This window comes from Dermacentor variabilis, chromosome 7 (assembly GCF_050947875.1).
Source record: "Dermacentor variabilis isolate Ectoservices chromosome 7, ASM5094787v1, whole genome shotgun sequence".
NCBI lineage: Eukaryota > Metazoa > Arthropoda > Arachnida > Ixodida > Ixodidae > Dermacentor > Dermacentor variabilis.
The window spans coordinates 164,782,497-165,026,243 of record NC_134574.1 but is presented as its reverse complement, the minus strand read 5'-3'; the positions used below and the strand labels follow the sequence as shown (position 1 = coordinate 165,026,243).

Sequence of the window (243,747 nt, the reverse complement as noted above, 5' to 3'; positions counted from 1 at the left end):
CTTTAGTTGACGAGGTTGTAGTGGGGCTTGTTGATGAGGGTGAAAATGCGAACTGCAGACTATTTATTGGAACAAATGGCAGAGCTCAGGTTGCTACACTGTCAAATTCCGCCATGCTGTCAAGTACCTGGCCAGCCCAGACTGACTGACATCGCGGCTCCGCCCTCTCTGGCTCAATATGTGAACATGCAAGAATTTTACTATAATATAAGTGAATTTTGGGTGTCCAGATCGAATAACACCTGCTGAAGGAGGAATTTTAAGAACATACTACTGGACAACTATGGCACAAAAGGTGCGCAAGGTTCAGCTGGAAAACGTCATTGTGACCTGGGGTTACCTCTTTCTGCAATGGCGATGCTTACATAGCCAATCAGAGAAGACATAGCAGCCAACGTTTATCTATAAACGGTGGTAGCAACCTTCTGAGCCAACCAGCTAACTACATGTCAATTAAGGTGACAAATTCAACAATGAGCACCTCTCATGTGGTAAAAAGTTTACCTTACCAGAACACCTGTGGGCACAATATCAAAGCAATATTCACCATGCCTGAAGTAAGTTACAGCATTGGTGTGATGCACTGGCCAGGCGGCGCTGCGGAAACGCTGGTCCCAACAGTGCCCTCCATACCGCGTTTAGCAGTTTTGGGTAGTACAAAGCGCGAGGCCCTGGTGAATGCAAGGCGCTACGGTATATCTCCCTATTTGACTGAGCTGCAGTGGGAATTTTGAAGTTTTCATGTGTGGGAGACTTAGTACCATGCCTTCCATCAGGAAGGAAGCAAAGTGCTGTGCCAAATGCATAAACTGTGTACGAGAAGTGGTAGATGCAGTTTTGCTGCGCTGCCGCTTTTGAGTAAATATGTACCGCTCAAACCGCACAATGTCAAGCTACAACAGCAAACAGTTGTGATGTGTCTATACGTTTAATTCTCATGAACTCAGAACAATGGCCCCAGAACAATGACATAATCGGCTAATAAAAGAATAAGCTGCCTTAGTATTACCACTGCGACCGAGTCTGGCCGGCTATGGTGCGTGTCGTCACGGTGCCTGCTGGACACAAACATGCTTATGCGGCAATTGCATGTCACTGGCAGTGGCCATCGGTAAATCGCATGATAGTGCCCCCTAGGCTTCGCATTCAGGCACAGGAATTTTGCCCACAGAGAGAGAATAATATGTGGCCACCATTCATTTGTTTATCGTTCATTTGTATAATTGCCACATATAATGCGACAACATATTTTTAAACACCACTTTTTACATACATTTCCCTTACTTATGCTGCAACAGTAAATCTTCTCTCAGCAACATGTTCTGTAGCAGCTGCTACTGCTCTCTAAGCTTTCCTTTAGTTACCTGTGCCACCTCACCATACAAAATTTGCTTAAGGCCTGTAAATTTCTGTGCGTTGCAGCTTTAGATTTAAAAAACAACTCTCCTGCATTTTTGCTCCAGCTTTTTATATGGTTAAGTGAAGCACAGGAGCACATGCTCGATGAGATGAGACACAGTGTACTGTCAGTGAATGAAGGTGCCTTTTTGTAGTAAACACCCAAATAAAGTAAGTGTAGCCTGAACACACAAACGAAGCAAGTGAGACCAGCTGTACAGCTTGGTGACCCCAAAACTGAATGCCGAGAACTGTGACTTGCACTATCCAGTTTCGTCGTTCATCACAAGGTCACAGCATGGTGCATTTAAAACTTTGAAACTATAGGTTGAGGCCACCCCGGGAACTGTAATGTTCAAGATCTAGTGGTCAGTGTTGTTCTCACCGAAAGAACTGAAACATTTTCTGCGGTACTTTTTTTTTCTTTTTTCTCTCTTTGCATCACAGATGAGTTTATTAGCAGCAATGTCCACAAGGGCATGAGAACCACAGACAAAATATATCAGAACAGTCGTGCCAGCACCAGATTCAGGAGCCTAACACCTATGGTTGAGGGCTGCTGTGTGCCACCAGCACGTTGCAGTTTTTTTTTCTTTCTTTTTAAAGACCATGCTTTCAAAACAGACACAGTTGAATGTACAGAGTTTACAAATGCTTCTACTTCACACCAATCCTTTTGTCAATATCTTTATTTTATATACATATATTGTGTGAGTAACTTTATGTATATATTTATAACATCCTTTTGCACTTTTCCCCGTCCTAAAATCTTCATTGTGATGACGACCAGCACACACAGATCTGGCCAACATGTTTGTGTGTGTTTGTGTGTAAGTGGAGAGTGCCTAGACAAATCGCTTGCTCTGTTGCTACATCGCTTTGTCTGAAAACTACAGAGAGGCCATTGCTCTGCTTCCAATGGCTCGGGAGGCAGAATGATGTCACATGCAGGAGTCGTCACGCAAACCGTCGTGACAAAAATTGCATCTCCTGTGCCCACACAAATCGCCACTAAACTTGGGAAAAGTCATCTTCCAAACCACGCCATCCAAACGAGGCATGTCTTCCTGTCCTCCTCTCCTAAATGGAGGAGGCAAATGTGAACACTTGAGGCTCGACCACCGAGCCCCGCGACCAAACCCTGCACAGCGCAAACACAGCTCGGCGGTGAAAACTTGCTCACGGATCAAAGTTTTGTCAAGGAAGAAGACAACGACAACCACACACACCACACCAGTTACAGTGCCAGAACAAACTGTGGGCATCTCTCGTCGACTAGCTTGTGTCCCGATTGACGCTCTGCATTCTGCTCTGCACGACATTGAGATCCCATTCTGGAAAAACCGCTAAGAAAAACAAAAGGCTGGAGGTGACACGCTAACCACGCCTGGCAAGTAAACAAGCGCACGTGCGAGTTTGACTCTCTCACAGTTCCCAGTGTCATCGGGTTAGTGAGAGTGAACTGGCTCCACTGCACCACGGGGCAAGGTTTGAACAAGGTGTGAGGAGTGTGTAAAGTGCGGCCACGTTTACTTCTACATTGCCACTGCTGCTGCTTACGCTCTGGGGAATCTAGGTAACCAACAAGTTGATTGTGCAGATCTAAAGGTGCATTTGCTCTAAGCTGCTGCATCTTGTTTTCTATACAAACACGCACACTCCACACATTGCGAGAAAGAACAATGACTGGCGTGCCTATATGGTGCTATGTCACCTGTCTGATGGGAAAGGGGGCACCTCGAATGGCCCCTCCGGTTGCATCCAGAGCCGACGGCATGCGGTGCTCTCTGGGGCAGCTACGCTGCACCACTACCTCTGCGTAAAAAGCTGTGGCGGCACGGGAGCACGATTCGGGACTACCTCGAGCCAATACCATGGGAGCTGCCAAGAGCTGAAACCGTATGGCTGGGGTAATGTGGGGCAGAAGAAAGCCTGGCGCTTGTGAGGGTGGCTGGCTGCCTACGATTCGTTACCGCACCAGTTTTTGTGCATATGGTGGTGGGAAGAAAAACCGTGCCCAGAAGCAAAGATCGTTTTGGACAACTTTAGGCATGCCATCCCCACTAGTGTGTTAATTAATCTTTGGCTGGAGGGTAAATGGGGAGGGGGTGTTGCAGAGCAACTACGTCGCTGCGTCCACGTTGAAGACTGACGACTACCCTGCACTGACTGACATGCAACATTGCTGCCCACAAAGTATTGTTTGCTCAAAAGCTTCGCGAGAAAGAAAATATAAAGTAGGCATGGCAAAGAATACTACAAGCAACCCTGCATAAAGAAAATGGCAACAGGAATAAAGTAAGTACCATGGTGAGGCGAAAGGAAGCCGCACATGAGCAAGTATAAACTAGAGAATATCTAATCGCAGCAACCATCCTGTACACTTTTTACAAGGTGCTCAACTCGAAAAATGCACTGACAATGGGCAATAAAGAATAGTTCATTAGATAAAGCCATCTGCCATTCAATAGCAGAAAACACAGACACAAAAAACAAAAAAAAAGAAGGAAAGAAAGAGAAGCTTCAAAGCTTCACTCATTATACACTAAAAGGTCATGTCACTTAAGCTAAAGATGCCTCACCACTGTTTGACTCACTCACAAATGAAGAAAATTATTAGCGAGGAACATTGTTTCGAGGACAATGGGTACAGCCTAGTTCACGCGCAATAAGCTTGTTTATATTGTATCTGCGTTTGACGTTGTTGTCACTGTCCCATCGCTATCCCTGACTTCACAAGAGGCAGCATGAGCAGCCACACTGATATAAGTGGCACCTCAAATGTGCTACAGCGCACATGACTAGAGCTGTTGGCAAACATGAGGCGGCACTCCTACAGCACTCACACCAGAGATCTTCAGTCGCATCTGTTCCGAAACTCTGCTTTGAACTACAGGTATAGAGCAACAAAATCAATCTTTTGTGTGTTCTTAGGCATATCTTAAAAAGAGAAGTGATAACATGCCAAATTCACCTGAAAAAGGACCACCTATTGAAATCTCTACTAGGTTTGCATGTCTAAGATTAGTGCAGCAAATGGCACACTTAACACTGTGTGCCATTTATTTTGTTAGACCTAAAAAACAATGCAATTTAATTCACCCAGCTCGCTGGTGCTTGATTACGGTTATTCCTACTTTTTTTTTAAGGACAGCTTTCTTTTTGTCTTGTTTTGATTCCTAGGAAATTGTGCAGTTTTGCAGCAAATTGTTTTGCCTACGGGTGGCAAAACAATCACCAAGCCCCCCATTGTAGACTTCTGTACAATCAGGGTGCTTGTATTCCGAAACATGGTTCGCACGGAGAGTCTCACAATTATACTCGCGGACAACTTTCTGTGGCAATGAAGGGAAAGTTACGGGCACGTGGCTCCTGCACGTGTTACGGGGCCAAGTAGTTCGCCAGAGTTTGACAGTGCTTTTGGTTGCTCGGAATTAACGCTGAATTGATGCACCTTCACATGCGATGGTTTTGCATTTGCAAAGAGATGGAAGGGAAAAGCAGCAAAATAAGTGGACTTTTACATTCAGTGGTGTGCTAATAAGGTGTTTATGTTTTCTCTTCCCCAGCTTAATCTAATGTGGCTGAAAACACGACAGTATTTTCAGAAGTGCTCTCACTTGTTCACGCTTTGCCTCTGCAGCTTTCCATTCGTTGCCACAGAAAGTTATCCGTGAGTATAGTATGACTGAAGAGCTACGAGTCACCGTGGCCGAAAGCTCAACGGGTTGAGTGCGGCTATTGCTCTCAAATTGATATACGCAAATATAGCAGTTTTTGAGACTGAATTGAACAATGCAAGAACCGAGTTGAGGTCAATAGTTTTCGGATAATGAACAGCCCTTTTCACCATTAATGCAAATCTATTTTCACATCCTAGCGTATCCACAATGTTAGAAAGTTCCTGGCACTACACTGCACATTAGGAAACATTGTTTATTTAAAACTACAAATTGAGCACAAGGAGCAAATGAGCACTTTATTCGCAGACTCTGAGCTCATTGCTGAGTGCGAATGATAGTTTTGCTGAAAAAGTCTGGCTCCCTAAGCAACGTAGCGTGTTACAGCTACTACAGCTGCCAGGGTGAAATTTTTTTTTTGCATTTTTGCCCGTTTTATGGTTGTTGCGCACAGTTGGGGATTTGAAATACAGTGGTGCCTTGTAGAATGAACTTAATTCCTTCCACGGGTGGGTTTGTTCAGTGGGACATAATTTACCATTGCATCCAATGGGAAACCTATAAATGCATTCCCGGAGTATAGTTGTTGATGCGCGAACGCAAAGATTATTACAACAGATTAGTAAATAAATGTTTCAGTTTACCAAGGACTGAGTATGTTCAACATCCAAAGAAAGGTGGGCAATGTAGGAAGACTGACTATAATTATACCAGTGTTTATGCCAATCTGAACATTTAGAAACACTTCTCTGTTAAGTCTGGTTATGTCTCCTTCAGTGAGATGAGGCGGAAGACACTGCTGTGAAGAACATTCTCCTGTCTTCATCCCGGTATTTTTTTGAAGATTCAGTGCAGTAGAACTGATCAAATGTCATCTGGTTCACCCTTCGGCACACTTATTAAGGTGGGATGATAGCACCACATGGTTAGCCAAGGGGAAATGGTAGCCCAGGAACACGGGAGGTTCAGGAAATGCACAGGCAAGCCTACGCGTGGACGCATATTTTTTGTTCAGAGGAAGCGGATTTGCTCTGCGAGTTAAAGATTGCAAGGTAGCCTCGTTCTCTCTGCAGGCGCTTTCGGATTGTTATTTGAATGCGATCTTGACTTTGTGCTTGAAAACCTTTTCACTCTTTTCTTTATGCATATTGCTCATTGTACTTTACTTTTCGTTTTCTCTTTTTGCTCTTTCGTTCTGAAATATATGCACCTGTACCTAATGTAGCGCTATTACTTCTTTGATAGCCACTCCTGCACTGGCTGCGAAAAGGCAGCTGGCAGTATTGTACAAATGAAATGTTCACTCAGTGATGCACCACTGCATTCGAAAACTATTAGAAAAATATTCCTATTTAGAAATATTGACTATTCGATTCAAGGACGAAACCAAATAGGACCAAGTCTGATTTGTTATTTCAAGTCTGATTTGTTATTTCAAGGTTTAGAATATTTGCACATCCCTACTCTCAATCCGTGGAGCTTTTGGGCAATGGGATTGCTACAGGAGCCCCGCTTCATCTATCTGTGTACCTATTCTGACAGCACTAAAATCATTTTTTTACTTTTTTTGTCTGCCACTTCTTTATTGGTGCTCAAATTTTAAAACAGGGGTTACATTCTGCAGAACAGCTTGCACAGTCGAACGCTTAGCACTGGTGCTTCCTCAGCAGTGTTGGTAACTTGCCATGAAAGTCGCTAAATTTAGCAAATTTTTATTCGCCTTAACAACAACTTTGCCTGTTTGGAGACTTCTATAGTAGCTTGTTTGGTGAGGTAAAAAGCCATTAAACTGCCCTGGTAAAGTTCCTCATAGGATTTTGGCTCAGTTGAGTGCCACACCCCTATTTTATTCCAAGGGGAGATGCCTCCATTTGTAGCTATTTCTAAATACTCTTTGAAGATCTTGTTGGTCGGCCACCTGGGTGGGCATTAAAGTTGCTTTTCTAGGCATGGCACGATCTTGAGATCCGATACAGTTTTAGAAAGACGGTGGTTACCTTCGCTTTTCACATTCTGACTGTTGACTCGCAAGTGCACAATGCAATTTAAAGCTATAGTTTAAAAAAATATAATAATAAAGCTATCTATGCACAATTGAAACATGAGAGGGAGGCAGTTCTAATCAAGTAATTGGCATCACATAGTGACTTTTCACAGAAAATAGAGTATTCTGGGTTGCAACCCAGCAACTTCATCTAATAGAAAGCTACCAAAACTGTTCCTCGGTCTGTCCAATGGAAAGAAAAGTCCATTGTCGTCTATGGCCCTGGAACTAAAAGGCTGCTTCGGCTGGCCATGTGGATTGCCTTCAATGTCAGTGTGTGAACACCCTCAGCCACTTATTTTCTGTCGTATGCCGCACGTAGCACGAGTGACAACAGCTGTCCACACGGCTGGCTGAATACACTTTCTTGGGCACCTTGGTTGTAAGCAAAATTGATCAACTGCACTATCATACAAATAATTAGGCAGCAGAATGCACACCCTGTGCAAGATCTGAGTGCTAACAAACAATTGGCGACTTCAAAATAACTCTTTCAAGGTTTTGACAACAAATGCGATAGTTGGTATAAATGTACTGCACGATGTCGTCTACACTCTTGATGAAGGCTGTACAAGACATATGGTAGTATTTCAAACAGCAAAGTTACAGTGACGCATTCTCCCCGAACCATGAGATTTTGGGTAAGTGTCAATGAATGCTGCAGAGTGTCTCTATAGAATGGAAACCTTTTCAAATCAGCAGCTAAAATTAGTGACAAATAAGAGAGAGAGAGAGAGCAGGCTTCAGTGTGCAAATACAACCAGACTCGGAAGCAGGTGTCGGGCAATTATGCTTGGCGAATTAGGGCAAGCTTCTCAATTTAAGCTTTGGTACGACCTTGGGATGAAAACAAAATGGGCAAGCATTCTGTATTACATCTGCAGAGAAGGTCACACAAACTGAAGTGCCAAGGTTGAACCAAGAGCTGCGATTAAAACACCTTTGCACACAGCGTTCATTGAACGATAACTCTTGTCGCCATGGCGATATGATGATGAGCACTGAAAAACATATCTTCACACTGTCGCCTCACTCTGGTGAGAACAAAACTTTATAAAGCAAACTTCACGCACTGCAACGCACTGCAATGCAGTGCTTGGATGGAGACAAAATGGCCATTTTTACAAAAGCAAGCACGCTTGGAAGGTGCTGGGCATGCGCTGTGTCTGGATGCTGCCATCGTTTACTGCACACTTGACTCCACAATCACAATTAATTTTAGCTGCGTTTTTTAACTATATAAATATAAACAAAGGTCAATCCATACGCCAGAGTGAGACAAATTTCATGAAAGCCGCAGCACACATTCTTGTGTTCTCCAGAGTTGGCAAAGTAGCAAGCCTTGTACAACAAGCATATTTATACTCAACATCCACACTCTGGCCAAACACATTGCTCAGTTTACGTATTTTCTCTATCTGCTCCACTCACATAGATGCAAAAAAAAAAGAAAGAAACAAAGAAACAAAGGAATCCACTGAAAAGAAACAAGGAAGACAAAAGCAGGCATAAAGAAAAGTCACAGCAATGCTTTGTCAACCAACAACTTACATTTACATTATGTACATGTGCACACAGCATGCACCAAACAGTTTGGCACTGTCTGATGCACTCTCTGATGTGTGCAAGTGAGTATTTTGTTATGTGAAACGGCAGTCTTCTTTTATACCAAAAAAAAAGAAAAAAAAAGAAAAAAAGAAAACTTGGAACAAAAGATGCTGAGCCATTATAATTTACAATTTCCTCGATACTGAAACGAACGAGAAACAGTGTGCCAATACACACGGACATAACTACTGCACATAGCATTAAAAGCAACAAGCTGCTACAATGACATGGCACAAATGCTGAGAGATGGTGGGGCACTACTGTTAAGAAAGACTGAAACAAACCAGCATCAATTCAATGCAAATTCAATGCAGTTAACCCACGCTGCAGCAGCATAGCATCAGAGGCTTATCCAAACGAATGAGCAAACTCACATTTACACGACTAACTGTGCTTGTGCAAATGGTTACGACCACTGGTTATACGGGGATCACAAAAGATGTGCCACATGCAAAATTAACACAACTAAACAGTACAGCTGTGCAGACACAGTTAGCTCATGATAATTCACCCTTTGTCTGAGACACGAAGAGAATAGTTCAAATAACCCACGTTAAAGTTTATAGACATGTTTAAAATGCCACCTTTCATGGTTTTTCAAAGGAAATGAATTCAAAAGGTGGGTCGTGTAAACAGATGTCAAACAAAAGTCGACTGTATGACGTGAGAACACAGTAAGAGGAACACGTGTTCCTTGTTGCAGTCTCAGAGTGTAGTTATAATGACACATTGGCAATCGAATCGAGATTGCAATTGAAATAGCTTGACAATATGCGACAACCTCCTTAGCCTGCAAACTAATGAGAGGTTTCGCAATAATGAGAATGTACGCAAAAGTGCTCGCAGAAGTTTTTGGAACAGTGAAATCATGACAAGGCAAAGTTTCTAGCATGTATCAAACATACAGCCGAGAGCCGAGGCATACGCTCTATGCTCGTGCACATAAGACGCGCAATGCACATCCAGATTCTAGGCTAACTCCTAATGTGGCTTCCGTGTCCCAATAAATTTTGTAAGTGGCTGCACATAACGCAAGAGCTGCTCAGCAGTGGTAACTTAACACAGGCATTGTGACACATACATCAAGAACACAAGCGCTCGGCAAGTTCTTCTTTCTTTTTTTTGTATGATACAAGGCATAAGGAGCACTAATTTACACTGATTACGCAACAGTGCTTCACAAACAATGTGTGACTTTTCCAAAGAAATGATCATCAACCTTTTCGACAAGAACTGAAGTGGCTACAAGGTTTCCCTTCCAAGTGTCAAACATAAATAAAACTTTGGTTACATTATAAAGGAGTCCCACGGTACTTTTGTTGCGCTGCAGGCACAACACTGGTCTGCTCACAGCAACCAGAATGACAACACTTCCCACATACACGGTTACAGAAAATCTGGATCGGCCATCTGCATTACGGTGCAGGGAGCGAGGCTTAGTTTACCAAATATCCGAGGGCATAGGGGAAAAAAAAAATCAATAACAACAGTTCAGTACCAGAAAACCACAATGCATTAGCACTAACTTAAGCAAAGCACAATATCTCCATGCTCTTCAAAATAGCACAAAGATGCCAGCGAGGCAAGACGAAATCTTTGGACAGTGCGAAATGCACAAGCTGTTTGGTGCACCGCGGGGGCGCATCTGCCAGTGCTAAGAGGCTTAAATGTAAAGCCACTGGGCATGTATGGCTGAACCAGTGACAACAAATAATAAATACCGATGCACAAGTCAAATGACCTAAGAAGGAGAAAAAAGAAACCAAGCAAAAAACAATGAACAGATTGGGACACAACATGGAACACAGCATCGCGAGGGGCCTTTGAGTCACGAAAAAAAAAAAAAAAAAAAAAGCACAAGGGCACTGTGTTGATGACTCTGTAATCACAGCTACGCTGAGGCTATCATTGGAACGAGTCCCACGTGTTGGACCCATGCGAGCTTCGTCCAAACAGCAGTGGCACAACGCTGCAAACACTAATTTCCTCCTTCAAACCATAATCTAAATGCAACGATGTTGCGGTACTATTTACTCCTAGGTAAGATCAAGCCAAAGAACATGTCTGTCTTTGGAAACCTCTCATGCAACATGTGTTGGGGGACTGACAGACCAGTGGGACCAGACATGCAGCTGGAACCTACAGTGTGCCACTTGTTACGAAGGCACACGCACCTATCTTTCTTTGGTGTGTCGTACAAGCAGCGCAGGCAGTACCACACGCTACTGCTCATTCATTGTCAAAACCGGGCCGATACCACTTTGAGACAAATGTTAGGTGCAGCCTTCGTCAATATATGACAGGGAGACCAAGTGTTGTTCTGTACCAGCTACGTCATGTTGTGCCTGTCAGACATCTGACGTTCGAAAATCAAAATGGGGAAGTTCACCCCTCTCCACACAGTACAGATGCCATAGGCAGCTGACAAGGCACCTTAGAGTCAGCTATGGCGATGTGTGCAGTGGCTTTGGTTCTTTTGACAAAGGCTGTACATACCAATTATTTTAGGAGTCGCTAACCCAGTCTAAGTTGACTAGTATGGTTGCTCGACAAGCTTATCAACGATTACGCGTGCGTGAGAGCAAGCCAATATTTGCAGACGCACTGAAGATTTCCAGACAAACTGGAGGATGGAATATCTTTAAGCACAGGAGGGCGAAGTCCATTTACTTTGTTGTGGTGGGTGGCCTACAGCCATTCACAGCATTGTGTCATCACACCAAGCGTCTGTTTTAAGGGAAGGGAATCAACAACCATCTTTAATACTTAGCATATCTCATGGGTGGCATGACTCTCTTGCTCAACATGTTCCCAGGGAACTTGCAGCCATTTATACCTGAAACACAGATATTCACTGGCATATGATTACCCCACTCTACAACCTGTTGCAAAGACTTAGACCCGCTTGTGAAAATATAGCAAGCGCAACACCTTCAGTGTAGCATATACCAATTAATTGACAAGCATAAGACGTGCATTCAAACTGTACTCCTCTTCTGCACAACCAAACTGTGGCCAAATGGCAAAGGTGAAGCTTCCACAAGAAGCCTAGAGAAATATAAATAAGAAAGCTTGGTTCAGCCACTCTGTGCAATTTTAAAGTGTACCAAGAACTGACAAATCCGGCCATTTCTCTGTTCCCTCATAGCCAATTCCACATTGACCAGCACCAGTGCTTGCTAAGAAAGCCTGGATAAGACGGGCAACGAGTTGACACTGTCGACTTCAAAACTCCAGGGAACAGCAGATGTGGGCCTTGACTGATGTGCAAGATTAGCCTGGTAGCATTATCAACCTGTGCCCAGGATGTGCTGAATGACGGATGGATGAAACGAAACAAAACAAATGGAAAAAACAAGACCTTCTGACCGCTGCTTACAGACATGAAACATGCACATCTAACGAGATTACCCCTCCTTTCTAAAGTCCATGGAAGTTGTAGAGAATAAATAAATAAATACTATGCATCATGAACACAGCGATAACAAGTCACGGCTAGTAATAAGGTTTGATGCAGTGACCTGGAAGTAGAACGGTGGGATCAAAAAAATTGACACCATAGTGTCAAGGGGAAAAGAAAAAGCAAGAATAAAACCTAGAAATGTATGTAATAAGACGCCTAATTAACAAACACTATATGATGTCCTTTCAGGAACATGGCCACTTACAAGACACGCTTTTGCCTAAAATGCACTGGCCGGAGATGACACCGAGTTGATGACAAACTATCCGAGGCTCCCCTCGAAACACAAAGCGATGTTGCGGAGGATGGAGAAGATGCACACATGCGAAATTTTGTGAAATTTCAGACAACGAGCAAAGCAATGAAGTATATTTGCAGCAAAACCAAGGAGATGAAAAAAACAAGAGAACTGTGAAATGAGGCCAGCCTTTATGGCTGGGCCAGTCGTAGCAGCCCAGGGCACATGGCACTAAACAAGATCGGCTCTGGACTAGACTAGAAATGGGTGCCTGAGCACCACCTTTTCCACCTGCTGCTTCCAACTACGGCGCAGACGTTTGGCCCGGCAAACCCGGCTCACGTAACATTCTGGAGTTCAAAGGGCAGCGGGAAGGGTAGTTTGAACAGTGCCGCCGTGGCCTTAAACAAAAGAGGAATAAAACGACACTATGACGAGACACGGCGAGATTTCGGCAGTGCGTCGACAGGTGTCTCGGCTACTAATTGTGTCTGCGTGGAAATGCTAACAGGGTCGGGGTCTGCGAATTGCCTGTCACAACCCCGCCTGGAGGCTACTACCATCGGAGCTACAAGGTCCGCCAAAATGTCGTCGTTGCTGCGTGCGAGAAAAGAAACCGCTTTAACTGGAGTCCGTGCATGCCACAGAGACAGTGCCTCTACGGCGTTACGCTATGGGAGAAGACGGTGCCGCTAAGAGTGTGGCCCGGTGCGCGGCATACAGGGAACCACCTGGTTGGAAAAGAACCACCAATCGGAAAAGAAAAGTAAGGGGGGACAGGAAAAGTGTGAGGTCGAGAGGAGAAAGGTTGAATGGGCCAGCCAGGCACTGCATCCGCCAGAGGGAAGGCGGGAAAGGAACGGAGTGATGGTGGATGGTGTGTGCGCGTGTGGGGCGTGACTAGAAAGGGCGACCCGTCACGTGCGGAGGAGGCACTATGTCGCGGGCCCGCCCTCGCCCGCAAACCTGGCCGGATTGAAGTCCTCGTTGACGAAGGAAAAGCCCTTGAACTCCTCTTGGTTAATGTTGCGCAACACTTCCGGGTTGACCGGTGTCAGCACCGGCTCTTCCTTGGTGAAGTCTTGGTCAAAGTTGTTCACGTCGCGCTTGGTTTTCTGCGCGAACAAGAAAAGCGGAGAGTTTGAAGGTGGGTTGGCAACTAGGGTACCAAAAGTATGCAAGTACATGCACGAAAACATGGACACATAAATCAAGACGTTGAAGAGAACAGGAGATGCGCACCCTTACAAAAACAACCTTTTGTAGCTGATCAATTCTTTCATGATTTGTCTTTCTGCTTATCATCCAAAAAGAATGCCTTTCTAAAGGTATATAAGTTTTTAAGCAGTACTCAAAATGAACTTAATATATTTAAAGGGACCCTGAAACGATTTTGACGGTTTTGTACAAACGTACTGAGCTGTTATAGTAGGTCCTTCTGATCATTAATTGACGCATCTAAGTGCTCTGCGTAAAGCATGTAATTTATTATAGGGTTTTAAAAATGCACATCGCTGCCAATCGCAGCACACTGCTAGGCGGGATTTTCAGCCGCCCCTACCCACATTACGTAAATCACCCAATTGACGTCAGTAGGGCGAGCTATCCGATTGGCTGCCCAGGGCGCGTCATCAATAATTTTTCCACCTTTATAGTGAGCAAATAATGTTCGTAATAGTTGGAACATTAGTTAATTTGTTTCTATAAAAAGAAAGTAACAGTAAGAGAATGCACAAGAACAATTTCTCACTACACTTAAGCACTTCCCGCACACAGCAAGTGTCATCTGCTTGTGTTACAATGTGCTCCGTATTGACGAGAGCTTCATGGTCAGTGTTGGTCTTGATCTTTCTTTTTGTGAGCACCATGGTTCGCCCTTGTTACATTGTGGGCTGCAAACGTAGCGACTGCCAATATGTCAAGCTGCGACATTGTGTCCCTCTGCAAGGTAGTGCACGAGTGAAGTGGCTGCAGCGCATCGGACTGTCGGTACCCGAACTGCGCCAGGACTTGCGTATTTGCAGCCGTCACTTTACACTGGAGGATTAACACCACAATAGTGTTTTGTGTGTCCGGTATTCGGGTAAATGCAAGTGCAAGTGGACTGGGCCTGGGAGTTTCATCAGATGAGCGGAGGCACAAAGATGAGTGGTCCGCATGGTGCAGCCGCCTGGCAGCACAGAGCTCAACCACACACAGTAGCAGCTGTATACAGTTGAACCTCGCTACAACGAAACTGACGGGGCGCGCGAAAAATTTCGTTAAAGCGAAATTTCGTTGAGGCGAAAACAGGCCAAAAACACTGTCAGGTTGGACCACATAGTCCCAAAACATCATTTATTTCCAAAGAAGTCGGTCAGCTTCTTCTGCTTCTTTTTTTTTGCCACGAGTGCAGTGGCGCGGCTTTCGCACTCGGTGAACAGTTGCATCGCGACGTCGTCATCGTGAGCACCGAAAAATCTGCGGATCACATCAAAAGCATCCATCACTTTTATTGCAGGTGGTGGCGCTAAGTCCTCCGCGTCGCTGTCATCATCCGATGATGCGTCGTTGTGGCGAACGCCCTCAATTATAGCTTCGTCACTCAGCTCCTCGTGAGCTAGCACTTCACTGTCAACAGCGATGTAGTCGCCGATGTGAACATCGGCCGGCACATCTCCGGAGTCCTGAAGGGCTGCCCATGCCGCATTGGCCTCTGTGGAGGGTGGAGCAATTGTACTGCAGCCTTCCTCGTCCGACGTGGAGTTCGCTGCCAGTTGAGCATCGGAGTGAAAGCCGGCGTGCACAAAACAGTTGTAGATGATACTGCGACTGGTTGCCGTCCACGCTGCTGAGACCATCTGTACAGCCATGTACAAATCCACTTCGATTGCCCGACCGGTGTCGATGTTTAACACCAGCCGCTGAATCAGTCGCTGTCGATAAGCGCTTTTAACGCTATTGATGATACCTTGATCCAGCGGCTGGATTAAAGCCGTGCAATTCGGCGGGAAGAATCTTACTTCCACGCTTTGAAGCTGAACGTCTTCAACGTTATGCGCTGAGCAATTGTCGATGAGCAAACAAACCTTACGTTTCTTTGCCGTCATGTCACGGTCGAAAGCGGTTAGCCACTCTTTGAAAACGGCCCGTGTCATCCAAGACTTCTTATTGGCAACATATTTGACGGGCAGGCTCTTGCCACCTTTGAAGCACCGCGGCTTCGCACTTTTGCCTATCACCAGTGGGCAGCGCTTGTCAGACCCGTCCATGTTGCAGCACAGGAGCACAGTCACACGCTTTTTGCTATGCTTCCCTCCGCTGCATGGCTGGCCCTTCATGTGAAGCGTCTTGGAGGGGAGGAGCTCGAAGAAAAGTCCCGTTTCATCGGCATTGTATATGTCTGATGTGGCATATTTCTCCATTAATTCCGGCACAGTAGCTGATGCCCAAGCAGATGCAGCGTCGGCGTCTGATGAGGCCGACTCCCCACACAGCACTTTAGCGACGATTTCATGCCTGGCCTTAAAACGGGTCAGCCACCCTGAGCTGGCTTTGAAATCATTGATGCCCAGCATACAGGCATAGCCAAGTGCCTTTTGCTGCAACATGTTTCCGCTGACCGGCATCTTCTTTGCGCGCACGTCGAGGAACCACGTGTACAGAGCCTTCTCAAGGTCCTCATGAGCCGCTTGCGTCAGCTTTTTCCGCTTCGCGGATGTCCCCGAAGAAAGAGCTTGCGCTATCGCGTCTTTCGACTTCAAGATCGTTGACAGCGTGCTCTGTGAGATGCCGAAGTCCGCTGCAACATCTCCCTTTTTCCTGCCACTGGATGCCGCGCTGATAATCCGTGCCTTCTCTTCAAGCGAGAGGAACTTCCGCTTTCTAGATGAAGTCGCCATGCTCGCATTCATTACAGCGCACTAGCAGCACAAGCACGAGTGAAAAAAACTAGGGCAATATAAAAGTTTTATACTACTACTACTACTAGGGCAAACGCGCTGCTGTTGCCAGGCTGCTGCGTCCTTTGGCAACGGATTGGTTGCGGCTCTGAATTGGATTGGAAGAAAACGGGAGCTTGCCCCCGCGCCTTGTCGCAAGGCAGCCAGCCCGATAGTCATCAACACCAAGCTATGGCGGTGATCATGTGCGTTTCAGTGAGTGGATTAGTTTGGTCCAGCGAATGTTTAGCGAAACAAAGCAGCGTGGGCCTATGGAAGTACATAGATGGGCGGCGATATGCTTGTTTTATTGTAAGATATATTTTTAAATCGAGCTTCGCATAGCAAAAATTTCGTTGAAGCGGAAACGCGCCCCAAAAATGGTTCGTTGTGATGAGAAATTTGTTCCATTACTTTGTATAGCGAGCTGACGGGGAATTGGAAATATTTCGTTGAAGCGAAAATTTCGTTGAAGCGACGTTCGTTGTAGCGGGGTTCGACTGTAGTAATGAAATGTATTCTTCCTTGATGCTGGTGTAAATTTTTCGCAGGAGTGTAATCGTTAACATGTTTTTGTAAATGTTTAAAATGTTTTACACTTGGTTAGAGCAATATTAGCTCTTTGTTTGGCTGGTTAAGCTCTGCGCCAACGGGTGGCTGAACCGTGGAGACTGATCAGGCAGCTCACGTACGTCTACGCTAAAGTTCCTTCATGAGCTTGAGTTTATGCCTCCACCGTTTCGTCGAAACGCCCTGTTCACCTGTGGTTACCGGAATACCAGACACGTTCGGCGCTGTGACATAATGCTCGCAACGCACATTGCTTCGATAGCTCTCGCTTGGGGTCGACTGCCAAGCAGCTGGCAGAGAGTTTGGAGAGGCTTCGCACGCTCGCTCCTAGAAAACCGGAAGTCGATGACACAACGTGCCATCACGATGCAGAGCTAGTGAAGGCGGAGCTTCGCCCCGATCACTCGGTGAATGAGTTAAGGATAAAATGCATGACTATGGAGAAGGGTAACTTGTAATCGTCCATAACTTTCTTAACATGAGACGTTTCACACAAATGGTAGCGCGAATTATTAACTTTAGCTGTACCCTACGCGTCTACAAAATATGTCCGAACCGTTTCAGGGGCCCTTTAATTGCTATTGCAAATTAATTTGAGCACAACGTGTCTGGTTAGTATCACTGACAATTTCTTTTCAAATAACCACACCATTTCATGCATACTACTTACCTATGTGGGCGTCTGTGGTTATATTATGACTCCCATATTTCTTCGCCTACTTTTTAAGGTATTCAAAAAAGTAATAAAAATAATTTGTTTGAGGCAGCAGGGCTGGCCCTGGGAGTACATGGGGATGTTGGTACTCACTCATATGTTGCTGACAAAAAGTCCCAACAAAAGTTCATACTTCAGGACCATTTTCTACATATTTCATCTCTCAATTGCGAAGAGAGCAGCTGTGCCCATGAGCAGTGGTTACACAGGTCTATAGAAGGCAGCAGTGTAGGTGCTGCAGTTTGCATGCCGGATGCAGGAAGATACCAGGAGAGAGGTGTACAGCAAAGCACAGGCGGAGCCATCTTGGTGGGCCGTGGGAATGTGGTTGTAAATGCGGCATGTGACGCCATCGACAATCCTAGCACAATTCTATTCCCAATGATACCACTTGAACTATACAGATAAAGCTCGGTACAACAAACACAGATATAACGAGTTAGCAGATATAACAAAGTAAATATAAAATTTGGTTGGTCATGCTTTTTCAATGAAGTATTCTCCTGCTGTAACGAGATCGAAAATGCGGGATCCGACATGGCATCAGTCACAGCAAAGCAAACTTTTGCTGCCACGTGCCTCAAAATATATATAATAATCTTGTTTAATTCCAACTCCAAGGGGACCGTAAATTTATTCGAACAAAGTGGAGTTTGAACTAAGGTGAGCCTAGACGGATGGTGGCTTGATGCGTGCCGTCTTCCTGTGTGCCCAGTATTCAAGATGATCGAGCGTGTGCGAGGAGAGGAGGTGGGGGGGAGGTAGGTGACTGCATGGAAACGTGATCATGCACACGCTAGGAAGCTCTTTATTGCTCTTTTAAGCCATATGGGAAAGGAAGGTGCACCCCACTATGCTTGCTTCGGTCTGGTGTTGGCTCCTTGCGCGTCTTTCCTCGTTATAGAACTTTTGCCTTTGACCCCAACTTTGGCTGCCAACTCCTGACAAAGTGGCGCTGGTTAGGCCTAATTAAAGCCCCTGCATACACGCGCCACCGCCGCTTTTTTAAGTAGCGACAACTTTTGTTGTGCGGCGCCTTTTCCCCTCACACCAAATCCGGTCCCGGTATTTCCGGTTCTGGCATTTCCGGTTTAAAAATTTCCGGTTCCGGCGTTTCTGCTTCCTGGAGTTACGCTGCGGGAATTTCCACTTTGACTGCTGTTAGACGATGGTGAGATGCCTGCGCGTGCTTAGCAGAGCTGTGGCAGTCACAATAAGAAGAATGCAAAGGGGACAAGCTGTTGTATTCCGCTGAAGTAGTAGTTCGCGGTCACTGTTTTCCAAATGCACGAAAAACGGCAGTGGTCTCCAAGCGCCCAGGCACTACATTCCAGTGTACGTTGTTGCTCGTGCCACAACCGGTCGCAGGTTGACACGAAGCAGCGAACACAAGCAGATCGCTGGTTACAATAGGCGGTGGTTCTTGGATGGAATCTCATTCACAATTTCAACCGCAGCTGGTGCAATTAAAGCCTCTCCAGCGACGCGAAATTAAACAACGCTAAAAAACAAAACGTCACTTCCACTCGGAACAGGAAGCTGCAGCTACGTAAGTTCCGCTTGGCGCCGGAAGCTAAGGGGGTGAGTGGGAGAGGTGGTGGAGGAGGAGGGCAAGTTGGCGGTACTTAACCTGGTCGGCGGAAACGTGTATGGAGGGGCTTTAGGCCTAATGGCCTAAGCAGCACAGCTGGCAAGGTGACTGGTAACAAGCCGCCATGGGTAGCTCACCGCCAATATGTTTGCACTCGTAGACCTTATCGGTGATCAAGCCTGAGATATCAAACACACAGGAAAGACTGACGGCCGTAGTAGCAGAGTATGGATCTATGCGTGGTCCTGCTGGTATCTGAAAAGTCTGCGTCAGTGGTGTGTTCATTTTTATGTTCATGCTTGTAGACCTTATCAGCAAATGAGTGTGAGATCTGAATGCACGGGCTAGAATGATGGTCGTAGTGGTGGAGTGCACACCCACGTGTGGTTCCCTGTATGTCTAAAAAGCCTGCTGGCAGCATGGAACGTCTTGGCTAGCAGCTTGGCTTGGCTGGACGGCAGTCGGTAAGCCAACAAGCTGATCAGATGTAATAACACCGACTACATGGTTAGGTATTCACAAGGGTAGCTAATACAACAGCTAATATAGGATGTAATGAAGGTATTTTCGTGTCCGATGTGACCTTGTTGTAATGTGGTTCAACTGTAGTTCTTTTCATGCTGTAGCCACGGGCCTGAGCACTGCCTCAGTAGCATTTTCACAAGAACCAGCTCTTCTGGGAATTGATAGCATGAACAGAATAGAATCGAGCCTAGAGGAATGAATACATTATCCAGTGGTGGCCCAGTCAGTTTAGGATTTGGAGCAATTTTTGAGGCAGAAAAAATGTCATTCTGTAGCAGTTTAAGAGCAGCCACACCAGCATTCTGGAGCAGTCTCAGAGCAGAAAGATTGGTCTTTTTGGAACATATGAAATAGTACAGCAGTTATCTGTAGCCATTTGGTGAAGCCTGTTATTAATGTGAAATCAGTAAGTGCTCTTCAACAGTGAAGCAAGACACAAAGCCCACAGCAACCAATTCCCACGGACGGTATACCATGCACTGTTTGTTGGGAACATTTTTATTTGGGTAGGCAAGGAGCTTAATTTTGTGAACAATTAAATCAAATTTTGTAGGCCAACGTGAACAAAGATATACACCTAAAGCTCTAAATTGCTCTAAAGGCCTGCCAGTACACTTATTAGGCTTATCAATGCCCACACTGTGATAGGAGATGGTGGGTACACACGTGTATAATTAAGGGAAACATATCGTGTCCCTTGACATTTGCCCCTTCCGACTTTTGGTATGCTTCACCGCAATACTTTGGGTATGCTTCACCTCGTAGTAATTCTGTACCGAGGCGAAGTTGACTTTTGGGAACTGGCATTATGCAACGCGCTCTACTTTTGGAGCTCCAAAGCCATTCGCAAGAATTACAAAGGCAGTGTCAGTGCCATTGCTAACAGCAGCAAATTGTTTCAATGAAAAACATGGTGCCAAACAGCAAACTTGGTAGAAAACATCGAAGTAGCTAGGCCTAGCGTCGCCGCAGTGGTGGCTATAGCTGCCAGCGGATCTGCGTGCTAGGGCGCCGGTTCAAGGCGGCGCGAGAATCAATATGGCCATGGTGGAGGCTGCGATTAATAACGTTACGGACCTGCGGTCATGGCAAAAAGTCAGGAAAATCAGACAGCGAAGGCCTTTCCCGTCCGAAATTTTGAGACGCTTATACACTGACTATATGGGATACGCAGGCTGTGCCACGAATGGGTCCGAATATTCGGGCATATGCGAGAAATCGGGCATCCGGAAAATCAGTTGTTAACTACATTTGAATGTTCACAAAACGATTCGTGTTGTGGGGTAGTTGCATAACCCTAGCGGAAGCACTGCATTAGCGTGAAAATGCGAAAAAAATAAAAACATACTTTTGTGCAGTTTACGCAGACGACACTTGAGTGGGCGCAGGCAAGTCGAATTGCATCAAAATGACGCAAATGATGCAGCTGGACCACCACTGATTACACCAGGCCATTCTTCCTCGCAACCCAGATTGTATGCCATCTCGACAAAGCGCAGCATGTTTGCACATGCACGGGATACTCACAATCTTGGGCTTGAAGGGTGGCTTGACTTTGCGGGCCTCCAGAGCTTCCCAGTCAATGTCCTTGAAGAAAGCGTGGCTCAAAATGGCCTGCTCACCACCTTGCGACTCCACGCAGCCCAACCGCTTGGCAGGATTCTTGGTCATGAACTGCATACCCGAGTGTCAGTCAATAATTCAAATCAATCAATCAATCAATTCCATTTTACTAAAAAAATAAGTGCTCTGCTGTAGGCAACAATTACTTCATTGGTATAAGCACAATGTGCACGTTGACTAAACACCCTGACTTATTGAGAGAAACCCTTCTCTTTCTCGCCTTGTTTTCTTGATGACTGTGCAATACACGGTCAGCAAGGATTGTGCAACTTTCTTGCCAATGTGGCCCAGACGATTTTCCTTCCCTGCAATGCTTTACCAAAATTTAACTTTCTTCACAGCAGCCTCAACGCTGCACTAATACTTCCAGGAATGCTTTATAGCTGTCGTCACAGGTGCCTTGTCGTTCGAATCACTGTGCGCTGCAGCACTTTTGTCTTTGTTTACTATATTTATTTCTACCTCCACTTGCCTTTAACTTTTATTTCATTTACATGCATACATGATGCTAAAGGCACAAGATATTATTGGTCACACATACCAATAAAGAAATAAACAAATACTGCGTCAAAAATTAGGAAGCATTCATTCACAGGCACTGATAACTGCTTCAGGTGTACGCTCACTTAGAGTCACTAATGCTCACACATAGTGCTCTGGTATTGCTACAATGTAGGCGAGTGGTTTAATGATGTTGAGCTAAGGTGCTCAGTAATGTGACAATCACCCTTTCTTTGCACAATGTGCAACATTCCATAGGACTTCTATGTCCTTTGTGTCTACAGCAGTTGCTGTTTTTACTAAAAGTTCTTGAAGGTTGTGTAAGGACTGGTCATTCATCATGACCTATGCTTATGGCTACAGGACATTTGGGGTTCATAGGAAAGTGCACACTGCGCATAATGACTGCACTTTCAGCCTTCTTGCGGCAGCTTGGCCTTGATGAGACCTTGTAGGTAGTTTTGAGTGTGGATGCACTAGCGTTGGTTGAATTCACAAGTGGGTTCTCATTGCATCCTGGTGTAGAATGTTCAGGCCTACAGCCTGGTAGATGTACCTGATTTGAACAGCACCAAGCAAGATGACGACGAAAAGATGAAGATGAATGCTACGTTAACATGAAACAATATTAATTTTATCTTCCTTACGCTGCTTTGGGCTACTCATATCAGAATATGTTCAAACAACAAGCTTGACTTCAAGTGCTATCCAGTTTAGACTAGAAAGACAACTCTCACTCATGATCACTCACACACAATCCACTCCGTGTGCACTCATCAACACACATACTCTGTCAGGAAGCTCAACTATCATGCTTCCCCTATTATTTTCCCCGCATGGCTCATGCATCTCCTGGAACCCAGCTTCCCTGCGTAGCCCATGCAGCACTAGAAGTCACTAGCTGCACAGTATTACAAGAGAGGGTGCGAGTGTGTCACTGCTAATGCCACCTCACAGTGAGCATACTAGGGCACAACAGGAAAGAGCTTGTGATAACTGGTGTGAAATAGACACGCAATAACCACGAAAGGTAGACAAGGAAGAAAAGCACTTGTCTTCCTTTCGTGGTAGTTGCGTGTCTATTTCACACCAGTTATCGTCTAACAGCAGCAAGCTTTACTAAGGAAAGAGCTTTCTTCTCTTTGGCTGTGGGAACTCAATGCATGCATACAGGACTGCGCACACTCGATAAGGGGCTTTGCAGGATTGTCCCGAGAGAAAGGGAATAAGCCTCATTCAGGAACCCCAGTTGGGGTTTGTCACCAGTCCGGGTTCGGCCCGAGGACACCTTCCCGTTCGCTCCTATGTGCCTGCTAGCTTGCCTGTTTTATAGAAGGTGCAATGAATGCCCTCTGGTTTGTTTCCACTGCTGTGTCCTCTGTTCCAAGAGCACATTTGGAACTCCACAACTATTTTCACTGGAACAACGCAGTAGTACTGATGCCCCCTGCAATGAACAAGAACATGTCATGGTAGATGCCTGCACGCACCCCTTTGAGTATAGAAACAGCTTCCTTGCTTAGCCACACTGGGTAGAGGACGTCGTCGTGCAGGATCGACTCAAAGAGGTCGTCCTCGTTGTCCGCCTCGAACGGCGGCTGGCCCGCCATCATTTCGTACATGAGCACACCTAGTGCCCACCAGTCCACTGATGGGCCATACTCCAACTCTTGCAGGATCTGAAGGAGGCAAACACCACAGAGAAAATGGAATGAGGTAAGCACAGTTTCTTGACATTCTTCAACCAAGAGCAAGAACACCATTTTGGCTGCATAGACTAGTGCAGGTAGTAAATCTGAATGCCCCCTGAACTTTTTACTATGACTGTGCAGAATTACAAACCAATGGTGGCTGGTCGTATTATGAGAGTACTGCATTGGGCTTTATAGATAACTATATGTATTCGTCAACCAGCGTCAGAACATCAGCTGCAGTTCAAAGCGTACTGCCACAATGTGTGACAGTGCATGTTGTGCGTTTGTCACAAGCACTTGGAAGCAATACGAGTTCCGAGTGGCCACTACTGCATATTGCATGATCACAAGCCGCCATCAGCAGCTGCAAAAGATGTAAAATGCAAAGCAATGGAGACTGCATTGTCAACTTTGTTTTGCAAGCCTACTGGCATCACAACAGGTGGCACGACTGCTCAGAACCATCAGTTTGCAGCCACAGTAACAGAGGGTGCCACGATGGTATGCAAATGTTGTGACTTTTTTCACAACGGCAGTCTGCAAGGTGTAAGAGGTCCCACGCACACACCTCTGGAGCGATGTAGTCCGGTGTACCACAAAAGGTGGTCGTCGTGACGCCATCCTTGATGCCTTCCTTGCACATGCCAAAGTCTGCGATCTTGCAGTGACCGTCCGTGTCTAAGAGAATGTTGTCTAGTTTTAAATCCCTGCAAAGGAGTGAAGCATCAAAGTGTGAGTAAGTCAGTTCACTAGAGGTCAGCAGCACAACAGTCATCGAGAAGCCATGGCAAGTAGAGAAACAAAGTGGTGGCTCACCTATATATGACTCCATACTGATGTAGAAACATGAGGGCTAGCGTCACCTCGGCTGCATAGAATCGTGCTCGCGGCTCGTCAAACTTTCTCGCCTTCTGAATCTGGAACATCAGGTCTCCACCATTGACGTACTCCATGACGAAGAACAGTCGATCCTGGTGGAGAGGAAAGATGAACAAAATGGGGATCTTCATGTCTAGACAATGCCATAACAAGTAAGTGAAGTCCTCAGACAGTGCTTCAGCATAGACAAACGAAAGCAAACCTCCTGGGAATGTTGTCTCTTCAGTGTTATGCTCAGTGATTGCATTGGCACCTACCTCAATGATCATTTATGAATTTCGAACGCTGTCTTAATACAACGTTGGAGAAAGAGGAAAGGTGGTTAATAGCATTGCAATATTTTCGGTATAGCTTTTTTTTCTGTCACGAAATAATGCCTTTTGAAGTGTAAATGTTCTTTATTTTTATTTGTACAATGTACAAATATTTTGAGACACAGAGGACAACAGGATTTGAGGTGACTGATTGGTGCTGCCCTTTCAAGCTTGATACAGGTTTTATCCCCATCTAAAAAACAAAGAGTCCCAGGGTCACATGTTCCAAGGGTCAGTTTCCTGAAATGTCACTTTCAGCATGTGCTTATTGGCTAAACAATAAAAAAAAGGGGGCTATGAAGGAAGGAAGTGCACAGCTGCTGTTATTTTCCTGTTGAACAATCCTTGAATGCATGGAAACAATGCCTGTTGCACTGGTGAGGTATTTCGGTATCAAATAGTGAAAGCTTTTTCGAGATGATTGGTTGAGGATACAAAGACCTCTGCTTTATTTCATGGAAGGCTGGCACCGCGAAAGCTTCATGACCAATGTGACATCTTTCGCACCGTCAGTTGTGACTCGAGAAATGTGAGATGTGCTATTCTAATGAACGCAAGGTGCAGAACCCACCTCAGTCTGAAAGCAGCAGTGGAGGGCTGTGAGGAACGGGTGCTTGGCGGACAGTGTCAGAATGCGCTTCTCCGTCATGGTGCAGTCAACGTCGTCGTCTTGCAGGATGACATCCTTCTTGAGCACTTTCACAGCATACACTTCCTCTGTGCCCTTGCGTTCGGCTAGCATGACCTGGGCAAAAAAAAAACACAGTGTGTCTCACACACCAAGGAACCCTTTGTGTCAAATCATGCAGGTGCTAACCTACGGAGACAATACTTTCTCGCATCCCCTGACATATATTTTCCCTGCACGATTCTTGTGTCTCCTATCGTTTGGCTTCCCCGAATTACACACACAAAAGTGCGGGAGCAGTTGTTGTCGTTACAAGTCTACAACAAGACGTGCCCACGAGCACTCATACACTAGCACCACCAGAGAATATGATTACTCGGACGCATAAAGAAAACCGTAACACACACCAACCAAGATGAATAAGTGATAAAATACATCTTGACCCCCGCCATCGGAACCTTGTTGTCAATCTATTTGTGAACAAGGCTCCTACATGTGGTGCCGAAATATCAAGTTTTTAATTATTTCTTTATCTTGGTCTGCATCTGTTTTACTTTCCTTTCATGCCTCTTCAGGACTGGATGAGATTTCGTCAGACACTTGACTCCATCACTCGGATGTACTTCCATTCGAGGAGCCTCGAAGACCAGCATGTGCAAACATTTGCTTGTTATCCCTGAGTGGTTGAAGTTCCTCTATTCCTCAGCGTATCTTATCAAGAAAATAGTAATTGCTCATTGGCTAGCCAGCATTAATTAGTATTGTAGCATAGCAAGAAAAGCCACATTTGTAAGTTTGATGCGTCCAGAATGTTGTGCCCTCATTACACTGCCAAGAGCATTTTGATGCACACCACACATGAACTTAAACAGGTCCTTCTAATAATTTCTTTAGGATTAGGTAACAGTGGTCATGTCAGTTTTCATTCAAATAATGCACTTCTTTTCTTTTTCCTTCTAACTTTTCCATATATACTTCTCAACCACCATCATGATACCATGATGATGATCACTGCTGTGAAGCTGCAACTACAGCTACAGTCTACAGTAATAACCAACAAGAGTGGTGTATGCTGACATTATGAATGCAGTTACGAGGTCTCTATGACAGAGGTTGCTTGAATAAAAATAAACACATCCATGATGACAACAACACAAAAGAATTGAGTGCAGTGCTACAGTGAGTGAAAGCTACCAGTGCAGAATGCAGCCCCCTGCAAGCCCGACTTGGCGAGCGTACCTTTCCGAAGCTGCCCTTGCCGAGCACCTTGATGAAGAGGAAGTCCTCCAACCCAAACTTGCGCGGCCGCCGGCTGTCGCGGCTGCTCGGTGTGGGAGAGAATTTCTCGACAGGCTCGCCGCCCGTGTCTGGCACTTGAAGTGACAGCTGCCCGTATGAGTCTGTAAGTGACAGCATGTCGTAGGCCCCGAAGCTCATGCCTGCAAGAGAGACACCCCATGCCTGAACGTAAATGGTGCATTCTTGACTGTCGTTTGCTACGATGACACAAAGCAGGAACAGAGAAAGAGAAAAAAGAACTATTCGCTTGACCAAGCTTTGTTGCAGTCTCACACCGGTCATGCACAGAAGTTGGATGTCAATTGCGGAAATAAAACTAATTCTGAAACTTATTATGGTTTCTTTCTCCCAAGAACATGCAATGATTGAAAACTGCCTGGATCTCAAAATGTTGTTTCTTGCTGATCCCTCTTATTTAAAGATTGCATTAGCTGACTTGCTCAATTCTGATTAATTATATCCAATGTACCTATATGTATCTATGTACCTATGTACCTATGTATCCTATATCCTATTATACAATTTGTCGTGTTTTATCATAGACCGAGTTATATTCTGACTTTTACCCCTTAACCAAGCAAGGTCCACCCAGCCTATCAGTGCCAAAAAAACTAACTGAGTCTTTGAAGGATAGTAACATTTTACACAGGTTGCAAACAATATTTTACTCAAACATACGTGAATTATAACCATCAAATAGGTTCATTAAAGTCAGGCATGACTACTGTACTATATAATTCCAACTAGCTAGCTAGCTAACTAACTAACTAACTGTACCGAGTACTATGCAGCCAGCGTTTCATAGAAGTTCTCAATCAAAAGTATGTAAAGGGTTTAAAGGGTTTTCTGAATTCTGAGTCGGCAAAAAACCAATCAGCAAAGCCACTACTAAGCTACCATGATGCGACAAGACACACTGCTGTTACTTTCTAATATGTGACACCCAAGAACACACCCTTTGCAGTGTGAAACACAGTGTAAATGCTGTGCGCAGGTTATCAACAGACTAGTGCTAAATTTGAAATCCGGAGACCATTAGAATGTAATGGGAACCATAGTGTATTTTTGTAGTTGCTCTAGTCCTTCCACATAATTAGGTAAAATATTGCCCCTTTTTTAATAAGACAGCCGTAGGTTGCCTTCAGAATGAACCCATCCAGCTGAATTCCATTTTAAAATGAACAGTTTGGGTACCTTTATACGTTTTCCCAGAGATTCATCGCACTTCTATGGAGTTTAAACTCTAAATAACGTAAAGTGGTTTCGTAGGTCGACAGCACTTCCACATAAGAAAAAGCATGGTACTTATACATTAATAAACGCCCACATTATTCCCACAGCTGAATGCAGGCAGGGAATACAGATGGACGCCCTTCATGGTTCATGTCCACACCCTACTCTTTGGAATTAAAAAAAATTGCCAAAACCACTTTCTCATTATGAGGCACACCGTTGTGGGGGACTCCCACAATGGACATTTTGGCCACCTGAGGTTTTTTAACGTGCACCTAAATCTAAGTACACGGGTGTTTTCGCATTTCGCCCTCATCGAAATGCAGCTGGCATGCCCGGAATTCGATCCTGCGACCTCGTTCTTGCTCTTTGGTATGGTGCCAATACAAAATACCCCTTGTACAAGTTAGGCCGATAGTGCCCTGTGTACAACGTACAAGAGGACATAGCCCAGTTAATACAGTTGAACCACGAGATAACAACACTGATACAACAAATTATCGGATATAATAGAATAACTCTACCATGTTCTCGCCAATGCTACTAGCTTGCATTGAATACATGCTTACAATGAATATGGGATGTAACGAAGGTATTTTCATGTCGGATGTGACTCCATTATAATGAGGTTCAGCTGCATGCTATTGCAGTTTCTTCACTCCCAAAGCGTCAAGTTTCCTACAAAAATAACTGGAGGGAACTCGGCGCTGGTGTCTATGGGTGCTGCAAGCATGGTGGCTCAGCCAGTGTTTGAATGATGTGTAGGTGGATTTGCCGAAAATGTGTCCTTCTGGCTTCAAATGGCTTTGTGACTTTAAAAACTGATCACTTTGAAGAAAATGTTGTGTTATAAATGCAACATTTTCCATTTTTTATGCACGTGCGTTAATGCCTTCTGCGTTTAGAATAGGATTTATTGGAAATGAAGGCCAATAAAGGCAGGTAAAGCATAAGCCGCGTTTACATGAATGCGACAGTGTCACATCACATCGCATTTATAGCGCATCACATTCATGTAAACAGCAGTAATGCACTTGGAAGGCGCATCGCATTAATGCGCCAGGTGAGGGTAGATTTACAGGTGCGAGTCGACTCTCGCGGAGTACGTAAACGCAGGATTGTTGCATTAGGAATTATGGGAAGGAATTAGCCACCAATATGGCGGCGGTCCCGGCCGCCCACTACTAATTGAATTTGGCGTTGCTTTTGTAAAATGCACTTCATTCGCAGCAAATGATTGTGTAAACGGCTTTCGCTTAGTCTCAGGCCACTTCGACGACAGAGTATTATGGATAACCTTATGGTGTTTTCGAGATCGCTTTTCGTTTCGAACGAGTCGAAGCCTAATGAAAGAAACATTCGAGATGTCAGCACTATCTATTGCTAGAGTCGGGAAATAGCCGCAACGACAGCATATGGCCTCTGAGATCTCAAAATCTCGCTGGCCAATGAAAAGTGTAAAAAAACGTGCGCTGCTTCGCGTACGCTACACTATAGCGTACAGTCGAACCCGGCTATATCGAACTTGCAAAAAAAACGCCTATCAGTTCGATATAGAGCATAATTCGATATAAGCCTGCTAAATAATTGGATGTCATAAAAGCACATACCATTTATAAAATCACTTTATTGATTAAACTAGCTTAGTTTCGCACGAAATAGTCCTGCATTTTCTTCTGCTTTGGCAATTTCGCTGCCTGCGACGCACGCACTTTTCCACATTAAGGAGTCGGAGCAGCTGAGGCCGCAACTTTCCGCATTCGCGCAGAAGCACCGGACTAGTGCGAGCGCACCAATCACTTCGGAGGATGTGGGCCAAGGACCGTCGTTGCTTTCCTCATTGTGCCCACTTTCGCTTGTGCTCGGTACGATGTTCGCAATGTAGTCTTGCGCAATGTAATCTAGTCGCGATCACGGGCTCTCCCGTGATCGCGACACATCATTTGCGCTCACAAACTCATCCACCGTTGATTCGTCAACAGCTTCCGGAAATTCTGACAGTTCACTCCAAACTTCGGCAACACTGGCAACGGCTTCGTCGCATTCATCAGAATTTACAGTCATCACCGAGCATGCGGAAGTCGGCACGGCTGAAGCAATTTCAGATTAACCACTCGTACACGGCCGTGCGTACGGGTCGGGCGCCACGGGCACCGGGTCGCGAGTTTGGACGCTTTAGCCCTAATCTCCCCCTTATTCTTCAATATCGCGCCGAGAGTGCTCCTCGGAATCTTGTGCTCTGCGGGGACATCCGACTTCTCACCGCGTTCGACACGATTTATGATTGCGAGCTTCACGACGAAAGGCAAATTCTTCCGCTTCATCACGGCAACACTGCGGGAGAAGGCCTACAAGGCGCACACAAAAACAGCGAGACAAGTCGCACTTTCGCCATCTTGCATGACGAGCGCAACGAGGGCACAAGAGCATCTGATTGGCTGTCTGAGCAAGCGCTGTGGGCGGGCCAGGATCATTTTCTGCAGGGGGGGTGCCGACGGCTCGTCCGAGGCAGCGCGGTTGGGCGCGGTCACGGTAGGGAGAGCAGTTGGATGGAGCCGCGCAGCCGGGTTTTCTCTGCCCCCGCGAGGGAAAGCCAACTTCCGGGGGCACTTTCCGCCGCTTGACGTTCGATATATCGGGTGTCGCTGCTATTTTTGTTCGATGTAAGCGTAATTTTTTCGATATATACTCATTGTAACTATATCGTGTAGAGAAATTGTTCGATATATAGAATAATTCGATGTAAACGGGTTCGATATAGTCGGGTTCGACTGTATAGCAAACGCTATAAGTTGCGTACAATAAACTAAAAGTGTTTATTTCTTGGCACTCAGCCACCAACGTGCACTCAGCCCACTACCGGAAACCGGTTACACCGGAAGTTGGCTGCACTTCCCTTATACGACACCATGTGGCGCTACGTTCTCACGAGAGTTAATGCGATGCGCCACTGTCGCATTCATGTAAATGGGGCTATAGCAAATGAATCCGCAAGAATGTCCGATGTCACAAGTACAAAGAGAAGATTAAATTTACATACTAACCGTCACACTGATGGTAGCTGAACGTTGGAAGCACCAGAGTTCCTGCTAGTAATTTTAGTAGAAAACCCCGTGATCCAAAGGACCATTCTAATATAATAGCACTAAATGTATATCAAGGGATCGTGCCTTAAGCATGTACTTAGAGACCATCAACTAGCACTGCTTCTGTGTCCCATGCTACAAAGGTGGTTTTAACTTTTCTGCGAGAAACTGGTCTCAAAAAGATAAGTTAATGTTGTACATTGTGTGTTACATTTTTTGAGCGCATTGTTTGTCTGTTGTGTGCCCTGTGCATGTCATTTTGCTTCTCATTGTTTCCATATTGTGTAGCATGTTAGGCACATTGCCATGGAAACCTCTCCAGTTTTTATCAAAGAGCCTCCTTCTCTCCGAGTTTTGTGCAAAATGCGTACTCAACTACAAAACACCAATAATGATAATGAGAACAGGCAGAGTAATGGAGCAACAATGAGCCATGAACAGAGGAGGTGAGACACATGAGAACAAGTGACTGCCTCTTCTATCCATGTCTCGTCCTCGGCCTTATTACTCTGTCATTATGTACCAACAAGCTCAAGCTGCTCCCATCAATAATAATAGGGAGTTTTAATTTTTGAACACACAAAGTTAGGGGATGCAAACAGCCAGGTGTACAAAAGAATGCAAAAGTGCTTGGGCATGGTATTTCTAAAACCCCCTAATGATAGAAAGAGAGAGAGGAGAGCTGTTGGTCCGCTTACCCGGCACACCCTTCTCCTCATCCGCAGTGGCCGGCAAGGGGGACGTGTGCGATCTTTCAGACACGGACTGCGTCAACTTGTTGGGAGATTCACTGATGGAGGTCTGCGTTGGGACAGCACACACACACAGACGAGAAAGGAAGAAGAAAAAAGAAAAGATGGACCAGAATTGGCTTATGCTTTGCCATTTGAGTTTTCTTTCTTTCTTTTTAATTCGGTGCATGCTCCCTACAAACCCGCATGTTATTATTCTCGGAAGTGACTGCTAAGACATTGCACAAGTTTTTCAACTAATGTGGATCACATTTTACGTTGAAGTGCAGTGCACTCAGCTAGACTTCCATACATGCTGAACATGCCCGAGTGCATAAATGGCGCACAGGTGATGATGAAATTGATGGCTTGCAAACTGCACTGAAGAAATATACCCGCCCGCCCCCCCCCCCAAGTTCCTCAAACTGCAACACTTTATACATGAGCTTATCGTTAGGAACCCAGTTTCCCAGTCAGCAGACTAGAAAATCACTACCACCATCCCACATCACATATTCTTTGTCATTATTACAGTTTTTCATAATTGCTGCCAACATAAACATGAGACACGAACCAAAAAGGCAATGCTAACAAATGTTGACCGATGTTTTCACTTCCATGAAAGCTGTAGTGAGCAATGCTTCCACACAGATGACAAAGATGTCTTTTAAAACTTGTAAACAATGTCTCTTTAGTTCCCTGCCTGAACCTTCCTGCTTTTAATTTGAGGAGTATTAGCTACCTGACAAGACAAGGTGTTCATCAACCATCAATTATACCGATCACTGGCTTCCCACCTTTTTTCTTTCCACGTGATAATGTTTAACTACAGAAGCTGGACTATCCTTGTAATCAATGACTAGCTTATAAACAATACCCAATTGCAGCTTTTAAAGTGTCCTGTATGTAGAACACAACCATTATGCAAGACAAAAGCAGGCAGAACTGAAATAAAGCAATTCAGAAAAAAAAAAGGAAACAATTGCGTCATGTTCTTTTTCCTTTATTAGCCATTTTTAATAAAATGAACAAAAGCAGCCACTAAAGATATAAGCCAATACGACAAGGTGAAGCAATTCTGTATGCCAAGGCTCAATAAGCATAACTCTTGATGTTCAAATAGCAAGAGACAGAAGCAAAGCCAATTTACTCAGAACAACCGAAACTAGAATTTTGTAAAGTACTGTGATACCATCCCACCCCCAATGCAAAAGAAGATACAAACTTTACTCCTTTCTTATAGTTAGCACTGTTCACTACTGCGGCACTGCTAAGCAGTTAATTCTTAAAAGTGCTTTTATTAGAAAGTTTGCCCTGTATTTTTAGCTTTAACGAAGTAGAAAGCAAAACAATGTAAAACAAAAACAAAGGAAACAAAGTAGAAGCAAAGCATTTGGGGAATTTGTAACTAAAACAATTATGCTAGAGGATATACCATGGAAAGCTTCACATATAAATGAGCAAATTTCCTGTCAATTTATAAGCTGTAACTATAGTTTCAGGCACTCCTTCGGAAACATGTGCTATGCTGACTTTCATAGTTGTTTATACAGGGTATTCCACGAAGGTATCCACAATGTTTTCTGGGTATGTTTTGAAGCATAAGAATATTTTTATGCCCATCTTCTGCAGAGGCTCAGAGTGAAATTCATGTTTCAATAGTGCATACTATTCAAAAGCACTCCAGTGACACATCTTTTTACACTTTTTCAGGCAACTTATAAAATTCAGCATTATTGCTAAATTTTGAGTCTCATTCTAGAATCCACAGGCAATTCTATGCGTCGAGTGGCATAGCAGTTGGCCCTCAAATACCAAATGTTACTTAAACAAGAGCACCAGTTTTACCTGACATTTTTTAGCTAAATCACTAATTCATTTAACCCAAAAAAAGCCCAACGCGTCATTTTCACACAAACATTTCACACAAAAAGTGGCATTTCACACAAAAGTGGTGTGCTGTTTAATATTGTTGCGATGAAAAAGTTAGGCTTGCTGGTTGTTTGTGACTATGGGTATAGCAAGACAAAAACATGATGGACAGGACAGTATTATGTGCATCTAGTCCTGTCCGTCTTGTCTTTCTAGTTCTGTACTACAGTCTTTGATACCATGTTTGTGCACATTACTTGCCTGTTTTGTTCGCAATATGCACTGTCTGCGATAATGCCAAGGAGAGAAGAAAAAAATGTCAATTTCACTGCAACAGAACAGTGGCGACATCTGCAAGTGTTAGCGCAAAACACATTTGACATGTTTTGCTATCACGGAGGAAAATGTCACCACTGTTCTGTTTCAGCAAAATCTGCATTTCTCATTTGATGAAGTTCACTATGATGCATACATACTTCTGGTTCATTCTGGACGGGGAAGGTATTTAGTGCACCAACCAAAGGTGCACCTAAAAAATTGTACCTCTGGGTGAAACCAGACTGCGAATAAGCCAATGATTCAGCTGCAAAGGTTTTGTTTACCTGGCACTCTGACTTATGCAAAATTTCTTATACTCCTCAGCAATTACTGATACGAAGAGTTGCTTGAGACATGGTTTTCTAGTCCACTTCCTTCCAGTAGATGCTGAAGTTGCCGGATTCCGGAATTATAGCTCCGGAATTGTCAGTAAGTTTGGCAAAGGGCAGTGAATTCTTCCACTGAGGGACGATGCTACCCAATCCTTGGTAAGTTGAGAAAGAGACCACAGTTAAGGTGGGATTGTGAACTTGGCCGTAAGCGTGCCTTATCTATCCCTGACCAGAGAGAGACTTAACCAGGTAAACTAATTAAATGAAACCTAAAGGCTTCATTTTCAACATCCAGCTGGTCCATTACAAGCTACCGCATTTACCCAAAACAAGCACACGCATATCCGAAGCAACGGCTTCTTTGTCTTAACCTTTAGGCTTTTGGGCACTATGGTGAAGAACCTCTGAGTGGGTTCTGTGGAGTGTGCTGAAGGGTGACTGTGGAGTGTGCGTTTCATATTCACATCACTCCCTGGGCATTACACAAAAATGAACGCTGCACTGCGCGGAGTGCTGAAGAAGTGAGTGAGTGATGTATGTGAAAACTACAGTGGGAGAGCGAGATATAAGAGGTGATATAAGAGGTGATATAAAGAGAGATATAAAAAGGGATATGCACCTGGTTATATATCTCTTGGGTGAGGGATATTCCTTGCTGAAGAGTGGACACAAGACAGGGCAGGGTCGAGGCAGGAAGGAAAAAAAAATAATAAAAAAGACGAGACGACAATGCTGTGAACGACCAATCGCACACACAATCACACACGGCAAGAAAGCGCAATCTTTGCAGACGAAAAACAAAAAGACCCGATTGTACAATGTATTTGCAAAAAGAAAGAAGAAAGAAAAAGAAAGCAAGGGGAAATAAATCTGCGAGACAGAGAACTCCCTTTAAGAAGAACACGGAAGGACTTTGGAAATCTGTCGGTCTGATCAGAAGATCATCATCTTTACACAGATTCAGTAATTCTACGGGAACTAAACAAGGGCACTCAGACTGTTTGGCTTAACGAAAAATTTGTCCCAGCAGAGTTCATCTTCAAGGGAGCCCGCTATATGTTCTTGAGAAAAAAAAATATTAAAAGAAGTAAAGCAAAAGGAAGGCCAACTTGCAAACGTGCACCAACAAACATGCATGAACAATAGGCTCCACGAAGGCACTTGCACAGCAAGAAGCCAGCGAACCCACAAAGAGGTGTGGTTGCAGCAAGCATAAGACCATTGTGCACATGCACAAATTGGTTAAAATTATGCAAAGCTGTGTAACCAGGGTGTCTACTAAGTTGACATTTCAAAATTCCCTGAGTTTTCCAGGTTTTTCCTGAGCACCTTTGCAAAATTCCCTGAATGAGCCAGAACTTTCTTTTATGTCAAGACAAGGCTGACACCATGTTGCCCGATGCTGTCACTCTCTAGTAAGCATGTTGAAACAAAAAATGGCTTAATCCAGTTTGAATAGTAAGGAGTAATATATATTTTATTTCAAAATAAAACAGAATGAAGGTGTTAGTATAATGCACAGCGAAAAAAATGATAAATCCCATTCCAAATTGAGTCGGACATATTCAAATATGAATGAAAAGAAGATGCATACATAAGTAAATATTTTTGAATATGGGCTATTTCTATCGACTGATAGCAAGCTCATCGGTATGAGGCCTGAATTTTGTCACAACTAACATTCTCTCTCAGCAGCTTGGAAGTCAACCTCAACGGACCTGACATACTCTCAGCCCGTACACAACATCTCAGTGCTGGATTTCACTGCTTTAAAGAGTTTATTTTTGTTTGTATGAGGGATACCTGCATCTCGGCGTCAGCCAACACTTTGTTTTTTGAGCTCAAGTTCCTTTAAAGAGGCGACAGCATGTTTCCTTTCCCGTTAATTCCTCAGTGAGTCGGTCCTTTCTGTTCTCATCCTCCTTCTGCCATGCGTTCAGCCCATGGTTCATTTGAAGCATCCTCTTTGTCAGTTGTACAGTCAACGTCCGATTTTTAGGACTCGCTTGGGGCCGCAAAAAACATCCGAAAAATCGGGAAGTCCGAAAAAAATGAATGCATGTCTTTAACAGCCCTTAAGGGCTAAAATTGCCACGGGAACGTCCAAAAAAGCTCTTAAGGCCCGCCGGTACACTTATTAGGTATATCGGTGCTCGTACTGTGACAGGAGACGGGGGTGCACACTTGTATAATTAAGGAATACATACTCTGTCCCGTGACAATTGCCCCTTCCCACGCTTGTTATGCTCCACCGCGTAACACTGCTGTACTGAGGCGAAGCTAACTTTCGGAGACTGGCACTACGCAACGCGCTGTGCTCTGCGAGCTTCGAAGCCAATTGCGAGGATTACAAAGGCGGAGTCGGTGCCACTGCTGACAGCGGCGAATTCTTCCAATGAAAAGCACGGCACCGCACGGCAAGAGGCTTAATAGCGAACGTAGAAGCTACTGAGCCTAACGTTGCCGCGTGGTGGTGGCTACGGCTGCCAGCGGATCTGCGTGCGAGAGTGCCGGTTCGAGGCGGCGAGATAATCAAAATGGCGGCGGTGGTGGCTTTGATTAATGCCATTTCAGACCTGCAGTCAGGGCAACATACATTGACTACATGGAGTACATGGTGGTGCCGCAAAGACGTGCGAATTATCGGGCATGTCCGAAAAATCAGGCGTCTGGAAAATCGGTCGTTAACTACTCTGGCAAGACCTCGTGCCGATGACACGGCGTTAATGACGATTCGTTGCGATTCCTCTGTTACTGGAGCAAGCATTATCAAGACTTTCGTTCCATTTCAATAAAGTTACAGCTAATTTTCCCTGATAGAAGCACAAATTCCCTGAGTTTTCCCTGAGTATTTTCAGACTATTCAAATTCCCTGAGAATTCCCGGTTTTCCCGGTTGGTAGACACCCTGGTAACCCTAAAAGTATGCAGACAGATGCATACTCGGGACATTTGCTCGGTTTCCCACTGATAAACTAGCGTGAGCTACTACCCTAGGCGTTAACATAGGCTCACAGTATACAGCAGGCCAAAAGTGAAACGACCACTGCGAACAGGCTTGCGTGGTTAATTTCACTGTCACGACTACCAAATTTCGATTTCTATGCCATTACTAAATATATATATATATATATATATATATATATATATATATATATATATATATATATATTACATTTTTAGCTTTTCCAAGAAAAGAAATAAAAAGGTGCAGGATCCTACTAATATTCAATTAAAATTACTTAATGTGGTTTGACACTGACTGCACCCAGAGATGTCAAGCACCATACTCTGTTCCATACATAGCGGTCAATGCTGTGGAGGCTAGAGAGACTTCTTGCAGTGGCTTCGTTCGCACTTGGATATAGCTCGCCGTTTTTTTTTACAGCAGATGTGTGCAACTGTTTTTTATATAGGCTCAGTATTGAATGAAACAAGTTTCAATCCTTAGAAACAAACACACTGTGGTAAACGGCTGCTAATGTGTTGTTTTAGATCACTTTTATTTTTGTTGTTCTTTTCGGGTTTTTTATTTGCATGCTCACGTGAACAAACGCTGTTGGCATAGATGGAGCACGTGGAATGATAATGTTTCTTGACCGAACTCCTTGCGCAGCTTTGGCAGCGTTGACTGCTATGTATGGAACATAGTATGGTACTTGCAACAGTGCAACATTTTTTCCAATGCACAATTCATAAAACTTATACATAAGCACAATAGCTGACAATGTATAATCTGCAGTGGCAATCATTATTTGAAGATGCAAGCACAGCGGCACGTCCCGCAAACCAATTGAGGCAAACACGACACAATGTGATCAGGCTTGGGCTGGCAATCCAAAATACGAGGAGGTCCAAACGTGAAGGAAGTACATTTGATGTCTAAATTGCATGCACAATAAAGCTGACAAGCATGCAAAAAGTCAGCACGCATTAGCAGCACTTTCCAGTGCTACAGCAAAGCACTCAAAGCAAGAGTTGCCTGCCCACCAACTTTGCATTTCTGCAGCGTAGATCAACTTGCATAGATAAGCCATTTATCTTCGTTAACAATGGGAAGTTTCTTGAACATTCTATAATTAAGTAACATATCGAAGGTTCTAAAAGCAATGGCCCCTAGACTGCACAATGCTAGTCATGATGTATATAATGACATATGCCTACATTACTTCCACACTGCTACATTGCAATTTATGAACAGACCTGTTGCAAGAAGCGAACTCGCAGTTTTTAAGATGCAGAAAGCATATTTGTGATTATGTCGCTTGCAGGATCCAGAACTGGTAGGAAGCACTATACTCACAAAATGAAATGTGACAGTAAAATTTTAAAAGTAGAATACCCACTAAGTGCAATTACTAGAGGGTGTGATGTCCCACCACTATGCATCTGGTAACCTAAAAGGTGGCATGAACTTTGAACTAAATGTAAGAGCCCAAACTACACTGATGTAGCACCAAATTGGGACAATCGAAATGGAAGTGCTTGTATCAATTAGGCCTAAATTGATGTAGTTCAATCCCTGAGGATGGTGAATTCCTCATCCTTGTCAGGCAAGCAGAAGCCTTCATGAGAGCAACTAAGCCGTGAACTGCTGCCCGAGCAAAGCAACAGAAGTTGGAGAGTTACAAAAGGCAACAATAAGCTATGTCCTTTTAGCAAGAAAGGCATGCAGCAATGCAGGAAACAAACATGGCAGTCAAAACTTATGTCAAAGCCCACATACTGCAAGACTGACAGACACGCCAGAATGTATGCTGGGAACAAGAGACAATGTACAAAACACAAGGAAGATTAAGCAGGCACCCTCACCTAGCTGATTCTAGATTTTTCACCCATGTTCAAGAACAAAAGATAATGCTTTTGGATTTTTGCGTCTTTAAAGATCACAACAAAATGGTTCCACTCTTTTTCAGGGGTGCATTAAAGCTTATCACTGCACTCAAAACTGGCAGCTCATGTTTGCACAGCAACAGAATCTGTAGGCAGCCTCTTAAGGATAGGTCTCGTTAATTCTTGCATGCATAAATGACAACTGATCAAAGCACATAGCTGAAAGAGAAATAACAGGCCTTCCGAGCCTTTTTCAAAAGTTTAGGAAACCAGATGCGAGCTGAGCAAAAAAAAACAAGCAGCTTTGCACAGTATACATTGTGGCACGAAGACTCGTGAATTTTTAAGCCATCTCGTAAACATACTGCACTATACTGCTTACGTGAGCCACTCATGTTCTTGAAGAAATGGCAGTATTTATTTATTTTTTATTTTATTTTTTAATTATCCATGAAATGCAGAGAAGGAAGCAAAAAAAAAGAAAGATAAAGCAATTCATCCCTCCATATAGCTTGCTTGACTATCAAAAGCGCGCACTCAAAATCTGGCAGATTTTTACAATGGATTGCCAAAATCAAGTGTGACGATCAGGTGAAGTTTGGAAGCCAGAATATTAGATGACAAAAATGAAAAGCATGAACAACATTGGAAACCGTAGACAGGCATGTGCTTTCAATGTTGCGTGATGCAGCCTTCCCTTCCATGTAAGGGGCCTTTCACGAAATAACAAAGAATCTGATGACTGCTTTAAAGATATTACTGAATTTCCATTGCGATAGCAATTATTTTTGATTAAGTAGGTCACACCACTAAGGCATAAGTACCTAGTGCTACAGCAGTGATTAAACTATTTGTCAATCTATAAACACGACCATGAAACCACAGAAGATTCATTCTAAGTATTCGTTATAACAATTACGCATTACCACTATGCATTACCATTAATATAATACTGGAGTAGTAGAGACAAATGGACACACCACTGCAGGTGGCAACATCTAGTGATGCTGTATTTAAACAAATTTCTACAGATCCCTCTTGGCAATATGAACCATGTTCTACTTAGTTTCTAGCTTAAAGATGTTGGCACCAACATCCTGTAAATTTATCTTTTGATTATCTTTTTTTTTCTTTGATGAGAAGAGCCATGCAACACAAGAATGTTTTCTACATAATTCAGTTGAAGACTGTGCCACAAGACGTCACAATCATTGCTGCTGTTTGGTACTATGCTAACACAAATACGTAAAAAAACAATCTAAAAGTCCATACTGTTGTGCTCTTGTGCGTGATGATAGGCACTCACTTATAATGAAGATCTGTATACAAATTATGAAAGCTATCCCTTCATTATTTCAACCCATTCACTGTAGGAGCTTTTTTTAAACTTGTTATTTTTGCGTGGCATGACCCATTGGTACGCCACGTACAACATGTCTCAGTTGTACCGTTGTGACCAACTGGTAGATCACAAGTAGTCCACCAAAATTCTGCATGCATAGAGGCTCTTCATGCCAAGCTAAGCCAGGTTCAGCTAAACACGCTCACTTACCTTGATTTTTTACAAGTACATAATGTCTGCAATACAGGACAGACCTACAGTAAATACTAGCTGCTGTACAGCAGACATACCAGCGAGTAAATGCAATGAATGCGCTGTAAGCCAAAGGGACATGTTTACAAACTGGGAGCAGCAGACTAAGGCAGTGCTAACTGTTGCATCATTAAAACTGGCGGAGAGGTTAGCGGTGCCTCATTCTCTCCTTCCATTTGCTTTGCCAAGGGTCAGCCGCTTGAAAGGCCGCCCAGAAAGCAGCCCATCAATGAATGAAATTGCTGCTTGGGGCATGTAGCGCTTAAAAAGTTAATTCAAGGCCTCAAAGACGTCAAAAAGGATAATAGGGCACCAATGGGGCAGAAAGGACACGGGACAACCCACACATGCGACATCAGAAACTACTGCAGCCTTTGCACCGTCACAGATCTACCACGTTCACCTGCTCTAAAGAGCACGTCACCAGAATGCAGCAAAAGGCATACTACAAAATGCAAGCACCGCAAAAGGGCAACTTCTACAGGAGGGGACTTTCCAAGAAAACCCGGGGTGGGCCGCTCACAACCCATGCAGCATAACAGCCAATTTTAAAATGCAAAATAATGTAAATAAACGAAATGTAGTACAAACAGAAGTTCATTAAAATTCTCAACATTTGGCAAACACTGCATGAAGGTACTTACACACACGAGGCAATATGTAGTTATGTAAATATTAAGAAGAGGGGCACACATATGTACACTAATGACATCATAAAAGACCTGGCACTGCACACCTATGGCTAGCTTAGCAGCCACTGACTGATCCATCTTGATGACTAACATATTCATAACAGGGAATAAACGGCCTAACCAACACTTTCTGCTCAGAGGCCCAACAAAAAGAACTTTTAAACTTCTAAAAACAACATAAACATAACATAAAGTGAAGGGTAAGTGGGGACACTTTCTTCACATTCCTGCAACAACTCAGTGATGTAAAAAATTTTGGCAAAGACTGGCTGAGAGAAGTCTGCCGTTATTACTGAATGACAAGCCAAGTCAGATCAGACTTAACAATTCTTAAAAAGCCTGAACTCTAGGACCTCCGTAGCAGTGCTTCTGCACAAGAGGGACTCGCAGCTAAGAAAGGCAGGCAAGCTTTGATGGCAGTTCACAATTATCTAGTAGTTGTGGCATCTCACATTTTGCTTGGCTTATACAAGTGAAACAATCCAGAACCAATCAATCTCTGTCTGTCTGTCTGTCAAGTTAGCTATCTACCTATATATATATATATATATATATATATATATATATATATATATATATATATATATATATATATATATATATATATATATATATATTGACTCTCTAAGTTACTCTGCGGTGATTCTAGTTGGTTCTGCTGCCAGATTGTGATGCATCCACATACACTTAGAGCCACGGAATTTAATTAGGTCATTAATTTCAACTGCACCACCACCGCACCTGTCTGCAAAGAAAAACCTACACTGCAATCATGACAATGTATCCGACTGGCCGTGCGCAACTGAATAACATCCTTTTCAAAGACAAGGTTCCTTTGGAACTCAAGGGCACATAAGGGCAGGTCCTAGACAACACTTTTTGCTGACTTCGGAGGATGAACTTGTGGTTGAATTGTGACCTTCCATAGCAAATACAAAGTATAAGAAACAATAAAAACAATACAATTAAACAGACAAAAGAAGAAGGTGAGTTATTGGCATGCGGTCCACTCACCTTCTTCTTGCGTTTGGTAAGCTTGTCACCGGAGATACCCATGGCGCTGAGGATCTCGGCCATTTGCTTCGGGTTGATGCCGCAGTTGTTGGCAACATTCTTCTGGCAGCGCTTGTGTACATTCATGTTGCATGCTGCAACAAATTAAGAAAGAACATTCGCCACAATGAACATCAAGAAACTTTTCTGTCTACTTGTACAGACTCGCTCTAACAACACACTGTAACAATCAGTACACTTTGCATCATGAAACAGGTAAAAATATAGTGTTAGGCTAGATGGCTCATCATGGCTTGGCAACGCCACCAAAGAACATGAAGGACGAGCAAGGAGATGCTTTTAGAGCAAGCAAGCGCCTCACAATTGCCTTGATGTCTCCTTGCTTGTCCTTTGTGACTTTTGGTGTCATTTGCAAGCCTTGGCATTATGAACTCTTGCATTGCGTGTCTTATCAAATAAAGTTGCCGAGTTCTCATAAGCCAACAATGCCAGGTCATAGCTTCAAGTTTCATGGCAGACTCATCCAAAAGAGTACTCTATGACCTGATGTATGTGGTTTCATGCAGTCCAGCTGTACACCCTCAGTGTAGCTACAGTGACTTCAGTGTAATGGATTGAGTGATTCACAGGGCCCGTAGTCCCAAATAAACCCTGGGTCTGTGAGAAGTGCAGTGGCGGAGGGTTCAGGATTAATTCAGAATACCTGTTGTTCTTGAATGTGCACCTAAATCTAGATAAACCACTGCTTTTGCATACCCCCTGGATCAGAATACTGTGGCCACGGCTGGAGATCAAATCCATAACCTTGTGCTCGTCAGCAGCATGCTGTAGACATTGAGACACCACAGCAAGTTGCGTGCAATGAACAAAGGTAGAATAGACTTGATGTAAAGCATTGTGCAGTATAGACAGGCTCGAGAAATGCTTCATACGAAAAGTACACTGCTGAAAGCTGTAGCAGCATATAAAAAGACACGAGGGAAAGATATCCAAGTAAGCTTGATTCGCAGACAATGCTTGGCAAGTTGGAAGAGATGAAAAAACAAACTACAGGTGGCAAGCCATCTTGGAATTCCAACACTTCCTTCCCATATAGTCACACAAGTTTTGACTGCATCTACTCGGTGGCAATTAACTGTAAAGTACTAATTAAAAATGATCACATTGTACTAAAAAAGGCAGGCTCAACAAAGCAACTTTTGTCAGCTGTTTTCTGTGCTAAAAAAAGCTGGGATACACAAGAAATATGTTGGAATCCCAGACATCAGACTAATGCTATCAGCAGTTTCGACAAGGTAAGAAATAAATTTGAGAAGAAAAGTTCAGCTCTCAATTACTCTGCTAATAATTGACCTTTTCAAGCCACAGAAATTACATCTTTGCATGGTCTTTCAACTTTACCAACAGCTCACGCCACACCACCTATGTTACGCATCCTGAATCTATACATCTTGAGTAAAGACAGCTCCACTTCTGTTCTCGACTCGGCTGCAGTGTTGCCATTGTAGCAATTTTGTTGCTAGATTTAGTGACTTTTTGTGTTTAGTGACACAATTTTCTATTTAGTGACCGGCGACTTATTTTAGTAACTTGACAGAACAATTAGCAACATTTTAGCGACCTTGAAGTTAGGAAAGTTGCTTCGGAGCTGGCCTTCTGGAACACACCTAATTATTCAAAAGCAACATGTAGGTGGTGCCAAAATTGGCACTACGATGCGTCCATCGGCTCTGTGGCCATGATGAAAGAACAACTGCCTTCACATAGGTGGTCTTCACACTGCTTCACAGCACAGTGGACTTCCCGGGATTCACAGGGCACTAGCGAAATGGATTTTTTTTTTATTCTTTACGAAACCAAAGTGAATGGGTCTTAACAAACCCGGTTCTGCACTTTCACCAAATATGTTCAATTGGTGAACACTTGCAAGAGGTAAAGTAAATAAATTTATCAGAACCTATTGCACTAAATGTTATGTTGAGATTTAGAATGCAGCTGGTGAATAATAATACAGACTGACTGTAAACCAGCGCAGGTACTAAAGAACCTGGGCTTGTTCGTGCGAATCTCATGGCTTTTGAACAAATCAATACTGCACAGAGCTTTCAGGTACATCAAGGAGCAAAAGCGCGAAAGTTGACATGCTTAAAGGTCATGTAATTGTTATCACCGTGTTATTATCGTGCGTGTTGCTGAACGTAGCTCCCCTTTGAAGAGCACCGAGACACAGAAAATACACAGGGATAACGTGAACCATATGGTTTTGCGTGCTAGGAGGATAAGATTACTTGTGATCTTTTGGACTGTGCTGCATTTGTAATCTAACAATATGAAGGTAAATGCTGAATTTCAGCTGTCATTGCCCATTGTTATGTAAGCACATTAGAAAAGTAAAAGCCGACAACACACTCCTGGTAAGTACATTCTTCATTCTTAACTGACACAGATCCTAAAGAAACGCGAGACATTTCGGTATATGGTTTATGCTACTGTAGCTTATATTATAGTGGTGTCACAAGGCCACTTTCGATCGCGATCATGCCCGATCCAGATCGAAATTCTGGATCACGATTGGCTCCCTCGTGCAGCTTGCACAAAGGAACCAATTGCGACCGAGAAATTCGATCCGGATTGGGCTTGATCGCGATCAAAATTTAACTGTGTGACATCCGTATTATAGTGTTCCAAAACATCTACATTACTTAAATTTACTCAAAAGCTCCAGCAACAATTTCAGCATCTTTGCAAGGTGACATAGCTGAAATTTACTGACTTTTCTGTCTCACTTTAACGACACACTACAAAAAATTATGGCAACACTGCTTAGCTGGTCCCGTGTTCAACTCCCTCCAGCAACAATGCAGCACAACATGGTGTTGGAAGTGGGATCCTAACAAACACCCTGCCAATATGGCCAGCGTATTTAAATGTACAATTATTTCAGGCTGAATGTGATATGTGTAATGGAGCAGTGACCTACCTTCACACTGGAGGCCCTGTCGAAACAGGCCATACAGCATGGAACCACAGTGGTCGCAGAAGGTTGGCCGCTTGTAGTTGTGCACGACAAACCGATGTGGGATGTTGATGTTGAACCGGCTACCCGCTGCCAGCTGCAGAGTTCGTGGAAAGCAACAAACATGCACCATACAGAAAACACACCACTTTGCCAGTACAGTGAAAATAGGTGAACAAAATGCATGGTCACAACATACTTTAATCTCCATGACTTATTAGTACAAGTGACCATCAATAGCTTAGCACCTTTAGCATGGTGCATGAAACGAAAATATATGCTGGTAAGAAGTAATGAGCAGAGAATTAGATACAAAACGCAGGAGACTACAGAAAGGAAAGGACTATAAATGGTACCTGTTCGAGTGACTAGTTAAAATTATATATAAAAAATTTCCCATTTTGTTTTAGAATAAATGCTAATGTCATGTCAGACTGTATACTATGATGTTGCATCTGAGAGACTAGATGACCCAGTATATAGCAAATGCTACTATGTGGAAAAGAATCGCTGATGTTTGGTGCCGCTATCATTAGAGGCAAAAAGATCATTTCAAAGTTTATTTCACAAAATTTACATCTAACTTACCTCATCGTTGGTGCTGTCTTTCATGCCGGGACATTTGGTAACCACGAACTCATGGCATCGCTTGTGAACTACACACGTGCAAACTGCATGGAGAACAGTCACCAGGCATGTCGGCGGTCACTCTTGCAGCTCAACATGTACTGAGGCGATGGTAGCGAGCGACTTGATGCAAGAGCATCAAACAGCAGAACAAAAAGAGACGACAGAAAAATAAGTGGCTACTTATACTGCATATGGCAATTGTAAAAGCAACACCCACACCAATAAAGATAGGTGTACACCTGGCACTGAAAAGTTGGCTGTAGCTTCTGGGTGCAGGACATTTTCTTTGACATGAAGGCTCCAGAAAGCCAAGCCTGGGGCTGTTTCCTAACAACTAATTTCGTTTTCCATTCTTTTCATCCGTCATCAATGGCAGTGATGCGGCTCTAATGCTGCCTTACCGCCTTTACAGCTGGCATTGGCCTCTCAGCGCATGGTGCAGTAGCATACAAGCAGAGCCCAAGCCTTTGACAGTGACAGTGAGCAAAATGAACAGAAAATGGAATGGGCAGCTTGGAAACATGGCCTCAGTTCCTCTCTAAAGTTCAATAACTGTCCCAGGAATACATGTAAATCATCCCTTTGTAGGAGTTATACAAACATTCACCTGTACAAGCGGAAACATAGTACTAATCCCAATTTTTATTTCCTAAAAAAATATATGTAACAAGCATACATTGCTTTAGAGGAGATAAATTACTTACTTTAGAGGAAATGTTATTAACGAAGCAAGCACGGTCTAGGCTGACTCGCAGTTGCAACCAAAGCTGCATGTCACTACATGGCACATATCATTTCCGTCATGCTAATCAAAAACATTTCTACAGATTGCCACTTTCAAAATAGTAATCAAGAAGATAAAATCTTTCTATATGTGAAGCTACACTCACCTTGACATTGGTACCCTTGCTTGCCTAGTCCCCTAAAAGGAGAAGTAAGGAAAGAAACTATTATTCACCATAATGTTGAAGAGGAAGCTCACAAAACACTTGGGCAACACATAAATGCATTAGCCAACCAAGTGTTTAGGTTCTTAGTGAATCATTTGTATTGACGTGGTTCGATTAAGACATCATTTTCATTCCCCTTCAATATTTTGCCAAAGTTGCAAATAATGTCAAACTTCAATATCTTGAAGCAACTAGTTTACAGTGGGGATAAATAAGTAAGTAAATAAGTAAATAAATAAATAAATAAGTGAAATTCAGTGTTCACACTTTTAATTTCATCCTCAATCACATCATGGTTCTATTCCTAACATTTGTCTTTTACCTGGATACCTGCATATGCTTGAATCTGATGCAGTTTCTCCTCAAGCAGATGAGTTCTGCAGAAATTGGCAAAGGGGGCCGGCTTCACAAGAGTCAAAGCCAAACCAGATCGGCTGAAAATGGATTACAACTTTACTTTTAAAAAGATTTCCTGAACCTTCCAGATTTTTCACAGAGCTTACTTTTTTTTTATTATTCAATGCTCTATTAGTTCGAGTTAACTTGAAGATTTATTTGTTTCTGCCCTGCCACCTTGCGGCTGCCTGGTTAGCTCCGCTGAACAAACAATTGCCCCAGACAAGTGATAAAATACATTTTTTTTAAATTATACTCTGGAATTTTATGTGCCAGAACCACAGTAGGATTATGAGGCACGCTGTAGTGGGGCGACTCCGGATTGTGACCACGTGAGGTTCTTTAACGTGCATTTAATGCACGGCACAGAGATATTTGTGCATTTCACCCTGATCAAAATGCTGCTACGGCCGTGGCTAGGACTTATTCCCGTGCCCTAGGGCTTAGCAGTGGAATGCCAAAGCCACCACGCTGTGGGTCCAGACGGGTGATAATGCCAGTTTATGCATCCAGACCAGGATGAATTTTTCTGCAACCATGAAGCTTTGTTTGCGACAAACCCATATGATTCTTACCAATGGTGTGAAGCAAACAACATACGGCCAACTGGACACACACACAAGTGCCTGTCTGTTTCCCGTCCCCTGTGTGCTGTCTGCTTCACGCGACTGAAAAGAATGCACAGAAAACTGCACCTCCTTGCCCAGCAACAGCCCCTCGTAAATGCATACAATTTTTCTGTGGTCTTCCAGGTGGATCACAGCTTTCCCTTTGAAAACCTTATACACCCGCTGTTTGAACTCGCGCCAATTCTCCACCATCACATTCACTTCTTGCTCCGTGTACAGGCCATTTCTATCCCACCTCATGACACATTCACCGAACAAAAGTATCAAGCACCACTGTGTCATTTGAGTCCCATGAGAAGGTTAGAGCCCTGTACTGAACTGGAACAAGCTTCGTCGCAGGGGCCAATGAAGGCCTTCAAGTGTAAAGGTGAGCGGTTCAGACTGGCACTTTTATCTCTTCTTTATTGCACATAGTCTTAAGCCACGTTCCCTTGCAACATGCTCGTCTTCCTCTTACCTACCAGGGGCAAGTACTAATAGCAGACAACAGCTACTTTTCTAAGTTCAACACCCTACTCACCAAATGAACTCGCGGCAGTGAGAGCAGAAGGTGGGTTGCCTCAGGATGGTGGCCATGAACTTGTGGCCGTTGACCTGGTGCACCCGACGCCGCATGGCCCCACGGCGCCGGTTGAGGCCCTGCCGCTGCTTGAACTCACGCGGCTTCTCCGCCACCACATTCTCCGCTGCACAACAGTCAGTGGCCCCTGTTTCACAATGTAGACGTCCACGTGGAAGTAGCAACTGGGTGAAAGTACTATACCACTGCTCGAGGACTCTTTGCAGACTTGTGCAACCAGCAGCGCACAGTGCAACTGAAACTTAGGCTGAAATAACATAATGATTATATTGCAATGCTATTCCTTCTCATGCTTGGTCAGTTATCCAAGCAGCAGTCTGCCCATGCATGTTATCACAGATACCAGCTGGCTGTGAATAGTGGCTGATGAAAAGAAATAGAATCAAGCGACAAGAATTTTCCTTTTTCACTAACTGTTATAGGGCTGGATGAAAAATAAAGAGTCACCTCATGATGGCCACATAACACTGAGAATTTAGATTCTTTTTTTTTTTCTTTAGATACGTAGCACGTCCTTTAGTATTAATCTGGATGAGGGAAAAGGGGCAGGGGGAGAGGAGGGCTATTTTTCTGTGACTTTTTCACACACAAAAAAAAATGAAAGCTTACTAGTTTTACTTTACCGCTCAATCAAGGCATGAGAGTTCTTTCTGTAGTACAAGAACCACCCAAGCTTCGCACAATGTGTCAATACCCTTGTGCTGCTCCTTTATCGGGAACAAACGTGCTGCACTCACAACTGTAGCAGATATACCCCAAATGACTTTATTACTGTGATTCCGCCAAACTTCCGTGGCGTTCAAACATGGAAATGCCAGCAGTTTTGAAAGGACAGACCATGCTCTAGAAACACAACGCTTACATAGACGGACACACAAATACACCTATGCATATAGCAGCATTTGCACCTTTAGACCAACCTTTCAGTGGATTAAGACTACTTAACACCAGCTCACCACAAAACTCTTGCACTCAAGTGATAAGTTTTAAAGATTACTATAACTCCATTTCACACATAGAAGACAACACTGCAAAGTCCAGGGTGACTTCTATCCCTGCTCACGTTTGCGGCACAAATATAGTGCATCATATATGAACGAAATATATAGGAATGCATCACCTAATTCAATGTAGCATTAAGTGTCATGTATTAGTCACAAACTATGACGTATTCTAAGAAAGGCACCGATCTGAACATATCTACCACCGAATGAGGACAGTGACACATTTCTGTAAACAGCGGAGCTCGCAGAAGAAAGATAGTATGCCGCGTACTGGAAGCTTGAAGGTGCACAGAATATGTAATTTGATGTAACCTTATGTCCACAAGTTGTAGCTTTAATGCACCATGTAAATGGTTTGTAGAAAGAGTCACAGATCAACGCAACTGCACTGTGAAATACGCGCAGTGTGACACCTATGACCGCACTACTTCTGTAGGTTGCGAAGTATTGCCTGCTAAGTATGAAACGAAATATAGGAGCAAGGAAAGCCGAAAGACAGAGGAGACCATGTTATGGCATACATGCTGAAGGACAACCTAGATGTTCATTCTGAAATGTGTAACAGTTGGCGTACTTCCATGCTCGAAAAGCAAGCTCATTAAAGGGCAATTAAAGCGTTTTATGGCCATTATGCAGGTGCATGCACCATACTTTGCTTTTGTATCCCGCTTCTACATTGCCGTCATAAATCCAAGCGGATCTGAATGTCAAAACTAGTACAATCGAGCCATGTTGTAACAAAGTTGCATCAGGCACAAGAATAACTTCTTTATATCCAATAATCGTTACAAACATGCACACTGATATCGGCAAAAACAACAACAACAATAACAAAAATAAAAAATCAGGTCTGTGCGAAAGAAACCCAAGCAGGGTGCCTCAGAGGGCCAGCAAAGGATCTCCTGCTAATTTTGATGACCAGTCCCATGCCGATAAAAGGCACGGGAATAACAATAAATTACGTACAAACGCTCTGCGCCACATTGGTTACGCAACCATGCAATCGCTGTTATTGCACGGAATCGACATGCTGGCTTGCTGACTGCAGTTCAAGCCACTGGCTAATATGCACATGTCACCGACCGGCTTTTCCTTTTTTTGCACAGAAGGGACCACACACGGATCGGTACTCCTTACCTCAGCCGTCAGTCTAGCCCATGCGTCTGGTCTCGCACTCGGTCTCTAATAATGTCCACAAGTGCGAACATATTTGTGGTAAGCTTCCCACAACAGCTAGCAAGCAACCACTCCACAGGCCACATTGCTTAGGCTGCTAGCCCTAACCAGTGCTGCTTGTCAGGAGTCCACAACCAATGTTGCAGTTTTGTGCCAATTGACATGGCGCAACTTTGTTTATGGCTGCCACGTTTGCAACATCGTATGCGTGCTTCATGCCTGAAACGCCATGCAACATCTGAAATTTCAGTTATTGCCGTTATACAATGGTGTTAGGTTTAGGTGGCGGTGCTGCAGGAATTGTGCATGTAAAAAAAAAAACAGGCATCTAAAAAACCAGCTGTTGACTGAATGTAACATCTTTGCTACCAGAACATATATTTTGACGCACGCACAAACAAAAATTTGCTTTGCTAGAACCGAGACCGTGTCAGGTCCCGCATTTTTAAATATAGGAGGAGAATAACTCCACTGAAATAAAGCATGACCAACCAAATTTTATATTGATTTTGTTACATTTGATTATTCGTTATATCCTCAGTTGGTATAATGAAATTCAGCTGTAAGAAATAACATTGCTAACTTATCTTCTGTTACCAAGGACAACACCGAATGGAAGTAAATTAAACGTTATGACTAAACTCATGTAGCAGTGAGCAAAGAACCATGCTCATTGCTCCCATTAACAGTGATTGATTGAATGAATGAATGATTGATTGAATTGAATAGGTCTGGTTTGGTTTTATGTTCCAATACTATATCCAGGCTATGGGGCACTGCAAAGGAATGCTTCAAATAAATTGTGGCCATTTGGGTTTCCTTAAACGACGACCTCCCTCAACAGGCCTTTTTGCATGGCAATTCTATGAAAATACAGAGGCAAGGTTTAGAATTAAGTCTGAAACATTCGGTTTAGCAGAAACATTCCTGAAAATTGCAGATTATACTATATTTTTCTTGATTATTAATGGGGTTTTATGGTGGAAGGGCCAAGGAAGGCCAAAGAGCACCAGAAGTATATTTTCCTTGAACAGAAGCAAATGTTCTTTTAAATTTATAGAGTTTTCGTATTCCAACCAGCTGTTTCAGTTTCCGGAAGTCATGCATGCTCTACGCGATGTCGAAAGCCATGAATGGCTTGTACATAAAAGCAGTGATAGGTATGACATCCATACAGTTTAAACATGTTGCAATTTCCGTGACAGGACTGTCAGACTTGACAGCAGAAAGAGCGGCTTACACAATGAAGTGTGAATTGAGAAACCTCTCTTTTATATAATTTTTTGAACATAATAATGTGTACAAACAAAACTATCAGAAAACCTATAGTCATCACCGGTATCTCGGTTGATGCTGCAAGTCCACTATGATGGGCTTGCTACCAATTGTATTTTAATCACTGTTATTCCAAAGTACAGTGCAGCAACACATTATCCTGGATAAGTCAACACAGCTGTAAGCACCCTTTCAATGTTTTACACTTTTTCGTGATTAGTCTAGATGTGTTTGATAACACTACTTATACATGTCAGTATGCAGTAAATTCCATATGCCTTCCATAAAGTTCCTCACATCAATCTTAGAAAGGCCATAAGAATTTCTTTAACCCTTTATTGATGAGTGTTACCCACAGGCAACAAACCAGAAAAAAAAAAAATCCTTGCAGAGTTTCGGTATTGAGTATGAAGGTTCTGGCTAAATATCTTCAGCCAACACTGAATGACAGGCAGCAAATGTCATTTCTTGGTTTAGAGCAGGAACACTGGATGAGGAAGAAGTTAAGCACGTGACTCACTGTCTTTTGAAAGCAAGGTCAGCAGAGAAACGGCGAAGCAAGCGGCAGTGGTGCCATTTCAACAAATTGAAGACGAAGCCTCAGATGACTTGGGGCGAAGCCCACTTTCAGTTTCCTGCCTGGGGCTTTGCCTTTGTTGCCGAAAAGTTTTCCATAAAATGTTCTTTCTTTTTGTTGATTATGCTTATTCTTGATGTGTTTTCCACATTTAGATAGAAAATAAACATTCTTTCTGTGTATCTATATGTATTGTCCTTAAAGGGTTAAAAATTTCACATAGTTACAGTAAGAATAGCTCATAAGCATGTCATTATTGAGCAGCACAAGATGATGAGACAGTGTCTAAAGCAATTCTTACATGCATTAATTGGTTCCCTAATCTTCCCCATGTGTGATGTGTGTGTGTGTGTATATATATATATATATATATATATATATATATATATATATATATATATATATATATATATATATATATATAAAGAAGCCAACCCTCACCCCCCCCCCCCCCGAATGAGTTCTACTAAGAAACACAAATACCTAAGAAAGTAGATGGAGAAATGGTGCCCCAGTAAATCAATTGGTAGAGCATCACACATGTAATGCGAAGGTTGTAGGATTGTTACCCACTTGCTGCAAGTTGTTTTTTCATCCACTTTCATTTCCATTAATTTATAATTTCTTTATTTCATTTATTAAGCACAAGCAATTTGCCCTATGTTATCCTTGGTATCAGTGTTTGTCGGCTTCTTATGATATGACTAATAAAAATTGGGCCCCTCGGTTAACCCCCTTCCTTCTCATTTATATATATATATATATAATGTATTTATTGGTCTTGGAAACGTTGGCAACAAACACACTATGTTGCTGGCTTTTTCATATTAAATTGCTGTATTAACTAATTGAATAATCTATCGCCTTAAGAAAACCAGTAACAAGAAGGATAAAGAAGTACAACAGCAAAACATTAAATTATTTCGTGACTTACCCGAGATGAGTTCAATGACCACATGGATCTTGCCTCCGGGTTCGAGGTCAATCTGCCAAATGAAACATTTTTTTATTGTACTTATGTCGTGGACCCAACACACAGACTTTATAACTGAATTAAGTCATCAAGGCTGAAAACACTATCTGGACAAATACAAACTAACGCAAATAGAGGTCGACTACACTGCTGCACCTTTTGCCTGCTTTCACAACAGCGAAAAAGATGTCACTAGTTGTATAAATTGACTCACATGCACTGTTATACGCTTTGCACATTTTTTTTTTTTTTTTGTTCTGGAAATTGACCACTCTGCCAAGGAATTCTTTAGAATGAAATGCTCTCTAAAAGCTTCCTTTTATTTATTTTTTTATTCTAAAAACTGTAGCTCTTAAAATATATCTGTGCAAAAGCTACCTCATGATGCAACCTTCTGCTACATAGCTCTTGCTAAAGATAGCTTGACCATGTTAAAAGAACATGATCATAAATTCACAGCATGGCAGTACTTTTACAGCAGCATAGCAGCAGTAAATTTTATTTCCGGTGTTCATAGTTTTCTTTCTGTGGCATCACTACAAAAAATATACGAGCTAACACACCTTTAAAAAATAAAAATTTTTGCCACTGCTCCTTTCTACAAATTTTCAGGGCATACCCTTACTACATTCAGGAAAAAAAAAAGTTATTTCTCTCTCTTTTTTCTTTTCTTTCTATGGCAGCATTTAGGCTAATTTTTCTCATGTTCTACGACAGTGCACACAGCTGCACCAGCAAATTTTGAATTTTTGCCATTTGCACTCCAAGCTGTTATCCAAACAAGACGTTCACAGGAAGATGGAGGCTTGAAGTCTGATAGCTGGCTTTTTTCTGTAATAGTGAAATTGATTGACTGATTGATCAACAGTGATCGAACAAGAAATCCTCTCCTGAATTCCAGCTCTGACAATTCTTCTGGAAAAGGAAAGTTTGTAAAACACGCAAGTTCGAAATTATATGAGCAAGACTGTGATTTTGAATCTCAGCCCTAAATTTATACATGTATCGATCTGGTCTGGTTATTTCTTTATTGTACCCCTTTTGCAACAAATTAGAATCAATAATCGCTGCTTACTGGACTATTGCTGTTTGTCCTTCCAGAGGAAAATGACATTGCAAATTACACTGCAACAGCTTAACCTGTCATGGAGTGTTTTGCTTTCTTTCGGGGCTTCTGTGCTGGGACACTCCTACAGGATATATGCATTGTCGTAGAGAAATTCCTTGACGAATATCATTAATTTCCTTACTAACCTTGTTGGTCATTTATTCCTTTGCTCGTCCTTTCTTTTAGGTATCAAAATATAGTCTCTCTCTCTCTCTCGCTCTCTCTCTAGGTGTCTATGATTGTTCATATAGAATGACTGCTAAACCTAACTGTCCACCTAACTCTTGGCCAATCAACCTGAGTGGGTAAGTGGCAAGTTACCATCATCATCACTATCACCATAATCATGTCTGATGCTGGAGCCAACGTTTTGATTACTGCTCATGACTTCAGGCTGTTTTGTATTCCTCCTTTTAATGGAAAAAAATTATGAAAGTGATCTATCATTCAAAGACAAGACCATATAGTGACAAGTGCCTTTCATAGTCTACATTAAACAAATGGCATTATAAACTGATAAGTTCAGGTAAAAAAAAATGACGCAAGGTTAAAAGGCCCAGCTGGCACTAATCTAAAAAAAAAAAAATGATGCCATGTCACTGGCACAACCTTGAATGTAACTTGACAAGACATCAAACGTATCCAGGGAGCACTTGGTATTAGAATTTGTTGAAAAACTGAGGCTAGAGGCCAATGATTAATGTTGACACAATGTGGTGTGCAGTGGACATTTTGAAGTTGATTTTGAAGAAATCTGAGAAAAGCTTGTCAGAAGATTGTGCACTGGCACACCACTGTTGCTGAAACATGTGTCACTGATGTTACTACAATCGAGTTGTTGGTGGCAGAGGAAATCCATGTGTATCAGAGGTCAGCCACAAAGGTCATATGATGACAGTTTTACGCACAAGTAAACAAACTCCAATGACAGGAAATGTTCAGAAATCTACTAAAGTGGATGACAATTACTACTACACATTGCTCTTCAAATAGGGGAGTTTCTAAGTGGAAAGCAGCGAAGAAAGCTCTTGATATGTGCTTTGCATGGCACTGTGCTCAAAAGACTGGTAAGAAAATTGCTGTTTCAAAGAACTTTGACCGTTTTCACCTGCAATACAGCATATTGTCATTGAAATTCTTTTTTCAAACCAGGAAAATAAACAGAATGGAATTTTGCAGGTTCTTAGGGAATAGCCGCAGTAAGGTACCGCCTCAATGACCAGCCATAAAAATTTCTTTCTGAGGTGCTAGGATGCCTAAGAATCTACGTACTGATTAAGTTCTGTAGAGATTGTGCTGAACATTTAATTCAGTGCAACTTTTTGGTCACAATTTTACCATTTCTTTCTTTAATGGGCTGGGATCCTTCAAGTAATCTATATACAGATGGCAAAAATGTGTAGAAATGTCTCCCGTTTTTACTGAGCCTTATATGAAGGCTAGAACAAGCATGAACATTCATGGCCATGAACCCATACAATGACCAGATTTATGATATGCTGAAGTAGCTAAATTAATACTTTCCCTACAATTTTTTGTATTGTTTCAGGAGGGAAAGGGTCAAAGAGGCTTTAGCAAGTGAACCACCACTGTTTTCAAGGCTCAATTTCGAGATGCAGGGATGGTCAGCACATGAGTAGAAGCAAATATAACTGGCCTTGCTGGATTGACAGCTTCAGTGAGCTGTAGAAAGACATACACACGTATACAAGAAAAGTATTAGACTGGTCAACTGCTATCGTGTTGCAAGCTATATTGCATGGTGATAAGCAGAACATGCTGCAATATGTGCTCTCTTAATTGACAGCCACTTTTGCTGTTATGAACATGCATCCACACTCACTTGAATATATTTGCCACAAGCACTCTTCCTCTAGCTGGCATTCGAAGGAAGCTTGATATAACAGTAGCGTACAAGCTGGAAAAGTAATGCTGTGTATGGGCAGATCTGGCCTTCACAATTTTTTTACCCGCTCAGCCTCGGAGCCCAATTTACTGCTTCACAAAACCCATTCCTCTAGTGGAGCACAATACTTAATGTCATCTTTAAGAGTCTCACTGTAGGTGTACTGCATCTATACGTTATGCTCATAGCTTAGAAATGCCCGAACTCAGCTTTTGCTACTGTTTTGTGCCTGTCACATTGGCCAGTGAATGGTGCGTAGCAAGCGAATCGATCTGGTCATACGTCCACACATGTTCACAGAGATTTAATACAGTACTAGAATGAAATGACTTTTTATGTGGAAGACACATGGCCTGTCAGTTATGCACCATTAGAAGCATATGAATTGTGTCACGTGTATGCACATGGAGTGTAAAAGCGAAACCACGAATGGGCGACGCGATCCTTGCGCGACACGCGAAAGCCTTCCTTCGAAGAAGCAGGCCGCGCATGCACACTTGACGCCGCCGGTGTAGTACGTACGGACTACGGCTCAAATTACTACGCGGTGGCGGGGCAGCACGGGATATCGGTCACACGCCATCGCCCGGAGACAATGGCAGCGCGAGATCTTTCGTGCTCCGTCGCGCAGCCGACAAATTGACCGCAATCAACCACGCTCGGCTGAGCCTCGGCCGACAGCGCGCTCTTAATTGCGGCCGCCCGTCGCAGCACAGCCCCCGGTCTTCTAACATGCCTTTTGCGAGGAGCACATAAACACGGGGCAGAAAAGGGGGGAAGAAGGGCGGACGCCGATTTCACAAGAACCCGCCGCGGCGAGCACGGGAGAGACCTTGAGACGCTCGACGTCGCAAAGGTAAACAATAATCTCGCGATTTTGGGTCCGTGTGGCGGTGAGCGCCGGCCGCTGCGAGCCGGTCGCGCACCTACCGCGGCCGCACTCCACACCGCGTAGCGCGGCGGCGGCGGCCGATATCGCAGTGAACACACAGACGCGTATCGCGCGACCGGCCACACCATGGTGCGGGTGGACATCGCAGCGGTGAATGGGCGTTCCGAACGTTTCCCGATTTATCCGCCGGCGCCGGGGATCGGAGCGGCCGCGCGGCCAGTGGGGGGTGGGAGGGGAGGAGAGCGATTGAAAAGAGCCCCGGAATGGCGCTCACCCAAATGTCGTTCTCGTTGCTGCCTTGCTCCTTGGCCGAGTTGACCAGCTCGTCGAAGGAGACGCTGCAGTTGGCGACGAAGTCGTCCGAAGGCAGCGCCGCGTGGAACACGGTGAAGCCCAGGTTCTGGGCGCCGTGCACCTCGGCCGTGAAGTACTCGTTCCAGACGGGCTTGAAGGTCCGCTGCTTGGTGCTGGATCGGCTGATGAGGATATCATCGACATTGATGGACACGTACGGGTCTATCAGCATCAGTTGAGGCTTCGAGCCGACCACATTCGCGTGCCGTGTGGTCAAGTCTGTCGGCTTGAGTTCCACGGCTTCGCATATCTTCAGCTTGACGGTGCCCGTAAAGCTTGGCATGTCTGCGGGGAGTACTCACTCTCTCTCCGGAACTCTTCGGTTGGCCTCTCTGCGCGCCGGCGGTGGATTCTTCCCGCAGGGCTCAGCGGCCCTCGTAGGGCCGCGATCCGCGCATACCGACGCCCGGCTCGTCGTCCGCTGCGCGGCTCGGACGTCCCCGCGGCCTCACCCGAAATCGGCAAAGACCGCCACCGAATTACTTCGTTTCCCGGCCCCCACGAAACGGCCGATTTCGCGAGGACTAATTATGCGGGTCAAGCCAGCTATCCCACAATGCGCGAAAAACGGCCGCGGCGCACGCGCAATGTGTCCGCGAAGCCGCAGTCGTCGGGCGCGCTCCTTTACTTTGTCAGCGCAGCGACGTGCACATCGTCCAAGAAAACCGTGCGGCGCCGTCGCGCTCTCGCAACTTTCGGCATTCTTTAGACATACGAGTTCCACAACCCTGCCATATGAAACACAATTTTATGCCCAAATTTTAAAAGTTTAGGCGTTATTGCGCCACCTAGGAAAGTATTAAACATCTTATTTTAACGTTATGTTATGTGAAATAGTATTAACTTAACTTACTTTTATACCACTAGATGTCGCAACAAACTGTGAGTTACTTTCTTAAATAACAATTTGGAGTGATGTTTTGAGGCGTAAAGTTGCGAAGGAGCTGCAACTATTATAATCAAATAGTTCTAAAGACCCGTTATGGTGGTGACGTCAGTCCTGATGTTTTTGTGATGTGCCGCGCTTGAAGGTGCGCGAAGAACGGAACGCGTCCGCCGCTGTTCGAGGGAGAGAGGAAGCGCCGATCTCGCCGTTAGGCCTCGTTTCGCTCGAGCCGTCTGCTGCTCGTCAACTCTTTAGGCACGACTGCTCATTACAAGCAGGGTCGCAACTTCTTTATCAACCAAAACAAATGCGAGCGGCAGTCGGGGCGTTGTCATTCGTTTACGCGCCAGAAAAACCGATTTACGTGTGCGACAGTGATATACCTGTCGGGTCTTTGGCCGTTGGTAGACAAGCAGTCAACAAGCGTACATCGGCGCTCGCCAAAGCGAGTTGCCCAGCATGACACCGGAACTATGCAGGAAAGCGGTACCGCGGGAGCTCATCTCATTTTGTGCGCGCTGTTTGGCTGTACAGCGACTGTCCGCAACGTAATTAAAACAACAATTAGCCGACGTTTAAAAAAAGAAGACGAATGCAGGCCTGTATTAAACGTACTCAAATAAGGCTGCCCAAAACTTGATTACAACTACTTTTGAGAGGAAGGTATATCTGCTTGTGTCGCACGTATATGTGCAAGCAGTTTGAAGCAACAATAAACCGTCGCTCAATAAACCAGAACATATGAGCGTGTGCTTGAAAGGAATCGAACGAGAGAAAAAGGAAAGAAAAAAAGAAACGGTGATGTTAGAACTTTTTTTTCCCTACATGTGCATAGAAACGCGGCGTGTCAAATGTACGAATACGTACATTTTAATTGGCACTGCGGACTTTCCAACCTGTCTAATTAGGTGTGTCATCGTCCCACTCACGTTCGTACCATTTGGAATTAATATATAAACAAGCAAAAAGCCAGCTGCAGCAGCTGATAATCCAATAATTCAAACTGACTTAATAATTATATCGCTACCTGGGAATTATATAAGGAATAATTCATTCACACTCACAAGAAAACATACATTAATGGTTACAAAACACGCGCCTGTTCGCAAGAACAAATGAAGGCAACAAATCACTCTAGCAGAACATGCAGAGGATGTTTGCCCCGTCGAGTCATAGCTGAGGAAGTGTGAAAGATGACGCACGCGCGCACGGCGCCGCACGTTATCAAGAAAGTGGTGACTTCAACACCGGAAATAAATATAACAATCGCCGCATGGTCAAAACACGCGCTTCCACGTAAAATGCCGACCGATCGAAAGAAATAAAACATCTATATTTAGAGTAAGTGAACCATATTTTTATTCGAGGTCGATAAACGTTACAAATAAGCGCGAGAAGATCGCCTGGGCGTACTCGAGTGCATTGTACGACCGAGCCGCCGTCATGACAGCTTGGCGAAAACGAGTTCGCGCATTCTCTTTTGCGTAAGCTTCTATCGTTTCCTACAATAAGTACATGAGTTACAACGCTTTAATATTTCTACAATACGAGGCTTCCGACGAGAAGGCACGTCAACGCGTTTCCGCGTTGTTGCGTCGTCTAGATATTTGGCTACGGCTGACTCACAATTGCCATAGCTGGCTGATGTTGGCTTAGGCGCTTGCGTGCGTCAATTCGTGAGAGAGCGCACAGTGCCATCAAGCTTTGCAACTCGGGAACGACAAATGAGGATGTGCAGCGGCTGCGTCTTCCCTGCGCAAGCGTGACTTGATTGACGCCGACGTAGCACATGCGTGGCAGTACCGTGGACACATTCAGCTAACCTGCCTCTTGGCTGGAAGTGTCGCTGTACGCTGCAGTTTAAAATAAGCTCTCCCGTCAACGCACCGATGTAAGTTGCGTCCGCGTGGGTCAATTCTTCCGCTTGACACCCACAACAATTGTGTTAAAACAATTATGTCGTGGCGTCGGTGCCCGGCGTCGAGCTGGCGGCAACATCGTGACGTCAATTGTGCCCGTTTCCTGTTTCGTCGCTGGACGTGCTACGTTGTTTTATAGACGACCTTGCAGGCACGTTAAAGCTCCGCACCGCAAAGAGACGGGGCCAGTTGACCGGGGGCTGGCGGCATCGCTGTAATGGGAACGTGTGGAGGTGGCGTACGCCCGAAGGCTACGATGTGAAGTTGTGGTCCAATAAGCGTTTCGTTTGGCGCCCGAAACCGTAACTGAGCAGGTGCGAGCGTCAGGGCGACGTACGCGCGCCCATGCGTTCGCGCAGCGTATGCGACCGCCGTAATCCCGCGTCCACTGCTACAAACTTGTACCGTTTGTGCTGTCATTAAAAAGACCCTTTGGTCAGCACTAGAAATCAAGCCTGAAGGATCGTTGCCGATAGGTTTAGCTCCTACTGCAATGTGCATCGCACACGCTGCCGAATGGCGCGATTTTCAAAATAAAACTGCCCGGAAGCGCACGAAATTCCGCGGACGCGCCATTTTGAAGCCTCATAAGCACCTAGAAAGACTGTAAGCACTCGAAAGGCTGCAGCTCAATCACTACTCGTTTCGGCAGCGCTGTGGCACATCTGAAAGAGCATAAGTAAATGGCTTTTCACTTCGAGGTTCGGGCAGGGTACCAAAATGACCTTTCCCCTTCCCCATAGGCACCGGACGCACACGCTAAATTTCCATGCCGACTAGCGCCAGATCAGATATATAGCCTAGCGAACGGAGGGATCGTATCTTGCAGGAAACATTACGCGACTTTACGGTGGTGTTCGCTAACCAGCGTCGATTTACACGTGCTGCGCGCGCGACACACACGCACACTCTGCCACGACAGTCAAGCTCACTTATTAGCTTCAAGCAAGCCACAAAATGGCTGCGCATCTGTTGCTGTTCAGAATGGTGTCTCTTTTCTGTCCTAGCGCAAGCGGCTGGCGTAAGCAGATCTTGTTGAAATAGCCAGAATGCCATCTGGACAGACCGTTTTACCATGATGATCATAAACATCCTCGTTCTGAAACTGCTACACGTTAAGAGAAAAAGCCAAATGCCTACCAGCAAAAAAGAAAAAGAAAGTAAATGACAGCGAGACCTTGCCAACGTTGGATGCAGAAATATCTTTATTCCATACCACTGCACGTGCTGCCCAAGAGACACACGCGCGAGTTTGCGGCCGCAATGCACTTGCTTCGATTCATCCTCACAAAGCAAACATGCGTGTGGGTACGAGTCGCGCTATACATAACACCACCAATGTCCCGGGAAGTGCAACATCTCACAAATGCATGACACAGGCACACACACATACAGACATACATGCACTCACCAATTGCATAAGCACTAAGTGGCATTTGAACGTGCCCCCTCTATATATATATATATATATAATGTATATATATAGAATGGAGATTCAACTACAAATTGCAGGGTGTACGGGGAGTTCTACCAAGTTCTTTAAGTGCAAAAAAAGAAACAAAATAAACACATACAGCGCACATCACTTGGTCGTCACAGTGGGCCACTACTACCAGTAAACAACTACAGGTGAGTGTTCCAACATCAGGAGAACCAGGAGAGAAGCAATGATGAAAAGCTCTCAAGTGCCACAGAAAGCACTCTTCACACTCAATGAGGAACCGAAAACAAAATGAGGACAATGACTTTGCAGCACAAACATATGAACCATAGAGAGCCCTTTCAAATGGGCAATCAAATTAATACTCCGTGCTTCAACATGTCTACAGGTTGAAGAAGGAGTAATCTTTGCTTTGTGCTGCTGATGGCTGTTTTAAGCCAGGGGTTGTGTACCTACAATAAACACTGCATATGCAGTATGTACATTTTGCACCAGTGAAAAATGAACAGGAACACTGAATCCAAGATCAAATAATGATTCCTACAGTCAAGTAGGTAAGTTTGAACATCACTTTCCACTACCACCAACACGGTTAATGCAATGAAGAATGTGCACTGTGGCACTTCAGTGGCTTCAACGTAAAAGAAAAACAGATGTTGAAAGCAAATCTGGTGTTCCCTTTCACACTGGCCCTTTGTGTACTCCAGCCAGCAACCAAAACCACCGAAACTGTTACAGCAGGTATTGGAATGAAGGCGCCTTGACAGGCTTCGATAGTGACCAGATGTGCCTATTACGCTCATGCACATTGTGAACAGTTTCGTGTCCCTTCGCAACCTCACATTGTTATCAACATGTTTCTTTGTAGCCACCCAGTCAAGTTTGACCACGAAATATGACTTTTCAAGAGCAGTATTCCTGTGCCATGCAAGACAGAACGACATCTCCTAACGTCTCACTGTGGATGCCCGTGCTTTCTTTTTAAACGTTACATCCTTATCAACTACACTTCACAATAGCAGCGGTGTTGTGCACCCTTAGAAACAATCTGCGCTGCCTTTGGTGCCAGTGAATATAGGGCATAAGCGACAGCAAGAAAAAAAAATTGCAAAGAGAAATGTTTTTGGTCGCTACAGCATTCTGAAGCACATGGTTTTGCAAGAGACCATTTCCTTAGAATAAAAAAATGCATAGCGAAGCTTGCTGTAGAAGCATCCAGGCACCACTGTCAAATTACTTTGCAATGATTGTTATAAACATTGCATTATGAAAAAAGAAAAAAACATAATGGCCATGATTATTTTGAATTCATCATCCATCAAGTGCAATACATGCACCTTGTGATAGTAAGATAAACTGACATGTCCAAAAGAAACAGGGAACAGGTGGAGACAAAAATGAAGGCCACGACACTAATGACATCTCGCCATTCATTCTCAAGTGTCTGCCTTTTAAGTTACTTTTTGGTCGCCGTACCAACCAACCCATATGTATCTATGGCAGATTAGCCCAAGGCTGCCCAGAAGGTTGGAAGCTAGTTATTTGGTCTCTGTTCACAAGTAGAACATACTGCATGTTCAATTTCACAGCTCTGTGAGCACAAAGGAGCCGGAAATGTAGCACACTCTCAGCTGACACCCGCACACTGATTTGTAAAAGGCTACACGCTAAATAAGAAGCAGTGTTACCATCCTTCAGGCACTGACTAATGCTACGTGCCTTTCTGTAGTCATCTCACACGACTTTGTCGACTGCATAGACTCGTCTTCCTTGTTTATGTGCCATCAAGCATTTGTAGTTACACTTTCTACATTTATTGTAGTCACATTCAAGGTCTCAAGACACTTTCTGCATTGAATTTAAATCTGTCACCACTGACAGAATTGCACAAGAACAAAAACAATCCAAAGTTGTTGCCCATGTTGCATATATAGACGCATAAAAAAAAGAAAAATGTAAATGGTCTGTAAAACACTCTTCCCTTAGAAATCTCATGGAAATGAAACATGCCACAGACAACTAGAGAGCGGCATTGTCATCAGGTGCACGATGCCATCTGTTACCCTTGCAACTCGATAGACAAAAATGACACAAAGTTGGTACCTGTGCAGACTGTCTAGTCGTTCAAGCACCCCAGAAGCAGGTGTGGTACGAAAGGAGCCGAGCTATATGACCAATGTTGGCTTCTAGCCATGTATACGGTCAAAAGCAGGCACAGGTACTCTCATCTTGGGGAGAAATATAATGTCAATGAAATAATAGATTCACAATGACACAATCAATGCTGATATTTTCTTTAACCTAGGCCAAGACATCTACAGCCCAGAAAGTCACACTTTGGGATGCAGTGAATGTGTTATGCAGGGATGTGCTGGGTTTTTAAAAAGCACTACAAATTAACTGGTATTTCTTTTTTACTATATTAAAGAATGCACCACTTCTATATATATATATATATATATATATATATATATATATATATATATATATATATATATATATATATATATATATATATATATATATATATATATATCAAAAGCTTTTATCATTTCCTACTGATCAAAAATATTTGCAAAGCCACAACTACAGTAGTGACTGCACCACTGCTGTTCCTAGTGCACGATACCAGTTACCCAAACATATCAGATCGAATAATTGAAACAGACTGAATAATTCTCTCATCCCAATTAGAAAGCAAACACCTGAGCATTATGTATTTAGCCTGGTAAATTTTATATATACATATACATATATATATATATATATATATATATATATATATATATATATATATATATATATATATACTTTCTTTTACTGCACAAATTTTGTTGACGTAAAAACTGTGATACCCAAGGGACTCGTCTCAAGTTCATGTACAGAAAGCTTCACGATAGGGGTGAATGGTAGTAGTCAATAGCTTGACAGTCCCTCGGAATTTTCAGACAGTGAACACACCTACACACCATTTTCTAAAACGCTTCCTCATTACCTCCGTCAAGAAACAATATTATAGGGGAAGAAACTGTGCACAGATCAGCCAAAAAAGCAAAAAAAAAAAACAGCCTGTGAAATATTAGAATAAATAAAAACTATTTCACTATGCCTTCTTCACAGGCAAGTGCTTGCATTACTCCACGACTTATTTACATCACTCCCACTGCCACACAGATAACAATAGTGAAAAGTGATTCCTTCGGTGATGCTGACAGCGTGACATCTATGGCAACGGAAGTTGCGCTCGTGTGCACATGGTGCTCACTTGTGGCACCTCACAAATGGCCGCACTGCCTGCGTACAAAGTTGTCGCTGCACTGTGCGTATTTCTTTTTGTGTGTGTGTCACTAAGTTGGTGCTAGAATGAGGTGATGACAGTCAGCTAGAAATGAAACCAAAATGAGTCAAGCAGGACGATTTCAAGAAAATACAAATGCTTGTCAGACCTTGATGTCCATGGCTTGGCTAACTGGTTACTACTCGGCACTTTCCAAGTACTAAGAAATGCCAAGGTGTAAAGCGTCTGCAGGTTTTTCTTAGTGCCGTGTTGTACTTACATGTTTGCCACTTGAATCTGGTCTTCCCTGCCAAGTACTGGCTTATAATATTTCACACAGACACATGTGTCACGTTTGTGCAAGTTTATCACTGTGTTAACACTATTGTGCTACCGGACAAGTTCTCACAGTAAAAATGCAATTGAATGTGGACTTGAGGCATCATGTAAAATCATCTAGCAAGCACAAGAAACTTAACATATACAATGCTAAACAAACGCTTTGACTTGTCAAGTGAAAGACCTGGTAAAAAGCCAATATACTAGTTTTTTTTTTTTTTTTTCAGATGATCTTGCTTGTTTCAAAGGCCTCATCCATCTGTTGAAATTTTAAACATTTCCCTTCCATCAACAATATCTAGCACGTCCACACAAGATTAAGAGCTTGGTAATTCAATGGCAGAGAAGAGCTATTGTCCAAACGGGGGAAGAAAAAAGAAGGAAGATTGACATGCTAGGTTCTGGCAAAGGGTTTGGTAGCTCTATTTCAGTTAATACCTTGAATATCCACCTAACATGAACAAATGAGGTTTTTAATGTTTTCTTCAAGATTCAAATGCAGATGTGCTACGTGTTCCAAGATGCCATAAATGGCCACATGGTATAAATGAATCCAACATGACAAGGTTCAACTCTCTTCGGCAAAAGAACAGACCTACATGAAAGAACAGTCAACACATGCAAAAGCGGGAGCTTCAATTGAAAAAAAAATATATATATATATTTTTTTGACTGCCTACCGAGCATAACAGCTATCTATCCACATCGAACATTGATTGAAGTTGTCTGCTCCTGTAACGCTTTTCATATTTCAAATTTGCCCACAGCGATTCCCATTCTCAACCTAGTAATTTGGAAAATGTGGCAAGCCTGCTCTCAGGATTAGTGATTAAGGCAAACCCCTTTTGGAAAGACTAACCAACCCGCAAGGCTACAAGGTGTCACAATCGACGTCACAGGACATCCTTTAACTTTGAAGATTGACCCATTTCTAAATGTTCACTGTGCATGTCAGAATTAAAGGTAAAGCGAGCATTATCACAGGGAGTTTCAGCCAGAAGGTCATACATTTTAGTGCTGCCGTTTTAAGATGCAAACGTGAACAGTAGCATTGGTGATGACATGTAGTACCAGTGTGTTGAAACCAGAACTGACTGGACCGTTCTGTTGCAAGACAGTTCTTGGCAGGGAGAAGTATGATATTAGGAAGCTTGCATCATCACAAGAACCTTTGCACTACCAGACGCGTACGCTGCCAGAGGATGCACCCATTCCCACGCAGTATAGCTGAGCAAGGTGCCACAAAGTGTCACCACCCACATTCCTGTTTGCAAATCTGTCCTTTCATATAATCATCCTTATTCACCCACATTCCATACCCCTGTGTGCCCGGAGGCATTTACCCTCGCTCTAAAAAAAAAAATCTGTCCTACCAGTAAAACAGTAATGATGACATGTATGCAGCATATTCGCTGGAGCTCTCTGCTAAAAGACAACATTCAGACATGTAGAGTCATTGAGCGGAAATATGGGTGGGAAGAAACGGAGTGGACAGGTCAGACACTCACTTACAACTGAAATTTAATGAAAGGTTTTCCAAGGAGTAGAGGGTAGCACATGCGCAGTCAAAGGCTGATACAAAGCTGAAGCATAATTATTATTATTATTTATTTCTGCGGTTTTACGTGCCAAAACCACTTTCTGATTATGAGGCACACCGTAGTGGAGGACTCCGGAAATTTCGACCACTTGGGGTTCTTTAAGGTGCACGTAAATCTAAGTACACGGGTGTTTTCGCATTTCACCCCCATCGAAATGCAGCCGCCATGGCCAGGATTCGATCCCGCGACCTCATGCTCAGCAGCCCAACACCATAGCCAATGAGCAACCACGGCGGGTAGCTCAAGCATAATAACATGCAAAAAAATACCAATACCCAAGGAGATAGTTAATTTCTTTATGTGTCAAGGCAATTGACGGGGCACCGACACGTGAGCAGATTGTGCGTGTATCTGCCCAGCCTCAATAATTTCTCTTGCCAGTCTGTCATTAGACTTGTTTAAGATGGATGCATTTCTAAATAGCGGTGTGCAACCGCAATCTTTGATGTGTGCATGTAGGTGCATACCACCTGCAACAGCCTTTAAAGACACCGATTGCTCCCCGAGTCGGTAGTTTATACACCGACCCGTGTGGCCAATGTAAACTTTACCGCAGAGGAGCGGAATCTGGTAAACAATTTCAGTGGCATAAGTCACCAGGGGGTTTACATGTCTCTTCTCACATGCTTCTTTTACATTTTTCTTTTCCCTCCGATTGCATATTAGAGAGCATGTGAGAAGAGACATGTAAACCCCCTGGTGACTTATGCCACTGAAATTGTTTACCAGATTCCGCTGCGGTAAATTTACATTGGCCACACAGGTCGGTGTATAAACGACCGACTCAGGGAGCAATTGGCGTCTTTAAAGACTGTTGCAGGCGGTATGCACCTACATGCACACATCAAAGATTGCGGTTGCACACCGCTATTTAGAAATGCATCCATCTTAAACAAGTCTAATGACAGACTGGCGAGAGAAATTATTGAGGCTGGGCAGATACACGCACAATCTGCTCACGTGTCAGTGCCCCGTCAGTTGCCTTGACACATAAAGAAATTAGATATATTCTCGGGCGTTGGTATTTTTTTGCGTGTTATTATGCTTGAGCTCTGTATCAGCCTTTTGACTGCACATGTGCTGCCCTTCGCTCCTTGGAAAACCTTTAATTAAACTTCAGTTGTAAGTGAGCGTCTGTCCTGTTCACTCCGTTTCTTCCCACCCGTACTTCAGCTCAACGACTCTACATGATGCACCAACTGGCCCAACAGTCTACGCTTCGGAATTCAGACATGTGCTACACGTATGTCATCCTTGGTTGCAACAGTTGCTTTATGTGCAATGCCAGAGCAATGAAGTTTGAAACACAAGACTACCTAGCCCTGTTTGTCATGTTAACGATGGCTGCACACATGAAGATACTTGTATTCCACAGGGCTAGTACAGTAAAACCACACTGTAACAAAGCCACATCCGACATGGAAATACTACATTAGTTATCTAATATTTGTCATATGCTGATATTGGGGAAAAATATTTGATTCATTTACCTATATCCAGTAATTTGTTACATATCTGTGTTTGTTACATCAATGTTTGACTTTAGAAGACCCCTGCCTATGCAACAAGGTTATCCGCAACCACCCTAGCCAGCTATCACACAATGGTTTCATTCCTAGCTGAGTGCGAGCAATCCTTAAACAGTCATGATGGCCTTCTAAAGTTACAACAAACTTTTATTGGTGTGAGCTTCAAAACACCACTGGGCGAACAAAACAAACCAGATGCTAACTCTAACGTTAAAAAAAAGGATAGAAAATGGTGAGCTATGGTACAAGCAAGGAGATGAAAATGATAAAGAAAAAAAGCATAGACAGATGTGCACAATGTTACCACTTGAATGTTCGCATCATTTTTTTTTTCTTCCAAAGCACGAGTTCATCAACCATGCAGGGGGCACTTCCTTGGTCCAAACTTTGCAAAGGACTGAAGACTTCAACGAGTTCCGTTACGCAAAACTGGGAAGGCAGGTAGGTAGGCAGGGCAGGTAGACATTAGAAGCACGTTACACCACCAGTGAAGAAGCGCGACTTTTGCAGGACTTGAGTGGATGAACAAAAAAAGAAAGCAACGGAAAAAAAAGCAAATGCGAGAGAACACTGCGTAGCTACACACAGAGGCACACCACTCACACCACAACAGAGCATCCAGGGCACTCTCAGTTGTCAGCCGCGGAAGCAACCAGACGCTCAGTGGCACGTTTCCGCTTGGCAGGTGTTGCTTTCTTTTGTTCGCTGCTGCTGTCTTCGTTGCTTTTCTTGACGGTGTCGTCATCATCCTTCCATTCGTACTCGTCGCCCGATGCTGCTTCCTCTTCCACCTCTTCATCTTCAGACGAGCCTTTGGTTTTTCCTCGGGACTTAGCTGCCAAAGGCAAAAGGCGCACACTCTGGCATTAAATAATGCAGCTCTAAAGTCATGCTGATGCACTAGAGGCTGCTGGTAATAAAGCAACATGCCATCAATGCCAACAGGTCTGTTCTCCCAGCAAATACAGTGTGTTCAGTGCAGTAGCTTCACTTTAGGACATCAATGCTAGGAGGCTTCATTTCGAAAAAAAAAAATAAAAAAAAAGTCATTCCTGCAAGTTTCGAGCCAATTGTGAATGTATTGTGCACCATAAGACAGCAATAGAGGTTAGTACTTAGTAAAATTGTTGCCGGGCTGTTTCATAATGCTTTGGTAGAAAGGCGACATTCTTGAACGGCACTGCTGCAATGGCACTATGATCTTGTACATATTTCACTGTTTTTATTCTCTCATAGTGATTTTGTGCTGCCTCATTGGGCGTGTGGGGTAACATGTTTAAATTGACGACCTCAGACTGAAAAAGTCAGTTTAAGCTAGTGCAAGTCTGTGTCTCGTCTTCGTCTGTTTTGTGCAGTACCTTTTCGTACTCTGTATGGAGGCAGGTAACAATAACATGTTTGCACTGTCAATGGCCATGGGTTTGTTCTCCAAGAAATGGAGAGGCCACAAAGTTGAAAGGTCTTTCTCTATAAACAGCCACATAATGGTGCTCTATCCTTCGAAGTGACATTTCTAATAGTTCCAAAACGATGCACAATGTATATTACGTAGTACGGCTGTGGGAGCAGACTGGAGGTTCTTCATGGAGGCAGGTGATATAGTAAGCCAATGCCACAATTAACCGTGATAGGCTCGTTATTCCTGGGAAGCAAGTGCCCAGAGTAGGCTGGCTTTGCTTTGGGACAGCAATGTCAGTAATACAGTATCCACTTTAAAATCTTGGATTTCCAATAGTCTGGAGTAGTGGCAGAATATATATTGCACCATGCAGGTAACTGGAGGAATCCACTGCGATACAGCTCACATTTTGGCAGCGTTTGTTCCTTTAATACTAAAAGTCTTTTAGACAGCGTAATAGATCTGTAAAACAAAATGTTTAAAATATGTGGAGTAAATATAGTGTATCCAAGCAACATTTTACTGCAGTGTCAACAAAATAGGCGAAAGAACAATGATGTTGATGTATGCTGTAGTACAGCTATCCCTGAATGAATCTGTGCATTTTGCAGCAAATTTTGCAGCTATACATAACAATCAGCACACTACGATAACATGAAACTAAACTGCAGTTTTTTGCTGCTGTTCTCAAAGGGACGTTAAAGAAAAACACTTATCAGTTTAGTCTAGCAAAGTAGTCTTTAAAAAACTGAATGTTCATTCATTTCGTGGCAGCAGGTTGATTACTAAATAGGAAAAGAAACAGCAAAGTTCAATTTTGTGATGAAATTCCAACAACAGGAATGTCGTGCGCGCGTGTGCGTGTGTGTGGCTGTTGTGGATCTGTAAAAGTTCTTGAAACTTTCTATATTCAGTCTTTGGCTTTAAAATATGATGCAGTCCATCTTTTCCAATAAAAAGTTAACTAGGATCTAGCAGACGCCGGGAAAATCCATGACATCACAGCGGCCTGGTGTGCGAACTTCAAGGCAGCGGCGCCTTCTGCCTTTCGTAGTTGTGTCTTTTCTGGCTTATACCGAGCCTCCTAACAAGGTAATTTTTTTTACTGTATAAGAGTAATTTTACTCATACAGTCCAGACAGTGTTTTTCTTTAGTGCCCCTTTAAAGGCACAAGCACAGAATGCTACATGATGCCATGAAATCTAAAGTCAACACCCCAGCATCGTGATCCCAAGCTGGTGTTTGTTCATCCCACTCACCTTTCTTGCTTGTCTGTTTTGCAGGTTCTTTCTTTTTACTGGCTGCAGGTGGGTGCTTGAAGTTCTTCAAGTGCTGGGCATTTTTCCTGCGAAATGAGGCAGCACGCAATGTAATAAACCCTATCCCCACACACTATTTAGAACACAGTGCTAGTCCGCCTCACAACAACAGACCGTCGAGGACAGACCAGGCAAACTGTCATGTGAGGTGTGTGGCAAGTACCCCAACGCGCTCTACACTTAATGGCGATATCCCAGAGCACTTCCTTCCCCCTGGAATCCTTGTTGTTCCAAATGCAGAGTTCCCTACTGAAATCACTAGAAACAAATCTGGTGCTTCAATCGCTCAGCTACCATGGGAGTCATGGGTAGTATGTGGATCAGTCTGGTATTCATGCATGTAGCTTCAGGTGTGCTCGAGGTTTTGCTCATTAAACTTGAACTTCCTGAATCTTCAAGCAATCATATTTTTCTAAACACATGAAGGCAGTAAAACTCTGTGCAAATACTTAATTAACAAATGGGAATTGTTGCATTTCTAAAGTAAGTAAACCCCCATTAACTCAAAGCTCTAAATTCAAGAAAAACTTTCGAGATAAGCAAAATTACAATAACAGAAGCCCACTGGCCACGCATAGACACCATGGAGCCTTTCCGAAATGCCGCCAGTAATACTCTTGTCACTCCCGCGTGCATTGGCACCATACACTCAGTGTCTAAAGGCAATAGCATTGCTGGCACTGCACCAAAACAGCACGCTTGGCCCAGAGTAAATATGAGTGATCCTAATGCAACATTCGAAGCCAGTCATCCGAATACAATCATTTCCAGTTATCCAAAAAGCCAACACTGCTACTTTCTGCATCTTATTGACTTCTGGACAATTTAACTTCAAAAACAAAACTGAACTGTGGAAGGGAGCAATTTTCACACCTTTAGCAGGTGTCCACGAATGACGCAGCATTTATGTGTCACCATCGAGCAAGCAAGAAGCCAGTGTTCTTATCAAGCCACAATGTCGCTGAAACGTGGGCTCGCATGCTGGCTTCTCTTGGGCACAACGCATGGGCTCACTGATAGTACTGATAGTAGCTGCTGAAAAGTGTTGGTCACTTCGCTCAATGTCATGATTAATGTGCTGTGACCATATCGATGCGTCAATGACTTCATCCTAAATGGACAGGAAAAAAATAATACTTCCGATTCTCGGCTCACTGCTGCTGCGCGAGGCCCCAGCAAGCAGCCGAGCATGTGCTAGCAGTGATAGACAGAAAGAAGGGTGAAAGATAAGCGAGCAATATATATATATATATATATATATATATATATATATATATATATATATATATATATATATATATATATACAGAGAGAGAGAGAGAGCTAGGACTGACTTGGCTAGTGACCTACCGCCAGGTGAAAAGCAACACTGCCGATGTTGCCCTGCTGCGCTTCCCCTGGTAAACATGGTGCCGGAATTTCACGATATCCAGAGTCCGGAGCAAAAGTTTTTGGAGGTAAGGTGTGAGGAGCACGCAGGTTGACACCACAGCCGAAAAATAATTTTGACTTAACCGATATTTCTAGGTATCAGAGTTCGAGTTAACAAGGGGTTACTGTAATATTTTGTTGAAAATGATTACAATTTGCAAAGTCCTAAAGTCGCTTGAAGCCAGAGGGATGAAGTTTAGGCAAATCCTAGTGCTACCCGATGCTGGCTGAACCGCCAATACTTTCGACTCCCCCAGATACTGGCACCAGGATTCACTCTAGTAAATTTCGCAAGAAGCTCTATGGCTCCAATGTGGGAGCTGAGCTCGACACTGCAACCTGTCCATACCATCCGTCCCGTCATTTGATGACCACCAGCACAGTCAGCTAAGGTACAAGCATGCGCTGCACAAGCTAAAGGCAGATCTCCGGGCTATGTCCATAGTAGGACGAACATAAGTTGTCGTTTCAGGGTGCTTGCAGACAGACACTGAAGACCAGAGCGCTCACCAGCTACCATATTTACATGAACCTAACGCACACCTTTTTTTATGAGAAAATGGGTCGGAATATTGCCTGCACATTACAGTCAGGTACAAAAACAAAACCACATTTGCGGCACTGGCAACAACCTACCGTGAGAGTTGTCAGAAGTAGTGTCATCGCCATCACAAAATGGCAAAAGGGCATGTTCTTGTAAAGGTTGCTGTTGGTTCACTTTGTGTGCCACTATTATCTAGCGCGGTATTCTTGGCTAATAACTTTCGAAGATACTACCATTTTGGCGAGGTTTCGTGCGACTCGGCAACAGATGCATTGGCATAATCGGCCACTAGTGCTTCTGGCACTGCCCAAAGCTTGCTACTTGCCCACAGTGCCAGAAATGCTGCCAAACGCATGCAGTCTCTCACGAAAGTGACAATAGTGCAGTAGACTTTCACTATATTGACTCCGGGTAATTCGACTCGTTGGTCAATTCGATCCTCACCGAAAGTACTAGCTGGTGCCCATGCATTTGCAGGGGCCCAAACTTTCGTTATTTCGATCCTAAAATTGGCCTTCGTTGGATAATTCAAATGTGACCAGTCGGCATGCACATACCTGAACCCTATAGTCACACCGACAACGACCCCTTTAGTGGAAGCGTCTGTCTCAGTAGAGCTTAGAAGACAGTGAATGCATTTAACCCACATCATCTCTCGTCAAAAATGCATATTTTCAGCCCACCATGTCTGATTATGGTATTTACCCGATTCTAACGCACACTTTTCTTTTATTAAAAAGAAAATTGGGCCAAAAATTGCCTGCATGGTGCAATAAGACACGAAACCAAAACTGCCTTTGCAACAATTGTATGCTTTACCGCATAACACATATGACTTGCAGTGAAGCTGACCGAAAAACCGTATGGCAAAGCTGACTTTAGAAAACCGGCGGCCATTGTGCTACGGTGTTTCTTGCTATAGAATTAAATGCATATTAGATTTCTACTTTGTTTAGGAGTTTTAATGTCATTGCTACATTAGTTTTCTATTTTGGACACATACAAAATGGGCGCGCGTTTGATTTGAGGGCGTGTTGGGAAAGTTGGAAAATATTGCCAAATGGAATCAGCATTGTGTTTGGTGTTGCCGTTTTTTTCCAGCGTCTTGTTTAATTCGAACTGCCAGTTAATTCGACCAATTCGTTGGTCCCATCATGGCCAAATTAACAGAAGTTGACTGTATCTGTAAAAGTGATTGCTCGAGAATACCGCCCGTGTGCTTGCAATCTATGGCCAATGAAGCGCAAATGGCAACGATGATGCAGTGCTTACATTAAAAAATAAACCTAAAAAAAATAAGTTGCACTTTCGGTGAAGTGCAAAGGTGAAGTATCCATTAATAGACAGCTATACAACGTAAACATAGTAGTTTTATAGGCTTTATAATCTTGTAAACATTCGCCAACTAACTAAATTAACAAGCATGGCGTCCCATGTGCACAGGCAAACATGAACACATCACACTCGATGATGGCAGACACTTGCTGTCAAAACGCTGGCACGAGGAAGCGGAGCAGGTGAAGTGACCTTCATGCTGCCTATCGCTTCAATGCACACTGAGCAGCAAGAACACAACACACACGAAGCTATGAGCCGTCGAGGCACCTAGACTGTTCCCATCGCAGATCACTTTCAAGAAAGGGCTCTCATGGTTGCACCATTATATGCAGTTGCTGCCGGGGTAGAACATATGAAATACAAAGTGTGTAGATAACGCACAAAACCAAAGATAGAAAGGAGAGATAGACATCAGCTTGGAAAGTGCTAACATTCAACTCCTTTTTATTTACACGAACCTTGGCCCATCCTACAGGATTGATTGTAAGGGTGCACGTAACATTAAAAATCAGGCTCTCAGAACTTCCATTTCCTTTTCTGATAATGCAATTGATGGTTCAAACACACAAAGGTAACCAAGCCTACCAATTATTTCCGTCTCAATGATGTCTCTGATTAGCTGGATATGGCTTTTCCCAACAATACTCATTTTGTCAGTTTCGTTTATCAGCGCACTCAAGAATAATGGTCAAGAAAGCCACCATTATTTACATCAGCATTGTTGTGAACCTCTCTGGGCCAATTGTTCGTGCATCTAAGTGTCACATGACAAACATGCATGATAAATGTGATGCTCTGCACAGCCAACAAACTTGTTCTTATGAGCTTTATCACAACTGTGAACAGTGGGACAAAAGGGCCCAGTGAGGCAGCACAACTTGTCGGGCTTGTCGTAAGGCCCCTTTGGTGAAGAGCAACACAACCTCCGCATTAGAGCACACCAATATTTTTTTCAAGTGGTAAGAAATGTGGTGGATATACGGAATCATGTGAATCTTTTTTTTTTCTGGTGCATAATAGTACAAGGTTCATGTCAATCAAAGAGCAGTCGGAAGTTACCACTCCGTGCATGTCCCTGCATATCCCTTTTGTTCTTTCTTTTTTTGTGTGCACTACCTACAACAAATTATGCAGCAACAATTTGCTCAAACTGCCACACTTGGGTACTTGAAAGTCCAAGCGCTCACATGTTGCTATTAAAGATTCCAGCACTGCATCAAGGCACCCAATTATGATTCAGTGTTGGGCTTCCTTTATAGTGAGCCTCTGAAATGGAAAACTAGATGCATGCAAATCCACTCTGCTAGACTAGGCAGTGGAAGTGTGCCAAAGAGTAGGAGCGATGTACACAGATGGTCGTTGCCAAGAATGTTAAACTAGGATGGCAAAGGCAAGTCCCTGTATCAGAGTTCATGTTCCTTAATGTAACTATACTAATCTGTCTTGAAAGGACTGCAGAACCCCTAGAACCATCTAGTACTCAAGGATGGCTTGGTGGGCTAGTTGGTAAAGCGTCTTAAAGGGGTAACAGCGCACACAGACAGGGACTGAGTGAAGAACGACAGGACCAGCGCTGTATCCTGCTCTTCTTCAGTCCCTGTACGTGTGCACTGTTACCCCTTTAGAACAACTAGCACTAGCTGAGCTACTTATAACAGTGACACTCCATTTTTTACATAAATTCAGTATAGTATTTTCCTTCACTCTGGCCACCGAGACAAATGACCGTGAAGGTTTGTCAACTACATTGTCTTTGTTGTGCAAGTATGTGTAACAGAGTCAACAAAGCTTGCAACTTGCAACTGTCATTCACTCCAATGGTCATCAAAAGCATGTGTGTGACCAGGGGTATAACAGAGTCGAGCCTACAAGTTTGTGGCACTGATGTAACTGTGCCTGCTCAAACATTTTTGCCCAGTGCACAGTGAAGCCTGTCTAACCTGAAGCACTCCTTTCCGTATCGGCACATGGGTCTGTCATCCTCATTCCCGCTCTTGTCGTCGTCATCACTCTCTTCTTCCCGTGTCTTGGCACGCCTTTTGCTTGGGGCAGTGGCAGATGGTCGCTTGGTTTGTCTCTTGCCGCGGTCGCTCTCGCTCTCAGCCTCACTACCGTCAGCGTGGTCCTTGGTGTCTTCCTCGTTCCTGTCTTCATCCTCATCTCCCGAGGAATTTTCGTAGTCAGAGTCCTTGGGGTGGCTAAACTGCTTCAGATGCTGTGCGCTTTTTCTGTAATAATAAATAAGGGGCAGAGACATCCATTAGGAAATGCTGGCGAATTGGCATGCATGCCTTAGAGATCCAGGGATGAAAAGACATCGAGAGGTAACTCGTGGCAGTGTTACAGCACACATAAACACAGGGTAAAAAAAAAAAAAAGAAGAAACGAAGAAGGAACGGGACAGAGTGCAGACTTTGAGTTGAATGTCAATGCTCTGTCCTGTTCCTTCTTGCTTTTTCCTGCGTTTGTATGCGCAGTAACACTGCTATGAAGGATGCATCACAAGCTAGCCCACCAGCAGATATTATTAGAGTTTTAATATTAAGAGTTCTAAAGTTTCCACTCCTTGTGCGTCAATACGTAAAAATATGACGACGATGATGGCAGCTTATGAAGGAGAACAAAATGATACTAGAAGAGAAAAAAGACCCTGCATGCAATGAATGTAGAAGAAAACTACCCTCTCACTTCCAAGCCAACAGATCAAATGGAACCAGACAACACACTCTAGACAATTTTGTGCTCTCAGTAATTCCGGCTTGTTGAATCTTCTGGCTCTGAGTAAACCGTGAACTTGCTGTAGCTGGCCAACACACAGTGGCAAGAGAAGCAAGAATGTGCTGGGTGCCAGTATCATGCCAAGCAGCCATAAATAATTAGTTATGACCTGGAATAGAACAAACACAAGGTTACAGTGCTTGAAAAGATACACACAGCAGAACCAACTAGTACGTACTTAGTTGATATGTTTACTCACCAACTCACCATGGTTTACTCACCATGTTGTTGAATGCTTTGTGATGACTCGTTTATCCACAGGTATAACAATTTACAATTTTCACTGACATATTTCCTCCTGTTACACTTATTTTGTGCTGACTCATGAAAGGTGCACATATCAGAGGATTATTAATTACAGGAAAATGAGACATCCACCCAAGCGTAGCAAACTGCTACAAAGGAACAAGGAGGAGTTCCAATGCCTTTAGTGAAGCATCTGTAGCTGCCTTCAACCTTCCATTTTATTTTTTTTTGTACTCTTTAGTGCATACAACTTATTTGTGTGGGTATACACAGTGCACTTCCTTCATTTTTAAAGAAATGCTGGAAGGTATCTTCAGGAATGTGTGATAAAGGAAAGACATTTCTCTTTTGAAAATGCAGATGTACGTCCGGACAGGCCAGCACACCTTTACACAGGTAGCACCTCTGCATAGTTTTTAAAGAACGTTCCAGAGATGGTTGTGACCCACCTGAAACACTTCCTGCCATACTTGCAGCTCGGTCGCTTTGCTGGCTGCCGCCTCTGACCTCGCCTAACGGGGGCCTTCTCGCTCTCTTCAGAACTGCCGCTCTCCGACGTCGATCTCTTCCGCCTGTTCCGTGTTCTTGTGGCAGGCTGAGCAAGAAAGCAGCCACAATACACTGCACTGCTATTCTTTTTAATGTGTGATAGCAAAGCTACAACAAGAATGCACATTCACGCATTCACACACATAAAATAAGAAACAAAGAAAAGAAAGCTGCACATTTCCTGTACTTATATCTGTCCCAGTAGGACTCTCTGTTGTGACCTATGAGAACTACGAACTATGACCTACGATGCCCTTGCCAACGTAGCAGCTGTAAACTACGAGTAGCCGCTGCCACTGTAAGCATGACTTGGTGTAAAGCGTACCTTCTTCCTACGGCTTGCACGCTCCCAGTCACTGGCAGAGTCGCTGTCCGAGGCAGCGTAGCGTGGCGTCTTCTTGGTCCGACGGTTCTCCTCCTCCCAGTCACTGCCGGAATCATCCACCTGCTTTCGCCGCTTCTTCGGCTTCCACTCATCCGAGCTGTTGTCCCACTCGTCATCGTCGCTCGCAATGAAATCATCTATAGGTCAAAATTACGAATAAGTGAGTTCATAGACAATCTTTTTCAAAGGCCAGTACACTTGCTCGCACTCGTTTGACAGTTCTGAGTTCTGAGAGTGAGACAAAGAAACGTCTACGTAGGGATGAACGTGAGTGAGTGCCAATGAGCGTGAGTGCAAGTGAGTGGGTAGTCTGAAAAAAATATTATTGAGTCAGTGTCCACTTATTCTGCCTTCCCACGACTTCCTTTTTTGCCAGTTTTGCAAGCGCTTAACTTTAACTGAGTCAAATATTGATGTATTCATTCAATTACGCTGGTCCAGGTTAAGATTTGTCTTCTTTTTTAATTCCCCAGCAACCATTTTTACTAGGAAGAAATATATTTATAAAACAAATCTTACCAGATTTTGCAGACAGATCAGAATTTAAACACACTCACACACAGAGAAGATCAGTGTGTCCTCATTTGAGAGCAGAAAAAGAGCTTTCTCATATATATATTTCCTAAAAAAAAACAGTAGGCCAGACATTTACAACTACTGTTCTCGTATTAGGTAAAGTAGAGCTCCCGTTTGTTGCATATTTCCTTTACACCTTTACATCCTTACAATATGATGCTCTGCGTGAGGACAAGACACCGTAATTCTGTAAACTGTTACTGGCAAGTCATCTAAATTGGACAAGCTATAGACACAATGCTTGATTCTAAAACAAAGATATTTCATGAATAAGACTTGTAAAACTTGCATATCTGAAGTTATTTCATATTTCCTCTAATTTACAATACTTAATTTGGCCACTTAACACACTATTATATACAAGTTTATTTTTTTTCTGCATAGTTGTGATGTATTAAAGAGCCAGTCACAATATTTCAAGCATTTTACACTTGAAAACTAGAGTCCTAAAATTTCACTCCCACACATCACTAGAGTTTCTTTTCTTTTCTATGCCAACCAGAGGTGCTTGAACACTAAAATTTTCAAATCTAATGCTAATTAGTTTTGCAATGTGAAACAATCAAAGAAGGGGTCTAATGAAGGCTGTGTGGTATCCCTCACCACAAGTAACACAGCTTACAAATAAAAAGTTATGCCCCCCCTCCCCACCTATCCAAGCAAAAGTTGATCACAACTTGCACAATCATGGCAATGACAGAAGTGGACCACATGTGACTAGATACACATAGAGAAATTGGTCATGATGTAACATCAAGGGCGACTGCTGATGTCATTCACAAAAGGAGCTACGACGACAAATCCCTTGAATCTGCGGTGCAAAATGTTTCACATAAATCAAGGCGACCATTCTTCCAGTGAGCTAAACATCAGGCAAACCTTAATTACAAAAAAGTGCGAGTTAATGCAAAAATAAATAGCTGATCGGCATGCTCATTCAGTAAACAGTGCCTACGTGCGCGCCCCGATCCTGCCATAGAATCACGCGAAAGGGAGGTTGCACGAGTGACTACCTGTTTACAGCTGGGTTGGCTTAGTAGTAGCAAACAGAAGCAGCTAGGTTGGACAAACAGAGAACATCAAGTTTCTGAATCTGTATCCAGCTGGGCTGGCTTACCCCTGTGTTCTCAAACTATCCTCAACTCAAAGCTGTTCTTCCACTCCATTGAGTTGAGCTGCCCTTGACTGATGAAGACTCTACACTTCTCAAGAATTGCTGTGGGCGATCAAGAAGCGCAGTGGCCACTTCTCTCAAGGGGTGACGCTGCTATCTACGTCTTTTAGCCAACGTGGGCTGTTGAGTGGAGGAACATTTTAGAATACAGGGGTTAGTAGCAAACAGAGTACACCAAGTTTCTGAACCAAAAATGATGGAGGTAATAGGCTATGTATTTTTCATAGGCTATATTTGATATAATAAATTTTCTGGCCCACTTACCAGCAATTATTGACATTCAAATAAGTGCAGCAGTTGCCTGACAAGAGCCTTTCTGTATTCTGTATGTATTACATGGTGAAGCTGGAGGCAGGCCCTGGTTAAAGCTCCCACCCAAACATGCCTTTATTTTCAATAATAAACTAGTGCCAACCTTGACCACTGTGGCAGATGTTAACAACCACTTACCGAGAGAGATTTTCTGCATGAGTCCACGGTTTTGTCTTGAAGACCGGCTGCCCTTCCGGTTGCCGCTGGAAGCAGTGGCGGGGCGCCGCTCCGCCTGCTCTGGCTTCTTCTTCCTCTTGGGTGTGTACTCTTCTTCAGACTCCTCCTCCTCCTCTTCTTCCTCTGCCTCATCTTCGGACTTCTGGTTGGGCTTATCCTCCTCAGCCTCGCTCTCAGATTCCTTGGCTTGCCTTCGGCGAGCTTTCGTGGCCGGCTCCTTGCCCACTGCACGGCCGGCCTTTTTTACAGTTGCCGGTTCTGCGGATGATAAGAAGGAATGGAAAACATTCAAATTAATGTGTTGCTTCTCAAGACAACATTCACAGACATGACAACCTCTGCGAGAAAAACAGTAACATTGCAAATAATAACAGCGACATTGTGAGAAAAACAATGCAGCAACCGGAGCAACGAAAACATCTGCATTGTTTTGTCTTTCACAGGTCCTGTTACTGCGCTGTATTTCTCTGAATAATGCATGTGGGGATTAAAGTATGCCTTGGCGCCTTTGTGTGGGCATTCACCTGTTCTGTCATCTCTACTCCCCCCCCACCCACCTTCCACTCACGACTATTGTCAATGGTGGCCTTTGCTTCGAATCAGTTCACAGCCGGGGCACTTTGCATGGCCAACCATGGCAACCATGGCGCTACGGCGGCACGGCCAGTGTGATGGCTAGTGCGAGCTCGGGGGAGATCTCTACAGCACAGCACTGGGTGCGTACACATTTTCCTCTCATATGCCGGCCCCTTTGTTCGGGTCTCGGACTTGAGCTCACCTACGGGGCTTTTGCACATATGATCTCTATGCACGTACCTTGTGTCGATTCTTTTGCAGATGCTAAGCCGAAGAGCATGGTCCTACTGTCGTGTGGTCCTACTACACCGAGCCACACTAATCGGAGCCCTAAGCCAACGGAGACTGCCCTTCTCTTGTGAGTGGGTCCATTGGTTATCATGAGAACAAGCCGCATAGCCACAGCAAGCCATCCTCTCGCAGCAATGTGCTAGCAGCGCCCCCTTTCAGCATTCGCCCTTGGTACGGAAGCCCTTAAGATTCCCGCACCAGCCCGGGCATCTGTGCTGTGTTGTGTGCCACCAGAGACAAATAAACGGTTTCAACTTGGGGCAATACTGTGTGTTCTCGTGCGTGCGCAGTGCTCGGTGCCCCCTCACTTTTGCAGCCTGAGCACGCATGCAGCAGCACACTAGAGTATGCAGGGCAATGGCTGACATGGCCCTGTGGCTCACTAAGCTTGAACCTGCAGTAGTCGGTACTACTGTGAGATACTAGACTCCCACATGCACCACTGTCATGCGTGTTTTGTACTTGTTGAAACATGCTGCTTATGGCACGCAGTGCCATAAGCAGCATCACCATCACCTAGTGAGTGGCGAAACATGTGGCAATGCTCTAGCTGTTGGTATTGGCCGAGATTGACACCAAACACCCACACCAATAGTTTGGTTTGTGAACGAGGCTTTCGTTAAGGAGCCAGAAACCTTGGTCAGTGCCATGCCTATTAACTATGATCCTCCTCGACCAGATGGAATTCTGTCAGACCCTCCATTTTCTACTTTACCAATTTTTTAGAGCCAGGACGAGCCCTTTAAGGCACATCAAAGAGAAATACTAAATTAGTTGAGACTGATAAATTAACCTTTGAAAGCTCTACTTTCATTAACCTTGTGGTAAGAAGTTGATTACTAGGCAAGACAACGGAGATAAAACTTCAATTTCTTCAATTTCAAGCTGAAACTTCAGTGATGGTATGTTGACATGGTGTCATCAATTTTAAAGTATTTTCGTGCCCTACACCTACTGAACTGTGAACTGTTCTCTCAATGTTCTCTAAACTTGCCAAGTTCTGCCTCTGGCTTCTTTAAAAGACAACAAAGTCCTTCTTTACCAATAAAAGGTTCACAAGGCCTGGGCAGACACCATCAAAATCTGCGACATCATAGTGAGGTGGTCCAGGAACTTCGAGGTGGTGCCAGCACCTGACTTTCGTTTTAACGCCTTTTCTGGTTTATCAAGTCTCCTCTCACGGTAAGAATGACATTTTTGGTACTGTACAAGCATAATTTACTAGTGCAGTTCAACTTCAGTTTCTCTTTTCGAGTATGTTCAACATCCTTGCCTTAAAATTGCGACACTGGTGATAACAACTGTCACTAATTACTGCTCACTCACCAGCGGTGGCCTTCTTGTCCTTCTGTACACTTGAGGCCTTGGCTTTTGCGCTGGCTTCGGTCGTCGCCGATTTCGCTGCACTGTCTAAAAGCCAGCGTGGCAGTGTTCTTGTGCCTCCTGTCGATGACTTGCTCTCACCATCGCCAGCCTTGTTTGCGGGGGCACCACCAACAGCCTTCCTCGCTGCCGGTGTCACCTTGGAGACAGCCTCAGGACTGGCCTCTTTCGAGCTCCCCCGATCCCCATTTTCAGTCTTTGCGATGACTGTCGTTGTCGAGTGGTGATTCTCCTCAGCGCTGCCATTTTTACGTGCTTCCTCAGAGGGGATGACTGCCGTGGCTGGCTTCTCAGCTGCCGAAACAGAGCATTCTTATAAGTTTTCTAGGGCCATATGAATAGTAATTTTGGAGACTAAATAAAATATGAATCAAATATTGCCAAAAGCAAATTGTTTCAAATATACAGAATAGTTTGCAAATAATGAATGTAGGTTGTCAATATTCATAAAAAATAATGTTCACACAATAGTATTCATAACGTTAGGAAGTTTCTGTCATTAAATAGCATGTTATGAAGCGTTCCTTCTTGAAAGCACAAATGAAGCATTAGGATCAAATAAACAGTTTAAAATTTAAGTGTATAAGCCAAGTACGTGCTTGTTCAAATTGCTGAAACGTGTTAATGTCAGAACTGTTTCTGCGCTTTCCCACTAGGTAAATACGTGTAGGTCCCAGCAAACCCTACTGGATTAATTGTCTCACCAATGCTGTCCTTGTTGTCGGCATCATCTGCGGGCTGGGACTCTTTGAAGCCTGGTGATCTGCGAATGCAGCCCCACGTGTAAGAGGACTGATTGGTGTCAAGCAAGTAATTACACGACCCTCAACTGAAATATTATGATGCCTTGCCATACATGCTGGACACGTTCCTAAACAAATTACAAATTCAAAAGAAGAAATGAGTATATTTGTACTATATAAACAGATAGTATAAAAACAAAAGAGTAAATAACCAGCTCTTACATTCTGGAGATGTACTTGTACCTCACTCACTGCAAAATAACTGTTAGCATACTTATCCATGACAGTGCAAAACAGACAGGAAACATAAAAGACAGTTGACACAAGTGCTGTACACCATAGACTCCCATTAATACAAACCCAGTTGACACGAAGACAATGCGTCAACATTTGATCCGTTTCTCATAGACCCAATGATTAAAAAGAATGTTTAAAACCAACTGCTAATTTTGTTAAGCCAAGCTTCCACAGCTGCCACTGATGCCTGCTACTCGGCTGTGGGTACAACTCTGCTAACTACACAAGAAGCAAATGGTGTTTCCGTGGGCATAAACAACTATGGCAGCACAGATGATGAGGTAGAAACCTGCAGGGCTGACACCGCAGAATCAATAATTTGAGAGGTCCTCGGTGCGCCTCGGAAGGTTGATATTAACCAAACAGCATTCTTTGAGAACAACCACTTTGGAGTATGTCTGCCTGTACCTAACCTCGTTCGTCCAATGACCCAAGTTGTCTACTACCTTGCGCCACTAGGTATGTACAGTCTTGGTCAAAAAATTAAGGCTGCTGTAAAAGGCCAAGGAGTGGCTGCGCTCCGCTATCACAGTACTGCCACTGCCGCCGCACGCCACCGCTCACTTGCGTCAAGGGTAAGGAGGGCAAGGGAAGCATGTCTCTTACTCTCAGGCATCCTTTGATGACAGCACTCGTGAAAAACTAGTGCAGCGTTCGTTCTGCTAGCTGCGAGCACATTTTGCAGCCTCCGTGGTATGGTGCTTCGTGCAAGTAAATGCGGTGGCGTGGGCGAAAGTGCCCAGTTTCCATGCAGTGCATTATAGCATAAAAATGGTCCTAGTCATTGAAATTTCCTATTACAATTTTATCATACACATCGAAAAGTGAGAGCCTTTGCATTATGCTTTTAGATATACATTTTGAATGTATTTCTGAGTGCGATGAAAAAAATATATATGTAAACCTGACATCTCTCAGTGCTATCTAGCGTTGTACCAGGTTTCATTGTAATATATGGGCAATTCATTCATCGTTCATTTAAAAAGGACCACAAGCAGTAATTTTGACTACAAAGGCTCTCCTTGGAAAGGGCCTGTAACCACCGCTACAATATTTCAAATACATAGATCACACCTCTTCACTAAGGAACGACCACACGATTGTGTTCAACGCCAAAGTTTTTTAAATAAACCCACAGTTAGATTATGAAAACATTTCGTAACTCAAATTGTTTGCCCTGCCTGAGTAGCCGATTGAGTTAGACCTATTCCCTCAGCATTTTGGTATGTGTTCACTAGCAGGCCTCTTTTGATGTCTTCGTGCATACTGCCTCAGTGTCGTTAGGGCCCACTTTCAAACACACATGAGGCCAGTGTAAGTTCATCCCATTTCCATTGGGCACCAAATGTTTGAATCGCGTAAAGTAGACCATGGCCATGAGATTATAACATTCTCGCACAGTGAAGGCATCACACCGGTGCTGCTGTCACTGTCACGGGTTCACTGGAAGAGGTATTCCGGATATAGTGTATTGAAGCGTTGTTCGTCTCTACGAGAAAGGGCTTCACAGGTAGTTTTTAAAAAATGGGTTATACCTAGCCTCCTTTCAACCAAAGTGGAAACCTTGGCTAGTTTACAGTCAAACACAAGGGTACTTCGTATCAGGTACTTCGTACTTCATACCGGGTACTTTGTATCAGCACATTGTATGGGATATCGGATTGTTCCCATCCTCGGCCAATCCACCAGGCTGAATGCGCCAAGGCGACACAAGGGATACACTGCCTTAGATATATTAAAGCAAGAGTGCCCCATCCACAACAGACACCTACGCATCGCCACTTGATGGATAGCCATTTCAACAAAGTTGCAGTCAGGGTACTACTACTAGAGTTTCAACTGGGATGCGATAGGTACAAGATATACCGTGTTGTTGTATCATTTGGCACTGTGGTTGGCAGTGAGACTTTGGGCGCCTGCAATAACGACACGGTGTGTTACTACACTGCTTTACTGCAAGTCACATTAACGTTGACATTCATCACGCAATGGGTTCTATTAGAATTTTTATGGCGAGAACACGGTCCAGGAACCACAAGCACCAGTGGTATTCACACGTGATGCAGCTGTTAATGCCCTGAATACTTTGGCGCACTTTTTTCAAAGCACTGAGGGCACTGACAATCTTATAATCAGAATAGGTGGCCGTTTACAGGCTTGCACAGCACAACAATTAACATGCAAGCAAAAAATACTCAATAGGTTAAACAACAATGCACAAAGCAATTCTTTGTATTGTATTGTTCTAATCCAATAAACAAATTATTTATTTTGCATCTACCTCCTGGTCTTACTGCTCTTTCATTTATTGTTTCGTGCTATGAATGTTTAGGTGCACTAGGAATAGCAGATATTTAGCTTCGTGGATCAATCCCTGTAAGACAAACTTATGATAAAACAAACGAATTTTCACGGTCCCTTCTGGGTTCGTCTTAATGGGAGTCCACTAATGCGTGTTTTTCATATCAAAATTAGCTGATCACGTCATCTGTCTCCTGTGTTCCCACCCATACTGCACTGTATGTAGTCTTGGATTTGTACCAGCTAGCCAGATAACAGTGTTTGCTTTGCAACATACTTTTAACCTGACACGCTTGAGTGTAGGCTGGCAACTTGATGGCCATGAACTTACACAAATACGAGACCTAATTCATCAAATAACAGTGAAACTGAGAGCTCCTAGCCTTAAAAGCACTACAAGCAACAGGTAATAAGTTAGCTGTGCCATCAACTCTGCAAATCCACAGATGCACCGTACTTGTTCATTTCATACAACTATATCAATGACATATGTCCAGCTAAAATTACGCATGCACTTCATCAGTTCAGCAGTTGCCAACAATCGCCTAAACATGCCTAAAGTACTGCTCGAGTAGAACGTACATTGATGACGATGATGATGAGTTGATTTCCACAATGTACTTATAGCTGTTTGGTAGCAGTGCTATGGAATCACCAGACTGGAGCAACTGCTGCTTGTCCTTCTTCATAACTTTTGATGGCCCCTTGCCTTGCACTTGGTAGAAACAGGGGTTGACATGGGTCTGAAACCAAGGCAACATTAAATTTGGAGACCACACACAAGGCACACATTGCGATCTAGGCAAGCATATGGACAACAATGCCGGCTGGTGGCACTGAAAGATAGTAAGCAGTTGTTCCACTTCCATCAGGACAGCAAATGCAAAAACACCTGCATACCGCGAGTTGGGTTCACTTAAAAAATAAACCAGGTGGTCAAAATTAATCTGGAGTCACCCACTATGGCCTGCCTCATAATCAGATCGTGGTTTTGGCCACTTGCCAGTCAAGTGGCCATTAAAGTCGACGTGTTAAGTAACCTGTCGATTTATGTTAAAGACCTTGTTAGCCAATACGTTAAGCAGCTTTGGAACACATTAGAAAAGTATGCTAACCAAAAATTTTCATATTTCTGTGAACTGATCGGTACCTCAAGTCATTTGGTTTGAAAAGGCCACATCAAGTGTAGACTTCACTAAGGCTTACAATTTAGATAAATCATAAAAATTCAGCACAGTGAAGAAAGCAAACACTGCTACGAAAGAATGCCTGAACTTTTAAAAGACTGTTTCTGCCATTCCAGAACAACAATTTTGCATTATCCTAGCATAGTCCTTGCAGAAGTGAAGACCTCAACAGCTGCGTGTTTCACAGCTACAGCAAAGGCAACAAGCCTGTTACAACTCTAATGTTTTGGCAGAATACATGATAATCAGCACAATGTCCGGGCTTATGCGTCATCCATTTTTGTTGCAAGTATAAAGCCCAAAGTCAATGACAGCATATATGTCAGTGCCACCACAAGTTAGAGAATGCTAACCATGGCTCTTAATAACTTATGGGCTGAATGCGCCGAAGTTGCACTAAGACTATGAGAGATGCTGCAGTGAATGGTTCTCGGCTTATTTTCACCACCTGTGATTGTTTAGCGTGCATGCAAACTTAAGTAAACAAGCCACTGTGCATTACTGCACTCTGCCCTGATTGGAATGCAACTGCAGTGGACACGATTCGAACCTGCTACCTTGTGGCATAGCTGCTGAGCCCCCATTAGCAGCACCAACCAGTTTTTTCTCATGCGGCACACCATTTTCCTGGTTGCAATTATGTGCTCCCGAGTGTACATAGCAGCACACGCAAGTATATATTTGGTGATCGGTTACAGATGCCATCGCAATTTAATGCCGCTTTCAGACCGGACATTCAGCTATCAACATCCCATGTTTTTTCCAGTGTAACTTTCTCTGGAGGTGTGATAGGAAAATGAAACAAAAAGTACTTACTCTAAATAGATTTAAAATTGAGTTCTGCATCACAAACATAAGAAGAGATGCATAAATAAACTGCAGTAATAAAAACTGTAGTGTGTCATATCGAAATATAACTTGTTTCTCCTCCACTTATACAAAAAAAAAAAAAAAACTTCATGGAAATGCTTTTGAACAGCGATGTAGCATAATAGTTTATTGCTAGTATACTCCAAAGCCAACAAAAGATGCAGGCTGCCTGTTAACATTAATACCTAGGATAATGGGTAGCCTGAAGTACGGCACACAAGAAAATTCAACCTCTATATGTACACAAAAACTTACAGGTGTGAGAAAGACTTCGCCATCTTCAGTGACTTCCAATACGGCGTGGTTTCTGGAAACCTTCTTGTCGCTGCACTGTGTGGGCAAAGCAAACGAACAAATAAACAAAAAGGCGGGTCATGCTTTGAAGAATTTTAATGTAGAGCTCATAGTCTATTTCAGCGCTCAGTTCCATTATTCGATACAGCGCTCTACCGAGACTTGGAACCTTCGCCTCTAATAATTGCAGCAGCTGAATTTGTGATAAATATAGCACTTTCAGCGCCGCTCCCAACATCTGCTAAGCACACACGTCAACCTTGCCCGCACACATTCTCCATTCTTTTGTTTGCGCCATCGCGGACGCTATATATTGTTCCTTCTCCACAGAACAAACGCCTAGTTTTAACTGAGCGCACTGTCTGTCATCTTATTTGTTTCGCGCTCCAAGTTTTGGCGCTGTTTCCCCATTATGTTCGTGTAGTTTCGGTACAGGCTACCTGCATCAGCGCATACCTTCTACATGCTTAGAAAGTTTGTGCCGCATCACCTTTCCGACGAATTATCCCGTTACGTCGTGAGAAATGACGCGTGCGCGATATTCGCGGAGCCTGCTTAAAACGCCGGTTTTGCCGGGTCCGGGCAAACAGGCAACGGAGCGCCTTGGAATTCCACGCGCGTTCGGCGGATCTTATCCCGGCGTTCGAAGCACTCAACGATAGCGATCGCGTCTCGGTTCTCGGGCGGGCCAACGAAAAGTTAACGGCGCAATACCACGTAGTGCATTACATCGTACGCAATCGTACGGATCGCTTAATATCAAGACGCGTTATTTCAGCCCCTGCCTGTCCGGTCAATCACCCGCCGCACTGTTGCCGTGAAGGAAGGACCGTATAAAAAAATAATAATAAAAATTCGGGGACGCCGCCGTAATGGATTTCGGCTGTTTCGTAGGCGACGCTTAAATAAACGCCACGGAGCGCTGCGTAGCATGCAAATGCGACAGGTTAGCACGTTGCAAATCCAACACTATAACAGCAACGCAAACACGCACAACATCGGGAGGCAGTGAAATGCAGAAACAAGCGCTCGCAGTCGCGCGATGGGCGAACTTACTTCTAGAAGAGGGCCCCGGCCAATGATGGTTTTGCCGATTTTAAGCTCCACCGACTTTTGTCCGCCTTCGACGGGCTTCAGGACGATCTTCATGTTTGCGTTAAGGTGAGTGCATCGCGTCAAGACAGAAGGCGCCTAGCGCAACAAGAAAAACACCGCATTACGAGCAACACAGTCGCCAGCGCAGTGACCAACGCACACCAGCGCCCGCCATTTTGTGTTGCTCCGCGCGGCAGCGGCTGCTGCTCGCAAATAGTTTCGCCATAAATCATTGCTTCCGCGCTTTGGGGGGAAAAGCGGAGCGAGGCGTTTTTATGTCACTCAGCACACGAGTCGCAGTAGCGCTTAGGCAGCGAATGCACAACAGCTCGCAAGAATTGCGACGTTCAATTATTAATCGCTGCTTGTCGAGAACGCGGTAAACATCGACGCGCGTACGCTGACGGACGCACGTCGGCGGATTGTTCCTTTAATTGGCCATAGGTAGCGGCACCTGCAGAGCATCATTTGAAGGCGGGAATTTCGACGTTCTGACGGTCGACACTGTAAAGAAAGTTTGCACCCTTTGAGGTGTATATCTGCCGCACAAGAATAATCGTCATGTGCCTTGATGCACTTCCTTTTTTTAACGCTGCGAGCCCGGTACTTTCCAGTAACGAACGGCAATGCGCGTTATCAGCATGACATAGCATTCCGGACATGTACACTCTAAGAAAAGTTTATCACTCTAAGAACAGTTTACACCCTTTGGTGTGCCCCTTCTGCCACACAACGATAATCGTCATCTGCCATTGATGCATTTCCTTTCTTGAAAACGCCGCGCCCGCTACTTTCCTGTCGGGAATGCTATCATGCTGATAACGCGCATGCCGTTCGTTACTGGAAAGTACCAGGCTCGCAGCGTCAAAGAAAGGAAACGCATCAAGGCAGATGACGATTATCGTTGTGTGGCAGAAGGGGCACTCCAAAGGGTGTAAACTGTTCTAAGTGTGATGCGGTGAAGATTCCGGTCTACCTAATCTCCGCTTCAGTGACTGCTTCAGTCATCTCCGCTCTCTCATTACGCTATCTTTTCTCCTTTCAGCACTCAAACAGAATTAAAGAGCTTATCAGAGAAGGCAATCAAGGTAAATTTTGGGTGCGTCGATGAAGCCTGTTTGCACCTTTTGAGGCGTATTTTATCCCCAAACAATAATTGTCATCTGTCAATGCGTGGCGATTGTCATGATCTATAGCTACTTCCTGTCAAAAATGCATTGTCACGCTGATAACGCGCATGCCTAGCAACCTGGAAGTACTGGGCGGAAAGGAAAGGCGCGGAAAGATAAATGACGATTATTGTTTAATACAAAATAAGCTCTAAAGAGTTAAACTTTTGTTACACTTTAAGAAAAGTTTACACCCTTTGAGTCGCATCTTGCCACACAACGATAAACGTCATTTGTCTTGTCCGCATTTCCTTTCTTTAACGCTGCGAGCCCGGTACTTTCCAGTAACGAACGGCATGCGCGTTATCAGCATCCCATAGCATTTCCCACAGGAAAGTATAGCGGGCGCGGCGTTTTCAAGAAAGGAAACGCGAGCAAGGCAGATGACGATTATCGTTGTGTGGCAGTTATATACCCCAAAGGGTGTACCTTCTGGCGGTGCTTTCAACTTTAATGTCACTTTGAAGTTGCCCTGCAGGTTTTGCATCTGGGGCGACAACATGCTTTTATTACAGGGGAAAGATGTCTGGCTTTTGAGTGCACGTCTTTAATGTTGCTGTAGTGGCGGTATATATGTAACCCTTGGTACATTCGTGAATGCTTATTTTCTCAGACGCTTTGATAATATTATTGGCCGGTATTTTCGCAGGATATTGTTTTTGTTTGGGGGGCATATTAGAATATATTGTTATAAGAGCTGGCGGTCTGTCAGATTCTGGTGTAGGCTGTTTCTTGGCTAATCCAGACTGCCTCTCTATATCTTGACGCGACATCATAAACTTTTTGACATTTCGTTTGTATTATAATACAAGCGAAATGTCAGAAAAGGCCAAAGCAAACACCAACAAAATGAAAACACGACTATACTAAAACTACAATTGGAACACGAAGAGCTAAGCCAAGGGTAAAAGCATTAATACGGAAATACGTTTAATATCGGAAACTATATGAATGCAGAAATGAATATTCCTCAACTAATTATATGCGTCTGTGTTTAGCTATTCGGTATTCGATGCTTATACCGTTATCCGGCCGTATTCGTAAAAGTTGATATTTGCCCAGCTCTAATATACTTGCCTAATTCTAAGAAAAGCTCGTGCCTTTTGAGGCGTAGTATATATATCTTTGCCCTGAAACAATAATCGTCATCTGTCTGAACCTTTCCTGCCTTTAACGACGCGTGCACCTTCCAGGTCGGGAACGGCGTGACTATATACAGTGTACTAGACTTCTAGTACACTGTAGCGTGACATGGCATATTGTTGACAGGAAAGCGCAGCCTGCCGCGGAGGGCCGGTGCATGGCTATATTGCGCTGCTGCATGAGTTCACAGGTCGCGCGGGTTCGGTCTCGGCAGCGGCGGCCGCTTTTCGATGTGGGCGAGTAGTAGTAGTGATTTTTAAGATGAAAGGAAGAGAAAAGTGCAGTGCCGTAACTGTCTCTCAAGGGAGGGCACCACAACAGCACTGCACGGGGTAAGGGGAGTGGGGAGAAAAAGATGAGAGAGAGAATGAAAGAGAGCGAAAAAAAAAACAAAACAAGAAGGTTAAAGAAGAAGCAAAGCGGGGCTTACAGCCGCGCTCTCAGCTGAGTCTCGTCACAAAAGCCAAGGAGGGCAGCAAGCGCTCTCTTGGCGATGGAGGCGGGGGCTGCGGGAAATAGGAGATCACCCTCCGTGCTGCACGGTAGTCCGACTCGGCGATATGAAGCACAGAGCGCGGTGCGCTCAACGTCGAAGGATGGGCAACGCAGAAGCCCGCCCCTGGCGCATCCTCGCCGCCCTGCTCAGTCCCAAGATCCCCCGCCGCCCTGCACTCTCCATCGCAGTGGCTCAGGGCTTGAGTGCCGAGCAGTTGGCCGAACTGTTCGCGGATACGTTCGCCCCGCCGTCTGTGTGCCCTGTCGATGTGGGCGAAATGTAAAAGCCCTCGCGTATGCCTATAGATTTAGGTGCGCGTAAAAAAATAAAAAATAAAAACGGTTTCCGGAACCCTCCGCCCCACTATGGCGTGAGTAATAATCAGATCGTGGTTTTGGCACGTGAAACCCCAGAATTTAACTAAAGGTAGAGAGCGCAGAGTTTTCCAGAAAGGAAACGCAAGACAGATTAATATACGGGTCAACTTTTTGTAGAGTGAGCGCGCCCGATACTTACATGCCCCGAACGGCATGTATATTTGTGTTACTATATGTGACATACATCGTGCTTGACCGGAAATCGGCGAGCGTAGAGTTTTATAGGAAATGCAAGTAAGACAGACGACGATTATTTGTTATGGGACACAGATAAATATACGGCCCAAAGGGTGCAATTGGGTGCGTTTTTACAGCCTTGTAATGTCACTTGGACTTCAGTATTTGGTGTAGACTGAGTCTTTTTATTCTTATACCCGGTCCGGTCACCCGGATCACTTTCGTAACTTTTACGTTTTTAGCGCAGTTATGGAAGTTATGGAATACCAACATGCCCAAACTTACGCTCTTTCAAGATCACTTTCGATCGCGATTGATTCCCCTTAGTAGCTTACGTAACGTCACATCGGCATAGCCCAATCGATCGCAATCGAAGCTGCACCGTGTGATGCGTACGTAAGGAGCCAATGGCGATCGAGAAAAGGGGTCCCCATCGGGCTCGATCGCAATCGAAAGAGCCCGGTGCGGCTAAGTGCACTTTTTGACACCTCCGCTGCTAATTCGCGCTGTGGGTACGCGCCACTGGATCTGAGAAGAAAAAAGAACGCCGGATCGTACACTCCTGCCGTGAACTGGCGCTTCGCCGAAATGGCTGTGAGACGAGTTTCCATTGGGGGCTACGTCGCCAACGACGACACCGACACACAAGGACAGCGTTCCACAGGTGGGCGCTGCGTGGTCGCTGCGTGTTCTCTTAACTTTGTTCCAAGCGGGCTGCAGGCTCCCTAAAAGAAAGCAAGGACAGAAAAAAAAAAAAAAATCAGCGCCGCATTTTCTAGCGAGTCCTCGTAATTGCAGCTAGTGTAATTAAATTTTAGTTTCGAGTACAACCAGTGATGTCACATTTTTTCTCACATTAATAACATACTCCAAACAGCGGAAAAAACCACGCGCACACAGTTAATTATTGGGCGCAGGTATAACGGACAACAAATTTAAATAATTGTGCGCAGAAACCATCGGCGGTGATGATTGTGTACACGAATTAACAGCCGAACACTTCTACAAAATCTATGATTTATTAAAGGAACGATGCCCTTGACGGCGTGTATTTAATTGTTGTAGCGAGAATATTTAGGTAGCGTTCGTTGTTTCCTTAGGTATAATTCAGTAGAGAGCAAAGCCGGTAACGAGCACAATCTGTAGCGGCAGTAATTTAGTAGTAGTAGTAGTAGTAGTAGTAGTAGTAGTAGTAGTAGTAGTAGTAGTATCAGCAGCAGCAGCAGCAGCAGCAGCAGCAGCAGCAGCAGCAGCAGCAGTAATACTTTTTATTAGCGGAAACGTATTAAACGGCTCGCAAGGCAAAACAGAAAGGCTACGGTGGCGCGCCCATCTCGAGCTGCAATGGCGTTTACAGGACGGTTGCGCATATCGAACGACATGCAGTAATCCTCGCCACCTTTGCAGGCATCAAGCGGAGAACAATGCAAGTATAACTAATCTGTATTGTACACAGGCCTGCCCGGCTCCCTCTACGACTCGAGTTTCTTCAAGTGGCGCTCTCTTCCCGCAGAACATTCGATGAAATAAAGCAAACGGCCATAACAGCGCCGGAGCCCTTCACGTCACCCCTGTCGTGTGCCTGGCTCGCCGTGGTGCTCATCGGCCTGTTCGTCATAGTGACCGTCATTCTAACTCTCTGCTACACCTTCAAGAAAGGTACGTATTATACTGCTGCGATAGACGGACACTCGATCGAGGAACGCTCGCGCCGCCATGCTGCCGTGGTATACATGGCGCATGCATGCACGGCCATGGAGTTGCGTGGCCGGGAGAATTGCTCTCCAGAAAGCGGCAGCCACGCAGTGCGTTTAGCTGCAAAAGAATCCGAGGACACTCCGTTCCACACATGTGTAGCAGCCGACGCTGTCGAAGCTACGCAAGCAGTTCGGTGAAGAAAGGTTACATCACTCCTCGCGTTCCGTCCATGCTTCGCTGCGCGCCAACAGCTGTCGCTCGCGCGAGCACGCACGTGCGTGCGGCTCCTCGCAACGGGTTGCAAATCATCATCATCATCGTCATCAGCCGGGCTACACCCACTGCAGGGCAAAGGCTTCTCCCATACATCTCCAACTGCGCCGGTCATGTGCTAATTGTGACCATGCTGTCCCTGCAAACTTCTTAAAAGTTTGCAGGGACAACAGAATAAGAAGTTTGCAGGGTTGCAAATAAATAACCCGAAAAAAACGCAAACATCAAAAATAAAAATTATCCAAAGCATTAGCAGCGGTATACCACAGTGTGTTTGTTTCTGGATTCAAACCGACTATCCCGTCGACATGTTTCAACTAAATTAACCAGCACGGTGTCACGCGCGCACAGGTACACATAAACACATCTCGCTCGATGAGCGCGGAAACTCGCTGTGAAAATTCTGTAGTGAGGAATCACGGCAGCAGCAGGTGAATTGACTTTCATGCATGTCTCGCTTCAGCGCGAACGAAACGTCGAAAGCACAGCGCATACGAAGCTAGCTACCGGCACTACGCGCGCTCTGCAAACATCGCACATCTCTTTGAAGATGAGGCCCGCACGGGCGCGCACTTTAGCCACCTTGCAGATCGCTTTCAAGACACACGAGCGCCGGCAACGAGTCCCTACGGCGTCCGCCAAAGGCGTCTACTACGGCGTCCGCGATTCGCGTACGTGGCCTACGCCGTAGAGAAGCCGCGGTTGTCTCCACTCAGTGCGGAGCAGCGGGCGAGGATGACAACGAGGCACCGTAGCAGCCACCGGAGAAGGACCCCTCCTCCCTCACTCCATCGCCGACGTCTTGCCACACTGTAGGATGCAAACAGCGGTGACGTGGCCCTTTTCGTGCAGAGTGCCTTTGACAGCCTGCCCCACATGGTCATCGAGGCTTCCTTAGATATCCTCGGGATCACTGGCAGCCTCAGGCGCTTTGTCTCTGCCTTCCTGGTGGGAAAATGTTCCGACTACGAGTGCGCCAGGCGCTCAGCACCCATCGAGTCATCGCCACCGGCGTGCCGCAGGGATCGGTGCTGAGCCCGTTCCTGTTCAATGCAGCCCTGCTGGCAGGTCTTCCAGCCGCACTACCAGCAGACACCCGGTACCACGCACAGTGCTCCATCTACTCTGATGATGTGGCACTCTGGGTCTGAGGACCAAGGCGGTGCCTTCCAGCTGTCCTGAGATCACTGCAGTGGGCCCTGGAAGCGGTGACAACATTCCTCGGGAGCATCGCCCTAACTGTCTCTCCTGCAAAGACGGAGGCCCTACTGGTACACCCAAGGGCCACCTCCCGCCTCAGCGTCCACCAGTTGAGAATCGGCACCGACCCCCTTTCGTGGAAACAGACTGCGACGTACCTTGACCTCACCATAGACCACCAGCTGATGTGGATCCCGGCTACTAGGGCCCTCAGCGCCAAGGTGCGCCGAGTACATGCAGCCGTGGTGGGCCGACTCCTGCAACGAGCCCGAGGATGCTCCACCACTGAGTGGGCCTTGCGCCTGAACAAGGCTGCAGCAACACCGTCCTTGTTGTACACCCTGTCACTGGTTTCCCTGACGCATGCCAGGTAAGGACAACTAGAGCCTCTGCACAGGACGGCCATCAGAAATGTCCTGGCATTTCCAAGGCACTCCAAGCTAGATCACCACAACACTTGCTGAGGCCGGCGAATGGCCTCTGTCACTGCACAAGTTGCAGCGGGGACTGGGGCATATCGACAGGCTACACTCCGCACCAAACGGCCAAGCTCTCCTAGCCCAGCTCCTGAGCCTGCCGGCTTCACGTATGGGCAGCCTGTGACATATCTATGAGGAGACAGTTCCCCACCTACATGTGGTAGTCGCTCTTCATCCTCCCCATCACCGACCTGGGGACGTGCACCTTTCCTTCAAGGGGATAGCCGAGCGGAGTGCACCAGCCGCAGCCCTGCAAGCTCCAGGAGGAGTTGGAAGGATACCTGCTGGTGTTTACAGACGGTTCAGTCCTCCCCAGCGGGTCGGCAGCAGCGGCGTGCACAGTTCCAGCTCTCGCCTGACACAGGCAGTGCCGGCTCCCGTTTACAGAGATTTCTACTGCAGCTGAGCTTGCGGGGCTGCACCTGACTGCCGACCTCCTTGCTGAGCATCCTCTCCAGCAGCCAGTGGCGGTGGTGTATGTGCGACTCTAAGCCAGCGCTCCAGGCCCTCGTCAACCCACGGTGGGCAGGACTTACAGGGATGCTGCTGCTTGCCAAATTAACGGCTCTAGCCAACGCGGGGATCTCAATATCCTAACTTCCACTGGCTGCCCTCACATGTCGGGGTAGCCGGTAACGAGGAGACGGATACCTACACCAAAGCTGCCCACCATGATGTAGTCCCGGTTATCAGTTGTGGGGGTTCCACTCTGCGTGCGGCTAGGGCTGAAGGCGAGCTCCGGATCTAGCCCCACGCAGTCGCCTCGTGGTACTCCCAACCCGTAGCGCGGGAATCGCGGCTACGCCGGGTTCGGACGAATAAGGCAACCAGCGGTGTCAACGGTAACAACGTTTATTGCTATTAGCAATAGCAAACACTCGCAGAGGGATGTCCTCTCAGTAAAAGTAGGAAAAGGCTTGCCTCGTTGCCTGGGTGGGTCAGACAAACAAGGTCACTCGCGGGATGCGGCAGGTGCTGTCGTCCAGGCGGTCCAAGGTGTCGGCGTCCCAAGAGAGCGAGTCTCCCCCGGTGGCGCGCTCTTATGCTTTTTTACCTCTTTTGCGAGGGAAGTCCTCCTCGCCCGCCGGATACGTTTCCATTTCCCGTGAGCCGCGTAGGGGAAGAGGGGTACGCGCGTCATCACAGCGACGGAGAAAGGGAGGGCGCGTAGTGCCTCTCTCCCATGTCTACGCCGGCGCGACCCGTCGCCACGTGCGAACGGGACGCCGCGGGTGCGCGGGAGGGAATGGAGGCGGGTGCTCCCCACACAGTGCGGTAGCGGCTTAGGACTACGCAAGATATCGGATACGGTGCCCGGTCACCGCCATTCCCCCGCACCCCAGAGTGGCTAGCGGTAGGGCCCCCATTTGCAAGTTGCTTCCAGAGAACGGCCTCTCCAGAAGAGGCCGTTCCACGCTCCTGCGCTTGCGGACGGCCCGGCTGTACGCCAAGGGCCGCGCCACGCCTGCCTGCAAGAGGCGCGGGGACCCCGAGACGCTGGAGCACCTTTTCTGTGCCTGTCTATCCTTGGCGCACGAACGCTCCATAGTGATCAGTACTTACAGACGCCACGGCCTTCCAGCGGCCACAGGGACTGACATGCTGTTCCCGGTATGTCCCCAGCTCTCTGCAGCCTGCTGGAGTTTATAAAATCCACTGTAATAGACACCCTGTGAGCGCCCGCTACAACGCTGGCCACTTCACTGAGGACTGCCACCTGTCGCGCATAGTGGATTCTATTAGGCCACCTCCTCCCTCTTTCTCTATCATCTCTCACTTCCCACTCCTTCTCCCCTGATGGCGCTTAGCCGTGCTCCCTCACGGGTTGCAGAATCAAGCGTCTTTCCTTTCTTTAGATCACTATCATCCTCCCTCGCCTCACTCCCTGCCTCGCGCGCCACAGGAGAGGGCACGCATCCGGGCCGCGTTCCTCGCTCGCACACGCGAGGTTGAGAGAGAAGTGGTTCTTCTGGGGAAAGGAGCAAAGGCTAGCACTATCTTCTGCAACCCATGCAGGAGCACGGCTCAGCGCCAGCAGGGTCGGGGAGATGGGAGTAAAGGAGAGAGAGTAGGAGGGAGAAAGGTAGAGGCTCGTCCTAGCAACATCAGAGCAGCCCGGCCGGGAGGGCCCAGTGGGTTTGACCGGAGGAGAAGGCTACCCTATGGGAGGTGGCCCGGCAGAAGCGAAGTTGTGGCGGATCAGGAAGCCCGAGGCGGTGGGATGGCCGTTAGGCTATCCATCTTTGTAGAAATTTCGTATAGTCTCGCCTAGAGCCCCGACGAGTCGAGGTACTCGACGACACTGAAGGCTGGTAGCTGATTGCGACAGGGGAAGAGGATATCTTCCTGTCGTGAACATGGAAGCCCCAGGCGGTGAAACTCATGCAGAAGTTGGCCGCGGTGCTGCAAATGAGCAGGGCAGGCCAGCAGGAGGTACTGCAGAGTCTCTGGTTCACCGCAAGAGGCACAAGCTGGCAAGGTGGCTTTCCCAAGGCGGTGCCGGCGGGCTGCCGTCCAGTAGCAGCCAACTCGCAGTCGCAGCAGCAACGAGGCCGTGCTGTGGAAGAGGCCGTGGAGGCCGGCCCAGGGATACCCGTTTGTCCAGGTGGCAGGCGATGATGTGCCGGCGCAGCCTGTGTATCGAGAAGTCTGGGGCCGTTACAGCAGGGCTGAGGGGGACGTTTGAGTGGTAGGCACTCTTTGCAAGAGTGTCCGCCTCTTCATTGCCCAGGATCTCCACGTATGCCGGTATCCAATGCAGGGATAGTGAGCATCCTGCGTCCTGTAGGGCCGTCAGTCTTGAAGAGAGCCGCGCAACCCCAAGGCTAGCCTTGTCAGGGCTCTGCAGGCAGAGCAGCGCCGCCTTGGAGTCGCAGATGGCTGCCGGGGTCGCTGGTAACTCCTTTGCCAGTAGGTCCACAGAAAGGTGGAGTCCTGCTAGCTCTGCTGCGGTAGAGGTTGCATTTCCCGGGAGACGGCACAGCTTGCTCTTTTGTAGGGCCGGTGTAACGCAGGCTGCTGTGGATGAGCCCGTCTCCGGTATCACGGATCCATCGACGAAAGATGTGAAGGCGGTCCCCAAGTCTCTCTTGGAGGAGAGAGGCTGCCGTCTGCTGTAGGGCACATGTTGGGGAACGGTTCTTCGAGACACCTGGCAGCTCCGTCGAGATAGGGACTGGTGGTCGCTGTGGTGGGCGAGGCACGTTCGCTGGCTCATCCTCACACGCTTTCACTCATACAAATGCGCCTGCAGTGTCCATATAATTTATATCGCAATAAAACAGTTGCGCACGACTGCGGTCAAAACAACATCGAACTATATCCAAGTGCGAACAAAGCCACTGCAAGAAGTCTCTCTAGCCTCCACAGCGTTGGCTGCTATGCATGCAACGGAGTATAAGTACTTCTTGTGAGTTGTGAATACGAAAGCATTGATGCCAAATTGAACGCCGCTGAGCGGTTCTTCGAGGTGTCTCCTCGCGGGCAAGCGAGCGCGTTGAGACGTTTGATGCGTTTTGATTTGGCTAAGGCGCAGTTGGAACGCAGCTAGGTGAGAGCTTGCAACGACGCTCTGATATAACAGAGGCTTCGGAGAGGAGAGCAAGGGTCACGTGCGTCACAGTGATGCCTTCCCCCCTCACGTAATACCTTTCTCTATGGTAATACCGCGGCAGGTGTACCGTTTCGCCCGTTCTGCTCCGTTGAGGCCGGCAAGCGCGAGTCGCTCGTCACGAGTCGCTCGTCACGTCATTGCAGCTTATATGCAGTGGCATGTGGCTTAGCTAGGTCATCTGGCACCCGGGGCCCTATTAGCTTCTATAATTTCTATACCACAGAAAGTTGTTTTTCTAGTGATTAGAATATAGCTACTACGGCCAGCACCTCCTAGATAGCATAAAAAATTAAGGCCAGTGCACTTCGATACGCGATGTCATGCTACCTTGCCCGACTGTCATAAAATATAATGGCGACGTTGCCGAGTAAGTCGTGGTGAATTTGACGTCGCCGCTTTCGTCACGCCGCGCTTGGCAATAGAAATTTCGGTCCAAAAATAAGAGGCGCTTATAGGGCCCCGTTTCGTTGCACTACTCCCCCGCTCACGGAAGGAGGCATGCACCGAGGTCCTCTCCCAGGCTAGCGCTTCCTTTTTAACGCGACAGCGTTAAAGGGACACTAAAGGTTACTATTAAGTCAACGTAGACTGTTGAAATACCATCACAGAAACCTCGAAACGCTTGTTTCGTGCCAAGGAGAGACTTATTTTAAGAGAAAATGCGTTCTGCAGTGTCCGCGTAGCTCTAGCGCAGTTCAAATCGCCCGCCCTCCGATCGAGGAGTACTGACATCATGGTCTCATAGTGACGTTGCGCCATCGGTGAGTAGAACGGCGTCCGCAGACGGCGCTACGGCTTTTCTGCGCAAAACGCGAACGCGCGGCCAGAAACAGAGCCAAGACAGAGCCGACAGCAGAGCGAAAGCGGGAGTATGGTGGCTAGCGGAAGGAGAAACGAATTACGTCCCATATTACGTCCCACGGCACACGGAGAGCGCGTTTTCGTTAAACTATAGGCTGCGGCGAGATCGCAGCGTGGTCGTTGTGGTCTATGAGAAGCGACGAGCCTTTTCGCACTCGCAACAGGGCATAAAAATGTGCGAATCGACGCAAAACTCGGCCTAGAAACGTGCTTCGCCACAGCCAGGGCTCAATACGACCCAAGCTGGCACGACCCAGATGTCGTTTCCCGCACCGCCACCAGGCGCCGCTACTATACCTCAAACTCCAGCGCAAGACGCCCATAAGCTGGTACTTCATTCTATGACGCTAACTTCGACGCTCGTCGCGATGGACCCTGACACCGACAGATTGGCTCGCGATGGTGGGCTCAACTTCAGCGATTTGAGCACCGACGAGCGCGACCTGCTGCTGAGGGCTCGCACTGCCGGCGTCGTTGCGTACTACGACGGCGGCCTCGACACCGGCTCTCCGGAGCGGGAAAGCAACGAGGGCTTCCCACGACATCACATGGACGTGGCATTCTCGCTGCTTGTTCCAAATGAAAGTTTCGCGAGCCAGCAGAACCCTCACAGCACGACGCGATAACGAAACTACTGAAACTCCAAAGCGTGCGCGGCGCAGAGTCGAGCGCGCAGAGTCGAGCGAAAACGAAACCTTTCGAACACCCATATTACTGAAGGGTAACGTCAAAATGTTATTTTTTCTTAGAATCGAATAGACGTAGACAAGTAGCATTTTTTCCGTCTTACAATCGAATGAAATGATATTTTTAATACGAGTAGTTGAGTATTAGTAACACAAATTATGAGGAGTCCTTTCGTCATCGGGCTAGTACCGGAATGTCGCTGGGGGGTCTCAAATCGTGTCATGCATTTACCTCAATTTCTCGGTTACTAAAGCTCTGTTCGCGATTATATTGACGCCTTAGACGTTCTAGAACATTGCTCTACCACTTTAACTTGAGTTTCTGGTAACCTTTAGTGTCCCTTTAAGGAGCTCGTGTCGCAGAAAAGCCGGTGTCGTCGGCGTCGGCGGCCGTGAGCGATAAATCCCAGCAGGCACTTCATGAATAAAAGACAACTTGCAAGATGGGCTGGGTGGGAATCGAACCAGGGTCTCCGGAGTGTGAGACGGAGACGTTACCACTGAGCCACGAGTTCGATGCTACAAAGCAGTACAAAAGCGCCTCTAGTGAACGCGGTGTTGCCTTGGAAACTAGCTGTTTCTAAGGCTCAGGCGTGCGTCACTTGCTCAGACGCACATTTCGTTGTCGCGCCGAACGCTGCGTTGCTCGACGCTCGCCGCGTCCGATGCGGGGCGCGTAGTCGCTGCGCCGTAGCCCATTGTCTTACACCCCTTGGCGGGTCGACGGGAACGCTGTCTCGTTCCACTCTTGAAGGCGAAGCTTAAGCGTCCTCCAATTTTTATATATATATATTTGTGAGACGCCTGGTGCTGCCAGGTGAAAGTGCCAGTAATTTTTGGAGGTCATAATTCATAGAAAAGAAAAGCAATATTCCGACTTTGCTTTCTATGAATCATGCGCAAGAGCATATTCAAGGATTTTAGGTTGATCGCCATCAATATATTTTTCTATCCATCTAGCTATCTACTACAGCCAGAGCTTTTGTCTATGAATAAAAATGCAATAAAACAGGAAATAATGCGTAAGAGAATATTCAGAAATTTTATATGAATTGCTGTCATTCTATATTTTTGTCCATAGCCCAAGTTCTTGTGTATGAATTAAAATGCAATAAAATAGCACGAACTGTATTTCCCTTATTTATTTCCAGATATTGTAACAATTTTCCTTTTTTTTTCTTTCCTTCATCAAAGCCTCCCAGCTCCGTACACTCCCTCGCTGGTGCTGGCAACTTTCTGCAACGGATAAAAATGCCCTTTAAAGGGGCCCTCACCAGGCCACATAGCGAATTTGGTTATATGCTGGAAGTGGTTACGTGCCTGCCCCCTAGCGAGCGTTCTACGGCAAGATTTTTTCAAATTGGTTCAGTAATAGCCGAGATATTTCAGTGCCACGAACCCGATTTCAGGAGGCGAGCGTTACCGCCAACAACTCTCTCTCCCCTTGCCTCGTCTAGCCTCCGCAAGCGAAATTCCTTCCCTGCGTTCTCTCATACCAGAGCCGGAGGATCGCGTGATGCAGACGTCATGGCACCCCACCTTCTTTTTCTTTTCTTTCTTTCTCTCTCTCTCTCTTTTTTTTTTTGCGCAGCGCACTTCTGCTAACGGTGGCGTGGGCGAGCTGTTGTGTTTGTCGCGCTTCGCGCAGCGCACAATTTGGCGCGCTGTGCACGAGAACACCTGACTATAGCTGGATAAGTTGGTGCTACACGAACACCGAGGCAGACACAAGCGGATCACAGACAGAGCATGATCGCATCTGGAACACGGTAGAAAATGACATAGTTTCGCTCTAGGCGCACGCGACTGCACGACGTGGGAACAAGCAGACGAAATAGAAGTGCATCCCCCTTGATACGGTACGAAGTAAAAGAAAGACATGCATACATTCCGTTTGTGTTTTATTATTTCTCTAAACTTCAATTCGTCAATTCAAGCAGCAGATCACACAAATAACTGCTGTTGCCTTGGATAATTTTCCATGTAACGTGTCACTATGAGTGACGTCACAGCACTGCCATGTACGACGTTGCACTTGCACTATGTACGTTGACTCTCCGGCTGGCAGTGCGGCAACGCCCGAGAGAAGGACAGAGGGCGCTTGGTTTGAAATTTAAGCTCTTTTCGTGACACGTAGGGCTGCAAAACTTAGCAGACATGATCGTTATATTGTATGCACTGTGCTTGTCAGCTCAAAATGGTGTACAGGCTTGGTGAGGGGCCCTTTAAATAAATAAAGAATAATTGAAAGTAAAGAACAGTTACAAACGCATCAGCAGGATTTGGTATCCCTCTGCCAAAGGTGGTGACTGTAGTACTCATATTTAATTCTTTCATAATATTTTAGTTTGTTTTATACCAGTACATAGGTCACTGAAAGGGTCGCAAAGTTTATGCACAGTTAAAATCTTACGTAAGGCACACAATGTAAGAAAGCAATCTTAGAGGCCGTACCGTAACTGGTACCGTAGCTCGACGGTGTCGGTGCCAATTATGTATATTTACCTCAGTTTCTCACTTATGAAAGCTCTGTTTCAATAATGTGGCTCCTTCAAGAAGGAACCACATTTACATTTTTCATAAGTGAGAATATATACAATCAACCACAAAAATAGGCTTATTTCTATGGTGTCAAATCAACACTCTTGAATGAAATAAAACTTACCATGCACATTGCCACATTCTCCTGTCCATAGGTCGCCCGCCTCTGCCGACAAGCCCCCCTGTCCTTCGTAAGTGACCTTGAACAAAATCCTTAACACTCTTTAGGCCACTCAGTGTTAGTGCTTGAGCACTTTTGATTACCTCCGGTCGAACCTGAGCACATGGGTCCTTAATCTCTTTTAGTGGTTGCACCTGGTCTCTATGACCGCTGTGCAAATGGCACAGGTATGTCGTCCGTATAGTTCTCCACACCCACTGCGGTGTGCAGACATGCGGGTCGACGGTACATCCAACAACCAAGTGTGGTTGTTGGTTTCAGCAGGCTTATATCATCTCTTCTTTCAGATGTGACAACACCTAGCCAGGAAAGTGGCAGCCAGTACATCACAGTGGTAAGAGCAATCCATTCAGTGACCAACAGGAGTGTAAAGAAATTAGAGATCCAATGTACAGTTCGTAATCTATGTAAAATAAAGCTTTTGTGGTGTGGGCAATTAAATGCTATAAACTTGTCCACTTTATTCCTGTGTCTTTGGTGTAAAGGAAACTGACATGTGTGCCCATCTGCTCTCGTGCACCCGTGGTACGCAATGCGACTGCTCTTATATTGGCTCGTATTCCCTCATTTTTTATTATATATTGTAAATGTGCTGCCCGCCTCTTGGCCAATCCCTCATTGTGGGTACCTGCCGAAGTATGGAAATTATGATCATAATCAACAAATGACAATCACCTCAAAGAGCTCATCGGCGTTGGCACGAGAGAAGCACACGTGCGATTGTGGCGTAATGGCTGTTGCGCTGGGGGCTGAGGTTCAATCCCAGGATTAGGCACATAATTAACTTTTTCACGTGTGAGCTACTGGGCATGACAGCAGCAGTACCCAGCAGCCACGGTCAGGAAAGTCTGGGGGGGGAGGGGAGGTTGCAAAGAAAGCTTTGCTTTAATATGGGCACAAGGAAGAACACTCACATGTCTATATTTAGCTCTGCGTTCAGCTCATGGCCTCTGAAATTGTAGAAACACCGCGCATAATCTCGGAGACCATATCTCCTGAATGTCTGGAGTATGATAGTGACCATGCAGCAAAAACTCGAAGCAGAAGCCAGTCGCTTCACTATGAATTTGGCACCTGCTCTGTCTTATGGTCGCGGCTGCTATGAATGTTGCAAGAGGCTTTCGCTTTCTTCAGCCTTGCCCACACCACAAATTCTGCACAATAATCTCAAGTAAAGTAGCCTTATTTACTGTGCCGGTACCTATATATTACCTTCTTTTAGTTCTCACAATGTGAAAACAGCAAGTGTAACTGTACACACATGTGGTGGAGCAAAAAGTTATTCTGGGACCCCATACCATGAAGTGACCCCACTTTTTTAGGCCATAACAAACTTGAGTGACAAAGTTTGTATGTGTGGGTGGCGGCATCAAAATGCATCTCCCACTTTATTTCAGCCACTGAATACTTTCCAGTCAAAAAGCAAAACTCCCATTCTTCCCCAAAAAAACTGGTGCTGTGACACTGTGGTCCTTTACTGTAACATTGTCACATGTTGGGTGACTGATGTATTCTAATGCCATTATAGGGAAAAAAAAAAACTAAATAAATGCAACTTCGGCTGTAACATAACTGTATCTTAAGTAATCATTTGCCAGTATGTTAACAATTAAACATGTCACTGTTTCTTTCTTTTTTTCAGGCTAACAACAGTGTAGCCAGCAGTGATCGAGATGATGGGACATCATCATCACATGTAACATAGTTATGCCCAAGTTAAATCCTATCGCATATAGTTATCATATCCAGTTAATAAATTCATTTCACAAAGTGTTAACAATTCATTTGCTTCACAAAGCACAACAGAAAATTTGAAGTTGCAAACGCATTGAACACTCAATTTATTGCACCATTTATAAAAAAATACCTATGTACATTGCCGCTTTCAATAGCAGGGCTTGGAATGGTCGTATTAAGTTATGAAAAATTCTCCAGGCACAGAATATTGTAACTTTGGTTGACTAGGTACAATTTGTGCGATTACGAACTCCAGAAAATATAGTTTATCCATAGGTCACTTAAATGCTTTATATCTAGTAAAACCGAACAGTGTATAATCACTGGTGGGCATTGATGCGAAGTGGGTTTGTATAGCTTCCTGTACTTCCACTGAACAGTAAAACTAACATGTGTACTACTGTGGAAATACTGTACACATTGGCTTTTCCGTGTTGTAGGAAGCTAATCCCATTAAATTAGATTATGTTTTCTCCATCATAAGGGCGTGCATTTGGTTATGGCTATGTGTGGAGAAAGCTGTGAAAGCCTTTGCCCAATGTCGCCTTCTGGACCTCGTGGAAGCGGGCTAGAAACAGAGGCCTCATAGCTGGTTGCGCAAGGCGGAATTGGTAGGCAACACCGGGCGCACTTTGCAGCGTGTTGCAGTCACCGCACTCCTGTGCCGATGGCGGCACAGAGTATGACGATGTGTGTGTCACATACTCCGCAACTCGCACCCTGGCTCGGCTCGCCATCTGCGATGAAACAAACACGAGTCACGACGTTGCTGCTTTCAACCACTTCCTGTTGGATTTTTCTCAAGCTTCTAAGTGTAATGGTCAGTCTAGATTGCATATACATTATCTGTTCCAATATGGTGTGATTGGCATAGGAGCCGAGCTCTCAAAAATAAATAGTCAAAGCTCATTTTAACAAAGTCGTATCCGACATGAAAATACCTTTGTTACATGTAATATGTGTTATAAGCATATATCCATTACATGCTGTTGGTGAGAAACATTATATATATATATACACACACGACAACTTGTTATACGCTCAAACCCGCTCATCATCATCATCATCATGATCCGCCTATTTTATGTCCACTGCAGGACGAAGGCGTCTCCCTGTGATCTCCAATTACCCATGTCCTGTGCCAATCGATTCCAACTAGAGCCCAGGAATTTCTTAATTTTATCGCTCCACTTAGTCTCCTGCCGTCCTCGACTGCCTTTTCCTTCTCTTGGTACCCATTCTGTAATCCTAATGGTCCAACGGTTATCTAACCTGCGCATTACATGACCTGACCAGCTCAATTTTTTTTTCTTAATGTCAATTAGAATATCGACTACCGGTATATCCATTTGCTCTTTGATCCAAACCGCTCTCTTTCTGTCTCTTAACGTTATGCCTAGCATTCTCCGTTCCATCGCTCCTTACGCGGTCCTTAACTTGGTCACAAGCTTCTTTGTCAATCTCCAAGTCTCTGTCCCATATGTCAGCACAGGTAAAATGCACTAATCGTATACCTTCCTTTTCAATGATAATGGTAAGCTTCCAGTCAGGAGCTGGCAATGTCTGCTGTATGCAATACAACTCATATTTATTCTTCTATGAATTTCCTTCTCATGATCAGGAATCCCTGTGATTAGTTGACCTAGGTAAATGTACTCCTTCAAAGACTCTAGAGGCTGACTGGCGATCCTGAACTGCTGTTCTGTTGCCAATCTATTCATCATTACCTTTGTCTTCTGCATATTAATCTTCAACCCCACTCCTACACTCTCTCTGTTAAGGCCCTCAATCATTTGTTGTAACTCATCTGTAGTGTTGCTGAATAGAACAATGTCATCGGCAAACCAAAGGTTGCTGAGATATTTGCCATCGATCCTTACTATTAACCTTCCCAGTTTAATAGCTTGAATACTTATTCCAAGCACGCAGTGAATAGCATTGGAGAGATTGTGTCGCCCTGTTTGACCCCTTTCTTTATAGGTACCTCCCTACTTCTCTTGTGTAGAATTAAGGTAGCTGTGGAATCTCTATAGATATTTTCTCAAGTATTTACGTAAGCATTCTGTACTCCTTGATTACGTAGTGCCTCTATGACTGCTGGTATCTCTACTGAATCAAATGCCTTTTCATAATCTATGAAAGCCCTTACAACACCCACTTATAACATTACCAGTTTTAACAATATATTGGATATAACATTGAGCAGCTGATGCATTGTCAACTTTGATATGTTTTCTATGGTAAAATAAACTGCTTACTATAATAATCTCATGCTGTGTTATCGGTTATACCAATTAAATGTGGCTATGGGGTGTGTGCACTAAAAAAAAAAAAGAGGGACATCCTCAAATCCCTAAAAAAAAAAGTGAGCCCTTTTGTCAGCATGGCTTTGCCCTGCACAACGTGCCTCCTATGTCGAATTGCCTTGAAATAAAATAAAACAAGAAAAACGCAGGAACTGCTTGTCACACCCTCCTTTGTGCCATGCACCTTGCATGGCACGCCTTCATCATGTCCCTATCCTGTCTCCCTTCCACCCTCTCGCCGATGTCGGAGAGGTGGAAGGGAGGCCGGAGAGGGGTGACTAATGATGTTTTTCACTGGTCAATCTGGAGCGGCTGCTGAAATCCTGGAGTGAACGCTTCCATTTCACCAATCTGAATCTGCCAGCGGAAAGCAAAAGTGCTCCATGGTGGATCATACTGGGAAGTATGTGGTGCACACATCACACAAACCAACTTTTGTAGCATATGCTTCCCATGGCAACCAAAGTTGCCATCCCACAGCATATGCTTTCCGTACACTTTCCGTCCTACTTTCGCCTGAATACATGCTTCAGCAGTAGAGCAAGTGAGAGTGATCTGGCACGGACTGAGTTGATCTGAAATGACCACTGAAATTTGGTTTGCCGTTGCGGAACAAAAAATCCTGCCCCAGATAAACCAGTGAAAAACACCATAAGGCAGGGTGCACGGCACGAAACTGGACGAAGTGAAGCAGCTCGCATCCTTTTTTACCTGAATTTCCTCGTCCCTTTCTTTTTGGCGCAGACACCCAGTAGCCATATTTAACTTTTATAGCCAATAATACAGCATGGGAACATTGAAGTAAGTGGTTTATTCTACCATAGAACACCCACAAAAGTTCAGGGGGGGGCAGTTTCACATTGTTACCTTCGAGTATTGTTAAAACGGGTGATGCTATAAGTGGATTTGTCTGTGCTTCTTTCTGTCTAAATGTTTTTTTTGTGCAACCCGGTTACAACAAATATCGTTTATAACAATGGCATTTTCTTGGCACTTGAAGATTGTTATGAGTGGGTTTGACTGTATTCACATTCGTTAAATCAAGGTTCAACTTTTATATCCTGACACTATATATTGCAATCACAGGCAAGAGCTACAACATGCACAAGAGAGGTGCTTATAGGCAGTTCACTCATTCTATCCTTCATCTTCGTTTAAGTCCTACTTGGCACCCATTAGTGGCTAAGTCTGACAAAAAGAAGAGGTCGGCCACCAATCCAAAGCCAGGCACTTTCCTAGCCATGTGAGAAAGCACCCTTTGATAAGCTTTGTAAGGCGTAAGGCAGACTTTTTTCCACAGCTTATATGCACAGTGGTCAAGCCTCAAACATTGTCTCCCATATAAGCATGCACGCACACACGCAACACACACACTTTGAGTAGTTTGCCCTGCAGTTTCGGTATAGTCCAGAAATAGGAAAAATAAAAAGCACAGTATTAGATTTTAAGCAGATTGGGAATACAATCATTGTGGCACAGATGAGGCACCTCTGTACTGGTTACAATTGGCTTGAACATGTACAGTGCTATAGCATCTGTCACCACCACGAAATTAGGTACCCAGTATATTCATAGCTCTCTACTCTGGTACATGATTACTGGTAGAGTAAGCTTAGTTCTGTCATTACATTTACTCACATGCAATATATGTGCTAAAGTGACACACAGTTACACATTCCACCTTGTGCACACAGTATGCATTCCATTTCAAAAACTAATGAAATGTAGCCAAGACTTGGCATCTGTCAGATGTTTTCCCTCTCCTTGACTATACGATTGGACCACACAACTGTAACTAGCCATGGTGCATGTCAACTAGTCATGGCAGGCAAGCAAGCACACTCCTTCTCTAACCTCTTCCAGTAGCATTCCTGACTGCGGTGGACCATGGTCGAGGACCACGCATGCGGGATCACTGGCCGGACCAGTGCACAAAAGCTCAGCCAGGGAGAAACACCGTTCGAGTGTGCCATCAGTCTTGCTCAGCAGACAGAGACACTGCAAAAGAAAAACACAAAGCACATTTATGTGCAGAAACTAGAACAGTGAGAGGCTGAGAGCAGTCCTTCTAGTCATTTTGATATCAGCTAAACTGAATAAGAGTACCTAAATGCTGTGAAAGTGCCATTAGCAATAAACTTGCAAACTATGCTGTTAATTAAGCTACGAGTTACAGCATACCAACTTTTAAATTTGAATTCTCAGAACCACAATACTTAACTCTGCACTGCAACAAGTTCAAACGCTTTATGTCAAAGCTCTGGCACAAATAATCAAACATAAAGATGTGAAGTGTGTTTGGTACACTCCCACATGTTATTAACTGCAGGACCCATTAAGATTTGTTCAACGCATGAGGTCTGGCAGCTGACATGAAAATTTAGTGTCTTGCTTTTCTTGTTTATTTAGGTAGCTGTTGACTTCTTGAGAGCACCACAAATAAATAATTACAGCATCTTTTACATCACACATTAAAAACATGCGCCAAGTGCAGCATGGCTTTGGACGTGAAAGAGGACGCTATTTACGCCACTGAAAGCGGAAGTAGCAGTCATCTGGTATTACAAAGAACCACAGAGCATGCCAGTAAGCATAGCGTGGGCGTTGAAGGCCATACAATGACTGTGTCGTCAAATGCTTCTGCCCTTCTGATTGTGTGCTTCTCCTGGAAATGCATGAAAACCTGGGGGGATATTCTGTAAGAGTCCACCTAGTGGACTGTCCATTTCGGCCGCTGCTGATTGGCTAGGGCCGCTCGTCTCGTCTCCTCCTCACTTGTACAGCTGCATCCAATCAGCAGCGGCCGAAATGGACAGTCAACTAGGTGGACTCTTACAGAATAACCCCCTGTGCTCTCCCCTCTGTTGAGTACTGAAGGGACCAGGCTGTCAGCAGCATGGCCATAGTGTGTTTTTATGGGTCAGTGATTTCTGGTACCATGGAATCGCCGCATCAGGTTTCGGTGATGTGAACAGTATCCTTTTTCACACCTGAAGCTGTGTTGCATTTGATGAGCATCTTGAACTGACGCTGTTAAAAGGTAACGTAATTAATTATTTATTACCCTCCAGAGGAAGTAAGGCTCCATAGCATGAATAATGGGTTGAGAGCTATCCAGTAAAGGAATAAAAATGAGGAAGCTTTTCTGTCAGCATTCCTTCAAAAAAGAAAGGCAACTCTGTATGTTCACATGCAGCAGTCAATGACAAGCTTACAAGGTGAAACAGAGAATCTTTGAGATGCAGACTACATAACCAAGAGGCAGCTGTCAGTCATCGTTGCTAGTTTTTTAGTTTATGCATACTCTTTTTCTAACGTGGACAGAAACTGCCACAGAGGCTCAGTGGGTATGGTGCTCTGCTGCTGTCCGGCCACGAGGTCATGGGTTCATTTGATAGGAGAGGTGGCTGCATTTCGACGAAGGTAAAACTTAAAAAAAGAAACCCACATGCTGATCTCAAGAGCTCAAGGCAGTCAAAATTAATTCCAAGTCTCTCCACTATAGTCTCTCTCATGGCCCCGGTGTGTCTTTAGAATGTTTCAATCAATCAATCAATCAATCAATCAATCAATCAATCAATCAATCAATCAATCAATCAATCAATCAATCAATCAATCAATCAATCAATCAATCAATCAATCAATAAATAAATAAATAAATAAATAAATAAATAAATCAATCACTGGTCTTAGGGTGTATGTTAAAGAGTTCAAAGTGGCCTAAATAAATCCCAAACATTCCACTATGGTGTGTCTCATAGCCACTTTGGGACATCAAAATCAATTGAGTGATTGAGCAATCAATCAGTTAATAAATTAAAACACAAGCAAACGTGTGACTATGTTTGTCTGACCTACCTGCCGAGTGAGCACAAGAATCAAAGGCTGGTTGGTGCTCTCTTCAGACAGCAGATGGACATGCAAGACCAGCAGCAGCTCTTGGTCAGGCAGAATCTTTCTTTGAACCCTTGCCCCCGAATAGGGTGCATTGTCATACGACAACAACCGAGGCTCATGTCTGCGCTGGGTGAAATCACCCCAGCCTGCACCTTGCAGGATCCCTGCAAAAAAAGTGCGACCACAGGAGTGAAACGTGCTGCGATAAAAAATTATTACGATGAACTACCATGTTTTGCAATGTCACGATTGCAATGCATCCCAAATTGCAATATATGCATAAAATTTTAGTGGTAAAACAAAGATGAGTGAACTTCTGTTGAATGCAACAAAATGACTTGCAAAAGCACATTCTTTCAGCCTGTTCCAGTTATTCATAAAAGTTTCTGGGACACCAAAGACATCATGCGTACTTATCAGCTGTAAATTTGTGCGTTTATCCCTAGTAACAAAGCAAGTTAAGTAGAGGTGGGTGAATATAAAATATTTTAAACACAAATAAAATATTACACACTAACTATTCTTGTTCAAAAAGAAACTATTTAGTATTTTTGAATATTTGAAACTAACCAAATATTTTGCAGAAACTAACTGTTAAAGTGTGGTTACTGTTCTCTGTCTGTTAAAGTATATTGCAAATTATCAAAAGTGAAACAACAATATTTTGAGAAGCAATATAGAAACAAAATGGGCACATAGCAAGCTTTGCTATGTACGGTTTCCCAGCTGAAGCCTACATCACAGCCTGTCATTTTTGCTTGTAGTCTGTCATTTAGTGTTTATGGTAGTCTAATCATGTAGCAGTTTTATCTTGTATGCTACAACCAGTGACGGTTTCTTTACAACGGGCCCTATTACACGTGTCTGTGGCACACAAGTCCTTCAGCAGCATTCTCGTCCCCTCCCCCCTCCCCGTCGTCTCTCCATATTTTGGCAACCGTTTATTTAGTGTTATTGGAAAGATAGTCATACTATTCATTCTTGGAAAGCTGGTTAGCAATCAGGCTCTAAAGACGTTGAGAGGTTGTTGGTGTAATTATTCAATGACAAATAGTGTGTTTAAAACTGACCCTGATTGTTAGCCGTCTTTTTTTTTCACTAATCAGTATGAAAATTGTACCAAATTATATAAAAACATACTCCTGCAGTAAATATATGTGTCTGCATTTGACTAGTCGAAATTCGATACTTGCTATTTGTATTTGATTTGTATTAGAAAAAGATGACATTTGCCCACCTCTAAAATTTAGTGAAGTGAAGCGATAACAGTGGATAGAGTGAGTCAAAGTGAGGAAGAAGTGCACCTTTTCCTGTCTGAGCCACAAGTTCAGCAGCACCGCTGATTGGTTTGGCTACGGCTCCCATGAGGCCACGACCAACGCCCTTGACAAATCCAGTCGGCCCTCGGCTCTCCTCATGAATCAGGGCTTGCATTGGGTGATCCACAATGCCTGCCACAGCTCCTGCGTTTTGCCATGAAAACAATTACAGTGTCAGTTAAAAAATAAATAATCAATAATGACTGTCAAAGACAGTGTTAGCTTCCATGAAATCTGCTGGAATTCCACTGAGACCCATTTCACCCAAAAGAATGAAGCAAACACAAGTGCGCAACACAACTGGGAAGAGAGTGGTGTGATATGTAGTGACCTGTATGTTGTTGGAACTGAGGTGGTTTCGATTACATCATCTGTAGCATCAGCCTGGCTTACTGTTACGCTGTGGGATCGGCCTACTTTGCTTGGCAAAAAGCCGACTGGCCAGATACGCCAAACTCCTGGAAGGAAGGCAAACAAAGCTTCACTTTAAAAAGAAATCATGCACTTGAGGTGAGAATATGTGGCATGCACTGCAGTGAGATTATTTAGGTACTGCCGGCTGTTTCTTTGCAAAATTATGTAGAGAACAGAGCCAGCACATTAGTAGGGGCAGCACAGATTGATATATATAAGCCACTTCATTACATATGTACTACGTCTTGTCTCTTGGTGTTCGTCAATGTTAGTTTTCTCTGTGTTCCAACCAACTAACCATTGATTGAATGACTGGATTGTCAAATATAGGCTAATGCTTAAAAGTTGAAATGACCATCTCTATCACCCAAGCTTTGCTGCCAGCGATTCTAAATCAGTCATACAATTGCTACAGCAAGGGACAACTAGAAGAACTCTAAAATCAACACTTTAAGGGTGCAAAAGAAATTTCATGCTTAGCAGCAGAATGCCAGTAGCCACTGAGTCACCGCAACGGGGTTCATTAGGCTTCATACTGAAAAAAGAAAAAAAAAAGCTCGAAGGGCAGTGACAAGTGAGAGGACTACACAAGTGCTGACAGGCATGAGTCTTTGGCACCGACTTTGGTATGGCTTCTGAAACGGGTTCCCATAATATTCACAACTCATGTTATTCAAAACTCTACTTTACCTTGGTTACACATCTTGGCTGCCTTTAATATCTGTGACTGAGACATGGTTCTGCAAGGTAGGTTGGTTATTTGTATAGTGATTAATTTGTGTTGATTACCTGTATTGTTACATTGTACAGGTGATGGTGAGGAAGTAAAACGCTGCCAAAACTGAGAATTTAGAATCGGGTGAACTTGTGCCCAGAAACACAAGTAACAATCATATTACAACGACAACGGTGAACGCTGTCATCAGTCGTCGAATCTAAACTAACTGATCAAGGCCGTCATTTATACAGTTGAAAGCCTTTATAACAAAACGCTTCAGGCCTCCAAAATCATTTGTTATACAGGTCACTGCATAGCTCACAACATAACCAGGACAGAATAATTCCTTCGTTACAGGTCATTTCATTGTAAAGGCGTGTGTTGTAAAGGCATTCAAAATAGAGGTGCTCGACTTGTTGTGCATTCCAGAGTAATTGCTGGTGCTTGCATACAATCAAGAACGCACAACACCATTTGTGATGCGCACACAATCTGATTAGACATACCTCTTTCACTTTAGAATCGATGTCTTTCCAAGAAATTTCAGATATTTCAAGTGTGTCCTGCACTGAGCGAGAACTTGATGATGGTGATAATCTGGTGAAAACAAACATTGGCAAGAAGCAAAGCAACAATGTGGAGGCAATACCTAGCAGGCTGATTCCAAGTGTTGATAGTCCCTGGCCAATGCCTGCTGAAGGTCCAGTGCGAAGTGATTCCTTCCAAGCGAGATGTTCTGGATCCAAGGAGAGCCTGTCCAGATTCCGAGACACACTGGTGGCAAGCTGTGTCACAGAACTTAGTGCACCTGCATTGAAACACAATGCAGGCAGCATAGACTGTGGGCATGAAAGCTGTGCTGTGCTGTACTTGCAGCTCTTTTTTCCTCACTTAGCTGCATCTTATTAGCATCAACATTTAAATAATATGAATTAAGTGAAGTGGCAACACTGTTCACCATGGTTATTATAATTATTGCAACGTCTCATTTTGTACACACTTCAGTTGGCTGATCGAATCTAGAACAGGAAAAAAGTTGGGATAAGAAACAAGCAGGGTCAAAACAACATCAGTTCCATGTTGGCAGTTTCATTGGTTACCAAACAGCACTGTGACACAACTTGTCAAAGTCCATTCAGACAATTAAATGCTATGTATGCTGCACGGCAGCAATGGATTTCACTTGACACAGACAAATGTTGAGTTTTATGACAGTAGAAGCCTGTGATGGTGACAGTGTTCAGATTACACAGCTAATCTGTTTACTTCCTTGCATCATCTTCTTAGTGAAGGTGACATGAGCAGCTACGAACAGCAAAAACAAAAACACTTTCTTTTAGCAAGCAGTAACTCGTGCAGCGCATGTTACTACATGAGTGCAGTAACAAACGAGCAAGAAAATGCAAGTGCCGCCGCAGCATTCTGTGATGCAACCTGAATTGTACCAATTTTTCCACCTGTGGTTGACCAGTTGCAGTTCTGACTGCATTTCATTTATGGCTAACTTAACATAGCTCTTTTCTTCACCTCTCTGGCTCAATCATGAGGGCATGTACAGTAATGGACAAATGAAATGCAAACAAGAAATGAAAAAGCAGAACACCATTTGCAAAACACTCACACTCTTTAGCACGATCTTGCACTGCCATATATATGGCCACCAAAGATGTCATAAGCTTCACTCGAGCCAAAATCATGCTGACATTACACACATTGCCAAAAGCAAAACAAAAGATACTAGTTAGCCCTAATTTGTTTGTATATGTCAACTGTTTAGGACTGTACATTCACTGGGCTCACCTGAGGAGATGTGACGCAACATGGTGGAAGCTCCGTGTGAGATGCCCATGAAGAAAGCCCAGGGTCGGCCCTGTGCTAAGCCTCTGTATGGAAGCACCACCATCGCAGACATTCCAGACCCAAGGGCACGCACCAGACCCGTCGGGTTCCCGAGCAAGTCCAAGGAGCCCACAACCCAACCTAAAATTAGAATCAGAAAAAATGATTAACCATCGTGACAACTCAGTGGCTATGGAATTCTGCTGTTGAGGGTAAGATCATACATTCAATTAGCAGCCATTGGGGCTGGACTGTGATGTGGGCGGAAAGCAAGAACACCCATGCACTTAGATTAAGGTGTGCACTGAGGAATTCCAGGTTGCCGAAATTGATAAAAAGCCTCCTCTCTGACACTCTGACAGATGAAAACCTTTTCATGGTAACAAGCCTTTTAAAGCCCTACCACTGAGCTCACCTGCCCTGAGCAGTGCCCCAGTCACGTAGTGCCGCGTTAACAGCTGGCCCAGCTGGTAGCAGCCCGTCACAAGGTTCCTCCGGCTAAATCGTGCAAAGCTCAGTGGCGTCCCGTTCAACGACAAGTACAGCTTCAACGAGGCATGTAGGCTGAGTTGCACTGCCAAGGGCTCCAGCACAATCTCCCGCACTGGCACCGTTCGCATCAGAGCCTGAGAAGCGACCGCCACCTCCTGGGGAAGGCGGGACTCACGACTGGCTGGGAGAGGCGCACAGTGCCAGGCTGTACGCACAAAGCTTGACATGCGGGCCAGCCTGCAAAACGAATGGAAGACGGTAAGCCAAATTGACGGCCACATACCGTCAATGTAACTCCAAACATGAACGAGTTGGAACAGGCTAAAACCCACTTTTTCGTTTCTTCTACATTTGCCAGTGCTTGTGATCTTGGTGTGGCTTGTTCTACGACATGTAGTCAGAAGAATGGTCAGCAAACATTTAAAATGTTTTACAGATTGTTCCCTTTGCACTGAACCGCACCGCATGTTTTGCAAGCAGCAGTTGCTCATCTAAACATGTGCCGGAGCTGATAAGTTCTTAGTCTAGTTGACAGCACTGGTATAGAAAATGAGAGACCATGTGTTTGATATCTATATAAAGCAGTGGCACAGAGATTATTCCTAACCCCTCATTGCTTTGCAGGTGACATGATCATAAGCAATGGATGGTGTGTGACGGAACTTTACTGCCACTTGATTCATGCGGCCTATAACCATTAAATGCTAAAAGAAAAACCAACTCCTGATCTAGTAGGTTGGCTTGTGGCAAAAAAATGCAATAATCTAGTAGTTTGGTAAATTTCCGTTGCCATAGTAGGTCACAGAGCTTCTGAGAACTGTAGTAGCCACTAACCTATAAAGCAGTGTGTCTTCCAAGAAGAGAGAAAGAGGAGAGAACTTGATGGTGAGTGAATCTGCAGTCAGGCGACCATCACGGAGAATTTCGATTGACAGCGTCAGCGATGCCACAGCATTTTGGCACGACGACGCACCCTCTGTCGATGAAGTATCATCTCTGGGCACCAACACGACAGGGAAATCATAGACTTCGTTCGATGACTCGTCTTGCGAGAGCTGGTTGTCAACCTGTTTAAGATGATGCAAAGAGAAAAGCTGTAGTCAATACCAAACAAGAAATGCACTCACACAGGCCAAAGCATCTATAGGAAGTGCTGTCTCTACTTTAGCATGAACGTACACGGAGCGCAAGTAACAATGGAAATGCCCAACAAGTGCAACTGTCTTGAAAAATGAAAGCTCTCCAGGAAAACTTTTCGTTCTCAATCTACCACACACAATTCTGGGTATAAGCTGCCTGACTGTTCAGCATGCTCCGCATTCTGTTTCTTCAATGTAGGCATGTGAATATGTTCTGAAATTTGGGCAACCAAGATTTTTGAACACGCTGTAACCTGAACAACAGTGGCAGCAGCAGTACACCACAATGGTAGAGATAGAGGGCAGCACTAGTTTAGCCTAAGCAACGGCCTAGTAGGAGAGGTTAGATAATGTTATATACCTGGCAGGCTGAAGGGCCAACTACAGATATTGCTGTCAGTATCTGAAGTTTCGCAGCCCATGAGCCTTAATTAGCGGAGATGTCACTTTGAACACTTAGGTCAACAGAGCTGGGCTTTGCAAAACCACAACACACCACCATTTATGAGAGAACTTAGCAGAATCAATGTTGCTATTGTCATTCAAGTACTCCGCTTGCATAACTGGACTTGTGCAACTTTTCTCTACTCCGCAAACAGAAACTGTAGCTGACAAGCCACTATTTCAACACAACCAGGGTAACAATTTAATAATTTAAGCACAAATGCACTGCTGTCTTACAGCTTCACCATACATTACTTCCAGGACGTCTTGAAAATGGCAAACAGAGTATACACAGGTAGGCAGAGACCACTTCAAATTATAGCTATCAGCAGTACGAGCCTCAAATCTGATAGACATGCTAGTTCCAGTCCTGAAAAAAATTGGACCTTGTTTTTGGAGAGCCTTAGAAGAATTACTTTATTTAAGCTAACTTGGGTTCAGTATATTTCAAAAGATCCTCAGCCAAGTGTCCTTCAAGCATGAAAGATGGAGGTAGCTTGAAGAAAAATAAACCATAATGGAGGCGGGCCCTTGTTCAGCATGCACTGCTGCCATCAATGCACCATGCCAAATCTACTTGGCATCCTACGTATGAGGGGATCTCCACAGAGACTGCTGAAAACAATCAGAGATTGATTACTTTGATAACTTGAATGTTCGGCACAACGCAACGGTTCAAATGCACAAAGATGTAATTTTAACAAATTGACATGCATTAGATGCACTGCGCCCAATGCATTGAAAAAGAAATTGTGCCATGTCATATTTATTTGAACATCAACACCCCTTCACTTCTTTTTCAGTGAACTCAGACCCTTAAACTAGAGAAAAGTGCTCAGAATTGAAAAGCATTTAATAACTCTTTTTAAAGCCCGGCTTTCCAAAGACAGGCGGCCATTTAAATCACACTGTTTAATTTTACAATAACATAATATTCAGAACATAGGTTGACAGGCACCATGAGGCACACTTTAAGAATAGAAATTATGGGGAAAAAATAAAAATAAAGATAATGCATTATAGTTGTGCAAACACAGCCATTCTAAATCCCCCATATATGCATTAGTCAACTAGGAACCTCCCTATGCCACATTCGACTGGTCACTCTCAAGTGCTCTAGCGTGCTCTGGTGGTACAATTTACATATATACAGTTGAAGTTGAGCGCTTGGAACATGTTCAGCTGGTTCATTCAGAGCACTGCACTTCTGCTCAGAGTGCTCGGAGGCACCCTCATCTTTGAGGTGGGATCACGACCGAAGTCCAACAGAATGGTGATCACGTGACTTATCTGATTGCTCTGGGAGCAGCTGAACGTTCGACTAGGGAACGCTTCTCTGGCTCAAATCTCAAGAGGAGCGCGCATTGGCTGCAAACCAAGTTGAAGAGCTCTTAGGTATACTTTGTGGTGCAAAATACACCTCTTGAAAAGGGACAGAAGAAAGGAAGACAGTGACACATGGCCACTTCACTGTCTTCCTTTCTTCTGTCCATCTTTAAGAAACGTATTTTGCGCCACAAAGTATACCTAGGAAATCTAAGCACCAACTTGCCCAAGGAGAAGTCCTTTGGACAAGTTAAGAGCGATAGCACTAGACAAATGTGCTATTAGTACTTCACTTCTGCTCACCTGTATGCCACCAACGAATGTAAAGATGTCATAGATGACCGCAGGCAAAGTGTCTGGCTGATTATTTCCCATGGGCATGGCAGAAGGAGTGGCCCTGGGTCGACAGGCACATGACACAGAGTCCAGACTAAGGCGAACCACTTCTTGCAGGCACTTCTTGTGGTCGGCGACGTCGCTGTTGTCGCTCAAGACGAAGCAGAGCTCATCTATGTTCACCGAGACAAAGCGCAAGGAGCGGTAAAGCGGGGACAGCGGCGGGAAGTCCTCGGCTGGCACCACAGGCACATGGCTTTGGTCCGACTGAAAGAATTGAGCAGGAACGATTGAAGGATGATTGACAAAGTAGAATGATAGTTTTCCAGTAAATATGCTGGGTTATGCTGCTGGGACACTTACTGGGGTTATCGGTTAGCTCTACTGCTATGTTGTATGAGGTCTCAAGCACTCTAGGAACAAAGGACACAGAACAAAATAGCGAAAGAAAACAAACAAAAGGAACTCCACTGCACTTTCTATACATGAAGCCAGCTAGCCGACACACAATGAATATAGTAAGCCAATGGAACATGCTGTGGAATCAAGGAAGTCTTGCGAACCGAGGCGTGTTATAACGATCAAGTTTGTCCATCCCGATCTCGCACTCTGAAGCCTTTTGCAGGATGGACCCATGATGCGTGGTGGCAAGCACATAGTCAGTCAGTACATGGCACTGATCCCAAACTGAAGAGAGATATAAGTTCCTTTTGCACTCAAGTAACCATGCCGTTAGGTGGTACTAGCTAAGAACACTCGCGCCCTCTCTCGTACCATTGCACTAGTACACCAACTTTCGCCACTGCACATGCTAGTGAAGAAGCCGGATTGCAGGAGACACGAGAGAGTCAAGCAGCCCATTAAAGGGACACTAAAGGTTAATATTAAGTCAACGTGGACTGTTGAAATATACCATCCCAGAAGCCTCGAAACGCTTGTTTCGTGCGAAGAAGAGACTTATTTTAAGAGAAATTCTGAAGCGTCCGCGTACCTCTAGCGCAGTTCAAATCATCCGCCCTCCGATCGAGGAGTATTGACGTCATGGTCTCATAGTGACGTTGCGCCGTTGGTGAGTAAAACGGCTCCTGCAGATGGCGCTACGGTTTTTCTGCACAAAACGCAAACGCGTGGCCAGGAACATAACCAAGACAGCCGACAGCAGCGCGAAAGCGGAACTATGGTGGCTAGCAGACGGGAAAGCGCATGACGATAAGCTGGTTCTTTATTTTATGACGCCAACTTCGACGCTCGTTGCAATGGACGACCCTGACAACGACACATTAGCTAGCAATGCTGGGATCGAGTTCAGCGATTTAAGCACTGATGAACGTGACCTGCTGTTGAGGGCTCACGCTGCCGGCATCGTTGCGTACTGCTACGACGACAGCCTGCTTTGAAAGGCACTTCACGCGACTTCAGTAAGTCGGCATTGAACTCGTAATCCTCTGGACGAAAGTACAGCGAGCACACTACGTGATTTCTCGGCTCTTTGCCAGCGTGCTGTGGCAGAGGTACGGCACTAAATGACTTCGAACGGAGAGGTTCACTCGTTGGCACACAGTGATAAGTAAACTTGGATTCGCCGCTGCAACTGCCTTTGGCCAAGTTCCGCGGACCGTTCGTGCATCCCACAACATCACATGGACGGGGCATTCTCACTGCTTGTTCCAAATGCAAGTTTCGCGAGCCAGCAGGACCACCGCAGCACGACACAATAAAGAAACAACTGAAACTCCAAAGCGCGCGAGGCGCAAAGTCGAGCACGCAGAGTCGAGCGAAAACGAAACCTTTCCATCACCCATACTATTCAAGGGTAACGTCAAAATGTCACTTTTTTTTAGAATCGAATAGAAGTAGACAAGTAGCATTTTCTTCTGTCTTATAATCTAATTAAATGATCTTTTTAATACGAGTAGTTGAGTACTAGTGACATAAATTATGATGAGGAGTGCTTTCGTCATCGGGCTAGTACCGGAATGTCACTGGGGTGTCTCAAATTGTGTCGTGCATTTACCTCAATTTCTCGGTTACTGAAGCTCTGTTCGCGATTATGTTGATGCCTTAGACGTTCTAGAGCATTGCTTTATCACTTTAACTTGACTTTCTGGTAACCTTTAGTGTCCCTTTAAGTCTTTGAAAATTCAGTATACTTTTGTACAGCAACCTTTCCATCAAGCACTTCTTGAGCCATGCATGGTCATGGTATGAACACAGAAAAGCTAAATCATAATTCGCTTAAATATTACAATGGCAGCCATTTGAGCCGAAGCACATATGTTCTTCATGTTACGCAGCATGACATCTAATACAGTCTGCTGCTTGAAAAAGACAAGTCCACTTGTTGAAATGTTGGCTCCCGTTTTTACCTTGTTCTTGTTTTGCTCACAGTCTGCTACTGTCACTTAAATTTGGGATGTAACGGAATGCCTAAGGCTAAGGATTTTCCACAGCTCTTACTCTGCTGTGTCACATCATGTGCAGCTAAAATATTTGGTTTAACCATAGGTATATAGAGTGAGACGTGAGGAAAGGCTATTTCAGTTATGACAAGTGGTATTATAAAGGAATGGTGCAGATGAACACTTGAGCCAGCGTCTGTGAATCCTAGAGCAAAATCCATGAGCTGACCGCTATCCAGTAATTCTTTTATTCAGCTGGAAGTCTTGCTGCGTGCATTCTGCCTCTAACGCTCTGAGATGAACATTTTCTGCCCTCTGTTCTACCACATTTTCCTGAAGCTGGGCACGTTCTAGTGCATCAGTCACAAAATCCTTTCTCTCCCATCAACAACTCACCATGGCCAGGAGACTGTCAGCAGACATTCCATCAGGTGTTCCGCGGACCTCAACATCGGTGGCAGGCTGGAGTTCTCCTATGCGACTGCGGATCTCCTTTGCCGACACCTCTGCCCTGCTCACAACTTGTACAAGCAAGTGTGTAGTGTGACCAGCCTGCATTCGGAAAAAAAGTAAAAAAGAAAAGTAAAAAAAATTTAATAAAATGCAGTTGGGCTGCCAAACATTAAGGCAATATGTACGCAACATTCTTGAGCTGGAGCAACAGGACCTCTTGAAAAGTATTAGGCGTGTGCAAATCTTCGAAACGTTCGAATAACAAATAAAATATCATTCGATTCAGTCCTCAAATCGAAGTCACCATTTCTAAAAATGAATGTATTTCTAATAGTTTTTGAGTACCTTAAAAGTCACCAACTGTGCACGATTAAGCATAAAACAGGAGCAAAAGTACGATAAATTTCATGCCCGTACACGTACATCCTGACATCCTGGAGACATAAAACATGATAAGTAAGATAGTGGAGCATGCTACATTGCTTCTGAATTTCACACTTTTCTGGCCAAACAGCTATCATTCACATTCACCAATGAGTCCCGAGTATGCGAATAAACTGCTTATTTGTTCCTGATGCTCTGTTTGTGCTTTCAATAAATAACTATTCATGATGTGTAAAGTAATGGGAGAAATTTGCTAACGTGAATATACCAGGATGTGAAGATCATTTTATGTTAATGATGAGAATGACATTTCATTAGTCAAAAACTATTTTATAAATATTCAGTATTCCATAAGCAATTTGATTCGACTGACTTCTGCCATTATTCTATTCATATTCTAATCACTCTAACAAATTACTACAGTCGAACCTGGAAATAATGAGCCTCAATTTAACGCACTTTTTTCATTTCCCAATCTCTGCCCCATTGAAAACCATGTACTTTTTTCGTGATTTAACAAGGTCATTTTATACTGCTATCCCGATTTAGCAAAGTTCTCACGCATCGCATGCACGTACCAAGAGCTTCCTTGACAGGGAGGTAAAAATGAAAACTTCAGGCAGGGCAAACGGTGCTTTACATGCGCCCTTTAATGCACAAATTTTGCCGGCGGCCTTCAATCTGTGGAGCAGAAGGTGCGTAGACCTCGTGCGTAGGCTGTTTTTTCCTGTTCATGATGAGCAGTGCACCTCATACGAGAAAAGTTTTATGCCTTGATGTAAAGGCCAATATTATGGCTGAAGTTATGAGTGACGAAAAGAACGTGACTGTTGCTGAAAGGTATGGGATTTCATGGAACCATATTGAAATTGAAGGACATTATCATGAGTGCCATCAGTGCTGGTGGTTCAGGCAAAAAGAAAAAAAGAAGAAAAAAAGAAAGCCCTAAATGAAGCGGCTTACATCGACACAGAAAAAGCCTTGTGGTTTCTCGATATGCATGTAAAAAACATGCCATTGAGCGGGGCTATTCTCCAGCAAAAGGCCCTTAACTTCGCAAGCATTCTTGGATGCAATGATTTCAAGGCCAGCACCGATTGGCGCTGGCCTTGAAACAACGATTAAGGAATGGCATGGTATTGTAGGCAAGGTGGTCAGTGGCGAATCGGCAGAAGCGAACGCAACTGGAGCAGAGGACTGGCTGAGTGATCGTGTCCCCGACATCTTGGCACGTTATGCCGTCTCCAACATATACAATGCCAATGAGATTGCTTTTTTCTACAGGCTGTTGCCAAGAAAGATGTTGGCTTTGAACAATGAAGAGTGCCACGGTAGCAAACATAGTAAGCAGCAGCTGACTGTTTTGCTGTGCATGAACATAGATGGCAATGATAAATGTGTGCCATTCATGATTGGAACAAGTGAGAAGCTGCATTCTTTCAGTGGGAAGAAGAGCATGCCAGTGAAATACGTGTCAAACAAAAAGGCGCGGATGACACAACTGGCTGAAGGACCTGGATGCTGAGATACGCAAGGCGGAACGAAATATCTGCCTCCTTTTGGACAATTGCTCAGCTCACCATGTTCAGCATTGTGTGCTCTCCAACGTTGACCTGGAATATTTCCCAGCAAACTGCACCTCGCTGGTGCAACCACTTGACCGGGGAATAATAAACAGCGTCAAGTGTGCATACTGCAAGCATGAGAGGGCGTCGGCGTCAGTGTACTGGCAGCTGCTACGGTAGAGTACACGAGAATTGTAGTCCTGCAGATGAAGCGCCCAATGGGCAACACGGCCTGAGGGGTCCTTCAGTGACAACAACCAACAAAGTGCGTGGTGGTTAGTGATGACGTCAAATGGGCGGCCATACAGATATGACCGGAACTTAGTAAGAACCCAGATGATTGCCAAACATTCTTTTTCCGTCACAGTGTAGTTACTCTCGGCTTTCGTAAGGGTGCAACTTGCATAAGCCGCAACTTATTCAGAAAACCTGTGTTTGCGCTGTGCAAAAACTGTGCCAAGGCCAACACCGCTGGCATCAGTGTGCACCTCTGTAAGGGCTGTCGGGTCGTAGTGTCACAAAATTGGAGGCAACGTCAGCAAACGGCGCAGGATTATGAATGCCTCGTTGTACTCTAACGACCACGAAGTGAGGGCCCGCTGCTTCTAAGGAGCTTCATCACGGGTGATATGACGGTGGCGAAGTTTTGGATGAAGCATCGAAAGTAGAAATGCAGACCTACAAAACTGCACAGGTCTTTGACGGATGTAGGTTTAGGGAATTCGGCAACAGCCCGAAGTTTGGCTGGACTGGGGAGGATACCATTCTTGGAGATGATGTAACCAAGTATGGTAAGCTGCTTCAATGGCTTCCATGCTGCCAAGACACTCCCCTCGCAGCAGCATCGCAGTGCATGGGGACGGATTGCTAACAAAGATAGCACTGGAGCCCTCAGTGACTTCTACGGTTGCAAAAGGTAGCAGCAGACCTTTTCAGGTGCAAATGCGGTCGGATGGAGAAAGTAGTGCAGTGGTGTCAGAGAGGCTGCTGCAACAGAAAGACAACCGTTGACAAGTTTGGAGGGACTGTGGTGTTGTCTTTGATGAATAGCTTGTTCGAAGTCGAAGGACTGTCGGCTAGCATCAAGTCTGAAAATGGTGAGAGTTCTATTTCGGCACATGCGTAATAAATCACGGCACTGTGGCGGGAGAGAAAATCCCAACCTAAGATGAAGGCATGTGAGCACGAGGAAATGATGGTGAATTCGACGGCATATATAACGTCTGCGATGACAACACGAGCGGTGCACGCTGCTATGGGGTGAATATGCTGGGGGCTGGCTGTATGGAGAGATAGACCAGAAAGTGGCATCATCACTTTTCGAAGCAAATGGCTAAGTTGGTCATAACAGATACGGCGGCTCCAGTGTCCATAAGCGCAGATGTGTGAATACCATCCTCGAACATGTCCATCACATTCGATGGGCTTCGTTGAGGGATTTCAGATTTTGATAGCATCGCAGCCTGTGCCTCGTGGATTGCGATGACTAGTTTTCCTCCTCGCGAGTGAAGGGATGAGGCCACGTCGGCAATGATGAGTGATGACATGGAGAAGGTGAACGGCGAGTGACGGGACTTGGGCATACTGCCGGTGACAAGTCAGAATGTGGGTCATCATATGGGTGGGGAAAACTGACAAGACGACTTGTTGGGTACAATGCAGCGCTAGAAGGCTGCACATGATTGCAAAAATGTGCCACGTGGCCGGTGTAGCTGCAAGCAAAGCAGATGGGTAGACTGTCTGAAGTGTGCAACCTATTTGCTGTGGCAAGTCCCATCTATGGCACAGGAGGCACTGCACGGGTTGGCTGGTAAAATGGTTGCGTGGCGTGCTGTGGGCACGGTCTAGATGCGATGTTGGTGTAGCTGAGAGATGCACATTGCGGAAGTGGTAGAGGCCAGGCGATGACATCGGCGTAGCTGAGTGGTGCAGGTGCACAGATCTGTGGGGGCAGGGTAACGCCGTCTGCGGAGCTGAGAGGTGCAACCGCAGGAACATTTTGGTGGAGCTCAGGCAAAGCCACATTGATCTCGTGCTCAATGGCGCGGCGGAGCAGAGGCACAAAATGCGAGGAGGGCTCCTGCATGTGCTGCGGCTGTGCAAAGGTTAGCAATGATAGTTGGCGGGCAACCTTCTCACAGACGAACACCTTCATTTCCTCAAGCAATGCAGACTGATCTGAAATTGTAGTCAAACCAGCAAGGGGTTCGTCGTGCGATGAAGAGCGACAGGTCAACAACCGCTGCCGCTGTAGCTCTTCATAGCTTTGGCACAATGTGATGATTTCGGCCACGGAACGAGGATTCTTGGTGAGCAACATGTTGAAGGTGTCATCTTTGACACCTCTCAGTACATGACTGATCCGATCAGACTCTGCCATGGTCGAGTTCGCTTTCTTGCATAGGTCCAGGATGTCTTCAATGTAACTGGTAAGTGATTCACCCGGCTGCTGAGAGTGCGCCTGGAAATGCTGCTTGGTGCGCAGCTTACAAATAGCAGGGCGACCAAAGACATCGACAAGGGTGGTCTTGAAGGTGGACCAGGTCGGGAAGTTTGCTTCGTGGTTGTTATACCATAGGCTGGTGACACCTGTGAGGTAGAACAGCACATTGTTCAGTTTGCCTGGTTCGTCCCACTTGTTATGTGCGCTGACCCTCTCGTATGCGATGAGGCAGTCCTCCAGATCGGTGTCAGCAGCGACAGCGATGATGGCAGGGTCGTAGTGATGAGGTACACCAGGACATGCAGTCGGTACAGGAGGAGGAGTTTTCTGGGAGGCGTCCTGAGGCATGGTAGATGGCAGGGTATGGGATCGAGGTTCCAGGGTGGGAAGTTTGAGGGAACAGCACTCTGTACCAAATATAAAGGTGTTTATTTGATCGGACTAGGAGCAGTGCAGCGGCAAAAGTCTAGGCAGAGTACGGACTCTGAGCGCGAGCGGCATTCACGAGCGAAAATGCTGAAGAGGACAATTCACTATATTGTTCCAATCCTTTTCTACAAATTCATTACTTTGCCGATTAGTATGTTGCTCACACAGTGCCATCTGCTAGGAGTGTTCTCATCTTTATTTGCACTGCTGAAATATACGAGCCTCGATTTAACGAAACTTGTGATTTAACTACTGTAAGATTCAGAGCAAGCTCCCCCACCCATGCAAGCGCCCCCTCCCACCCCAACTTCACTGCTAATTTCAAGTTTCCGTGCCATTGTGGGAATGTGCACCCCCTCTCCATCTCCGCTCCACATCCTTATCATGCACCGCACCCAGGCAACACTGGCCTGCCACATCGAGTTCACAAAAAGAAGTTTCCAAGGCCTTTTCTTTCTTTCTTTTCATTTTTAAGGCACATTCCCGTGAGCGACACAGCAACTCGTCGCATGCTGTTTGCAGTTCGCGGACCACCGGCCGACAGCGAGCGGTCTTGCTGGTAAAATAAGAGATCTGCCTTTCACACAGTGCAGAGGATCTCCCTGTGGCACAGCACGCAGCAACAGAGGAGTGGTCGCAGCTACGCTCTGGCACCCCGACAGCCTCATCACCACTGATAGCTTGTCACCGATATCACTGCTAGGCCTTTTCCGTCTCACTTGGAATCTGTAGCAAATGGCGCTTCAGAACGAACCACCGATGCTCCCAAGCAACAACGTTTTGTAACCATTGTTGCCGCTTTACCCTCTTCTCCCGATAATTTCACACGAAGCAGAAAATGCGCTGGTATTTGCGGAGCTGCCAGCTGCGATGCGAGCATGGCCACACCGCAGTTCGCCGTCCGCCATCGGTACCCATGCACTGCAGCTGAGCTTGACTTGTATTGGAACTCTCGTTAGTGCCAAATGCTTGGCTGCGAACTTCCAGCGGAATGCTGCAAACTTTTTTTTGTGACCGTTTTGCAGGAGTCTTTCGATGGTTTTGAGAGTGATGAACAGCACTAACAAATTTTTGGCTTAACAAAGTTCATGCTAAATAACATTTTACATTGATATCCACTGCATTTCTTTTTTCGTGCTGGAAAATTTTGTCGTCGCCATGTTTAATTTTGGTGCCATTCTGGGATAGCAACGCCCCCCCCCCCCCCCCCCATACACACTTTGCCGGTAATTTCAACCTGCTTGAGGGGGGATGCTTGCTCGAAATTTTTTTGGCTGCAAGTAGGAATTCATTATACTGACGTTTGACTGTACTAGCACAATCCCAACAGGTATTAAGTCAATGAGGGTTGCTCGAGCTACAAACATTTCATCAAATGGACCAAAACAAGCATCAAAAAGAAAACTGAATTAAGAGAGTTTGTACTACAAATATGCTCCAAAAATTGGCAACATACAATCTTGCTGAATCAATTACCAGAGTGCCATGCAGGGAATAGCCTAATGCACAGCCACAATGGCAGTAAAGACAGTTGCTGTCAAATGCAGGGTAAACATGCTCGATTTCTTTTTGATGAATCAACCAGACAAAATTCGTGCGTCATGAGAGCATTGACGGTTGAACTCTTCTATGTTGAAATGCATGAGGCACATTCAAGTGATGCAGGAAAGAAGAGGCTATGACAGTACTGAACACAGGTAACATTCTGCAGCCTTAGGCAAATGTTAGTAGTTGTGTGCAGTTACAGGCTGCACTCTTAACTATTATGAACTACAGACCACAGGTAACCACAAAGTTACCTTTCATGAATACGAAACTGAGATGAGACATATGCTTTTGCATATTTCAGAGAACCCGATGCACAGCCGAGAGAAAACATAATTTGCAAGCTCTATATGAGGACACATTTTCAAGAATGCAACAGTATTGAATAGTAATATCTTTCTAGCGCACTGCATTTGTGTCCGGTGTTGCACCAAAGGAGATAAAGAGGCAAGTAAGATAGCTTATGCAGAACTCTTCTCCATTCTGTGACATCACACACTCACTGGATGCCAGGCCTTGCAGCCATTGCATGACTTGATGTTCAAGCAAGTTCAGTGCGTTACAGTTGCATACAGGCAAATGTGGAGAGCTAAGGATTGGGCCAGTTGGTGAAATATTGGGAAAATTAATTATCCCAGTGTTAAAATAATGTTTAATTTAATGACTATAAGTTCGATAGAGAAATTATAATTGCAGAAGGCTTTTTGTATGTTGTCAGGAAGGTTTGAACAATGCGTAAGCAAGGTGTAAGTGATGCCGACAGAAAAGAAAGTTGCATGTTTCCTTAAAAATTAATGTGCTAGGACACAGGCCATGGGCACATAGCCATCGTAGTTACGTCAGTTTGGTCTTGTTGCTCCTCCCTCAAACTAGCATTCTTTCTCTTTCTCTCTCACTTCTTTATCACCTACTTAACAATTTTTTTGCATACGATCTAGTATCATCGCCTTTTTGCAGTGAACATGTTTCCTTTTCAATTCAGTTTGCACTTTGTGCCCTTTCATGTTGCCATCTTTTCGTTTGTGTTCCCTGCACAATTGCTGCTATTGCAGCACAGCAGGATTTGTAGGCCTGGCTTATAACTGAAGTGCGGCAGTTACCCTTTGAGCAGACACTCGTACGTCTCCAAGGCTCGGAATATGGACGAACTGGTTGGCCACATCTAAGCATGCGACTGGACTGCTCCAATAGATGGGGTGTGGCTCGGCTTCCCTTGTGCAGCCAAGCAGCAAGAAAGGGTTTCCTGGTTCGGCTGTACCGGCGATGCCATTGCAGTAGGAGAGAAGGCTGGGGGGTGTGAAGTGCACAGAACAGCCAGGGCCCACTGAGGGCAGAAGCCACTGATCTGGAAAACAAAGTGATAGCAATGTAGTGATGCATTGTGTGTTATGGCGTACTGCATTTTCACGTTGTACAGTGAAAGCTCGTTAATTCGAACTGTACGATTTGGTCCGGCCAAGCTCCATAGAAGTCTATGTATAAAAAAGTCCGTTAATTCGAACGCGAGAAGGTTCCCTCACGGATAATTCGAACTACGCTCGCCTGGCACACGGCCAGAGAAACGCGCCTACTGCCTACACACAAGGCTGTATTGCCTCCGAAACGGAGAGAACGGCGAGAGAAGGCAAAATCAGACAAAAATCTAACCGACGCGGGGTCAGCCAGAAGGCAGCGGCGGCTGCCGCCTCTCCGTTCTACGTAACCTCGGAGACTTCATGCCCATTGCGAATCTCTGAGGCTTTGCAAATCTTGTACAGCTGCTAATGTTGTGCGGAGATGGCACGGCAAGCTCTAAAACACAGCGAATCAAGTACGTCGCAGCTGCGCTTGCAATCAAGAACCAACGAATCAGGGCCTTCGCCACCTTCACATGTTCGGCGTCTTTGTCTCGGCAGTCTTCATCGGTTGTGCACCTCTGTTTTCAGCTTAGGAGGTATCGGCCGTCGCGATTCATTGGGATGGAGTTAAGCCCCAGCTAACGTTCGTTTCGGTGGACATCGGTGGTGTGGCACAGTCGGACCCAGAGCTTCGACTTGAAGATGGCGTGTGCCCACGGCACACGCCATCACTTTCTGACACGCCAAATTTCTGACATGCCCTACTGCTTCCAAATCGCAGTGTACTGTTGCCCTCTTTCACTTTCGTTAGTTCGAACTTTCGTTAATTCGAATTGAAGCGGCTTCCCCTTGCGGTTCGAATTAACGAGCTTTTACTGTAGTTGCAATGAAGAACGCAGTAGCAAAAACTGCAACTTGCAAAACTAGCTCTTTACTGGGTGACGGTATGCCCAGAAAAACAAGTTACATTCAAAGCACAACGATAGCAGCGAGCACAGTCGGTGACTGGTGAAAATCTGATCTGCGGATCAGACGCCTGGGCTATTTTTATGACTCATTGAACATTCCAGCATAATCTCTGGTGCTCGCGCAAGTTCTAGAATGTAGACTGTTGTTTATGTCGCGCACACAATCTAATTACACAAGGCTCGTCGAAAATATCGACAACAAATAGAACCAGCGATAACATTTGAGAAACTTCCGATACAGAAAGACACCTCTTGTGCTGAGCGGTAACTTTCAGCATTTGTTAGCAGGTAAAATGTGGATATTTATGTTGTGTGGTTGATGTGCCCATTCCCATTTGTAATGTTGAAAGAACCTGACGGTAAAAGTCGACAGTAACTTTAGCACATGCTAAAGAGGATGAAGGCAAAAGCCTGCACACTCACGAGACATTCATTACATTATTTGAGATTTTCATTCAAATGCAATGTTATTTCCTATTACTTGTTTTCTCCCACAAAAGATTGTGGGTTTGAGTGCCTCAATTAACTTTGCCTTAATTAACACAAAAGGTTGTGGGATTGACTCCCACGAAAGGTACAGGGTTCAAATCACGTCAAAGGCCATGGGTTCGGGTGCCTTAATTAAATTTGCCTTAAAATCAAGAGTTTAACAAAAACTCGTCTGGTCTGGTTTGCCCATAGTCAAGAATAAAACGGACGGTGTCCAAAAACATTAAAAGAAAAGTGTTGTGTGCGCGCGAAACCAAGCACGCGTGTTATCGCGTGCTGTCTGCGCATGCTCTCTGCCCGGCTATCTCTTATCGGGTAGCCCGTGCTGGTTTTAAAAGACCGCTCGCACGGGCCCACCGCGCGCAGTATGTAACCTGTTGGCTGCCTGCCAAGTAACAGGAATAAACGTTCTTTCGACGCTACGTCTACGCCGCCCAGTTCTTGGATGCCAGACATGACATATTGGCGACGAAGATGGGATGACCGCCGTACGGAATTCGCAGTGTGAAGAACCTGGCCTCTGTGTAAAAGCTTCCCGCCACGAAGATTTCCCTGCGGTGAAATTCCTGAAACTGGCATCACGGCAGCCGAAACTTCCAAGTGAGTCATGAGTCACATCGGCCACATTGAACCTTTCGACGAGACCACGAGTGACTGGCGCTCGTACGAGGAAAGGTTGAAAGCCTATCTTTTGGTCAACGATGTTCCAGTAGCAAAGAAGGTTCCTGCGTTCCTGAGTCTCATCGGCGCGAAGACCTACGCGCTGCTCAAGTCGCTGACGGCACCGGACGCACCGTCGTCACGAGAGTTTGACAGTCTCCTGAAACTCCTGAGCGATCACCTGGCACCGCAGTCGTCTGTCATCGCAGAGCGTGCTAAATTTTACAAGCGGTCACAGCGAAGCGGTGAGTCCATTACCGAATTTGTCGCGGAACTTCGAAGGCTGGTGCAGAGTTGCGAATTTGGAAGTTTCTTGGATGAAGCGCTCCGGGACTGTTTCGTTTGCGGCCTGCTCCGCGAGGACATTCAGCGTGTGTTGTTCACGGAAGACAAAAAGCTAACCTTCCAAAAGGCCGTAGATAGAGCTCTTGCCATGGAAACTGCAACGATTAGCGCGGCGTTCACGCATAACAGCGCATCCCCGGCGTACGAAGTGAATAAGGTTCGAGGCGAAAAGCAGTCTGTGATGTCGGCAAGCTGTTTCCGTTGCGGGTCACCCAATCACTCTAGCGAAGCATGCCCTCATATCGGCGATACATGTTACAATTGTAACCGAAAAGGGCATATTCAACGCGCCTGCAGGAAAGGAAAGAAAGCTAGGGAGGCAAAGCTCCGGAAACGTGTGAAGATGCTCACGTCCGTCCGAAACGAGTCGTCTGTCTCACTTAAATCATTCAACGCAGACCCATTTACTGTACCCGTGAACGTTGACGGTGTCCTACTGACGATGGAGCTTGACACCGGCGCAGCCGTATCCGTCATATCATGGCGCGAATTCCAGAGGTTGTTTCCACGTAAGCGACTTCAGCCAGCATCGTTAAAGCTGCGCACGTATACTGGGGCCATAGTAAAACCGAAGGGTCTGGCGAAAGTCGTCGTGCGCCACAACGACCAGTGCGTGGAGCTTCCCCTGTACGTCGTGGACTCTACAGGACCGGCACTCCTCGGCAGAGAATGGTTGCAAGATATTCGTTTGGATTGGAAGAACCTAGTTTTTTTTAATCACCTTGGTCTCTCTCGAGAAATATCAAAGCACTGGCAAGAAAAGCTGGAAGCCATGCTAGAAAGCCATTCCGAACTTTTCAAGGATGAGCTAGGTACCATCACGGAAGAGCAGGCCGAGCTTGTCCTTCGCGAAGGGTCACAGCCGAAGTTTGTAAAGGCAAGAAGCGTTCCCTTTGCTCTGCAACGTGCAGTAGAAGCGGAACTTGTGAAAATGGAGAAGCTTGGCATCATAACGCCTGTTGCTACAAGCGAATACGCAACGCCCTTGGTACCGGTAGTGAAGAGGGATGGAAGCCTCCGACTGTGTGGCGATTATAAAACCACCGTCAATCCCTGTCTAGAAGTAGACCGCTACCCGCTACCTCGGATAGATGACCTTCTCGCAGCGCTTGCAGGAGGGGAGGAATTTTCGAAGATTGACCTGAGTAGGGCCTACCAGCAGGTAGTTATGGCGGAAGGCTCCCGGAAACTACTGACGATAAACACGCATAAGGGCTTGTATACTATGAACCGTCTGGCTTTCGGCATTTCGTCCGCCCCAAGCATATTTCAAAGAATTATGGACAACATGCTGAAAGGGTTGGAAGGAGTCAGTTGCTACCTTGACGACATCCTGGTCACAGGCAAGACCAAGCGAGAGCACTTCCGTAACTTGGAAGCCGTCTTGTCAAGATTGCAGGAACGCGGTGTGCGCATCCGGCGCGATAAGTGCTCGTTCTTTCAACGAGAGCTCCGTTATCTGGGCCACGTCATCAACGCCGAGGGTGTTTGCGCATCGCCTGAAAAGGTACTGGCACTACTAAATGCGCCTGCTCCAAAAGACAAGCAGCAACTGCAGTCATTCCTTGGGATGGTCAATTATTACGGCAAGTTTGTTCAGCGTCTCTCGACTTTGGCACAGCCGTTGTACAGGCTGCTAAAGCAAACAACGGAGTGGACGTGGGATGCGTCATGCCAGCTTGCTTTCACGGAGATAAAAGCAGCTATGGCTTCCCCTCCAGTTCTTGCCCATTATGATCCGAAGCGACCGCTTCAACTTGCCTGCGACGCATCTCAGTACGGTATAGGCGCAGTTCTTTCGCAGAAAATGATAAATGGATCAGTTCGACCGGTTGCCTACGCATCCCGCACCTTGTCAAGTGCCGAAAAGAACTACAGTCAGATCGAGAAAGAAGCCCTTGCCCTCGTATTCGGCGTAAAGAAGTTTCACTTCTACGTCTACGGTAGGTTCTTCACGCTTGTGACTGACCATAAACCACTGCAAACAATTCTCGGCCCGAAAACAGGCATTCCCGCGATGGCAGCTGCCCGCATGCAGCGTTGGGCGCTGACGCTGTCAGCCTACAACTATGCTCTTGAATTCAAGAAATCTTCCGATAATGCGGAAGCAGACTGTTTATCGCGCTTGCCGCTCGACAGCAGCGAAAAGCAATCAGAAGAAGAAAGCGAAATTTTTTATTCGCTTCGTTTGGAAACGCTGCCTGTCACAGGCCAAGACATCGCTCGTGAAACGAGGCGTGATCCATTACTAAGCAAGGTACTGAACTTCACAAGTACTGGCTGGCCGTCGCATGTCGCTGAGAAGGAGTTGAAACATTTCTTCGACAAGCGTTTGGAGCTCACAGTTCATCAAGGGTGTTTAATGTACGGCATGAGAGTAGTTGTGCCTTCAAAACACCGAGCCTTCTTGCTTGAGGAACTTCATCAGGGTCATCCCGGTATCGTAAGATGCAAAGAACTCGCGAGGAGCTACGTCTGGTGGCCTGGTATCGACGCGGACCTAGAGCAACACGTGAAGAAATGTGAAGAGTGTCAACAGCAACGGAACGAACCAGCACCGGCTCCGCTTCATCCATGGTCATGGCCGACTTCGCCGTGGCAAAGAGTTCACTTGGATTTTGCTGGACCCATGAAAGACAAAATGTTCCTTGTTGCTGTGGACGCACACTCAAAATGGCCGGAAGTTTATGTCATGCAGAGGACTACGGCGTACCACACAATTCAGTGTCTCCAAGACTTGTTCTCGCGTTTTGGCGTACCCGAGACCATCGTGACCGACAACGGACCACAGTTCGTTTCCGAAGAATTCAAGAGCTTCGTCAAAGGCTTCGGTGGTCGTCATATCGTGAGTGCAGCGTACCATCCAAGCACGAATGGCCTTGCGGAGAGATTTGTACAGACAATGAAATCTGCGTTGCGGAAAGGACGACCCCAAGACTCCTTGCAGGCAACCTTACAGACGTTCCTGGTGACGTACCGCAACACGCCGCATGCGACTACAAGAGAAACTCCAGCAAACCTTTTCATAGGTAGACGACTGCGCACGAGACTCGACGCAGTCAAGCCTTCTGTCGGGGGAAGAGTGGCTCAGCAACAGCTCTCCGATATGGTGCGACGCAAGGCACGTGAGCGACTTTTCAACATCAATGATGAGGTCCTCGTGAGGAATTACAGAGGTCCTGAGAAATGGGTCCCTGGCACTATCATTCAGCAGTCTGGCCCCGTTTCATACAAGGTTCGCGTTAGAACGAATCATGGGGTGCTCATTTGGCGTCGTCATCAAGACCAGCTACTGCTCAGCATCGACAGCTCAAAGCAGAGCATCACGGAAGATTTTATTCCAGATTTCAGGGATCCTGAGAGCGCCAACGAGCCATTTCCAGCTGCGGCCCCTGCGGCAACGACCGACCCTCCAGGGGAGCGACGCTATCCACAGAGGGACCGGCGACCTCCTGACAGATATCAGCCATAGCATTAGTTGCATTGTATAATGTGGCAAAAGGACTTTGTGCTCATTAGGAGGAAGGAGATGTTGTGTGCGCGCGAAACCAAGCACGCGTGTTATCGCGTGCTGTCTGCGCATGCTCTCTGCCCGGCTATCTCTTATCGGGTAGCCCGTGCTGGTTTTAAAAGACCGCTCGCACGGGCCCACCGCGCGCAGTATGTAACCTGTTGGCTGCCTGCCAAGTAACAGGAATAAACGTTCTTTCGACGCTACGTCTACGCCGCCCAGTTCTTGGATGCCAGACATGACAAAAAGAAACCAAGACGTTTCGGCTCTCATATGTGTGCCTTGTTCACAATTGTCAACAAGGCCCCGCGATGGAAGCCGTAACGTCTTGGTATTTTTAAAAAATGTTTTTGGTCGGAGTACGTTTTACCCTTGACTAACTTTGCCTTAACACCAAAGGTCGTGGGTTCCACTCCCACCAAAGGTTTCGCGGCTTAATTAAATTCACCGTAATTAACACCACTGGTAGTGGGTTCAACTGTCACCAAAGGCTGAGGTTTCAACTCCCTGTGAATTTTGGTTCCATAACGCCGTACAGCGTAACACTTAACATCAGATGTTTCACCTTATGAGCCGTCTTTTTGGCTTAAAATAAATGAAATGAATGTCGTACATGGTAAAGAGCATCAAAGATATGACGGGCATCACTGTTGGTAGGATAAAACATAGTCATTCATAAATAGGAGTGCCAGGTATACACGACTCTTCCAAGTAAACTGCTGCATATAGTTTAGCTTCCAGCTTAACTGCTGATACGTGCTCTATTAAAATACGAACAGGTATGACAACACATTCATATGAATCTTGTTCAGTGCTCATATGGCAGAACAGGGGAACAACAGTTCAACAAACAATCAAACCATCCACAATTATATTTAAGAAAGCTGGCACCATGCTGCTGAAGATCATAAACTCACTCAAGCCTCCAGTCTGGCAAAAACAATTCAAATTAAATTAAAAAAAAAAAGCCTTTTCTATGGCTCTCGCTTCTGATATAAGTGTGGCCTTTTACAACAACTGAATGCAACGACCTTTCTCAGAAGGAAAAAGTTGCCTTCCACCTGACAGTACACAGCATGAAGCTACTAAGAAAACCCATATGGGTTTCTCAGAAGGCTTTGCAGTCAAAGAGAAATTTTGTCTGGTCCTAGGATCAAACCCTGGATCAACACACTTCCGGGGCAGTTGCTCCACTATCTGAGCTAACCAGGAGGTGAATGCTCACCTCCTGGTTAGCTCAGATAGTGGAGCAACAGCCCCGGAAGCGTGTTGATCCATGGTTTGACCCTAGGACCAGACAAAATTAATCAATAACTCGAAGAATAGGAGCACTGAATATGGCAAATCAGTTCTGGAGAAGTCCACAAGATGGAGGAAACCTTATGAAAGCAAAAACTACCAGCCACTAGACAGTAGCACGAAGCTACCAAGGAAAATCATGCAAAAGAAATTTTACAAGGACATCAAAGGCAGCACAGCATGAGTGAGCTACGTACCTTTTGTAGGGCTGTTCTCTGCAAGCACAAGCGTGGCACGCGTGGCATTAGAGATGCGTAGGAGTGGATTGGCATCTCGAGCAACGACGAGATACACGCTTCCACCCCTCGAGTGGCAGGTCACCACGAGGGGCAAGGTCACATAGGATGCCCCGACAGCCTTGAAAACTGACGTTGAACAACGCATGTTCTTGTTTTCCACCTCCAGGTTCAAGGGGAAGCTCCAGAGCCTTCTTTCGCCCTCGGCGGACACACGGTTTAGAGCCAGGCTGATGAGGAGGCGGCCGTACACGGCTTCATCCACTTCTGTGTCGTCGATGCCATTGCTTCCATTCCAGAACAGCAGGGGAACGACGCCTAGGCCCTGATGGCAGTCAGGTGGCAGTGAGCACTCTGCTGCCATTTCCATGACACCAGTCCAGGCTTGTGTCTGTCAAAGCAAGAGGATAGAACTCTTCACTAATACATGGAAGGTTTTCAAAAGGACAGACTGATATGCTATTTGGCACAGTAGACTTCCATTAACTCGACTTTTTGATTATTTCGATCATAAAATTGGCCTCCACTGGATCATTTGATCATGACTGGTCAGCACGCATGCGCCTGACCCCAATGGAGACCCCAATAGTGACCATTTAGCAGCAGCAGTATCCTAGCAGAGTTTATGTGGCAGTAGATTTGTTGAACACACATGCCAAATACGCTTATTTTTGGCCGGTCATAGGATGATCTTCAAGTGAAAATGGTAGCTTACTGTTACTGTAAATAATTACTGTTACTTGTGCCTTTTCTTTCTTCCAAGAAAATCATTCCAAAAATTGCCTGTGTGGTGCAATATGATATGAAACCAAAATTTTGTTCAAGGCATTTGCAACAGCCTACTGACAGAACCAGCATAGTCAAGTGCCATTTCCACTGCCATCAGAAAAAAGTGACAGAAGTAGTTCTTGCACAGCATGACAATGATGACACACTGCTTTCAGCCTTCGATTACTACTAAAAAAAATGATTTATTTTACATGCTAAGCTAGTGGCAACAAGTCGCTTCACGTGTTCTTGGTGTTCCAGAGGATCGAATGCATCGTTTCATTTTTTTTTAATTATCAGAATAAGAGGCACGCTACATTTTTTTCTTTCTAAAAAGAAAATTGGTTGAATTTTAGATTTATACTTTGTTTTGGAGCGCTAATGTCATTTCTACATTGGTTTTCTACATTGATTTTCTGCACTGAATACATAGAAAGTGGGTGTCGGTTTGATTTGGAGGAAGTTTCAATTTGGCAACCACTGCCAAATGAGTCAGCTGTGTGGTTCATCGCTTTTTCTGCCTCTGATGTAATTTCAACCATTTCGTCGGTCCCATTCCAATTAATGGAAGTCAACTGCATAGCGTTATGTCACGTAAGGCAGAGAAGAAGACACCGCGTTACTAACAACCTCATCACTTCTCGAGCGCATGACATACCTGGTTATCCAGAACCACCCTCGTCGTGAAGCCAGCAGCGGCCAGTGGCAAATCTGTTTGGTTGCTGAGATAGACTGCTGACTTCAAAGTCACCACGAGGCATCCCTCAAAGTCATCTGCCAAGGCAATCAGCCGACAGACCTGCAGGGAATCAATGTTGAATGGCGCAAGGAATACAGCAAAAACACATCAGTCTAATTTTTTTTGCACTGCTGCTGAGCAGGGTTTTCTCGTGTTGCTTGCGTTTGTTCTTCCATTTTTGCCTTTACTGCCCTTGTTGATCTAAAGCATTCTTGAAATGGCGGGCCGCAACGTGCGCAAAGCCGGCAAAGATAACACTGATGACAAATGTAGTGATAGGCAACACGAAATCAATAATTTTAGAAAGGAAGTGCTCTCATAGTTTCGGTCATTGAAGAAGAGTATCCAGTACTGCAGTGATTCTTGTGACAAGGTGACTGGGGTGAACAAAGAAGTAAAAGGACTAATTAAGGAAATTAAGGAGCTTAACCAGGGTCAATGATGCAAATATACGGCGCCGCGAACAAGTTAAAAATGGTTGATGTCGTATACTAGGACATCAGGTCCTAGTATACGACATCCTAGGGTTCTACTAGGACACATAAATACCCAAGAAAGTGGATGGGGAAACCGCGCCGCGGTAGCTCAATTGGTAGAGCATCACACGTGAAATCTGAAGGCTGTGGGTTCGGTTCCCACTTGCGGCAAGTTGTTTTTTCATCCACTTTAATTTCATCGTTTCTTTATCTCATTTATTAAGCACAAGTAATTTCCCATATGTTGTCCTTGGTGTCAGTGTTTGTTGGCTTCTTATATGACTAATAAAAATCGGGCCCCTCGGTGAACCACCTTTCTTCTCGTTTAGTAATTTATGCGAGGCACTCTGATGCTTGCCAGTATTTTTTCTAGAGTTTTATATGGCTTGGAACTTCATTTACTACATGCCCAAAAAAGTAAAAGTTGACAGTCACTTTAGCATACACTAAAGAGGATGAAGGCGACACCCTGAACGCTCACGAGGCATTCATTAGATTACTTGACATTTTCAGTGTAATGCATTGTTACTTCCTATTATTTGTTTTCTCTCACAAGACATTGTAGGTTAGAGTGCCTTAATTGACTCTACCTTAATGAATTGTGCTTTAATTAAATTTACCGTAATTGACACCAAAGGTAGTGAGTTTGACTCGTCCTTCATGATGTCAATTGGAATCCAACTTGGAGATATGGTCAGTTTGCCCATATCTATGTTGCTCATATGTTGGTTCGTAGGTTCAAGTGCCTTAATCAACTTTATCTTAATTACTCATACCTTAATTATCTTTGCCTTAATTACCACAGGTCGTGCTGACACTTCTCCTTTGCCTTTCATGCTTTCTTATAAAGAAATTGATGGCCTAATTCCCCATAATTAACACCAAAGGTAGTGGGTTTGACTCCAAACAAAATTCGAGGGATCGACTCCCACCGAAGTTTGTAGGTCTTAATTAAATTCCCTTAATTAACACCACAGGTAGTGGGCTCAACTCCCGCTAAAGGCTGAGGGTTCGACTCCCTATATAAATTTTGGTGCCATCACGCCGGACATCGAATTTTTCATCCCATGAGCCGTCTAAGGCTTTCACCTTAATAAACGTAGTGTCAGTGGTCCTTCAAACCTTCCTCTAACTCTCCACAGGAGTAAGCCACTCACGGCGAATGAAACCAGGCTAGGGTTGCGGAAGTAGATGCACACGGGTGTGGGCACCGACAGCTGCAGCAGGTCAGCGTCCAGGTCGGCAGGTAGTGCGCCGCCTTTCCTCTTCTGGAGCAGGTAGGAAGGGTCCACCAGCAGAGGGCGCAGGGAGCAGTGAAGATTGCCGTCCTCCTCAATGGCCAGAAAGAAGGGATCCTGCAAGACCCACAACACAATCAACGTATTACACTTCATGGAATAACTGGTCATCAGAGATGCAGACGGGAGAAGTCACGCTGGTGGTGCTGTCTCGTTTAACCAGAGTGGACACAGTACTATTACTACACTGACCATCCGTACTTCACTTAGCAATTAGTGTAAAGCATCAGTAGCGATGTAAGTGTACACATGCAACCATTCTTTATTTTAACTCTTTCCCTACCACGGGGTAAATAGGTGTTTTTTGTAGGTTATGCCAGATTTTTATTTTTTTCAGAAGGAGCTATTGCACTCAATATTTTATGTAATACATAAACAAAAAGCAGGATGAATGCACTTTTCATGCATAAAGTTTTATGCCACAACCTTCACATGCGAAGGTTGTGGGATCGTCCCCCACCTGTGCCAAGTTGTTCTTTTATCCACTTTTATTTTCATTAATTTATTGTTCCTTTATTTCATTTATTAAGCACAAGTAATGTTCCCTATGTTGTCCTTGGTGTCAGTGTTTGTTGGCTTCTTATGATATGACTAATAAAAATCGGGCCCCTCGGTTAACGCCCTTTCTTCTCGTTAAATATTAAGTTTAGCAAATTTGTCATAGTGAGTTTATTGCTTCAAAGTGGTTACAAGTTTTTATAGATATGAAATACAAAGGAGGTCCCATAGGCTCAAAAGGTATCTAGCTCCTTCAGAAGATAGATTGCACACACCCTGTATAATAATGAGTCCCAACATGCCCGAAAGAGTGGAAATGCATTCTCTTCAATGGGTCCATACGCTTGCCAAAATGATGAAATAGACAGGTCTCTTTCCTTTTTTTTAACTAGAATATTTTCTTACTGACTTCAGAGCTCATATGAATGATGTCAGCAGTTCTTAATAGCACACTGAACACCCAGTGTTCTTTCTATTTCACATTGAAACTCTGGCGCTGAAGACTCACGTGAAGTGGTGGTGGTGCAAATGCCTGCTCCTGGCCTAGAGCCCAAATGCCATGGTCGCCTGTGAGCAACCTGAGCTCTTGTCCAGTGCAGTTGACAATAAGTGCCCAGGGTTTAATGTCCACCAGAACAGTGCCCGGATATGGAAGGTTGGGGTCAAAGTACTGTTTCACATGCAGCTCTGTCTCTGGCATCTCGGGAAGGCACTTAGGGCTGCAGAGAGTGAGGAACAAAAAAAAGCCCAAACAATGTTTGTAAGATGAGTCATTCTAGCCATGAACGTTCCATGCACAAATGATGCTGACAGCAGTCAGCAGAACTTGTTCTCGGGCAAGTTGTTTAATATTTGAACCAATTACCATTATGGCGTTACACATCATCACTTTTCTTGTATCTATCGTGTTAACACTGTGGCTATTGCTTCAAATGCCCAAAAGCTGTTTCAAATGCTTTGAACTGCTTCAAATGCTGGACGCCATTAATCCTTAATGCTGGATCATTAACACAGTTTTCCCACCAGAAGGTGTTGCTTCTGGTACTTCTGTTGTTTTACAACATCCTTTTCAGATGCCAATTCATTCTGTTGATATAAAACTTAATTTCACTGCATTTCTAACATCTTCAGAATCATAAAGAATGTGCAGCTGCAGAATAGAATAAAAATGTTGAATTCTTTATTGAATCTTCAGTGAATTCTTTATTGAGTTTACATATGGAGGACTCCATGTGAAAACTCACTGCAGGAACATCAGATGTGAGAACATCAACGATTTCATATCTAGCAGGCTTAAAAAGCACCTATCCAGGCACCTGAAAATAATTCCTGGAGCATGAAAAATACGGCCCAGGAATGTACTTCACCAGAACAAGCAAATATGCTTGAATTTGCATTGCTACTTATGGAAGCCTCAATAACATACTTTTACCTAATTTCTCTCTCTCTTAAATGGCAGAGACATGTTCCACTTCATTACACTGATAAACTTTAATATATATGTATTGTTATTTCAAACCTTTGATGTGCTTTGTAATTGTATTTATTCTTGCTATTGTTGTTACTGTGACACATGACATTTTATATGCTCTTCCAACCCACACGCTGTTACTTTGTAACCTTTTGTAACCCTGCCTTCTTGGAGTGCAGTATGCCCTAAATGAATGAATGAATGAATGAATGAATGAATGAATGAATGAATGAATGAATGAATTGAAGGTGCAGTAAAGCACTGACCTTGGGTTAGTAGAGGTGAACGGCTGCATGAGAGCTCCCTTTTCCCACAGGTGGTCCACTTTGGCTGTGCGCTCAATGTCATCATAGGGCCACTTTGCTGCGTGAGGGGAGCTTAAGCTCCACTCCGGACTGCGCAGCTTCCACAGGTCTTCTGGAGGTGTGGTAGAGATTTCATGGTCCAATGTCGGAGGCCTCAGCTCAAGCGCAGGAGATGAAACGCGCTTGCCTATGAACGTGGGTGATGTGGCCCGACGAAAGTTGTTGTTAGTGAACCTCATAAATAGTTTTGCACAGGCTATAGTGCTGTTTCATCACAATGTGCACTTTTCTATACACTGTGCAGTGAGATCGTCTTCATCATGCACCATAACCAGTCAGATTTGTGCTGATTGCGTATTGCATTATATATCTGCTCACCATCTCACGGAGCTCAAGTCAAGAACAAAACATGCTCATTCTCGATCGGGTTGATTATCGCAGCTGCCGTTCCGCTCTCACCTTCCCAAATAAATGTAGGGACGACAGCGTACCTCATCAGCCACTGTCGCGTCATTCTCCTACAACTGCATACTGGTTGGGCATGAGTGCAAACACAGAATCAGTGTTTTGGAAACTTGACTATTCTGTCTTCCACGCAAACAAATATATTTTGCGATCTTCTGCAATGCAATGACTCACATAGCAATAACTTAACACACAATCTACTGGTCAATAAGTAAACAGAGAATGACATTGCAGAGTTTTCAGGACATTGCTATTGCGATGGCAGTACTGTAGTAATGTCATAATAGCCATTAAAGTGCCTACAACGGCTGCCACTGCGTAATTTCTGGCATAGATGCAGAGTGCCCTCCTCAGCTGAGGGAGGTCGTGGGCTTGATTCCCACTGCCACTGGGCACCCACTGGCTCAAATGGACTCAAGCATTGCCAAGCCTGGTGTTTGGCTTTCTTCAGGGATGATACGCTTGGGAAAGGATTATGGGGTTTAACGTGCCAAAACCACTTTCTGATTATGAGGCACGGCGTAGTGGAGGACTCCGGAAATTTTGACTACCTGGGATTCCTTAATGTGCCCCTAAACCTAAGTATACGGGTGTTTTCGCATTTCGCCCCCACCGGCATGCAGCCGCCGTGGCCGGGATTCAATCCCACGACCTCGTGCTCTTGGGAAAGGAACCTGCGCTCTAAATTCCATTGAAACACTCATGAGCACACTCACAAAAAAGGAGTCTAGAGGTCGCATGCTGCCAACTTCCCAATAGGTGGGTGTCCTTCTAAGCGTTTGGAACTCCCGTAGTTGCCGAGCACCAGGCTGGGTACGTGCTTGTATATCATACTGATAGGCACCCAGCGACAGCAAGTGGTCTGCCTCCCACAGCAGTGGCAGATGCTTGACTGTGTCACCAAAGCTATGGTGGGGACAAGAGGTGCCCAGAGACCCTCACAAATCTCTATAGGATCCCCTTCCAAGATGGAAGCCCATATAAACAATCGAGCGCCAGGTTGTGGTACATCTCTACCTATTAGAAAAAAAAACTGTAAGTTTCCAGTGGCACCGGAATTTGAACCCAGTGCCTCCCAAATATGGGTTGGACGATCTACCATTTCACCACTGCTGCAGCAAGAGTAGACAATAAGTGTTGTGGAAAAGCCAGCAACTAAAGTTGACACTATCTTCAATACCATCAAATAAATAAAATCAATCACAACTACAAAACATTCTTTGTAACATGCCACGCCAGGTCCGCGGGCTTTGGGTTTGGCCACCACAAAAACTGAAACTGCTCAACAAACACCTAAGCTAAGAAAGGATTCCAGGCAACAAATGCTTACTGGGTTGCTTCACAACATCTGCAAGCAGCAATGTTAAAGGCCATGTAATTGAAATGCATATGTACGGCACTAAAAGCGGCTTCGACACTTCAGCTGCTTTTATTCAGAGCACTGACCTGGTCCAAGCTGAAAGGTGAGGCTGGATGGTAGCGGGTCCACAAGCAGAGGCCAGTCTTGGCCTCGGCCAGGGACCGAGAGCGAGTGGTAGTGATCGCCTGCAGCTTCGAAGCCCGTCCTTCCGTGGAGGTGAACCAGGAGGCTGCATGGCAGGTGACTGCGTAGCACGTGAAGGGGCGCAAACGCCAGCACCTGCCAGTGTCCACAAGAAACAAGGAAGTAGTGAAAATAAGTAATTTTGTGACAGTGGTAACATAGGTACAGATGCAACGCACAGGCAAGATTTACTCTCAATAAAAAGATGTCAAGAAGTGCAGCGATGAAAACTAAGAGCAAGGTCAACCTCCCGTAAGCCTTCAATCCTTGGTACAGTGCCTAACATGTAAAAAGTTGCAAACTCCATGATACAAAACATAATGCACATAACAGGTAGATCACGTTACAATGACTCGGGAAGAGTGCCTATATCTTATTTATTTACTTACTTACGTACTTATACTTACTTACTGACTTACTTCCTTACTGAGATACCCTAAGGACCTCAGTTCATCAGTACTACCGTCAGTTCATCAGTAATAAGTCAAACAATGCATAACATACTTAACAAGTTATACAAACATATAAGTATGCCGAAGAAAAAAGACTAGTTGAGCAAAAAGGCATAATATTTGTAACAAAACTGAACAGAGAAAGCTTAGTGGCATCAAAAAGACAATAAATGGACAAACATTTATTATTTCAAAAATCGTTAACAGTTTCCATATAGGTTGGTAACACCCGACTAATGTCTCACTCATGTATGTGTGCGTATGTATAATGTTACATTTATAATGTTAATGTTATAACATAATGTATAATAATGTAACATAATGTAATGTAACATAATGTAATGTAACATAATAAAACATAATGTAACAGTATAATGTTAAAATTAGAAAAACAGTACAGGCTATTTATTTAACTTAATTGCAGTCACTCTAACTTCTTTGAAATGTACCAGAAAGTTTGAACAAAATAGCAGGTGTCTCAATTTCCAATAAACATCAGTCGATTGATACACTTTGTGCTGAACAAAATTGAGTGAATTAATGAGCTATCACTGTCACTGCCGATAAAAGTGAAATTATCAGGGATGAGTCCCAGAGCAGTAAGATCACACTGGCTAGGCTAGCCACAGCAAACCCTTAAAGGTGAGTGTAACTGACCAGAAGATTTGCAGATGATCCAAAACAGCCAGCAAAACAATAGCACCATAGCTGGAGCTTTGCAGCCTCGTCAGTGTCTTGTGGTACCTGCGAAAAATGCATTGCGCATTTAGATCCCACCAGTACCACTCCGTTTGTCCATACACCACATTTTCGTGCAAGTACTCAGTCACTAAATACAACCTGCAACCTCAATTACAACCCTTGTAATGATATTGTGTGCACAGACCACACAAATAACATGCAACAACATTCAACTTGTTACAGAGGCAGCTCGCACTATTGTCGACACAAAGCAAGACTCTCGAAATAACCTCACTTTGTATATCTGTCATGAATGTTTTCTTTGAAGCATGTTGCAGCTCCTTGGTAAGGCAATGCTTGCTTTCAGACTTAGCTTCACGGTAGTAGCATGTTTTGAATTACCCTGAAGCTGCATATGAGTCCATAGTTCACACATAATTCGCATCCTGCTCATTTTCTGGTGCGGGTTATGCGGGCAGGAGCTGGTAATCACATCAGAGGGCTTGGCGAAACTGCCACAAACCTCAACAACTTTGGCCCAGTCCTTTGAGCTCATGGCGTTGAACACCACTTCACTGGACCAAGGCACTGCGTTCACCCTCGCCTGTCCGCTTGGTGTGGAAGCCTGCCTCCTAATTGAGAAAGAGTGTAGCCTCCGAGGTTTGATGATGAGGCTCCTGCAGGCCTTGTCACCAAGGTCGACCACCAGTGTACGAGTCTTTGGTGGCTGTGCAGATGGTGACTTGTGTTCCTTGGTGCCGTCAACCAGTAACCTGAGCTGAACTTGCAGATCTGTCACTAAGTGGCTCCGGAGTGTGACTTGGCCGGAGATGATCACCTGCAGTGAAGCATGAAAAAGGCATCCCACTGCAGTACACGCCTCATACATAACTTGTTTTGACGGTGGCAATAAATTATGTCGCTATGTTGATTCAATGCTAAATGCCTTGCTGTTTGACAGTCATTGTGAGTTGGGTTCCACCGCTTTTATGCAAATAGAGAGTTACCACATAAATAACATGCAACCACCTTCCTCAGATTGTTTGTTTTGCTATGTAAGAAAACCTAGGATAAAAAGCTTACATTTTAGAGCTTGGTGATTTGGACGATTAACTACAGAGTAATAATATATTAGTGGCCGAATCACAGTTTATGTTTCAACTAGGTTATTTGGTTCAACCGTGCAAAAAAATTAGCTTAGCTTGGCACCCAAAAATGCTTGTATGCACCAGGAGATATCTCTTGGAAGTATCTTCTTAACGAGGAATGTATGCAGTACAGCAATGATTATTGTTCATAAATTGCACAGTGCCAAATATAGCAAATTAAGGCTGCATGGCTGCAATCAGAGAGGACAGAAAGAAGAAGAAAAAAATGGGGCAGTCTTTCAAAGGCATACTTACACAACAATTTTCAGTCTTATTTTATTAAAATAAGCCTATACTCCTACTTACAATTATAAAGTAACTGAGTACATGGAGCAGAGAGCAAGAAAAAGAATGCATGCTACCTGTCCTGTGTATTGTGCTAGTTTATTCTTGGCAATGCTACCCCAACTGCATGGCCTATGCCTTCTACACTAGTGAAACATAAATGCTATGCAAAAAGTCAACTCAAGTTTATAGAAATACCGGTGTTGCAATTATGACACACCAGCAAAACAAAGGGCTCTTTGTAAAGAATGGTGATGTTTCCCAGACCATCTCAATGTCCGGCAGATATCTGCTTGGTGCAGAGAGAAAGACCGTGAAAAAGCAAAAAACTGTGTGCTACCTAGAAATGGGAACAAGCTTGTATGCCACCACAGATGTTTATCATTTCAAATCGATATACTCACATAGACTTGGTGGTAAAAGTGTCATTCTAATCTTAAAATAATTATATTGCTCCTCTTCTGGAAGTCGTGCCAGAAGGAGATGCATGCAACTAATTATTTCCAAAAATATTGTTTCCAAAAAAAGCATGTCGATTAAATAAAATGAAGGTTTTAGTCAACAACCTATACTAGTTTTTAAATTTATTTTATGTATCATATACCCACAGCTATATCAGACAGGAACAAAAAGCAGGTAAACATGACATGGAATGAGGACTTATGCATACATAACAATTTAGAGTGCACTAACTTGGAGGCACTCAAAGAGCACATGCGCTGTGTCAACCAGCTAGAAGAGAGAAGCAAACAAAATTTAGAAGTTTAGCATATTTTGCATCAAAAAGAAAAACTCATGTTAACCAATTTATTTTCACTAACATTTATTTATTTATTCTGGCTGCCAATCCGGCCCTTTGGGTAAGCTTGGAGACTCCTGATCTAATCTATTGGTTGCCAGTGTGTCATTATAAAATGCAAAAGGAAGTTGCATTTCCCTAATTTTCCCTTCTTCTTTCTTTCTTGAATGCAATGTAAGAAAATGACGGCAGTGACATCTTGCAGGAGTGGTGCACACTGTAATGTGCATTTTTTTTTCTGTTGTGCACTTGCCTGCATCTCGACCCCTTGTCCTTCTTGCATTCTGACCAGGACGGTAGACACTGCCGATGAGCCAATGGGAAGTTCCACCGTAATTTCTTTGCCCTGGACCAGCGCAAAAGGGCTGCTCCACTTCCACTGCTGATTTTCGATTCCGAGATGCAGCATCTACGAAGAGAAAAGAAAGTCACGTTATGCCAATGCCACTGTCACTGTCATTACCACTGACCAATCTGCAGGACTAAATTGAATCAAAATCAAATCATGGAGTCTAGCACGCCAAAGCAACTCATGAGTTGCGGCATGCACATTAGTGGGGGTTCTGGGCCAACTTCAACTATATAAGGTTCTTTGACATGCGCAAGTATGTAAGTACATAAGTGAATGAGCATTATTGCATTCCACCTGCAATAGAATGTGACCACTGAGGTCAGGAATCAAACCTGCAACCTCGTGTTAAGCAGCAGAATGTCATAGCCACTATGGCAGGTAAATCCACAGGACTAAATAGTATGCGTTATTGTGGATAAAACGAAAACATTTAGAGACACATTACTCATTGTAAGGAGCAGTGATTTGCTTCACTTAACAACAGGGCATAAATGTGGCAACATCCAAGGTTAGTTACTTGGATGTTTCAACTTTCAAGATGTTTTTAAACACCTTCTAATGCGAACACTTTAACCACTTTACAGGCAAAAGTGGGAATGCCCTATTTTGTACCTTACAGAAGAAACACACAGGTATGCTTCAGCTTATGTTGATGCAAAAAAGTAGCTGGTCAAAGGTACAGTTCACATGAAAAGTAAATGGGCCGCTCGTCACTCATTATGCACGCAGTACAGCTTCTGATACATTCTTTATGCCTCCAAGCTTCAAGACAGTGGTGGATGCGCTTCCTTTGTCAACCTCTAGAACTTCCGTCTCACAGAGGCTTGGAGTGTAGAACAGTGATTTTTACAGATACTTTCAAGCTGTCCTGCATACCTGTGGTGAAGACTACACTCTGTAGAATGCTGTCAGGCGGTAGTTAGATTTAACACAGATAAGCTGACATAAATAAACCATCTGGCTCAGGTTCAGTAAACAATGTGAAATAAGATATTTGCAAACTGCAGTTTAATTACAGACTAGAAATTCATTACGATATCTATGTGCATACTCTCAGCAAAGTTTGAGCCTCACAGGAAAATTTTTGAAAATATAGAGAGCAATACGGATACAACAAACAATTGGTTAAAATCATCTAGTGCATCTGCATTACTAAAAACAACAAATTTTAAGGAACAGTGCAAACATGGGTTTGACAAAGCGTAAAGAGCTCACCAGTGGTGCCTTGGTGCTCTTCCACGTGTATGCATGCATGTGCCCTGGTTGAAGCGGTATCTTCTCCACAGTTCCAGCCTACGATGACAACCATAAGAAAAGGAACAAAAAAAGGTGCTGTCAATGACTTCCTTTTGTCTTTTTGTTGGAAGTGGTGCATCCAATGCTATGGTGTGAAGCTTTGTTTTGTTCAATTTATTTAACAGCATTACTGCACACAAGTTCACTTTACTTATTTATTTATTTGTTTGTTTTCATGCTATACACACCCAGAGATATATGACCATGCTGGGCGAAAAAAATTTACATGTGCTAGTACAGCTGCAAGAAAGGCAGCTGTAAGGCGATATTAATGTGCATTTTTTATAATTTCATCGAAGGTAGTGCTCCCAGTCTTATGAAGAGAAATTGCGTAGCCTGATTTTGTTTCAGATTAATAATGTGCATAATTACACTTTTCTCTCAAGGTAAATGCATCCAGAGGAACATGATAAGCTTGGATATTTAGTAGACTGCTTTGACTATTGTTAGTACAGGTAAACACAAGAAAACAATATGATATGGTACAGCACCTACCCCAACACCATGTCGGTCCGTTTCTAACTAGTCTGAACTTATGCGTCATCACCATATACACGGTTTGCTCTCTGGATGAAGCCAGTACACATCTCAAACCAAGTTATTTATGCAGGCAACTCTCTGCGCTCATTAAAAAGGCTCAGTACACTCTGTTTGACAGCAGTACCAAAAAAACGTGTACTTATTTTTGGCCTTCAACAAGTGTGTTTTTACTATCAATATACACTATCGCCTGTTCTTTCCTGCTTCTGTCATTTGTATGTTAATCACTCCAGTTAGCTCATTGCCAACAAAGAAGGGGTAACATAAGTTAACCTGACTGTTCGCCAGAACTTCTCAAAGGAGATTCTATGCAGTCATACACTGCATAGAATGCCATGCATTCAACACTAGAAAGCAATGTATCGAAAATACAATGTTGATTTTAAAAAGAGGACTATTATCATTCAATTATAAATTTGGGTTGATCAAGTGGGCATCATTAGTAACACAGGTCACTGACCAATGCCAAGAACACAAAGTTTGACGTTTTGTGATCTGCACAGATTCTGAAATGTCAAACTGTGTGTTTTCTGACAATGGTCAGTGGATATTTTTTTTATTAATAGTGCTTTTAGCTCGTAAGATGGTGTTCTGTCAAACTCTTGATTACATTAATTGGGCATTAAACATAAGCAAGCTACAAACCTGAGCCAGTTATAGATTTACAATCTAGAGAAGTGCCATTACAAGGATCGTGGGAAAGGATGCAAAAAAATAGCAATGTTATATCCTTTTGTCCAGATCTGCCCTGCCCTTGTTGCAGTAAGCTACGGAATAATGGCTATTAGATGTGACCTCCCACAATCAGATGGCATTCTTTGCTTTTTGATACAGGGATAACTTTGAAAGATGCTTACAGACGGCCAAGATTGCCAAGTGCACAGTCAGTTCAGAGCAAAAGAGCATAAACAACACACCTGACCAAAGCACACGGTGTCTGTCGTATTGTTGCATACTGCCACATAGCTGGGGAGAACACCAGTGTGTGCATCCTGTAACAAAAAAGGACAGTGAAATCACAGCATGCCGCAAGAAGCGGGATTCGCCCACTAGATGTGTTTTGGCAAGTAATACTTGTATCATATACAATGGGGACATTGGCATGCATCACAAGTGAAAGAAAACTTGCGGCTCTCAACAGCTATGCACTTTGATACAGTAGAACATCGATATAAAGAACCTCGATTTTATGAAATTTGAAATGTAACAAACTATTTTCATTTCCAGACCTTACTTGCATTGAAAACCGTGTATTTCTTTTTCTGCGATTTAATAAAGTAACTTCGTGACACGGTTCCGATTTCATTTTGGCCATCTCAAGTATGTACTTGGAGCCTGTATGGCTAGTAAATCTAGCAAGAAACTACAAGAATTTCGGCCGAGGCAATGGCTACTTCAAGCATCCTTCTGCACGCAAAGTTTGAGTGGCAAAACCGCCGTCAATGTGTGCATACTGGGACGCGGTAAGCAGGAAACACCCCTGTGCCATTTGTTGTGTTGGTAAACGACTTGCAGAGCCTTCGGCAGAGATCGGAGAAATACGTGAGCTGACAATTCCTTCAGCGCAAGGGGGATGGGGAGGGAGCAAACACGCAGTAATGTGATCCAAGAACATGCGCCTATCTGCCTTCTCTTCCTAGCGTACGCATCCGTGCACGGGCCACACGCTGTATCTTGGAGGTAATCTCTCCGCAGCAAGTACAAAGGCCGAGCTGAAGTGGTTGGTGTCTTCATGTGCAATTTGTTGTTCCCTTGCGTTTTGTGTTGGCGGTTGCGTAATATCAAGTTTTTGACATACGGTGTGAAGCGCTCGCCTGCATTGTGACTGCAAGTACGTGGTCATCGAGTGAGATCTGTTACTATTTGCCTGAACGCGCGCGATAGCGATAAAACTACAAACCCTACATCTTTGCTACTGCCAGCAATGCTCCGTCTTTCTGGAAAAATCGTGACTTTTCTTTCTTTTTTTTTCTTGCTCAGGATGAACATTTATATATTTTTACACTTTTGTTTTTAATTTGTGGATGGTGGCTGCGGGCATTAAGTGCGGTCACCTATGGCGCCCAAGATTTACATCGGAGCACGACGCAACACACGCAAATCTCGGACGTCGTGAGCCACGTTGACGCATTGCTCTTGGCGTGATCTGCACCACATGTGCTAGCGCTCATAACCGCGCTATTATGGTCTGACCTTCTTGTAATTTGCTTATAAGTGTTTACTAACAAGGTACTGTCCCCCAGGAATGCTCTGGGAATTTGTGAAGTTGTATTTAATGCTGAAACTTTAGAACCTCGAATAATGGAATTCGTGATTTAACGAAGTTTTTAGCTATGAATAAAACTTCGTTACATCAAGGTTCCACTGTATAAAGAAAGTTATTCACATTAAACTCCAGCTTGTAACACTGGGCTTGACAGATAAAAATCCTCTTTGCACAACACACATTTAAGCAATGAAAGAGCGGAGGATTACTGAAAATTTCTGCGCTCTGAAACAAGCTTCAAGTAACTGAACACAATAACGTTCTGTTGCATAGTATTCAGGGGAAGTTTTCACAGTTGTATTCAGGCTGTATTCAGAGAAGGAAAACACACTATGGTTATACAGTATGGTTATATACACACAGAAAGTGGGCTCTCGGCACATATTTTAACTTGAAATTTCAATTTGAGATTGCTGCCTCTAGGACTATCCCGTTGGCAGTGACTGCCATTTCCCATGACTTGTGTGACGTCAAGATGTGCAGGGCCACTCCTGTGTCATCTGCTCCAAAACATTCTGAGACTATGTGCATGCTTTGCCAGACTCTCCTTGCTCCGCACGTTTTGTCACCCAACAGTGCAGCAACAGCATCACCGTTGCTTTGTGCCCGCCAGTCTTTCACTCATGTGATAAAAACAGCACAAACTAGAGAACGCCTGCCGAGACTGTCTTGGGCGGACCACGCTGACATGCACATGTGAAAACGAAATGCACACATTGACCTCACAGCACAGCTTGCTGTGGGTTGCGTACTGCTTAGTGCAATGCCTAATTTAGGCTGCAAATTCAGTGTTATGGCTCATGTGTCACTCCTTGTCTTCCCTTGAATGCCTTACAGCACAACATTTTCGTGCACACAAATCAACTTATCTTCTGTCTTGTTAAGTGCTACTAACTGCATTGCATATTATTTCTAGGTAATAACAAAAGGTAACCAATGTTATTAAAATATAGTAGGCTTCCATTAATCAACTCTGATTAATTCGATCTTTCGGTTATTGCGATCCCAACCGAAGGTTCCGAAGATTCTGAAATTCGCCTTTGGCTGTCACAGCAAGCACACGCCAGACCTATGTGACCCTAATAGCGATCCCTTTAGTGGTAGCGTCTGCCTCAGCGGAGCTTAGGAGATCGGAGAGTGCATTGAACACACGTCATCTGCCATTAAAAATGCCCATTTTCGGCCTGCCCAAGGAAGATCTTCAAGCAATAATACAATGTCTGATTATGATATTTACCTGGTTCTTACATACTTTTTTTCGAGAAAATATGGCCGTAAATTTCCTTCACGGTGCAATCGCATACGAAACCAAGACTGCCTTTACAGAATTTGTATGCTTTACCTCAGTATGCAAATGTACTGCAGCTAAGCTGAATTAAAAAACCTGTGCAAGGAAGTTGACTTTACAAAACTGACTGCCTTTATGTAACACTAAAGTTTTCTTCTATACTTCTATATTGTTTAGCAGCTTTAAAGTAATTTCTAAGTTAGTTTTCTACGTTGAACTCGTAGAAAGTGGGCATGCTTTTGATTCGGGGACGTGTTAGACTCGGGCCAAATGAATTGGCAGTGTGCTATGGCATTTTTTATGCTGCTTGTTTAATTCAACCTGTCGGATAATTTGATCAATTTTTTCAGCCTCGTTTCAGCCTCAATTTTTTCAGTCGACTGTTATTCTCTCACAACCTATTACTACACACGAAATACAAGGAAGGAAGGAAGGACAAAGGTCATGCCACTTCCAAAAAACATTCAAAATACCATCTTTAAGACAAATTCAAGACAAATCTGAACTCTGTACAAAGGAAAACGAAAGAAAAAACAACTAACCGGGCTCCAAAAGGAAGCTGCCGTGGAGAGAGTGTGCACGACAGGCTGGCTGATCCTGATGAAGCATGGGTCCAAGGATGCCTCAACTTCAATACCAGGCTCCTGAGATGTAAAAAAAGCAGTTTGCATATTTATGTTGTATTAATGGTGGAGGACCAAAACACTGCCAAAAGTGTGAGTTGAGAACCTAACTATTTATTGGGCAAATTTGTGCCCAGAAAGGCAAGGAACACTCAAATCACGATGACTGCAGCGAGCACAATCTTTGGTCATCGAATATAAACTCATGGGTCAAGTACGTCCACAATTTGGACTTCACTGGCGTTTGTGCACATTCAGCAATGTACAACACCATTCACAATGTGCACACAATCTAATCCGACATGCATCCTTTTCTACAGAATCACTAAGAGCGTTCAAAGAATACTGTAGGCATGACCTGCACTGAGTGAGAGCTCAATAATAGTGATCATCTGGTGAAAACAAATATTGGGAAAAAAACTAAGCTATACATGTGGTGGCATTGAAATTACAGAGTCATTCATGGCTCAAATGAACTTTCTATGAACTTCCTCACGAGCAGGAATGTGAAATCACCTTGTTGACAGGCTGGCAGATGATGGCCGAGGCTTTCACACTCACAGAGTCAAGGACACCGAGGCGGGTAAGGTGAAGCAGTTCTGTGACATCACATGACACGTACCCATTCACCTGGCCACAAAGAAAAAAAATTCTGTGTCATCCCAAAATACCAGCAGATGAGAAGTAGGGTCAATGTTCGCACTGAAAATTTGAAAGCTGTACACAGGCACTGTGAAAAGTTGGCAGAACAACATGCAGGTATGCAAATAACCTGCCCCACAACATCATTATGCTAATGACACACTGTAAAGCAGCATTTTGAAATAAGGTATATTCGTTACAGCATACAGAAACCCCAAGAAGGTCATCCAGAAAATATATACTATGTGGGTATTACATGAACTGCAATCATTAACCAATAGGTGACTTCAGTTACATTTGTTCTAAATATGCAAGCATTAAAAAAGAAAAGTTAGGTTCTCTTAACCTTTAAACCCATGCATCTGTACAGAAGTTGGAGGAATTAAAATTTCATGGCAAGTTTTATTTGCATGCCACAGGTGGCATGAGAAAGCTTATAAATCGGCATTACTCGGATGGTGTGCCGTCTCTCAAATTTCGACATCGTGGAATGGCCCAAAAAGCCTGCATGGTTTTTGAGCGACGCCTACATTCAAGAACTCCTTGTGCGCTCTCATCTGCAGGACTCTGTTCATACCTCACCTAAATTTTTTCCCCTATATTGTTTACCCAAAATAAAATAATTAGCATAACCATAAATTTTTGCTTGACTATTAAAATGAAGAAATTCCATAAATCATTCAGCAACGTATGGCCAGTAAATACAAACCGAATTTAAAGTCTACTAATGTGTTACCTCAACAGAAATTTATTTGATTCCCCTTGGAAACACCTCCGGCACACACCAGGCAGAAATGCCCGAAACACCCGTCGAGCAAAGCCCTGTGCATTGGTGTTAACAGGCAAACAAAAGCCAGGCAACTACTTCTGCACAGACTAGCAATGACATGTCAACAGTGTGGAAGGCAGGCAACTCTTGCCTACCCCAAGGTTAATGCGGTGCTCCCAGCCAGTGTAGGAAAGGCACAAGTGGTCCATGGACAGCATGGCAAAGTCGAGGTTGGCGGGGCTTGCCACTGAATGATCCCACTTGAATGGCCACAGCGCTGCTGAAGGAACTGGAACCAGTAGATGAGCACGAAATAAGCTATTGGGAAACAACTCAACAACATACACTGGCAGAAAAGACAACACAGTCCTAGTCACTTTAATTTTAACCATCACAAATAGTTAAAATAACACAAATAATTACTGGCTCCTGAACAATTAACAAAAACAAGCAGCAATATGTCAGAATACCCCAATAGTACCAAAGAGTCTTCTTCCACAAAAGAAAAGTAAACATGCTACAACTGTTACTTGCTTAGATTGCTTCAACACTCAGATTACGACTAATGACACACCCAATACTCCAGAGTGTAGTATTAAATTCCTGCAAAACAGAACCTACCAAGAAACTATCAAAAATCAAGGAAAATGACCACAGTTGCACATTTGGAAGCTGGAGGTACCCATATGAACACATCCCTGATGACATCATAGTATATTTACACACTTGTCTAAAGCCAAGGGCTTCTTTACTTATACCGATTAATTATCAAGTCCAATCAACCCTCTTTGATAACTAGCATGCACGCAGGATGACAGCTCACCACAGCGAACCTTTGCTTAAACAAATCGGTAGAACTATCATGGTAACAATGTACCCAAGTGACGTCATAATGTCATTAGTGCATTGCCCACACATATCTTCACCCCCCACTATTGCTCCCCATAAACCACTTTATTCTAGCTGCACCGCATTATGACACAACAGTAGTATTGGCATTAAACATTTCTGCGATCCAATCCAATCCACAGTTTTCTGCAGCTGTAGAAGCTGCCGTAGCTTCATGTATGTTTTGTATGTTGACCAGGCTATATACTATCTTATTCTAGATACTACAGCTAGGCTGCCATGGCCTGCAAGGCACTTAAGAAATGCAGTATCTCAGGTGCCACAGGGGTGTGTGTTAAAAGTCAAGGACAATTTCATTTTTTCTTTATGGCTGTGAAAATTGGGTGCACATTACAAATTGAGGGCATGTTAGAATGGAGTAAATCTGTAATTATTATAGTAGCAGCTATTTTGGGTTATTTTGGCTCTTGCTTTACCCATAGTCTAGCTACAAAACTAGCTACTTTAGAAAAATCCTGCAGTTGCTTCAGGCACCTGTGCAAAAGTGTGGCTGTCTTAGTAGCAATGAAGGACTCTAGTGGAAGCTCGATACCAAAGGGCTGTCATCTGTCAACGGGTGGCTCAGATAAAAGCAATTCTGACAAAAGTGATAAATACGCAGCCACCTCATAAACACTCTATATACACAGTGAACTAGAAGGGAGCTCTAAATGTATCACATACATACACTGTTTAAAGCAAGTTTAGAAAAAGATTCCATAGAGCCATGGCAGTAGAATCTTGATACCACTGTCAACAATGAAAGCTGTTTTTTTACCTGGCTTTGAGATGTGCATTACATTACTGTAGCAAAAATTGTTACCCCAGCAATCATAGCAATCAATGAGCCATGAAAACAGGTTGTTGCAAAGTCATGGCGGAACATACTGCTGCTAGTGGTAAAGTTCAGGTTCTATTTTAGCTATCTTTATGTAGATTTTGTTAATTTGTGGTGTTTTCACAAATGAATGAATGAATGCAATAGAGTGCTTTTATGGTTGCCACCTGCCTGATTTTCCACTGGCACAACTGGTCTTTCCTTCAAAGTGCCAGCTGCCAGTTGGACCCCTGTACCAGTACCTCATTTGCCAGTTTTCCAGTTCTCCCTAAATTGCTACAATATAAGCTGCATTGTAAGAGCACTGTCAGACATTCATACATAGTGGACAACCGAGTTGTTACAAACAAATTCATTCTTACTTCATTAATTAAAGTTTCATGTATTCTGTTGCCATCTAGACCTTCATGTATTGCTGCATTGTTCATAGGTACTGAATACGCATTACAAGTTAATGATGCAACAACAGCACAAAGATTCTAAAAGTATACCAAGATTTCTATAAAAGTTTCCCAATAAATTTTAATCAAGCAAATTTCACAGTAATAGGTGTACCGCCACTTTATCTTGTTTTGGTTTGTTTGTTGTATATTGTGTGTTTATTTTTTTTGTACACACTGCGGCCCTATTGGGCTACTGCAGGAGTGGGTATGAAAAGCAGAACAATGACAAATAACACAGGCAATATGAAGAATACAGACGGAATGAAAATATTAACTACCTATCCAATAGTAGCAAAAGATAAGTTTAAAGGCAGAGAATGAGTATTACCAGGCAAAGAATTCCAATATTCAATTACATGGGGAAAAAAAACTCCATTTAAAAGTGTCTGTACGGGCAAAATAAGACGCAATGTTTAGGTGATGGTGACTTCTAGTATTGGATGGTCTAGCAGGAGTTGGGTAATTAATTATCTGGTGAAATCCAGCAAGAGGAGGTCAAATGCAATGCAGAAATTTTAGCGTTTCCATGCGTCGGCGATTTGAGAGTGGTTGCAAGCCTAGAGAAGGAAGATTGCAGAAGGTGAAAAATCCCTATCGAACCTGCTGTACATGAAGTGAATTGCTTTGATTAATGTCGCATTGCTTGTGCATATTCCATACAGGAGAAGCATATTCTAGTAGAGGCCGGATTAGTTTAGTATCCCTTGGGGCCGAGGTCAATGTGTGGCTCAGATAGCCTAACTTCTTCAGTGCCTCAAATGTTATCAAATCTATGTGTTTCGACTAAGACACACTGGGTGTGAAAACAAGACCAAGGTATTTATATTCCCTAATGTTCTGAATGGGGATATTACAGTCGAATCTCGTTAATTCGAACATACTTAATTCGAACTTCTGATTTACTCAATCTGACGCCATGGTCCCATCAAAGTCAGTGTATTCCAATGGGTGAAAATACCCAGTAATTCGAACGCACAAGCATTTGCAATGGTTAATTCGAACATACTGCACTCCAACAATGCTGTCAGCAGCACGCCAAATCATGTGGCAGCACACGCTCGGAGGGGGGGGGGAGGGGGGCATGTAGAACGTGGCGGCAATTTCACCCCATCTCAAGTGGCAAGGTCGCCGTTTCTGCGTTGTGCTGTAATGCCCCAGCCACGCTAGCAGTAAAATGCGCGCCGCCGGAGGGATCGACCCTGCGCCGATTTTTTTGGCTCGTCGTGGCGGCAAGTGAGCCACAAGCAGAGGAGACAAATAAGAATAGCCCCTACAGTGACGTAGGCGTGGGAAATTGGTATCATGCGAACCCGCCTGGCCACTCTTTCCGTAGTCGCGTCTGGTTGAGCCGGAATGCTTGTTTTGCACTATCGCCTGCTCACATCAGCTCTCGCTCACACTTGCTTTGGTTGGTTTAGTTGGTCTAGTTCAAGCTCGATTTTTTTTTTTACTGACGCATCTAAACCGAGATGTTGCAATGGAAAGGTTGTGGGAGATAGTGCGCCATATCCGATTCTGTACGACAAGGCAGACCCTGAATACAAGGACGCGAAGGCGACACCCAGTACCTCATTCTTCTTGTCTTTTGTATGCGGCGATGCCTCAACAGAAAGGAGCACACCAACATGATTATGATCAAAACAACGACTTCGTTGTCTTGATAAGACATGGCTCACATTAAGAATGCAGGACGAAGAAGGTAAGCACAGCGTCAATCTGTCAGCAGCCGAAGCAAAAAACATGCAAGCACGTAGAGGGAAGTAGGCCCAGTGGAGGCCCAGTCCTGGCCCCGGCAACTTCGCTGCTTCGGTGGTAGTAGGTGGCAGAGGTAACTAGTGCCATCCAGCAAGCTGGTGGGAAAGCAAATATTCTTCCCTGTCACCCTTCCTCGCAACTACAATCCCTTCACCCTCCCTCTCAACTCCCTTGTAACTCTGTCATCTTTGAATGTCTCCGTGCGTGCCTGGCGCCAGCGCCGGCTTAGCCTGCTCCTTGAAGTTTCATTTTCTGCCGTTATCGAAAAGTGAGTGTTAGCCGGTATGGGCAGTTTCGTGGTCCTCGCTCGATGTGTGCTTGCGTGCCTGTGATATTTCAGGACTCACACCGCTCGTGCATCACGCTATGTTGCATGAATATTTTAAAAACAATTCCTTCCTTTGATTCGAACAAATTTTTCGGCCTTTTCTAGTTGGAATCGCCGAGATTCGACTGGACTAATTTTGTAAGAAAAGACCCCCCGCCCTCTTCTTTGTCTCCGTTCTTCGTGAAGTTTTTTTTTTCCTCTCTCAAGGTGGCAACCCTAAGTGCTTTCCACAGTGCTTTCATGCATCGGAGCTCACCATTTTGATCGGTCAGTACATTCAAGGTGACAACGCAGGCATCCAGGGCCACACTTGCTCTCAGACGGGGCACCAGCGCTGGGTCAAAGTGAGAGTCCACACGCATGCAGGCAGCTAACGCCAAGGGAGACATGGCAGTTCCTGAAGTTGGCTCTTCATTGCCCCTGCTGACATTTCAATTGACAAAAAAGAAAAGACAGTTTCACAGGCTAAGTGCCTTACCTTGTTGCACAAACTTAGAGCTTGTTGCTGTGATGTTAGATACAGTGGACATTCTTTGAAGGAGCATTGGCACACATTTTCAAAGATGTAGTAACTCTACTGCATGTTTCTCGCACAAAAAAAGAATGACATTTAGCAAGCATGAAAATAAACACTTATAACACATTTTGTTTTATGCTACAGTTGATCCTGAAATGCTGGGCCTGGCATCATCAACATTATCCTGACATCATGACACACAGCAATATATTGTGACATTGTGTAGCAATATGGCAAGAGTGCTGTGCATGTTTTTCCTCGCTGTGCTTGTGTTTGGTAGCTTCAGTGATTGCAGGCGCATAGCGAGCCAATGACATTTTATCATAACTTTAAGAAGCATCCACCTTCTAAGTACCAAAATTGAACCTGGTTTGTAAGAACAAGTATTATGGTAAATTATTTAAAGTACCCTGATGCTTGCCAGTAGTGATGCTTGCCAGTAGTGATGCTTGCCAGTAGTACGGGTTCTCACCTTCACTTAACACAATTTGGCAAGTAAAGAATGTCACTACATTGTCAGAAAAGGCCCTGGAAGTCTTACTGTCTTATCGTAAATTCAACTTGACAGAAATTCACTGGATCATAAGTAAAGGTCAAAGAACAAGTCATGAACAGGCCTTCTGGCTGTGACCCACTCAAGTATTGTGTGGCCTGATTCTTTCTCTTTCATATTCCCTTCATGGTGCCCCTCTTGCAAAATGCAAGAAGAAAGGTGGAACGTGAGATAGAGCAGAGGCACACACTACAAATAAAAACTGGTAGTCTGCACTATTTCCCATCCCTATTTCCACCATTCTTATTGCATTTCGCGCAGTACATCACTTGTTCCGTTTCAACCAACTAGCCCACAACAGAGTGTGTATTGCTGTTTCAAGGAATTCTATAGACATACGACACAATATGTGACTCGAGCTGCAGGACATTCACTGACCGTGGCAGTCTCCTTGCTCTCTGAAATGCGTGCGCACCAGAGAGAGAGCGAGAGAGAGAGAGAGAGAGTTCAATGCTTCTCATTTGCTATTCCATGTGGAGGGAAGTGGAATATGGTACAGATGGTAAGAGGAGAAGGTGTTGATGGAACAAGTCTATGATGTCACACACACACGATAGCAGAGCGTTAGGCTAATGGAGAGCAGCCAGCATCGTCTCTACAGCCTGCACTACTTGCAGTGCTGGTTTAGCCACAGGCATGTTCAAATCAGCAAGATACTGCCGCAAGGCTCTCGTTGTTTGCTTCAGCATCACCTTAATGAGACAATCCAACACTAACCTCTCGCTGTGTAGTTGTTGTTCAGACTGAAGCTAGGAGCTGCGGTTAACACATAAGAAAGGCCACTTTTGTCAGTCCAGTCTGGTGCTGTTTACACTAGGCTGAGCTATTAGCAGGTTATCTTCAGCCTTTGTAGTCTCCTCTTGTGGAGTACACACAAACAGAGATGAGGGTTTCAACTTCGAAAGCACATTCTTCTCTCTATTAAAATGTGAATGCTTCCTTCCATGGCCTATTGAAGCTGCTGCCCTGGTGTGGGTGTCCCACTAAGGAGCTTATGGCATCCCTGGGGGATTCAAGTCTCTGTGAGACTCTGTAAATAGTTCTTGTGTTAGTGGATTTTGTTTCATGTGTATGTCTAAGCGTGTGTGTGTGTGTGCTTTGCTTTTATTTCACTCCCTTTGTTTTATCCCTCACTATCTCACTTGGAGTCACATGTCAAGCCTGTCGCTAGTCTAACAGCTCCAGATGCCTCATTTGACTTTTTATCTCACTCAAAATCGACAACTGAACTATTCCATGGTAGAAAAGGTGCCTCAAATACTCAGCATTTCCAATCATTCTTTCTAAAGACTGGCTGAGCCTAGCACTGCTTAGCTTTGGTGATTTGACAATTGCTAACTGCAGGCACAAACAAAATATGCACCAGACCTTGTAGCTGGATGCTTAGGAGGAAGGATGACAACCCTCCAAGTGTCTGCAACTGCCACAGGTGGGGGCTGATCCCCGAAGAACGCCAGCGCCGGCAGCTCCAGAAAGCACGGCTCACTCTCTGACAACTCGAACTGTTGGCACGTCACAAAGATCTCTTGGCAGGGGTCCCAGTACTGAAGGTTGCACTGTAACGCCTGCAGCAAGGAGCCGGAGAAAAGCGGAAACCACAAAAACCATAAACCATTGTCATAATGGGACATGCTTGTACTTCTGCACCTTCAGAAGGCGAAGAGTTCATACTATCAATTCGTATACATTGCAGAACTCCTGAACTGCACTGTCAGCACCATGGTCAAAGTACAAGCTAGCATCCATTACTTCTGAAGTGGTAGCCTGTTGCAGGAACTTTTCAGCTGCATTTGTGATATCAAGGCATAGTCAAGCACCAAGCACAGGCACTGTTCAGAAAAAAAAACCAAGTCCACTTAATATTGTCAAAGGTACGGAAATAGAAGCAATCATTTATATGGCTAATGTTGATAAAACAAAATGTCGTTCTATGCATAACAATCTAAACAGGTTACAAATTACAGTCATTATATAGACACTAGTGGCAAACACTTAATATGTAATGCTAGATTATTCTCCTAGAAACCTTGCAACATTAAGTTGCAGAGTAAATCGCAACAGAAACACAATAAATAAATAAATAAATAAATAAATAAATAAAAGTAAAAACAAAAAAAAACCAAGAAGGGCCACACAGTTTTCGAATTACTGCCCATAGTGAACTGGCCCTCTTACGAAGCTGTGTTGGTTATCTTGGGAGCTCATACTCTTCCCTGTGCTACTGTATGTGGACAAACCAAGGACTTGCACATGGAAAGTACCTCACTCTTGTTAAAAATGCAAACAGAATGGTGCAATGAGGTACCACCACTGAGTTCTGCAGAAAACTGCAATAAGGTCGGCCAAATTGCATTCTCTTTTCACAATTTACATTTTTGATTATAAGCAGTTGAAAATCGACCTATTTATAATTTAAATAAGATATGTTGAATCAATGTTCCCAAAGTGATGTTCCAACTCGATGTTCCAAAGTGAAACAATGTTCCCAAAATGACAGTGCCAATTCTCTACTTACGTCATTTTATTACATACGATGGCTTTGTTTTTGGCGAACTGACACACTGGACATGTTGAAACATCAATCTATCACTTCACACTGACTTAATATTTGCCTTTAGTGTTCTTTTAAGTGTTACTTTGTCATTTGTGTCATCAGTTGTAAGAAGCTTGTATAAGTGACACCTTTCTTATGATCCTGATGGTCTCTCAAGAACAGCGCTACACCCTTCTCTACAGCATACAGCACAAGTTCTCCTTCGAATAACCCTTTTATGAGCCATAACTCTCATTGTACTTACAGGAGGAGGGGAAATGCCCATTGTCACCGTCGATGAGAACGGCACGGGATAGACGTCGACTCGAGTCAGAACTCGCGGCTCAGGGTAGCGCCATGTCATCACACCTGCATCCCCATTTTTCAGTGGCCGCCGGAAGACAATCTCATTCGGGTTGGGAGTGCCTAGAACATGAGATCAAGTGTGCAAACAGAACATGAAGCATCTCTTGGAGTTAAGCAAGGCTTGGGACAGGGCTAGTCGGTATTCCATAATAGGCAAAGTTGAGGCACAAAAGGAAATTCCTTGTGTATATATAATCATGCTGTTTCAATGAATAAAATTTAGTTAGAAGCTAGCAATTGTCCATGTCTGTCCTGGTTGACCCCTTCTTCCTTTTACGTTTCAACTGTACTGATTGCTAGAATTAAGACTTGCCGTCATCTTGGATGTACTGGAAGCTGCCGTTGCGGAGGTCATCACACCAAGATTTTCCCTGAGGACCTTTGGCAGCGGTAGAAGCTGCTTTCAGTGGAGTTTTCACTTTGCCACGGGGCGCTATTTTCTCAAGGCGTTCTGCAACAGACTGTAAATAAGATAAGTAAATCATGCTGTGCCACAGCTGTTATATGAAGCATAAAAGTTGGCAATGAAAAAAACCTCATGACGATGAGGCAATGCTCACTCCATTGCAATATATGCTACATACTTTGGCAAAGGTCTCTGTTGTAAAGCTGAATTCAAATTGCAGTTAAATATACTCGGGACCAGCCTACTTTAGACAAGAACGGTTAACTAATCGACTCAGCTATGTTACAAACAATGTAATGATGGCTAAGGGCACAAAAACGTCAAATTATGACATAAAAGGTGTGTTAAAAATACAGCACAATAATGTTGCGCACTGTTACACAAGGCAATCATGGAGTCCCTATAGCGCTGAATTGCAACCATGGACGGCACTCTATTGCAACCATGGATGCAAAAAAAAAATTATTGTGACCTTCATAAGTGCATGGTAATACTAAATTAAGTTGGTTTTAAATTTCACGCATCTAATGCTCATAAGTAAAAAGGCATGTGCTCAGCACTAACAGCTAAATGTCTAGAGCTGTACACGCTGTGTCCTTGTAGCTACAGTAAAACCTCATTAAACCGTACCCGCCTAAACAGTAGTTTCGTTTTAAAAGTAGTAAAGTCAAATCCCCAACTCAGCGGCCATTGAACGTAATGCGTTTTGTATCCACATAAACTGCACCAGCTAATTGCATATGCATTGGTTAACACGTAGAGTTTCCACTTTTTGTCGCACAATCACGACGGTGCATCGTTCCCATCGGGTGGCTTGGCAGAACAACAAGCCTCAGAGATCAGAACAAGGGCCTCCAAGCCCCTAAAGCCACATCAACATCCCCATCATTTCGGTGGCGTGCCAGAGCATTGGGGCATCGTGTAAGCTAGGACTCGCATCATGCCGAAGCTCGGATAAAAAACACCGAGTGCTCAGTGCAGAAGGAAAATTGGAAATTGTTTGTGCTGCCGAACATGGCACGAAGAAGTGGGTGCTGGCATGCGACAAGGATCTACCATTGACTATGGTGTGTGGCATTTCGAATGTGAAGAAGTTGCTCAGCAGCGCTGTTGTGACTGCGAACAGATGTCGGCTACGAGGTTCGACTTTTCAACCCCGTTGTCTCTGTTGTTGCCAAAGGGTCCCCTAACGACAGTGATGAGGACGACATGGAAAGCGACAGCATGGGTGATTCAGGCCCAACAGTGGCAGAAGCTGCGCGTTACGTCAGTCTTACGTCACGACGAGCACAGCACTCTGCAATGAAAAAGGTGCCCCGCAACTTCTGCAGCACACCGCGCCTGTGCACAGAGAATATGTAACGCCAATGAGGAATCTGCCATGCAAGTGTTTGCCAAGAAGAAGGACTGGCTGAAAAGCTGGCTGACAGCTTCAGTAAGTTGGAGGCCGCTGTCGCCGCTGCTAGGCTGCAATGGCATCAAACGAAAATAACAGACTTTTGTTGTGCAAAGTGAATAAGTACTGCATGTTTTTGCCCTTTCATCACAGCCTCTCTCGGTTTCATTTTTGACAGCTAAGTGGGCAATCTCATGCTATTTCCATTAAGCAGTACTACCGTTTAGTACATACTTTTTCCAAGCTCTGGCCAGCTATGGTTTAACGAGGTTTCACTGTACTTGTATATATGTATGTTGTATATTCACACACTTTAACTTGTTGCTACATATAACTTGCACCTCCAGTCACAACCCTACGAAAAGGGGAAAAAAAATTGTCCGGGTATATAACTGACACAAGCAATAGCATGCAACTTCTGATAGCCCACACCTTCAAGGTCAGTACTCAAACTCTTAAAGTGCACCCCCCCCCACCCCCCAACTCCGGCAATTTTTCAATGCCAACAAATGTCGACAATGAAATTCGCTGGGTATGTTCCTCTGAACACTTCGGTCATGTCCTCAAAAAAGCAGCTTTGACAGTTGCGCAGATTTTTTACAAATGAATTTAATTAATTGCCTCGAACACCCTACCTTGCCTCCTCCTCAGTTACAAGCCACATTGTGTATGACGTCAGGAGTGTTGCATGCAGAGCATGCCGGGATCAAGCAGACGATAGTGACGAGAGCGCCTAGGAATCGACAATTGTGAGCTGGTGCATGGCATGAGAAGTTGCTGTTGCGAGAAGTTGTGTTCCCTGTAGACATAGGCTGCACGAACTTCAGCCCTCGCCATCCGCACACACAGTTTGAGCCGATGGCAATCGCGTTCAGCCAAGGTTAAGCCTATATGTCACAGTCACGTAGTTCATGCGCCTGCTGCTGGCGGGCCTGAGCGACTGACATGAAGCTAATTAAGCCATCAGGATGAAGAAAACTACTTCTGCTGTTCAGTTTTGACCATACGGTTTTGAAATAAGCTATTCCTCATTTTGTACAGTGCACACACAAAAAGCGAGAAGCGACGACAAGGAGCAGTATCAACATCGGTACGTTGCTGTTTTTGACGGAAAGCTGCCCGCCGCACTCACCGGCACTTCCCTAAATTAAATGTGACTACGAACATGGGTGTATTTTTACGTATTATCATGCAGGCTCATTATTTAGCTTCTGAGGTGCACTGCTTGCCTCGTATCCCAAATGGGCAGCAAGCATAGGCCCCTCGATACAGCAGCGTAAACAATCGCGCAGTCCAGCTGCCAACGGTGTCTATACTGGCATTGGAGTTTCCGCGAGAAAACCACGCATCCTCACAAAGTCCTCAGCTATGTGCACTTTACAGAATATATTGTGTGCATGAAGAGAATACGAAGAATGTTAAGTAAGCAGCATAACAACACTCCCATACTACGGTCTCCCATTAACTGTTTTCAAAGATGTGTAGTCACTCATATCAGTGCAATTAAGAGTGACGCAATGGTGCTTACATGTACAAGATCTGCCTGTTTTGATATGTTCTGACATTAGTTGATGTCACCGATGGGCGGCTATAGCATTATATCTCAAGGGAATGAGGAGTGCTCGCTGTACCTGCCGATGTGAACAAATGCACCGTTCAGTGCTTTGGAGTGTCAGCGGCGTTCTTGCGGGATACAAATGCGGAAAGTTGTGCTCCACATTTTACAGTGAGCATGCGAAGCACTTCCCTGAGAAGGGGCAAAACACCTAAAATAGCAAGCAGCACGGTATGTAGTGCATGGGCGCTGGCTCTTGTGGTGGCAGGTCAAATGCAAACGGCGATTCGCGATTATTGAATTCGTCAGAATCATAACTGTAAATATTTGACAGATCTGAAGAGCTGATGTATCTGACATAGTGTCACTCGAAAGTCTGGAGTGGTCATGATTCATCCGAATGTCCCCTCACCGCTGCCAGTGGACGAGACCGGCATGCCTCGTGCGCCTTTCCCGGTGGAGACACTTGTGACGTCACACGGAGAGGTTCGCTCGGCTGCTTGATCAGGTTCCGGTTTCGTTTGTGCACTTTTTTGCTTATATAAAATTATTTGTGTAACAATTCTGCTATTAGACGCGTGACAGAGGGGTCTCGGGAACCTAAGTATTCCATTACATTGACATGGTCAAAAATTGCCGGAGTTGCACTTTAGACAGTTAGCACAGGATGTACATATAAAGCATGTGTTGCGCTCAAACTTTCATAAAGAAACACACAAGTCACTCATCCAGGACTTACAGTTAGAAGGTGTGTTGTGTGGTGAGCTGCCGTCACACAATGCAGCAACTGTGCGGGCCCAACGTTCAGTGGAAGCATGTCGCAGTGAACCCTCAGGACACTGTGCGCTGTTGGAAGACCAGAGAGCTGTTCCCAGAAGCTGTCGGTCCACATGACAAAGGTTGACGGTCCCGCCAAAGCCATGCACTGCTGACCGACGAGAGCATAGAGCTGAAGTGCTGATAGTGTACTTTTGCTTTCAATAGTTGATGGAACACCTGCGAGGAAAATGCCACGTCCAGAGTCAGGAACCGAAAAACAAAACGAAGCCCCTCGACAACTCCACAAACTTTGGGGCAAAGAAATATTTTAGCAGAAACCATCGATGATGACTCTCAATGGAAGCGAATTGCTGGAAACTTCTATAAAGTTATTGGCTTGATTAAAGGAATGGTGCCCTTGACGATGTACATTTGCTGTAGTGTACAATATTGAGGTATTATTTGTTGTTTCATTGTATAATTCTGTAGAGAACAGAGCCGTTAACCAGCACATCTGTAGTGGTAACAAATGTACACAGCATGTGTGTCTCAAAGAGCTATTATAGTCTGGGTTCAATGACAAACTCTGTTGCACGAGAGAGAGCATGCACCCTTCGCATCGTTTAACCTTCGACCCCAAACCACTGACCACAAAAACAGGCAAAAGATCCAAAGATAGTGGTGGCATTTGTGCACGCATTTTGGAGGCTGGCAAATCAGTTCTGCAGAATTCCACAATGTGGAGAAAGGTTCATGAAAGGAAAAATTGACATCCACCTGTACATAGCATGAAGCTACAAAGGTCCCAGGTTTGAATCCCAGATTTGAATGAATTTTTCTTCAACTACAACAAAGCTTTGTTTTTGAGAAACCTGTGTGGGTTTCCTTTGTAGCTTCATGCTACATACGAATGGATGTCAATGTTTCTTTTCATTTCGGAGGCTACAACAGGAAATACTGTTGTGTAAAAGGACGACACTGTGTGCATTGCAATGAAGTTGTTCTTGACAAGATGACAACGCCTGTTGTAAGAGTCTGATACGCACTCTTTGCACAGGTTGCACATCACAAAGCCTGCATTTGCAACCAAAACATTGTGTGTCATGTATCAAAAGCAAGAAATACATACAAACAATAAGAACTCATGAAACATTCCACTCTGTGAAGGTGGATGACCAGCGAGCAGTGTAGCGAACGACAAAAACGCGAAACAGAATTTTTAACAATGGTACAAACGCATTTATTGTCTTGATCAGTGGTCATTGTGATGAAGGGTATGTGTAATATCCTGTTTTGGTTTCGAATTGTTATGTCAGGGTGCCACTCAGCGCCAAACACTGTAAGTATACGTACTGCGTTTCCCCTCGCTGGGATAAAGTAATTCTTTGTTTGGTCCCCGACTCGAGCAGTCCGGCTCTTCTTTGCAGCGCTCCGTGCCCTGGCTGTTAGGCCTCATGCCGTAAATACCGCGACTGGCTGCCCCGTCAAAGCTACTACGGTATGCACACAAATTTACTTTTAAGAATTCACGTTCATTCGTGTTATACATTAGTTATACACACTCGTTATATACATTAGCGTTTTCATTTCACAATATATTGAGGCAAACAATTTGAGAGTAAAATCACCGCATCGACTGGCAGTGGGCCAGTGCCATCAGCACGTTCGCAGAGGGAGGCAGGGGCGCTGGCATAATGAGCGCCATCGGAGCCAGCTGTGGAAGAAGATGGCGACGAACACAAGAGGAGTGGCACAAGCCACTGATGATGATGATAGTTTTTGCTCGCACACATGAAAATTTCATGGAACCCCAGCCATAAACAGCTTCACTGTAATATGTGATTTGATTTAACATTAGTTCCTGCTGCTCTAGTTCTAATAAATTATTAAGTTGTTCAGCATAAGACACCACAGATAAAAAGCCAGTTTGCTACAAAATGCGCAGAGTGATACAACATGGTGCTGTCCAGTGTGACAGCCTGATGCTGTTGCAGTAAATGAGCTCAGAGCCAGAGGAATTGCTAAAGTGTGTTGATTTTTTAAAAATCTTACGGACACCCCGCACACTTTTTACATGCAGAATGCAACTCTTTTTTTGTTGGAAATTCAGGAACACCAATGCCGGCACATTCTTTCCCAGCTCTAGACATTCCAAATCCCACGCAGTGTGGGAAGTACAGAACTGACCTTCGGAGGAGCACAGGATTTCCAAGTTGGAGGCGTGTCCCTCCAAGGCCAGCACCATTTTAAAAGCCTGGTGGCGCTGCGCAGGAACATCGAGGGACAAGACGAGCTGGTCCATCTCCAGTTTTGTCGACAGCCTGCATAGTACACATTTCCACATTACACTTATGAACATTTCCATAGTTAGTCTATGTCAAGAAAAACAAGTGTTCATGCACTAAATGCTCTTTACATTTCATAAATTAAGAACTAGGTGTCCTCTGTTCTCTTCAAAGAAGCCAATGGTCATTGTAATCAAGGAAAGCAAAAGTCGAATAAAATTGTGGGGTTTTATGACCCAAAACAACACGCAAGCTACAAGAGAACACTGTAGTGGGGAGGTTCTCAAATAATTTTAACTGTATGTTCCTTATTCTGCACCTAAATCTAAACATGCAAGCATCTTTGTATTCTGCTCTTGCCAAAATGCAGACTCGGTGGCTGAGAATCGAACCTGTGACCTTGTGGTCAGTGGCAGCACACCATAGCCATGGCGGGTCAAAGCAAAGGTCAGGAAAAAATCCGTGCAACAATTCACGCAAGGAAATTTGTCAAGTTCTGTATGTCTCTGCTACAAGAAGTTCTGTCATACAATTTAACTGTTGTCTTTTAGACCTGCATGAGCATCGTCATGCCAAACATAATTTTTGTGGACCACCAGTATGCTGAAATATATAGGCTTTCAAACTGGTTTTGTGTGAATAACACTGAGTGCAACATCAGCACAACTGACCTCCATTCACTGGAAGAGGCAGTGGGAGCCTCCACTACTTCAGTCCGTGCACCTTTGGTCTCAGTGCTTGCAGGTGCGCCCTGATGAACTGTGCTGGAACAGCCCTGGATGTGCGACCACTGACGCGAGGCAAGCTCTGCAAACTGTAGGGCTTGGTCCAGCTTGGATGCGCTCAGGTTCACCCTCAGAGGCCGGCCAACCTTCACACACAAAGTCACTGCAGGAAGCACAAGAAATTAGGTTAAAGTTTTTAGAACATGCACTCACTTAAACTTGCAGGTTCCAGTAATGCACTGGTTCTTAATGTTTGTCCAACATGATAATGCACTCCACATCTTTTAAGCATCCATACTGAAGTGAAGTCCAAACATGCACAAGAGCTAAGAGTGGCAAGAGTGACACATGACATGGTGTGCCTTACCCTGCGGCATGAGGAAGCCATGGAGTGAGAGCGTGAAGAGGGACGGTGGAATCCCAGTCTTGGGATGAGGCTCCCCAGGTTTTGTCTCCAGCCAGGGTTCAACAAACGTGCCTGGACTGGCCAGCTCTGACAGACAGCGACCTACATGAACCATTCGGATTGACGGAGTTTCAATGCCCAAAAGTGACGCAGTAGCTACAAAAGACACCGTAGTAGAAAGCCTACAATTAATTTGGTTGCCTAGGGTTCCTCCAACATGCACCTAAACTTGTACTCCATATCATGCATAGCAGGCAACACTCCAGAAGCTAGAGCGACTTTCCATGCTGGCCACAATCGTGGCCAAAATACAGTGCAAGCTACACGAAAGACAGACATAGGAGGGTGTAAGGTAACTTAGTGTAACATTGCCTTTGTAAGTAACAACAGTAATTAGCAAGAAATTATTACACACCGTAGTTAATCGTATAATGATCTCACTTTTTTGTAAAAAAAAACACACGCAAATTCAAGGGTGCGATCATTACGCGGGTTAAATTTTCCGCAAAAGAAAACAGCTCAACAAATAGGCGGCTGCCGCTATAACAGTGCAGGACACCAAAGCAAAAATGGCGGCCGGTGGAGCAAGCCGAACGCGCTGAATGCGATTTTTTTTTTCTTCTCGTTAGTACATTACGCGCATTGAAACAGTTTCTTCCGTATCAGTAATAAATAATATCATTACTATCAGCAAGTTTGCGGCAATAACGTAGCCATGACAACTTTGAGGGGACAGAAACAGAGATGGGCGTGCTTAGCGGCCAGTGACATACAAACCCATGGCGGACACGCTGTGGAAACTGCGGCATTTGTCTTCACTACTATCCTAATATGGCACGTTTCCGCTAAAGGTAGGCGAATACCTTAGCTGTGTTACAAGCATCGGCGTATGAATAGGGTACACTCCTAACATATCAGTGTAAACGTGGCTACTATCATTGCCACTAGCGATTTGTTGCGTGCCCACGAGTGCAGATGAGAAGAATCAAAAGGCGCCTTTTTATGTTGTTGTTGACCACAACCATTATAACGCTTACAAATAACAAATAACAAAGCCAAGGCAAGTTTGGTTGTAGCTTCTTTTTTTCAAGGAAGTGCAGAAAGTGATGAAAGAAATGAAGTGGGGCATCTGTTTAAGAATGTTTGGTGCGTGCGCATGTCTTGAAGAGTCGTTAGCCTAGCATTCGACAGCATTCGACAGATGGTAAGCGCAACCATCATTAGCTAGACTTGGCACACAACATATCGCTGTGGCAAGTTCGGGGTGCGATAATTACACGGAAAAGGAAAAAAATCGAATTTTGATGACAAAATTCAGGGGTGTGATCATTACACAAGTACGATCATTATGCAAGTAAATACAGCAAATGATGTCGCATAATTGGACCTATTCACTATGGAACAAGCAGAATGACACAATGGTACAACCACACTCTGTGCACAGCCTCCACAGTGTACCACCTGCATTTGCGACCAAAACATAGTGCGTCACATTGTGGAAGCAAGAAATGTTTATAAACAATACACAATTTGACATAACATTAGTTCTATCCACTGTACTTCTAACAAATTAGGAAGTTGTTCAGAATGAGATTTCGGAGATTAAAAGCCAGTATGCTATGAAATAAACTGAGTGATACAGTTCTAGAGTTGAACATCTTGAATAGCTCTAACAGTGTTGTCTGCTACGAACGGATTAGACCATTTTACACGTCGGCTCATGGACAAAAAGATTGCTAAGCTACTACTACAATTTCCGCATGATGAGGGCCTCCACACTTTTATTTAGTTACACATCTACACCGCAGGGTAAACTGCAAGAAAAAGAAAAACAAATATCAGCAGCTGAAGTAAGAACAATGAAACTACCTGCTGCCCGGAACCCAGATGGCACGCCGCCGACCTGTATGTCAAAGCATGACATTTCAGCTCGCTGTTCCGTAGAAGAGCATGTCAGGAAAGCATGGGGCTGCAGCACAACTAGGCGGGCCAGTGGAACCACCTTGCCACTGCCTCGTGTGATCTGGTGGGAACCCGTAGCGACATCGTCACCAGTACGGCTGTCTGAGTCCTCTGAGGCGTCGTACCTGCAAGGATCATGTAAGCCGCATTATCATGAACAATGTAGCATCGCAGCTTGATAACTCACCAGGACAGAGGTAATATGTACAACAAAATTCTCTTTGCCAGTGCAATTCAAGGGAAACAATGTGCTTATAGAGAGGTTAGCCAAGTTCCAACATAATAGACTTTAAAGAATCTGCCTTATGAAGAATACAAAAATACACAAATGCAGTCACTGCATTGGTTTCTTTGGTAAGTATTATCAAGTTTTATGGAATAACAACCTAGCTATCAACGTCATTCTCGCCAGACATGTAGCCAATGGTCTCCTTATTTCTAACAACACTAAAGTATTTTATCGCTCTTTGTGCCAATGCTTCTAAAAACTGCTTCTTTACACTTATACTGAGAGGTCTGGCCTTCCCACCTCAGACTCAAAGCATAGTTCAAATAATGGCCTGCAGCTAGCTATATTAGTTAGCAAACTATCTTCTTGTTCTTCCTTTTTTTTGTCTCATTATATAAACGAAGCAACCTCACTGCAATTCTTTGCCAAGTACAGTAGACTTACAATAATTCAAATCTGATTAATTTGAATTTTTCAAGTAATTCTCTCCTAACCAAAGGTCTTATCCAGTGCCTATACATTTCTATGGAACCAAAATTTCATTATATATTGATCCTGAAAATTAGCCTTTACTGGATAATTTGAACTTTGTAGCTGCGCTGGCTACCTTCCTGTAGAGAGTGCTATGTCATGCTGATAACACACATGCCATTTGTGACCTGGGAGTACCGGGCTCGCGCTATTATAGAGCAGATATGCAAGCAAGGCAGATGACAATTATTGCTGAGGGACAAGATACTGTATTTACTCGATTGTAATGCGAGTTTTTTCATGATTTTTGTTGCTTAAACTCGACCCTCGCATTACATTTGAATAAAAGCAAAATTTATTATTTTAAACCAAATATTCTAAATCTCAAGGTTTTTATCTTTATGTTCGCAACCTGTACGTCCCGATCTAATCTTTAAACAAGTCGATCGAAGTCAAAACTTGGTTTTTGTTGGCATCGACGCTATTTTCGCTGTGCTTGTGACTGGTGTTAAATGGTTGCAGTGCCGCAGCACCCTGTGGCCTTTTGCGCTTCGACTTCGTTCATTCGAAACGTCACAGCAATGTAGCGCATTCGGTATGACGCCTGCTTCGAAAGGCGAGCAATTTTGATGGCCGAGAGGGTGGGAAACTCCGCCGTGAGTCGACAGCTTGGCGTCAACAATTCATGGATGGCAAGACCAATGGAAGGTCCTCTTTAAATCTGAGGCTGGCCGGAAGGGCTCTGGGGACCTCACAGTGACCTGGTAGTGTCCCCAAACGAAATGGTTCCTTGGCCGCTTAAGAAGCACTTAATCTCAAACAAGCTCGGAGGTTATGTGATTCTCAGGCGATCACTTTAGGAGATAGTTTCACTTCCGCGAGGCTTGGCTTGTCCCGGCACGGATATCCTCAGAGTATATGGCTGTCAGCACTCTTGGCACTGATCACGAGCTTGCGTAGTGCCAAAAACACTTGTTGGGGATGCTTTTGATGATGAGTCATGCGGAACCTATTTCTAAAAAGGATCACCCAGCAGAACTTCTTTGCTAATTGTGATTTCTTGAATAAAGGTCCCATTTCTTCTTCCTTTCATCTCACGTTACATATGTGGTTTTATTTTTTTTATTTCGCTTGACTGGAAAGTCACCCCTCGTGGTAGAATCATTGTCACGTTACATCCGAGTAAATACAGTAGGCCCCAAAGGGTGCAAACATTCTTAAGAGTGATGTATTCGCTATTATGAGCTTCGATAGCAGACAAAGAACCAATATATATCAATGATGCTACCTACGGTCACAATGAGCGGAGAAGGGAATAACAGCACAAAATAGATTCAAAACAACATGAATGAATATTGCGTCGCATTCAAGGCTCACCCAATGTCTTCATCGTCACTGCAACTTGGTGGCGAGTGCGATTGCTTTCGCCTGTCGGCTTCCACTTGTCCGAGCGTCAGAGAGATTGTCGATGCAGTCAGTAAGAGGTCAAAGGGCACAAAGCTCAGTCCTGTGGCTGGCGTGCCGGAAGCCTGAACGGGCTCAAGGGCCTCGGAAAGCTCGCTTCCCAGGCCACTGTCACGACATTCGGGTGTGTGGCGCAGTGCAGGGAAAATGTGTTTCCCCGTGGGTGTCGTGGCTGCGGCCAGCTTGCCAACAATTCCTAAATACTGTGAGAAGATGCTGTGCACCAGGGCCACTTGGTCCAGGCTCAAGTGGCAATGCAGGTCACGTGGTATGCTTGCTTCCACAGAGTGTCCACAGACCAGGACCTCCTGTACAGTTTTGTGAGGATACAAAATACCACTTGTTTGGCATTTTAAAAGGATGCCAATTTGGGCGCTGGTGTCATTACAAGCACTTTGCGCGACGCAATGTGTCTCCGGACTGTGAGCTGTGCTGCCATGTGCATGACCATGTGCATGACCATGTGCATGACCATGTGCATGACCATGTGCATGACCATGTGCATGACCATGTGCATGACCATGTGCATGACCATGTGCATGGCCATGTGCATGGCCATGTGTACAACCATGTGCATGGTCATGTCCCTAACTATGCTATGTGATTGCCCTCCATAAATGCAAGATCGACAGAGGTTGGCTGATACTGCTGACCCTCTCAACAGCCAAGTGTTATCAGAGGACGTCAGAGTAAAAGCTCATTAATACACACCTCATTCATTTGAAATTTTGGATAATTCAAACCAACTGGCACTCCGGCTAAGCTCCATAGAACTCCATGTATTAAAAAGCTTGAAAGCTTGTTAATTTGCATGCAAATCGGGTCACCCATGAATAATTCAATCTGCATGTTGTTGAAGTATGCTGCTTGCTTGCACTGGCGGCTACTCTCCCAGCTAAGTGGCAGGTGGCATGGCATGCTTATCACCATAGTCATCAATCAAAGCCACAGCAACAGCTCGCTCAGATCTCAAAGGCTATGCTTTTGTGGACTGCCTGCACAGAAAAAAATTAAAGGGCCAGAATAACGTCATGGCTGCCACATTCTTACATTTATTCTTGCAAATAGTTAGTTGCATCGACATTGACAGTGGTGTATGCAGCCAATGCCACCCACATGGCCCGGCAGGCAACTCGCCAGTTGCAAAGGTCGAGCAAGTGAGATAGCTGCGCCGTTTTTTTCGCATCCTTGTGTCAGTGCTGTGTTGCGTGTGTTGTGGGATGTTCTTGTTGCAGCGACCAGACCTACGCTGTGCATATGCCGCCATTACTTCATCTCACAAATACCGAGGACTAGAGGACCTGAGGAAAACGATCACGTTCCTGTTAAGTACAGGCTTCAGACCTGTTAACAACAATGCGGGAGAGTTTAGCTGGAGATACCATTTGTGCCTTCTGCTGGCCCACTCGCTTCATCAGCGAGATTATATGCTGTGCATTTAACCAAACACATCCTAAGCAAAGGTGCGTGCAGCACATAATCTCGCTGATAACGCAAGTGAGCCAGCGGAATGTGCGGATGTTACCTCCGGCCACATGCTCACAGGCTCTTGTTAACGCATCTGAGGTTTGTACATGAAGTCTTGGGCGACGCGGACTTCGCAGACTACATAAGTGCAGTGGTCTGCGATGCCATCACAGATGATGACATTACCTCCCAAGTAGCCAGCAATGACCACGCAGGGGAAGATGACGAAATTGATGTGGATGAGGAAGAGGAAGCACTGGTGCGACCTTTGTTATCGGAGCTGATGGAAGGAGTGAATAGCGCATGGCTGTTCCTAAGTATTGAGGAGGATGAAGATGCTTTCCAACAGATTCGAGCTCTTAAAGATAAGGTTACACTGATCGCTTTCAGAAAAAAAAAAGCAGAAAATTATCACGGATTTCTTTCATAAACAAAAGATGATGGCTCCAGAGGTGCTTTCACTGCTCTACATCATCAAATATAGCCTTCTGTTTATCACTTTCGTTAGTTAAAATTTTGTTTAATTCAAATTCAGTGAGCATCCCCACGAAATTCGAATGAACAGGCTTTTGATATATATTGAGCCCTTGGGTGACTAAATTTGCTAGTTTTCAGGCCCCCCAGGTATTACTTGATTTTTTTTAAAAGCATGGGTGTGGGCTCTTATAGGCTGTGGGTAGACCTGCTTGTTATGTGCTCTATCTTTTGCTTCTGTCGTCATCACTGCCCATCTATATTCCTTTTTGTTTTCTCCCTTCCCCTTTGCCCACAGCAGAGAAGCTGGCAAAAGGAATGTGCCTCAGGATGACTTCTCAGATTTCCTTCTCATTGAACTTTTCTCTCTCTTGCTTAGGCTGGTCATTACTATGCTGGATGATTGACAGCTGAACAATGGTGCGTGTGGTGCACGTGGTTTTTGCACAGCCTAGAGGGAAGCAAAGGACACAAACATGTATGACCACCCATGACATATCACAGATCACTCACAGCACATCACAGTTAGTCATACGTCTTCGCAGCACTTGCTTTTTCACTAGGCTGTGCAAAATCCAATGTACCCTGCTGCTTACATTTTAATATTTGAACATAGTCCATGTTTGCCAATGTGAGAAAACAGTCTGAGAACAGCAAAGTGAATTAAACAAATGAGGTGCTTAGTTCGTCTACCTGTAGAAAAACTCATGAGGCTAAAATTACCATCAGCCTTACTAAGATCACAGCAATGCATGGCGTGTTTTTTTTTTTTTTTTTTTTACAAGCATTCAGACCTATTGAAGTCCCCAAATCCAGGCAGCTCCCACATACCCGTGGCTGGAGCTCATTTAAAGTGCAGCAATCACACATGACACAGCAACACGGCAATACAGCTTGTGACAATGAAAGCAGAGTAGACCCAGCATACTTATGACATTTGTAATACAATGCCAACATTGTACTGTCTCAAATCCAAATGCCACACAACAATGCACATGAACAAGTTTCAAGCAAATAGTGTGTCTCGCCTATAACCCCTGCAGTGCAGGTTGATGTGGTGAACGACAAAACTCCACCTGAGAAGTTCCGTCGGCCATGCTCTCCACGAAGATCATTGCGGGAGCCAGGGTGACATGCAAGTCGCAGCAGGAAGTGACCAAGTGCAAGGGCACAGGGGCCTTGGACGCCCTGCCAAGCACGTGGGCCCCGGGGGGTTGGCGGTTCCATTCGAAGGCTGGGTTCTCACCCATGAGCGTGGTCACTGGCTGACTACCACCAGGTCCCAGCACAGTGCCCTCGCCTCTGACATCCTGGCTTGCCAAATCACTCCAGTTAACTAGTAAGAGGCAGGAGGAAAGTGAGTCACTGAAGTGTACACTTCCTTTCACACGCTGCTTGTATGCTCCTACACACAAAGTTAGTCACTCGGAATTGTAAATACTAATGAAATAATACCATTTAAGACTTGTATACATATTAATACACTCCTGATTAATGTGTACAAAGTGTGTTACAGATAACAGTTGGAAGGCAGACATCTGGGTGCTTGCTACTGGCATCTGCATATGATCGCGTGCCAGGTTGTCGTTATTTTTGTTGTTGTTTCTGACAATAATGATTTACAGAAGATAAATTTCTCAAGTGGCTCAGCATTTTTCAAAGTGTACTGCACGAGTAGTAGTAGATTTTGTTCCTGTGCTATTTTCAACAGTCCTGGCATAGAGTTCACACTTGTGTAAGCAAGAAAACTCACAGGAAAATTTCAAATTTTTAATGTATTCTTCAGCTCTATGTGTTGCCCTGATTATGAAGGTGCAAGAAATGCGTAATGATTAAATTTCTTACGTACGGAATGAACTGGTGCTGGAAGAGAATATATGTGCCAAATCCTTGAAAGCCTCCCTTAATGCTTAAAAGAACATTAAAGGCAGAGTATTACATATATCTGGACTGATGAGTCAAATGCACTTACACTTGTAAAGCACACCATCTGTATTCACTTGCGTATTTCAAGAATGTAAATTATTGAAAACTCAAGTGTTGTGTGCTATTCTGCTCTGGCCCGTCTCATCTCCAACGCAACCGACTTCTGCTGCAGGCCAGTTTAGGGGAATGCAATCCCCAGTAATGACCTCTTGACTGCGGGGCACAAAAACAAACTGCACAGTTTGTCTTCTACTCCCGACGGTGCTTGACACAATAAAAAAGCTTGTAATTGTTCATGGCTACATATGCCTTTTGGACTACCATGAGTATGCCTGTGTTTATGTGCAACAACACTTGTGGACATAACAACAAGAAAATCAAGAATTTATATTCGACAGAGTGCAAAAGGAGAGGCAAATCACTGATACACACATGCTATTGTAATTTAACACAACGAAATGTTTTCAGTGCCAGCTTCCAAAGTAATGTGGGCACTCACGTGTGCACAGAAAGAAGGATGACAGGCGCATGTGGTACTGCCGGTCTTCCAGGTCCGAGCCGACGGCATTCAGCATGCCCTGTTCCTGCGCCCAGCAGTACAAGTCCTCCCGCAAGGGGCGGCGGCACAGAGGGTTCTCCACTTGAGGGCTCAGGGACGCTGCTCCAATCTGCATCAGGCAGACGTCCCCGCTACTTGACAGCCTGCACAGGTGGTGGCAACAACACACAAACATCAGCTCACGTGATATTTCCAATCCATGCACATTTTGATCAAATAGCATGGATCTCATCGAAATGTGGCCATCGTAGCTGGGATTTGAACATGTGACCTTGCACTCTGAAGCAGATTGCCACAGCTATTGAGCCACCAATAATACAGTGGTCATCATGATGATCGTGGTAGGGAGCAATGACAACAATCTGACACCAGCTCATGTGATGTTCTTACCGCATGCTTTAGAAATAATAATTGAGAACTGTTCACGACCCATTCCATCGTAACACATTTTTCTGATGTGATGGCACCGGCTAATTCTGAAAGCGTTGTTGTCCAGTTGGCCAAAAAAGTTTATGGGATATGGGATTTATGAGGGTTGATCCAGAAATAAGGTTCCCAAAGAGCCACAGCCACATGGGAAGGTGCGAGGCGAAATCCGGCAACACTGCTGCACGTGCGGCTGTTCCCTAACTCTTGATTCCCACCGGCTGCGCTTCACTGCGGCGCACATTCTTGGCTCAGCAGCCGTCCAATATGGAGGTTCCCATTGTTGATCCCGCCAAGTGCAAGATTCATTCCATAATTCACTTTTTGCATGCCAAAGGGACTCCACTGTGGATATTCATCGTCAGTTGACAGATGTGTATGGTGACAAGTGTATGCCCGTTCCACACGTCCAAAAGTGGTGCAGGAAGTTTAGTGCTGGTCGAAAGGAAGTCCACGATGAAGGACGGAGCAGAAGACCGTCAGTTTCGGAGGCGGTTATAGAGATGGTCCAACGTGAAGTGCTTCAAAACAGGAGGATCACCATCCGTGAACTTGTTGCTCAGATTCCTAGGAGTTCTTACGGTACAGTGGAAAGAGCTTTGACTGTAAAATTGGGGTATCACAAGTGTTGTGCTCGATGGGTACCGTGGCTATTGACATCAGACCACAAGGAGAAACGCCTTGACTGTGCTCGCCAGTTTCTTCAAAAGTGTCAAGAAGATAAAGGACTGTTGGACTCCATTGTTACAGGAGACTAAACTTGGGTGTTTCATTTCACTCTCGAAACAAAACAAAAATCCAAACAGTGGCGTCACCCAGAGTCACCAGTCGCAAAGAAGCTCAAACAAACTCATTCTGCTGGCAAGGTCATGGCCAGTGTTTTTTGGGATCGTAAGGAGATACTGCTGATCAATTTCATGGAACGTGGGACAACAATCAACTCAGACAGTTATTGCGCAACAATAAGAAAACCCAGCGAGCCATTTAGAACCGACGGCAAGGACGACTGGCAGCCGGTGTAACGCTGCTTCACGACAATGCCCAACCTCACGTCTCCCATCAAACCCAGGAACCTTTGACAAACTTTGGGTGGACTGTCATGCCCCACCCACCATACCATCCAGATATCACGCCTAGTGATTATCACTTGTTCCCCAAGTTAAAGGAACATTTGAGTGTCCAATGCTTCTGCAGCGACGATGCAGTCAAAGAAGAAGTGAAACGCTTCCTCAATGGGTTGGTGGCGGAGTTCTATGACACTGGTGTACAGAAATTGGAGCACTGTCTATAAGGATGCATAGAAAAAGATGGCGATTATGTAGAAAATTAGAGCAAAGTTTCATCTTTTCAATGATGTAAATTTCTACGAGAATAAACAATGTTGTTTATTTCTAAAATTAATGGGAACCTTATCTCTGGACCAACCCTCAAACAAAAAAATAAATAAAAATAAGCCGAATTCCCACAAAGCCTAGACACATAGCCTCGAATTGAAACTTTCTATGTGTAGTAGTTCTTGCGACCTACACAGTGATCCAATAAATTAAAAATGCCATGCCTTAAAAAAGCAGAAATCCACATTTGTTATGGAACCCGTGCTCTTGTATACTTTTGTGGCTGACTGCACAGAATCGTGCATTATGTTTCTTTTCTTTTTTGCTGAACTCCATGCGTCTTGATCAAGACTTCATGTCTGCACTTACACTGGCCGTGACCGCCCACTGGCCACAGCAGCATACTGTGTCTTCGTGCTCATTCTGTGCCAACTCTGTTAATGCAGTGAACATGACACACTTGCAGCGGTCGTACATGAAGCTACAGCAAGCGCATCTGTGGCACCTTAGAGCAACCGGTCTTTGTATGAACTGCCCTCCCGACCTGGCAACGCTGAATACATGGGCCGTTTCATTGGTCCTTGCTAGACTTTATCCATGAAACAAGTTTGTTCGTGCCCGTGTGACGCCCTTCTTGTATTTGTGTTGTAATTTGTATTATGCCTCAGAGGAGCGTTCTGAACAATAGGAAAGAAGAACTCACCTCTCAGATTCCCTATTGTCGTCCTCAGGAAGGAAAATGCGGATGGTTCCTGAAGAGACGTAGACAAGCGGCAGCGCCCTGCTGTTCAAATCCCAGCCTGCTGGCTTGGAGGACTGGCCCTTTGAAGGAACACTGGCTGCTGGCGTCCACAGGAGTTCCAGGAGGCTCTGAACTGGCACAGCCATATCAGCCACAACGCCAGCAACACACGTGTGCAGCACCACGTCCAGGGGAGCCAGTTTTAAATCAACCTCACTGAGAAAATGTGGCTTCAGAGCCTGCTTCTCAGCTTCTGTCAAAGGAGTGAACTCTTTTCCTGGGAACAAAAGAAAGCAAGACATAAAACAGACACAAGCGAGCAAATGGTCACACATGTCGCTCAAGCATTTTCAGCTGAGACGGCTCAATTCATTTTGCCAGTGGCAAAATGAAATTAACCTTGAAAAGGTTAATTAATGCCAGCAAGTTGAGGAGGCCGGAAATGGCCATTTTGGTCATAAAGTGATCATTTCGGGTTAGTTGCTCACTGCTTGATTTTTCAGCTCTGCTTATTCCGGTGTGGTGACAAGCAGGTCATGCTTGCCTATGAGAACCCCAGTCGCCATGAGTCACTCCTTGGTGGCCACTTGTTGTCAGTTGCATGACCTCTGCTAATCATTGGTATGAATGGGCCGGGCCCTAAGAGATGTTCATCACAAGCTTTTGTCATTATTTTTTCTAATCATTTCCTGTGATAACACCAGCTGCTTGTGCAATTACCATGTACTAAACACGCTTTTAGTGCATTTTTGTATCCCCCCCCCTTCCTGTTGTAATGGCTGGGTGGCGATATGAAAACTGCAAGCAAGCAAAGAAACAAACAAACAAAATAACTTGGTGGCAATGTGATAAATTAAAGCAAACAAGCATGATACATCACACCAAGTGACTCTAACCACTGATAAACACCCCTGCCCTCTAATCACAGACACTTCCTCAGAAAAGTCAAAGATTGGGCTAGTTGTTATTGCATGGCTGAAAGAAAAGGACAGCACTTATTTCTATCTGCTCTTCAGTTGGTGCTTACGTCTAAAATCGAGCTGTTGCATTTTGAATTACACTTCCTCATATTTAATATAGGTCAATAGCACACAACATGCATGTAACCAGTCTGTGAGTATGCAGATCTCTGCAGAATTTGTGTTAATAAGCTGGGACTCACTTGACTTGTGGATGTTTCTGCGAACATGAGCGCACAACGCGGACGTCCATGTCAGGTTCAAGAAGTCGGCCTGCTTGTGCTGGCTCAAGGGAGACGAGGTGGCCATCATCTTGCTCGTACCAGTCTGGCGGTTGAGCTTCTCGGTGCAGCTGAACACCACGCCTTCGTACGGTCCAGCTTCCCATGTTGATGTCGGTGAAGTTGGACTGGTACAGCAAAGACGCAAGTAAAAAAAGAAAAGCTTCAAATTCGGTGGCAAACATGCCATGTTTGCAGGATAACATGACCATCAATAATAACGTAGCAGACTTTTAGAGGTCAGGAAAATAAGAAAATATATTACTATAATCATATAACATTCTGTTCAAATGTTTTTCAAATGTTCTTCAAATTCAAATGTTCAAATAATGTTCTGTTCAACTGTTCAAAAAATTTGCCTATATTCGCTGGAGTTCCTCAAGAAAGCCTACTAGGACCACTATTGTTTAACCTGTATATAAATGACATAACTAATATCAATACCGGCGTACAATTTATCTATGCCGACGATACTAGTTTATTTATAACTTCCAAGGATGTGAAAGAATTGCTATGTGTTGCTAATGATACAATAGCACAAATAAACAACAACTGGAGCTTATTCAACTCATTAACTATTAATACTACCAAAACAAAAGCCGTGCTTTTTCAGCCAAAAAACAAAAAGCATAGCATTGATGGACACCTAAGAATAGGTACTTCTTTCATAGACATAGTACCATCGGTTAAAAGCTTAGGTGTCATATTCCAAGAGAATATGCTATGGAATGACCATGTTAACATTATTGCTAACAAACTTGCATGAGTTGTTGGAATACTAATAAGATTACGCTTCCTTTTAGCATTAAGAGTGAAGCTCCTACTTTATAATTCTCTTTTTTTATCTCATGTTGACTATTGTCACCTCGTATGGGGCAACACGACTAGCAATAACATCAACATTCTATATTTATTGCAAAAGAAAGCCATCCGTGCAATTTTAAACTTTTCATTCGATGCGCATACTGATCCACTTTTTTGTCAGTTAGATATAGCGCCAATAAAATTGGTCTACAATACAATTTTGCTAAAATGCTTTTTAACAGAAAGAAAAGGTGACACTAATTTTCTCAAGCACTTGTCAAGGCTAACGTTAAATACAAGCAGTTTCAGTACACATCACAGAGAAACTTGGCATATTCCGCACTCAAGAACTAACTACAGGAATCAAATGCTGCGCCATGCACTGCCATCTCTACTTAAGTCTCTTAATTAATTGGCATATTTATTATCACTTCAATTGGGTGCTCAAACTTGCCACTCATACTGTCATTCACGTGTTTCCTTAGCGCTTCTTTTTGTGTTTTGTTGTGATGAACACACATTCTAAGCTGTAATTGCACAGTGACTTATTTAGTTTTGTATTTCTATGAATGTTACCCGTAAATGAAAAGTGATTTATGTTGTCTGCGTTTTGTTGTTTTTCTGTTCCTGTTTTTTGTAACTTGTATGACAATTACAATTTCTGCAATTATGTCAATTTTTTGCCGCTGTGCGAAAGTAACTTTGTATAAATAGTCCCATTTATCTACACATTCTTTATATATATATTGTTTTTTTCAATACGTGTTTATCTTGTATTTATGCACGCATTGCTATGCGTTGCCAAAGAAAAGGGACACAGACCTAGTCAAGCCGATTTTATGGCTTTTTGTCTGTGCCCCAGTCATCTGTACGTTGTATAGATACGAAAATAAAGAAATGAATAACATCACCTGATGCTGCATGCAGAAACTACAGCCAAGGTATTGGATAAAGAGAAAGGATACAAGCAAACACTTATAACCAATCCTTGTAGCTTGCTCGATCGATTCCTCATCTCTGCTTAGTTCCTCATTACCAATCGTGAACGATGCGAAATAACAAAATGTCTAGATATTGCCAAAGTTTTCCGCATTGCCTCAGTGTAACTTGCATGCATGAGAAAATAAATTTACACATTTTAGTGTGAACATAGGGTAGACTTTCTTCAATAACTCATGCGCTTTGCAGTAAAGCCCACTTCAGTAACGTGTGTGTGTGTGTGTGTGTGTGTGTGTGTGTGTGTGTGTTTTATACTTTTACGTTTCTGTATAAGTTGCAGGGTGCACCTTGAGGTTGAAAGTTACAAAAAAAAAAGAGGAGAATCGTATTACATTATCAATGTATCACTGCTTGTTGCTGGGCTAGTTGGTTCATACCAATTATAATGGGATGCTAAATAAAATGAAGTAGAACCAGGACAGAAAAGAGTGTCCTTGCTAAGAAGTTTATTCATTGCAGACATGTTCACATTTATAGAGAAAGTGCCAGCATGTGCAAATACATTTGTGCACCGCAGTTAGACCAACGGTGGAATGGTGAAGATGCATACTTATTGTAATGCACAATCAGATAATTGATGTTCAGTGCTGCACAGGCACACAGACATATTGATGATGCAAATGTTGGGTTTGTTTTTATTTCATATGCCTTCATTAGCTTGTGTGCTAAGGCATCTTTGCTTCGGCCGAATATGCTTCTGCTGCATATTCGGCCGAAGCAAAGATACTAGTTAACAACCGATTTTCCTGACGCCCGATTTTTCGGACATGCCCAACAATTCGGACACCTTCGCAGCACCGCCAGGTACCCCATAGAGCCAATGTATATGAGAACGTCTCAAATTTCGGACGCAAAAAATCTTCACCGTCCGATTTCCCGGAGGTCCGAAACGGCAATAATCGAAGCCGCCACCACCGCCGCCATTTTGATTATCTCGCCGCCTCGAACCGGCGCTCTCGCACGCATATCCGCAGGCAGCCGTAGCCACCACCGCAGCATCGCTAGGCCTAGCTGCTTCGACATTCGCTACCATGTTTCTTGCTGTTCGGTGCCGTGTTTTTCATTGAAACAATTCGCCGCTGTTAGCAACTGCGCCGGCTCCGCCTTTGTAATTATCGCCACTGGCTTCGAAGCTCGGAAAGCACGACGCGTTGCAAAATGCCGATTTTTGAAAGTCAGCTTCGCCTCGGTACAGCAGTGTTACGTGGTGAAGCATACACAAAGTATTGCGGTGAAGCGTACCAAGAGTGTGAAGGGGCAATTGTCACGGGACACGGTATGTATTCCTTAATTATACACACGTGCGCCCGCCGTCTATTATCACAGTACGGGCACCTATACGCCTAATAAGTGTACTGGCAGGTTTTCAAAGCTATTTCGGACGTGTCTGTGGCCATCTGAGACCTTGGGAGCTGTAAAAGGCATGCATATTTTTTTTTTACTGCACAATTTTTCGGACGATTTCGCGGACCCTAGGAAATTTGCAAAAATGGTACGTTGACTGTATTTATGTCTGGCTCTCACTTCACTTTATTTCGCATCCGATAACACCGTAGTATGAAACTATATTTTTGCTCAAATATGTCGACAGCTCTCAGTTTACTTACTAAGCTGGTGAAAAAAGGCATAACAGGGAAAGTGAGCAGAAGAGCATCACAGATAGAAAACATGTGAGCAGGAGACGCACATTTAAATTGCGGCACAAACCTTTTTTGGAAGCAACTGATATTGAAGGAAGACGTCTTCAGCTTGACTTTTGAATACACTTCTTGGACATCCAGAGATGCAGTTACATCCTCAGCTTCAAGCTGAAGCCAGACGTCTAGCATGGGTGCAAGAAAAAAAAGTGTTTTAGTAGAAGGAACTCAAAGCAAACGGTCCTATAAAGTAACATAATTTATCACACGAGAATATTTTCAGCCTTCGGGAACAATAACGCCATCAAAATATTTTTCTTGTCTACTGGCAAGTGCGAATGATACATACTTTGGCACTAGCACATCCACAAATGCAGTTCTGTTTCATTGAAACAGGTGTTCCCTAAGTTATCAACTAATCTTGCTCACAAACATGCTCTTTTTTTCCTTACTGCATCATGATTGCACCCATCATGTAACCTAACACATTCAACAATTGCACAAAATCTTTTGCTTCTATGCTCATTTACAAGCAATTCAAAAACAGGGTGCAGGCTTGTGCTAGTTGGTTGGACATATTTCATTTCAATAGTCACATGCTTTTTTGTAGTTTTCCTGTGAACCATATGAAAGCATCTGTTTCAAAAAGTATAAATGAAAGTCAGTGCCGAGTTTGTCCTTTCTCTTCATTGGTGTCTAAATGTTGTGTTCGTGCTGTTAGCCTAAACACTTCGAAAACTTGAATGAATACGATTATGCAACTGTAAAAATTCTTGAAACTAGCATTGCTAATTATAACGTCTAGGATGTAGCTTGTCTCTTTGTAGCAAATTCAAGTGATAGCTGACAGACTTAAGTCAAGTTCTTTGTTATGGTAAGAGCTACAAAAATACTTCATATTAGTAGTTACATTCACATTGAGATGCACTGCACAGACATACCGGGTGATCATTTTTCAGTTTTACAGAATTTATAAAAATAGCCTGCTTCAGATAAAATAATTCATCCTTGAGCTGGGTTACTCAGAGAGGCGGACATTACTTGCGTGAGAAGTCAAAACACATACTCAATGAATTAAAGGAAATCCCTAATTATAACTCGAATTAATTACTTTGCGGCACGTACAGTTAAACCTCTATATAGCGAAGTGGGTGAAATTGGCAATTTGCTTTGTTATACTGAAATTTTGTTGAATTGTATTTCTACCTTTTATGCAATTAAGTACAATCACTGATCGATTTTTCTTACACGGAAAGGGGCCGCAGAATTTTCTGAGTTACTGGGCAATCGAAAAAAACAAATTTGAATAAGAAAACAACTCATTTTGATGAATTTGGGAGTCGGCAACGAATGATACGGTTTCATACTACGTCAACCATATCTTCACATTGGCGGTACGAGTTAAACGAAACCAGCCACGCTTGCATGTGCACTCCGCCCCCGTAGCAGATAGCGTCATCCGCACTGGCACGACGCTATCATGAAAAGTGCGGGCAGTGGGGAGCGAACACTTCGCCTGTCTGTCATTTCAATGAGTCACCGAAACTCAAGATTATGCAACCTTCAATACTAGAATGCGCAGGAGGACAGCTTACATGATGCCACGCTGTCTCAGCCCGCCCACTCTTTGCACATGTGGCAGATTACCTCGAAATTAGGTTGCACGGCTGCCTATGCACTCAGCCGCGCTTACAGCCATGCACAGCCACAGCTGAGAAATGGGCCAACTTACCCCCCACCCCTCGTGTGCACTTGATCGGGTTACTGCGAGCTCGCTCCCTCCCCCGTCTTTTCCTTTGCTTGCACGGGAAGGCAGCACTCGTGAAGCCACCATTTTTCTAGTCTTACCCTCGCACACTTCCACTAACACCTAAAGCACAAAACGTGCGGGGCACGATAGCATCTTATTGCAGTTGGACTTTATAAAGAACATGGTGCGATTCCACTTTGGCGGTCGCTCTTGTCACGCTTTGAGTGATTTAAGAGGTGCGTTTGCAAGCAGCCGCTTGTAATTCATTTGACCACCTGCATTTGCAGAAATTTTTATTTGTTGTGTCGGCATTTCTTTGCGGTGGAAGCGAAATTTCGTTACCTTGAAATCGCATACAAACACACTTCGTTATATTGAGGTTCTAAATACGTGGTGTTCTATGCACAAGAGGTTATGAATAGTTAAATAGTTCGTTATATAAAAAATTGTGTTGTATTGAAGTTTGTTATATCGAGGTTTAAATGTATTGCAATTTAAGAATCGCAGCTGGTAAGTTTGCAAGGCTTATCTACTTGAAATGGATTTCCAGAATGACGACAGTTAGGAGATGTGCGCCATCAAACTCGCCGTAAAAATGTAATGTTGTTTCAGTTGCTTTTTTTTAACAAAGTGCTCTTTCGTGCATCGAAGCACAAAAGTAACTGGGAGGCCCAATTATTCTGTCCACATTTTGGAAATAATATCAAAATTGGAGCCTCTTTGCCAGCTCTGCCAGGGATTGTGAAGCAGCTCAATTGTTTGTATCATCCACCACAGCCCGAAAAGTTGTTCTCAACATCCGAACTTTCACATGTTTTAAGCTAATGAACTTAGGCCAGGACTTTTAAAAAATTTGTATCACCTTGAAATTTGTATCAGGCATGATCATATCCCTGAAATTCTGTGTACATGCAAATGTGCTTGCAAAACTGCTTGTGACTACTTTCACTGCTCCTACGTCACTCAGCGGCCGCAGCTGCTGCGTTAAACTAGCTTGGTTCAGAAATCAATCGACCTAATTTTTAATTAATAATTCCGCATGCTTTCCGCTTTTCTTTTTTTGCACTGTGATGCAGACTCAGAAAAGTGTCAAGACGACGTCCAGCAACTCACATCTGGCCAACGGTCCCTCTCCACTCTTGCCAAAGAGGTTGACTCCAACCTTGGGCAACGTCCACTGGAACCAGAAAGTCAGGGCAGGCACTTCGAGGGCAGCCTTAGTCACTGGACTGGCAGCCACTACAGGAGTTGCGACATTCTTCTCGCCCGACTCGCTCAGGCTTAAGCTTCTGCCCAGGCCCTTCGGTGCCGAGGTCTGCCGGTGAATGGGTCTCAAGCCCATGGACTCAGGGACTCTGGCCCCTGGCTGGTGGAACCAAGCCATTGTGTTGGAAGCGTTTGAATGCATGGCCCCCAGGAACAGCAGAACCTGCCTAATTTCATTCAGCTGAAAGAACAAGAATGATGGATGTTAGAAGAGCAAAGGCCACGGCTTAGAAAGCTTGGAAAGAGGCACTATTGGTTGACACTCGTGATACATTCGACTGGTTCCCACCATGCTCTGACTCTCTTTGCAGCAACATGAAGCCCTCTTGAGATTAGAGAAAGCTTGCCTGAGCTAAAATATGCTTATTCATGCAAAAAACAAAGGACAAAGTTCTCTTCTTTTTCGTCTTTCTTTTTCAGCCTGAACTGCCACGCTGAACCATTAGTATACGTCATGGATTTCAAAGCATGTTAGGACCGGCTTGGCACAAAAAATGCCCTCAAAACCTAATAGGCTGAGTCCCAAGTTCCTTTTAAATGTAAAGCATGCCTTGTTTATCTATAACCTATTAGCTAGTCCAGAGAAGATACTGTCCAAATCTCATGACATCACAATGAGCTAATGGAGAAACTTCAAACCTGTCTTTTTGTTTCAACATTTTTCTGGCTTATCAAGACTCCAGCAGGATCGACATTTCTCTTCTCCTAGAAGAGTTGTCTACAGCACAGCTAAACATAAGATTCAACAAAGACGGCAAAGAATACAAATAGGACGACTACTGAAAGTGAACTAAATTTAATTTATGGGAGATGCTTGGTAAAATACAAACAAAGAAAAGTTTACAGACGATCACCATACTCCCTAATGTTAAATTTGAGCACAGCTCTATACGCCTCTTCATTTTGCGATATATTGGCTGGCACAGGCAATTTGTAATGTGCGGCACGCTGCAAACGTAGCAAGGTGTGGCGCCACTGCCTCGCTAATCTGGAGATCGATTCACAGGAGCTGCCACTGACAGCCCTCCCAGACAATACGTGCTACTCTGGCGCCATCTTGTAGCCACCACTGCCGCACTACGCCTTTCCTCTCACCCTTTTGCCATACCCTCCTCTCCCACTTTCCTCCTCGCGTCGTTCCTTCCCCGTTGCACTCTTTGTTCACTTTCATATTTCGCTGTGCTTGTTCGCTTGGCTACAAGGGACAACGCCAACGCTTGCTGCAGGAATGAGTGCCTAAGATCTGTGCTCTAAAACATAACAACTCTACCATCACAGGCCATGAAGATAGCAACGATTAGAGAGAAATAATAGTGTGAGGATAAAACAGGAGTGAAAAACCAATGTGGACTGCCAGCAACATCAGACGATGACACAATGTATCGTTTTTATGGCATTATACTGGCTACTATGCTTACACACTGCATTAATTTAAGTGTAAAGTGCAGTACACTCTTAAAGTGAAAACCTAGCTGGTAATTAACACCAACATCACTGAAAAACTACTCCTTCATTGAAAGAAAGGAATATGGCTGAAGGAAATTATTAGGCTGAAATCTATGCATTAAAGGGCCCCTGAAACGATTTGGACAAATTTCGCAGACGCGTAGGGTACAGCTACAGTTAATAATTCGCACCACAATTTGTTTGAAGCGTCTCGTATTAAGAGAGCTACAGACGATTACAAGTTGCCCTCCTCCATAGCCAAGCATTTTCTCCTCAGCTTGTTCACCGAGTGATTGGGGCTAAGCTCTGCCCTCGCTGGCTCTGCATCATGATGGCACGTCGTGTCGTCTACTTCCGGTTGTCTAGGAGCAACGCGCGAAGCCTCTCCAACCTCTCCACCAGCAGCTTGGCAGTCGACCCCAAGTGAGAGCTATCGAAGCAGCGAGCAGCGAAGTGTTCGAGCATTCTGTCGCAGCACCGAGCGTGTCCGGTATTCCGGTAACCACAGGCAATATGGGCTTTTTGACGGATGAGTGGAGGCATAAACTCAAGCTGATGAAGGAGCTTTAGCGTAGACGTACATGAGCGGCCTGATCGGTCTGCATGGCCCAGCCACCCAGTGGCACAGAGCTTAACCAGCCAAACAAAGAGCTAACATTGCTCTAACCAAGTGTAAAACATTTTAAACATTTACAAAAACAAGGTGTTCACAATTAAGCTCCGGAGGAAAAGTTACACCAGCAGCAAAGTAGAATAGACTTTGTTACAGCTACTGTGTTTGGTTGAGCTCTTGCTACCAGGTGGCTGCACTGCGCAGACCATTCACGTTTGCACCTCTGCTCATCCCATAAAACGGCACCATAACGACACGGTCAAATGGCCAGGCCCAGCCTGCTTGCGCTTGCGTTTACCCGAGTACTGGACATGTGAAACACTATTGTGGTGTAATCCACCGGCGTAAAGTGATGGCTGCAAATGCGCAAATCCTGGCACCGATCGGATAGCGACAGTCCAATGCGCTGCAGCCACTCCGCTCGTCTGCTGCCTTGCAGAGGGACTCGATGTCGCAGCTTGACATATTGCCAGTCGCTACGTTTGCAGCCCACAACGTAGCAATGGTGAACCATGGCACTTGCGAAAATAAAGATCGAGATAAATACTGGCCGTGGAGCTCTCGTCAACATGGAGCACGTTGTAATACAAGCAGATGACACTTGCCTTGTGCTGGAAATGCTTACGTGTAGTGAGAAATCGTCCTTGTACATTTTATTTTTGTTACTTTCTTTTTATAGAAACAAATTAACTAACGTTACAACTATTACGAACAACATTTGTTCCCCATAACATTGGAAAAATTATTGCTGACGTGCCCTGGACAGCCAATCAGATAGCTCGCCCTACTAGCGTCATTAGGGCAATTTACATTAAATGGTCAGGGGTGGCTGAAAATTGAGCCGAGCAGTGTGCTGCGATTGGCAGCAATGTAAATTTTTAATACCTTGTAATAAATTACACACTTTACGCAAAGCACTAAGATGCATCAATTAATGATCAGAAGGACCTACTCTAACGACTCAGTACATTTGTAGAAAATCAAAAAATCATTTCAGGGACTTTTTGAATAATAGCTTGTAAGCTATCATGCCAAGATTCTGCATTAATCTGTGGCGAAATAGTAAATGAGTGTTCGCTGTAACAGTTCACCGCACTGTACATACCTTCTGGCAGGAATGAATGAAATGAACATATGAAACAAAACACATCCTGTTGTGCTGCAACTTCTGCACAAACAAACCGCACCTGCTTCTTGGAAACGCTGAGATGGAAAGGCTCAACGTCAACGTGTATGCAGAGACCGAGCTGAGGCAGCCTAGGCTGAGATTCGGGGTTATGGCTGGAGGTCAGCGCTACTGTGCACGACAGGGAAGCGGGCTTGAGCATGTGGCGGACGTGCTGGTTGCAAGCTTCAAATGCTGCCCATGAACTCAGTTTCACGCACCACGGAAATGTCTCCCCTAAAAAGAAAAGAAAGAAGGGAAGCTTGAGTACGCGAATAAAAGGCAGCTGAATTTTCTAATGTTCTCTGTGATTGTTTGCCCCTCCTTTATCTCGTAAAGTATCAATTTTACATGATACTTTGGGGCACTGTCAACTCTTGTACAAGTGCTGCACACCATAGAGTTTGCTAAAAAAATTACTAGTACTAGAGGGAGCTCTGATACTAGCGTCTATGGGAGCTGCAAGCATGGCAGTTCAGCCAGCATGAGAATGACGGGTAAGTGCGTAGATTTGCCTGAGCTTCTCCCTTCCGACTTCGAATTACTTTTATAATTCATCAAATTGATTATGTTCAACAAAATGTTGCATTGTAAGTGCAACCATTTGCAATGAGTATTGCTCTGTGCAGAAAGTTATTGCATTTATACTTTTAAAAAGATGTTTCTTGGAAACCTAAAAAGCTAAAGCACCGCTAATAACACCACAAGAATGTTTTAAGCCAAAAGCAGGAAGATTAGACAAATTCATGCACTACCTGTAAATCTCGCAAGTGATGACTTATGGGTGGTACTGAAACCAGCGTTCTTTAAGTAGGGGCCCGTATTCTTGGACAATCCCCTTCCAAGTTTTCAATCACAGTCAATGTGGCAGCCCATACTGCGGCACTTGCTGCACTTTTGTTTTCTCTGCAGACCACAGATCAATGAACACCATGCTACAGATTACCTACTGTGCATGGTATGCAAAAAGCATCATCAGTGGTGGCATCACATGTCAGTAGATGTTGATGGCAACGTGGCCATACCATTTGAAACAAGTGACTGACAAACAAGATGCTGGCCGTGACGTATTTCCGGTGTCAAGAATCGATTTGGCCGAGTTGCTGATTTTGTAAAAAAAAACAAAGAAAAAAGTAAGAGAGAGTGGGGGGAGGGGCAGCCTTGCAAGTGTGCTGCGATGGTTTGTTGAACAATTTAAGTGGGCAGAAGATACATTTGAGCACTTGTACCCTGTTAGCACTACAGAGGTAGATAATATGGGGACTAATGTTCCAGCTGACTTTGTTAATGCAGGATTTGTGAGAAGATTACAGTTTAGTGATGCTTCATTGTAGGGAGATAATAAAATATTTTATTGTGGCAAGAATTCCATTGTGTCTGTTAAAACACGTTGGTGGGCTAATTGTTGGTGGGCTAATTGGTTTGAATCCATGATAGTGTATGAAAGTTGTGGGGATGCGTGACTCTCACGCCTCCCCTGAGATCTAGTTTTCCCGCATGGCTCGTCTCCTGCAGGGCGGCTTCGCCCGACGCGTGGCCTGGCGCCCGCGGCGGTTGGAGTGGTACAAGCGCGGTGCGAGTGATGGCGCGAGCGTCGCGCCGCTGCGGGGTTACTCGGGCGCCGGGAGACAAGGCGCTCTGGCTGTTGGGTTCGAGACAGCAAGCGGGACGGCCGTGCCGCACGTGCAGCGACCCTCTTGCCCGGCGGGTCGGCGCACGGCGGGGACGTCTCCCGCGTGCGCGCCGACCCATGCTTCTGCGAGACCGCCTCGCGTGGCCGCCCTCGAACGCGCCACGATTCGCGTGACCATACACGCGAACGACCAGGCCTTGGGATCCAGCATGGGGCGAACATATTCGCTCGCTTCCGGTCGCGGTGAGTCAGACTTCTAGATTTGTCGCGCGCCCATCGGCATGTTTTGCGGATAGCAACTCGGCTAGCAGGCACTGATCTATGAAAGGTGCAATAAATGCCCTTGTGATTGTTTGCACTACTGTGTTGTCGTTCGTTTGTCCCAAGAGTACGGGTGTGAGAGACCCCAGAAAGTGCAACTATATATGCAGTATGCGTATGCGTATGCTCACCTCTGTCGTGTGGTGCTTAAGCAGGAAGGGTACAAACGCATCAAAGGGAAGCAGTACTACCACTGCTAGAGCAAAGAAAGTTGCTGTGGTATCATACATTCGTTGCATTTCACATAACCTCAGAACAATAGCGGCAAAGTCAGGGGTGGACATTGTTTTCTCTGCCCCCGAGCATATACAGAAGCTATGCAAACAGGTTAATTCAGAGAATGACAAAAGGAATGCATATTCTACTCAACATCCCAAACAATTTGTAACCTGCACTCATAACGTTGTCTATGCCATTCCACTTTCATGCAGAAGAATGTGTGTTGGTCAAACTGGCAGATGCATCAATGAGAGACTAAAAGAGCATCAATATAACATCACTAGGGTAATCTCGGGTCGTTTGGGCATTCGGTGCCGAGATTGTCCCTGCAAACCCATGTTTGAAAGTATTTCTATTTTGCATAGGGCTCATTGCAGAATGACAAGGGAGATTGTGGAGGCCCATGAAATTGAAAAATTAGAGGAAAGGTGCGTGAGCAAGCCATCAGCATCGCTATCTGAAAAGGAGATAGGATTCCTCTGTTTATAGTCGTAACTATTGCAGTGTATGTTTTGACCATGCCTAGGCCACACGTACGGTTCATCAACATGCACCGCTGAATATTTTTTTATTTTTATTTTGCTGTCTCATTTGTTTCCACTCATACAGTATATATTTATTGGTGCATGCGAAAATAAAATTGATAGTTGAAAGTGTAGCGCTGTCTCTGTGTATCTGTTTCTTTCTACGTCCTCATTCAGCTGCGCTTACACACTCTATCATGCATTGTGTCTGGCTTTAGTTATCACATGGTTCGACTGTAGAATCTGACACACTGCTCAAACCATTAGCCCCTCAGCCAACAAAGATGTTCTTTCTTTACCCAAGCTGAGAAAGCCTAACTGTTTAAAAAGGTAAGAACACGTACCGGATGCACTGTCATGTGGCTCAGTCGAGCCAGCAGCGGCCTGCTTAGGTCGGGAGTCAGCAGAAACAACATTCACAGCTGGCAACAGTGTGCACACCACAGTGCCTTCAGAACCTCCTTTCAGCACACGACGCCACTGCAGCAGTATGCTGGGTAAGGGCTCCACTGAGCCTGGCTGTCGCTGCTGCCTCGGAAACGCAAGCAGCAGGGGCAAGCGAGGGAACAGAACGCAGATGTTGGCGATGTCCGCCTGAAAGGAACACAGAGACAAAAGGGAGGGTCAACCTTCGTGCAGACTCTCATGCCTGCCTGACAGCCAACCCCTATTAAGAAAACAATGGCATATACTATAGCTGAACACTGTCTCTATGGTCTTATGCCATGTTTTTTGAAGACATAGAGGCCTGCCTGTGTTTAATGAAAGCTGCAGCTGCTTTTGAGCATCAAGCAATCCACCTTTCTCATGTTCCTGTGCTGCCCTCTGCCACACGCCGCTAGAAACATTTTGAATGGGTGCTGGGGCTTTCGCTGGTTGATTTGTGTACCTGCGTCCATGTTGAGTGTGTGTTGGTTGTATATTTTATGGATCGCGATGAATTAATAATGGCTTCTCCAGGCCAGCATTTCGCTCCTGGAAGTTATATAACACTCATAACTACTGTGTAATCAGGCCTGAGTGCGCTGTTCTGCTAACAGCGCGGCCGATAAAGACACACCGCATTCCATCTGCCAACGTGGCTGCCTTGGAGTTTCGTGTCGCTGATGTCTGCTGTTGCACCTCGCTTTTTGTATTCCTTTTACGCAATCATTAGACATTTCGCATATTCAAGAAGTCTTCAAATGCAACCTCTCACGTCGTATGCCAAAGCGGTGCATTTGTTTACATCGGCATCAACAGCCACAGATGGTCGTTAGCTTTGGATATTGTGGAAACGGCACCTCACTGATATGAAATATTGTCACAATGTAGCAAAAGATACATATCTGCGCATATGAGCCACGTAGTTCCACCCGGAGACAAGTCAATATGAGTGGTTGAGTCACTTAAACAATGGCAACTATGATCCAGACACATATATTACGGGCTGTTATTACTGATTCTCGTTTTCATCATGCTTACAGTTTAAGCGTGCCATAAAGTATCATTAGAGAAAGCTATGCTCGGCATGGAGCGCTCACTTATAGGCCGCGTAATTCTCTTAAGAAATGCAGATGCCATCGCTGACACCGTTGGTAACTGAGCAAGGAGATTGTTTATGCTTCTGCACCAAATGCACTGTCTCTTGTTTCTTGTTTGACTCAGGGGTAAACTGTTCTTCTATTGAATTAAAAAACGTGTCAACATGTGCAGACAAACCATCTACTTAGCGAATGTTACCAGCAGCCTTCGGGAACGGTGACCTACATACACATGTTGGTGCAGTGCTGTGTCGCCGCTTGCCGCTTATTGTGGATGCACCTTGCGAAACAAGCAATAGTTGATATCTAATTACTGTATAGCCACAACTGAACTCTAGGAGCAGTTTCCGTCGTCGTAACTACTCATGTTTAAGTTCAGATCAATCGGTAGCGATTTCACAAACTCGACGGGGCCAGGCCTAACCCAACCTTCGCTAAACAGCATCAACATTAGCTCAAACTTCACGTGCACGATTTGACAGGGCTGGAGCTTGGGAATTTCAACTTCAAAGGCATGTTTCGACTCAAGGCACTATGGTTGTCACATTGTCACTTCAACGGCCAATTGCGTGGGGTTTGGTCGGGCAATCATGGTCCGCACGCTGATTTTGTCCATGCCGTCGACAAGCAAGATCGTCGCGCAACAACTCGCGCCCGTCGGTTGCGTCGTTGTCGGCCTATTAAGATAAAATGGTCTCAGTGACACACTGCAGAAGAGTTGGCGTCAGTGTCTTGTCGGTCTCGTATCGACCCAGTGTTACCACGCCTGAAGTCAGACACGCGCTGCCACCACCAGCAGGAGAAGGCTGACCCTGCAAGAAGACTTCGTCAGCAACGAGATGTTTTTAAAGTGTCGCCCAAGTGCAACGCAGGGACTTATTGATAAGTTTGCTAGGTACCAATGCAAGACGGCAACTACATGGTTCCCAGTGCAGTCTGGGCGAAGCACTGGTTGCTTTCTGTTTTACAGTCACACATTTTTTTTTTTTTTCAGGGGACTTTCCCCTGATATCAGGCCATGCACACGTCCCTTACAAAACCTTTTGCAGCTAATCCGTTAGGGCAGGGCGCATGCACCGTCGTGCCATGAAAAAGGCAGATTGTCATCGAGTTGCTCCATTGGGAAGCAATTCACTCCAAGCAATGGTGGTGTTTTTTGTTTTCTTTTGTCGGTGGAAAGCTCAACAAATTAAAATTTTATAGGGCCCCATGTATGATGTCAACGATAGTAAGGCTAGGGCATGATGTGGTATCCATGCATGCACATTTCACTCTTCTGCAGTAAAACCTCGTTGAACCGTACCCACTTAAACAGCAGCTTCATTTTAAAAGTAGTAAAGTCAAACCCCTGGCTCGGCGGCTATTGAACATAATGTGTTTTGTATCCACATAAACCATACTAGCTTACTGCGTACATATAGGTTAAAATGTAGTGTTTGCACTTTTCTTAGTGCAATCATGGGGGTAGGTCGGCCAGGCAGAAGAACGATCCTCAGAGATCAGAACGACCTCCAAGTGCAAACGCAGAGGGCGCTTGCAAGGGTGAAGCCACATTGATATCGGCATCATTTTGGCACCGAGTGGTGGCCTGTGTTGTGGCGTCATACAAGTTAGAACTTGTGTCATGCCGAAGCTCGGACAAAAAAGGGGCGCTCAGCATAAAAGAAAAATTGGACATTGTTCGTGCTATCGAACGTGGCACGAAGTTGGCACTGCCACACGAGAGGGATCTACTGTTGACTACAGTGTGTGGCATCTGGTATGCGAAAGAGAAGATGCTGGGACCACAAAAAGATGTCGGTTACGAGGTTCGACTTTTCGAGGTTCGACTTTTCGCCATTGTTGCCTCTGTTACTGCCAAAGTGTCACCTAACGACAGTGATGAGGATGACACAGAAAGCGACACTACGGGCAGTTCAGGCCTGACAGTGGCAGAAGCTGGCTCGGAGCTTAAGGGAGTTTAAGGCCGCTGTCGTCTCTGCTAGGCCATCGCAGTATCAAACGAAAATAACAGACTTTTGTCACGCGAAATGAATAAATTCTGCATGTTTTTTGCCCTTTCATCGCATTCTTTCAGAGTTTCATTTTTAGCAGTATAACCATTTATTAGATTATTTTTCCGAGCTCCAGCCAACTGCTGTTTAACGAGGTTTCATTGTACGCCATACTCAACTGCCTGCTCTGTACTTCAAAACTTAATTCCCGTTGCCACATTTCCAGGCCTGCCGTTAGCATAAATATAATTATGACCAAGGTGGTGATAAACAATTGTGACAATATACTGTGACTGCTGGCCCATATGTAGTCCTCAAACTGCACTCAATTATTTTTTCCTTGTTCCCTGTACCAGTGTATTCCCTCAGATTCACGACTTTAGGACAAATCATGCTGATCATTCGAACTCCTTTCAAGAGGGCCGTCAACTTGCTGGTCCAAATTAATCTGGCCACAATAGATCTACACTACCTTCCATATTGAAAGCAAAAAATTTATTCCTCACATGGAAGTGCACAAGCCCGTAAGGTGGATCGTTCCATCCAGAAAGACACAGTAAGTGCAGTGCTTGTCCCATAATGCTGTAGAAGTTGTGACATAACATGATACTTCTTAGAGTGAAAACTAAAAAAAGAAGGGACTAGTGTGATGTGATAGGAAAGGAAAGATGAGCACTACAATTACAAGTGTTTATTTCGAAAACAGAGCCTCCTATGCATACATCCTATGTAATGCTTAGGAATCTCAATTCCGAATCATAAAGCGTAACAGTAGTTTGGCTCATGCAGGCTAAACCAGTGGTTTGGATATGGTAGGCCTCTAACAGTTCACGTGCGGTTTTGTTCTCACTTCTGCTTAGAATCCCGACATTAAAGAACAGTGGTTCACAGTCGGGATAAGACCTGCAATACGCAACAAGTGCGCGGTTGTATTCTTCTTTAAAATATTTGTGTGCTCTCTCGTTCAGTCGTTGACGCAGTGCCCAGTTTGCCATATGTAGCACTTGCCACAGCTGAGCAAAATCAGATAAACCACTCAAGTGGTGCAATGCGCGAAACATTTAACATGCTGTACTGTACACCCGTTCGTAGCACCACCTGTGATTCGGGGGCCAGTCTCAGGCTAGCTTGTTCGGGGCGGAGAAGACCACAGGTACTCCATACCTGTTCACCACCTTCTTAAGGTTGAGACTAACCCTGTGAAGGTACGAGACCACTTGTGCCTTTTTTCAAGCTCGACTCGTTATGCTCGACTTCATCGCCCACCTTTGGCTTTTTGTTGCCTTTCAGCTTCTGGAGCAGTTTCCCCCACTGACATCAACACCGCCTTGCGTGGCCGCCTCGGTAGCAGGCTTTTAGATGCCGCTCAATCTGATTGTCAAAACTTGTCTTGATCTTATGAACACACAATTTTTAAGTGCAGGCCCCAGGCAGGTTGTTGCAATCCCTCGTTTAATAATTTTCGAGTGGGTGGAATTGTATGGTAATAGCTCTTTTTTGGTTCGTGGTGAGTAGCACTAACAAACATGTTGTTTTATAAACGCTGTGGGGATGCGCGACTCTCGCGCGTCCCCTGATATGTTTTTCCCGCACGGCGCATCTCCTGTAATCCGGCTTCGCCGCGAGGCCTGCGTGATGCCCGCGGCGGTCGATGTGGTTGGGGCGCAGTGCGAGAGATGGCGCGAGTGTTGCGTTGCTAACGCCGCCTCACGGCAGGGTTACTTGGGGGCGCACGGGAGGACGGGCTGTCTCTTCCCCGGCGGGTCGGCGAACAGCGTGGACATCCCGCGCGCCGCCAACCCATGCTTCTGCGAGACCGCCTCGCGTGGCCACCTCGGAACGCGCCACTGTCCGCGTCACCGTACACGCGAATGACCAGGCGTTGGGATCCAGCATGGGGCGAACATATTCGCTCGCTTTCCGGTCGCGGTGAGTCGGACTTCTAGATTTGTCGCGCGCCCATCGGCATGTTTTGTGGATAGCAACTCGGCTAGCAGGCATTGATCTGTGAAAGGTGCAATAAATGCCCTTTTGATTGTTTGCACTACTGTGTTGTCGTTCCTTTGTCCCAAGAGCACGGAGGAGAACCCCACATCTGGCTGCCCAACGTGGGACTCTTGGGGCATCGGACGATAGTTTTAACAGTTTTGCTTCGTTTGAGACCTTTGTTTGAACCGAAGCGTAGGTCTAGCGTGAATTTTGATCGCTAGCGTCGGCGGCGTGCTTTCTTGAGCGAGGTGATGGTGGCTGTAGTGTGGTTGAACATGTCAACATGCTAAGCCTTTTCGCAAGTGTTTTTTTTTTTTTTTAATGACATTCGTCAGTACGAGAGCCACGTGGTCTGCATCCTGGGAGAGCGAGGCTGAGCGCCCGCGGAGCAGTGGCAAGCCTGAAGCGAGTAAGCACGGAAGCCTCGTGGGTGGTCCGAATTTTTTATGTAAATAGCTTCTTCTATCTCTTTGACTCTGATGAAGTCGCGGCTCTGGGAGCCGGGTGGCCGCGAGCCACGGGTGCCACTACGGGCTGACTGGTATTGCGGCCTGGCACCGGGCGCTCCGACACCGTCTAGGACGGTGGGCGCCGTCAACTCGGATGCTGTGTGCACCGAGCGGGGTAGGACCACCTCACAGAGCTGACGTCTCCTCGCGGCTGCCTGTTTTGCGCTCATTTTGGGTGTTGTTTTTGGATGCCGGTTGTTGTCAGGGTAGCGACGCTTTAGGCCTAAGGCTTTACGAAGCTGCCTGTCGCACGTGGAGGGACACAACCTGGTGGACCGTGGCGTTGAGGTGTTGCAATTTGCTTCCCTCATTCTATTTAGCCTCGCACGAATTGAAATTACTCGTTCGACTCAAGGAAGCGAGCTTCGTTCACATGAACTTAGCATCTGAGTAGCTGCCCGATCTTTGCTAGCCGAGTTGAACATCGTACCACGTGGGCGATGCGCATGCAGAATTCCTCTCCCTTGCACTACTTTAGTGTTTGCCGAGTGTGTTGAGTTTACGCAGCGTGATTGGAGTCACCCCTGGTTTGCCGTCACCTGCACATCGTCTGCGCTGCTGCCCCGGACTACGATCGAGCCACCCCGGGCAATGGTGATGCTGTGGCCAGTTCGCCGCGGCGACTTCGGCGGCCTCCTGTATCCAGCTCACAACCCTCGGCGGCGGACAAAAGCCGGCGGTCACCGACAGCTACGGCGGCTCTTGCCAGCAGGGCGCGTCGGCGCGAGCGACGCTTGCTCGTACCGACTACTGCGTCGTCGTCTCCGGAGTCCTGGCCTGGGATCGTGCCGTCGAGTCGCAAAGCTGCTGCTGTGACCGGGGGACGCCAGCGGTGTAGCCAGGGACAATGTCAGCTGGCATGCTATGGACAGCGTGTGGACATTTCCTCGGCGCGGCCACTGTTGTGTTGATGTTAGACCGTGGGACATGTCTCGCCGGAATATGTGGTGATTTAAGGTTGGGGGGATGTGAGGATGCGCGACTCTCGCGCGTCCCGTGATATGTTTTTCCCGCATGGCGCGTCTCCTGTAATCCGGCTTCGCCGCGAGGCCTGCGTGATGCCCGCGGCGGTCGATGTGGTTGGGGCGCAGTGCGAGAGATGGCGCGAGTGTTGCGTTGCTAACGCCGCCTCACGGCAGGGTTACTTGGGGGCGCAGGGGAAGCCGGGCTGTCTCTTTCCCGGCGGGTCGGCGAACAGCGTGGACGACCCGCGCGCCGCCGACCCATGCTTCTGCGAGACCGCCTCGGAACGCGCCACCGTCCGCGTGACCGTACACGCGAATGACCAGGCGTTGGGATCCAGCATGGGGCGAACATATTCGCTCGCTTTCCGGTCGCGGCGAGTCGGACTTCTAGATTTGTCGCGTGCCCACGGCATGTTTTGTGGATAGCAACTCGGCTAGCAGGCATTGATCTATGAAAGGTGCAATAAATGCCCTTGTGATTGTTTGCACTACTGTGTTGTCATTCCTTTGTCCCAAGAGTACGGGTGTGAGAGACCCCGCAACGCCCTATTTAAATCTAAAAACTGCTTCATGCTGTCAACCAGAATCTTAAGGGTAAAAGATAGGCCTGTGAGGGTACTGGACCTACGCCAGCTGGTGTAAAGTCGTAGACACGAGACGGTAGGCAACTGTGTGGAGTAGCAGGCATGGGACGGTAGGCAACGGTGTGTGGCAGTGAGGGCGATGATGGAAGGTGTGTATGCGTGGTTGGCATTCAGGGAGTGCGCGACAATGAACTGAGTGAGTGAAGTAATCGGTGGAGCAAGCTGCGTGCGGTGCAGCAGGACGGAACGCAGACTGTGTATGTGTGCGTGCACCGAGGATTTCCCAAAATAAAGAGCGTACTTAACAGGCCATTGCCGTGAAGTTTAAAAAGGCTTAAAACCATGCTGATCTCATTATTGTAAGTTGAAGAACACTGTTTGTCCAGAAACCACCAGGATGCTTCAATCGCAAAGTGGATTAAAAACCTGGCTTCAGAAGAAGCAAAAAAAACTTCAACACAAGTGAACCCAGATAGGTCCTCAACAACAAAAGCTTCTGAAGAGGCTCCTTTCCCATCAACACTTTGGAAAGACTGATAAGTTCATCAACCAGCAGCAATTTTCACTTGCTCGTAGCAGAAATTTTCACTGCCACAATCACAGGTTAAAAGATATGAGCAGGATGAAATTTTGTGCCAAAAAGAAGATCCGTGGGAGCGGTGGTGTAAGCATAGTGCCCACTATTGGCTTGGCTTTCTAAGAGATGCCTGCTGATACCAGACACTAGTGTGTCCAGTGAGTAGCTCTATTCAGTGTCTGAAGAAACTGTAGCATGGAGGTGGGTGTTGCTGCTCCCTGAACATGTAGAGCAGCTATGCTTCCTTCATAACAACTTTAAATAACGGCAGTTATGATACCGTCAAGCAAAAGTGTTGTACTAAAGAATTTTGTTGACCACAAAGCATAATTTTCCTGTACATCATTTGCTGTGCAATAAACTTGCATTTTTATTTCGTACCTCTGGTTGGTCAAAAAAATTACAATATTGCAAAAGCAATAGCATTCATATTCGAAAAATATTCAATTCGATTCATACTTGGTTTTTATTATTCAAACTGACTTCTAAATTGAAAATTTGATGTTAGTACACCCTTACTTAAGGCACGCCACTCAATTTTAAATTAGAATCTTATTTTTTTACTTTGCTCTTCTGCATTTTGGCAAATGCAAAACTGTCACAATTAGCAAGAAACACTGATGCAGTACCTGCTTGATGAAACCGAAACAGAGAGACGTTATCAAACTCTGCCAAACTGCTTGGTGCAATAACGAATGTGCAAAGGTTGCACTCTTGTAGCTTTCCCTTCATTGCAACAGAAATTGGTCTGCAATGATAGCCAGTAGGTAAGCGTGGTGGCTGCCTACACTACCTGAACAGAGAAGTTCTTCAGGTGCAGATAGGTGCTGTACAGCCAGCTGTGGAATCCTTTGGGCTGCTCTGGTGCCTTACTGGAAGTGGATGCCTCACTGTTAGTCCGTAGTAGTCTTCGCGGACCCACTAGGTCCGGCGGAGACACCAGACTGGTGGTGGTGCTCTTCTGACTGCCACTGGCCGAGCCTTTACCCTCTGCACCACCAAAAAACGAAGAAAGACACAGGTTACTGCATTAGTATGTCGGCAAACAAACCCTGATATCTCCGTCCCTAAACTGATGGACCTTCTGCCCGCTAAATATTTGCAAAGCCATGACACTTTGGCCTGTTTAACCTGACACTGCTGAAAACGATTCACTAAATTGACTGAAGGGCCTCCAAAAGACATCTGACATTGCGAAAATATTTTAAATAACCACATGCATTGTGCACTGTATGCCATGACAATCATCTTTAGCAATCATGTCAGCGCTATGTGCTGCAGGGTAGTGACAGATTAAAAAAACAATCCCATGCTCTTATTTGGGCTGTTTCACATGACATGACACGAGCAGGGTCAAGCTGTTAACTGGTCAATCTATGAGTGGCATTATTTCTGATCTCTCTGCTAGCATGACTTTGACAGCCAGTTGCATGCCCACTCGTTCTCATCAGGCCGCTTGCCTGGCCATGGGCCATCACCTGATTTCATCTCATGTAGCATGTTTTGCACTGTATGTATGGTGGCAACAGTGGGTAGCCATTAACTTAAGTCATGAGATGGTGTTTTCAAACATGAAAAGTGCGCTAATGTGCTGCTCAGTATGATATACAGTGTAAACAAGTCTTTTCGAGAAGTACAGGGCAAAAAGGAGAGAGTGCCTGCGGGGATGATAGCAACGGCAAATAAGGAACAGATGTGTTTGTGCAGCCATTCATCAAACGACTGCAACTTTGCTATTGTGGCATCATTTTGGAAAATTCTTGTGGCTGTATGTTCATGTTAGATTGGTACAAAGCTGCCACTTTTTATCAAATATTCAAACTCAGGTGGTTTAAGGGCCTTCTAATAAAAAACGTTTTGACAATAGCTTGCTTCTGTGTGTCGCCTATTACCTACTACTTGCTGAGCCATGTGCATTGCAGCTGTGCAGGATGCTAGTCAGGGTTGTGGCAGAGGATTTCTGTATGTGGAGAATCATTTCACATTTTCACAGCATCATCTGACAACATTTAATTAACTTATATCTGTGCCATTACTCAACATTTTAAGAAAGGTTCTTGATTTCTTGAAAGGGAATGCTTTCTGGAAGGCAACTTACAACTGCCAGTATGCAAGACCAACGCCCTATACAGCCAAGCCACGAGAGGACATCCTAGTAGCGTCATTCAGATGAAAACATCATAGAAATAGTAACGCAGTTGCATACTGGTAAAGTTAAATGGGTCGACAGTCAAGATGGATGCCTCAGGAATAAGAAAAAGGCCTAGGTGCGATACTCTCAATATAACTGTCGTCTTCAGCCCCTCCTAGCTGACCTCCAAAGTGGAGTCTGCCAAGTGTGACCTGAGAAACAAAAAAAGTCAAGGGCACTTGGGTATCCCTACGTGGATGAATGCAAAAGCATTGTGACGTCTTCCCGAAGATGCCTTGTTTTACGAAACGCAATGGTATGGTTTTCACATTGCCTTTATCATTTTTTGCATCACATGCCTCGGCCTCATTCATGTACTACTTGCGCGGACGTCCAAAGGAGCTGGGCGCACCTACAGATCGAAAAGTCGAAGTCGAAGGTTCGTCTATCAGAGCGCATGACAGAACTAACCGAAACCACCGCACTGACTTGCAGTGCGGCAGTCAGTACTCATTACAACGGACCCGCGTACAACAGATATTCAGATATAACGGACCATATTTCAGCCTTAGTTTGTTCTACCTATTTTATTATTGCAACGAAGTTAGCTTTTAGCATACCACACCATAATGAACTATTGGGTACAGAGGACGAAATTAGCGGCAATTTTTTTCAAAATCAGGCGTATAAAACATACTTTTGTCGTGCCGACACGGGCTGACAACTGGCTTGTGAGGATCAGCTGACGATCGCAATTCAATATCACACGCGCAAAGGAGGAAGGTGGGGCGAAAACGGGCCATCTTTTTTCGCGCATGTAGCACAGGGGGTTCTAATCCAGTGGCTGCTGCTTACGGCGCGGCCGCCGTATCTTGAAAGCGATCTGTGATGTGGATAAAGTGCTCACCCACATGGGCGCCATATCATGAAAGCAATCTGCTATGTGAACAAAGTGCACACCCATGTGGGCCTCATCTTCAAAGCGATCTGCGATGTGGAAAAAGTGCGGTAGCTACGTATGCGCTGTGCTTTCGACGTCTAGTTCACGCTTCAGTGAGAGGCAGCAAGAAGGTCAATTCACTCATCGCTGCTGCCACGCTTATCTTGCTTAATTTGCTATCGCAATCGATGCTTTGTCTGTCGGGCAAAACTGCGACTTTTTTGTTTTTTACTTTGGACGTTCATCATTCACTCTTTGTAACAAAGTTGTTAGACATAGCAACAAAAGTTTCAGAAGTGAGGCATTTTGGATATTATGGACTTCAGATAAAACTGACTTTTTTTGTCAGATTATCATGGTCCGCTGTAACGAGAGTCAACTGTATAGATTGGCCCCCGGTGCAGTGTGTCTTTTAAACCACGTGACTTTTTTTACCATCTCTGTCGAAGGTTTGTCCATTGGATCGCACGGCAGAACTCACCAAAATCACCGTATCGACTGGCAGAAGGCCAGTGCCATCAGCGCCTTCGCAGAGGGAGGGGCAGTAAGGGAACGCTGGCATGATGAGCGGCATCAGAGCCAGCTATAGAAGACGACACTGATTAATGGACGAGCAGTGGCACAAGCATATCTCTGTGACCACGTGACTTTTTCTACCAACTCCGGCCATGACGCCAGATTTCCCACTTCATAAACCATAAAGTGCTTTCTCATTAAAATTATGAATTACTCGCTAAGACAACCATACAGTGAAGTTGTCTATATTAGTAATGTATTCAGAATGTAACTTTTATTCTATAACTCTTGATATTTATTTCAAAGCAAATTCAGAGTGATGCGAGCTGCTTTGCTGTCTCTTCTTTATTTGATACCGAGCAAGCACAGTGCCAGACGTCCTTGCGTGAGAACGATCGCAGAAGTCCCCACAACAACTCTGCTGTAAAGGAAGATGGTGGCACTGACCTTGCGGCACGTCTCGGGATTTTTCGTCTGAAAACGTCAGCATGCCGTCGTCACTGGCTGTTGGTGAAAAGGGCGTGGCCACTGAACCTGTCGCATGGAAGTCACCACCCATTGGAAAAATCAGAGGCAGTGGGGCAAGCCAAGTCACCAGGGCAGCGTCCATCACAACAGCGACACCCTTCACCTTGAGCACCACGTAGCCACTGGCTTCAGCTAAATGAGCAAAAAAACGACACAATCAGAACTCCACAAATTACACTAACTTAATTTCTCCCAACGACTAAACGTTAAGCTAGTCTACCAAACAATATCCTTATTTTAGCAGTAGTCCTGGGTTTACAACTCAGCAAAAATTATTTCTATTACACTGCAAATTTTTTAAATCCTGCTAGCTTTTGCCCTGACTTCTGCAAGTTGACCTTAACAGCAGTTATTTAATTGCTCAGTTTCATATCAACTTAAAAACCTTTTTCCAACATGGCAATGGGAACTTGTGCATGAACCAACTGCAGGCTGCCAAACATTATGCTTGAACTTCTCACAAATTGGTAAATATGTTGAAGCTGTTTCAAAACGTAGTGAGGTCAAAAAGCAACGCACACAGCAAACACAATCAACATATTGTTACACACGAGGTGTTTAATGCAAAACCGGATGAAGCTGGTTGATAGGCGCGGTTGTTGAAGAGCGGTCTCGCGGCAGCTAGGCTAACGTCGTCCTCTTCTTTCTTTCATCTGGTTGTCTGCGCGGCAGGCGTGGTTCATGACAGCTTGTGACATTTCCCCGCTGGCAGACGAAGCCCGCCGGGCGAGTCAGTCATCTCGTGGGTTGTAACGCTTCAGACGCGCGACGTGTGTCACTTCAGCCTTGGCCGAGCGTCGTCCACTGCTCGTGAGACGCGCAATGCGGTAGTTTGCTTTGCTGAGGCGCTCCAGAATAACGTAAGGGCCGACGTAGTGGGCGAGAAACTTCTGGCACAAGCCATGCTTGCGCAGCGGCGTCCAGAGCCACACAAGGTCACCAGGATCGAAGTAAACGTGGCGGTGACGCCCGTCATAGCGTATCTTGGAGCGGTCCTGCGATGCTAGGGTGCGTAGCCTAGCGAGACGTCGCGCTTCTTCTGCTCGACATAGGATCTCATCAATTGATTCGTTGTCATGAGCGAAGTAGGGAAATATGGTGTCGAGGGTGTAGCGCGGCGGACGAGCATACAGAAGGAAAAATGGTGAGTAACCAGTGGTCTCGTGTCTCGTGGTATTGAAGGCATAGGTAATGAAAGGCAAGATACTGTCCCAATTCTTGTGTGCTGAATCGACGCACATGGACAGCATGTTGGCAAGCGTTCTGTTTGTGCGCTCGACCAGATTATTAGTTTGTGGATGGTAGGGCGTAGAATGGCGGAAGCTACAGGAACACAGACGAAAGGTTTCTTCAACCACGTCCGCGGTAAACTGTCGTCCACGATCGCTGATTACTATGTGAGGAGGTCCATGTCGGAGTATAACGTTAGCCAGCAAGAAGTTAGAAACTTCTGTAGCTGTGGCCGATGGCAATGCGGCGGTCTCACAATAGCGGGTAAGGTGATCTACGCAAACGATAACCCAACGATTACCCTTGGAGGATCGTGGGAAAGGGCCCAAAAGATCTATACCAACTTGCTCAAAGGGGACGCTAGAAGGGGGAACTGGTTGAAGCAGCCCATGTGGCGCTTGTGGCGGACGCTTGTAGCGCTGGCATTGAGAGCAGCTGGCGACGTACCGTTCGATATCTTTCCGCATCTTAGGCCAGTAAAAACATTCTTGAGCCCGGTAGAGTGTACGTGTGGAACCAAGATGACCGGAAGTTGGGTCATCATGCATGGCGTGTAATACTTGGTGGCGAAGGTTCTTGGGGACAACTAAAAGGTAGCGTGCACCGGTGGTCGAGTAGCTCTTCTTATACAGCACGCCACCATCACGTAGGCGAAAGCGACTGCCTGCAGGTGACTCTTGTGCTGCTGCGAAGAGCGCTTGTAAGCTCTCGTCCTTGTGCTGCTCGGATATGACGGTACCCATATCCGGAAATTCCGGGGACACAAAAGCGATGTATTCATCAAAATTGTCCGCATCACATTCAGTTGTTTGAAGTGGCATCCGAGAGAGACAATCAGTGTCAGCATGTCGCCGGCCACTTTTGTAGCAAATAACGAAATCGTATTCCTGTAGACGAAGGGCCCAGCGCGCTAGTCGTCCTGAGGGATCCCGCAGATTCACAAGCCAGCATAGCGAATGATGATCTGTTATCACAGTGAAGGGGTGCCCATAGAGATACGAACGAAACCATTGCACGGCGAAGATGACCGCCAGACACTCTTGTTCGGTGACTGTGTAGTTGCGCTCGGAGCGGCTCAAGGACCGGCTAGCGTAAGAGATCACGTGCTCACTGTCGCCAACACGCTGAACTAGCACAGCACCGATGCCTACGCCGCTGGCATCGGTGTGAATCTCAGTTGGTGATGAAGGATCAAAGTGGCGAAGAATTGGTTGGGATGTCAACAGGAACTTGAGCTGGCGAAACAATGAGTCGCAATCTGCAGTCCACTCAAAGGGAACACCTTTTTGGAGAAGGCGTGTAAGGGGATGAGCCATGTCAGCAAACCGGGGAATGAATCGGCGAAAATAGGAGCACAAGCCCAAGAAACTTCTTAACTGCTTGACAGAGTTGGGTACTCTAAATGCTTCTACGGCCGCAGTCTTTTGTGGATCTGGTCGGATGCCTTCTTTAGCGACCAGATGGCCTAGCACAACAGTTTGTCGTTCCCCAAAACGGCATTTTTTTTAATTGAGCACAAGACCCGCTTTCTCCAAGCAGTTCAAGACCAAATCTAAACGTTTGTTGTGCTCACTAAACGTTCGCCTGAAGATCACAACGTCGTCTAAGTAGCACATGCAAACTTCCCATTTTAAGCCGCGTAATATCGTGTCCATGAACCTTTAGAACGTTGCGGGCGCGTTACACAACCCGAAAGGCATCACGTTAAATTCGAATAGTCCGTCGGGTGTTACAAATGCTGTCTTTTCTCTGTCGTCCTTGTATATAGGAATTTGCCAGTAACCTGACCGTAAATCAATTGAGGAAATGTAAGATGCTGCAAAGAGACAGTCGATGGCGTCGTCAATTCGTGGGAGCGGATATACATCTTTCTTAGTAAACGGCGTTTCGGCGACGGTAATCAACACAGAACCGCCACGTACCGTCTTTCTTCTTCACCAATATCACGGGGGCTGCCCAAGGACTAGATGATTCTCAAATGACGCCTTTGCATAGCATTTCTTGGACCTGATCGCTGATTATCTTGCGTTCTGACGGGGATACACGGTAGGGTTTTTGTCGAATTGGCTGGGCGGCTCCGTTGTAGGTCATGGGAGTTAGCCCGCACAGCTCCACCAAATGTTACACACAAGGTGTTTAATGCAAAACCGGATGAAGCTGGTTGATAGGTGCGGTTGTTGAAGAGCGGTCTCGCGGCAGCTAGGCTAACGTCGTCCTCTTCTTTCTTTCATCTGGTTGTCTGCGCGGCAGGCGTGGTTCATGACAGCTTGTGACAATATATTGGTTCTTTTCTTTCTTTAATGCGATAGCGTTAAGGGCCCTGTGTCGCAGAAAATCTGGCATTAGCGCCAGCAGCAACGTTTGTATGAAACAAAATCATCCCGAACCACACATCCCAATGCGTGCAGGTCCTCTGCGTGGTGTAGGGGCATTACTGAACTATTTGAATTTCTCAAAGTAAAATGTGTCAGAAAATTCGTAAAGTATGATTTGCACACCATGTACAGACATGACAGTGTCGGACTGTAATTTGAATATACGAGAGAACATAATTCTGTTACGCGGAAACTCAAACACAAGCCCCTTTTCCAGCTGCCGTTTGAGGTCTGTCTTAGCAGGAGCGGCACGGCCTGCTTGGATCCTTGTAACATCTAGATGGTGCTTGCCTTCATGCGTCTGTGGTGATAGCAGCAGCCGCCGTGAGGTGGAAGAAAAACAACAACAAAAAGCAAAAACAGAAAGCTCAGCTTCGTGCATAGCGTTCGCCATCAGCATTTCTAGTAAAATATTATGGTTACATAAGCTGCAGTTGCCGGGAAGTGTGAGAAGCAGTCAGGGATCTTTGAATGCTATTGCGTTTCACTCTTAAAGGGCCCCTCCTCAGGTCACACAACAAACTTCGGATGGATATACACTGGAGGTTGTTACGTATCATCTACGAAGCGTTCTGCCACAAAAATTTTTCAAGTCAGCTCATTAATAGCCAAGATAGAAATATTTCAGTGCCGCGAACCCATGATTTCAGGTGGCAAGCTTCGCCACAACATACAGTCGAGCCCACTTAATATGGCCACTTTCGTCGAGCCACTTTATAACAGAACTTTCGCTTAAAACAAACGAGAGCCGTACGACCATCAAAATAGACATCATTTCAATGGCATAAAATCGCACTTATAACGAACATCTTTGAGCCCTGCATATCAGTTACAGCGAACCGATGGCATAAACCCACCGACGCGATGCGAAATAACGACGACCTTCAACCCCTTTGCGCGCGCAGTCTGTTTTTCCAAGCCTCCTCAGAGGCGAACTATCCTTTTCGTGGCCCTCTACCCTCTCCCCGCCGTCACACGCTGCCCATGAGTGTCGGTGTGTGGCTTCCAAGGTGACCCTCTCACCCATCCTCACAACTCCGCCTCCCTCTCCTCACTCTTTCTTGCAACTCTCATGCTGACTCGGTGCGTGCGCTATGGCGCCGGCTAAAGTTCAGAGTTTTGTTTTCTAGCCGTTACCATGAAGCAGGCCTATCCACACTAGTCTCAATGCTTCCTCGCTTCATTCTAGTTGGGCCCAAGTTGTAATTCAATATGTCAGACAAGAATGCCGTGCCTGCAGCAATCATGAAACGAAAAGCGCTGAACATGGCAATGAAGCGAGCAATTCTGTAGGAAGTGTCTCAAGGTGCTGAAAACTGCAAGTTGGTGAAGAAGTACAATGTGTCTAAATCAACCATCTCAACGATTCTAAAGAACAAGGAAAAGATCGCTCGCTCTGCCGCCGACTCGACGAACAGAAAGCGCCTACGAAAGGCCACCTATGCAGACGTAGAGGACGCGCTGCTTAAGTGGTTTGCCGACGCACAGGTTCGCAACATTCCGATAAGTGGACCGATGATGCTGGGCAAAGCCAAAAACTTTGCATTCCTGCTAGATTTTCTTGACTTCTGCCCAGGCAATGGCTGTACATCGATTCAAAGTGCTGCATGGGATTCTTCTTAAATCAATTTCAAATCGGTAAGTGACAGGACGTTGCCACTTGGCTTGTAAGAAACCAAGCTATTACTGCAAGCTACACAGAGCAGGACATGTATAACACAGACAAACACGCATTATTTTATCAGATGCTGCCGGACAAGACGCACGCCATGAAAGGCGACTTTAATACTGGCGGCAAGCATAGTACAGTACTTCTGTGCACTAATATGGATGGCAGCGACCGGTGCATGCCCTTTGTAATCTGAAAACCAAAGAAGCTGCATTGCTTTCGGAGCTGTGTACCTGTGCGATACAGGCACAATACTAAGGCATGGATGACGCACAATTTATTCACAGAGTGGCAGGGCAAGTTTGACAGCGACATGCAGAGGCAAGGAAGGCGGGTGCTGCTCGTGCTCGACAACTGCTCAGCGCACAATGTGAATGAATGAATGAAACCACGTTTATTCCACATTAAAATGCGCATTAAATTCTCTGACACCAGTTACTCTACTTTTCCTGCTGCCCAATACCACTTCGAAAGTGCAGCCGCTTGACTTGAGCATAATATGCGCATTTAAGGCATCGTATAGGCGCCGCATTGTGCAGCACTTGCTTATCACTGTTGACCGCCCAGCTGCCAACTTACCAGTTCAAGTTTCACTGTACTCAGCCATTGAGATGGCAAAGGTGGCCTCGCGGCCTGGGCGAAGGTGACAGCCGCTCGCGTGCGGAACTGTTTCTGCGAGGTGAGCTTCATTGACGCAGTGCCTGATGCTGAGCCTGATGCTTCCGAAGATGATCAGTCTAATGGCGATTTGTGGCAGCGTGTCGTCAACTCTAACATGCGGTGCTACGACACTGGTTGGGATGACTTCATTTCTGCTGGTGAAGACGCTAATATTACAGAACCATGCACGGATGAGGGCATCACTTGCGCGCGGGAGGAGAGCGACAGGGAGGAATCGGATGACGATGAAACTTCGGAGCCAGCACCCATAAGCGTGCCTGTAGCAATGGGCTACATAGAGAGCCTCAGGCAACTTGTTTATGCTAAGGGCCTCGGCGAAGAGCATGCTTTTGCTGTAAATAAACTGGAGACCGCCCTCACCGGATCTGCACTGCAGAAACAGATGAGCATCATGAACTTCTTTGCAAAGAAATTAGTTTTCTGTTTTGGCTAGCCACATTTTTTTTTTCTTTTTAAGCTGTCGTCCACTTACTACGAACTTCGGGGTATAACGAGCAGATGCCGCATAACGTTCAGGTTCGTTATAAGCAGGTTCGACTGTAGACACTCTTTCCACTTGCCCTGTCTAGCCTCCGCAAGCGAAATTCCTTCCCTGCGTTCTCCCATACCAGAGCTCGAGGATCGTGTGATGCATATGCCACGAGCCCTGCCTTCATTCATTTTTTTCTCCTCAGTTTCTTGCAGTGTGGCGCACTTCCGCAGACAGCATAGCGTGTGAGAGGTTGCGATTGTCTCGCTTCGTGCAGAGCAGGATTTATGCATGCTGTGCACGAGAACACGTGACTATCTGTATAAGTCAGTGCTACACGAATACTAAGGCAGACACAAGTAAATCACAGAGCATGATTGCACGCTGGAACACGGTAGAAAATGACACAGTTTCGGTGTCTGCGCGCGCGACTGCATGATGCGGGAACAAGCAGAAAAAAACGGAAGTACATCTCTCTTGCTGGGGTGCAAAGCAAAACAAAAACACGTAGACATCCTGTTTGTGTGTTTTTTATTTCTCTAAGCTTTAATTTGTCTCTTCAAGCAACATATTAGTCAAATAACAGACGTTACCTTGAAAAATTCTCGAAATCACGTGTCACCATGAGTGACGTCACAGGACAAACACGTGTACGTAGGCACACTAGCACGTGTACGTCACCCTTCGGCTTGGAGCACAGCGGCCGCAAGGAGAAGGGCAAATGGCATTCGGATTGAAATTTTAGATCTTTCCCCGGCGCGTAGCTATGTAATACTTTGCAGACATGACAGTTATAGCGCATTGTATTCTCTGCGCTTGTCAGCTGAAAATGGCCAGACCTGGTGAGGGGCTCTTTAAAGGCAACGCTTAAGCATCCTCTATCAATCTTCATGCACTTGTCCCTCAATGCAATGAATATGGATATAACAAATTATCGGATATAATGTTATAATAAATATAGTGAATGACGTAATGAATGATATAATGAATGATATAATGCCCAATGTATAAATTTACACAAGTCTATAGTGGAGAAGTGAAACAGCTGTATGCATAATTATGTGCTGACATAAAAGTACATGCAGCAATTCTGTCGCTAAAGGGACTCTGATGGCTAACCTGCTGTAATCACTCAAATAGCCATTAACAAATGATAAGTCCTTGGTCACTATTCAATAAGCTTTTCACAAGCTCTTATCAAATTTGCTTGGTTAGGTGCTTAATTGTGAAATAAATTAGAACAGAAAATAAATTTTACTTATTTATTTATTTATTTATTTTAACACCCCCAAAGTGACACAGAGGCTATAACAGATGCTATGGTGGAGAGTTCCAGATCAATTTGTACCAGCTGGGACTCCTCAACATGCACCCAAAGCATGGTACACAAGTTTTCTTGCATTCCACACTCACTGGAATGCAGCTGTGGTGAGTGGGAGTCAAGCCCATGACCTTGCGCAAACCTTGTTCTCAGCAACAGAATGCCACAGGAACTAAGCCACATAAGCAAGTGGATTAACAGTAAGAATACGCCACCTGTGTTCAAACTCCACTTCAGTGGCACTCTGGCAGTGGCTCGAATCCAGGACTCTTCAACCCGACTCAGCTCTCGCTCCACATCACCGTCGTGCCTCGCAAACTGAGGCACCTGGGCTGTGTTTTCTGGTGCACGAACTATGCAGACGCTTTTGTCTGAAATGAGACAGAAACCACAAGTTATCTTAAAAAACAGAGAGGTAAAAAACAATATCTTTTGATATTGCTTGAGTTATCAATCAAGTAAACTGCCCACCTGGGAATGTGCAGCACGCTGACCTCAACAGCTTCACACTGCCTCATTATAACAAATACACTAGAACCTCGTTCATATGTTTTGGAAAAAAATGAGAGAAAAAAACTTACAAACCAAAGAAACACATGATCCAAAGTGATTAAAATATTTGACTGACTCAATTGTAGTTGACATCTACATATTGCGAAGCATTGTGCAAATTGTTGCACACGAGGCACAAGACACGCACTAAGCTGGTGGGGCTTTGGCAGCCCAAGGCAGGTTTTGTTGTTTTCCTATTGCGTAGTGCTTTAAGATGGCAGCAAGAAAGCAAAACGAAATTGAGCTGGTATGCAATGTCGGAAGCCGCCGAAGTGAAACATGATGCTCACATCGAGCCGCCTGTGGTAGGGAAGGGTGGCACGTTTGGATTATCAGCTACTAAAGTGTGCAGTACGCTACCAACAGCACTACGCCTCACACACTGTAAAACATATAAGTTGTGCAGAGGTGGCATTTCCCATTTGATGTCTGGATGAGTTACTTGCCCATTTGACTCGAATAAGTCATAACTATGCATTTTCTCCAACAACACTGGATGAAAAATATAGATTTCCTCAGCGGAAGCCATCGAGGACGGCCAACACAACTCCCTGCACGCTGCCTCCTCCAGGGAAAGCATTTCTTCTTCATAGGATCGATGACACACTATTCACATGAAGCAACACCATTGCTAATACCACGGAGTGAGGAAAGAAACTAGGAAGGAGCCTGATGCCATGCAGCCAGCTTTCCACGAGCCAACTTTCAGTGACGCTATTGCCTTCACTTTTTATCTCTCCTATGCATCTAAAAGTTGGCCCACCAGATGACCTCCAAGTCCTGACTATGCTCAGCTGACTCTGCCAAGTACGTTTGCTTCCCAGTAGGTTTTAATCTATGCACTCTCATTTGGGTGCTCTGCCAACTACTCTGTGCACATCTTCTCCCTATGCTCGTGCAACTTCGTCTTTGCTATATACATGTAGATATACAATCACCATTTTCATTGCAACATGTGAGTGCACTAATAAACATGGCATTCTCTGCTAGTTGCAGTTTGTGTATTTTAGCGAACCAACAAAACCAGCGCAGCACTATGTCATATTGAAACTACTGAAACGCGAAAATGCAGGCGCCACAGAGTCGAGTTAAAAGAAAACCTTCCTGCTGCCCGCATCATTGTCAAGCATAATGCCAATGAGTTGCACAAGGGTTCTTAGGTGGGCTCGTTGGTTTATGTACATTAGGGCGAAACAGCACAGACGAGAGGACATGTGAAAAACGAACAGGACGATGCGCTGACTATCAACTGATTCTTATTGGAAGCAACATAATAATATAAGGCAAAGGAGACAAAGGGCACAATGCTATCTGTAAGTGGCTTGGCCTGTCCAGTACAGAAAAGCAGCTGGAAATCAATGGACGAGTCACACTTGATGCTAAAGCTGACTTGATAGGCATGAAACGTTCCATCATCTGCGCTGTTTTGACATAATGTCAACAAGTTCTTTTTCTAAAAATTGAATAGGCCTGAACAAGCAGCATTTTCTTCCGTCTTACAATGCAATGCAATCATCTTTTTATCACGAGTGGTTGAGTACTAGTGATACAATTGTAATGAGGAGTGCCTACGTCATTGGGCTAGTATCCGAATGTCTCAAGTCATGTACTGCAAGTACCTCAAATTCTCAATTACTGAAGCTCTGCTCGCGATAATATTGCCGCCTTAGACATTCTTGAGCATTAATGTAACCCTTTAGCCTGATTTAGTATTCGCCTTCAGTGTCCCTTCGACTCAGCTGTATCGCCTAGTCGTCTTGTCCTTTGTCTGTTTGCACTTTAAATGCTCACCATGGTAATTGGAGATCGATGGGTGAGGCCTTCATCCTTCAGTGAACATAGATGGGCTGTTGATGATGATGACTCCCTTCTAGACTATTTCCTTTCTCTATCGCTAATGCCAGCTCTGTGTGGTCATGCATTCATCTGTTACCTTTCTCAATCGCTCCCTCTCTCCTTCTGCCCTCACATGCATTGCCATCTACTGTTGTGCCCACTATCTGCTATAATGTGGGCAATAACTTCCAAAAGGTCAGCCGCCACCTGTAAAACGATAACGCCTTTCTGGCATCTACCTTTATCATTCAGCACCAGAGAGAGTGAAACCATGCTGGCTGAGTGTGTGCATGCTTGGGTGTCTTCTGAGGAGCTCCACGAGATGCCGCCGACAGCCAATTCCAGCGTTGAACTTCCTGCACAAAGACAAAAACTTAGGCTCTTGAGTGCCAACTCATTAGCAAGAAAGCAGATCAACGCACAGGTGCTACAGCAATGTTATGGGAGGCAGTGTCTGTTACACCCAAAAACATTCACAAGTTTCAAAGGACATCACAATTCACACAATTTCTTGCTGATGTTATTCGGAAAGAGCGAGTGTACAAATACTTGCTTTTCTGAACTATCAAAGCACATCTTTAAAATTTTTTTGACGGTAGTTTCTAGGTGGCATAAATACATAGTTAAATCAAACCCACATGATTTGCAATGACAGTAGAAGTCTACAGTCTTTTTAGGTCACTGCAAGCAGGTGCGCGTTACAATCGAGGGCGCGTTAGAATCGAATAAATACGGTATGTTGAAAAATAAAACTGAATGGAACTGAATTGAATATTACAGCTCACCTTCATGAACAAGGTTCCCAAGAAGTGAAGAAGCTCCCAGTGTAGTGGTGACTGCAGGCCCTGAATGCCAGGACAGCAACACCCCCAAGGCAGCCATGGCGCGCTGCTTACTTGCCGAAAGGTGCAGCGGGCCCACTTCCAACGTGCTCCATGACCGTGTCAGGCTGCTTGGGCCATGAGCCAGGACACCGGGGCACAAGACGGAGTGCATGGTCATTGTAGCCCAGGCTGGATTCAAAACCACTGCCCGAGCTGGTGGACGAGCTGATGCTTTGTTTGACGCAGCGGCTAGATCCACAGTCAGGCCCCAAAGCTGATGAAAGAAAATTATAAAGAAAAATAAATGCCCCTTGCATTATTCTTTCTGCACAGTAAAGGTAACCATAGCAGCTACTCATCTTGCGTGCTGATATAAATGAGAACCGGCTGTGTCTGCGTGATTAGAGTGATGCAGTTACCAAGCCAGGACAATGACATGCTGATTAGCTGCTATGAGAAAGTGTAAGTAGACAGCACAAGCTGATGCTGCTGTTACTTCACTAACCAGTCTACCCATTCACTTATTGCCCATTCACTGTTGCTGTCAAAAGACACACTAGCTTATGCTCTCAAGGCTAGGCTTCTGCATATGCACACATAGTTTTTGTCAAGACCATCTACTATGTAAATCCCCTAGTGACAAGGTCTGTCACGAGGCCCTGCTCTTTTCAATCTATGGGGCTTTCAAACAAAGAACTCTAAACTTCAGCTGATTACAGCCAATGTCTAATTTTTCGGACACCCTAGGGCCACAAGAACGTCGGCAAAATCGAAAGTCTGAAAAAGTGAATGCATGCCTTTTACTATTTCCCAAGGCCTCAAATTGCTACAGGCACATCCAAAATAGTTCTAAAGGACTGCCACTACTATTAGTAGGAGTATCAGTGCTCGTAACATAATGTGTCCCATGACGCCGGTTCCGTTTAGCTCTTTATATGTTTCACCGCAATACACATCGTATATGCTTCACTGCGTAACACCGTTATATTACGGCAAAGCTAACTTGTGGGAACCGACGTCACGCAAAGCTTAATCCTTGCAGTGTTTTGCGCACTTGGAAGCCATAGACGAGGACGACAAAGGCGGAGTCGGTGCCATTGCTGACCGGGGGGAATATTTTCAATGAAAAACACGGCACTGAACAGCAAGAAGCATGGTAGTGAACATCGAAGCAGTTAGGCCTAATGTTGACACGGTGGTGGCAACGGCTGACAGAGGATCGGCATGCGGGAGTGCTGGTTCAAGGCTGCGAGTAATAAAAACGGCGGTGGTGGCGGCTTCGATTAATGCCGTTTCGGACATACGGTCACAGCAAAAACTCAGGAATATCGGACGGCAAAGGGTTTCAGTGTCCGAAATTTCAGACGTTCTTATACACTGGCCCTATGGAGTACGTGGCAGTGCCGCGAACGCGTTCGCAAAATCTATCGTTGACTGTAAAGGACCGACAACCACCCAGAACATGTCACAGAACGTAGGTGGAAATGAAAAAAAAAGACATGATATATAGCCACAGAACTGAGCATGCTGTTTGTGATTTATGTAGAAATTATAAATTTAAATTGGTACAGAAAGTGACAAAAAAGTATTACACACTAATTGGTGGTGAACCCTCGGTATTATAATATGGATGCGCTCAGTTCATAAGTCGGCATTTATTAAGTACACTACAATTATTGTTCAAAAATTGCTGTTCTTATATTACATCGGCATTTGTGCTTTACTCTATGTGTTTTACGACCTAAAAAGGTTGACACTAACAAGCAGTACTATTTTCAAGGCAACAAGTGGAGCGGAAGAGCCGTGGCATCTATTATTGCATGGCAGTGCAAACGAGTGCTTTTGTACACGCTTTTATATGCATGTGAGTTTGCGAGTAAGCACTTCCGAGTTCTGTGGTTTTCCTGCGAGATATGAAATGACATCGACTGATGGTGCAATATATAGGTTCTGGCACTAGGTGCTGTAATAGCATCATTTTTCTCTAAAAAACTTAGCTTGGTTTGGCTAAAAAGAACGCCTTGACTTGTATATGACCGAAGCAGTTGGACAGGAAACCATGAAAGCACATAGCCATTATTGAAGAAATAATTCTACAATTCAGAAAGCATGAATTGCATGAACATTGGCTTCATAAACAAAATATTACTTACTTACAGCTCGGGCCATACTTGATGTCTGCTTCCCATAAATGCCGGCGTATAATCCCTATCGCGCTTACATATAACTGTTTCCAACATGTTTCCAGCGTACGACTTTATCATCACTGCTGATCGAAAAACTCTCACAAGAAATGCTCCACAATGTTTTCCAAGTTACCACTGTAGGACTGGACACTGTGACCGGTAAGCCTTCTGTTACACTAAAAAAAATGGATAGCATAAAACTTGGTTGTTGGTCCCTTTAAGCTTGAGACAGCTGTGCAGTGCTACTACAGTAGTGCAATCCCTCTGGCAAAGTTGTCACTACCTTTGCTTGGGTGTGAGAGAAGCACTGCTGCCGGACAGCGTCTGGGAGTGCACCTTCATCCACTGCCAGTAGGGCGGTCATCCTTCGTGGGTACATCGGCTTTGACAGTGACATGTCGAGGCACTCGAGCTGAAGCTCCAGCAAGGGCAGGCAGGAGCTGATCAGCGCACTCGGTGGGCCAGGTTCATCTCGCGAGAACTTCTGCTCAAAAGCAAATAAAAATAATGAACGTACAACTGGAACATTGCGAAAGCCCATACACGCCAAAAAATGCACGCTTGCAAGAAACACTACACAGGTAGAAGACATACAGTTAGAAAACACTGGTTAATGTCAAAAGCAGCACATAAAACTCTATGGGAAAGCCAGAGTATGCATATGCCTTTTGTCCTGCAGAGGCATATGTATGGCATATTCATATGGGTGGCAAGAGCAACTACCATACATCACAACTCTGTCAGCTTGTACTCCAGCATCGTAGTATATTTTTTTCGACAAGGTTAACACTATAGTTATCATTCACAAGCTAAAAGCTCCTCCTCTTCAAGACCGCCCAATTAGAATGATGCATATTGGTGTGACGACCCAGTGGGTAGGAAGTGAAGAATGTTAGGTGGCAATGTTTTCTTGTTTCACCCTTAGTTCATAACCAATTCTTGTTCTAGAAAACACCACACCTTTGGTAGCACACAAGTGACCTAGAGAAAAACACAGACATGTGATCAAGCGATGCTTCTAGATTACCGTCGGTTGCTTAATGTCACACCTCACGTGACCGCTTTCTATAGAGTATAGAAGATTTTCTCGTTTACAAACAGGTACCTTGGCAAACTTCTGGTTTTCACCACAGAAGTACAGCGGGCAAGGAGGAGAACGGCGAGCCCTGGTTGTGCGGCAGAATAGAATCCCACAGATTTATGAAAATTATAATCTGCAGGTGGTCAGGAATATACAAATTCAATTTAGCCGTAAAACGCACAAAAATTATGAATATTTGTGAAGCACAACAACTGTTTCTTTTATTTGAAAAGATATAAGTGCGTCTTCTACGTTAGGATAACTTGAAAACACTCTTGCAGCACACATGCAAAACTATTTGCATTCAGCCCCCGCCAAGCAAACTCTGGAGGGAGCCCTGCCACATGGCAACCAACGGAAGCAGCTTACACATGATATGGTTTCTGGGATGACTTAACCGTGAGTGGCCACTCTTCCTTGTCTGTCATGCAGTAGCAAGCTTGGCCATGTTTTACCACCAAATTATCTCTGAAGACATGTCATATGCAACTCATCTTCACTGCCTGCCATATGGTGCCATTAGCAATTAGGCCATCGGGCACAGCAGGCAACAGAAAGGTGTTATGTTATTGTGGCACGTGTAGGCAAGGTTTGAAAACTGGCAGTAATTTCACAACATTGGGCAAAAAAATACAGATATAGCTAGCTTATGGACACTATGGGTAGCTCAGAAAGAAGCAGCTGGAAGACCCTTACCCGACGGAGCATGGACTTCTGTCGTGGGCTGTCTCCGGTCGAGTGTGTGGCAGGGCAGAGTCTAATCCGGGGCTTCAGTATGGCCAGACGATATGTGCGGCTTGGAACAAACTGGCAAAGCCTTTCCAGCTGCTCTTCATTTGGCATGGCCAGTGGGAATGGTAGGGGCGCTGGAAATCCAGGTACACATGAACGGCCCATCTCAGGAATGTTCCACAGTCGATTCCCGATAATTTGAACTCAAATAATTCATTATTCTGGTTAATTAAAACACACAAATCATTCAATTACCCTGGTACGTTTCCAATGCAACATGAAACTGCCTAATTCAATCAATGCCTTCGGTTAATTCAAACTCTTTAGCTTCAAATGGCAGACCAGGAAAAACCGCCATTCGTTACCAAGAACAGCTGATGAGAGGGTGTTCACAAGATGTGAATGGTCGATCCGACAACTTCGCGTTCTTTACCATGCATCTAAATCTCAGCACACAAGCGCACTCTATTCTATCTCTGTCTGAATTGGGCACTGTCACTGGGAACTGAGCCTGCAATCTCTTGTTCAGTAGCAGGGCACCACAGCCACCGATCTAAATACGAATTTAATTAGAAAATTTTAATATAGGCAAGCACTTTGAACAAATTTCCAGTGACATGGCATTGTTTACTGCTGATCAGCATGTCCAGCAGGCATGCCTGCCGGAATTTAAAGAAAAGGCTTCACCAGCTGCCCCTGGAGGCAGATACTGGGACTGCCCCTCCCTAAGTTCGTCTAAACATTCTCGGCAGTGCCGCAGTGAGGTTCACAGCTTCTGCTTCATTAAACCAGGAAGTGAGAGTACATTGTTGCACAAAGAAGAAAGGAATACCGATTTCCTCTTGTCCATAAGTCGGCCTTGGAGGACCATTTGTGATGCACTCCAGGATCCATTCAAGGCGATGCACTGTTCCACTTGTGATGTCGATAATGAGGGGACCAATCACAGAGCGGCACAGGGAACGCTCAACCCAATTCGAGCTCTCAAGAAATGCGACAGTGCAGGGTTCCTCAGCTTCATTTGAATCTGATAAGAAATGAAAAAAAAAAAATCGGCGATAAAGGTATAAGTAGCAATTAGGCCCCCAAAAAAGAGAAAGCAGCATTTTCACTGTTCATTAAAGAGACATGCAGACAACATTTGTTTACACAATGTGGATGAATGGTGACACAATTAATTTGTTAACTGCAACAACAGATTGATTCAATAGGTTAAACACTTGCTCGGTAAAGGTTGGAAATGTGTCGCCTGTGTGATAATAGTTGTTAATTGTGAATACCAAAAAAACCTGCAGAAAAGAAAAGTATGGTTTGGTAGCTAGTGTTCGAAACTGGTACTGGAGCTTAACTTCTGTCTTGTGAGAAAGTGAAACACAATAATTGCAAAGGCAGAAGAGGCATTTACCATCCCAGTCTTCGGGAATTTGCAGCTCGTACAGGTAGTCCATGCACAGGGCCGGGAAGCGTTCGGCCATGGCCAACTCTGTGAGTCGTTCAACGTGTGCGTCCAATCCAGGCTCAGGCTCACGAATTTGGCCAGAGTTTTCAGGTGCAAGTGGGTCAAAGAGCGAGCCTGTGAGGTGATTGTACGTGTGGCCACCTGTAGTGACTCCAGCTCTCAGGTACATGGCTGCTCCCTGAAAGAACAGCAGAGCTGTTGGAAAGTACATTGCTGCCCCAGATAGCATGCAAGTATTACGACTCATGCCAAACACATTGTCATTTATAGTGGTTATTTGCCCCTGCTAGTGCTATTACAGGCACATCGTGCCTGTGTCGTATTATACCACACTGCCGTCTAAAGACAAGGGCCAAGTTTATCATATGACGCTGTCTGCCAGTCACTGCAGTGCACCTTGAGTTCCTCGTGGCTACAATATGTGGCTAACTAAGCTTCTTTGCTGCCATAAGAACACTTATTACTTTTGGTTTGGAAACAGGTACAGAAAAATAAAAACTTCTGCAAAATATTTGGACCATTGATACAGGGTAGAGTGATAAGCATATTAAAACACCCCTGTCCATTCAAAGGGCACATATTTTTGGCAGCACCAACAGGCTGCACGCAACTAGTGGTAGAGTCATGGGCAGTGGCAGCCACTGCCAGTAAAGTTCATAAACTGCACCTTTTTGACATGGCACGAACAATGTCCGCGCTGCTATTTTTCACAACACAATATATCAATACATTTAGAAGGTGTGTAGATTGTACAATTGCTTACCAATAATTCAGACATGCTTGATTATTTGAACAGCTTCAGGGGATCGCCATTAGTTACATAGACTTACTGTATAATGACGACTGGAATTTCAGACATCTTACTGCACACCATTCGACAATTCAAACTTCGGTTGCCAATCATGTGCTAATCTGCTCACCAATTCGAGCAGAAAGGGAGATGTTTTTACTCTGATGTGTCACTGGCGTCTCCTCGAAACTGAAAACAGTGAAGCCTAATTGACCCATAATTGCCGACCATGCCATGCCAGTCATCCGGCATTGACCGTTTTGGAGTAGTTGCCGACCGTGCCCATAACACAGGACAAGCCAAGCCAAGCTGCTAAATGGTAAAGGCTACATTTGAAGTTGGTCATGCCAGTACTACACATTCAGCATATGTTCCTAGACATGTTGAATAGTAGCATAGTCCCAAATAACATCTTTGATTGCTATTATAAATTTTTATTGGTTAATTAAGCAGCTTAATTATATTAAGCAGCTTTAAGTGCCATCAACTCCACCTTTGATGTTTACATCAATGAGAGCAGCAAGGGAAGAGCCAGACATTGACTGTTTTGGAGAAACTTGCAATCATTTGGCTATTGGACCGCAGTCAACCTCTGTTTACGAGTAAGTTGCCAGGGGTAGAGATGCGGTGCATGCACTGACTGTCCTTTTGTTTATCTTTAGTGACAGCATGACAATGGTTGCAATACAGACTGACCAAGTGACAGGCAAGTGCATGTGCATGCAAAGCTTCAACAAGTTTTGTTGGCCATAATTGTGGAATGAAGTAAGTCCCTTTCTGATAAATATGATGTTTTGGACTCCCGATTACTTGGACATTTAGACAGTCCCCATCAAGTCTGAATTATCGGTTGACGACTGCAGCCGATTTGTGGTCCCCTCACAGGTATATAAGGACATGGCATAGAATAAAATGGGCTTTTGGAATGCTGTACATGTGAATAATGCCTCATGCTGTGAGCTGTGCTAGGCGTGCAATGAATTAGCTCACCGAAAACAAATACTGCACAATACCCATTCACATGTCATCTTTTGAGCATAACTCATTACACAAGATTGATATCAATGAAACACTAAAGCGGCAACAACGTGCATGCAACATTCAAGTGACAACGACAAGCGACATGACAGGCAAACCCTGTCACGCTGTCACATCGCATTGGATGTCACTGGATGTACTGTCACATTGGATGCAACAATGAAAAAAAAAAAGTTGTCAGAAATTTACATTGTTGTCCAAATAAATACAATCGTGCGCCTAGCACAAACGTACCATGAAACCAATGTTTTAACCAAGCTGTATTAAAGCTAGCTTTACTATGCTGTTATCACCAGTGGAAATTCGTCCCATGCCGCCAGGCCACCAGCGTGAAATGCCATGGCCGGCATCCGGTGAGCAAAACTCAAAACACTTTCACAGTTCTCGGTGGCATCCGAGGCATAACAGAGTCAAAGCAAACAATTGATCTGAGTAATAACTACAAAACAATGCGAATACTTTGACCTCAGCTTGAGATGAAATGAAGCGATGGCTGATTTTACAATTTATTTGCTACTGTCACAGCACAGAGCAATTTGCAAGAGCATATACAGATCGAAGCAGGTGGACTGGTTGCTGCCATGTTGCGGTGCAATGACGCTGTACCCAGCAGAAGTCGCCGCACGGAATTCTGGGCTACAAGCGAAATTTTCTGGCTGGCCAAAGACTGGCGATGTGACAAGCGACAATCTGTCAATTGCTGCTCAAAAATCGCATGCATCTGGTTGCGGCCCAAAAACAGTGAGACACACCTTTGACCTGCCATTACGCCGCATTGCCTCGTCAAATCCACAAGCGCAGCGCTCAGATCCAGAGATTGCGGCCCCCGTGACTCCCACTTGGAGGTGCACCCATGTAAGCCCCTGCAGCGCCATCTCACATGTGGCACCATGCAACTCCAGCTGCAGTAGTGCTCGCCCGGTCGTGTTCTGTCGCCGCGATGAAGAAAGACGGCCTGCAAAACCATCTTCCCTCGTCGTCTGCAAGAAATAACAAAATTGCAGCCTCCACACATCACCTAAGGCCACATCTCTCAGTTGTCACTTTGCAGAGCCCCACAAAGCTTTCTGTACATAGTTGCATATGACCCACACCTTTTTTGAAATCTTGGCAGAGTGTGGCTAACACAAGTCAAGCACATGACTACAAGCTAGAACTGTGGATGACGTCGTTAATGATGCACAGAATAATGGAAACACTAGCTACGCACATTTGCTCAAGATTCCGAAGCAACAATGAAGTTCCACTTTATTCTTCAACTTCATTCTCAATGTCGCTGCCGTCACCACTAGAGCTTCCTACCTTGACGGAACACTCCCAAAGATGGTTGCCATTGGCGCCATCCTCCTCATGCTGTTCCATCAACTTTAAAACAGTTGGCAGTGGTATCTATCAATATTGAAAGAGCATGCATTCAAAATCTGATCTTCGGTGAAGCTTGTTGTTCGGCAAAATTTTGCTTCAAAAAGTTGTACGCAAGATGGGTCTTGACAATTAAATGCGGTACAGCTGATGACTGACCCATACCTTAATAAATTCATTGTGGGGCTAAACCAGGGTGTCTACCAAGTTTACATTTCCAAATTCCCTGAGTTTTACAGGTTTTCCCTGAGTGGCTTTGCAATATTCCCTGACTGACACAGAACCTTGTTTTATGTCAAGACAGGCTGACACCTTGTTGCCTGATGCTGTCACTCTCTAGTAATTATGCAAACAGATAAACAAACCGACTTAATCCAGTTTGAATAGTAAGGAGTAGCATTTATTTTATTCAAAAAGAAATTAGAAGAGAGGCGTCAATAAAGTGCACAGCAAAAAGAAAAAAACCTTTAAAAAAAGTTTGTAAGACTCATTGCTAATCAAATTAACATTATCAAATACAAATAAAAAGGAGATCCATGAGGAAATAAATATTTTCGAATATCCCCTTCAGTCACGAATTATGAATGACTGTTGATACATGCGTGAGACATAGATGTTGCTTGAGACTCCACTGAAAGGAACAAAATGACTCTTATAGCATTTTATTATAAGTCATTGTAATTACAGAGTAACTAAATATTTGAATAATTTAAAGTCAGTCATGCTACATTTCTTCATAAAAATGATTAAATCCTCTGCTCAAATTACATGCACAAGTTATTCATTGGCTTCAAGCATGTCAAGAAAGAAAAAAGATATTTCGATGTTGATACCGACATGCTCTACGTCAAATGTCATGTAAAACACGGTAGTGCCTTCACCAAAGCAGTAGTCTGTAATGATACATATTGCTTTGAAGTAAAATTGAAGTAATTTAGGTTATCAGAATGTTCAATAAGCTTAATGTTTGTGCTCTATTCCTTGCTACCACTGCACTGAAATGGCAAAAATAGGCCGCGTCCACAAATATGGACAGCCTAACCTAAGGGGATGTGAGCTTTTTTATCAACTGATAGCAAGCTCATTGGTACGAGGCCTAAACTTTGTCGTAAGTGAGATTCTCTCTCAACAGCTGGTGGGTCAACCTCAACTGTCCTGACGTACTCTCATCCCGCACACAATGCCTCAGTGTTGCGTTTCACTGCTTTAAAGAGTTTATTTTGCTTTGGATGAGGGACACCTGCATCTCGTTGTCAGTCAACACTCAAGCTCCTTAAAATTCAAATCAAATCAATTCAAATCAAATAAAGTAATCAATTTAGAACAGGATATATACTGCGACGGGCACAGGATCGAAATCGTCAGTGAATATAAAATTCTTGGAGTAACATTTAGCTCTAATCTCACATGGGATTCGCATGTTGACAACTTGTGCAAAAAACTTTCAATGACCACAGGAGCTCTATCGCGTTGCCGTGCAATTCTCCCAGTGGAAGCCAAAAAGCAAATTTATTCTGCATTGTTCGCTTCTCATATTAATTACTGTAGTCTCGTATGATTGACCACTACACAAAGGAATATTACGAGGATTTGTTTATTACGAAAGAAAGTTGTTCGCAATATCGCAAATATCGATTATTTAGCTTCCACAGAATATTATTTTAGGTTGTACAAAATTATGAAAATACAACATATGTATGAATTTCGTGTTTTACGTTCATTCTATGTGTCTTCACCCACTTTTAAAAACTTTATTAGTACAATAGCACTGCTTCAGCAAAATACCAATGATCGTACACGTTCTCTTGACTTTTGGATAATTCCGCGTTTCCGCACTTTTTACAGACTGCAGTCTTTGAAATATAACCTTCTGTTAATCCTAAATAAATACAAAGATATAGTAAAGCCCACACTAGCATTACTTCAACAGCTCTTTCCTTAAAAAAAAAAAAAAATCATACCTACCACTATTGTCGTGAAGCTACGTACATTCATAATCTTTTTTTTTTCTTTAACAGAAGCTAAATACTCCTGTGTCTGCTTGTATTTTACATTGTAGTGTTATTGGAATGTGATATCTTTTCCTGATGTATTATATGTGTTTCTGTGTATGCATATGTGAATTCATATATGTACATCTATGTGTGCATATATATGTGTGTATGTATGTATATGTATATATGTGTATATATATGTGTGTGTGTGTGCGTTAGTTTCCCTCTTTCTTTCATTAAATTTGACTTTTATATATATATGTGTATGAATGTGTGTGTATATATATATATATATATATATATATATATATATATATATATATATATATATATATCTGGTATTATATAAGCATTATATCTGGTATTATGTATTCTTATTCTGATGAACTGTTATTTTCTGTACGTTTTTGTTTAACGATTCTACATTCACGTCGAGGTCAAGCCCTGCCTTGAATATAGTGTCCGGGCCTCTGTCAAGCTGCAGACCGCAGCTTTTAGCCCTGTCAACCACAAAACTTGTTTTGGAAAATAAAGAATTTGAATTTGAACAAAAAAAACAAAAAAAAAAGCAGCGGCATGCTTCCTTTCCTGTTCATTCCTCATTGCATATAAGTCCTTTCTCTTCACGTCCTCCTTCCACCGCACGTTCGTCCCACAGACCATTTGAAGGATTCTCTTGGTCAGCTTTAGATTCAAAGTCCGATTTTTCGGACTCTCTAGGGGCCGCGAAAATGTCCGAAAAACTAGGCGGTTCGAAAAAATTAATGCATGAATTTTACTGCCCTTAAGGGCTCAAAGCGCCACAGGCACATTCGAAAAGGCCTGCCAGTACACTTATTAGGCATATCGGTGCTCGTACTGTGACAGGAGATGGCGGGTAGACGCGTGTACAATTAAGGAATACATACTGTGTCCCGTAACAATTGCCCCTTCCCACGCTTATGCTTCACTGCAATACTTCCGCGTATGCTTCACTGCAATACTTTCGCGCATGCTTCACCGCGTGATATTGCTGCATTGAGGCAAAGCTGACTGACTTTCGGGACATGGCATTCTGCAACGCGCCGTGCTTTCCGAGCTTTGAAGCCAATCGCGAGGACCACAAAGGCGGAGTCGGTGCCGTTGCTGACAGCTGTGAATTCTTTCAATAAAAACATGGCGCTTAACGGCAAGAAGCTTAATAGCAAACGTCGAAGCACCGGCCTAGCGTTTGCCACGGTAGTGGCTACGGCTGCCAATGGATCTGCGTCGGAGAGCGCCGGTTCAAGGCGGCGAGGTAATCAAAACGGCGGCAATGGTGGCTTTGATTAGTACTGTTTCGGACCTGCGGTCACGGCAAGAAGTCCGGAAAGTCGGACCACGAAGCGTTCTTGCGTCCGAAATTTTAGACGTTCTTATACATTGTATGGGGTACGTGGTGGCACCGCGAAGTTGTCCGAATTATCTGGCGTCCGGAAAGTCTGTCATTGATTGCACTCTAGAAACTCCTCCAGCCGACGACACGGCGTCAAAATACGATTCGTTGCGATCCCTCGGTTACTCGAGCCAGCACTATCCCGACTTTCGTTCACTTTCGACAAAATTACAGCTAATTTTCCCTGGTAGAAGCACAAATTGCCTGAGTTTTCCCTGAGTATTTCCAGACTATTCAAAATCCCTGAGAATTCCCGGTTCTCCCGGTTTTCCCGGTTGGTAGACACCCTGTAAAACGTCCCAAAGCTGCTTAGAGGGCTTTGGAGGCTGCCATAGTGGAAGTGTCTGGGTTAATTTTGACCTCCAACGATTCTTGAGCATGCACCCAAAGCATGGTACACGAGTGATTTTGCACTCCAACTCCATCGCAATGCGAATGTTGGAACCAGCAGTTGAACCTGAGACCTTGTATGCAAAACAAGGCCATAGCCACTGAGTTGCCCCAACAGGTCGCACACAGCATCTGATCAAACATATACACTGCCACTGTGTTTTTTTGCCTGGGAGGCTCATCCTGAATGTTCTATTCAAGAGACTCACCTTAAAGACACAGGTCGCTTTTGCCACGTAGCAGCCTACGTGGTACAATGTGGGCCAGCCTGTGTCTACCAATGTAGGGTCCCCAACACAGTCATCCATCCCTAGTGCCTCTTCTTCCCAGGTGGGCAGAATCTGCGGCACCATGGACCACGCCCAAGCTCCCCATCCCTGCTCACTGCCAGGGTCCCCCTCTGATGAATTGAAAAAAAAAAGAAGAAAAGAAAGACAGTGCAATTCAGAGTGCATGGTGACATTCAACAGAGTTTGAATGCAACATACTGATTTCAGTAGTTTCTAGTGCCGCAGATGTACTAAGCAATGTAGTCAGCAGGCATAAAGCAAACATACAGGCCTTGAGTGAAAATAATCTGAGGAATCGAGGCACATGAGTTGTTAGAAATGACTGTATGAGGCTAACAAACAATGAAGCCAGGAAAGAATCTAGAAAATTAACTGTTTTATCAGATCAAATGTAGGAATAATATTGAAAAGGGAAATTAGAGTGACAGAAAAGACAACTTGCTGCTGGTGGGACTCGTACCAGGAACCTCTGCATGAAAAATTGTGATGCTCTACCAACCGAGTTATGACAGTGGCTTTCCCCTCATCCACTTCCTTCAGTATTTGTATATGCATGCTAGATCTAGTCTGGGGGCAATAGCCAGTGCACTGACAGTCATAGCAGCGAGTGCAGCACACTCTGTATAAACCATAGGCATCATGTAGTATGTGAACAAGCAAGTAGGCAACTGGCCAATAAAGACTAGTGTGCTATCCTTGTAGTGTGCTATCCTTGTATCCTTGTGCATTGCATACATCACATGGAGGATGCGGGTTCTGGAAATGTGCTCTGGAAATGCCTCACTGCGTCAGCAAACGTCACCCTAGTGAGCATCATCTACATGATACCATGCACCTCGGCTGTGCCAGCTCACCGGAAGATGCAGGGGTTCCCTGTACCATGCTGGAACATTGCCTGCACCAAGCTGCAATGGAAGGCTGCAGTGCAGCAGAGTGATTTTTACGCCGTGGAATCGAAGGCTGTGGTGCAGCACATTTTGCAAAAGGTGGGAAGAATGCGTGAATTGAACATATCTTACATTTGTACACAGTAAGCCTTAGCTTACTGCTGCACAAAGTTGAAAGCACCAGGGACTATCACCAAACTCACCAGCGGGAGTGGTGCCGGAGGACACCCATGATGTTGGAGACTGCGACTGGTCAGGTGACGGGGCGTCACGAGATTCCTCCACAGGACTGCACGCGAGGCGGCCATAGTACAGTGCCAGACAAAGCTCCAGGAGGCGCACAAACAGCGGCAGCTGCTGATCAGTCAGCGACAGATCGAGCCGCTCGCACGAGACGTGGAAACGCAGTGCACTTGGACGGCCACTCCCATCATAACGCATGTGAAGCCGCCCTAGCACAAAGCACCGGTAGAGCAGGGGCTCCTGGTACGCCTCAATCTTGCCACTGGCATCACGCTGCATTCAAGTTGCAAAATGAGGAGCTCGGCTTTCAAGCCGGATGTGCTACTGCAAGAGCAATGGTGGCTAGCATTGTTTGGTGAACTACAATGTAGCAGGCTGCACAGTTAGTGTACCTAATGCAATCCTCTACTGCGACCATTGCAGATCAGAAAATGACATTATGCCCAACAATGTAAACATTTTCAGCTACTATGCACTTATCCTATTTCCTGCCAAAAGGGGCTATCCTTGGTGGGAGCAGACTGACAAAGAATTAGACTATGCTGACAAGGAGATGGGCAGTGGTGCGAGGCAAGTAAGCTAGCTAATGCAAATGCTCAAACGCACTTTTAAATATCAAAAATTTTTGCTTTTGTTCTTTCTCTTAGTTAGCTTACATTCAGGAATACATTTTCTACCTTCCTGTGAACCGTTTTCATGCATGAACTGAGCCAAAGCTGGCTTAGATTTAAACAAACATAACCTCCGCTATGTTAGGAGGCAGCTTTGTTGCTAGACACAGACATGCAATTGGAATGCTACATATGCACTTTGGACGACATTCTGCAGTCGTCTAACAGGATTTATTCTATAACCTGGATCTGACGTTCTGCACACCTTGTCCAGGCAAATGGTGACGTCTTCCATGGAGACAAGTTTGCGCAGCACGGGGTCTTCTGTGGCCAGCTGTGCAAATGCCGGCTGCCAAGAGGCATCAGCAGAGGCCACCTCAACGGCCTTGACGTTGAGTGAGAGGACAAGGTCCTCCTCAGCATACTTGAGGATGACATTGTTGAGGACAATCGTGATGTTGTGTAGCACGCGCTGCAGCAGGCCACCCAGGTAACCGCCAGGGGGCTGAGTGAGGGTCTGTGAGGAACTGCCGCCGTCAGGGCTGATAGCACGGGCAGAACTGCATAAACATCAGCTTTCAATTAAACATGAACTTGTTATCCCAGATGGTTGTCAAGACGTTAAAGGGATACCAAAGAAAAACATTAAGTCACGCTAAATTGGTGCATTAAGCTCCTGATGTAGAAAAATTGTCACTTCTACTTAAAGCTGAGATGTGGCTTCCTCCAGAGTTATAAATGCTTTATGTCATTTATCTTAAGGCATTTGCTGCAAAAAGACATACAGCTGGCCACATAAGTATACGAAATGTGGGTTCCATGACAAAAGTGAATTTCTGCTCTAATGAGCCATGACAGTTATAATTTATTACATCACTGTGTAGGTTGTGATGGTTACTATGTACACATTGAACAGGTGCTACGTGAAACTGCCTCCATTGCTTGCCAGCCCACGGGGCTGTGAAGGCACTTTTGTCTTTCTTGAGGGCAACTGGCCTGTGTGAATGCGTTTGACTTGGTGGGACCCTCCGCGCAGCTGCACTAACTCACCCCACCCTCTTTTCTCCCCCCTCCTCTCTCTACCTCATCGTTCTATTCCCCCTTTCCTGTCCCCCAGTGTAGGGTACCCAACTAGATGCATCTCTGGTTAACATCTCTACCTTCTCCCTTTTTTTCCTCCTACTCCTCCTATTACTTGAGGCTATGTGTGCAGGCTTCGCTGGAATTAAGTTTTTTTCATAAATCCCTATCCTGTAAACATTTCTGGCTGACTGTACATGCTTGCATCCACTTCCTTGTGAGAAGAAGAAGCATGTCTTCACATTCATAGATTTTTAGGTAATTGCAGCACCGTTGAAGCATTGAGCATTGAAAGCATTGAAACTGCCCTCCTCAGAGCCTATTTCCCTCACCACCATTCCATGTCTTGCTGTTGTAGCTTTCCCCTAACGTGTCCCTTGCAACTCACAGTGCAGATTTGGGAGACAAAATCAAAACAATTATTATACAAGAGAAGGAGGTCAGTTGCATACCTTACTCGCCTAAAACGAGTTGTTGAAGGTGTCGATGACACAGAGGATGAAGAGGAGCTGGCTGAAGATTCACCAAGCCGTAGCACGCACTCAATGGTGTTGACAGTGATGACAACAGGCTCTGAGGTGAGCTTGGTCCATGGCACATGGATGCGCAACTCATGAATGTGACCATTGACAAGGCGAAAAGGAAGCCGCAGCTCTTGCTCTAGTGCTTCAAGTCGTAGGTCCAAGTTGCTGAAGACAGCATCACCGCCCCAGAGTGAAAGCTATGGGGTAAATAAGTAAAAGAATGATGACAGCTATACAGATGTCACTAACCTATGTACCTAGTTCTCTTTGTTATCACATGCCAATTGTGTATACATTCAATCACTGACTATGACCTATGCCTCGGGTGATCCAATTTACATGCAATTGAGATAACCAAGATGTAGACATTGCAGAGGAAAGTCAAACTTGATACAAAAATGCACCTACTAGTAGACGTGAAGCCTGATCATGGCACATGAATTGGCGAAAAACTCATGGGTGGAATGAACCATCAATTTTGGGTGTCAGCTGTCCAATTAAAAAAAATTAATTACGGGGTTTTACGTACCAAAACCACGGTCTGATTATAAGGCACGCGTAGTGGGGGACTCCGGAAATTTAGACCACCTGGGGTTCTTTAACGTGCACTTAAATCTAAGTACACGGGTGTCTTCGCATTTCGCCGCCATAAATACGGCCGCGTGGCCGGGATTCGATCACGCGACCTGTCCAATTTTCGACAATGCTCATAATGATTATGGCACTTCTGTCTGATGTGTCAAGGTATTTATTCTGCCGACAATTGCAGAATAACAATATTTAAAAAGGTTATCGCAGCTGCTCTGACAATCGTTTTCTATAACGGTGAATGAGAAGCTCCTTAAAAAAAATATTGACAGAACTACTACCGCTGCCGTCACTTAACACTGCAACAGGTCAACAACCTGTGATCAGCTGTCATCAGGAGGTTGGCATTGAATCTCACCCGCAGTGACGTGAGAATCGGCTGTTGCTACAAATCAAGCTCACTACAGTTTTTTTTTTTTTTTTTTTTGTGAAGGTGCACGATTGAACACGTCACAAAACTGCACGGTAATTAGGCAAAACAATCTTTTCGTGGGAGCAATGCTTCATTATAATTGGAGAAATAAATGATCACGTGGTTAGAGAAAGAAGGCCAACGAGAAACGTACCTTACCTAATGCTAACCTCCTTTACCTTTTCATTATTTCTTTCTTCCTTTAAGAGTAAATATACACTAGCGCACAAAACCACATCGTCTATTAACACAAAGCAGTGCGACGAAACGCACATTACCCAACTGCTCCAACGGTATAACGCTAATATTAAGAGGTGGATTAATTCGCCACCGAGTATTTCCGTTTTAATACCACATACACATACTATATAAACTAATAAGCGCGGTATTACCTGGGAGTCCTCTGGCCGAATATTTTTGACGTACTTGCTCACATAGCTGAGGATCAGAGGAGTCACGTACGATTCTATTTTGAACATGACTCCTCAGGGATCTCTCTTCGCTCTGAAAGGGAATGATATCGCGCATGAGACACGAAACACCGGCCGTCGAGAAGACAGCAGCACTATCAACCTTCCGCGGTTTATGTTTAGACGGCGCGCTCCGGCCATCAGATACGACACTCGGCTCGTGACGGACCCAAACAAGGCAACGGGTTGCGCAGCTGATGATAGTGGTTATTTACACATAGTAAAGATCGGTGCTACCTGCTACTAGCGTCTCGCTAGATCCTCCATGTTTACACGGGCCAGCGCCTACCGAAGGATGCACGCAAGGTCACAAGCACGCATGTGATGGTGCGACGCTGGTCCGATGCCCCGGGAAGACGGCAGCTGTATCCCACTTGCTGAAGGGGACCACCTACGCTCGCCTGCGCAGCTGATTGACGCTCCTGAAAGTCCTGCTGAAAGTTTACTGTGGGCGCCGCCATATTCTTTCAGGGTTGCCGCTGCCATGCCCAAATCCTGCCATATCGTCGCCGCCGCCACCTTGAAGCAGAAAGCGTTACAGTCGCATTTTCCCTGCGCCCTGTGCTGTCGAATATATATCGGACATCACAGAGTCGGCCAGCACGTACGACTCACTGCACATGCACTTCTGTTCATATATTTGAAATTTTAAAGTCCAGTCATGGTCCAGTCTCCTCAACCTGCACGGAGAGGTATACTTGTCCATGTGCGCGCCTTTTCCTAAATTGATCACAGACTTGAAGGAAAAAAAAAAAAAAACCAGTCAAAAAACACAAAGGACAAGAGGAGAGGTTGTCGTTGTGGTGTGAACCTCTCCTCTTGTCCTTTGTGTTTGTTGACTGGTTTTTTTCCTTCAAGTATGTACCAAGTGGCCCAGATTTCAACCCTTCTGATCACAGACGCATAAAGGCTGCTTGGGTTCTTGAGTGGTAACTAGATATGAGAATTCCCCATCATATTTTATTGTAATGCGCAAGACGCGAGTGAGACACAGCACGCAGGTCTCGTTAACATATTAGTACGGACTGAAGCATGTAACATCACGTACGCTGCTTTTAGAGAAAGATGACACTGGCTTTTGGACGCTATCCGCTCAGCCTTTCTACTCAGCCATCTACGGCGAGTATTGGAACACAGCCTAACTAAGAGGTTGTCATTATGGTGTGAACCTCTCCTCTTGTCCTTTGTGTTTGTTGACTGGTTTTTTCCTTCAAGTATGTACCATCTGAGTGGAGCTGGGCTTCCCCCAGCTCCACTAGTCTCTGGTGTTTGCGATAGCAGAGCCACGAAATTTTTTTTTTCCACTGCGAGAAAGAGGACCGCCGAAGCGAGCCCGCGGGTTTTTATCGGAGCGCAATGAGCACCACTGTGTGGTATTCTCCAACCAACAATAGGACGAAGTATGCGCAAGGGCCCATGGCAGTATGACATCGGGAAAAACCTGGAACCTGCTCAAACACCTTTTAACAAATTTAGGCGGCTGACAAGATAGCGAAATGCAAACTCAAAAACTCCGACGAGCAGGAATTTATGGCAAGACTTGCCGAGAGATACATGCCACTCTCGAGCAGCCACGAAAACGAGGCCGAGGCACCCGGTTCCCCGTACACGGGACCGGACAACCCTGACCTCGATGAACGTACCCTCCACCCTGGAAGAAATCCGGACCGTCCTTCAAAACCTGAATGGCACATCGGCTCCAGGTCCAGACGGCATTAATAACAAGGCCTTTCGTAACTTGGACGAAGACTCCGTCTGGTTCCTAGATAGTGGATCGAATCAATCAGGTCTGGGCTTCCGGCAGGGTCCTGCCGGAATGAGAGAACGCCACCACGGTTCTCATGCCAAAGCCCTCGGGCGTCGAGAACCTCAGACCCGTATCACTCACGTCGTGCGTGGGTAAGGCGGCAAAACACGCCGTTCAGAACAGAATCTCCAGATTCCTCGAAAACAAGGGACTGTTACCACATACCCTTATCGGATTTAGACCCGGTCTATCAACTCAAGACACCACCATTTTAATCAAGCACCAAATCATTGATGACCCCACTGGAAACACCAAGGCCTTCTTGGGTTGGATCTCGAGAAAGCGTTCGATAATCTCTCTCACCAATACATTGTGGACACCATTTTCGAACTCTACCTCGGAGCTAGATTCCACGCGTACGTCAAGTCATTCTTGGATAACAGGACGGCTTAGCTCCAATTTGCCGACCTCTCCACGGAGAGAGAGAGAGAGAGAGAGTAAACGTTTATTTTAAAAGAGACTGTTTGGTTATAGTGGGTGGAGCCCCTCCTCCAGGGCCCCACTGGTTACAGCGGCTCGCCGGGCCTGGTCAAGGGTCGCCAGTTGGCTTCCCAATTCCACTTCCGCGAGTCGCGCCTCCCACGACCAGTTATGTGGAGTGTTGTCTAGCAGCGGCGAGGTGGCAGCCGCCGGACGTGACGCGCACTGGAATGTTATGTGTTCCAATGTCGGTGTTCCTTCGCACCACGGGCATGTGTTGCTGTATTTGTCTGGGTACATTTTGTGTAGCCTGTATAAATGTGGGAAAGTGTTTGTTTGCAGGCGGCGCCAGTCCCGTGCTTGCCTCCTGTCTAGGTCTGGGTGAGGAAGGGCTTTGGTTCGCCTACTGAGCCGTTGTAACTCGAGGATTTCTCTTGGCGCACCGGGTGTCGAGGTGTTCTCCCGGGCGGTGTGGCCCGCGGCTCGGCCTGTCATGCCTCGAGCCAAGCGGTCCGCCCGTTCGTTCCCCGCTATCCCTGTGTGCGCCGGGCACCAGGTCACGCAATGATCCATGGTGAGGTTCGTTCCTAGGATGCGGAAGACGCAGCCCGGTAAAGCCCCCCCAAGGAAGAGGCGGCAGGCGTCCTGCGAGTCTGTCAGCACGTAGGCCGATTGGCCCTTAGCTTCCGCGGCGCGTATAGCAAGGGCTATGGCCACAGCTTCGGCCGTTGCAACCGATTTCGTGTGTATAGATGCTGCTACGGTTGTTCGTCCTTGGCTAGTCACGACTGCTGCAAATGTATTGAGGGACCTCTCCACGGAGACACTCTCGCTGGGGAGCAGGGGCACCCCCCAAGGCTGTCATCTCCTCTATGCTTTTCAACCTTGCCATATGGCGGGACTTGCTGAGAAACTCGGACAGATCCACGGGCTCGAGCGCACCATATACGCAGATGACATCACCATGTGGGTCTCCAAAGGAACCCTGGGCATGGTGCGGACATCTTGCAAGAAGCAGCAGTGAACACAGTAGAAGAATTTCTAATTCCCACAGGACTCAGATGCTCGCCTACCAAGTCGGAGCTGCTCGTACGCAGACTGTGGGGTTCTTTCACCCGTGCCATGCTCTTGGGACAAAGGAACAACACAGTAGTACGAACAATCACAAGGGCATTTATTGCACCTTTCATAGATCAATGCCTGCTAGCCGAGTTGCTATCCACAAAACATGCCGATGGGCGCGCGACAAATCTAGAAGTCCGACTCACCGCGACCGGATAGCGAGCGAATATGTTCGCCCCATGCTGGATCCCAACGCCTGGTCGTTCGCGCGTACAGTCATGCGAACGGTGGCGCGTTCGAAGGCGGCCACGCGAGACGGTATCGCAGAAGCATGGATCGGCGCACGCGCGGCACGGCACGTCCGCACTGCTTGCTATCCCGAACCCAAGAGCGCAAGCGCCTTGTCTTTCGGCGCCCAAGTAACCCCGCCTGTCGGCGGCGTTAGCAGCTAAAGCCCCTTGATAATTTGAAAGTAGCGACACTCTCCTCCTCACGGCGCTTTCCTCCTCGATTCTCCTCGCCCGCCGGCTGCACACGGCGCGCTTTTCCTCCTGGGCTCCCGCGGACGGGCCGCAGGATTCTATGGAGGCGTGTTATTTTGGGCCAGTTGCACGCCCCAGTGGGGTTGAAAATTTTGACAAATGCTAATAACAGCATCGATAATGCTGGAGGCAACGTTTACGAGGAGGTTGGTTTTTTCTTAAAGCCGTATGAACGGGCTATACCGATGTAAAGGGTGCTTTGAGGCGAGTTCTGTACTCCAGACAATTTTTCTGCCACATTATCAGATGCTTTACCTCGTGCGTCTGATCTAGTATTGCTTGTGACACATCCCTTTGTGTGTGGCTTATTAATCGAAAGCATTAGACCTCTGTTTCAAGGTCCCGTTGTGAGCTACATAAAATATCACGTGACCGAAGGAAGGCGGGAAGCGAACCAAAGATGTGCAGCCGCGTATAAGCGATGATTAATTATTAGCAAAGTAATGATTGATTAGTGATTGGATTAAGATGAATTCGGGTGTATTAAGGTGAATTAAAGTCGATGAAGGTGCATTAGGGTGAATGAAGGTGAATTCAGGTGCATAAAGGAAGACTGGGTTGGACTAAGGTCGATGAAGGTGGATGAAGGTGCGTTGAGGTGCATTAAGGATGATTATAGTGGATTAGGGTGGATTAAAGTACATGAAGGAAGATAAAGGTGGATTAAGGTGCATTTAGGAGGTGAATTAAAGTGAATGAAGGAGGATTAGGGTGGACTAAGGTAGATGAATGTGGATTCGGGTGGATTAAGGACAGTTATAGTGGATTAGGGTAGATTAATGTGAATGAGGAAGCATTAGGGTTGCTTAAGGAGGATTAAAGTGCATAAAGGAGGCTTAGAGTAGATTAAGGTCCATGAAGCTTGATTAGGGTGCACTAAGGAGGTATTTCATGGATTATGGTGGATTAAAGCGAATGAAGGAGGATTGAGGTCGATGATAGTGGATTCGGTGCATTAATGTGCATTAGGAGGATTATGGTA

General features: G+C 44.9%; 4 protein-coding genes and 1 non-coding gene across 8 annotated transcripts; 2 read left to right on the top strand and 3 right to left on the bottom strand.

Moving 5' to 3' along the window:
* Nucleotides 1-8,155: 8,155 nt before the first annotated feature.
* On the bottom strand, nt 8,156-58,435 carry Pkc98E (Protein kinase C). Its single transcript, XM_075700129.1, has 16 exons — nt 57,781-58,435; nt 53,562-53,613; nt 48,536-48,701; nt 46,931-46,962; nt 45,999-46,081; nt 45,375-45,507; nt 42,395-42,528; nt 34,882-34,917; nt 31,708-31,810; nt 26,631-26,830; nt 25,335-25,508; nt 24,387-24,541; nt 24,139-24,277; nt 23,367-23,555; nt 21,280-21,426; nt 8,156-13,546 (listed from the first exon to the last, which is right to left on the bottom strand). Exons 1-16 carry the CDS (start codon nt 58,141-58,143, stop codon nt 13,367-13,369), a joined length of 2,286 nt encoding a protein of 761 aa, XP_075556244.1. The 5' UTR covers nt 58,144-58,435; the 3' UTR covers nt 8,156-13,366.
* A 7,297-nt stretch (nt 58,436-65,732) lies between these two features.
* On the bottom strand, nt 65,733-90,505 carry LOC142588425 (uncharacterized). 3 transcript variants are annotated; one of them, XM_075700126.1, is made up of 11 exons: nt 90,080-90,504; nt 88,985-89,059; nt 87,255-87,415; nt 84,036-84,094; nt 83,275-83,625; nt 81,043-81,339; nt 78,783-78,979; nt 78,358-78,503; nt 76,825-77,112; nt 71,512-71,597; nt 65,733-69,687 (listed from the first exon to the last, which is right to left on the bottom strand). In XM_075700126.1, the coding sequence occupies exons 1-11, from the start codon at nt 90,170-90,172 to the stop codon at nt 69,482-69,484; spliced, it is 1,959 nt and encodes a 652-aa protein (XP_075556241.1). In that variant the 5' UTR covers nt 90,173-90,504; the 3' UTR covers nt 65,733-69,481. The 3 variants fall into 3 exon arrangements, with proteins under 3 accessions (XP_075556241.1, XP_075556243.1, XP_075556242.1); XM_075700128.1 differs by having other exon boundaries at nt 69,549-69,712; nt 90,080-90,505; XM_075700127.1 differs by having other exon boundaries at nt 69,573-70,713; nt 90,080-90,505.
* Nucleotides 90,506-93,026: 2,521 nt separating this feature from the next.
* LOC142588926 (uncharacterized) lies at nt 93,027-106,741 on the top strand. Its single transcript, XM_075700737.1, has 5 exons — nt 93,027-93,205; nt 94,937-95,139; nt 104,987-105,022; nt 105,300-105,346; nt 106,655-106,741. The coding sequence occupies exons 1-5, from the start codon at nt 93,027-93,029 to the stop codon at nt 106,715-106,717; spliced, it is 528 nt and encodes a 175-aa protein (XP_075556852.1). The 3' UTR covers nt 106,718-106,741.
* An 88-nt stretch (nt 106,742-106,829) lies between these two features.
* On the bottom strand, nt 106,830-239,400 carry Vps13B (vacuolar protein sorting 13B). Of its 2 annotated transcripts, none has more exons than XM_075700123.1 (59): nt 239,172-239,400; nt 238,857-238,968; nt 237,393-237,661; nt 236,126-236,420; nt 235,210-235,522; nt 234,039-234,229; nt 229,422-229,649; nt 226,788-227,019; nt 226,215-226,409; nt 225,347-225,516; nt 223,853-224,053; nt 221,345-221,657; nt 220,799-220,915; nt 218,387-218,542; nt 210,346-210,558; nt 207,105-207,301; nt 198,515-198,764; nt 195,496-195,710; nt 192,097-192,430; nt 189,304-189,418; nt 185,716-185,921; nt 184,515-184,830; nt 181,992-182,194; nt 180,643-180,902; nt 177,539-177,933; nt 175,369-175,586; nt 173,461-173,601; nt 173,040-173,256; nt 172,271-172,404; nt 170,064-170,320; nt 166,281-166,428; nt 165,867-166,027; nt 164,437-164,633; nt 162,255-162,421; nt 157,902-158,035; nt 156,852-156,965; nt 156,255-156,356; nt 153,076-153,150; nt 151,538-151,615; nt 150,224-150,379; nt 148,262-148,576; nt 147,715-147,801; nt 146,509-146,701; nt 144,559-144,784; nt 143,330-143,540; nt 142,183-142,380; nt 140,469-140,609; nt 139,004-139,433; nt 131,298-131,542; nt 123,775-123,930; nt 120,947-121,246; nt 118,569-118,801; nt 117,658-117,971; nt 117,204-117,383; nt 116,053-116,211; nt 114,257-114,415; nt 112,914-113,116; nt 110,910-111,053; nt 106,830-107,486 (listed from the first exon to the last, which is right to left on the bottom strand). In XM_075700123.1, exons 2-59 carry the CDS (start codon nt 238,941-238,943, stop codon nt 107,253-107,255), a joined length of 11,898 nt encoding a protein of 3,965 aa, XP_075556238.1. In that variant the 5' UTR covers nt 238,944-238,968; nt 239,172-239,400; the 3' UTR covers nt 106,830-107,252. The 2 variants fall into 2 exon arrangements, with proteins under 2 accessions (XP_075556238.1, XP_075556239.1); XM_075700124.1 differs by having other exon boundaries at nt 162,255-162,418.
* TRNAS-UGA (transfer RNA serine (anticodon UGA)) lies at nt 141,124-141,196 on the top strand. Its single transcript has one exon. It is a non-coding gene; the product is annotated as a tRNA-Ser (tRNA).
* Nucleotides 239,401-243,747: the final 4,347 nt, after the last annotated feature.

Bases quoted from the DNA above. Each gene is read 5' to 3' on its own strand.
- Pkc98E (XM_075700129.1), bottom strand. From the start codon at position 58,143: ATGCCAAGCTTTACGGGCACCGTCAAGCTGAAGATATGCGAAGCCGTG. The intron at 53,614-57,780 runs GTGAGCGCCATT...TTCATTTGGCAG, and splicing joins GCAACGAGAACGACATTTGG to ATTGACCTCGAACCCGGAGG. The intron at 21,427-23,366 runs GTGCGTGCAGGC...TCGGGTATGCAG, and splicing joins CTGTTTCTATACTCAAAGGG to TTCATGACCAAGAATCCTGC.
- Vps13B (XM_075700123.1), bottom strand. From the start codon at position 238,943: ATGTTCAAAATAGAATCGTACGTGACTCCTCTGATCCTCAGCTATGTG. The intron at 198,765-207,104 runs GTAGTGTAGGCA...TGTTCCTTTCAG, and splicing joins TGAAGAACTTCTCTGTTCAG to GCGGACATCGCCAACATCTG. The intron at 195,711-198,514 runs GTACGTGTTCTT...TTTTCTTTTTAG, and splicing joins GCCACATGACAGTGCATCCG to GGGAGACATTTCCGTGGTGC.
- LOC142588425 (XM_075700126.1), bottom strand. From the start codon at position 90,172: ATGAAGATCGTCCTGAAGCCCGTCGAAGGCGGACAAAAGTCGGTGGAG. The intron at 87,416-88,984 runs GTAAGTTTTTGT...CCTTGGTTTCAG, and splicing joins GCGAAGTCTTTCTCACACCT to ACCCATGTCAACCCCTGTTT. The intron at 83,626-84,035 runs GTGAGACAATTA...CTGTTTCGGCAG, and splicing joins CGACAACAAGGACAGCATTG to CTGAGAAGCCAGCCACGGCA.
- LOC142588926 (XM_075700737.1), top strand. From the start codon at position 93,027: ATGGGCAACGCAGAAGCCCGCCCCTGGCGCATCCTCGCCGCCCTGCTC. The intron at 93,206-94,936 runs GTAAAAGCCCTC...TATTGTACACAG, and splicing joins CCTGTCGATGTGGGCGAAAT to GCCTGCCCGGCTCCCTCTAC. The intron at 105,023-105,299 runs GTAAGTGACCTT...CTCTTCTTTCAG, and splicing joins GACAAGCCCCCCTGTCCTTC to ATGTGACAACACCTAGCCAG.